Consider the following 276,906-nt stretch of genomic DNA (forward strand, 5'->3'; position numbering starts at 1 on the left):
GGGGCTTAAAGAACTGGGCATGTTTAGTCTACAGAGGAGAAGACTGAGAGCAGACATGACAGACATGTATAAATTTGTGAGGGGAAGGCATGGGAAGGAGGGGGCATGCTTGTTTTCTGCTGCCCTGGAGACTAGGATGAGGAACAATGGCTTCAAACCACAGGAAGGGAGATTCCACCTGAACATTAGGAAGAAATTCCTCACTGTGAGGGCTGTTCAGCAGTGGAACTCTCTGCCTCAGAGTGTGGTGTAGGCTCCTTCTTTGGAGGCTTTTAAGCAGAGGCTGGATGGCCATCTGTCAGGGGTGCTTTGAATGCAACTTTCCTGCTTCTTGGCAGGGGGTTGGACTGGATGGCTCATGAGGTCTCTTCCAACTCCATGATTCTATGATTCTATGGCTGAACTGAGGATGCTGAATCTGTGTATATGGAGGCCAACCATATTAAGTAAACACAAAGGAAATTCTGTTGGAGCCTTACATTTTCACAAGTGGACTTGAGACTGTGGGAATTAGAATTGGACAGTTGCATAATATTCATATCCAGTAGAGGGCTGCTGTTATCTTACTACATAGCAGAGCCGGCAAAATGACAGGTGCCCAATACACATTGCATCAGACACTGTTGTCGATATCACGTTATACATCTGCTGCACCATTTTTTTTTTTCGTGTCAGGAGCAACCGGAGTTGCTTCTGGAGTGAGAGAATTGGCCGTCTGCAAGGACGTTGCCCAGGGGACGCCCGGATGTTTTGATGTTTTTACCATCCTTGTGGGAGGCTTCTCTCATGTCCCCGCATGGAGCTGGAGCTGATAGAGGGAGCTCATCCACACTCTCCCCAGGTGGGATTCGAACCTGGCAGCTTTCAGGTCAGCAACCCAACCTTCAAGTCAGTCCACTACGCCATCTGAGGGCTCCTTGCTGCACCATGATGCTGCGGTTTGATTCTTTGCTTTGCCATGAAAACCCATTGGGTGATCCTGGGGGTGGCACACACTTTAAGCCCCAGAAAAAAAGCATGATGGTCACCTTAGAGTCCCCATAAGTCACAAACAACTTGAACATACACAATAACAAGACAAGATTTATCCACAACTGAAGGCTTCATAACTCAGCATCAATTGAAAGTGCATATTGATGTCACAAGCAATTATCTTCAAGGGGCCAAAGCACAATAGGTCCTTCTCTCTCCCCTAAATATCTTTTTTGTGTAGCGAAGTTAAGTGGTAGCAATCTAGCTCAGGGCAGGCCCTGTGTCACCTAATCCACAATATCTGCATTGAACTAGGTTATCTGAGTCCACACTGCCATATAATCCAGTTCAATATGGATTTTATACAGCTGTGCGGAAGGGGCCCTAGAGATCTGTCTCTAGAACTTACCCCTTACTTATCTACCTGATGTCTGATCACTGCACAGCTGAAGAACTGCTCCTCTGTCAGCCAGCATCCGCCATAGGAAGAGGCTATGTATACAGATACTCAATGCCTACCAAGGAGGCACAGGGTGGATTGCTGTCTTTCTTCCTCCTTGCCTGGGGCAGAAGGTTTTTCCCACTGAGTCTAGATGTGATGTGCTGGAAGACCATGGGTAGATGAGACAGCCTGCTCACACAACTGGCCTAGCAAATAAGAAAGCAGAGCATCAGACCATGGGAATGGAGACAACAGTAGAGCTGGCTAATGGGAGACCTAGAAGAAAAGCCAGGGGCTCTTCCCCAACATCTACTAAATGGGATGGCCACTTCATACACCCTAATAGTGGGTTCATACCCAACAAATCATAATACTGGATGAAGATGTATTGAGATCTTAATCTATGCCAAAGCCCCGTAGCATTGCCTGTAATACTTGAATATTGGTGAATATTTGTTTGTTTACAGACTATTGTTTTTAAAAAATGTACTATAATCCTCCAAATTCTGCAACAACATGCCTTGGCTGATGAATTCTAGGAGATATAGGCTAAAATGTAACTATTCCAATACACAATGCACTGTCTATGTATGGTAGTTGCATGAATTTCCTAGGATTTTCTTAGGAATTGAATACTCAGAGGAAGCTTTGCTAGCTTCTTCCTCTGAAACATTCCTTTCCTGGTATTCCTTGGCATTCTCTCATCCAAGTAGTACCCAGGACTGACCTGCTTATTTTTCAAGATCACATGGGATCTGGTGCCGTTAGGTTATGTATGCCTCTTGAATGTAAATCTATCACTGAGTCCTTCTTTCTCACTTGTAGACTTTGTGTGGATCTATTCTCACAGCTCTCACAACAGGAGTCAGCTATGACTTTCAGTTAAGCTATGCTGAATTTTGGAGCCCCTGGTGGTGCATTGGGTTAAACTGCTGAGCTGCTGAACTTGCTGACCGAAAGGTTGGCAGTTCGAATCTGGAGAGCTTGGTGAGCTCCTGCTGTTAGCCCCAGCATCTGCCAACCTAGCAGTTCAAAAACATGTAAATGTGAGTAGATCAAAAGGTACCACTTCGGTGGGAAGGTAACGGCACTCCATGTAGTCATGCTGGCCACATGACCTTGGAGGTGTCTACGGACAATGCCAGCTCTTCAGCTTAGAAATGGAGATGAGCACCAACACCCAGAGTTGGACACAACTAAACTTAATGTCAGCGGAAAACCTTTACCTTATCTATGCTGAGTTTTAGTTGTGTCACTGCAGTGATGGTATATGTGTTCTCAATTTATTTTGTATAAAGAGACTTGGTATAAGAGTATTACTCCTTTAAAAATTGTTTGGGGGTGGGAGTAAGTACAAAACCAAAAGTTGTTTACTGAATGAAATGGTTATAAACTGTAACCACCAGTTTAATGTATCTCAACCATCAAAATAACATATTAATAATACAGTAGAGTCTCACTTATCCAACATAAACGGGCCGGCAGAATGTTGGATAAGCGAATATGTTGGATAATAAGGAGGCATTAAGGAAAAGCCTATTAAACATCAAATTAGGTTATGATTTTACAAATTAAGCACCAAAACATCATGTTATACAACAAATTTGACAGAAAAAGTAGTTCAATACGCAGTAATGCTATGTAGTAATTACTGTATTTACAAATTTAGCACCAAAATATCACGATGTATTGACAACATTGACTACAAAAATGCGTTGGATAATATAGAATGTTGGATAAGTGAGACTCTACTGTATATAGTAATTAACAAAGTAAAGGCCGAGTGTGTACACTTGTGAATTCTCCCTCCCATGGGAGGATTCTAGTTCAGGCAAAACTATGCCATTTTCTTCTCGGTTGTAACGAGTTCAAAAAGTCAATATTTACTTGAAAGATACTTGTAATGCTCTTGAAGATGCCAAAAATAAACAATGTATTTGAAGATACAAAAAGTAGACAACAAGGGTCCCCTGGTTGTTGTAACCTCGTTTTGGGAAGCTTTCCCTTTGTCAGGTTTTTTGTATCAATTCCTAAGTAGATGTTAACAAAACAACATAATAGATATGCTAGAAAAGCACCCAATTGCAGTCAATAATAATGATAGTAGTTTACAATAAACAGTTTACAAGAAACAAGGTTGCATGCACAATGTTATTTATCTGTTGTGTGGATTTGGCTCTACAGTCAGGCTTTTAGATTGGATTTGGTCCTTTTTTTGCCCCAGAAACCACTTTGGGCCCATCTATACTGTCTATAAAACACACATTATCTGCTTTGAACTGGACTATATGAGTACACTGCTATATAATCCAGTTTGAAGCAGATAATCTGGAATTTATATGGTGGTGTTGAAGGAGCCATAGCTGATAGCAACTGGGTTCTCTTGTGCATGCTATGGTTCCCATAGGCTTTATGACTTCAATTATTTTTTTCTCACCTGGGTTCAGGATGAGGGTGGGGGATGCCTGTGACACAGGAAAAACAGATGGACACTGTTAGAGGTAAGTGGTAGGATAGTTTTTCTCCCTTCCAACACAAAACCTTTGCGAGGTTAAAAAAAAAGCGGTTCCCACCTTTGGCTTTATTCATAAGGATGGGGACATATCAACAACCAAGACAGCTGCTCCTGTCAGGCTCACAATTCAAGAAATATGTTGACAAGCTGGAACGTATTCACTGAAGAGCAACCAAAATGGTAAAAGGTCTGGAAGCACAGCCCTATGAGGAGTGGCTTAGGGAACTGACAAAAGAAGGCTGATAGGGGATATCATAGCTATATTTAAATATTTGAAAGGATATACTAAAGAGAGAGGAAGCTTGTTTTTTGGTGCTCTGGAGACCAAGGACCTTATCCCCCTCCTTTTAAAACAGTTCTAAGCCATTGAGGCAATGAAAAGTGACGGAGCACATCTCACGATACAGGGGGCTTCCTGTCTGCACCCGTCATGATTCGGTAGTCAAATATCATAAACAGTCCAAAAAAAGGGGGGGGGGGGCGGGGGAGATGGTTTGAGATCAGCTTTTGGACTCAGGAACCAGGCTATTCCATTTCAAAAGTACAAAAAATCAGGGTAAGAAGTGTCAGAATTGTCCACATGGAATCAAATCTATGATGTGAGCAAATGGACTGTCCTGTGGGTGGTCTCCGAACTAGCAGTGAGTCCACAGTACTCCGCCATAATGCGGCCACTTGATCCTTTTCGGTATTTTTCTTTTACATTCAAAGCTAAGAAATATCGCTATTTATGAGATCGCTATTTTTCTTCACCTTTAATAATGCAAATCTCAATCCAGTAAAAGTTAGAACTTTTGCGATGTTGAAGTAAAACCCAATTTCTTTAAAGGGGAGAGGGCAAGCAATCCACTCGCTTTTGGGATAAGGATTAGGCTTGAGCGATCCATGAAAAAATTGATTCTAAACTCGTTTCAAAAGCAGGGGGCGCCAGCGTTTCGTTTCTGATGTCATTTCCGAATTTTGCCCCCCAAAAAATTCGAAATTAACGAAAATTCGTTATTTTCTAAATTAATTCGTTAATGGCGGACGCACATGCGCAATTCCCAAAAACAGCACAGAGGGAGAGGACTTTACAGGACTCTCCCACCCTCATTTTTTGAGTGATCTTCTTCAAACTTGGTACAGTGGTAGAACACATTTAACACTGATAGCTCACCAAAATTTGGAACGTTTCCCTTATCCTCTGATTTTTGGCGAATTTTCATAGCTTTTATAATAAACCATTTTTTAATAATTGCAGAAATCTGTTCCTGGTTTGAAAGTCTTATTTCCTGTTAAATTGGGTTGTCTTTACTGTGAAAGTCATTGTTCTACTTCAGAAACTTTGTTTTTGTGGCTGAAACTTTGTTAAATTGGTGTGTGTGATATATACTGTGTGTATATATATATATATAGTCCCTGCATATGTGTGTGTGTGTATAGGTAAAGGTAAAGGTATCCCTTGACGTTAAGTTCAGTCATGTCTGACTCTGGGGGTTGGTGCTCATCTCCATTTCTAAGCCCAAGAGCCAGTGTTGTCCATAGACACCTCCAAGGTCATGGGGCCGGCATGACTACATGGAGTGCCATTACCTTCCCGCCAGAGCGGTACCTATTGATCTACTCACATTGGCATGTTTTCAAGCTGCTAGGTTGGCAGAAGCTGGAGCTAACAGCGGGCACTCACTCTGCTCCCGGGATTTGAACCTGGGACCTTTCGGTCTGCAAGTTCAGCAGCTCAGTGCTTTAACACACTTCGCCATCGGGGCTCATGTATATATAATATACATACACATACACACAATGTGGAGAATATGTGGAAAGGTAGATAGATAAGTTGGGAGCCACAGCGAAGGCACCTTCCTCGGAGCAAGGTCTAATAATAATAATAATAATAATAATAATAATAATAATAATAATAATAATAATAAATCCCTTACAATATCCAAGATGGCTCACTGCTACAGAATCTTGGGAGGTTTAGTTTGATATGGTACCATTATTGGCAGAGAAAGCTAAGCTGTAGGAGTTGAAATCCAATCATTTATCCGCCCTATAGAATCAATTTTATATGCATTTTTAGCTACAGAAAAGCTAAAATCAGGACAGTAAAAGAACAACACCCAGAAAATGGGAATTCCAGACAGGAAACAATCAGGGCCAGCTAATACCTCCCAACAAAGGATTCCCCCAGGTAGGAAGCAGCCAGGCTTTGAAGCTGCAAGGCTATTCAATGCTAATCAAGGTGACCAATTGCAACATTCACACTTGCCTCCCACAGACAAGAGTTCTTTCTCCCACCCTGGACCTTCCACAGATATATAAACCCCACTTGCCTAGCTTCGCACAGACGTCAAAACCTCTGAGTATCAGGCCTGAGTTGAGGCGAGGCGGCGGCGGCCATTTTCCCCCTCCGTCTTCCTCCTCCTCCTCGGCCTCCTTCCCCCTCGCCCCCTCCCATTGGCTGAGCCCGTGACGCCCCTTTTGCTGAGGGGCAAAAGGAAAGGGCCTGAATGGTGGGAGTTTGGGTGATTTGCAAAAGCTTTTTTTTCCTAATGAAAAAAACGACGACATAACGAAAAACGGCCTCTCGCGATTCGAAACCGCGATATCCAGACGTGTGGACAATCAAGGCCGTATATTGCTTCAAAACAAACGAAAGTAACGAATTAATAACGGGTAACGGGGAAATCGAATTATTTGAGCAAGCCTAATAAGGATGAAAATTGTTAATAACGAAGAAACCAGCGAATTCAGACAACATGCGATAAATAATAACGGAATATTTTGATTTGCAACGCTACAGGACTAAACACCACGATAACATGATGCTCGCCCCCCCCCCCATGGGATAAGGTTCCAAGACACAGATTAAAATTAAAGCAAAAGAGATTCTATTTAAATATTAGGAATGCAACTGTTAGACAAAGGAATATGATGCCTTGGAGTGTAGTGAAGTCGCCTTCTCTGGAGGTTTTTAAGCAGAAGCTGAATGGCTGTCTGTTGGGAGTGCTTTGATTGTGTATTCCTGCATGGCAAAATGAGATTTGACTGGTGGTCCTTGGGATCTGTTTCAACTCTATGATGCAATGAACTATCACCATGGATTGGCAGCAACCAAGCCTTCTGAAACCAACTTGACATGGCATAGGCATCTATAGACATCCGATTGGCCAGCCCCTTCACCATCACTTTCCCTCAGGTTTATTTATTTATTTTATTTCCATAATTTCTACCCCGCCCTTCTCACCCGAGGGGACTCTGGGCGGCTTACAAACTGGTAATTAATGCCGATACATCATTATTCAATAAAATAAAACATTCAAACAATTAAAACAGTTATAATATACAATATACAAAGTTTAAAACAGTGCAAAGTGCTTATGCCATTTGTCCACCAGACCTTGTACAAAGCCTTATTCCAGACTAAGTCGAAGGCTCTGTTATATGGTAGGTAAACTCTCTCCTCTCTCTCCTTTACTTGCCTGCTTTAGGATCTATTGAGAAATGCGCCTGGTTTTCTCCCTTCTCACAGATCCAAACAGGATGTGTATCTGTGTGCCCATATACACATACGCATGTATATGCAGCATAAATATTTAAAAGTTCTGGCTTTTTCTCCTCATTTGCTCCTTCTCAATTTTCTTCCTGAGTCCATTTATGGCTTCTATTTTTATGTGCAGTAATTCAACAGATGTAAAACTGTCAATTCCATTTAGGTGTCTTGAGATGAGAAAAACGGCACACTCCATATTTAACTAGGCAAATAGTTGCTTCCTTCTGGAATGAGGTGTGGCCCCTTTTGGCGGGTTGTTTTTTTTTTTTTAATTGTGACCCATTTAAAAGACATTGTCCCACGTGACAAAACAATATAATAAAACTATCATTGGCTGCAGTGAGTCTGAGAGATTATAAATACATGAAGATAGACAGTCAGGATTACACCTGTCTTTGCCTCTCCTCATTTTCTTACAGCCAGTAACATATCAGAAACAAACATTTTAGAAAATGCAAAACAGGATATGAAGAAGCAGCAATATGTACATTTGTGGTTTGATTCTGAATGGCGGTAGTCATGAAAGGCGGAAATGAGTTCAGCTCCCACTGAAAGGCATCTTAAGGTATCTTTGTTATATAAGGGCCCTTCCACACAGCCATATAACCCAGAATATCAAGGCAGATAAACCACAATATCTGCTTGCACTCTGTTCATCACAACCACTGACATTTTGTTTATAACTGAATCATAGAATTGGAAGAGCCTACAAGAGCCATCTAATCCAACCCACTGCCATGCGGGAAAAGCACAACCAAAGCACTCCCAACAGAGAGCCATCTCGCTTCCAAAATGCCTCCAAAGCCGGAGCCTCCACCACACTCCGAGGTAGAGAGTTTCGCTGTTGAACAGCTCTTATGGCCAAGAAATTCTTTCTAATGTTCAGGTGGAAGCTCTTTTCCTGTAATTTGAACCCACTGCTCCGAGTCCTGAATAAATGTGCAGTTTTGTTGCTTAGCTGCGATGGCAGATTATCAAACACATATCATATCAGGCACTGATTGTTGCATCTTCTTGGGCATCACCAAAGAAAGCAGTAAGACCTTGACCCTGAGCACTTCCACACAGTGATATATCCCAGAATATCAAGACAGAAAATCTCACAATATCTGGGTTATCTAAGTCCACACTGCCATATATTCCAGTTCAAAGCAGATAATGTGGGATTTTCTGCCTTGATATTCTGGGATATAGGGCTGTGAGGAAGGGCCCCCTATCTACACTGTCAAACAATGCAGTTTAAAACTGCATTATATAGCCAGTGTATACTGATCTGGAACACAACACACCAGACATCACAGTTGTGGAAAGGAAAAAGGTTTGGATCATTGATGCTGCCATCCCAGGTGACCGTCGCATTGATGAAAAACAACAGGAAAAACTCAGCCGCTATCAGGACCTCAAGATTGAACTTCAAAGACTCTGGCAGAAACCAGTGCAGGTGGTCCCAGTGGTGATGGGCACACTGGGTGCCGTGCCAAAAGATCTCAGCCGGCATTTGGAAACAATAGACATTGACAAAATTACAATCTGCCAACTGCAAAAGGCCACCCTGCTGGGATCTGCGCGCATCATCCGAAAATACATCACACAGTCCTAGACACTTGGGAAGTGTTCGACTTGTGATTTTGTGATATGAAATCCAGCATATCTATCTTGTTTGCTGTGTCATAATAATAATAATAATAATAATAATAATAATAATAATAATAATAATAAACAACTTTATTTTTATACTCTACCTCCATCTCCCTGAAGGTACTTGGGGCAGCTAACATGGGGCCAAGCCCAGGTAATCACAATAAAACAAAATAAAATACATACATAACACATATCATTGACAAGTAAAAATTAAAACAGAATAAAACTCATTTATAGACAATGACATAATAAAAATAGTAAAATAGTAAAAGATGGCATAGGAAGACATAATTTTAAAAACAGAATAAGGGTTAAAAACAAGAGCGAACTGGGCCAAAGTGCAAGGAGTACATATTGTAAACCTAATAGGTGAGGTAGGTGGATAAAGTGTCGTTTCAAACTGTATTATGTGGCAGTTAGATGGGGCTGGAGAATCTCTAGGCCCTTCAGTGCAACCTTGTGCTTGGTTTTACTGGAAGCTGATCACGGAGGCCTCTTCCACACAGCTGTATAAAATCCCACATTATCTGATTTGAACTGGGTTATATGGCAGTGTGGACTCAGATAACTCAGTTCAAAGCAGATATTGTGGATTATCTGCCTTGATATTCTGGGTTATAAGTCTGTGTTGAAGGGCCCAACATCCCACTGGAGGAACTAGAGATTCCCAGAAAGGTGCTGTCTCAGGGGGAAAATGGGTTTTTTTTAAAAAAACTTAACGGCTTTCTACTTTCACAGGAGTTCCACTCTCCTAATCTCAGCAAATGTGGAGAGCTAACTGTACATAAAGGAACAGATTCACATAATATTGCCTTTGTTGGACTGCTTCATATATCTATATATATAAAAGAGTGATGGCATCACGGCAGCGGACAAAACAACAAAAGTAAACACCCCACAACCTCAAAATTGACAACACAACCCCTCATCCATGCCTCTAGGTTGATACAACAAAAAGAAAAGAAAAATAAAGTCCTAATTAGAGGGAGAGGAATAATTGTTTTTATCCAATTGCTGCCAGTTAGAAGACTAAGCTCCGCTCACTTGGTCTCCTAGCAACCCACTCACCCCAGGGGACCCTTTACCTTAACTACCACCAATTCCTCAATACTTTATTTCCAATACCACCATACTTCGCCACAGCAACGCGTGGCTGGGCACAGCTAGTAGTCTCAAAAAAGAGATCACGTCAGTTTTCACTATGGGAGTATGTAGTTGTATGCTGGGATATTCTGAAGTGCATGACAGTCCTTTTAGCCATGTCCCCAAGGAAAATCCAAAACTACAGGCAGCCTTATTAATCCATTTCAACAAACTACCAAATTCCGTATTTCTCAATGGTATGAAATAACAGGAATGGCAACATTGAGTAATCTAGTATTCCCCCCTTCCCACCCTGCCACCCCAAGTCTGCAGTAATCTTTTGGGTGATTAGAATAATGAGTAACATAAGTATTTCCTTTTAAAAAGTAATACTCAAATTCTGGAAACAGAGAAGTGAATGCAAGCTGAGAAATTGCACTTGAGAGTGCCTCTCACCTCATCTTGCCAAATCTTCTTGAGTCTGACATTTGAGAGTCTCTCATCTAAAAGGTGACAAATTCAAAAAGCACTCCAAGACTGATATACTAAAAATGAAAGTTTCATTCAATCATATGTTACCGGGAAAGATACATTTCAAGCCTATATGAAAAGAGGGAATGCTAGCATATGTTTCCTACAGAAAAAAGATAAGAACTCCACAGAACAGGAAAAATGTGATTAAATCAATATGCAGTTTATCCTTCCTTGGATTTTTATTGTAAATGCGACATGCCAAGTATGATTTGAACAATCTAAGGTCAGCTAAAGCACAGTTTACATTCCCATGTGTCAAAAGGTATAAGGAGTGGGCGATCAGGTCACCAGAAGTTAATATATAGATTAAAACACGCACACATTGTAATTTTATTCCAGTGATCAAAGGTTCATAGAACAGTTCTTGCGTTACTTTGAAGGACATCAGTTGTGAATTTCAACATTTAATTTCAATTTAGGGTACACTCAAATGGTAGAACTGACACGGTTTGATATCACTTTAACTGCCATGGTTCAGTACTGTGGAAACCTGGCATTTGTAATTTTAGTATGATTACTATATGTTTATTTTTGATAATATATATACTTAGTGTCAGGAATGACAGGCATGAGTACAACTATATTTAAAGACTATGGACTTTTTTTTCCATGTCAGGAGCGAATTGAAAAACTGCAAGTTGCTTCTGGTGTGAGAGAATTGGCTGTCTGCAAGGAAGTTGCCCAGGGGACGCCCGGATGTTTTTGATGTTTTTACCATCCTTGTGGAAGGCTTGTCTCATGTCCCCGCATGGGGAACTGTAGCTGATAGAGGGAGATCATCCACGCTCTCTCCGGGTTGGATTCGAACTGGCAACCTTCAGGTCAGCAACCTAACCTCCAAGTCATCAGTCCTCTCAGCACAAGGGTTTAACCCACTGCGCCACTGGAGGCTCTGTTAACTATAATATTATTGTTTTAAAGGTCTTTATTCTCTGCCAAAGGTTTATTATACCTTACTAAACTACAAATAACAAACCCTAGGATTCCATTGCATTGGGCCATAGTAATCAAAGTAACATCTAACTATATTAATTCTACAGTGTAGATGCACTCTAATAGGATATTTGAATATTGCAGAATTATAGCAGTTTAATACTTTAAACTGCATTAAATGGTCAATGTAGATGTGCCTATGAAACTTTTATTCCTAAACCAGGCAAATGCCACTCTAGGTATGTGATTTATCTGTAGTATGTATGAAGTAATAGGCTTTGAAACATGAGAACACCATTTATTCACCCATATGTGGTTAGCTTTCTTTGTTATAGATAGGGAGTTGATCATTTAGGGTTAATTACAAATCTGATTACTTTATATACTAAAAAAAACTATGATGACAATGCAATTTAGTCAAATGTGTTTTATAATAATAATAATAATAATAATAATAATAATAATAATAATAATAAGATGATGATGATGATGATGATGATACACTTTATATTCTGCCCTTCTCTCCAAAGGGACTCAGAGCGGATTACAGTATATAAAGCAGACATAGGCAAACATTCAATACTTCGTTACAATCACATAGAATGAGACACACAACACAAGGCAAAGGCTTCTTCTTTCATTTCCGGCTTCGGGAGGCAATGCCCATCTCTGGCTCTGGAGGGAGGTGCTCTTCTCCCTTTCCAAGCCTACATTGTCACCTCCTTTTCATGTGGCTGGCATGATTGCTTGGAGTGCCTTTTTTTTTACTCTTACCGCCAAAGTGGTACTTATTTATCTATTTGTATGTTTTCGAACTTCTAGCTTGGCAGGAGCTAGGGCTGACAGCGGGAGCTCATTCCATCCCATGGATTCGAACTGCCAACCTTCAGGTCAGCAGTTCAGCAGCACAAGGGTTTACAAGGAATGTCTTAAAAGGAATTTGGTTTCCTGTTGGAATTTTCGAATGGATTCAGATTTTTATCTTTTTCCTAGATTGAAAATGATCACAAATAAGATACTTTCCGACTTTCCAAACTGGGTACACAAGAGGGCTGCCCTTTCTCATCTGCAATATTTTATCTTTGTTTGGAACCTGCAACAAAGAAGACACAATTAGCAACATCTAGATTTATATATGGAAAAGTCATTTTTTATAAGCTAATGATATTTTGTTGTTTATTTCCTCACCACAATATTCTTTGTGTGAGTTGATAAAATTAATTACTGGCTCCAGGGCCTCTTTTTATTTTGCTATTAATTAGTTTCAGTCTTCGTTTTAATGCTGTTGAGGCTAATAATTCATTTGGACTATTTGGTATCTGACAATTTTACTGATGTCCAGAAGTGATTAGATTGTAGGCATATTGATTTCTCAGGAAATTACACAAATGATTAATCTGGATTTGTCTGCACTGCTTCTTGAAATGGCTTTTGATATGGACAGACTGCTATCATTCAAACTAATCATTTAGGGATGGAGTTAATAACACACTTAATATGAATGTCTTGTTCTTACAATAGATATTTTGAATTCTTTGGAACATCTTGCTTTATATCTCACCAGGGTCCTCACCACATTATTTTTTACTTGAAGTGCTATAATCATAATTTTCTGATGATGTATTTCATTCTTCAGACCTGAGTCTGTATCATAAAGGCCTACTTGCCTTTGTGAGTAGACTGCCATGGTTTCTCTCCATTTAAAGAAGAAAGAGATGGTGGCTCTCTGCAATTTCTGCTGCCAAGGCAGGCCTGTTGTATTTGTCATCAAGTGCCATTTGATTCATATCTTATATCCCTGTAAGTTGCAATTTTAATCGAAGGACAATGCAGTTGGATCCTACATGCTTTTACTGTCACTTGAAGACTCATACTCCAAAGCTAGAACATGTTCATTTTGTAATCAATTTCCCTTTCTTTCCTCCCATTTACTGGTCTTTTCTCTATTTCTCTGTCCATGCAGAAGTATTTTTTTAAAAAAATTTAGGTTCAGGAAACACTCTTCCATTCAATGTATTGTCGAAGGCTTTCATGGTTGGAATCACTGGGTTGCTGTGAGAATCTTTCGGGCTGTATGGCCATGTTCCAGGAGCTTTCTCTCCTGACATTTCGCCCACATCTGTGGCAGGCATCCTCAGAGGTGTGACTCTTCCATTCACTTAGAAGTGATAACTGTGCAGCTTTCCAGATGTTGAACTGCAAGCCCCATCCATCTGCTATAATCATGGGAACCACAGTCCAACTGCATTTGGAGGCCCACAGAACCCCCGCCAATGGGTTTGGGTGGATCTACATGACAGAATTAATGCATTTTGACACAACATTCACTGCTATGGCTCAATACTATGGAATCATGAGAGATGGGGTTTTACAGTGTCTTTAGCCTTCTCTGACAAATAATAATAATAATAATAATAATAATAATAATAATAATATATAACCCTCGCAGTGATGTTGACCGGCTGTATCTGCCTAGAAGATCAGGGGGCAGAGGACTCTTACAAGTCAAAAAGCAGTCAAAGAAGAAGAACATGCCCTGGCAGAATATGTCAAGCAAAGTGAAGAACCTGCTTTGATTGAAGTCAAAAATCAGAAACTCCTCAAAACACAGCAGACAAAAAACCAGTACAAGAAAACCGCACTACAAACTAGAGCTGACAGCTGGCACAACAAAACATTGCATGGAAAGTTCCTTGACAAAATTGAAGGAAAAGCTGACAAGGAGAAGACCTGGCTGTGGCTCACAAATGGGACCCTGAAGAAGGAGACAGAAGGCCTGATCCTTGCAGCCCTGGAGCAAGACATCAGGACAAATGCAATTAAGGCCAAGATAGAAAAATCAGCTGTTGACCCAAAATGCAGACTGTGCAAGGAAACCGACAAAACCATTGATCATATCCTCAGCTGCTGTAAGAAAATTGCACAGACAGACTACAAACAGAGGCACAACTATGTGGCCCAAATGATTCATTGGAACTTATGCCTCAAGTACCACCTCCCTACAGTAAAGAACTGGTGGGATCACAAACCTTCAAAAGTATTGGAAAATGAGCACGCAAAAATACTATGGGACTTCCGAATCCAGACTGACAAAGTTCTGGAACACAACACACCAGACATCACAGTTGTGGAAAAGAAAAAGGTTTGGATCATTGATGTCGCCATCCCAGGTGACAGTCGCATTGATGAAAAACAAACTCAGCCGCTATCAGGACCTCAAGATTGAACTTCAAAGACTCTGGCAGAAACCAGTACAGGTGGTCCCGGTGGTGATGGGCACATTGGGTGCCATGCCAAAAGATCTCAGCCGGCATTTGGAAACAATAGACATTGACAAAATTACGATCTGCCAACTGCAAAAGGCCACCCTGCTGGGATCTGCGCGCATCATCCGAAAATACATCACACAGTCCTAGACACTTGGGAAGTGTTCGACTTGTGATTTTGTGATATGAAATCCAGCATATCTATCTTGTTTGCTGTGTCATAATAAAATAATAATAATAATTATAATAATAATTAATAATAATAATTAATAATAATAATAATTATTATTACAAGTAAAACAAGCAGTCAAAGAAGAAGAACATGCCCTGGCAGAATATGTAAAGCAAAGTGAAGAACCTGCTTTGATTGAAGTCAAAAATCAGAAACTCCTCAAAACACAACAGACAAAAAACCAGTACAAGAAAACCGCACTACAAACTAGAGCTGACAGCTGGCACAACAAAACACTGCATGGAAAGTTCCTTGACAAAATTGAAGGAAAAGCTGACAAGGAGAAGACCTGGCTCTGGCTCACGAATGGGACCCTGAAGGAGGAGACAGAAGGCCTGATCCTTGCAGCCCAGGAGCAAGCCATCAGAACAAATGCAATCAAGGCCAAGATCAAAAAATCAGCTGATGACCCAAAATGCAGACTGTGCAAGGAAACCGATGAAACGATTGATCATATCCTCAGCTGCTGTAAGAAAATTGCACAGACAGACTACAAACAGAGGCACAACTATGTGGCCCAAATGATTCATTGGAACTTATGCCTCAAGTACCACCTCCCTACAGTAAAGAACTGGTGGGATCACAAACCTGCAAAGGTTGTGGAAAATGAACACGTAAAGATACTGTGGGACTTCCGAATCCAGACTGACAAAGTTCTGGAACACAACACACCAGACATCACAGTTGTGGAAAAGAACAAGGTTTGGATCATTGATGTTGCCATCCCAGGTGACAGTCGCATTGATGAAAAACAACAGGAAAAAATCAGCCGCTATCAGGACCTCAAGATTGAACTTCAAAGTCTCTGGCAGAAACCAGTGCAGGTGGTCCCGGTGGTGATGGGCACACTGGGTGCCGTGCCAAAAGATCTCAGCCGGCATTTGGAAACAACAGACATTGATAAAATTACGATCTGCCAACTGCAAAAGGCCACCTTACTGGGATCTGCACGCATCATCCGAAAATACATCACACAGTCCTAGACACTTGGGAAGTGTTCGACTTGTGATTTTGTGAAACGAAATCCAGCATACCTATCTTGTTTGCTGTGTCATACAACGTCGTTGTGTCAATAATAATAATAATAATAATAATAATAATAATAATAATACTTTTACCCTGCAGCCATCTCCCAAAAGGGCCGGGCTGTGGCACAGGCTGGTTAGTAGCCAGCTGCAATAAATCACTATGACCAAGAGGTCATGAGTTCAAGGCCAGCCCATGTCGGAGTGAGCACTCAATCATTAAAATAAAAAATAGCTTTGCTCGTTGTTGATCTAAGCAACCCGAAAGATAGGTGCATCTATCAAGTAGGAAATTTAGGTACCACTATGTGGGGAGGCTAATTTAACTAATTTACGACACCATAAAAATAATCCAGCAGCATTTGGAATGAGGAAGTTGGCATCACAGTGGATGGTGAAGCAGCTGCTCCCCCTGTGGCCAGAATCGAGCATACCCTCAGGAAGCTGAAGAAGGTTAAATTGCCTCTGTGTCTCTGTCTCTATGTTCATATGGCATTGAATGTTTGCCATGAATGTGTACATTGTGATTCACCCTGAGTCCCCTTTGAGGTGAGAAGGGTGGAATATAAATACTGCAAATAAAAAAATAAATGGGAGTACAGCCACATCACCAAACTGCAAATCCCAGGATTCCAAAACATTAATCAAGGAACTTAAAGTGATGTCAAGCTGCAATTATTCTACAGTGCAGATGCATCTTTAGTCTCCTCCTCCTTTTTTGAATGATGTCCTCCTGTTTGTCTTTATTTTATAACAAATTGCCAGTGGGCTGTTACTGTTACAACGACTCCTTCTACTACTACTTTTGTTACATTATTATTTCTTGTGAGCCCCTTAGAGTGCATGACATACATATAGAAAACCAGGGTACAAATTTAAAGGGGAAAATCCCAACCTTTAAGAGAAAATATTATCACACTTATCCAAGGCTAAGACCGTGTCAAACTACATCTACCATGTTTGCATAGCATTGAGTGATGGCAGTTAAACTGCGTTAATTCTACTGTGTAGATGCACCAAACTTCTCTAAGGATTTTTGATGGCAGGGCTTTGAAGAAGAAAGATTGTAGATTTACTGGGCACTAAGAAGATCTTGTGATGGAAAAATGGTGTCCTCTTTTGTCAAAGAAAGTATGGTCAGTTTTCTGTATCCACAGATTCTGCATCCACGGATTCAGTTCTCCACAGCTTGAAAATATTTTTATTTTTTATTTTTATTTTTAAAAAGAGGGCAACTTGTGAAGTTGCCTTTTTCTGTAAAGGACATCATTTTTGGCCTATATGATGGGAATTCGGATATGAAGAATCCAAGAGATTTTCAATGTGTGGTTGAAGGCTTTCATGGCCAGAATCATTGGGTTGCTATGAGTTTTCTGGGCTGTATGGCATGTTCAAGAAGCATTCTCTCCTGACGTTTTGCCCACTTCTATGGCAGGCATTCTTAGAGGTTGTGAGTTCTGTTGGAAACTAGGCAAGTGGGATTTATATATCTGTGGAATAATGACCAGGATGGGAGAAAGAACTGTTGTCTGTCTGAGACAAATGTGAATAATGCAAATTGGCCATATTGATTAGCATTGAAAGGTCTTGCAGCTTCAAAGCCTGGCTGCTTCCTGCCTGGGGAACCTATGTTGGGAGATTAGCTGATCCCGATTGTTTCCTGCCTGGAATTCCCCTGTTTTTGAGCATTGTTGTTTATTTACTGTCCTGATTTTAGAGGTTTTTAAAATAGTGGTAGCCAGATTTCATTCATTTTCATGGTTTCCTCCTTCCTGTTCTAATTGTTCACAAGCTTGTGAATTTCAATGGATTATCTGTGTAGTCTGATATGGTGGTTGTTAGACTGGTCCAGCATTTCCGTGTTCTCAAATAATGTGCTGTGCCCAGGTTGGTTCCTCAAGTGCTCTGCTATGGCTGACTTCTCTTGGTTGAGTTAGTCTGCAGTGCCTTTCCTGTTCCTTGATTTGTGTTTGGGAAAGGCTGCGTTTGGTGGTCCTATGTAGACTTGTCCACAGCTGCATGGTATACAGTGGACTCCTGCAGACGTGAGAGGATCCCTCTTATCCTTTGCTGAACATAGCATTTGTTGGATTTTCTTAGTGGGTGTGTAGATAGTTTGGGTGTTGTGTTCCTTCATCAGCTTCCATCTTAGTGGGTCTGTAGACAGTTTGTAGGTTGTGTTCCTTCCTCAGCTTCCATTGTAATGGGTATGTATATAATTTGTATGTTGTGTTCCTTCATCAGCTTCCATCTTAGTGGGTCAGTAAATAGTTTGGATGTTGTTTTCCTTCATCAGCAAAGGACAAGAGGCCATTCAATGCTAATTTCCAATGCCTAGTTTCCAACAGACCTCTGAGAATGCCTGCCATAGATGTGGGCGAAACGTCAGGAGAGAATGCTTCTGGAAACATGGCCATACAGCCTGGAAAACTCACAGCAACCCAATCCAAGGGATTGTCTTGTAAAGCCAGGGGAGCAAGCCTAGCCCACCGCCTCCAAGAGGATGTGTGTATGCATCTACACCAGGCATGGGCAACACCTGGAGGGCCGACGTTTGCCCACGCCTGAGCTACACCATAGAATAAATGCAGCTTGATACCACTTGAACTCCCATAGACCAATGCTATGAAATTCTGGGACTGGTAGTTTGGTGAGACAACAGCATCTTTGGGCAGCAAAGGCGAAAGATGTTTGTAGTCAAACTACTACAACTGGGAGGATTGCGTAGCATTGAGCCATGGGAGTTAAGAACGGTTTGCAAACACCTTTATTCTCCAGTGGAGAGAAAGGGAGGGGGCGCGTCGGGGGCGTGTCCGCCCGGCTCTGACGTCACGGCCACCCCGCGCGCTGGCTTTGGCTTGACTGAAGAGGACCCGGCGTCGCGTGGCGCGGGGGCGAGCGCGCGGCAATGGCTGCAACTCCGGCCCGGCGGAAGCAAGGCGGAGAAGGGAAAGGAGGCAGCCTCTCCGCGGCCAAGGTGAGCCCCCTTCCCTCCCTGGCCAAGGCAGCCCCAGGGCGGGCGTGGGAGGCGGACGGGGACACAGAGAAGGGGGATTGGGAGAAACGTGAGGCGGGAAGGCCGCCGTCCAATGGGAGAGGGGGACCCGAAGGGGCGGGGCCTCTGAAGGCCCCCCAGCCTGGGTCAAGAGGAGCAAAGGCACCTGCGGGGAGGGCCTTGCTTGGTCTCTCTCTTGCCGCCTCCAAAGCCAGCCCTTTGGGAGCCGGGCCCAGGCCCTGAAGAAGAAGGTAGGTCTGGGGAACCCGGGGGCATCTGGGGCCCCTTCCACACAGCTGAATAACATCCCACATTATCTGCTTTGAACTGGGATATATGGTAGTGTAGACTGTGGGATTTTCTGCCTCGATATTCTGGGTTATATGGCTGTGTGGAAGGGCCCAAAGGCAATTGGAAGGAGGAAGAATCATAGAATCTTAGAGTTAGAAGAGATCCCAAGGGACACATCATCAAAGCACTCCAAACAGATGGCCGTCTTTAAATATCTGAAGACCCGGAGAGCTATCCAGTCCAGCTCCTGACAGGCCTCTACTTAGGTCCCTTTCCACACAGCTGAATAAAATCCCACACTATCTGCTTTGAACTGCAATATATAAACTGTTAGACAGAGGAATATTGATGCCTTGGAGTGTAGTGGAGGTTTTTAAGCAGGAGCTGAATGGTTGTCTGTTGGTTGTCCACTTTTACTGTCAAGAAGTTCTTCCTCATGTTTAGGTGAAATCTCTTTTCCCTCTGTTTCAATCCATTGCTCCAGAGCAGCAGAGAACAGGCTCCCCAGTGTGGCATCTCTTCAAATATTTCAACATGGCTCTCTTGTCCCCTGTCAGCTTTCTTTTCTCCATGCTAAACATCCCCAGATCCCTAAGAGGGAGATCTACTAGCCCTGGGCTTCTCAGGATGCATCTATAGTAGGCATGGACAAATTCTGGGCCTCCAGTTGTTTTGGACTTCAGTTCCCAGAATTCCTAACAGCCTCAGGCCCTTTCCTTTTACCCTTTAAGTGGCGGAGGGGGAAAAGGAAGGGGCCTGAGGCTGTTAGGAATTCTGGGAGTTTAAGTCTAAAACACCCGGAGGCCCAGAGTTTGTCCATGCCCCATCTATAGAGGCATAGTAGTTTAATTCCACTTGAATTGTTCAATGCTCTAGAATCCTGGGAGTTGTAGCTTTACAGCTTGACCCTAATGTCCCATCATGATATTGAATAAGATTTGCTTAGAGGAGGTCTGCCCTTGCTTTTCTCTGAGGCTGAGAGAGTGTGACTTGCTCATGGCCACTAAGGCTTCCATGGCAGAGTGAGATTCTAAACCTGGGGTGCATCTACCAGGGGTCCCCAAACTAAGGTTTGCAGGCCAAATGCGATTCTCCAAGGTTATTTACCTGCCTTAAACTTTAGATTTAGGGTCGCCCTAAGTCTGAAATGACTTGAAGGCACACATCAATGGTCCAAATTAACTTAACTATCTTACCAGCCAAAAGCAGGTCTACATTTCCCATTGAAATACTGGTGAGTTTATGTTGGTTAAAATTGTTCTTCATTTTGTATTATTCCTACAAATAAGATATGTGCAGTGAGTAGGAATTCATTCATGTTTTTTTCAAACCATAGTCCGGTTTGAAAAACAGTCCCCAATAGTCTGAGGGATCATGACCTGGCCCTCTGTTTAAAAAGTTTGAGGACCCCTTATCTACACTGTAGAAATAAGGCTGTTTGATATTGAGCCATGACAGTTAAAGTAGAGTCAAACTGCATTCACTCTACAGTGCAGATACACCCCAAGTCTCCAGAGTAGTATTCCAGTGCTCAATCACTACATTGTTTCCTAAATCCTGGCTGAAGTTATATTTGTAAGAAAGACAACACAAGGAATGAGCCACAGGTGACCAAAATAGATCCCAGCTAAATGGGTCACTGCAATGCTGGGTTTATATCCTCTCCAGTCTGCATTATTTAATTGGGTTACGAAGCTGTCCCATCTCCAAGGTTCAGGATGGATGGTGTGGTTCATAATCTACCCGTAAAGCTAAGCTACATTCATATTCCAGCTATGTGTAGGAGTAAAAGGCCTCATTCTTCTCCTGACCTTAGAAGGACACTTGGAAAAATGTTCTAAGGCTGTGTTTTTAGGAAACTGAATGTTGAGAGTGGGTAGATGTCTGTCACAGAAACTAATAAAAGTATCGCTGGGATTCAAGGGAGGCTTGAATCTCTGGAGGAGATTTGTCAAAGCTGTTTTGCAGCCTTCAGATTGAGAATCTCGAGGGTTTTCTAGTTCCTCAGGCAAGGTAGGAATTTTGTAGTGGTGGAATAACAGGTATTGGAGGATTCTGGGAATTCACAGGCTTTATTCAGAAACTGCCTGAGGTCATCCAAAAGTAATTTAAACTAACAACAAACACTGGTTTTCTTTGCTTCCTGAGAGTTGAAAGTAGGTTCAGAAAGTGTCGCTATTTGTGGCATGCATCCTGTTACCATGTCTGACAAACAGATTTCTTCTTGTTGCAGAAATGGTATGATCAGAGGCAATAGTGTAGGAAAGGAAGAGTGTTTATGTGTCTTTACCTTATTTGTTTGTTGCGTATTTAAGCTACACATTACTTGAAGTTCTCTGGTTGGCCAAGCTAAGGGAGCACAGCAGAAATGAGAAGCAGAACAAGTCCTATGTGCTGTCGAAGGCTTTCATGACTGGAATTGCTGGGTTGCTGTGAATTTTCCAGGCTATATAGCCATGTTCCAGAAACAAATATGGCCATACAACCCAGAAAACTCACAGCAACCCAGGCAAGTCCTTCTTACTCATCCACATTTCCTTCCATTTCCTTCCTTTTTAGATTGTAAGGGTGTGAGAAATAATTATCTTGTTTTCAGCTGATTGTAAATAAAAATAATTATTTTGGCTCAGGAAATGTGCTTTTTAAATGTTTTCAATACATAAAAATACTGAATAAAACTTTCTCACACCTTCAGTTCAGCAGACGTTCTCTTTATGTAAGTCTAGACAGGGAACTGTGTGTTACAACTGCAACTGGATAGGGAGAAGAAATGCTTGGGAGGATTCAGGGTGCATCTACACCAGGGGTCCTCAAAGTTTTAAAGCAGAGGGCCGGTCCACAATCCTTCAGACTGTTGAGGGGCCGAATGATCATTTGAAGAAAAATAAAATAAACAAATTCCTATGCACACTGCATATGTCTTACTTGTAGTGCAAAAACAACAACAACAATGAAAGAAAAATACAATATTTATATCTATATACAATAGATATAATAGAACAATATTAGCATTATATATTACTATATTGAATTATACCACTATATTGTAATATTATTAGTAATATTACATGTAATATATAAAATATAATTAATATTATTATATATTAGTAGTATTACATTGTATTACATTATCATATTTCTATAAATATTATATGTATATACAATATTATATTATTAAAACTGATATAAAAATATTATATTATAAAACTGAGGGCAGGGGCCAGGTAAATGACCTTGGAGGGCCGCATCCGGCCCCCGGGCCTTAGTTTGGGGACCCCTGATCTACACAGTAGAATGAATGCAGTTTGACACCACTTTTACTGCCATGGCTCAATGCTTTGGAATCATGGGAGTTGTAGCTTTACAGATTTTTAGCTCTCTGCCAAAGAGTTTAGTGCCTCACCAAACTACAGCTTTAAAGATTTCATAGCATTGAGTCATGATAGTTACAGTGATGTCAAACTGCATTCATTCTTTAGTTTAGATGCAGCCTCAGTGGTCATGAGCAGAAGGGGGAACATCTGAGGAAGAAAGCTGGACTTTTGGGAAGTTGTTAGAACTGGGCAGTCAAGGGAAAGCAGTAAATAGTTTTAGAGCATGGGAGGGGAAAAAGATCTTGGATAATTAGGGTAGGGATTGGATGTGGCTACTAAGTGGGAATGATCCAAAACTTCATGATACACATTTTTTTTTCATTTAAAAGTAAATTTAGTCACACAAAGTCCTCCATTTGCAAACACCCTAGTTTGCCCATTAGTTTATTTTAGTAAATAATGAATAAAATCAGGTCATTTATGACTTAAGGCAAGGGTCCACAAACTAAGGCCCATAGGCCAGATGTGGTCCTCAAAGGTAATTTACCCATCCCCCAGCCGAAATTTTAGATTTGTGGTACCCCTAAGTATGAAACGACTTGAAGGTACACAGCAATCCTAATTAACTCGCTATCTCATAAGCCAAAAGCAGGCTTACACTTCCCATTGAAATACTGATAAGTTTATGCTGGTTAAAAATGTTCATCATTTTAAATATTGTATTTTTCTTTCATTTTTTTGCACTACAAATAAGATATGTGCAGTATGCATAGGAATTTGTTCATTTTTTTTCAAACTATAGCCTGCCCCCCCCCCCCCCCCAAACAGTGTGAGGAACTGTGAACCGGCCTTCTGCTTTAAAAGTTTGAAGACTCCTTATTTAAGGGTTTGAATAACATTCTGAAATAAGGATTTTCCAGAATGTTCATGAAAAGCATTGCCAATCTTGAGCCTTTTATCTCTGAGCTTCTGTCCACTGTTTATGGTACTGAAACTGCATGGCAAAGAAGCAATGAAAGGAAACAAAGTGTTTGAGTTTAACAGAACTTTTTTACTTCTTCTGATCACTTCGGTAGTCACAAACAAGGATATGTACGGTACTTATCAGATATATTTCTAGGATTGGCTCAAGGTTATGATTACTTGTACTGGCTTAATGATTGCCTAGAAATTTATTCACAGGCTCTAGTTTTTTTGTTCAGCCCAGGAAATAGCTGCATCAGACAGGGTTCTTTTTTCCATGCTCCCGGGTGATCCCAGGCTTTGGGCTCAGAGCCAGTTTTGGGGTTTGTTCATTCAGCCAAATCCTCAGGGCATGTTATGTTTGGTATGCATAAAGTAATAGTTTGCCTATCTTGTCTTTTTTTCTAATCCACTGTGATGGAATAGTGTTTTGATATATGAATGTTAGTGCTTTTTCTCCGTCAGGTCTCATAAACTTGCTTTCCTTTTAAGTGTTTTCCAGTTTTAGGAGGATCTTGCATTTTAGGGGAATGAGCCACCTTCCTTCTCTGAAAATGGAGGAGGAAGCACCACAAATACTTATTTTAAAGTTTGAGACTAAAACACAGAATAGATTCACAGCTCCATTGACTGAAAGCTATTAGCCACCACTGGCTAGAGGCATAATTCAGTTAAATTTTGTCCTTGAATTGTGTCACCAGCCATATTTCACAGCTACATTTATGTTGCTTGTTTTAGCAGGTCAGAATGCTGTGAAAAGTGTTATCTGCTACTTACTACTTTGCTGAAACAAAATAGGCACAAGTATCTATACATAGGAGTGCTGTGTGTGTGTATGTTGTATTTATTCATTTCATTTGAATGCTACCTTTCAGCGTTGGTCTCAAAGCTGGCTCCTAAAAACAGCATTTACACTTAAAATGTAGCTATAGTTTTGTATGTTGAAGGTCCTTAAACTCAGATGTCATCTTGATAATTATCTACATCACTCCTTTAACTGTTATTCTAAATTAACTAGGAAATTAGAGTACACTGGGCACAACACAACATGTTTATACACCAACATATGTAGAGTCTGGTTCTGAAACCTCCTCAGCTAGAGGTGGACACAGTGCAACCTTGGGACCACATACAGCTCCTAGAGATGTTTTTGGGGCCCTCAATACCTCTAGAACCCAAGATCAAGCTTCTTTTTCTAGGCAAAAAATTATAACTGACTCTGGAAGCTTTCAGCTTCAACAATTTGTCTTTTAAATAAGTTGGAAGATTCTCTGCACTATTTATCATTTAAAAATATCAATTTTTCATCACCAGCAGTGATTTTCTAGCCACTTTGGGTTTTGTTTTGTTTTTTGATTGTACATGCAGCTTCCAGAGCAGTAGTTCTCAACCTGTGGGTCCCAAGGTGTTTTGACCTACAATTTCCAGAAATCCCATCCAGTTTACTAGCTGTTAGGATTTCTCGGAGTTGAAGGCCAAAAAATCTGGGGACCCACAGGTTGAGAACCACTATTCTAGAGGGTCTACATGAAAAGTAACAATTGGACTTGCCAGAGTCACAGCTTTGACTCAACTAAATCTACTGAATGTAATTGGAAGCTCTGCCAAGGATGGGGGAGAAAGATGTAGACCAGGGCAATACTTTCAGGAGGTGCTGATAGGCACTTGTATCAAAGTGATTTTAGCATTTGCCATCTGACATCAGGGCCTCAGAGGAAACTGGGAAAAAACTGAACCAACTGAGAAATCACTACAATTTCAGCTACACAAAGAGTTTTTTTCAATGGCTCCATTATAGCAGCACTTCAGTAAAGCTTTCAGCAGCAGCATGACACAGTTGTTAGCACATACTAAAACAGCAGCCGAGTTAATAGCACAATAGCTGTAGAGGTAACAGCTAATGTAGGATATCTACAGGCATTTCTCTGCCACCAAGTCACAATATTGCTTGTTGACTATGCTCTACTGATGCTTGTAGAACGCCTTCGTTAACATACAGTAATGGCTGAATGATCACTTGACGCCACTTGATACAGCATTTGCAGAAACATTAGCTATAATATACATCAAGGAACACAGAAATATTCCATTTATATGAATTAGCATAATGGTCAGAATGGAGCCCAGCATGTAGAACCTGTGGAATAATGTTGATTTCTGTATCTGTGCCCACAACATTTTTATATTGCTACCTCTTTGAATTATTTCTGCCTGTTGTGCAATCCATAAAAATGGTTTAAAAGTCATTACATGTGTGTGTGCTAGTGCTTCATTTCTAAAGTGTTTCTAAAGCATACTTGTAGAAGAATTTGTTACTATAGCGAGAGTAACGAAATTTCATTACTATTTCGTTACAGTAATTGTACATTCGCATAATTACAGTAATTGGGGAAACTTCAGGGCTCCTATCTCCCTCATTTTTAAAGCGATTGTGGTGAAACTTGCTACAATGGTAGAACACGTTGACCACTGTTAGCCCACGAAATTTCAGAATATTTTACTTATCCATAGATTTCTGGTGAATTTTCAAAGTTTTTATAAATAACATTTTTTAATAATAAAAAAATCTGTTCCTAGTTTCAAAGTGTTATTTCCTGTTTAATTGTGTAGTCCTTAATTTGAAAGTAATTGTTCTAATTCAGATATTTTGCTTTTATGTCAGAGACTTTGCTAAATTTTAGAATATTAACAAATGTATTGGAACTCTGGCCGGGAGTGACTACAGATTGATCTCCTCCTCCTTGGTGCTTTCTGATGCTAATGCATAGTGGGAAATGTAGTTTAGGGCAGAGACTTTTGAATTCTTTGGCATAGACTCCTCCTCTTCCCAAAATGCACTGTTCCCTCTTTTCAGGGATCCTAATGCATAATTGCAGGCAGAGGTCAGAAGGGCAAAGCAGGATGGCAAGCAACCTTTTTGGCTTAATGGCTTTGCTTTCTTGAACTGAATATGAAACTGACTTTGGGAGCCTTCTGAGATTTACAAAACTAAAATGAAAAAATATGGGGTAAATTTTGATTCTTAAATATTTGGTTTGGGCCACGGAAGCGCTTCGGATATGGCTTCCGACTTACAAAACTTCCAATTTTTTTATGATTTCCGACTTCTAATTTTTTTGCACTTGACTGAGTGATGTAAAAGTGGCTTCCCACAAGCAATGCCCACCCTGGTTAAAGCCCCGATTGGAACAAGTATTTATTGTAGAAAATGGTAAGTTGGTCCTAATATTCTCATTCTGCAAGCAACACTGGCAGTTAGCTGTATCTTGCCTGGATAGTGATTTAAACTGTTGAGTAAAGTTTCTGCTTCACCTGAATGTAGAGGTATCTGGACAGCAGGCCACATGCTGCCTCTGTCTAATCAGTCCTGCCCAGGCCAGAGACAGTGAACTAAAAGATAGAGGCATGCTGAGATGGGCCATTTCCCCCCACATCTCTTAAGATCATCATATGAGGCCTATTATCCAATGGTCTCTCTAGTTGAGGTGTCATCTCTGCTGTATCATGAGATACTCCCCTCAGACTAATTCACCCCACATGTATTTTGATGTCTTTTTTGTACCAGAGAAAAAAAATTCCACCCCTAACCCCAGGACATAAACATTAACTATCAATCCGCATATTTATCTCAAAATTATTTTATTTTTCATTCATGTGTTTTAGTTGACACACACACACACACACACACACACACAGTTTTGATAATCTAATTTTCAAGCCACCCTGAGAACTCTGTTCAAGCATACTTGAAAGTGGGATAGTTAGAGTTGCAGTACCCTGCACAAATGGTGACACTGTAGATTTAAAAAATACATTTTTAAAATCCCAAATAATGTCTCTAGGAATCTTTAGGTCCTCCAGAGGAACTCTCAGGTCAATGTTTTAATTTGTTTTAATTTGATTTGGATACCGGCCTTTAATTGTGTTTTATGTTTGGTTTTACTACACGTTGTATGTGGCATTTAATTCTGCCATTGTGTAAGACTGCTCTGGGTCCCCCTGGGGGAGAAGAGCGGTATATAAATTAATTATATAAATAAACGTCTTCTGGAAGCTGGCCATTTAATTGTGCTGAGTGACCTACAAATACCTAGAGAAGTATTCTCTCTAGGAAACTCTAGGTCCTCCAGATCAAGTCTATGGTCAAATATCTAGTAGTACAGTAGAATCTCACTTATCCAAGCCTCACTTATCCAAGCTTCTGGATAATCCAAGCCATTTTTGTAGTCAATGTTTTCAAATATATCGTGATATTTTGGTGCTAAATTCGTAAATACAGTCATTACAACCTAACATTACTGCGTATTGAACTACTTTTTCTGTCAAATTTGTTGTATAACATGATGTTTTGGTACTTAATTTGTAAAATCATAACGTAATTTGATGTTTCATAGGCTTTTCCTTAATCCCTCCTTATTATCCAAGATATTCGCTTATCCAAGCTTCTGCCGGCCCATTTATGTTGGATAAGTGAGACTTTACTGTAGTTGCCCATAGAGTTGTGCTGGAGAACCTAGAGATTCTTAGAGAAAATATATTAATCAAATCAGGGAATTATCACACATGTAGAAGTGAAACCCGCCAATGTGGAGGCCTAACCATAGTTAAATAAGAAAGACCAAAGAGAAACCTATGATGGCAGATTCATAGACTCCTGGGAGTCCAGTCTAAGTGTCAGTCCCTGCAGAATCTAGCCAGCAACAAAGACCACTCACAAAAGTTCTTTTGGATTTGTCTTTAATTGCTCAGATCTCTACAGCTGAAGAAAGTTGCTGATGGGAATTTTGCCCAAGAACTCTTAGTTTTCTACTGGTCTCCCTGCTCTGCCTTGGTATCCCGTTCACAATTTTCTCAAGGGAAAGAGTCCATCCATATGTTCTGAAGTCTCTTCCTCGATGCCTACTGCCGGCCTGAAGATGTCACAGAGAAGATTTATAATGTCCTTGGGAACAGTGGAAATCAGCTCCTGACACTAAGGCATAATCCATATTTTCATCTTTCCTTCTCTAAGGGATTGCAGGTATATAGCAGACCCTTGAAGGGAACCAGTGTTCCACTCCCTCCCATGCCTTTGATATCACCTTAATGACTGGCAGTGAAGGACTGCCAGTTTTCTTCTCTACCTCACCTGCTCTGCAGCTTCAAGGTGAAAAGATTATTCTTAACAGTTATTTTCTCTGCTGGGGAAACTGCAAGTTTCTCAGTACACTTGAGGAAGAAGGTTTTCTTTCAAAGAGCTGTCTCTTTGTGCATGCTCTCTCTTGTTCTCTGTCTCTGTCTTATTGCCAAGTGGCAATTTCCAAGATTCTTTTGAGGAAGTCAGGCTCTAAAATGATATAACTCCTACATAAATGTGCAGTTATAACATCTCTATCTAGAATGGCCAAATGCAGAAGATGGCTACTCTCTTGCATTGCATAGAAAAGGGAATTTTAGCAAGTGCGGCTTGTCACTTGCTGAATTCCCATCTTTTGCATAGCTATTGAAGATGCAGTTGTCTTGTCTTCCTTTGCATCTGGCTACTCTGCCTCCAATTCAAGACATTTTTTTTGGCTGTGGGGCAGCTATGCCTTTGTAATCATCAGGATTTTGGCACATATAACTGTCATCAAAGTTGCAATCTTTTTATCAGTTGTGTTTTTACCATTTCATGGAGTTCTCTGGACTTGAGTTAATTGCTTTGCTTGACTTAAAAGTTCTATTCATGGCTTTGCAGCCAGACTACTGGCCAAGGGCAATTTGGTCAGAGAATTTCTGCTCATGTCCTTTGCGTCCTATCATTCCTCCTTTTGGGTTTAGTTAATCATTCCCAAATTACAAAAAAAAAAAAGAAATAAAGAAATAGAAAGGCAAATAAATCCACAGTCTTGTTTACATTATACAGTGCTTCGCTATTTTGAAACCTCTTTTTACAGCACTTTGTTTTAAGACACCACTTTTTGTTAGTTTAGGGCTATCTTTGGAGAACCTGATTCCTATGCTTTTAACAACACATGACAAGCATCAATTTAACAAGTGAACCTTAAAAAAAAATAAAGCAAGAAGCCTGAGTGATAAGAAAAAAACATTATCTGTCTATTTTCTGCTTGTCTGAGTATTGTGAAAAGAGTTGGATCAGGAAAAAAAAGATGGCAAACCCATTTTGAAAAGTCACTCTTCAGCATATACACGCTTGCATGCAAACACACACATACACCTTGGTGTTTGCTATTAACAGACACCTTACAAGCAGGTGTTTTTGACAATTTCCGCTGGATGTTCAACAATAATATCATCTGCATTTTTAAGCATTCAGAAATTTACCTGCATTTTCAAGTGAACTGATTTGAATAAATGATAGATTATAATGTATTTTTCTTTTCATTTTCATAGTTCTTTGAAATTTTGTGATAATTCCTTTGGCTTTAAAAAATACCAAAGTATGTGTTTTATGCTAATCTGTGTAAAATGCACTGGGATGTTCATATAAACCTGAAATAACATTACAGAATTGAGTTGTGAATGAATGCATGTGAAACTGACATGGACCAAAAATAGACTGGTCCACCAACCCTGGTCACACATTTCTCATGGACATCCCAGATATTTTTGGCAAGCTTTCTTCACATGAAGGAAAAACATCAGAACTCCATCTGTAGGAGATGAAAGCGCAAAATTGATTCTGCACATGTAAGCAGTCACTGGGACACAGAGGGAGCTCTGTCTGCAAAGAGAAAACTGTGAAATGTCTTTTAGAACAGGAGATGTGCATTGTAAAAATATGAATAGGATGCTTATACTTTGGGAAATTAACATGAAGTTTGCTCTGTTCCTTCCTCTTTCTGGATATCAGTCTGTTCTCAAGTGTCAGCTTGAGTTTTCATGGGACAGACTCTAATTTCCAAAGGAGATAGTGATTGCAGATATGATGTTGACACAGTGGGCCCATGTGCTATACTTCATTCCTCCTTAAAAGACTATCAGCAGTATTTTTCCAAGGGTGTGGTTTTCTTTTCTAATCAGGGGCTTTTTCTCCCAGACTGCAAGTAATGCATTCTTCTTGTATAAACACCTCCAAATTATCCCCTCTTACTCACATAGTAGTGCAGTGGGTTAAACCGCTGAGCTGCAGAACTTGCTGACCGAAAGCTCGCAGTTCAAAAACATGCAAATGTGAATAGATCAATAGGTACCGATCTGGCAGGAAGGTAACGGCGTTCCATGCATTGGTGGTTGTTTGATATTATTACTATTGATATTATTACTGTTGTTTAAATCTTTGTTTTAACTTGTTTTATCATCTTCTTGTGTTTTAAACTGTGTGTATTGTTAATGTATTTGTGATGTTACTTTTGTAACATTGTGAGCCGCCCCGAGTCCCCACGGGGAGATGGTGGCGGGGTATAAATAAAGTTTTATTATTATTATTATTATTATGCAGTCATGCCGGCCACATGACATTGGAGGTGTCTATGGACAATGCCGGCTCTTCGGCTTAGAAATGGAGATGAGCACCAACCCCCAGAATTGGACATGACTAGACTTAATGTCAGGGGAAAGCCCTTACCTTTACCTTACTCACATGGAAGCCATATGATTTGTTGATTTTGCTGTGTGCCTTCAAGTTATTTCTGACAAAGTTGACCCTATCACAGGGTTGTGTTTTTTTGTATGTCCAAAATTTGTAGAGAGGAGGTTTGTGCTTTCTTTCCTCTGAAAGTGTATAACATGTCCGAGGTCATCCATTGGGTTCAAATGTTTTCCCCCTTGTTATAATCCAATATTCAAGCAACGTACACAACACTGGCACCAGACTATGCATATAGAAGTAGAAGCGTCTAAATCAGGAATTGCAACTTTTGATACAACACAAACATACCTGAGGCTTCCAGATCACTCTGTCTCCTGCAGGTTAGTTGTGGGTAAGTGTATGGGAAAGGGAAGAATGCTTTTCTACCAGTATGGATAGAACCGTGGGTTTCCCTCAGCACAATAGTCTCCTTCCCAGTTGGAAGTGAGAGAGATGCATGGTTGCTGCCCTCAGCAGGCAATTAGGACTCAGCTCATGCTTGCAAGCCTAAGAGCTTCTCCCTTTTCCTAGCCCTTCCTATCGTTGGCCTGGAGCAAAGCTGTGGAACTGATTATATCTGCTTCTGTTGTCATCTGGTCTGGAAAGGCTGTGGAGAGAGAGACAGGCATTCGTGATCTCACCATTATTCTGAATGGCTTCCAATCATTTTAATGGCCTTCCTCTTGTCCTTTTAGCATTGTGATTGTTTCCTGACATATACAATTATCTGATTAGGTTTTTTTCACACATACCTGATGATCCCCCCCTTTTTTTTGCAATATAGCGTTAGATTACAACTGTGTTTATAACTGTTTGTTAGTTTACACAGTACAGAAACATATTGAATTCTAAACTAGGAGGTGAGATGAACATTTTGAACAAATTACATATCAGATTCTGAACATTAGAAGCCTTTCTTTCCACAGACAATAAATTACCTCTGGTGTGATTTTTTCAGTGAACTCATTCAAATTGCATTTTTGCAAGCCAAATCTGGATCAGTCCCACAATTAAGAGCATTAATGACATGTATTTGATTTTGTAGGTTTTATTTTTCATATAATGGCAAGCCTCCATAGCTTTTCCAAATAGCTTTGGGTACATTCATGTTTATAGTTACTAACAACATTCCTGGTTTAAATGACAAAGACCATTGTCAATTCACAATGTCCTTTATGTCACAAATATCTGCTTGTAACTTGCATTACACACATGCATTGCTATTTGACCGTGCATTTATTTCTTTTCATGTCCCATCTACACTGCCATATAAAGAAGTTCGAACTGCATTATAATGCTCAGTGTTGACTTGTTTAATGCAGATTAAACTGGATTATATGAGTCTCCATTGTCATAATCCAGTTCACTGTAGTTAATCAGCATTCTGAAACTGTATTATATGACAGTGTAGAAGGAGCCTCAGTCTGTCTTCCCAACTCTTCACTTTTTTTCTGCAAATGGAACAAGTTGGGAGATTACAATGAATGCACTGAATACCTATTGTTTCTTCCTCCACTGCCCCTTAAAACGAATGGGAGAAACTTGTTATCTTTTGCACTTTATATCTGTTTGACATTCCAGGAACAGCAGATAACTGGCATGTGTTGTTTAAAGGCACAATTCACCTGAAATGCAAGCCTTATTGATATGAAAAGGGGAGGGATGTCCTTATGCAACTTCCTTTCATTCCAGAGAAGCTTTCAGAGAACAACCCTGCTATAAATTTTAGCAGTGGTGGCTAGTAGCTTTCATGTCACTGGGTAGTGAATCTGCTGTGAGTTTTCATCAGAAATTTAAAGGAGTTGCTCAGGTGTGCTGAGACCTGTCTCCAAAATAAATTCAGCACCTGAGAGAGCTCCCTTTGAATTATGTACAGACTAAAATCCAGAGCAGATTCATGTGACATATCACTGAACTGTAACCTGTTAGATTGTTTGCAAGCATTGGGTATTTGGTTGACTACAGTATTTGCTGCTAATTTAGCGTAAGAGCTGCTACGGAGGTGAGCATCTGTATTAAATTGATTAGATACAATAACTAAGCTGAAAAGGGAATTTTAACTGATGTTGTTTGCATGGTAAAATTATCTAATCAATACGACTATTATGGGTAAAAGAGTTCTTTTTTTGACATATGTCCTACACAATCAGTTGTTCTAGAGCAGGCATGGGCAAACTTCGGCCCTCCCGGTGATTTGGACTTCAACTCCCACAATTCCTAACAGCCAATGAAGTCCAAAAACACCTGGAGGGTGGAAGTTTTCCCATGCCTGTTCTAGAATATGCATGACTCCCTAAGTGTGATCCTCCAACAGCTAGAAATTATTTGGCCTACTAGTTGCATACCTACCAGTGGTTTCAAACATGCTAGCAAAAGCCATAATGTGTGTTTCTGTGAAAAAACATAATTACACCTATGCTCTCAGATAGCAAATTTAGGGCTCACTTTTGCTGTAATTATCTATTCAAGAAGCACAAAACAATAATAAAATGATAACGTGATCTGTTAATTTGAAAGTCTATACACCAAGACTGATGTTCTACACATCATGCCCTTTAAGTATAAAATATCCACGCTTCATGAAATAGACATTTGTACATAAGGGGAAAGAAGGGCAATGGTGCAAATAAAGGGTTCTACTATCGGTATGAGAAGTGGTAGTTAATTTTTAAGAAGAGAGATGCTGAGTATCGATTATGGTGGGAAATCATGTCATCCAGTTTGGATTCATGTCTTCTGGACATTGATTTTTTGGGGCTTGAATTTTTTTGCCCTCCAAGCATGATTCATTTTTCTTGTTCAGATAAGATAAATAGAAATTCACCGCTATTGCATTTTTTTTTCATTATTATCCTGGACATTTAATTAGTGCATTTTTAGTACTGGTCTAAATATGAGCCAGATTATTAAAGAAGCCAATTTTTGATTCCAGGTTTGATTCCAGCCCTATACAAATGTGTAATAATAGTCTGGTTGTAAAGTTGAATATAGATTTCATTTGTCCTGTAATGAAAAACTTGCACATCTATTTGTGCCCCAAGCATAGTTCGTCATTTGATCTTTAGAAAACATCTTTTTCTGGATAAGCTCACTATTTTATTCATTCCAGACAATCATAAATAAACAAATATTTATTTATTTATTTATACACCGCCCTTTCCCCTCAAGGGACTCAGTGCGGTTTCCAGCATAGCAAGGAAACTATGCAACAACTTAAAACCATACAAAAACAAAACATAATACAATAATGAGCGTGTTCCAGAGCGCGTTTAAATGAACAGGCCCAATAGAGCTGTTATTAGAATACTTCTTTCTGTTTTAAAAGCATATGGCACTTTATCACTGCTACTTATTTCCATGATACAGCACTTTATGAAACCTGTTCCCACTGGGTTGCTTTTAATTACTCCAATTCTATCTGCTTGGATTTTAATGTATCTGTCCATTATTTTATTTTGTATATTGTTGGAATGTTTTAAGTTTATGTTAAATATGTTGTTGTTGTTTGGGCTTGTCCCTGTTGTGAGCCGCCCCGAGTCCCTTCGGGGAGATGGGGCGGGTTATAAAAATAAAGATTATTATTATTATTATTAGCACAAGTACACTAAACATACAAATCAATCAATTACCACAGGCTTAAGTATTAATAACAAAATACTCCATCAACAAGTGGCAATCCCTGCGAATCTACCAAATCCTTCATGGATTGTCATGCATGACTGGTAGTGTGAGCGCTACAAGATGAATCACATATCATCTAAGTTGTCAACCAGTGTGTTACAATCTTTCACGTTTTCTAGGGTTAGGGGTGCAGGACCCCTATGAGAATGAAAAAAAATAATCAAATTTTAAACACCTCTCTAAGATTCTCTAGATCCTCCAGCATCATTCTGTGGTCAACTTCGTTGGAAGTTGATCATTGAGTTGCACTAGAGGACCTAGGAATTCTTAGAGAGACCATATTAATCAAATCTGTGAATAATCAAATCAATAAAAGCTAAAACAGCAGAAATGGGGAGGGGCAATTGTATAACTTAACACATCTATAAATGCTGGGATAATGATGTCATATGACTAGGAAGACTTATCACATGTTTAAATCCTAACTCATTAAAAAGTAAAGGGCAACCATACTAATAACACTGATTTTAAAATAATGTTCCTAGCGTACAATAATTGTCTGTGAATACAACAGTAGCATTGTAGGAACTGTCTTGTGAAGTACAGAAAGGAAAGTCCAGTGTAATAATGGAAACGAGTGCCATCCAGTGCAGTATTAAAATGCAATCTATATATATAAAAGGGTAAGGAAATTTCGGCCTAGGACAAAACAAAACTACACATCCCAGAAACACTAAACGTGGCAGCACAACCCGTCATCCATGCCTCTACATTCATACAACAAAAAGAAAAGAAAAATAAAGTCCTAATTAGAGGGAGAGGAAGAATTGTTTTTATCCAATTGCTGCCAGTTAGAAGGCTAAGCTCCGCCCACTTGGTCTCCTAGCAACCTACTCACCCAGGGGACAGGCAGAGTTAGGCCTCACTTAGGGCTCTTCCACACTGCCTATAAAATACAGATTATCTGATTTGAACTGGTTTATATGGCAGTGGAGACTCAAGGCCCTTCCACACAGCTATATAACCCATTTATAATGGACTTAATGTAAGGTAAAACCTTTACCCTTTACCTTAACTACCACCAATTCCTCAATACTTTATTTCCCATACCACCATACTTCACCACAGCAACGCGTGGCCGGGCACAGCTAGTAAAATATAAAAGCAAAGCAATCTGGCATGGGTGTACATTGTTCCATCCATGCTGCCATAATCTTTGTATAGTTAAATAAATATATTTATTCAATATAGGTATTATAAATTGGCATATTTTAATGTTAGGGTGTGGGGTGTAGTATTTATTCAGCCATGCAATTGACTGAAGGGCCCTACACACTACACAGTTATAGTGCTGTGATTCCACTTCAACTGCCATGGTTCATCCTGTTGAATACTGGGACTTGAGTAAAAGCTGCATTTTAGATCTTCAGCCCCAGAACTCAATTACTGTTCTGAACTCTAGACTTCAAGAAAGCTGACTTCAATAAACTTAGGGTCAGGGATATGAAAAGAGAAGGGGTTGGATAGCATAACCCCTTATCATTCTGTATATATGAAAGTCTCTGTAGGAGCATTGCGGTTGAAAATTAAGATAAGAATGCTCTAGACCACTGTTTCTCAAACTCTGCTCCTTCAGATGTTTTGGACTGGTAAAAAAAGGTAAAGGTTTTCCCCTGACATTAAGTCTAGTCATATCCGACTCTTGGCGTTGGTGCTCATCTCCATTTCGAAGCTGAATAGCCGGCATTGTCTGTAGACACCTCCAAGGTCATGTAGCCGGCATGACTACATGGAGTGCTGTTACCTTCCCACCAGAGCGGTACCTATTGATCTACTCACATTTGCATGTTTTCAAATTGCTAGGTTGGCCGAAGCTGGGGCTAACAGTGGGAGCTCGCCTTGCTCCCTGGATTCGCACTGCCGACCTTTCAGTCAGCAAGTTCAGCAGCTCAATGGTTTAATCCGTTTTGCCACTGAGGGCTCAGATGGACTGGTAAGGCATTAGGAATTGTGGGAGCTGGAGGTACAAAACATCTGAAGGAGCAGAGTTTGAGAAACACTGCTCTAAACAGAGATGTCTATCATACCACTTCTAGCCATGAAAGAAAATTACCTGTCTCCAGCAGAAGCAAGTTTATTTATTTATTTCTAAAATATTTATATCCTATCCTGTATAACAAGATCCCAAGGGCAGTGTGCCGATGAAATCAATTTAAAATGATTTAGAACAATTTTAAATTTTAAAACAGGTGCACTTTTGCTGTGTTGTCTGGGCTGTTATTAATCAGAATAGATATGTGGATGGGGCTGGGGGACCTGCTCTGTGAAAGGTGGAAGGTCAACATGGAAGTGAAAAGAGAATCAATAATATTCGTAATAAATTATGACATACAAACCCTAACAGTCAGTGCAACTGTGAAGAGAAATCCAGTCGTATGAAGAACGTGACACTTTTGAGCCAAAGTTAATCTTTAGTAGTGAAATTAACTGCATAATTACCATAAGTGGACGTTTCACAAGTTCTTGCAGTAATTCAGCTACATTACAGCTGCATTAAGGAAGTTAAACAAACAAGTGGAAAGTGCAAAGTCTTGTCAGGGATTATAAGGTCTTTCTAATTATCAGCAGCAGCGGGAAGTGCAGTGGCTTCTCTCTGCAACTTAAAGCAGTCGAAGTGTCATACCTGGCCAGGGAGCCTGGCTAATGGCACAGAAGATATGGACACCCGGCCTGTGACATTTACCTAATGAACTTCAGCAAAGACAAGCAGATGTGAGAGTGGGAAGCATGATGGAAGATGCAAAGCAATGTAGGTGCAATACACCTCTGGTACTATAGAAATGCTGGTGGCAGTTGGGGTCAAATATGCAATCTTTGTTCCTCTTTGGGGCTGTGTAGACAGAAAGCACTATCAGTAAGAAAACGTGAGCTGCGCGCCCTCATTTTTCCTTTACCATAGCAATGAGTGTTGAATGTAGCCATCCCTCTTGTTTTGTATCCTGAAACTTGCTTACCATCCTCTGTTGTGCTCTTAACACAAAATGAAGTTTGGAGCACCTGCACAATATTGAGAGAAGTGTGAAAATCCTAAGATTCTTCTTGGGGAGATGTGGGATGCAAAGGAGGACAACTGCTGTCTATTTATTTAGTGAAAAGCAAATCTTTGATACCCAATAACACAGAACATTTCATTAATTTTTTTCTTGAGTCTTGGAGTTTGTGTAGCATTGTTTTCCCATGAAGACTGAGAGATTATCTGGAAAATGGACAAATGTTGCCATGTTAGCCTTTAATATGTGCATGGGATCATGTAACATCATATGATCTCATCACAACGCTGGACATAAGGGACAGCAAGGTGAATCTGTTGCCCCATGCATTGCTCCCTTGCAGCAGTGCTTTTCACATCACACATGGGATAGGCTCCTGTGTTGTGGGGGAAGCGTCCAAGGATGCTTCCACCCTGGTTGCAGGCGAGGCCCCTACCAGAAGTCACATAACGTTGTATGATGGCTAGTATGGGGCTTTGTCCCTAAGACAGGGTGGAAGCATCCTAGGACGCTAAAATTATTCCATTTGATGAGGCACTTGGAGTCAACATCGCACTACTGTATACTTTAAAGAGTAGGTTTAGAGTGTGCAACCACCTTTAAATCCTGTGGCTGCCTCTTGCAGAATTCTGGAGTTTGTACTTTAGGGAGGCCCAGGACCCCTCTGGCTGAGAATTTTCAAGACCTCTCCCTAAGCTGCAAACTCCAGAATTCTGCAAGAGGCAGCCACAGAATTTAAACTGGGATGCACACTCCATACCTACTTTTTAATGTGTAGTGTACCTACATTTTTGTAGACTGAGGCAATGACTACACTTACTGGGTTAACACAGGTTAAAGTGCTCCATAGGTACTCTGATGAAGCTCAGGAGTGTCCATGGAGCCCAATGACTGTTCAGATTGCTGGCTAAGGTGAGGATGTTTTGTGGTCAATGCCACCAGTAAGTAGCTCCCTGACAAAGGCTTGCTGGTGATATCACAGTTCTGGTCACATAGCTGGATGGCCTGATGCAACATCATCAGAAATGCAACACCACCAGCAAGCCTTTGCCAGAGATCGCTTGCAGTGGTGGGTCTGTTGGAGTGTGGACAGTGGCTCATTCTGGATCCAGCATCCACATCTCTGAAACTCTGGGATTACCTTTGAAGCGATGTGCTCCCTTGACCAGTATTAACATCTGGTGCAGTGCTTCTGATGTTCTCGGCATGTGATCAGGAATATACTTCAATAAGTTCCTCCTTCTCTTTCTGTGCAAACATGACTATTTGTCATTTGACTTTTTATGAAAGACGCTTTTCCTGGGATCTCCAATTGTTCTCTTATTCAAAGCATGAAATAAATTTGTGTTGGGTGATTATCTGACTGAATGCTCTGTGTCGTGTGTGAATTGTCATTTTTCAGTAGTATTTTGGTGGCTCTCCTTTTATTGAGGCTGAGGGATGCTTGCTTTTGGGGGTGTTCTGTTATGGATAGTTCTTGTGTTACATTCATATTCCAATGGCTGCCTTGAGGAGTGTGAAGGTGGCTTAGCAGAGTCCCCAGGGTCCCACTAAGAAAATATATGTGTGAAAAACTCCAGTTTGGGTTGCTCAACCATCATGTTTGAAACATTAAGAATAGATAAATTGACAGGTTGGCAGAAGTAACAGAAGACACATTATTTACCGAGTTTTACTCCCTGCCAGATGTACAGTTGGTGGCTGGCTCTACACTGTAGAATTAATGCAGTTCTGAGACCACTTTTACTGTCATGTCTTAATGCTATGGAACCCTAGGATTTCTAGTTTGATGAGACCTGAGTACCCTTTGGTAGAGAAAGCTAAAGACCTTATGGCATTATGTCATGCCAATTAAAGTGGTATCAAACTGCATTGATTCTACAGTATAGATGCTATCAATATCTTGTTTTCAAATTCATGTAAAGCTGATGTTCATCCATCACAGATTGGAAATATTATTGCTTTGGACAATAATTTCCAGATTTCTTCAGTCAGCATGGCCCAGTGGATTCTGGGTGTCACCCCCCCCCCCCCCAATAAACTCTTTGATTGGGGAATGACAGATGTGCCCTAACCTCCTGATCAGGAATGTAGCGGAGGGGGGGGGGGGCTTGAGGGGCTTCAGTCCCCCCCCCCCCAAATTCTCAGGGTGGTCCACGAGAAGGCCTTACATTTATTATTTAAACTGTTATGTTTATTCATATCATGATCTGATCACCATGCTCAATATATCCCATGTGCATGGGGGTACTGGGATAACAATACAAAAGGTTTGCTAGGGTAGATCCTCTCTCACTCAGACTCAGCCCCCCCCCCCCCCCCCCCGAATCAAAATCCTGGCTACGGGCCTGCTCCTGATAGAGGGAAGATTTGGCCCTTCAGAGCATGGCATCCTAATTTTAAACAAATGTAAGAGAACAGCTGTAACTTTTAAGGAGATACCTTGCCGTCACACATCAGTAAAACAGAACTTAAATGTTCCATTGACATAACCCTGTAAACAGAACTGGAGGAATGCCTTTATAAGATATTCTTTGGTCCCTCGCCAGTAGATAAAGGGCTCCCGACCTCTCCTTCTAGGCTTCTGGTCTGGTGGCTCAGATAAAGGGTTGGGAGGTGATTGTGTGTATACATACATACACACACACTGGTGCAGAGAGAGCATCTGTATACACCACACATTTCAAGTGTCAGAGAATTTCTTGAGAAGAACAAGCTAAGGGAAAAATTATTTTTAAAAACTTAATGGTGTCTTGAAGTTATATGTTATTATCTGAAAGCCCATCCTCTTCATCCTAGATAAGTGTAGGCAAGGTTGCCTGGTCCTGCGGAGAGAATGTCTCTGTGTGCGCCAATTCTGTTTTCTTCATGGTGATGGCCTCTTTTTTCTGATCTGTGTTCCTGCGGGTAAGTCCACTATTTTGCTTTTGGGGAAGAACTTCTTAAAATATTGGTTAGGGTAATTTTATGGCTTCGCCTTTCTTCAACTTTCATCCTCCTACCTTCTATCTCCGGAAGTCATCATCTCTGAGCTGTATGTGTGTGGAGAGTGGGGGAAGTGGACATTTCTTGAGCACCAGGTTGCAGTTTAGAGGAAAGGTGGGTAATAAAAAATAAGTAATTTCATGCCCTGAAAACAGTGATTATTTGCAAATATTTTTATTGTGCATTTTACAAGCAACCTGTATATTTTTTGTTACATAAAAAGAACTCATATTCTTTTCTCAATTTAATAAAATCACATCACGATAATCATCACCTAGAATAATGTGAAGGGAAAACTAACCAAAGCAATACTAATAAAGAAGAAGGAAAAAAAAAGAAGTGAAGAAAAGGAGGAGAAATAAAAAAGAGGTAAAAAGAAGGAAGATTTATAATTCAACAGTTGCTATATTTTCCCTATAACATCCAGAGCTCTGATTATTGATGAGAGGATAGACTTATAAATATTTCTCTATTTTGATCTTTGACTTGTTGCCGATGGAGGGGGGAAAAGAGGTATGCATTTGTTTCTCATGTATGTCGGAAGTGTTCGGATATCTTTCAAACATGTTAAATCCCAAATTGTTAGTCACAATTCAAAAAACCTGCACTACACAGAATTTTGTGGGTCACATCACTCATATTTTCTTTCAAATAAAATATAGATCAAACTGTTCATGTTATCACCACTTGTAAAAGGTGTCACATGTATTTAATGCATCACATACATTTGATTCATCATGTGGGTCAGGAGCTGCTATGTACTTGCAGCAAAATGAGCACTTGCATCAGCCAATGATAGCGAAGACTAAGAGAAGAAAAGGAAATGATATATGAAATGATCTAGAGACTCAGAGTACATCAGGATATACAGGAACGTGAATGTCCTAGTGAATATTTGTCAGTGATGTGTCTACTAGGACAATTAATTTTCCACAAGCATCTTTCTTTTTCCATTTCTGTACCTGGTCCATGTTGTTTTTGAATAATGTTGAGTGATTTTGTTTTCAGAATGTCCTTTCATTTGAGGTAGAATATTTTCTGAATTGTATGTTGTTTTTTAATGAGTAGCCATCTACTTGTTAACTGAAGTGTGTTTGCACACAGTTTTGAAATGTTTTTACAATATGCAGGCTTTGATTGGCAATGTTTTTTTGTTTAACGTCTGAAATGTGAAGCTTTCCAAATGCAAAATGTGTTTGGTCTGCCATTTCAGAGCAAAGCAGTGCAGAAATCAAACACACACACATACTCAAACAAGAAACATATTCCTCAGACATTCTTGATACCACTGCATTTTTATTATAATCCATTTGTGGAACTGACGTAGATTTCCGCACCAGAGCTTTGGCCCTTGCAACATCTTTTTCCTTCCTCTTGGGAGGGAGGAGATATAAATGCAGAGAGGTTCTATGGGTGTTCCCTGCTAGACTTGACAGCTAGCCCAGGTCAGTCGTGGTCCAGGGCAAGTGTTTGCTTCCTCTTGCATTGCCTCTTTGGCTGGAAAAGCTTTTTCTCTTGAGAAGCCTGTCTGCTTTCTAGATCCTGTCTGAGAGTGAACTGTGGGGAACCGAGCTGATCCTGAAAGACATGGGTAGGTCGTCAATATATTTCTACCCCTCCTCTTCCTCTGAGTAGTTCCTAGAGCCTCACTACAGAGACATAGTAGAGAATTTTGGAATTAAATAAGCAAAAGAGAAACCAGATGTTGAGGAGAAAAATGGACCAGGGATTGCTATAGAATGGGTCAGATAAATGTAGTTAAAATGGGGTATAGGCACCTGTTCTTTGCTGATAAAAAGCCAGAGCAGGTCCAAAGTTTTATAATGTTCTAGTCAATAAACTAGTCAATAAAGTAATCACGTTTCCATGATTTTTAGATTCTGACTGATAAAATAGAGGTACAACTACCAGTGTCCCTTGCTATTATTAGCTGTCCAACAACACCTGGAGGATCATGGGATTCAACCTGTGGATAGAGAAATGTGGAGAGTCAAATAAAGAGAGGGAACACTTTTCATTTGAAATGGGTGGAGTAGATATGGGAAAGATTATATTTATTAGTTTCCTTCTACTTGACTCACTTTACATTTCCATTAGAAGACTGAATTTTATATAGTTTGTATAATTTCTTTCTGATTTCATTAAAACTATGGTTTACTTTACAAAAGGCGATGTGGTTCTGATCCACTTCCCAAACACCATCCAGGTTGCTTCCAATGTTTGTAGCAGATGATGTTATGTTTGAACTTCCTACTTGCATCACTCCACATTTCCAGTAGAAGATTGAATTTTTATCTAGCTTGGACAGTTTCTCCCTCATTTCAGAAAATCTATAGTTCAGTTCCCAAAAGGTGATGTGGTCTGATCCCTCACATCCACAAGCCCACTCAGCATGGTCCCATTCTTTGTAGCATATAACAATCTTGGATTGTGTTTGAGCTGAGAGAGTGTGAGAAACCAAGAGCTTGTGAAGCTGGTCCCCAGTTCCCATCTAAGTGATTGACAGCTGACAATGTTTGTTTACCAGCTGTTGAGGCTGGGCTTGGGATAGTTAATACAAATGGAACATGTTGGAAGGGCTGTGTATTGAACGGGTCCCAGAAATGCAGAACATTATTTTTAACATTTACCACCACCCACAGCTGAGAGGGAACAGGCTTTTATTAAAAGAATGTGTGATTAATGATTCACAGACAAAGCTGTAGCTAGGAAGGTTATACAATCCAACATACCCCTCTACAAACACACACACACATATAACATACACAGAGAGACCCCTGACTATCTATCCATCTACGACCCACCACAATAACTAAAGACAAAACCTCACTCTCTGCATATTCTACCATGCTGGAGAAATACCATGGTGACAAGCTTGCCAGCGAAAGATAGGATGATGGTGGAAGCATAGATACTTAGTGAGGGGGTAAATGGTGGCACAGGCACATGTCAAGCAGGAGGATAGGTGATTGACAGAAAGTTGGGTATCTTAAGCTGAGCAGATGGTGGGATGTGAATCTGTGAACGTTGGAGGGAGTTTGAGAGGGCGCATTCCTGTTTAGCAGCCATCATTTGTGTAATGAATTATCACGTGTATCTACACGGGCTATATTCATGGCTTCTTGCCCTTGCTACATTCTTTTCTCTTTCCATTATATATCTTCCCTATTCATTATAAATTCCTCAGGGTGGAGGGTCTATTTTCTTCAGCATGGGCTTACTTGGTAAACGAGCAGACACATTGCAGCTGTAATTGGAGCTGTTACTATACTATTCTCTTTTCTAGTTTGAAATATATAAAATTCAAAAAAACTACCCAAGCTCTGTTTGATGCCTTCAAACAAAGGAGTCTAGTTGTGTCGTTGCCTGATGATCTAATCATTTTCCCATACAAAGCACTTCTGCAGAACAGGAATAAAAGCATGAAGCCAGCACCTGTATTTTATTGTGAGTGGCGACTGCAAGGTTGCATATCTCACTATGATGATGATAATTACGGTATATTGATTTATATCTTTTCCTTTTCTCAGAATTGGGACCCAAAATCGCTCAACAGAAAAAGCAATAGAATTAAAACATACAAAAAGTAAATACTGTAGAGTCTCACTTATCCAAGCCTCGTTTATCCAAGTTTTCTGGATGATCCAAGCCATTTTTGTAGTCAATGTTTTCAATATATCATGATATTTTGGTGCTAAATTCATAAATACAGTAATTACAACATAACATTACTGCATATTGAACTGCTTTTTCTGTCAAATTTGTTGTATAACATGATGTTTTGGTGCTTAATTTGTAAAATCATAACCTAATTTGATGTTTAATAGGCTTCTCCTTCATTCCTCCTTTTTAGCCAAGATATTTGCTGATCCAAGCTTCTGCCGGCCTGTTTAGCTTGGATAAGTGAGATTCTACTGTATTAAAATAGAATTTATCTAATACAATTATTAAAACAGTTCAGTTAAAATGCAATGGAAAAAAAATATATACATACCTACTGTTAAAATAGTTCCACTTAAAACAATGTAGTATCTCCCCCAGGCCGTCCTTTTAAAACTGTAATTTCAAAGCCTGTCTCTGTAAAACTCTGTAATTTCAAAGTCAAAAAGATAGTAACCTGCAGCCAGAAGAACAATAGGGGCAGGTTGTTCTGTACTCTATGGGAAGCGTGTTCCAGATCCTATGGCCAACCATTTAGAGGGTCCTTTTTTGTACCCCTTCAGCTGTACTTTTGACAGTGGTGAAATGGATAAAAGGACCTCTCTTGATTATTCAGAACATGGGCTGGCTTTAACAAGGAGATACTGTCTCCCAAGCAGTCTAGACCGGAGCCATACAGGGGCTTTATAGGGCTTTATAGGTCATAACCAGCACTTTGAATTGTGCCCGAAAACAGACCGGCAGCCAGTGAAGCTGTTGCAACAAGGGAATTGTGTGATTCCTGTAGTCAACACTAATCAACAATCTGGCTAAAGCTGTATGGACCAAAGAAAGCTTCAGGGGCAGCCCCAAGTAGAGCATGTTAGAGTAATCCAAACAGGATGTAACTAAGGCATGTACCACCATGGTCAGATCTGCCATATCAAAGAACAAAGTTCCTCAATCTGGTAGGGAAAACCACCAATCTACCAATGAGCAGTATGTCATGTGTAGGAACCCTCTAATAAAGGCATTGCCTTAAGAGGGCTTTTTTGCTGTGCCGTTGTATATGATCTGGTAGCCCAAGTGTTTAGTCTGGCTATGGCCCCCATCCCTGTCTCCCTGCCTTGAATGTTACCAGATGGCCTTGGACAAATAAATATCTCTCATATCGATTTATTTATTTATTTACATCACTTTTACCCTGCCTTTCTCTCCGAGGAGACTCAAAGCGGCTTACAGTAAATAGGCAAAAATTCAATGCCTAAAAACAATGGAAAAACAACAATTCATATAAAACAATCTACAAAACAACAGTTCATATAAAACAGATACCATTACAAAATAAAATCACATTATATAAAATTTTAAGAATGTCCAAAATTAAAATCCATTCATCCAGAATCCAGATTTATATCACTGCAGGATTAAAGAGGACCAAATACAATAAGGATAGCTCTTGGGATTGAATCAGTGTAGTGTGGTGGTTTGAGTATTGTGCTAGGAATCCGGTAAACCAGAATCCGGTAAATCCTCATTCAGCCATGGAAATCTACTTGGTTTCTGTGTGTGGCCTTCAAGAAAGGCAATGGCAAACTTCTTTTGAATAGATTTACAAAGGACAAAAATATACAAGGGGCTTGGAATAATATCACCTCATGGTTGCCGTAAATTGATATAAAGGTATGAAACAACGATTATGATTTATCTTTACTTCTTCTATGGTTAGAAATAAAGAAATTACAGGCAGTCTCCAAGATAGGTTCTGTAGGTTTGTTGAAGATAGGTTCTGTAGGTTTGTTCCTAAGTTAAATTTGGTACATTTTAAATTAAATACACACACACACATATACATATACATACACATACTGATTTTGAAAAATTTGGCTTGTTGTCAAAACAAGGATTGGTGATAAAACTTCAGTTGAGACACTTTTCAGGAGTAAATTTCTCTTCCTTGGGGTAGATTTCTCTCACTTCCTGTTCTCTCACCCCCATTCTTAACTATGCGTCATTTGTAAGTCAGATGTTTGTAACTCGGGGACTGCCTGAACCTGCACACACAAAATCTTATATAGTGCTCTAAAGCAGAAATGACAAGGTATGCCCTCATACCAGGAAAGGTTATGCTTTTGGACGATAACTTCCAGAATTACTCAACCAACATGGGAACCTGAACTCCAAAAATAGCATTTCTAAGCTTTGCTGTGGTCCTCAGCCTAATTCTAAAAATCTTCTAGAAGCAATCACTTCAGACCTCTGGCAAGAGTGGTCTACCTGTTTTTCCTAACTTGCTGGATGAAGACTTAGGCCCCTTCCACACAGCTGTATAAAATCCCACATTATCTGTTTTGAACTGGGTTATTTGGCAGTGTGGACTCAGATAACCCAGTTCAAAACAGATATTGTGGATTATCTGCCTTGATATTCTGGGTTATATGGCTGTGTGGAAGGGCCCTACATTTTTCGTCTGAGATATTGTGGAGCTGAGTTTCTTAAGTTGTCTAGGGGAGTCTAGCAAGGTTCCCCCCTCTTCTTCCCTCAATATGCCAAGGACTGGCACCATGTAAGTGTCCACTGACTACATCCATTTCCTTTTTTCTTAGGGCCCTTCCACATAGCCCTATATTTCAGAATATCAAGGCAGAAAATCCCACAACATCTGCTTTGAACTGGAATATCTGAGTCCATACTGCCATATATTCCATTTCAAAACAGAAAATCTGGGATTTTATTCAGCTGAGTGGAAGCGACCTTAGAATTTTTCTGTTGACTGGTAGCTTGTGGATAGGCACTGGTGCATGAACTACCATTGTAATGCTATGGTTCTAAGTGAAAATTCTGCAGATAAGGCAGACCTTGAAAGCATTAATCTTTTGGACTTTGGTTTCCAGAATACCACTGGACTTGCTGGCTGCAGGGGATTCTGATACTCATCCTTGAAAAAGCAAAAAAAAAGCAAAGGGAGCGCTATCAAATACAATCAGTCCTGGTTTCTCAGTGCCCCAGATGTTTCCAAAACAGAGGCTAGTGTGTGCCATTGCCATGCTTGAAAGAAATCTCCTCTGTTTAAAATGATCATCATGTTCCACTCAGAATTACTGGTATAAGGGTTGTTAAATGTGGAAAGCTGTGCTGAGGTTTCCAAGATAACATGCAGCTTTGTTGATTGTGCATTTTCTCCCTTATGACTGCAGATTCCGAAAACAAATTGCCTCAGGATCAGGAGGGAAGTGCCCTAGATGCCATGGAGCACCAGGGTTCAGGAATGGCCAAACGCCTGGCCACATTTATCTCAGGTCTGGTGGAATGCATGTGCTTTGCAGGAGTCATCTTTGGATGGGCATCGTTGGTCTTTGTCCTCAAGGACTTGCACTACTTTGAGGATATGTGTATGTCTGCTGCTAATCAAACAACCAATCAAACAGGTATGATCAGTGGGGAATAATGGAGAGAGAGGGTTTAGTTGGGGTAGAAATACACCTTGGATTTCATGCCAATATTCATGTAGCAGGACTGCAGGATTAGTAATCTCCCTCAGCCAAATACTATCCCTCAAACATGCATAGCTTCTTGCCAAATTTGTCATAATGTTTTATTTGTGGCATTCCAAGGTAGGTGAAAGAACTCAGTGAGCTTTAAGGAGCCAAGTGGACCACTATTTATGGTTGGTGGGATACATTTAGCTTATCTGTTATCATATTGTGATAGGCCTGCCTTAGGGGGCTACATGGGGAGAAGGGTTGATGTACAGATAGAACAGGCTCAAGGGTATACATGAACTATTGGGTGCAAAAAGCTGTCAGCTGGTTCAGTGTTATCAAAGGAGTCTCTGCACAGCTGTTTGTCACAGGATATTTTCTAGGAACAGCTGATGTAAGCCATTCTTTATCCTGGGTGACATCTGTGGTTAGGCTTCACTGTGGAGGTTTGTCACTCCAGTGTGAGCACATAATTAGAGAAGTACTAACTTCCCCATGTGGCTTGAACTGGTGGGGCGTGGATCATCTTCTAACAGTGGCTCTGCTTGAAGAAAAAAAAGACCAAAATATTGAATGGTAGACTGAAGCCTCTTTTTACCCAGCTGGTGTACTCCCCCGGAAGCACTCCTGCATATGTCTTTGTCATTTGTGTGCAAATACTTTGTCTGCATGTAGAAGAACTGTAGACATTCAAAGACTGGTGTAGCAATGTTCTGAGACTTAAAGAGAAAGTTAGCTCCCTGCTTTTTCCAGGATAGAAGATTAACAAGTTTTTCAGTTTTGCCACCCCCACAGGTATAATAGGCTATCAATGCTAGACTCAGCCATAGAACACCTAGGTGACAGTTCTTCTGAGCGTAAGCAGAATGCACTTTCATTACTGTTAAATAATTCACTCCATCCTCAGTACTGGTGACATGAAAGTTATAAGACTTTCAGGCGGGAAATTGAGAAATTCCCAAGATGGTTTGAGCCAGCACAAGAATTAACGTAATTACTATATGTTAATATGGTACTTCAGTATATATGTGTATGAGTATGCATGCATACCTAATGAGGGTGTTACAAAGTTACATTTCAAAAGTAATAGAATGATAGGAAACACAGGTAAAGTTCTTAATGTGGTAGATAATACTACAATAGAGTCTCACGTATCCAACATAAACGGGCCAGCAGAACTTTGGATAATAACTAATGATAATTAGTTGCTTGTGTGCATTGTATGCTTGTTGTAAGCCGCCTCGGGTCCTTGTTGTAAGCCACCTCGAGTCCCCATGGGGAGATGGTGGCGGGGTATAAATAAAGTTATTATTATTATTATTATTATTATTATTATTATTATTATTATTATTATTATTAGGAGGCATTAAGGAAAAGCCTATTAAACATCAAATTTAATTATGTTATGATTTTACAAATTAAGCACCAAAAACATCATGTGTTATAACAAATCAACAGAAAAAGCAGTCCAAAACACGTTAACGTTATGTAATAATTACTGTATTTATGAATTTAGCACCAAAACATCGCAATATATTGAAAACATTGACTACAAAAACATTGGCTACTAACAAATTAACTACAAATAAAGATAGAATTGCATAAAATAAACTTACAGTAGCAACATTGTCGGAAATTAAATCCATAAAAAATTTAATCCTTGCTGCCTAGAGAAACAGCAGTGGAGGCAAACTGTGTTGGATAATTCAGAACGTTGGATAAGTGAATGTTGGATAAGTGAGATTCTAGTTATTTTTAAGTTACTTTCAAAGGATATTTTTAAATGGTGTTTCGGATAGCATTTTTCAAGTTTTATGTCATTGTCACATGAATTCTAAGGGCTCTTTTTAAATTAATGGAAAATGCAATGAACATGTAATATATCACAACTCTGTCTGTAATGGAAAGTATGATTAGTGGGAGTGGGGGCTTTTTGTAATGCATTATGTAACCAATTACATTATGTAGAAGGACTTTCCCAAGCTCTGTTGAAAATAAAGTGTCAGATATTGAGAACTGGGGATCTCTGCCCAGCAGGCATTAGGGACTGTGTTTAAAAACCTTCTTCCTTTGCAGACTGCAGTGCCCAGGATGAACAGCTTTCCCTCATCTTCACCATTGGCTCCTTCATGAACAATTTTATGACCTTCCCCACAGGCTACATCTTTGATCGCTTTGGCACCACCGTAGCTCGCTTGCTTGCCATGTAAGTTCTGGATACACAATGCCTTCCCTGTTTTCTTTTTTTGGAGCTCTCTGTTCATGTAGAACAAAAATAGGGCTGCCACAAATTGGGTTTTTAATTGTTGCATCACTGGAAGAAATTTGGCAGTGCAGATTTTTTCCATTGCTGCAGCACTGGGGAAGAGGAATTTGGATCTGTTTAAATTTAATCCTTCTGTACAGTGGTTGATCAGTTGAAGAAGTGGGCAGCATCCTCCAGATGTTGCCTAATTATAACTCAGCATTGCTTATAGTTTGATATCTTGGCTAAGGCTGCTGGGAGTTACAGCCCAATGACTTCTGGAAAGGAGTTACAGTCCAAGTCCAACCCTGCTCTAGATCAATGGTTCCTAAAGTGTCGGATATTGCCTCTTGATGGGTAATGGCATGATCCAGAGGGGTGGTAGCAGCCTAGGGTTCAACTGAAGGGGAGATGGGGTATTGAATAAAATAAGGAAGCAGAGGAAACATAAAGAAAGGAGAGAAGACCATTTTGAGGCATTGTTCTGACATGTTTAATCTGTTGTGTAATATAGATTATAAGTCATAGTGATTACTTTATTTTCCAAATAACTACACAAAATGCAAGCTATACCCGATCAATGGTCAAGTGCATCAACAGATCTTAACAAAACGTTGGCAGGTGAGCATGTCACGAAGTCCAGCATCCATTGACAGAAATATGTGTGTGTAAGGATATGTTTACAATGCGATACTATAAATAGGCGACGTGTGAAATCTAATTTAGATTGCTTCTGAATTGTGCGACAGGCAACTAATAATATTGCTAGTTCAATAAGTATTTATAATTTTTAATTCATGCTACTGACAATAATAGAGCTCAACATTAATAAATTGTTAAATAAAGGGTGTAGGTAGAAATGTAAATACATAAAAGAATGCAAATTTGTCACTGCATCTGTTTGCTTAAAGAAGGTAGATTTCAGGAGGGGCTGAGGTTTTTTTTCTGAAAAGGCCAAATAAGTTTGGGAACTGCCACTGGAAGCTGATACAGGATCTGAAGGGAGAGGCAAGGCTTTGGTGAAAAGTACCTGTAGAGGGGGGCACTGGTGGTGGCGCAGTGTGTTAAAGCGCTGAGCTGCTGAACTTGCAGACCGAAAGGTCCCAGGTTCAAATCCCGGGAGCAGAATGAGCGCCCGCTGTTAGTCCCAGCTCCTGCCAACCTAGCAGTTCGAAAACATGCAAATGTGAGTAGATCAATAGGTACCGCTCCAGCGGGAAGGTAACGGCCGTCCATGCAGTCATGCCGGCCACATGACCTTGGAGGTGTCTGCGGACAACGGCGGCTCTTTGGCTTGGAAATGGAGATGAGCACCAACCCCCAGTCGGTCACGACTGGACTTAACGTCAGGGGAAAACCTTTACCTTAACCTTACCTGTAGAAGGTATTCTCTCTGAGTAATCTTGTGCCGGGTCTGCAAGTAGTGGAATAGAATGCAGCCCTTTAGATTGCAAACAGGGCACACCACATTTCACTATTTTCCCATAAAAAACAATCAGCCAGCAGAAAAATAGCACATCGTAGAGAAGGTTTCTAGCAGATCTTCCCCATGCAGTGCTAGTTTTCAGGAGACACTTCCCAAAGTATGATTACCTTCCTGCAGTACAAAGTGGTCCAGTTAATACTTGCATGTGTGCACCAGACCTCACTTATTTTTTATGCATGGAAAGGATATGCAAAGTCCTCAGGAAGGAAACTATAATGAACAGAAATCTTCCTCTGCATTCTTCCCCATTCCTCTTTCTGTCTCGCTTTTCTCTCCTCCCTGTCTATCAGGGTTGCCAGACTTTTGGGATGATAAAAGCCTGTTATCTCTGACAATGCAGACTGTCTCCATATGGCCCAGAGTGCTGGGAAGTTCCTCTTGACTTAATACCATTCTTCATATTCCCCTCACATGCAGCTTGCCACCACTGTCAGCTCTAGCTGCACCCAAAGGAGGTAGCAATTGCTGCCAATTTCTCACGAGGCCTTCCCACAGTGCTGTTTATAAACCATGAGATCTCTCTTTAGAGCCCTTGAATTGAAGAGGCATACTTGTATATCTTTGCTTTTATTAGTATGTCCAGCAAATTGAAAACAGTAAAATATTAGGGGTAGCAAAAGGAACTGACAGGTCAGGAGAGTATGATGACAGGGGCCTAAAGCAGACATCAATTGGGTTTTATTGGAGTGTAACGGCAATGTGAATTTGTCTCAAGCTCTGAGAGAACTATTCACATGAGCTTTTCAGGCTACACCACTTGTGGACATTTCATTGGGTGACTTCTGTCTTTGGACTTAAGTATTTGCCTGCAACTTCCAGTGATAAGTGGAAGCATGGACGGACTTTTGGAACTAAACCAGAATTGTTGCTTACATTGAATTTAGATGTTGTGTGGGTGAAGGGGGAAGCATTACCTTTTAAATTTTAACCTGGCTGCACTTGGCAAACTCTGTCAATGTGCCCCATTGCTCGGTCCTGCAAAACTGCACTTATTTCCGCAATTATTTATTCATTGTTCAGCCTGAATGTGTGACTAGTGAAAACATAATATCTTCAGTCTGAAATAAAATCTATAATGCCAATTATGTCCTGAGCTTGGAAACTGACATGTTCTTTTAAATTGTTAGGAACTCTCTGTCAACAATGAGGGACAAGGTACATAAGAGAACACTTCCATTTGGACTTGGTGGTAGCAGATAAAAGTTTCAAAGATCATACTTCCCCTTGCACTGAGCTTTAAAAAATAATTGATTTCAGAAATTCTTAGTGTGCTCCAAAGAATAAATATTAACATTGTTAATGGAAATCATTAGTTTGATATATTAATAATTACATTTTGTATGTGTGTGTGTGTGCAGCATCAAATCTCCACTTGACTTAACGGTGACTCCGCCAATTTCATAGAGTTTTCTTAGGTGAGGCATTCTCAGAGGTCATCTTGTCCATTCCTTCCTCTGTGAGAGTGTATCTAGTAGCCATTGCCATTGCTGTTTTTCCATCTTAGTATGAACCTGGTCTGGCCCTCCTTTGGTTCTAAGATCAGACAGGAATGGGTGCCTTTAGTGTATTTAGATAAATAATTACATTGTTATTTTAAAAGAAAACATTGGTAGTCAAAACTTCAGTGCTTCTGTACAATGCAGAAATTTATAGTTCTGAAAACTAGAGCTCATTCATTGCACAATCTTCCCTGGCTTTTTATGTTTGATCCTAAATTGCTGATAGGTGATAGAGGCAGAACAATAATGAAACATGCCAAAATTTACTATTCATTATACAAAAAGCTAAAGCAAAAGAGGAAATTTGTTTTCTATCATTGACTCTCTCTTCCCCACATCCAATTCCAAATGATGATGATGATGATGATGATGATGATGATAATAATAATAATAATAATAAGGCTGTGGCATAAACCAGTACAGGTGGTCCCAGTGGTAATTGGCACACTGAGTGCCGTGCCAAAAGATCTCAGCTGGCATTTGGAAACAATAAACATTGACAAAATTATGATCTGTCAACTGCAAAAGGCCACCTTACTGGGATCTGCACGCATCATCTGAAAATACATCACACAGTCCTAAACACTAGGGAAGTGTTCGACTTGTGATTTTGTGATACGAAATCCAGCATATATATCTCGTTTGCTGTGTCATTCTATGTCTTTGTGTCAATAATATAATAATAATAATAATAATAATAATAATAATAATAATAATAATAATAAACAACTTTATTTTTAACCTGCCCTCTCTCCCTGAAAGGACTCAGGGTGGTTTTGAAAAATAAGAAAAATGACAACCATTCAACGCCCAACAAATAATAACAATTATGGCAAAACAAAAAATAAAATAAGCACAATATAACTTATAAACAACCAAATGAAATGATGTAAAATAAACTTTGTCCTTCTACAAATCTGTGGTGTGGATAAACGAAGAATGATATTGAGTTGAAGATGTTTCATATCTAAAACAGAAGAGGAGAAGTTGCAGAAAGAAGCAATACAAAAGGCCAAGAGAATGAACCATGAGGATGAATTATGAAAGGGGTGACCAAAGTGCATTGTTTGGGATTTCCTTTTCTTTTTTAATTTTAAGCGGAAAAGCATAAGAGAGGCATATTTAGAGGATTAAAAAGTCTGTATGGTGTGAACAAACCAGGCAGAGAGAAGCACTGTCCCTGTGCCCCACCACGTAACACCCAGTTCTAGAGCCCGAGAATCACCAAGGAAAATGATTGGCAATCATTCCAGAACAGACAAACTTGTGCAATAATTGAGGCTAAAATTATCTGCCAAAAGCTATGATCACGCATCGTGCCTCTGTGTGAAGAATGCATTTTTGAAGCCAGCTTTCCTTAGTAATTACGAATTAAACACATTGCTCTGATTGTATCCTGGAAGAAAAGGAGGTCACTGAATCCCAGTTATTCTAGTGTCTCTTTAAGTAACTGTGAATCTGGTCCATTTTGTCCATTATGAGGTTTTTAATTACGATCCACCAGGAATAAGGAGCAGAGAATGACTGGGATTTATGTTTGCAGAATGGGCCCAAGGCCTTTAGTCAAACAAACTGATTTGTACCAGAAAGGGGTCTGGCCACCATTTTATGAAAGAAGCCTGCCATCAATGCCATCGTAGCTCCAAGGGTTCCTGTTATTGCAGTACAGGAAGCTGATAGTTGCTGTGACTGCATATTTGAGTTCCTTAGTTGACCCAGTGTATTAATGTGGTGGGCAAAGTCATGCAACTCATGTGAGTAGTGGACTGATTAACCATGTGCAGGAGGGCACATGCTGAGGAGGCTGGTTGGGGTTCTCTCCTCCCACCCCTTGTATCAGGCACATAACAAACTCCCATGACTTGTGCAAACGTTTCCCTCCCGGAATTGCCCACCTCAGCATTCACACAGTAGGGTCATACTATATCAAGGAAAATCTGACTGGATCAGCTTTTCAGCAGTCACTAGAGCCATAACCAAACATATTTCTGCCCAGTGGAGGGGCACATACCAAAGAAGGCAGGGTTGAAACATTTTAGCAAATCATGAAGAATAGTTCCATAACGCAAAATAATTTAAAAATCAGACTCCATCAATAAGCCTCAGTGTACACTCAAGACAGATAAACCTCAGTGGATACTCATGGGGATTTGGTTAATCATTTAAAATTCATGAGCAAACCAGGTATTTTTAAAAACCTGAAAAATTTCGGGGTGGGGGGGAAATTGAACCCCTAACTCCCCCCTTGGCTACAACCCTGTAATAACACTGCGCCTTGAAAGTATGATTGCTATGTTGCGCAGCAATAATATAGTTAACTTTCCAAAATGTAACTTTAAACATATCATATAATAACCAAATACCAAATAAAAATAATTTCCTAAAAGGTTGTACACAGCTGATTTTAAAACAAATGTAATAAGCATTTTTGTCTGGAATGGCTGTGATGGAATGACACCCCAGGAAACACTCTGAACTAGATGGTAATAACAGTGTGATTGAAATATTTAATTAAAGACCTTTTTGCTCACATACAGTTTTTGATCTAGAACGTTTCTGGTCTAGGAAGTACAAAATGTTTCCAGGAAACATAGGTTTTGTGATCTGTAAATAACAGTGGTAGGGAAACCACTGGAGGGAAACATGTGTGTACCAGCCAGAGGACTATTTAGACATGACTGAAGAGGTGTTGCAACAGAGAGAGCAAAATTAGGGCATTGCTCCTCCAGATAAGAATTATGCCTCCTTCCTCAGGGACATTTCCCTTCAGTCACCAAATTCCTAGCATTTGCTAAGAGTGAGATACTGGAAAGGCGCAATTCTTATTTAGGGCAGTGTTCTTGTTTTGTCTCCCCAGAGGCTATACACTTACTTGAGTGGAGGGAGAGAGGAGTCAGAGCTCCACCAAACTGATCCAAGTTAATGGGCATAGCCATTGGCCCTAGATACTTCATCCTAGCTCCTTGAGCAGTGGAGAAGGTGTATCATCACTGTATTTGCATAGTCGAAAAACACATGAAATATATGACAAGCATGACAAAGTTGTGTTGATAATTAAATTTCTATATAGTTTCCAACAGCTGAAGGGCTGAGTCATCATAGGCTTTTAGTGAGTGACCCAAACCTTTCTAATCTTTGAAAAGATTTCTAACCGAATTAATTATACATTGTGTTGCACAAATACACTTTTTCCTCCCAGGTGATTCAAATTACTGCAAATTAATCACAAATTTAGTGATATAAAGGGGCCGCAAAAGTCTCCCAGTTCCCACATACTAGGTAGCAGCCACTGTGATTGATGTGGGTCTGTTCCTCTGGGAAGCAGCTGGCCAACAGTCTCAATCTCCATTGTGCAGAAGGGAAATTGTGACAGGGGGCCTGTTTCTGCCTGTTGCAGTGTAGATTGGGAATGTCAGCTGCTTCCTGATCAACCAGGGAATAGACCACCATCAATATGAGTGGGTGTTATTTAGTAAGTGAACACTGGGGAGATCAGGTTGGGAGTCACTGTGTAGCACTATAGCTGTGATAATAATGTATTTGTGACTCAACAGAATTCCAGTCAATGTTTTCAGAGACCAGTGCTAACCAAAATGCCTTATAGAGTGAGCAATTTTTTAAGAAATGAAATGAAATTAAAACCAGAAGTTAGCATCGCCTTTGGAATAATTGTAATCACATTTTGTTTTTGTGCATACACCCATAAACTTCAGCAAAAGTCCCTTGATTCTTACAGGAGGGTCAAGCATTTGCAGCTGCACAGCCTCTCATTCAAGTGTGGTGCTTAAAAGTGTTTTCTTTTAGCTGGATCACATCCATTGCACTGAAGATTTTTATTATTAAATTATAAACAAAAGGTCAGAGTTGGGTGGGAAAGGAGACAGGTTAGAAAATGCAGGGATAAAATTCCCTTGTTTTCCCAGGAGCTCTGCCAACATTCAAAAGGAGGAAAAGAAGAGTGATGAAGCAAATGAGTCGCCTGGCAATGAAAGAGGTTATCTTAGCTCCCCTTCATTTTGTAGCCAACCAGCACAAGGCAGAGTGAACCTGGAAGCAGACAAGTGTGTGAAGCCAGTTTGCTCAATTTCCAGCAAATGCCAAGTGAGGAGTATGGTGTGGAAATGTGCCAATATCCAGCTAGCCAAATCAAGCCAGGAAGGTTTTCCTTCTAGCTGAGATTAGATGCTGAAGCCAAGCAAATAACTGCAGGTGAAACTTTCCATCGATGCTGCCTGTGCATTTTTTGTCCAACTTCAACCCATTAGATTGATTAGTAGCTGCTTTGCTCCCAGTCACATTGCCAAATTATTCTCCTGCTCCAATCTACTGTTATGCCTACAGGGGACCAAGCACTTAGCAGTGCTTACTGGTTGCTTTCCTGGGGAATTGACAGAAACTTCCCCATTTATCCTGAAAACCTTCTGCCATCCTTCTCTTGGTGCCTCATCTTTCCCCTGTGTTGCTCAGTTGATTTCCTGCTACTTAGCTAAACACCTGATAGAGAAAGGGAGAAATAATACTCAGTGGAGTAGCTGGAAAACAACAGAGGGGCCCTTCTACATTGCCATATAATCCAGAATATCAAGGCAGATAATAATCCACATTATTTGCTTTGAACTGAGTTATCTGAGTCCACACTGCCAGATAATCCAGTTCAAAGGAAATAATATGGATTTTATACAGCTGTGTAGAAGGGGCCTGAGAAGAAGAGACTTTCAATGACTCATGGTGCCCTTGAGCTGTTTTTCAGTGATAAGCTGAGAAGTGGGACTGAAAAGAAAGGGAGCTCTAAATCTCACCTGTCCCATTGTGAGCTTAGTGGGATGTGTATTGTTCCTTGCATTATAAAACTGAGCTAGAAACCATAGTTTGCTATTCTGTGTTATACTAACCAGAGATGTTTCATTATGATAGAATACCAAAGATCTGTGTCTTCATTAATTTTGTCAAATGCAATGTGTATGTGTGTTCTTTTGGCATTTTCTGCTCCACCTGACTGCTTTTCCCCAAGAAATGTGGTAGGATGATGATGGTCAAGCATTCCAGTTTTGCTTTGTAATATATTCATGTTTCTGGATGACAATTTTGTGACAGCTAAATTATGCTGTGGCCTGGATAGAAGAAGCTTAGGGCAGTTTCAGACAGGGAAGAATTCCACACCAACCCAGGTTTTAAAAACTCAGGCCAGGGTAGCCTTCTGTCCCCACACTGGCCCAAAAGCCCGCACTTTTGGTGCTGGTTGTCTAGATTTACTCCCAGAACCTTCTGGGAGAACACCCAGACACCCTAACCCCCTCCACAAACCCCCTTAAAAACTCCTGTAAAAAAAGAAAATAACTTATGGGGCTGGCATTTCCTTGCTGCTGGCTCTCTCCTGGTGTTTAGGAATGACATGCCAGGAAAGGGGGGCAGGAGCCATTTTCCTCCTCCTCCTCCTTTCTCCTGGTGCATCATTCCTAAGTGCCAGGAGAGGGCTGGCAGCAAGGAAATGCCGCTCTGTAGGTTATTTTCTCTTTTTTACAGGGGTTTTAAGGAGCTTTGGGGAGGGGATTGGTGTCCTCACTGTTTTCTGGACTGATTAAGACCAGAAAAAATGAGACTGCTGTCTGGACTGCTCCCTCAAAAGTCCAGAACTTCTGAGGGAGCAGTCCAGACAGCGGAAATAGTGGGTTCGACCCATACCTTCCAGAAAGACATGCATCAAACATACTATCAAATTATTTTGCCACAAAGCAAGGATTTCCTGCTTTGTGGCAAATGTAATTGCATTTCTCTGGGATGTCATCTGGACACCCGCCTTTAACATGCGGGAACTCCCGCTTTTAAAGGGCTGTCTGTATGTGTTCCTAGTGCTCCAAAGCTTGGTAAAGTTCCTTTTTGGACTGCAGGGCCTAGAATCCCTTAGTTAGCAAATCTTGGAAGGATTGAGGAAAACGCCATCTATTTCAGTTGCATGCTTTTAGTTGCAGAAGGGTGTAGTTTTCTTAGGATAACGCTAAAAGCTTTATGGAAAAAGTGGACATGTATATATTGATGTTCTAATTGCAGTTCTTTGTTGGCAAAATAGCCAACCAACAAATAGAAATTAGCCCAAACTGTTACTGCTCCTTCCATTGTGATAGTCAACTAAGAATAACTGAGAGTTGAAATTCATTCTGTTGTCTTCCAGAGCCAATTTCTGCAGGATACTGGCATTATTAAGTGCAAATACCATATTTCAAAATATAACTTTATCCAAGTAATACAATGGAAATTATATTATCTTTCTCAGAAGGTTTGCAACTGACCTATATAAAGTGTAGCCAATTTTCTTTGGGAGATTTATCAAATGACCCTTTGAAATAAGGGCTAAAGTAGAGATGAACTTAGATGCAACTTTAATTTTCACAAAAAACAAATAGTGTCAGGTGTGAGAGAGGACTGTTCATTGAGATCACAGCAGCCTTTTTTTTGGGGAGGATGAGTTTAATCTTTCTCCCCCAGAATATTCTTCCTCTTCTGAAGCTTTTTATTGGGAAGAAATTTCTCAGTGGTTTTAAAGAGGCTTTAATCTCCCAGTTCAAATAGAAGCCTCAGAACATAGAGATATTTTTCTCGATTACAGCAGGGGAGCAAAAGTATTAAATCCACACGAAGTATGTTGTGATTCACAAATTAATTGGCCTCTCCAACAGATGTTATTTTCGTTTGCATCTGCAGATATTCTCTCTTACATGTAGTTTAATATGGAATGAGATCTGAGGCTTTAAATAAATATATTAATAAGCCTAACAGGATCTGAGCCCATTTTCATAAGACAGTTTTCTTTCCTCTGCTCTGTTTGATTGTTTTCTCTGCCCCTCTAATTTTATCCTTCCCCTCCTCTTCCTTCAGCGCTGTTCTCTTTTTTCTTTATCCCCAGTTTCCCCCCATCTCTTCCTTGAGTTCCAGATTTGCTCATATTGATGCCTGTCTTCTGCTCTATTGCCCAAAGTTTCCACATCTGCCTATCCATTTGCTCAAAAAAATGTATAGGAAAGTGCTGAGTGTGTTTGATGGGAACTGAAAAGAGAAATTAATTCATCTACATAGTTATGTGCCACAACCTATTGCCTATTTGATAACTCAGCTGAAGGGATCACTTTGTCTTCCAGATCTGCCTACACCTCTGGCACCCTTCTTGTTGCATTTTCTACAGCCGGTGAGTGCTCTGACATAAAAATCCAGGCTTCATACCTTGAATTATGTGGGAACGATAATACGTTTTCAGCAAAATAGCAATAGGAGTACAAAGGACAGGGAGGGAGCACCTGTTATCACTAGTCTTCAGTGGTTTAAGTTAGGATAGCATGTTAGCTCTATGAGACAGTCCAATCTTTTATCTGTAGTCTGAAGTATATTGTTGGTCCCAATTAGAGTAGAATATATTGAATCAGTGGGAATTACCTATAGGTTGGAGCCCCCGGTGGCGCAATGGGTTAAATTCTTGTGCCGGCAAGACTGCTGACCAAAAGGTTCCAATCCAATCCAATCCAATCCAGCTCCCCATGCAGGGACATGAGAGAATCCTCCCACAGGATGGTAAAATATGAAACATCTGGGCATCCTCTGGGCAGCGTCCTTGCAGACGGCCAATTCTCTCACACCAGAAATGACTTGCAGTTTCTCAAGTCGCTTCTGACTCTACTTGGGATTAACCAATAGGATGTCTCCAACATGATTTATGTCAATCTGTATGTAGATGGGTTAAAACAGAGCAGCTGCTTAAAATCTATAAGAAAAAATGGGTTCCCAAGGACTTGAACTAACAAGTGTCCACTAAATGGAATATTAACAATGTATTAAATATCATTAAACATTGTATTATACACAATAAATGAATATACATTTCAGATAAATGGTTACAAAAGCCAATCAAACTGTTGCATTCATCACAGTATGATGAATGGTATTTACATTCACAATGTAATCAACTTTCTTGGTTATTTTCTTGTTTCTTCATCAAAGAAGAGTAGACCCCGGATCCACAACCTGTTTCGACTACTTATAGTCTTTGTCTGGTGGTAGGGTCTGCAAGTATTTGGTAACATTAATACAATTGTACAAAGTGTTTTCTGGCTTAGTAAAATTAACAACTATTATTACATACAACTTACTTTTGTTATTTAGTTCAAACAATTCAAGCATGTACTCAATAAGCCGTACACTCTTTCATAGATACCGTGAAACCTATTGGGAACAGACAGTGGGTTACAGGTTGTTCTCTTGATACATTAAACACAGAATGGATAAAAATAAAATAATGAAAAGATATTGTCTATACTTACAAAGCGTTCTGTTTCAAATCAAAGATACTCTGCATTCAGGTTTTATTCTACTGCGAATATGAGCCTAAATGGCTCAACCTGTTGTTTAAATAGCAAAGAATCTCACACAGGTATTCTACAAAGCAGTGTGTAACATTGAACTCGTGAGTCGCTTTTAAAGAAATACAACAGATTTATAAAAAACAGTCATAAGAGTTGGTATCACTCAAACCTTTAGGGAATTCTGTCTGGAGATTGAAAAGCTAAAATGATTCACATTGTAATAATTTGGTCTGGAAATCAATACCTTTAGAAGGAGTAACAACTTCTAGAATCTGGACCCGAAGTGACTCAGACCCGAAACAACATTCCATAAAATCCAATCTGGTGGGTAACTTTGCATGTCAACACTGCTCCATATGCCCACAATTTGTACAGGCCAAGTTCTTCAAGAAACATAACACCAATTTTGAATATAAAATACCTCATTTTGCTACCTGTACCACTAAAGGGGTTATTTGTGCTATCACTTGTTCATGTCCGCTAATGTATATCGGTCAGACAGGCAGGGAAATCAAACTTTGAATTACAGAACATAAAAGTAAGATCAGAAATCATTCAATTGATTCTATTTTTTACAAGCATTTTGAAGATTTGAACCATAGCCCTGAGCAATAGAATAAAACCTGAATGCAGAGTATCTTTGATTTGAAACAGAACGCTTTGTAAGTATAGACATAATATCTTTTCATTATTTTATTTTTATCCATTCTGTGTTTAATGTATCAAGAGAACAACTTGTAAGCCACTGTCTGTTCCCAATAGGTTTCACGGTATCTATGTAAGACTGTACGGATTATTGAGTACATGCTTGAATTGTTTGAACTAAATAACAAAAATAAGTGGCGTGTATTAATAGTTGTTAATTTTACTAAGCCAGAAAACACTTTGTACAATTGTATTAATGTTACCCAATACTTGCAGACCCTACCACCAGACAAAGACTATAAGTAGTCGAAACCGATTGTGGATCAGGGGTCTACACCTCTTTGATGAAGAAACAAGAAAATAACCAAGAAAGTTGATTACATTGTAAATGTAACTACCATTCATCATATTGTGAATGCAACAGTTTGATTGGCTTTTGTAACCATTTGTCTGAAATTTATATTTGTTTATTGTGTATAATACAATGTTTAATGATATTTAATACATTATTATTATTCCATTTAGTGGACACTTGTTAGTTCAAGCTGCTTAAAATCTACCATATTTCATGCCTTCTTTATAAAGATAATATAATCTAGAAATAAAGTCAGCAGGTATCGTTCAACATTGTTTTTTGAGATTTACTTTTTTCCACTTGCATCCTGTGCAAAGTTCAGAATATTGGCTGCAAGTCAGGGCAGGGGTCTTGTATATTTAATAATTGTAAGGCAAACAAATGTTGACAGGCATCATATAAAAGTCAAGGACCGAATATTCTCTTATATTCGGTTATCAAAAGGGTAAGACCCCAACCTTCTTTGTTGCTATCTGCTTCGTTTTACTTCCGGGAAGATGACTCTTTGGACCTCCAGATGTTTTGCTTGGGACACCCAGAGTTTCTCATCATTGGCCATGTTGGCTGGGATTTTCTGGGTGTTGAAGTCAGAAACATTTGAAGGGATAAATAAGAGTTAGCTAGACTTTCAAAACAAATGTACCAGTTAGATATGATGTTTTCTTGGTGGGAGCAGTTGAGCTGGCTTTTGCCAGACTGAGTGGCCAAACCATCCACTGTCTTTCAGATCATTCCAATATGAACAGAGAGCTTTGTCTGAATGGCTTATTGTGTCTGTGCATGTGTAAAACATTATCACATGTATAAATGAATTTCATATAAATTTAAGAAATAGAGCATGTATATTTTTATGTAAGGAAGCCAGTGTGCCATAGTTTGTTGAACTGAAACTCTGTGATATGTGTGTGATATGCCTCTCAGTGGCAAGCAGGAAGTTTTCTTTCTATCCTCCTTATTCCCTTTTGGGAGACTGTTAGTTACTTCCTGTGTGCTGTTGGATCTCTTAGAAAGGTCTTCCTCAATTTACTTACTTCCAGATGTATTGGACTTCAGTTCTTATCAATCTCAGTTCATGCTTCAAGAATTTTGGGAATTACTACAGAGCAGTTGGAGGATGTCAAGTTGAGGAAAGCTATGTTAGCCCCATTCCCCCAATGACTTGTGTATCCATTGGGATAAAAAAGGAACAACACATCTCTGGCTGGCATCCTGGGCTAATCCCTAGAAAGCTTCAAAAATGAATGAATGATTCCCCCCCCCCCCCCCCCCGTTATATGGGAAATGTGATCTCAGACTTTATGCTTGGATGGCATATGAGATTCTTTGTATCAGTGTGATGATTGGAGAATTGTAAGCCAGAATATTTCTATGAAGATGAACAACGCAAGTGGCTCAGTTTTCGGTACTGGGCTTTTCAATATGTATCACATATACAAGGCACAGGAAGTTTATTAGGTTGGGTTGATGCCTATCTGTGTCTGTATTATGTGAGCATGGTGGGCCTGTGGCTTTGGCAGGCCTTCCACTGATTTTTTTTCTCTCCCCTTGCAGCCACTGCAGTGATACTATTTCCAGCACTATCCTTACTGTCTGTGGGTGGTATCCTGCTTATCCTCACCAATATGCAGGTTATATGCTCTTCTCTTTCTTGTCTTGTTTGGAGGGGCGTGGGGAAGGTGGAATCGGGGAACTGGGAAAGGAGAAAAACCTTAATGGCTTCAGGGTAGGGATGGGACTGGTCTGCTTATTGAAAAATGTTTTGTTTGTGTAGCAATAGATTCATACCAGATACCATGTTATTGCTTCTAGACAACCACTCTGTGAAATGTGGATATCTGTTTCTGGACTTACAATTAAAATGCGAAATTCTCTCTGTTTAAATTTTTTTTTCCAGGTTGGGAACCTATTTGGAAAGCATCGTTCTACTGTCATTACCCTCTACAATGGAGCTTTTGACTCTTCATCTGCTGTATTTCTCGTCATTAAGGTTGGTGTCTGTTTTCTAAAGAGCATTAAGGAAGGATACTTGCTACCATTCTTTTAAAAAACAAACAAGCAAAACAGCCCCCTCCCAGTCAACAAGCTTTTTCTTTTGTTCTTCTTGTGGAATTTCCTGGCTAGCGTTTTGGATTACAACACTCAGAATCCTCCAGTCAGCATGGTCACTATCAAATGGTGGGTGCTTGGATAGTGTTGCTGTCTCTCACATGCTCTAAGTCAGCACCCTGACCACAGGCCCATAGAATCATAGAATTGTAGAGTTGGAAGAGACCTCACGGGCCATCCAGTCCAACCCCCTGCAAGAAGCAGGAAAATCTCATTCAAAACCCATCAAAACTTCCATTATCTTTGGCATGGGAAGGAGTGTGGTGGGCTGCACATCCAAGACATCACTTCCCTTTCAGCCTACCTAATTTATCATCACAGTTATTTTTAAGGACTGAACTAGCAGCTATTTTTGACAGAGAGGAAAAACAACCTGGTCTACAAATATCTCCTTCCAAGTTAAATGTACTATTAGATACCCTCTATCTATTTTTATGGCCAGATGAAGGGCAAGTAGCAGTCTTAAAGGAGCAAAAAAAAAAAAAGAGGATGGAGCCTGGAGAAATAGTCCTTAAGACCATAGACAATCCTGGTTCTCCCCTCTGTTATGTTCTCTGATGCAAAAGGTTTGAAGCCAATTGTTGAGTCAGCCAGAACCTGGAAGAAAGCTTCCTCTAGGAATTGGCCGAGTCCATTTACCTGCAGCTCTCCATCCTCATTAGGGCGGCATGCAGCAGAGAAACCTGGCAAACCAGTGCCTGGATTAACTGCACCTCTGAGGATTCTGAGAGTCATGGTCCAAGAAAGGAAATGCTTCCAAACTCATGATGCATATCACATCTCCTCTGATCCAGTGACTTTAGTTATCCATTTCTATTAACTGCTCTTAGCAAGGCCTCCTAGGATTCTGTCTCTGGTCAGGGGCCCAACAAGGAGCCTTTGCTTTTAATTTACTAGGTGACTTTGTTTCCCATTCTAATGAAGCTGATAGACCCAAGAACCTCCTGAATGGATTATTGGAGATATTCCTAGTACCATTCTTCACCAGGGCTACAGTACACAGCAGAAGTCTGTGCCTTGTTTATGATTGCAGCCTTCTGTCATGCAACGAATCTTGGAGGCATTGTTGTTGATACTGTCAATTTATGCACTGAGCCAAAAGACTGCAGTGATTTGGTGAGAGAACTCATGTGGACTATGAAGAAGTAAATAGAATCTTGGGATGATGAAAGCTGGGGGAGAATTAACCATAGTTGCATAACTTCACATAGAAAGTTGTGGTTAAAAAGTGGAAGATTTGTTGTCAACCCACAAGGTTTCTCTTCCAGCTTGACTCAGCCCTGCATATATGTGATATAGTGTCTCTTCCCCAATTCATGACTCACTTTCCTCAAGTTATATTATAGTTAATTTTTCTGCATAGTCGGGAAAACAAGGTGTCATTTGCTGACACAGCATGTGTTTGGTTTTATGGTTCCTCTCGAGAATGAATAATGGAGACGTCCCTTCTGCCAAAGGCCTTTTTGGTGAAAGATGTAGGAAAATGCCTTCTTGAGGAGTGAACAGAAGGAAAGGCAGCATGGAGGGAGTTTCAACTGGGATGGTGACAGTAAAGGCAGGCAACCAAGATGTTGCTGCTAGCACCTCTGATTCTTTGGTGGCCAAATTGGATTCAACATTTAAAAAGAATAAAGAAATTCTGATGGCAGTTTCTAGAAGAAGCTGAAATTCTGGGCACTGATAAAAACTGTAGTAGGTGGGGAGTGAACTTTAGCAGTGGGAATTGAATCTTTATTACTTTGTTGAGGTCCTGAAGCAAGCCAGTGATAATTGCAAACTGACCAGAGAGTAAAAGGTAGCAAGGATGCCTCAAGTGTCTGGTGTTTGCCCACAGTTGCTGTACGAGCAGGGTCTCGCACTGAGAACCATGTTCCTCTTCATGTCAGCCTGCAGTGCCTGGCACTTGGTTCGCACATTCTTCCTGATGCCCCGTCACCATATTCCATACCCACTGCCACCAGGATATACATATGGGTAAGCAGCACTTCTCCATAACCTTGTCAGATATGTAGCTGAACTCCTTTCTGTTCCCTATCTTTAAAAACACAAGTCTAACTCCTTCTTTGTCTTTCTGTATGTCTGTTGGCTATAGTTAGTTTTGTTCGCATTCCGCTTGTAGCTTGCCTCTAAGTCCCACTATGTTTTGTGAAATCTGCCTCACAAGGAAGTATGTAAAAGAAGTACATCCTGTGAGTAATCCATTTCACCATTTCCAGATTTATCTATGTGTACAATCAAAACATTTAAGGAAGGAAAAGGAATAAGTGTCAATTCAAATGTAACCTGAGTCTTACTTCTAGTGAAGAGAGACAGCCACGTTGGAGGTTTCGCTTTCTTGTGACTCCTTTTTTGTAAATTTGATTTTCCTTTTTAATTAGTTTTAATTTGATTATAGGTTGCACTAAATTAAATAAACATAACACACACAATAGAAAATTCATAAAAACACAACACCTACAAGCAACATTAAATATAACTTCCAACTTTTTTCACCAGCTATAAGCTGAATTCAACCTGTTTCTTTGTGTTTCTACGTCTTAGACTTCCCTGAAATTCAAATTTTACAAATTGTCAAAGCCAAATATCATCCACTCATTCTCTTTTTATGCAAAATAGTCCATAAAAGGTTTCCAATCCTTTAAAATATTCGTAATTAATGTGTTTTGGGGAAAGTTTTGGAAACTTTATTGATTTGGCTTTGTGATTTTCCTGATATGGGACATCATCTGAAATAATGGATATAATCTATCTTGTACTCAGATATCATTCTCTGCTCATCTGTAGCACCCTGTAGCTTTAGCTCTTTGTATTGCAAATAGGGGTCAAGTGCAAGTTATATTTCCTGTGTCTCAGGATGAGCTGTCGGAGGAGATCTCAATCATATCGTACCTATGAGGAAAAACGTCGCCCCAGTAGCCTGGATGAGGGTCAGGACTCAGGGAATTTGCATCCTGACTCAGCACTCAGTGAAGAAAATGCCACTACAAAAGGTAGATACTGAGACTGGTCTGCAGCATATTTAGTTGGAGATTATAACTAGTGTATCTTTATTATAGTCAAGACCGCCATGTGGGATAATACCTTAGTCTTTCTAGATCAGTGCTTTAAGCTAAATAATGGGGAAGACCATCAATTTCCCACCCAATTTGCTTAGGACTGCTTTTTGTACAATTGCTTTTTTTCCTGAAAACTATCTGGAGATTGGTGGATGACAGCTTATAGACTGGCACCATTCCATGGGCCACCACTGTGCGTGGCACTGTTTTAGATAACTTGCTAAGACCTGCTGCACAGGAACTTTTCATGCAGGTTTACTAAACTAACATATCTTGAAGAGGGATATGGATTCTTCCCCTAAGTTAGGACCTGTCTAGGCAGCTGCAGCTGGTTCCTGCGTGGAACTGGATGTAGCTATTTAACAACTATCCCACGCTCTCTGGGCTTAAGTGCCCTGGGGATGCAGGATGGCTGTCCTTTTCTTCCCCTTCCTCCCAAGTAGCTGCTGACTATAGCAGCAAGGTAGCTATCTACCTTACCTACTTTATCCTTCTTTCTACTAGGTTGTGTGACCCACAAAGGAGGCTGGGAGGAGGGAAAGGGGGCAATTGGGCTCTTGTGCAGTGGCACTGAACTAGATTCAGCCCAACTAAGGACAAATATATGTGAGGACAAATATGTGAGGGGAAGTCATAGGGAGGAGGGAGCAAGCTTGTTTTCTGCTGCCCTGGAGACTAGGATGCGGAACAATGGCTTCAAACTACAGGAAAGGAGATTCCACCTGAACATCAGGAAGAACTTCCTCACTGTGAGGGCTGTTCGGCAGTGGAACTCTCTCCCCCGGACTGTGGTGGAGGCTCCTTCTTTGGAGGCTTTTAAGCAGAGGCTGGATGGCCATCTGTCGGGGGTGCTTTGAATACGATTTCCTGCTTCTTGGCAGAGGGTTGGACTGGGTGGCCCATGAGGTCTCTTCCAACTCTACTATTCTATGATTCTATGGTTGGGAGCCACTGCTGCTGCTGTCATTATTTATTTATTTATTTATTTATTTATTTATTTGTTTACAGCATTTATATTCCGCCCTTCTCACCCCGAAGGGGACTCAGGGCAGATCACATTGCACACATAAAGGCAAACATTCAATGCCTTGACATAGAACAGAAACAGAGACAAGACGCAGGCACCGGGCTGGCCTCGAACTCATGACCTCTTGGTCAGAGTGATTTGTTGATTTGTTGCAGCTGGCTTGCTTTCCAGCCTGCGCCACAGCCTGGGCCTGTCATGGCTCCAGGATTCTCTTTTAGCCTATCAAGTAGTAGCCAGGCTGTGGCGCAGGCTGTTGAGCAGCTGCAATAAATCACTCTGACCATGAGGTCATGAGTTCGAGGCCAGCCCGTGGCGGGGTGAGCACCCGTCAATTAAAAATAAAAAATAGCCCCTGCTCAGTTGCTGACCTAGCAACCCGAAAGACAGTTGCATCTATCAAGTAGGAAATAAGGTACCACTTATAAAAGTGGGGAGGCAAGTTTAACTAATTTACGACCTGGAATGAGGAAGTGCCGTCAGAGTGGATGATGAAGCAGCTGCTCCCCCTTGTGGCCAGAATCGAAGAGTTGGAAGAGACCTCGCGGGCTATCCAGTCCAACCCCCTGCAAGAAGCAGGAAAATATGGCACTTTGCGGGGGGGGGGGGGGGTCTGGGTGAACCTGCTTTAAGGACCATGTAGAAAGACTTCTTCTGATTTCTTAAATGCAATCTCCACGTTAAATAACGATTGAGCCATTTTCATGTTATGCAAATAGGCTGTGGTAATTATTTTTGATTCTTCATATTCAACCGTAAACCTGTTTTTGCATTTTCTGGAACAGTGGCAAAATATAATTGTGGTGGGTGTGTCTTTGTATCTGTAATAGTAATACAAATGCACCATCCTATTTGTATCTTTCTTTTTAGGTCATACTGAAACAACATTGAACCTCAAGGAGCCAGCTGTTGTTTCCTTCTGGAGCTGTGTCTTCTCCCAATTGTTTTTCTGGCATCTGATGTGGCTGTCAGTGATGCAGTTGCGCCACTATCTCTTCATTGGAACCCTCAACCCTATGCTGATACAGCTATCTGATAAAGATGCATCTCTTGGTAGGGGAAAACCCAGAGAATCTGGGGCAGGGGAGAAGAGTCAAGTGGGAACTTCTTTGAAGGAATAGAATAGAATCCACAAGCAAAAATAGACATGGAGGAAGGTGGCAATGAATTTAGCAGAGAATGGAACCCATGAGCAAATTTAGACATAGAAGGCAATAATGGATTTAGATTATGAGAGAAGAATAAAGAATGACTGGGATGAATGGATTTTGGACAGCAGACCAGAAGAGTGCAGAGAGAGAGAGAGAAAATAGTTAGGGGAGATGTTTCCTAACTCAATAAGTCAGATTCTTAGGCCTTTGAGAAAGGACTCTATTGGAAGAATATGGTGTGTTCAGTTATTTAGTTCTCTTGTCTTTTTGTGATTATAGATGTAGAACTAAGTACAGGCAGTCTCCACGTTATAAACATCCAACTTACAAGTGACTCATAGTTAAGAATGGGGATGAGATAACAAGAAGTGAGAGAAATCTATCCCTAGGAAGGGAAATTCACTCCTGGATGAGTTATCATGGGGAAAGGGGGTCTCCATTGAAGCTTTCTTACCATTTCCTGTCTCCACAACAAGCCACATTTTTCAAAATGCAATTATCACAGGGACAGAAAGTGAGGCGAAATCTTCTGAACAGGAGCACAGACAGCAAAACAAACAGCACAGGAGTGTTAACCCTTTCCTATGCTGTCCAAAGTTTGTGTGTGTGTGTGTGTCTAGTGTTACACTTAAAAATGTACCTGTTCTGATTTACATACAAATTCAACTTAAGAACAAACCTAGAGAGCCTACTTTCTTCTTAACTCGGAGCTGTCTATAGTTGAATACACCATGCTCCCCACTAGAAACCTTTCTCAGGAGTATAAGGATCTTTCACATACAGAAAGAGGGCTGGGATCCTATAGGTGACATGCTAGCCTAATGTTGGCATTTGTCATTGTGAATGGAGGAATTTGATACCTCTTTTGGGCAGCAACTTCCGTCTCCCTCAAAACTCTTGTGAGAGCTTCCAAAGCAGCTATATATTAGCCAGCAGAAGAGCATCTGTCTGTGTTCCTATAGCCAGGCACACCTCAGTCAAGAGAAGTAAAGCAGTGGTTCTCAACCTGGGGTCCCCAGATGTTTTTGGCCTACATCTCCCAGAAATCCCAGCCAGTTTACTGGGGACACCAGGCTGAGAACCACTGAAGTAAACACTGTCTTAGTCTGGAGAACCACTGCAGAACTAAGGAGTCTAGACTTTAATGTTCTTTCTAGCCTCAGACTGATATCTTGCATGGGTTATATATATGAAAATTCCGGTATGATGGAGAAAGACTCAATGCAGGGATTTTGATCTTGTTTTTGATTCCTTTTTTCTATCAACAGTGAGCCACTACACCAATGCTTTTGCCTTCACTCAATTATGTGGAGTCCTCTGTGCCCCCTGGAATGGGCTTATTCTTGATCGTCACAAACGTGGACAGAAAAAGCAGGGAATTTCCCAAGGTATGCGAGCCTGACAACTTTGTTTCCTTTGTAAAATGTTATCTCTCTTGTAAAACTGCTCTCTGGTGCTTTGCCGGGGGGGGGGGGGGGGGTTGTCCCTTGATCTCACTCTGAATTCTCTTTAGCTGGATTCTCTGTCTGTCTTTCAGGTGTGCCGGATTCACTTGCGGACTTGCGTTCCTGTGTGCTGTCGTTGCTCATCACAGTGTTGCAGTGCATTGCATTCTCAATCTGTGCCTCCATTCCAGTGCTGCCCGTACAATATGCCACCTTCATCCTGCAGGTTCTGAGCCGCTCCTTCCTCTATGGAGGCAATGCTGCCTTCTTGGCTATTGCGTAAGTCTGTCGGCAAAAAGGGGGAAAGAGAAAGAAAAAGAGAAGGTTGAAAAGAGTGTTGTTTGGTATCTAGTCTGGAATCCTGTAGGTGGCATATTTTGGCATCACTGAAGTTTCTCCAGGGATCTTGCAGGAGAGGTATTTAGATTCCTTGTACATCAACATCAACAGCTTCTTTCTGCTTCAGGGGTGTTTAAAGATTCCTTCTTTCAAACTGAGAGGCATCTTCCAGAGTTTGTAGCACAACTGCTGTTTTTTCTGAATATTTTTTGAGTCTGGTCTTTGTCAAACGCAGAAGATGGAGTTAGTTTTTTAATGGTTCTGATTAGCAGTGTAAAATGCATATAAAAACTATTTTGGGAATGCAGGATATTGTAGGTTTGCAGACCTGCTGTGAGTGGTGGTGGGTTTTCTGTGTGTTTTTTTCTTTTTTTGAGAGGGGGTGTGCTGCTGATTAAAGGTGCATTCCTGGTTAAATTACTTTAGGTGCCGTCCTTTCTGTATACAAAACCCATGAATTAAATCTATTGAATGCCACATTTGCCACTGTCATGGGTCATGAAATATGCATGCAGGTGCAACAAACAAGCAGTCTATACTGCTCTCTAACCTTATAAGGGATGCAGCATCTTTAGAAAGGCATCTCTTTCTTTTAAAAATAAGAGGTGGAGAAGAAGCAGAGAAGTGGCAGTTTATTGTGAAGACAAGGAAAAAGAAAGGTCAGTTCATAAGGCTTTTTGCATGGACTTCTCTTTTTCCATAAATATTTATTTTCTCTCTGTGTCTTTGCAGCTTTCCTCTGGAACACTTCGGGAAGCTATATGGTATTATAATGGGACTCTCGGCTGTGGTTTCTCTCCTACAGTATCCCTTTTTCTCACTCATCAAGGGCCCACTCAAAGAGGATCCCTTTTATGTGAGTGTTTTTTTTAACCCAGTGGGTCTCTTTCACTGTACAGCATCACTATCTCAGTTGGGGATCTGCTAGCTGAGATCCTACATTGAACAGGTGGAGGGTAATGCTCCCCCCATCTGAGCAGCTGTCAAGCCCTGGGAGGGGGCAGTGAGACTGCTGCTTATTGGTAAGGATGGGATGGAGGCAGGAGGCAATTCAGATGAAGAACTAGCAGTTATTTTCAGCTTGGTGGAGGAAAGACACAAAAAGATGCACTCACAAGTGGAAGTGCAACTTCCTTTTCCTTCTCCTGGGAGCTGGGAGCAGCAGTGTCTTCATTATCTGAATTGTCTCCCCTTGTCTTCTATAAAGACAACAGGGCTGATCAGTTCTGGGCCCTTTTGTCCTATCCAAAAGGAGACTGGCACGTATATGTTACTAAAAGGATCCTGCTCATTATGTTGAAATGAGATTTGGCAATACTGCATAGGACAGGAGTGAGGAATCCCAGACCCTGGGTCGAAATCTTCAATTTTTTGGAATTCCCAGATAGGCACATCCCTTTCTCCATGACACCATCATTTGGCAGTGTCCTAGCTTTTGTATGGAACTTTCCCACAATTATAAAATTTTGCAAGATCTCTCCTGTGCTTCTGTTAGTGGCAGTAAACACTTTAAGTTTATGTATGCTGACATTTTTGCTTTTGTTAACCTCTGGAATGAAGCCTCTGACAATGTCTTTGAAATTGAATGTGGTCCTTGGGCTGAAAGAGGATGCCCATCATAGGCAAAAACATAGTGAAGTTCAAATTATTTTGTCCCTGTGGAGTCATTAACATTAATGTGTGCCCAATAAGGATGATAAGGTGTAGAGGGATATGGCTCACCTGCCTTTTAGTAGATGTTTTTATGAGGGCAGTTTGGTAGCAAGAGGCTGTCTTACCTCTTTTCTGTGAACTTCATTGTCAAAAATACCCCTTCTGCCCAAATGTTTGTAAAGATTCACAGGAGGTTGAAACAGAACTTGTATCTTCTAGAAAGACGATTGGGACACTAAGATTTCATTTCAATACACTTCTTTTCATTTACAGACTCTTCTGTATCTAAGTCCCAAACAAATTATATATAATAAAAACTTAAATAACCTCAGCCTTAGCCATTCTCAGAACCAGACTAGACCTGTGTGTGGCCTTGATCTGCATTGGGAAGTCTTTGAAGTCAAGGATGTGACACCAATGGTAGCCTGATATTCAGCAAGATAGAAGGTTCTGCTTTGTTGACCAGTCAAAACCAAAGGGTTGTGATTGTAGCATTGCTATTTATATCAGGTGGTACAATGGGTTAAACCCTTGTACTGGCAGGACTGCTGACTGAAAGGTTGGCGGTTCAAATCCGGGGAGTGGGGTGAGTTCCCATGTGTCTACTCCAGCTTCCCGTGCAGGAACATGAAAGAACCCCCCCCCCCCCCCCCAGGATGGTAAAACATTTGTCCTTGCAGATGGCTAATTCTCTCACACCAGAAGCAATTTGCAGTTTCTCAAGTCACTCTTGACACAAAAAAATGTCAGATTTAGCAATCTAGTGGCTTATGTTTTCTGCCAATTGCAGATTACTCGGTGCAGTTGGCAGGAACATAGGCTTTCCATTCGCTTCCATGGGCTCTTACATGCCTTCTCAACCTCTGGTTTAGAAATATCTCAGGAGACTGGGTGAGAAATTTACACTCACATAAGTACCATTGCTCAAGGAGTACCATCATAGAGAGCCTCAGAAACAGAGGTGGTCCACCGGCGAGGCCATTTAGGCGGTTGCCTGTGGCGCAATCATTCCGGGGGCGCAGTTGAGGCCCCCGGGAGGATGGCGCCACCCCCCCTCCCCGCCTCCTCCTTCGGGCCTTGCGGGCCTTCTTCAGGCCTTGCGGGCCTTCTTTGGGCCTTCTTCCGGCTGCCCGGCCCACCGGATGGCCCGACGCGGGCTCCGGAAGGCCCAGCGCAGGCTCCGGAAGCCCGCGTCGGGCCTTCCGGTGGGCCGGGCAGGCCTTCCAGTAGGCCAGGCGGGCCTTCCGGAGCCTGCGCTGGGCCTTCCGGAGCCCGCGTCGGGTACTTTGGCGCCCCCTGCCCTCTGTTGGAAGCAAGGCAAGTGGTGTTCGTCTGTGGAATAATGTCCAGGGTGGGAGAAAGAGCTCTTGTCTGTTGGGAGGCAGGTGTGGATGTTGTAATTAATCACCTTGATTAGCATTTAATGTCCCTGTGGCTTCAGGCCTGGCTTCCTCTTGCCTGGGAAAATCTTTTTTGGGGAGGTGTTAGCTGTCCCTGATTGCTTCCTGTCTGGATTTCCCCTGTTTTTGGAGTGTTGTTTTTTATTTAGGCTTTTCCTTAATCCCTCCTTATTATCCAACATTTTCACTTATCCAACACTTTTATTTTTCAGTGATTGGTTTTTGGGGGCCGCCAAAATTTCTGTTTGCCTATACTTGAAAATTACCTTGGACCTGCTCTGCTCAGAAATGTCACCTGACTAGACCTGGACTCTCCCCTTTCAACCCAAATTCTGAAACATCTGTGAGCAACCTTGTAACAGAAAGTTCTTAGGTTGCAGAACTGCCTGAAATCTGTTAGACTACTGTATATACTCCAGTATAAGCCTAGTTTTTCAGCCCTTTTTTTAAGACTGAACCCCCCCCCCCTCAGCTTATACTCGGGTGAGGGTTCTGGTTGGCTTATATTTGGGTTAGTTTATACTTGAGAATATATGGTACATTTATTATTTTTCTCTATTATCATTGGTATTATTACATTTATTATTTTTCTCTATTATTGTTGCTACTATTACATTTATTTTACTCTATTTTTATTATTATTATTAATACATTTATTATTTCAGTCTGATATTATTATTATTATTGCATTTTTTTACTCTATTATTCCTTGTATTATTTTCCTGTATTTATTATTATTATTATTACATGTATTATTTTACTCTATTGTTATTAAAAGGATACATAAGCACATTTACATTGAAGAAGATGAGAATAATTATTTGATCAGAGTTGGACAGTCTTATCTTAAATTTGAGCTTTCAAAAACATTTAACCTACTGATGCCTCAATTAATGTAATTTTATTGTTATCTATTTTTATTTCTGAAATTTACCACTCTCGGCTTATACTGGAGTCAATGTTTTCCCAGTTTTTTGTAGTAAAATTAGGTGCCTCGGATTATATTCGGGTCGGCTTATACTCGAGTATATACGGTAACTCCTTTTAAGTACTGCTTCCCAAGCTATGCAACAGCTGCTAGAAGGCAACCAGGTGGGCTTCATGTCTGACCAGAGCCGACCCTAGGTATTTTTCAACTGTAGGTGAATATAATTTTGGCGTCCTCCTCCCCCCCCCCCCCCCAAAAAAAAATCACTGAAAAATAAAAGTGTTGGGTAAGCGAAAATGTTTGATAATAAGGAAACACCTATTAAACATCAGATTACATTAAGATTTTACAAATTAAGCACTAAAACATCATGTTTTACAACAAATCAACAGAAAAAGCAGTTCAATACCTTGCGGAGGCAGGCCGCAGGAGACAGGAGTTGCCTCGATGGCGCCCCTAACAAGATGGCGCCACAGGCAAATGTCTAGTTGGCCTGGTGGTTGAACCGCCTCTGTGTCTGATTCAACTGGCCACGGATTGACTGGGAAGTGGATTAAGAGGGCTTCCTTGTGCTATTGCCCATCTGGACGGCAGTCACCCAGCCAGACCTCCTCTTCTGTGTGCTTGTGGAAATGTGTATGTTTTACCAGGGTCAGGTATTATCTTTTTTATACTCTTTCCTTTTCTTTCTTTTCAGGTGAATATTGGCCTCATAATCTTAATGCTATTGGCTTTGGTTAACCCTTTCATGGTGTGGCGGGAGTGCAGGCGGCGACAGAAGGAACAGGATGCAACACATAGCTCGACTATCCCTGTCTTGACTGCAGAGAAATCTGGTCTTGAGTCTTCCATTTGAGCCTTTCACTTCCCTTTATCGACTTTGGAAACCTCTAAAACTTAACAAAAAGGGAACTTTAAGAAGAAAACGCAGACCTGTAAAGGGAATCAAAGAGCATACTGTGAGGATAAGCCTTGTCTCCTTATGAGCCCTTCTCCCAGAAAAATGTGTCATAACCCAACGCTATCAGCCACACTTAAGCGCCTTGAAACAAATGGCTAAAACGTATAACTTCGGGTTGGATTTTCACATCTGGGTTTCAAAAGCCAGATTGTTCATAGCTCTTTCTTTATATGGCATTATTTTTCTAGGTATTAAATTTACATTTTATGTTCCTAAAATGGGAGGATTAAGATGTATTTTAGTTATTTTTATTTTGATATTTTATAGAGCTATATTTTTGTGGGTGATGTACAAATGCCAGTACTATAGTTAGTTTAACATTTTCCAATTAGAATGTTTAACATGTCTGAAAAATATTATTTTTAAGAAGTGGAGTTCTTCCCCATTTTTTCCCATCATGGTCTGGAAGTAATTTAAAAACCATATACTCTCGTGGTTTTGGATTTTTAAAGATTTTTTAAAGGAACCAAGGTGCATACTTAGTCCCAAAACAGGGAAAAAAACATTTAAACTATTTAAAAAATTAATAAAAAATTGTTTTTATTATAAGCAAAACAAGGGTGGAAGCAAATTCCAGTCTACACATGGCAAGAAGAAGGCCCCAGGAAGTACTGTTAAGGAACTGGTAGTGGGGACTCACAGAGGCTCAATGCTGAATTAAAAGTATCATAAAGGACCTAAATGTATGAAAACACATAGTTTCAGAGTTCCCTTTCCGTTGTTAGTTGTTCATCAGTCTTGGGACCATAACTATCAGCTTCCTTTCTTTGTCAAAAAGCTAGAGATCTAGTTATTTAAGAAGGAATCTTTCAGTTTGAACATCACTAGAGAAACAAACGCCACCTTTTTATTCTTTACAAGTGTTGTCAGATCTCAGGGCTGGATCTGGGTCAGTTTCATTGGTCATCCTCAGATAAGCTGCAAATTTACTGGGTTTTGGGACTTAACTCCAAGTCAAGAGGAAAGTGCTGGGTGCAAATATCTAGCTTAGCTATCAAAACAGCCTGCTACAAGCAGATATTAGTTGGTGGTCTCTCATCCAAGTACTGGAGCCCCTGATGGCACAGTGGGTTAAACCCTTGTGCCGGCAGGACTGCTGACCTGAAGGTTGCCAGTTCGAATCCAACCCAGGGAGATTGCGGATGAGCTCCCTCTATCAGCTCCATGCAGGGACATGAGAAAAACCTCCCACAAGGACAGTAAAAGCATCAAAACATATGGGCATCCCTTGAGCAATGTCCTTGCAGACGTCCGATTCTCTCACACCAGAAGCAACTTGCAGTTTCTCAAGTCACTCCTGACACACAAAAAATCCAAGTACTAATCAGGGCTGACCCTGCTTAGATCAGCCTCGATTAACTGTTCCTTAACCCATCTCCCTAAACAAGTGAGAAGGAGTAATCCCCATGTTTTCCCTGATATTGAGACAGCACTTTTAACTGAATGTTCTTTCTTAATTTCCCAAGGGCATATATGTACTCTCTCTCTCTTTTTCTGTCTTTGATTCGTTTGTCCTTTCTTTTTTTCTCTCTGTTCCCTCTCTCTTCTCTTTCTCTCTTTGTTTGACGGACAAGCCTTGTGAAACTGTGGTAATGCTTAATGACCTCATGAACTGTCCCTACATCTCAAGTTTGGCTGGAAAACCTGAACCACCAACCTTAATAGAAAGTGACAGAGTCCCACATTTTAGAAGCAGGCTGTTGAATATCCTTCCAGCAAGTTGACAACAGGAATGCTTCTATAATTGTTGGTGACTACTGGGCCAAAAAAGAGGGAAAATGTAAGGCTGGAGGGGAAATAAGATGTCTCTCTCTTATTTTTCAAATTATATGAAATACAGGTTCTTACAAATGCACATCGGTTCAAAGAAGTAATATATCTAACGTGTCAGAATGCTCTTGATGCACTTCACAGCACCCACACTATTTTCAGAGATGCAAAGCAAACAAAAATAGCTTGAATCCTTGTAAGTGACATGCATGCAGAAAACCATCTTTATATGACTTGTTTATAGTGTGCAAGGAGCTATTTTGTAGTCCTTTGAGCAGTATTCAAAACTACCATCCCTCTGCGGTTGTCAGTCCTGGGGGGAACCAATGCTGCTGCTCACTGCTGAGAAGGGAAAAGAAGAGAGCAGAGATGCAATTCAACCAAGGTAGTCCTCATAGGAAAGAATAGGAGGGTGCACTCTCATTGGCTTTCTATCTCAGATAAGTTGAACCAGTTCTTCATTATCTGACTTGTCCTACAGCGCCTCCTTTTTTACATTGGTAAGTTGTTGTTGTTGTTCGATAAAATACTGAAAAGCAGAGACATCACACTGGCAACGAAGGTCCGCATAGTCAAAGCCATGGTATTCCCCATAGTAACCTATGGATGCAAGAGCTGGACCATAAGGAAGGCTGAGCGAAGGAAGATAGACGCTTTTGAACTCTGGTGCTGGAGGAAAATCCTGAGAGTGCCTTGGACCGCAAGAAGATCCAAACAGTCCATCCTCCAGGAAATAATGCCCGGCTGCTCACTGGAGGGAAGGATATTAGAGGCAAAGATGAAGTACTTTGGCCACATCATGAGAAGATAGGAAAGCTTGGAGAAGAGATTGATGCTGGGGAAAATGGAAGGAAAAAGGAAGAGGGGCCGACCAAGGGCGAGATGGATGGACGGTATCCTTGAAGTGACTGGCTCGACCTTGAAGGAACTGGGGACGGTGACGGCCAACAGGGAGCTCTGGCGTGGACTGGTCCATGAGGTCACGAAGAGTCGAACACGACTGAACAAGTGAGACGACGACGACGAAGCTATTGCTGCTGTCTTTACCTCATAAGGACTTGAAAAGTGTGTGTGTGTGTGTGTGTGGATGGAGGGGAGAGAGAAAGAGAGAAAGAGACTTTGGGTGGGGAACAAAGGAAATTTTCACACATGGCTCTGGTCCTCAGTTATGTGGTTCATCAAGTCTCTTGCCAGTTTCCCAAAGTCTCCCAAAAACATCATTTAAATACATACATACATACATACATACATACATGTAGGTGTGAATTTTATGCAGTTTTTGCCCCCAAAGGTCCCCCAACCCCCCAAACAAAAAACAAACAAACCCTGAGATGAATGAAAACATGCATAAATACACCACCCCAATGTACAATCAGTATAAAGTACCAGTGATGGCCAGGAGCTCACTCACATGGAGTTCTGTAGCCATCTCCCCTTTCCCTGTGCTGATGAGTGTAGTGGAAAAGAGATGGCAGCAGTGGCTTAAGTACATAGCAAACTGCTCCAAATAAGACCCACTCCTGCTTTCTACACTACATTGAAGTTTCAGAGTGCTTAGAAGTTAGGAAACATCAGAACATCTCTCAACCTTTCTTAATGTGGGGATGAATCGGGTTGATACTCTACATTACCCATCAGACCACAAGAAGACCATTACTCTTGCACTGCAAGAAGATTAAACCTGTCCATCCTCCAGGAAATAAATCCCGACTGCTCACTGGATGGAAGGCTATTAGAGGAAAAGATAAAGTACTTTGGTCACATCATGAGAAGACAGGAAAGCTTGGAGAAGAGAGTGATGCTGGGGGAAAAGGAAGGAAAAAGGAAGAGGGGCCGACCAAGGGCAAGGTGGATGGATGGTATCCTTGAAGTGACTGGCTTGACCTTGAAGGAGCTGGGGGTGGCCATGGCAGACAGAGAGCTCTGGTGTGGGCTTGTCCATGAGGTCATGAAGAGTTGGAAGCAACTGAACGAATAAACACACCCCCATCAGGAATTCAGAAATGTTGTACGGATTGCCAGGACACAATGTTGGGTGATTACAGGTTATAACATCCATGTAGACAAGTATTTTTTTTGGGTCAGGAGCAACCTGAGTTGCTTCTGGAGTGAGAGAATTGGCTGTCTGCAAGGACATTGCCCAGGGGACGCCCGGATGTTTTGATGTTTTACCATCCTTGTGGGAGGCTTCTCTCATGTCCCCGCATGGAGCTGGAGCTGATAGAGGGAGCTCATCCGCGCTCTCCTCGGATGGGATTCGAACCTGACAGCCTTCAGGTCAGCAACCCAACCTTCAAGTCACAAGGCTTTTATCCCCTAGGCCATCGAGGGCTCCATGTAGACAAGTCCTTAGCGAGGAAAACTAATGTTATGTTAGAAGTTGTTACAGACATTCTTAAGATTCTGTGAGACACTTTTATAAAAATAATGCAAACAAAATTCATTCATAAGCCTCTATCTGCCTGGGATGTATCCATGGTGCATTCCAGACAGATAATTTTTGGGAAGAGAGTAAAGGGGTAGGGAAGTAAAATGAAGAGGAGTGGAATTTCAGGATGATGGATCTCCCTTCATTTCTTTTTTTGTTTTGTTTTTGTAGTTCTGTTAAAAAGGTATCTTCCCATGGCATAAGGTGCATCTACACTGGAGAATTCATGTGATTTGATGCCACTTTAATTGCCAAAGACTGACTACTATGGAATTGTGGGAGCTGTAGTTTTACAAGGTCTTTAGCTTTCTCTGCCAAATAATGCTGGTGCCTCACTAAACTATAAACCCCAGGCTTCTGTAGCATTCAGATGTGGCAGTTAAAGTGCTGTCAAACTGTATTACTTCTACAGGATGGCTTTAGACAACCATCAAACCATAAGTTCGACAGCATAGGTTTTTAGTTAAACTTATTAGGAAAACATATAGAATAGTGATGGTTTCTATCAAGTTCTCAGCACTTGTGTTTACAAACTGCAGATTACATCAGGTCATCACACTATTCCTCTCTGAAGATAAATTGTGCCAACTATTCTAGCTAAAGATAGCATCTTATGCAGTAGTTTTCAAAGGAGACAAGTTTGGCCCCTTCTACACTGCCCTATATCCCAGGATCTGATCCTGGATTATATGATTCTCCACTGCCAGATAATCTGGGATAAGAAGATAATCTGGGGGGAAAATGAGGCAACCTCGAGACTATTTTTATTTCACTGAATGATTCCATGGATATAAACTTTTTTCTTCAAATGCAGCACAGAGAAATATTCAAACCTCAGGTTATATAGCGTATGTATACAGTTGTGGGAATGCGATAGAATATAATAGGATCCAGAAAGATGCAACTCAGGCCCCTAGCCCTAAATTTTCAAAGGGCTGGATGAGAGTGAACAGTCTTTCAGATTTTTACAGTAATCAGTGTTGATGTGTGAAAGAACATCTATTTACCAAAAGTCGGTTTCCTTGCATTCAAAACTATCCCATTTCTTCAACTGTATAAATATGCTTTAGACTTCAGGCTTTAATGTCATTATGTGTTGCATCTGAAGATGTGCATTTTATATCTACAAAGGCTCATTCTAAAATAAGGTATTGCCACATTCCATTTTTTCCTTCCCCTCCCTTTTTATGTCCTATGCAGAAGTGGTGAAACGGCTGCTTGAGAAATGAGGGCATTTCCTCAAAAGCATTAAAGGTAGAAGTTGTTATGGACATAATAGGACTCTGGGGAAAAGATGCCTTTTGCTCTCAGCCTTTAACTCTGGCCTGTGTTCCAGCATTGAGAGACATCACTACAAGATATAGTTATAACACTCTCCCATCCAACCCACCTTTACTCAGTTTCAGACCCTCAAATCCATCCATTTCCTGACAAATGTCCAGCTATTAATTTCTAGCCAGATGCGCAGCAACATGCATCCTCTGCTGTTGAATGCTACAGTTAATTGAATGTAAGGAGCCTCTGGTGGCCTAGGGGATAAAAGCCTTGTGACTTGAAGGTTGGGTTGCTGACCTGAAGGCTGCCAGGTTCGAATCCCACCCGGGCACGGATGAGCTCCCTCTATCAGCTCCAGCTCCATGCGGGGACATGAGAGAAGCCTCCCACAAGGATGGTACAAACATCAAAAACATTCGGGCGTCCCCTGGGCAACGTCCTTGCAGACGGCCAATTCTCTCACTCCAGAAGCAACTCCGGTTGCTCCTGACACGAAAAAAAAAAATTGAATGTAGCAATTCAATGCTGGCAACCTTTAGCTAGAGGAAAATAACTGGATGTCTCATTGCTTCTTCCCCCATTCTCCACTGGCCAGAAAATGGTCAGGTTTGTGGGTGATGGATTGCAGCTGAGAAAAGGTGGGTTGTGATTTTGGTTTGTGTGCACCTTGTAATGAACTCTACCTTCCATAATGACCAAAATAGTGAGATGATGTAAATCTGATTTATGCCATCTCAGTTCACCCACAGGATTCCATGGTTTTAATTTAAAGACAGTTTGGTTGACATGCTAGCTATGTATGTTTGTGACTCAAAAGCATGCAAAGCAAGCAAGGGTATATTTATGGCCCTTGTTCTCAGTTCTACTGTCATTTCCTACAAGCACACTTAGGCAGTTTTACGATGTAATCTGAAAGCTGACTCATATACTCTAAATTAAGCTTCTGGCAGCAGCATGGGGGAAAAAACATTCAATCTCTTTTCCTTCATAATACCAGCCCATGAGCAAAGGCAGCCAACATTTCTTCTGTGGTATCCAAACTCTCTCTCTGTATGCAGGCCTGTCATAGGGCCCTTCAATACTGTCATATAATCCAGACTATCAAGCAGACTATCAAGAACTGGATTATCTGAGTCTACACTGTGAAATAATTCAGTTCAAAGCAGATAATGTAGATTTTATACAGCGGCTTAGAAGGAGCAATAAAGAGGGGATCTTATGGACATGCCTCAGACTCCAGAAGGCAAGAGAATAATAATAATAATAATAATAATAATAATAATAATAATAATAATAATAATACTTTATTTTTATACCCCCTCCTCCATCTCCCCGAAGGGACTTGGGGTGGCCTACATGGGGCCAAGCCCAGGTAGTTACAGACAATGTAAAAGACACTAAGCCAATAGCACTCGCCCTTCTAAAATAGGTGACTCCATGACATGATCAAAGACAACAACACAGACCATTTTCTTCGCTTCTTGGATAATTCCCCATCTAGAATGAAACTGCACACATTGCCATGCTTGTGATTGCCAATATAGAAATTAAATGCTGGTAGCTTGTACACATGCCAGTTTCCAATAACACATATACTATTATTATAATTACTGTTATCTTTATTTATATCCTGCTTTTCTCCCCATGGGGACTCAACACGATTAACATCTATCCACACTAAACAGTTTAAAATGAGCAATACAAAAGTTAAAAACAAATAATAACAGTGTGGTAAAGACAGAATTAAAATAGAGCAAATACATTAAAATGGCCTTTAAAACTCATATATCCCCCAATCCCACCCACCCGCCCCAGAGCCTCCTCTATCCCTTCCCTAATAGCCTGTTAGCAGAGGAAAGCTTTGACCTGTTTGCAGAAGGCTAGCAGGGATGGGGCCATTCTGGTTTCTCTTAGGAGGGAGTTCCACATGCTGGGAGCAGCCACCGAAAAGGCCCCCTCCTGTGTTCCCTCTAAGAGTGCTTTAATGTGTGGTGGCACTGAGTAGATCGTAGATGTCGCCCAGGTTTGTAGAAGGAAATGCGGTCCTTCAGATAACCTAGACCGGAGTCATATAGCTTTGTAAGTCAACCCCCCCCCCCAAAAAAAACCCCTTAAAAATAAAAAAAATTACCGGGCACCTCTTTTCAGGCCTGATGGAACATATTAATTATTTATTTATTTACAGCATTTATGTTCTGCCCTTCTCACCCCGAAGGGGACTCAGGGCGGATCACATTACACATATAGGCAAACATTCAATGCCTTGACATAGAACAAAGACAAGACAAATGCAGGCTCCGAGCTGGCCTCGAACTCATGACCTCTTGATCAGAGTGATTGGTCTCAGCTGGCTGCTCACCAGCTTGCGCCACAGCCCGGGCCGTTTATGCATGAGGAAATAAAGAAAGGTAGGAGCAATTTGGGTCTCCCCCACCCGCATCTCCTCGCATGTCCATCAGGCCTGAAAAGAGGTTTAATGGCCTCTGGTAAGGTTTTCTTTCTTTTTTCAAAGGCTTTTGGGTTGTTGTTTTTTTAATGGCCAGATTCCAAATTTTTGGAATGGCATGTGGACAGCCAACAGGCCAAGTCCATTTTTCCCTAGCTGTGTGGACCTAAACCCCCTTTGGAGTGGGTTTCTTAGGCAGTGGCTTTTCCAGGTACCAGATTGAGATTTGCTGTTGCTTATCCCAAGGAGAAAGTGAACAAGAGGCGATGAGATACAGGTTGTGACTAGAAAAGCCATTTTCCTGGGCATCAGATGAGGCCTGAGCTCATTTTTATTCCTCTGGAAATTTCCCTGATTCTGAGAAAACATGGAACTTGGGAAGTTGATGCAGTCAGATTTCTGGGGAGTTCTCCATTCTGATGTGCTCCAAGCCAGCTTTGCTATTGGGAATGGGGAGAGAGAGTGAAGTTGACTGAGCTGCAGGCATGATGTTTTAACTCATTTGCTTGCTCACCTGCTCTCCTTTTTGAGCAGGACAGGGCTTTGAGGATGGCCTCCCTATAGCCTTCATGGAAGAGAAGAACTGTCCTGGCAGGCCATATTATTGTCCCACATAATTAGCAGCTCTCTTTCTTGAGTACAGACAATATTGGGCAAGTTGAATCTATGATCTGATTCGGTAGAAGGCAGAGTCCTGAGTTATTTAGGGTAACTTGAAGCAGTCATGCTTCCTGTTGCAAAGTCTGCTTTCCTTTAATAGGCCTGCTTGTAATTTGGTAAATTAAACAGACATTTTAAAAGTCCCCCACTGCTTTCTCCTTCAGGGGACATGCCTTCATAGCTCATAGCTCTTGGACATGAGAATTTCAAACAACATTTTAAAAAAAGAAGACAAATTCTTGGAAGTTCACAATACTTTCTCATCTAAAAAATTATGCATGCCTTTTGTTTATTTATTTTTATTTCAGAATTATTCAACACTTTGCCTAAGGCCTGCCAGTCATTTTTACTTTACTCAATATGACAGTGGGAAAACTGGGGATGGCTCCTTCACTCAGCTAAAGGGATAGTTGCCACGAGTGCAGTGCCTATAGCACCATATCCTAACAGTTGACAGGAACTATTTAGGCAACGTGGACATATGTTTTTAGTTTCAGATACATTACTTACAAGCTATTTTTTCTTCAGTTTCATTGACCATCTCTTGGAGCTCTTTTTTTTGGGTAATATTTCTTAATTCTGATATTATAAACATATTAATAGCTCACTGGTGAAGCACGATAGATCTCCTTTTTGTTAGGTTATAATACTTCAGTTGTAGCAAATTTCTGGGGGGGAAATGAGAAGGAAGGGGCTTTGGCCTAGAGAAAACCTGACACCGTGTTGTCGAAGGCTTTCATGGCCGGGATCACAGGGTTGTTGTATGTCTTTCGGGCTGTGTGGCCATGTTCCAGAGGTATTCTCTCCTGACGTTTTGCCCACATCTATGGCAGGCATCCTCAGAGGTTGTGAGGTATGGATAAAATAAGTAAGGAAAGGAAAAAATATATATCTGTGTAGAGTCCAGGATGTGGCAAGAGTCCTTTGTCACTGGGAAGCCAGCATTAATGTTTCAGTTAATCACCCTAATTAGATCTGGCTACCCTTATTAAAAAACTCTAAAATCAAAACAGTAGGTGGGAACCAACACTCTGAGGGGAGAGGACAGCTAATGACTGAACAAAGGATGCCCCCAGGCAAGAGACAAAAACCTTTCCAATGCTAATTAGGGTGATTAACTGAAACATTAATGCTGAAGCTGAAGTTTTGAGTTTCTGTAAGGTTAGAAAATTGAAAAGTGAAATAACAATTGCATTCTTATTTGAAGAGTAATGCCATCATTTTTTTATCCTCTCCCACCAGCAGCTACACCCCAGGTTCTGACTGAAGGGCTATTGTGCAAAGTGGTACCATGATAATGAAGAGTGAAATAGATAAATTATACAGTTCCATTTCCTGGTTCCTATGCATCAGAGCCCAAGTGAGAAAGCTCCAGAATCTGTTGAATGCTTTTCCTCATAAGGGCCCTCCAACATCTGGTTACTCTGATAAACAGGATTGGTGGCAGTATCTGATTGCAACACTTTCTCTGATACCTGGTTAGGAAGGAGGTGCAAGGACAGAAAGAGGAACAGAAAGACCAATTAGCAACTTAATGACATGGATGAATTCTTGCTTCTTACAAAGTGTTTTGCATAGAACCTGAGAGTTTACTTGGGACAAAATTTGGACTGGAGATGGGACGGAGGTGAAACAAAGCTTGTGGGGTGCACAAAGCATATACGCCCAGCTGTGGTTTGATTATCATGCTAGGAATTTTAAGACCTTTTTAATAATAATAATAATAATAATAATAATAATAATAATAATAATAATAATAAATCGAACTTCAAAGACTGGCAGAAACCAGTACAGGTGGTCCCGGTGGTAATCGGGACATTGGACGCCGTGCCAAAAGATCTCAGCCAGCATTTGGAAACAATAGACATTGACAAAATTACGATCTGCCAACTGCAAAAGGCAAAACTGGGATCTGCACGCATCATCCGAAAATACATCACAGTCCTAAACGCTTGGGAAGTGTTCGACTTCCCAATGATTCTGTGATATGAAATCCAGCATATCTATCTTGTTTGTTGTGTTAGACTATGTTGTTGTGTCAATAATAATAATAACAACTTTATTTTTATATCCCGCTCCCATCTCCCCAAGGCGACTCGGGGCGGCTCACGTGGGGACAAGCCCAGCATCATCATACATTAAAATGTAGTCATAATTTATAATTTAAAACAATAAAAACAACACAACACAGCATAAAACAGCATAAACATATCTGGTCCTCCAAACCTAGAGCACTGTACAAATTTGTAAGGGTGAGTTTGTGCAGACTCTACGTGAGACTCAAGGATAATAATATAGGGTGATCAGGGAAGATTACAAGATTAAAATCAACAAGAGTAAGGGACATCGATAAAGTGCAATAATTGTGACAAGTTAATATCTAATTGGAACTATTCATTTGAAGGTGCATTGATACAGCCATGTTTTAAGATCCTTATGAAAGGTGGATAGGGAAGGTGCCAGTCTGATCTCCCTGGGGAGGGAGTTCCAGAGCCGAGGAGCCACCACCGAGAAGGCCCTCTCCCTCGTCCACACCAACCGCACCTGAGACGGAGGCGGAAATGAGAGAAGGGCCTCCCTGGAGGGTCTCAAGAATCTCTAGATTCTTACACAGCCATGAAACGGATTGAATTAATTTGGACCGGTCAGATCTGATTCCAACAATATCAGACCATAGAGAAATGAGAAACAGAGGAGAAGCAGTTGGATGAAATTAGGAAAAATTCAAGATAGCTAGGAAGGCTTAAGGGGAAATATTAATGGTCAGCAAAAAAGGCACTCTGACTGTCATAGGGGAAGTCACAGAAACTTGGGGAATGAGAAAGAGAAGAGTAGATAGTCTTTCCACAATAAGCACAGACTACATTTTAGTATTCTGTTGTGAACCAGGATCCACTACTTGATTTCAGTCTGTCTCTCATGTGAGTGAGGTTTATACAGCAACATTTTAAAGAAATGTAATCCGACCTCTCCCAAGAATGTAGGTTTGTACAAAAGATGTGCCTGGCTCCTGAAAAGGATGAAAACTACCAGAACATATCATGTCACACATGTACTTCCTTCTGTGAAACTTCATCAACTCACCTCTTCAAACTTCTTTGCCTTATATTGATCTGCTCCCTTCAAGAAGTTGAGGAGAATGATGTCACAGAGAACTGTCCCCTACAGGCAAAAAAACAAGCCCACAAACAAAAAAAAACAGGTGAGATGCTCTTTGGAGAAAACAACAGGAAGAATGATTGAGATGAAAGAGCAAAGCTGATGGTATACAAGTCAATATTTTTGGAGTAAACAAAAAAGTTTCCTGTCCAAACCGAGACCTTTATCCTTCATTTGATGGAGCTGTCCAAAATCAAGCATCTCGTTTCACAAAGCTCTGCTTTCCAATAGATATATTTTAGGGTAGAGTGGACAACTGCAATGCAAGTGGTCTTCTGCCCTTGGGACCAGCCAGAGTTTTCATTAACTGTCAAAGATGCATCAAAACCCTAAACACCCTACTTCCAGAAATGACTAAAATAGTTTTTATATCAAATAGCACAAGGCATGCTACAATATATTTAAAATGTAAACTATAATTCTTAGAGGAATAGAAAATGCAATTCACTCGTGATGTAGGGACAGAAAAAGGTAGTCCAGGACTTTTGAGGGGATTGAAGGCTGCCAAAAGAGCCTTGGGGACCATCATTTGCCTACCCCTGTTCTAAGAAGTTCTTGTTCCGATGGGTTGTGCCATAGGGGATCTACTTACACATTGCAGAAAAAGAAAAAGAAATGATGCATTCTGTAAAGAAAAGGAGGAGGAGGAGCAGGGTGCTGTTGGTATTGGTGTTGATGATGATACTCCTACAGAGAGGATAAAGTGCTCAGTGTTCATGGACAATGTCAAGGTCCTGCCGTGCTCTTCCTTCATACAGTTCTTTATTTTTCAACTGCACTCTTTTCATAATTAATTAACTCAGTCATTAATTATCCTGCTTTTCTTCCAAGGTGACTCTTTTGATAAAGGAGTTTGATTCTGGTCATCCCAATATGAGACTGCGGGAAGAAATATGGCCCAATGGTCATGTGTAGTCTCGCAAGCCCTTTTAAAGGGATTTTTTTTAATGAAAGTTCCTCCCTGCTACACAAAGATGGCACTTGTTTGGAATGAACAGTACAAGGAGGAGAGGTGACAAAACATTCAGGGGAACCAAGTGACTTACCACCCCAACAGATGTGAAGGCTGCCACAGTATTGATGAGTGTCGGGATGATGTTGAACTTCCCAGCCTGAGAGAATACAAGGCAGAGTTAGCCTATTTAAATAGAGGGTGGTCCTCCAAATAATCATAGTCTGTCCTAGATATGAGAGGAAAAGCAACAATGGCAACAAAGGGGTTCTCTGTCTTCCTGTTGTAAAATGGGCCAAGCTAGGAACAGCTGGGCTACAACTCCCAACATTCAGATGGCCATCTTTCACAGACTCTGGAAATGAAACTTGTTCTCTAGTATCTTACAGCTTCTCATGAATGGCTGCAATTACCAATGGCACAATTACAGGGAAATCTCACATTTTTACTCTAAGCAGTGTCTATTTAATTGTCAGAATCCATTATTCCTCAGAAGAATAACATTGTGGTTCTACATCCCCATTCCCCATGCCCTAGATGAGGGAGTAGAAGCCCTTACATCTTCTCTTAGATCAGTGGTTCCCAACCTTTGGGCCTCCAGTTATTTTGGACTTCAGCTCCCAGAAGTCCCAACCTTCTTACCAGCTGTTGGGAATTGTGGGAGTTGAAGTCCAAAACACCTGGAGAACCAAAGGTTGGGAACCACTGTCTTAGATGGACTAATTCAGGGGTTATCCAAATTGTAATGCTTGCCCTAGGAGAGAATAGAAGCTATGTGGCAATTGGGAATCCACCAAATTTACACCCTTAAATGGATCACGGAATAACTGACATATTGTAATGTTTGTTTTTGCTATTATCACCAGCCAAAAACAGTTATTTTTTATTTTTATCCTGTATTATTTAGAGGCACCTCAGTATAGAAAAATTATACCTTTTCCAAACATACCCAGCAGTGTAATTCTGTGATTCCTCCAAAGTAGTATTTTCTAAGGTCTGTCCAAGGACTTCATCCCATGCAATAAAATCAGTATTTCTACACATTTAAGAAATGGTGGTGCCTTTCAGATGATGCAAGCTTCAACCGTGGGGTTGCCATTTATAAAGTGATGGTTTCCCAAAAGATTTCTAAGGTGTTAGCAATCAACTTGTTTTTAAATTTCCCGTGTAGAGACAGGCAGAATGGTCAATTTCCACATGTGATGTTAATCCCTGTTGCCTGTTTGTAAATAAAACTATGACTCCATGTGTGGGAGGAGCCGAAATGCCAATTTCCCCCGTTTTAAACCATTCCTACAATTGCCAATGCAGAGGCTTGAGGAAAGATCAGTGTTAATGTAAAACCATGTCCTACAGTCTGGGGTGATGGTTTTTTTGTTGTTGTTGTTGAAAAAACAAATAATCAAAATCCTGGAGGGACAATGGGGGGATGACAAATCTCTACCATGTGATGGCAACTCAAATGGGTATTCCTAAAGAAATCGGAGAAAAGGAGAAGGTGCAATGGGGATAGGAAAACCAACTATTCCAAACGCTATACTTATCCCATGGGATGAAGTCCCAAATGTCTTACATGAAATAAAAATTCTCAGCAATATAAACTGAACAGAAGGATTCTGAGACAAAGTATCCATGACAATACGTGCATATTTTTAAAAGTATATTTAACCTGACCATTTTTTTTTTAATTTGGGAAAAAGAAGCTACAGTTCCTGACACAGTGTATAGCCTGGATTTCGACCTAGGACTTGTGCTGTCTTTCTGCAAAAAATATACAGTATGCAGAAACACCATCAGGGCTAGCTAGAAACACACACACACACGCGCGTGCGTGTGCATTAATTAGTTGGTTTAAAAGGTTACTGTAGCTTCTTCTCATTGAAAATTAATTCAAACAGCCCCAGCTGTAACAGAAATAGTAAAATTGACACAGCAGAGAATGAACTGATCCATCGTTGCGTTACATTTGTAATATAACGAAGGTGCTGCAAAGTAAAAAGTAACTCCCCCCGTCCCCCGAAAATAGTATTTATGGCAAATGATGCCTTTGGAAGCAAACAATGGCTGTGCAGGGATGAGTTCCAACAGGAATGTGGGGCCCCAGTCTAGACTGAGGGCATGTTGCAAATCAGACTCCTGTGGCTTATTTGTCAACATTGGAGCACTTTCTGCTCTGTCTGAAAACCTTCCATCAAAAAGAGAAGCTCCCATCTTTTCTGAAGTCACAGGAATGGGAGGGCAACCTTTCTTGTAATACAAGCATGTGGTTCTGGGGGGAGGAGGTGGAATACACATATTTACCATTGAAATCAGTCAAGCTGGAAGCCTGATACACATGTCCTGATGATCTGAGTAGGATCCAGTGTAAAGTGCCTTAATCTGGGTCAAGCCCATAATCTTTTGTTTACATCACAACACTGAAAGTCCTCTGTAGAAATTCTGCTTCTCCCTAGGCCCTCCCCAAAGGATTTAAAGTGCAAAGATTCACAGTGGAGATGCCTGTTAGGCATATGTACACTGCTCCCAATGCAATTCTGATCTATTAATTAATTGGTTAATTAATTAATATTCCATCTTACTCACAAGATGGAGCCCTCGGTGGCTCAGCGGATTAAACTGCTTAGCTGCTGAACTTGCTGACCAAAAGGTCGGAAGTTCGAATCTGGGGATCAGGGTGAGCTCCCGCTGTTAGCCCCAGCTTCTGCCAAACTAGCAGTTCGAAAACATGTAAATGTGAGTAGATTAATGGGTACCACTCCGGCGAGAAGGTAATGGCATTCCATGCGGTCATGCTGACCACATGACCTTGGACAACACCAGCTCTTCGGCTTAGCCAATGAGGGCATATGAAAATGGGCAAAACCACCAAAGGGCTTCCTACTCTTCCCTCACAAATCTCTGTTCACTTGAGGTTTGGTGACCCTACATAGGGTTTGCAAAATCCATTGCCTTTTTGTAACCAGATCCAACCAAGAGTTTTATATCAGCAATAGGCAACCATGGTCATCCAGATTTTCACACACTTTGTACCTTCCTAGATCGTCACAATTGGCTATGCTGGCTTGGATTAATGGGAGCTATAATATCTCAAAGGCTACTGCTGCCCTAGTCCTGTTTAAGATTAGCCCTGGGAGCATGGCTTCTCTCAACAGCCCTCTCTCCACACATTGATTTGGATTTGTACAGGTTCACTCACATTGCCATAGACCAGAACATCAAAGCGAATGCCATATGCCTTCATCAGTGTGCGGAACTCTGTGCCATTCTCTCGCTTGTAGTACTTGGCATACCTGTGAGTAAGAGAAAAGTGTACATGATTCACAAATGTACATGATCTGTTTATTCCAGCACCATGTCTGGACACATTCCTCATGTAACGGAAAGGCAATGACGAGGCTTTACAGCAGCATATGCTTTGGGAAGTCAAGCAATCCCAAAGTGATACAAAAGGAGACGCAACTGGTTCTGTGGCTGTAACAAAGTGAGTGTCTCCTGACTTTTCAGCTGGAAGCCTGGCCACAGAAGGACCATCTGAGTACCTGAAGTGATATAAATTGTGCAGTGAATATAATTAATCTCCAAAAACATGGATTGCAACTCTCAGCATTCCTCACAAGAGAATATGATGACTAGAGTTGATAGCAGCTTTGGTCTAAAAACATCTGGAAGGTTGTATGAAATAGCATATAGTGAAGAAGCTGCTGGTATGCTATGAAAAATGAGTAAAGTAAAGGATCCAAAAATACATTCAAATCAGTCAGATTACTTGTCTGTCAGGCCCGGTATAGTCTGCTCTGCATGGCAGATACTATGAAGTTTCAAGCCAAAGAGTATTTCCTGTTATATAAGGAGGGTGGATCAAGCTTGTTTCCTGCTGCCCTGGAGACTAGCATTTGGAGCAATGGGTTCAAATTACAGGAAAGGAGATTCTACTTGAACATTTGGAAGAACTTACTGGACTGGATGTAAGAGCTGTTCAACAGTGGAACTCTCTGCCTCGGAGTGTGGTGGAAGCTCCTACCTTGGTGAATTTTAAACAGAGGCTGGATGGTTATCTGTTAGCGGTACTTTGTGCTTTTCCTGCATGGCAGGGGGTTGGACTAGATGGCCCATGCGGTCTCTTTCAATTCTACTATTCTATGATTCTATGAAGTAGGGACTTTCTGCATGTAAAGCATGTATTAATTTAGCATCAAATCATCCCCTATCTCTAACTAGATGGAAGTATGAACACACATTAATTTGAATACTTTTAGATCCCTCTTAAGGATGAATCTAAGTATTTGCTTATTTTATTTGTCATTTCTACATTCAAAAACTTTTCAAAGTATTTTTTCTACTTGATGAAATGTCTTGTATTTTTGCAGATCTTCTAATAATTGTTTTTGTGCAGAACATGTTTTGCGCACTCAGAACTATCTCTCTGTGTATGCAAACAACTTTTTGCTATGCATGAAAACACCTGCTAATCTTTTCACTCCTGCAGAGGGGTGAACAATATTTTCACAAAAATGTTGACAGGATGAAGAAATCTACCAATATTCTTTGCATCTGTAGACTTGTGTGTGTAACTTCTGTAAAATAAACTCTGCGTCTCAGGAATCCAGATGAAAGACATGTGGGTGGGCAGGTGAGGACAAGGGACAGAATGCCTGCAAGTCAGAGTGAAGCTGGGAGTCTGTAGGGAGGAATCTTAGTTCATAAAAGATTGCAGTGGAAGGAGGCATTTCTGGGGTTGCTTTGATTCAGGACTGCAGCTTTCAACTTGCCTGAAATTGTATCCTCTAGACACTTTGCTCTTTTCAGAGACACTGTCAAGTCGATTAAAGGAATAGCGGGGGATGCAGTGCTCCTCAGAATGGTCCAGGTCACAAACCCATCCAATCTTGATCCCAATTATTCCACCCTGGGCAGAAAAGACAAGACTTTAGGAGAAAAATATTCATACAGATCTGGAATTGCCCAGCAAAGGCAGGGAAGACAATGTCAATTCTAAAGACACAGATTTATATCTAACATGGACCAATTTTCCAGTGAACACTCCTGTATTCTTCTGAAGTCTGGAACACTAAAAAGCAATAGAGAGGTAGACTCTTCCCATTGCTATTTTTCTAATTCACATTTACATTTGGAGTGGGGATCCCTACACAAGGTCATGGTTTCCTGCAACTGAGTAGTAATTAATCTGCAGCAAAGTGTGGATTGCAGCTCCCATCAGCATATCCATTGGTAAAGAACTGTAAAATTTGCTATTCAACAGCTTCTGGAACAAAGATGAGAAAACTGTGGACTCTGGGAATCCTAGGTCCCAAGGACCCCCCCCCTCCAAAAGCCCCCAAAGTCTCACATTTTAAAAATTAAGTTGCTTGGGCAACTTTTTTCCAATGGCATCCATTACAACGTCACATCTTGGCAGCACATATTCTCACCGTCATAGCCAATGATGAAAAATTTTGGTCCGCAAATTTCACGATGTCCCCAAGGCGCAAGATTGGGCAGAATGGCTGCTTTTCTGGGTGAAAACGGCATTTCTGGATGTCTTCAGTTGTGAGGTTAGGAAGGAGATTTCCTCTGGCAAGGAGAGGAAAAAGTCGTATAAAATGAAAACTGCTGGTCAGCAAAGGAGAGCGGGGAAGGCAGAAGTGAAACAATCCTAAACTGGGCACAATGAGGCTCAGAATCAGATTTCCAACCTGTTCCTTAATCTAGAACCAACCAGAGATGGCATCAAAATCATAGCTATCATAACATGGTGAAGTCTGGCCTAAGGAGTTTTGAGGCAATTGCTAAGTGGCAGGGCAAGCTTACTGGGTAAAGGTAAAGGTAAAGGTTTCCCCTGACGTTAAGTCCAGTCATATCTGACTTTGGGGGTTGGTGCTCATCTCCATTTCTAGGCCGAAGAGCCGGCGTTGTCCGTAGACACCTCCAAGGTCATGTGGCTGGCATGACTGCATGGAGCGCCGTTACCTTCCCGCTGGAGCGGTACCTATTGATCTACTCACATTGGCATGTTTTCAAACTGCTAGGTTGGCAGAAGCTGGAGCAACAGCGGGCGCTCACTCCACTCCCAGGATTTGAACCTGGGACCTTTCGGTCTGCAAGTTCAGCAGCTCAGTGCTTTAACACACTTTGCCACTGGGGCTCCTGCTTACTGGGATAGACTACTAATATGAACTATCTTTACATAAATGTTTGCTGGGCATTTGAGTACAAAAAGCTGAATCCAAGCTCTTGATCTGCTCTTGAGTTGGAGTGAGGTTTTTCACATACTAAGCAGGCATTCACAACTAAGTCAACCATATATCCTTCTATGAGGTATACTGGTTTTATAACTTAGGACTATGGCAGTACTGACTCTGTGCCGGTGCTTTCATGTGACCTCCTGCTATTCAAAGGAAAAAGCTAGAAGGTAAACTCCAACCCAACTCCACCTGATATTTATTTTGGGCATGGGCAAACTTTTTTGCATTGGAGCCACATTGTGGACCTGACCAGGAGGGAGGGGGCCAGGCACACACTGGGTGGGAGAGGATAGGGCCAGGAGGGGTAGGACAGGGCCTCGGTCATCCTCAGGTTGTCCTCCTAGCATAAGGACGGGGCTGCTCACCCCATCCTTATGTTGGGAGGAAGGTGGGACATACGGCGACTGCACCAATCCTCCTCTCCCAATCCTCGGGCTGACCTCTTGGTATTATGCTGGGAGGAGGGAAAGACAGGTGGTTGCTGAGAGTGCTCCAGAGGGCTCTCAGCTGCTACGTGCCTTCTTCCCTGATCTTTTTGCCATAAAACATGGTGGGCCACTGTGTCCTTCTGCCAAGAGGACAGGGAAAATGAGGAGGGCCTGAGGTAAGCACCCAGGGGGCCGCATCTGCCCCCCAGGCCTTAGTTTGCCCATGTCTGATTTATTGGGAATCAAAACTCTGGTTGAAAGTTTGGAGTTCAGGTTTATGAGATGAAGCCTCTTTACTCACTTTTCAAAGTTGAACAGTGGAAAGCGTATGCTATTCTTAATAAAGAGGGTGAAGTTTTCTGCCTCTAGCATGACTGGCCTGTAAAAAGAAACATGAGTAAAGTCAACCTTATGGAACAGAAGGGAATGCAAACAACAGGAGAGAGGGAAAGACAAGGAGGAAGGTAAAGATTCTTCCAAAGAACTGTTCTCTATCTGTCTTGAGGAAATACAGTAGAGTCTCACTTATCCCAACATAAATGGGCCAGCAGGACGTTGGATAAGCGAATATGTTGGATAGTAAGGAGAGATTAAGAAAAAGCCTATTAAACATCAAATTAGGTTATGATTTTACAAATTAAGCACCAAAACATCATGTTTAACAACAAATTTGACAGAAAAAGTAGTTCAATACGCAGTAATGCTATGTTGTAATTACTGTATTTACGAATTTAGCCCCAAAACATCACAATGTATTGAAAACATTACTACAAAAATGCGTTGGATAATCCAGAACGTTGCATAAGCGAGTGTTGGATAAGTGAGACTCTACTGTATATTTTAGTTTGAGTTGCATCTGCACAATGCTGTTATATCAGTTTGATCCCACTTGAATTGTGACAACTCAGTCCCAAAGAACTATGGAATTTGTTTACTTCTGTAATGTAAACGTATCATGTAAAATACACGATGTCCTTTCTGGTCGAAGGCACTTGAAATTGAAACTGTGAAGTACAGTTTAAAAAAGAAAATGCTAAAAACAGAATGCTTTGGGGTGTCAATGTTTGAAATAGCCATAGTTTTCTGTAGAAAAATGGAAAACGAGTAACACACAAATATTATGACTGAATCAAGCATGTGTGTTCACGACAGACACAAATAAATGACAAGTGGCTTAATGTGAATTTGAACCCTGGACAAAGGGAACATAAAAGTAAACTCTAAACCATGGGGGAGCCTGCACCTTTTGGGGTGGGGGGCTGTCCCCATATGTTTCTTCTCATCCTCACTGCAGCACATTGAAGTAGGTTACATTCACTGAAATGCTTTCAGGCTAAATTGTGCTCCCAAATGGGCCATGCTGGCAAGAGTTTTCCAGAACTCGTGGTTCAAAATAGGAACTTTGCAAAGCTCTAATTTTGATTCCTTCAAGATTTAACTTCGTCAGGATGCTATGTCCTAATTCTTCCATACCAAGATAATAGCATAATAAATTAAATAAGTAAAATGAAATAAATCTAAAACATGTAAGCTGTTAAAATACACATCTATGAACCCTTTTTTTACTCCAACACAGGACTTTTTTAACCCCCTGTTTAAATATGGCTGTCACAGGGAAGACAGACTTCTATGGTTTTGTCCTAAGTAGAGTAGACCCACTGAATCCATTGGCGAGTAATGAGACAATCATGGGCTATTCTAGATAACCACTTACACAGCAACATTGTCCACCTCTGCTGGGCACCAGCCCTGGATTTCACAGGTCCGGAAAGTGGCATTGAAATTAACACATCGACCTGTCAGGATCCCTGCAGATGGAAAGGGTAACAGCATGGCTTAAACATCCTTGATAGTCCCAACTAGAATAGACCTGATAAATCGTGACTTGCTAAGTCAATCTTTATATAAGTTTCATTGATTCAATGGCTCCACTCTAGTTGGCAGTAATATCAGCATTCGGCTCTAAAAGTCAAAATACAACATAAAGTCACCTCTTCTATCAAAACCTACTGAGGAATGCATCTTAAACAGCAAAATCAGCTGCATCTCATTTTGTAGCTCATTAAGTGATCTCTAGAGATCTTCCTTGCAAATATTTTCCCATCTTACATTTAGACCAAGACATAGGAGCTCATTGTCAAGTTTGTGATGAAGAACATCTTGTTTTGGGTTAGCTCTGTTTGAATGTGTATATCCAAAAAAGTTCACTATTGAAACTGTTAATGTATAGTGACCTTATAATGTAGGGAGTACTTCAAAATCTTGATGGGCTTTCTTTCTCAGAAGAATCCCATGAGAACAGTTGAGATTTTCCTGATTTTATAGATGATGTACTGAAGCTGAAAGTTAAACATCTTATAGAAAGCTAGGCAAAATGTATAGGTAAAGTTGGAGACGTAAAACTTTTAAATTAATCACATACACACACTTAGGTAGGTAAAGGTAAAGGTTTTCTCCTGATATGAAGTCTAGTTGCGTCTGACTCTGGGGGTGGGTGCTCGTCTCCATTTCTAAGCTGAAGAGCCGGCGTTGTCCATAGATACCTCCAAAGTCATGTGGCCGGCATGACTTCATGGAGTGCCGTTACCTTCCCGCTGGAGTGGTACCTATTGATCTACTCATGTTTATATGTTTTCAAACTGCTAGGTTGGCAGAAGCTGGGACTGAGCTCCCATTGTTAGCCCCAATTTCTGACAATCTAGCAGTTTGAAAACATGCAAATGTGAATAGATCAATAGGTACTGCTCTGGCAGGAAGGTAACGGTGCTCCATGCAGTCATGCCGGCCACATGACCTTGGAGGTTTCTAAGGACAACGCTGGCTCTTCGGCCTAGAAATGTAGATGAGCACCAACCCCAGAGTTTGACACGACTAGGCTTAATGTCAGGAGAAAACCTTTACCTTTACCTACAGCGATGTATTTTCAAAACAAAGCAGAGTCCTTGGAATTGTTTCAAGGTGAGCTGTGCTTCCCAAAACACCATCTAGCTTTAAAAACTAGGGGCATCCCATACATCTAGTTTAAGGAAAACCATTCCTTTTTAAAATGCTACTTCAGCATTTTAACTAGTACTTCACTTCTTTTTCTCAGGTATCATAATGGGCTTACCTCCTCCTGTGGTGGGGACAGGCCTCTTGCAATCGTTGTTCGATTTACATTTGTATTGGGATTGATTCTGAAATACAAAGAGCAGAGGTGTGCCGAGACTATAAACCTCTGGTATTCATATTTTTGTTTCCATTCATCGTGTTCTCTTGCTGCTCTTTTGAGATGCTTGGATTCCAGAAAGCCCACCGTAGTGTCTCATTTGCAATGAATCCAACACATTAGATGGCAAAGGATGGAAATCCATTAATGAAATCCACAAATGGAACCTCCTTATCTTCTATTAGGGTTTTCTCCACCCCCTTCCTCCTGTCCTGGAATTAAATGGCCTAAAAGTGGAGAATTTGCACCTTGTCTTCTGCCTGGAGATGACTCACAAAAACCCGAGGGCTTAGGGCCAGGCCCTGTGATTTGCCAACCCTACCTCCCACCAATAATTTCACTGAAGAGGTGGTAGAGGCTTCTTCTTTGGAGGCTTTTAAACAGAGGCTGGATGACCATCTGTCGGGGGTGCTTTGAATTCAATTTTCTTGCTTCTTGGCAGGGGATTGGACTGGAGGTCTCTTCCAACTCTATGATTCTATGAAGCTCAGTGACAGACAACATGCTTTGTATGCAAAAGGCTTCAGGTTCAGTTTCAGCCATTCCAGGTAAGGGCCAGGAAGAACCCTAGGTTAAGACCCTGGAGAGCTGCTGTATTTTCTTACAGCACAAGCCAGATGGGACAATCATCTGATTCATTATACAGCAGCTTTCTAAACTCACAGCCTGGGAAGCTTAGGGTATTTTGGACAGTTCCCAGAATATTCCAGGTGGCAGGGCTATGATGGCTAGGGAATTCAGAGAGTAGTAGTTAAAAATGGAATTTTACCAGGTTCTGATTCCAATCTTATCCAAATACTTCCTTTATAACCTTATAAAAAATAACTAGGATGTGTTCCTCTCCCATGCTGCATGCTGCTTTCAGTGCGAAAAGCAACTCAGCCGTGAGAATCTGGATGAGCCAGGAGAAAACACATCTGCCGTTCAGCTCCCTTGCCTCCTCCTTGCTTCCCTTACTCACCTCTGGGCAGAAGCCTTGTACCTGGTTTTCTGTCACAATGAGTTTGGTGATGATAACAAAGACTGATGTTCCCTAAAGAGAAGAGTGAAAGATTGGGGGCGGGGTGTGGAATGATGGAGAAGGAAAAGAGATGTCATGTTGTTGAATTCAAGGGCACAGGGACAAAGAAATCCACAAAATTAATGACAGAGTGAGGCGTTCAAAGTACTGTTGCAGGTGAGGAAGGTGCAACTCACATTGGAGATACCTGTGCATGCATGAGTAGGCAGTTAAACTCCATGGTTGCTCCACTGGCTTTTCACATCCTTATCTTCTTTCTAACTAAGGGTGCATCTATGCTGTAGAATTAATTCAGCTTGACACTACTATAACTGCCATGGCTCAATGCAATAGGACTGTGGGAATTTCATGTCTTTAGTCTTTGGTGCCAAAAATTGCTGGTACCTCACCAATCTACAACTTCTAGGATTCCATAGCATTGAGTCCCACTGTTAAACTGCATTAACTTTACAGTGCAGATGCACCCCTTAGATTGCTGATGTCATCGTTTCATGCGCCTCTAAGAAGATATCTTGCCTTTGTTCCAAAATCAGAGGAGACAGACATGACAGACAAAGTAACCTAACCAGTTACTTTGAGCTAGACCTAACTTACCTCTTACTGTCTCCGTGCATTTTTCTTAATAAGGAGTAACAAATGAACTGATTCAGTGGTTGCATGGAAAGAGGCAAACTTTGTTATGTGCCTGCCAGTAATTTCAGACTTAAGATGGGGTTTTCATAGTACCATGGACAATCTAAATTAGCTGCTTTGTCTGTGATAATTGTAGATATTTCTGCTCTGATGAATTTGGTCAGTGATATTCAGACAGTCATATTCTTCCAACTTCATATATCCCATAGGTTTGTCATTGGGAAAATATAATGAAGAAGTGAAAAACAAGCATCTATCCTATGCTGAACTGCTTATAGGAAGGGTGGATAAAAACAAAGCAAAGTATGACAACATGGGATATACTCCTGGACCTTTTGTGGAAATGCAAAAGTGTGGATAATAGTGAACTCTATTGGAAATGACCCCTCCAGGGGAAAGTTCCCATAGAAATGCACTGGAGGACCTAGAAAATGCCCAGAGAGAATACATCTCTAACCGATTTTAGGTATGCCAGCAGTACTCTATGGTCAGTCTCTGGCAGAAGCATACTATAGAATTGTGCTGGAAGACCTAAACAAGTCTAGAGATAACTTTTTGGGGTCTTGATAAGTGAAACTGGGGCTATTGCTCCTAAAGATTTTGGGGTCATGATGTATATAATTTCTTTTAAAGGCTGCTAGAATAAGGAGCAACTTTGTAATAAGCCCAGATCTTATGTTTAGAAATTAAAAATCTGGAAAGATGGACAAGCTTACACAATATTCTCTACATGTTCATATTCCCAGCATGTAACTCAAGGCTGGGAAAAAACAAAATTGAAATAAAAACTGATTTCTGTTTTCGGTTTGGAAATACTTTGACTCTTCCCCCATTCCTGGATGTGTTGCTTCACCACCTGTTCCTTCTTTGTACATTGAAGAAAGTTACTCATAACTTCCAAGACTATTATGTATCATACTGTCACTTTTGTAGGAGTTTGTTTCCTAACGTTTAAAAAGACAAGACTGTAACTCAGTGTTGCAGCATGGAGGGCTACTGTTCAGAATATAGTTGGCCTTCCATATTTGTGAGTTAAACTTTTGTGGATCTGATTGTTCAGATTGGGTTTTTTTTGTTTTTTTGTTTTGTGGGGTTCTTCTTCGCTTCAAAGATACTTTCCTCCCTAAAATGTTTTGCATAGTTCTGAAGAACCTTGTGTTTATCAAACCTGCTGTTTCCCCTCTCTTGTGTATTTGCTGGTGCCATTTTGGTTTGGCACCATGAACATAACATGAACTAGGGATAATGATAAAATGCCTTTATCAAGAGAGTGGCATGCAGAAATAAGGCCGAGATAATGCTTATGTCCATAATGGGAATAGGCTTGCTTTCTGATTTCTGTTGACTGAGTTGTTAAAAGCACAGGAACCAACTATGCTGCTTTCTTTCTGTTGATTTCATAAATCCAGCCTACATACACTGTATTCGTGTTCTCTCATTTCCAAATACCAGCTCCTTAATGTCAACCAGATTGCTTGTACAGTATCATTTCCAGAGACGGGGAAATTAATAGATAGGAATTACTGCATTTACTTAATTGTTGGTAAGCTACCAAATCTCATTCCATTGCATTCACATTAGAATGGCAAACAACTAAAGTATTTCGTTTATATTAAACTGGCATTTACATTTAAATTAAATGCCTGCAGTAAATGCCTTATTAAGGCAGGAGTGAAGGGGTAGGAGGAAATGGCCATATAAGGAGGTACGAGCAGGCCAGGTACACAGCCAATGGGTTATCACATGATTTCCCCGAAATCATGTGTTTTGAGAGAAACGAAAGTAATAATGAAATGTAATACTGCACCACAAATATGCACCAATGGTTTGATATGTGGGCGGTCGTAAACCGAATCCATTGAATTGTATAAATAGACACTTGACCCTGTCGGCGGGGTTCTCCCTTTTCAGCACCTAGTTGTGCGTGGGATGAACCTCTGCAGCTGCATGAATTTTAGTAAACTGCTTTCTTTGGAAAAAACTCCAGTTGTCTGTCTCCTACTTCCACTGCGTCCGCACAGACACACGAGAAGCCGAGAAGAGGGGAAGTCTGGCTTCCGCTACATTTTTGGTGACCCCGACGTGATTCCACAATAAGACGGGCCAGGAGGTCGGAGATGGATCCCGTTGGCGGGACGGTCCCAACTCGGCGGTGGGGGCCGGAGGCAACTACCGTGAGACGAGAAGGGGCCCCTGAATATTGCAAGACCGGCTGCGGTACTTGCCTCTGATGCCAACGCCGGCCGACGGTGGGAGCTGCAACACCAGCGAGGTTCCATAGAAACCAGCCAGGAGGAAAAGGATCCAGGGAAAAGTCCAGGGGCGAAGGTTGGTCCGACGTCTACAGAAATCTGGCAAGTATAGTGGTCAAGTAAGACACTAGGGAACACATACACCGGCGCCGGGAGGGACACACAAAGGTTCCCAGGGAGGTATAAAGGGGTTCTGTCTTGTGATTCCTGACGCATACCGTTGAGTGTCCGGGTGCCCAGGCCAAGGCAGTCCCCTCTATTAGGCAGGATGGGAGGCAGTGGGTTCAAATCCACCACCCCATTACAGTGTATGTTAGACAATTTCGGCTCAGTTGCAAGTAGAGCCGTAGAAGGAATTCCCCAGAGAACAAGACTTGTGAGGGTGCCCCAGACCAAGTCGTGCAGGACTCATGAGGATGCAAATCCATCCAAGACTGAGTCGCAACTCCCAGGGAAAGGAAGAAAAAAAAATGAAAAGAGGGAAGGTGGCATACCCTTTTGAAAAAAAAAACTGTTTGATTTCTTTGTCATGTGTGGGGAATAATGAGTTTCAAGTTCTGCATGTTTCGTGGTAATATTGAAGTGAAAATGAAAAAATGAGTCTATAGATTTATACAAAAAATGTTGAGCACAAATATCTAGAAATGTTTTATTACGGTTGAAAAAATCTGATTCGAAGAGGGTCTGTCTGTGTTGTTAGTTTACTTTTGCTGACAAGCTGCAGAGAGGCCAGAAAAAGGGAGGGAGGCTGTTAAAATTGTGTTGAGGTTCAGAGACCGTCTTACAAAAGAGAGCCTTTGATGAGGACTTTGTGTGTGCAAGAAAACTGGAATTATTTTGAGTTACTTGGCATAAATGGAAACTAAGCATATAATTTCTATGAGAAATGTTTAAAAGGTTAAATTGTGTTTCAAAAGAGTTTTCCTTGTTATTTCTGAGAAACAAAGGCTGTTTTCTTAAAAAGTTTTCTTTGCACCTGGGCCTCATGCCAAAAAAGATAGTGGGAAAATCTTGGCAGACAGTCCAAGGTAAAAACGATAAGTTATGAACTTGTTAACTGTGTCTTAAAAAAAAAAAACTGATCCAAGTTTGTTAGAATGTTTCTTCCCTGTCATTCTTGTTAAACTCAGACGAAATGCCCAGAGAAAGATAATGGAATTCCAGTGGACAGCCAAGGTCAACGAAAGCCGCTGTGAACTAGTGGAGTTTTAAAAATGTAATGTGAATTTAATATGAGGGGAAAAAAAAGAAAAGAAAGAAAAATGATGATAAATGAGTGATGATGTAAATGTATATATATATATATTGGGGTTCTGTCTTTCACCTGGATCTTAAATCCTTGCTTTGGACTTGTTTTGGGACAACTGGGTGAGAATGTTTCATGAGCTGAGAGAGAGTGTGTGACTTTATCTAAACAACTAACCACTAATCAAAATTCCTGTTGACCTTGTGTGAATGAGATGTATGTGTTGAATTCAAAATGCATAAAGAGTTATAAACAATGTTAGTAGATTTTAAAATGTATGTTGGACATGTGAATTTAATGAAAAAAGATGACAATTGAGTGATGTGATTCTAAATAAGAGATGTAGAGTGATTTTGGTTAAATCATTCTGTGTGTAAATATCTGCTATTTCCTGAAATGAGAAAAAATCCTGGTTTCTGTGTGCTGTGCTGTGACTTCTGACCTGGGAAAATGTCTTGAGAAAAAGCCAACATGCTTGTTCAGAAGCAATTCGGAAGCTGTAGATATCTTTTTTTTTTTTTTGAAAAAAAAATGGTCTTAGGCTTGAAAAAAAAATTCCTTGCTTTGAAAGAACAATGCTTCAGTGTTTTTGGAGAACATGGTGATACAACAGATAAGAGCTGGACATTTGCCCAGAAATTGAATCTCAAGAAGAAAAAAAATGAGCCTGAACAAGTGTACTTTTGAAAACTCAAGCCTCTGTGGGCTACTTCCCCCTTTTTCTGTTGGACAGACTGTTTAAACCCCTTACAGGTTATAGGGAAATGTTAAAAGTTCTTTTTTGCAGCACTTTGGAATACAAGTAATCTTGGTAAGTCAAGAAGGAGAAAGAATGTGAATGAATGTTTTGGAGAGGAGATGGATACTGAAAAGAGAGGACAAGGAGAGGAGTTATTAGTTGTGGAGACTTTGTATGGAAAACTGTCACAAGTTGGCAGTGCAAAAAATATATATTTATTTTTGAAAAAAAAATTGATCCCATATTCCTGACACAGAAGAATTAAGAACTGACATTGATTTCTAAATTTTTGATTGACATTTTATTCAAAAAGGGAGCTAGTGCCCAAGTGATAAAAAGTTATCCTTTTGAGAACCAAAGGCATGATATAATTGGCTACATCTCATGTTGCTTCATAATAATTTTGTGAGATTTGGATTCTGGACTTTGTGATTTTGGCCCAGCTCTTTCTAAAGGTTACGGAAAGGGAGGACTAGGACTTTTGTAAACGGGACATTAGATCATGCAAATAGGGGCATTTTTTCCATCGCCCCCAGCCTGGATTTTGCCAGATTTGAGAAGCGGCAGGAGGCTTTTCAACCTGTGTTACTAACAAATTTTGATTTCTTAAAGCTGAAGAATAAGAATGTAGCAACGAGTCGGTGTAAAAGGGGAGTTGAGTAAGTTTAACACTGCAGCAGGAGTGGAGTGGAAGATTGCATTGCAGCAAGTGGATAGACGATTGTTAAATCGTTTGCGGAAAAGAAAAGAAAAATATGCGGAGAAGAAAGATTTTGTTGGATTTCAAGACAGATGAGTGTGTTGTCGAAGGCACAACCTCTGAGGAGGCCTGCCGTGGATGTGAGCGAAACGACTAGAGAGAGTGCTTCAAGAGCCATACAGCCTGGAAGGATGAGTATTTCCCTCCCCTTCTTTTCCCTCTCATTGTTTTTTGCTAGTCTCTTACAGGTCCTGAACTCCTGTATGGGATAAAACCAGAAGTCTATGAGACATGTTTATTGAGAGGCCTGGGAGGGCCTATAGGTGTTGCTGAGTGCTAAGGCTGTGATGGAGTGTGGCATCAGGCTGGAGGCTGTAAGGGCTGACCAACTCAACAACATACAATTTTCTATTTTGACCCAACTCTCCTGGTTAGGACCTTTTGTAACGGGACATTGCAAATAATTTGGATTTGAGAGACAATGAGGGACTTTTTCATATGCCATCTAACAACCTTGCTTTTTAAGCCAAAAGGAGGATATAGCATGGAGACAATGTGACAAAGAATAAAATAAGTTAACCATTGCAGCTGGACCAGAGTAAAAAGGATTGCTGCAGATCGCGAAAGAAGGCCCATGGAGGAATCGTTTCTCAAGAGGCCATGGAGGAATCGTTTCTCAAGAGGCCATGGAGGGGTCGTTTGGGAGCTGAATAGTGGCCTACCTGCCCCACCCGTGGAGAGACAAGGGATTTCAACAAGATTGGCTGAGACAAAAGTGATGTTGAACAGGATGATCGACAGATGGGTAATCCGTTCCCCCCCTTCTCTCTCACTATCTTCCTGCTTTCTTTTTCAGCTTTTTGGACTCCTGTTCCTAAATTGGAGATCCATAAGGCATTGTTACTGAGAGGCCTGTTTTCCTAAATTGGAGATCCATAAGGCATTGTTACTGAGAGGCCTGTTTTCCAAAATGGAGATCCATAAGGGATTATTACTGGAAGGCCTGTTTTGGAATCCAAAACCCGCAGGGGTTGAGTCTACCCCACACCACACGCTGGGTATACTGGGTATGAGAGCTAAAGCCCTGTGAGAGATGGAGATTTTCTTTACAGACTTTTCTTTACACAGAGACAATTCTTAGAGACTAGAGACTTGATTGGACGAAAAGAGACTTTATTCAAATTAACTGAACATTATTCCTTTGATCAAGGAAGAGGAAACACACCCCCAGTTTGACTTTATGCCAAAGACTGAAAAGACCTGAAAGTTGGACATGTATGTGAATGGCCACCTCTGGCCATAGCAACAAATCCATCATCGGAAGAAGCCAAATGACTGGGCTAGATCAGAATTCTACTGTGGACTATATCCTTTCTAAAACCTGATTAATATTTTTAATCCTCATGTGTTGTTTACCTCTGGTGATGAAACTATGTACAAATGCTATTCTGCGCTCATTTTCCACTGAAAAGATAGCCCGGCTGCAAGCTAGAAGGGATTGGAGGGACCCATAAGTCTGCTCATTTGGTTTGCTTCAGCTTTTGTATACACGCTTCGCAAAAAAAAAAAGGGGGGGAATAAGGCAGGAATGAAGGGGTAGGAGGAAATGGCCATATAAGGAGGTACGAGCAGGCCAGGTACACAGCCAATGGGTTATCACATGATTTCCCCGAAATCATGTGTTTTGAGAGAAACGAAAGTAATGATGAAATGTAATACTGCACCACAAATATGCACCAATGGTTTGATATGTGGGCGGTCGTAAACCGAATCCATTGAATTGTATAAATAGACACTTGACCCTGTCGGCGGGGTTCTCCCTTTTCAGCACCTAGTTGTGCGTGGGATGAACCTCTGCAGCTGCATGAATTTTAGTAAACTGCTTTCTTTGGAAAAAACTCCAGTTGTCTGTCTCCTACTTCCACTGCGTCCGCACAGACACACGAGAAGCCGAGAAGAGGGGAAGTCTGGCTTCCGCTACATTATGACTATGAAACTATCATTTTACCCCTGCCCAACCATCTTCAGCTTGTCCCTGTTTTGAACCGGGGAGGGAGGAAAAAGCTGCATGGATTTTTGAAAACCTATTTTCAAGCCATTTCATGAAATCCCTATCTTTTGCATTCCCTTCCTCTCTCTCAACTCCTTTCACCAGTATTTTCTTTAGCTTATTTATTCCCACATGGAATTTTTAAAAAGGCAAAGAGTCCTAGGACAGAGGGAGGGTCTCTACAGAGCAATGGTTCTCAACCTGTGGGTCCCCAGATGTTTTGGCCCTCAACTTCCAGAAATCCTAACAGCTGGTAAACTGGCTGGGATTTCTGGGAGTTGTAGGCCAAAACACCTGAGGACCCACAAGTTGAGAATCACTGTTATAGAGCTTATCACACAACACTGTTATTCTGTGATTGCACTGCATTTGTCCTATAGCTCATCACACTGCCATCACTCTCATGGGATTCTACCACTGTTGTTTGGAAAATAATTCTGTTCCTGTTGCAAGCAATCTATTAATGACCTTCTATCCTGCAATGGATTAGTAACCACTTTGGTGTGGTTTTTCATTCTACTTTTCTGGGATATTGGGAGCATTGTGGGCCCTGCACATCTCTTGGGATTTCCCAGGGATCCCAAGCAGATAAATGTAGACTACACTGGGCCCTCAGTATCCATTGGAGTTTGGTTCCAGGATCCCCGTGGATTCCAAAATCCATTGATACTACAAACCTGTTAGAAATATATGATCTGCTGGGGAGAGCGTTCTCTCTATCCCACCACCCACTCAAGGGTGCTTGGTGGGAACACTGGAGAGGGCCTTTTCGGTGGCTGCTCCAAGATGATGGAACTCTTTCCCAAGAGAGACCAGGAAGTTCCTATCCCTGCTGGCCTTGCAAAAGCTGCTAAAGACCTCCTTCTGCCAGCAGGAAGGAAAAAGGGAAGGGTGCTGGGGACGTGTGGGTGGGTTTTGGGGGGTCGGGGCTGAGAGTTTTAAAGGCTATTTTAAGTGCATTTATTATATTTTCACCTGTTTTATATCATAAAACCAAAAGGTCCCAGGTTCAAACCCTGGGAGCGGCATGAGTGGCCGCTGTCAGCTCCAGCTCCTGCCAACCTAGTAGTTTGAAAACATGCAAATGTGAGTAGATCAATAGGTACCGCTCTGGCGGGAAGGTAACGGCACTCCATGCAGTCATGCCGGCCACATGACCTTGGAGGTATCTACAGACAATGCCGGCTCTTCGACTTAGAAATGGAGATGAGCACCAACCCCCAGAGTCAGACATGACTGGACTTAACGTCAGGGGAAAACCTTACCTTTACATATCATAATCCACATTATCCACATTATCCACATTTTATTTGTTTTTTTAATTTTTGTATTGCACTTTTTAACTATGACTAAAGTGTAGGATTTTTAGCCACCTTGAGTCCCCATGGGGAGAAAGGCGGGGTATAAATAAAGTTAACAATAATAATTAATCATAATATGTCCCATTATATACAATATTTAAAATGATGAACAACTTAAAAAAAATCCCAGAGAGAGCTTGAGGATCTGTGAAATAGTAGGAGGCCACAGCGGGATGCGCACACACATCAGCATAGTGCTTGAGTTGGCACATGGCAAAATCAAAGTTCACTTTTTTGGATTTTTGAGAAAATATTTTTGCGCTGTAGTTAGTTGATCCTATAGATCGATAGAAAACAGTAGATAAGGAGGATTCACTCCATAAGCTGGGAGTATAGCAAAATTCCTAAGAGACAGACTGTATATTCATTCTCTGTTCACCAGCATGTCTTTTAAAACATTTTTAAAATGTTTTTTAAATAATAAGAGGAGTTATGTAATAGCATAATTCTGTGTAACACTATTAAGGATTAATATCCAAAGAAACCATGGAGCTCAGTAAAAGTTCAAATAGTAAATAAAGAGAATTGAGCAACATGAAAATGCATAGGAAAAAAAAAGATGGAAGTGCCGTGATGTATGTTCATCATTCAAGCTGCCCTTACTTCTTCTTCTGTAAAATCCATTAACTTTGGAATTAATTACATGATCCAACTCTAATCGTGAACTAAAATAAGGGCAGCTGAAAGAGCAACTTAATAAGAGCAAAATAATTAGCTTGGATCTTGCGACTTAAACACTATAATCTTCCAGTCTTGAGGGACAAACTAAGAGTAAAAAAAAAACTTTTCGAAAATTTAAATGCCAGATGGAAAATGGAAAATATAACACTGTTTCTTGATGAATTAATGAACTAATAAGAGCTGAAACTCCATTTCCATTAGAAAATTTCCAACTCAGTTGATAATTCAATGAATTGGTTCCTATCTCTGATTTTCCTATTGGTAGAAGTGCAAGATGGCATGCTTGTGTGAGTATGGGTGTAATTTCTTTCTTGATGGTGTTGTCCCAGCGTTGGCAGTAGCAAACACACTGCTCTCGTTGGCAAAGATGAGCTGCAGATGGCATCTGCCATTTAAATCTCCTTGCAGTAGAGATGATGTAGCATCTCTCTGAAGAAATATTAAGCTAGGACCCCGAGGCGTTGGGAGGGTATTTAAACGTGGGCTGCAGCTGTTTGCACCCCAACATTGGGCAAAGGAAAAAACAGGATCTGCCTGGCAGCAAAAAGAGAACAGGGATTACACTATGGACCTTTAAGAAGCTGCCTAGTGATGCCAAGCCTTGACACTGGATCTACCTGGAGGTATCTTCCTTCAGATTCTGGTTTAAAAATACATTAGCTTTGAAGGAAGCCAAACTGACCAAACTATATGTGAAAGTGTACTCTTTATAGCACATGTATCAAAGAAAGAAAGAATGAAAGAGGTAAGATCTATCTATATGTAAAAACATACCGGTAGATACTTTTCATTTCTCTGAGGAGCAAGATGTTCCAGAACTGTGCTACAAATTACAGTAGAGTCTCACTTATCCAAGCTAAACGGGCTGGCAGAAGCTTGTATAAGCGAATATCTTGGATAATAAGGAGAGATTAAGAAAAAGCCTATTAAACATCAATTAGGTTATGATTTTACAAATTAAGCACCAAAACTTCATGTTATACAACAAATTTGACAGAAAAAGCAGTTCAATACGCAGTAATGCTACGTAGTAATTACTGTATTTACGAATTTAGCACCAAAATATCACGATATATTGAAAACATTGACTACAAAAATGGCTTGGATTATCCAGAGGCTTGGATAAGCGAGGCTTGGATAAGTGAGACTCTACTGTACTTCCAGCTAAAAGAGAAACTAAAGGTGATGGTGCCTTTGCAGTATTAGTTTTATTCACAAATACTCTGTACACATACCCTGTTTCCCCTAAAATAAGACATCCCCAGAAAATAAGACCTACTAGAGGTTTTGCTGAATTGCTAAATATAAGGCCTCCCCTGAAAGTAAGACCTAGCAAAGTTTTTGTTTGGAAGCATGCCCGTCGAACACAACACCAGAGCATGCAGGATCGGTAAATGTACATACCATAGATTGTTGTACATGGAAATAATGGTAGTAACAAGAAATTCTTGCTAGGATTCACAGTTTGTCTGGTTATGCTGGTTTGTGATGACAACTACTTACAGAATATATTATATGTTCATTTTTTTGTTCAACAATAAATGTGAATTTTTCTTCATGGGAAAATAAGATATCCCCTGAAAATAAGACCTAGAGCATCTTTGGGGGCAAAAATTAATATAAGACACTGTCTTATTTTCGGGGAAACACGGTAGAACAAGGATGTCAGACTCATTTTCACTGAGAGCCACATCAGCCTTATGGTTGCTTTCACGGGGCCGTTTGTAATTGTAAGATTGTATAAATATAACTTCGTTGCTCTGGCATTGAAAGCCTCACAGGTCACATAAAATGATACGTGTGTGTGTGTGGGAGGGGCTTGGCCTGCAGGTCTTGCATTTGACACCTGTGACATAAGAGATAAACAGAGACAATCGTGAAAAGCAGCAGATTTTCCCCATTAATTTTATTACAGTAATGATTTTTAATAACCCCCAATGGCACTTTGGGTTAACCACTGAGCTGTTGAACTTGCTGACAGAAAGGTTGGCAGTTCAAACCCAGGGAGTGGGCTGAGCTCCCGCTGTTAGCTCTAGCTTCTGCCAACCTAGCAGTTTGAAAACATGCAAATGTGAGTAGATCAATAGGTACTGCTCTGGTGGGAAGGTAACGGCACTCCATGCAGTCATGCCAGCCACATGATCTAGGAGGAGTCTACGGACAATGCCACCTTTTTGGCTTAGAAATGTGCATCAGTTTATGAAACCTATCCCCGCTGGTTTGCTTTTAATTACTCTGATTTTATCTGCTTGGATTTTAATGTATTGCCCATTATTTTATTTTGTGTATCATTGAAATGTTTTAAGTTTTGTCAAATATGTTGTGTCGTTGTTTCGGGCTTGTCCCTGTTGTGAGTCACCCCAAGTCCCTTCGGAGAGATGGGGCGGGATATAAAAATAAAGTTGTTGTTGTTGTTGTTGTTGTTGTTATTATTTATTATGACACAGCAAACAAGACAGATATGCTGGATTTTGTATCACAAAATCACAAGTCAAACACTTCCCAAGTGTCTAGGACTGTGTGATGTATTTTCGGATGATGCATGCGGATCCCAGCAGGGTGGCCTTTTGCAGTTGGCAGATCGTAATTTTGTCAATGTCTATTGTTTCCAAATGCCGGCTGAGATCTTTTGGCACAGCACCCAATGTGCCCATCACCACCGGAACCATTATTTTATTGTTGTTGTTGTTATTGTTGTTGTTGTTGTTGTTATTAGTTGTCGGAGATGAGCACCAACCCCCAGACTCAGACATGAGTAGACTTAAAGTCAGGGGAAAACTTTACCTTTACCTAATGATTTTTACAATTATTTTCATACTAATCTATGGTGTGATTTGTTTTTTTTAATTGTGTTAAGAAGCAAGTCACTTTTGGTGTAAGAGAATTGGCAGTCTACTGAGACATTGCCCAAGGGACACCCAGATGTGTTAGCCGGGAGGCTTCTCTCATGTCCCTGCACGCTAGAGCTGTCAGACAGGAGCTCAGCCCATATCGTGGATTCAAAACAACAACCTTGAGGTCAGCAACCCAACCCCCAGGTCAGTAGTTCAGCAGGCACAAGGGTTTAACTCATTGTGCTACCGTGGCTCTTGTGTGATTTGCTGTTATGATATCACCTCATTATTTACTACGGTGTTCTCTAGATCGTTGCTATTCAAAAGTGGTGTTCTATGGAGTAATGCTGGTAGATGATCCACCAGCTGTGGCAAGTATCCAGGAAAGAAACAGGTGTAGCCAATGAGCACAAATATGATATTGGTCCATCATACACTGAGTAATAATATTACCAGTCCCACACATTCGATATCCTAAGGTGCCTTTGCTACGTCTTGTAACCTTTGTGAATTACATTTTTGTCCTGTTTACACTTATCTGATGATTTTTTTGCTGTATTTATTTCATAAAATAAATACAAATATTCAAAGTAATGACAAGACAGGTCTAGCTAGCTTATAGAAAGCAGCAACTCTCTCTTTCAAGTTTTTCTCCCCCTTCTTTCTCTTTCTCGCATTGCTCTTTCTGATACACATGGGCATATTCCGATAGATAGAAAAGTACCCCAGTTCTACTTTATCACAGATCGAAAAACAACAGCCTCAAGTTACTTCTACCTTGAGCATGAATTTGGGGCAATTATTCCAAATCCTCTTGAAACCAACCCCATTTAATTACTGCAGCACTTTATTATTTTTTTGAAATATTTTTATTGAAAATGTTGTGTTTGAGGTTAGAAAAGAAATATGAATTAGCAAGTAATAAAATTTTCACATCGAAAGTGTGAGAACACTGATTGTTTATAGGAAAGTAAGAAATGAGATATGAAAAAAGAAGAAGGAAAAAGAAAAAAAGGAAAAAGAGAGAAAAAATATGAAAAATATATAGTAAAAAGACAGAAAAAATAGAAATAATAATAATAGTAAAATGGAAAAAATAAACAAAAGTTGACTTCCATCTAACTTTAACTGGTTCGTCATAGATTTATATATATATATATATATATATATATATATATATATATATATATATATAAAAAATTAAATGTTCGTAAAAATTGGTAAACCACCACATCCCCTTCGTCCTCATCAGTCTCTAAGATTGTATCTGATTCAGCAGATAGGGTCAAATTTCATTTGTTTTAAATAGTCCTTTACCAGGTCCCAGTTGGTTTCTTTCTTTGGTAAACCTTGGCTTGGAGATAACCAATATGTAAGTTTATCCATGTTCATCACCTGCATGACTTTATTTAACCATTCCTCCTTATTTGGAATCTCCTTTCATCTCCAAAGCCTGGCATATGTTATTCTCGCGGCGGTGACCAAATAGTTGAACAGGATCTCTTTAATTTTATCATGATCAATGTCTAACATTCCAAGTAAAAAATACTCAGGTTCTCTTTTAATTTTTATCTTTAACATTGTTTGTATGGCTTCGTTTATGTCTTTCCAATAAAGTTGAGCTTTTGGACATGTCCACCATAAGTGAAAAAAAGTGCCCATCTGTTGCTCGCACTTCCAGCATTTGTCAGATGTATTCTTATAACATTTAGAAATTTTGTAAGGGATAATATACCACCAGTATTGCATTTTTAGCCAGTTCTCTCACATGTCATATGCATATATCTAAGGCCCTGGTTCCAAACCTTCTTCCAACTTTTTAATTGGATCTGGTGTCCCACATTCTGGGCCCATTTCACCATACACTCCTTTATCTGCAGCACTTTATTATCTACCTCATCAGGTTTGTAATTACAATTATACACTCCTCACATGTTTGCCCATTTCTCTTATTATTTTAATTGCTGTTTTGCTTCATATGGTGGTTTTTATTTAATCACTACATTATTGTTTATAAATGGTTTTATTCTGTTTAAATTTCTTGTTGATGATGCATGTTTATGTATGTATTTTATCCTGTTTTATTGTGATTATTTGGGCTTGGCCCCATGTTAGCCGCCCCGAGTCCCTGCGGGAAGATAGAGGCGGGGTATAAAAATAAAGGAGCCCCGGTGGCAAAGTGTGTTAAAGCACTGAGCTGGAGACTGAAAGGTCCCAGGTTCAATCCCCGGGAGCGGCGTGAGCGGCCAATGTTAGCTCCAGCTCCTGCCAACCTAGCAGTTCGAAAACATGCCAATGTGAGTAGATCAATAGGTACCGCTCCGGTGGGAAGGTAATGGCGCTCCATGCAGTCATGCCGGCCACATGACCTTGGAGGTGTCTACGGACAATGCCGGCTCTTCGGCTTAGAAATGGAGATGAGCACCAACCCCCACAGTCAGACAAGACTGGACTTAACGTCAGGGGAAAACCTTTACCTTTACTATAAAAATAAAGTTATTATTATTATTATTATCATTAACCCCATTAACTGACCTGGAAAAAATCAGTAGTTGGCTATTTGCATTAAGGAGAACATTTCTAAACATCATGGAAGCTGCATATATCCAAACAGGAGCAAGTGTGAAGACCTTTAACAAAGTAGTAAATTGAAACTTGGTGACCAGTCCTGTATGCAAATGGACTGAAACGTAGAAGTCAGAGCAGAGGAATGTCAGATCATCTCTTGGTAGATGCCATTGAGCAGGAACATGCCCCTGAGGAGGTTCAGCCAGCAATTTCTTAAAACTGGCAGATAGCTTTGGAACCCATCGTTTTGACCAAGGCCCCATTCACACTGAACATGTGATGCAGTTTTAAACTGCATTATATGACCTGTGAGATTCTAGCTTTATGTTCTGAGCCCATCGCTAGAGCTCGAACTATTTTTCTAGCAATTATTTGCACACTTCTGAGACAGGAGATGGGTTTAGTGCAGCTGTTTCTATCACTTTTGATGGAAACACCAGCTTTTACCTACAGTATATTTAAAATCCATTTAAACTTCTCACTCCGTATGCTTTGGATTCCTAATGGGCCTGAGCTTGTTTGGGGAATATCCTGCTCAGCTAGGGAATGAAAAAAAAAAACCCAAAACAATTCTGTTGTGATTGCAGCAGAGGTTGGGGGGGGCATAGAGAAAGAGGGTCATTTACGGTCCTGTGAAGTACAGTATATATTTAGAACAGAAAATTGATTGTGCTCACTGACCTGTCCCAAATGTGATGCTGAAGGTACAACAAAACCAGAACGTAAATCCACAGAATATTCTGACTCAAAGCTCTGATAACTTTTATATACAGTTCTGCTGATGCCAGCTGCCTCACATCTTCCAGAAAGACTCTTCTTACCTGAATAGATGTACTTTTGTCCCTAATCATCTGACTTCATTGTATTGCATAAAAGAAGCACATATAAACTTTAAAATCAGTCAGGCACTACTTATCTGAACAGATTTCCAGAGCCCCTGCTTTGAACAAAATTCTGTACTCAGGTAATATTAGCACAGAACATTTCAGCTGCGCGTACATGTATTTAAAGCCATTTGTCGCAAGTTACACGTATGATGCAACCATCAGGTTCAAACTCAGTTGTTTATGTACAGAGAGATTGTGGTTTCGGGTTATTCTAGTCTATTTAACAAGCCAAATCGCTGAGCTATCTCCAGCCTCATAAGATGTCCAATCTTATGCCCTTCTCATAGATCTTTGTCAGGACTTACCTGCGGGGGTGTAACATAATCTGCTGTGTCCATCACACGGTTGCTGTACTTGCCGAAGCCCTTCACCTTTGTCACTACAGAGGACTCAATGGAGGTGTCCCTTATCTGATAGGCCTTCTCATGCAGGAACACCCATCTGTGGAAAAGAAAGCTATTAGCATCTCCGCTGGGACAACTAGGTATGAGAAACTGCCATATACAAAATGGAAAGGTATATTCACTGACATGAGCAAAAGCACATTCTTCATGTGGAGACTGATGGCCTTTTTCAATCTGATGGAGCTTACTCATGGGTAAGCTCTCAAGGGATTCATTTTGGGCTAGAGACCAAAGTAGGAGGTTCACCCCCTTTCTCTGTTGGCCTCTTTTGCCTTTCCCCTCTCCCTTCCCACCCAGCAGGCAGGAAGGAAGGAAAGAAAGAAGGAAGGAAGGAAAATAATGAAATAGGATGGTTGCGTCACTCTTCCATCCTATTTCATGGTGGGGGCAGCTCTGCTTGTCCCCCTTGTACTTTTTAACAATTTATCTTATTTATTTTTATTTATTTATTTACATCATTTTTACCCCGCCCTTCTCACCCAGAGGGACTCAGGGCGGCTTACAACAGTCAGCAAATTACATTGCCCAAAATACATTCAATAAAACAACGACGTATCAATAAACAATGAAACAGTACCACATCAATTAAAACTCTAATTAGACTCTATTGAACCATGAATTATAAAATGTATTATTGTCCTGGTTTATTTATTCACAGATGACATTACATGTATTGGGTTGCTGTGAGCTTTCTGGGCTATATGGCCATGTTCCAGAAGCATTCTGTCCTGACATGTCACGCTCATGTGTCACAGGCATCCTCAGAGGTTGCGAAGCCTGTTGGAAACTAGACAAAGGAAGTTTATATATCTGTGGAAGGTCCAGGCTGGGAGAAAGAATAATTGTCTGTTGGAATTCTTTCTCCCACCCTAGACCCTCCACAGATATATAAACCTCCCTTGTCCTAATTTCCAATATACAGTAGAGTCTCACTTATCCAACATTCGCTTATCCAATGTTCTGGATTATCCAATGCATTTTTGTAGTCAATGTTTTCAATACATCGTGATATTTTGGTGCTAAATTTGTAAATACAGTCATTACTACATAGCATTACTGCATATTGAACTACTTTTTCTGTCAAATTTGTTGTATAACATGATGTTTTGGTGCTTAATTTGTAAAATCATAACCTAATTTGGTGTTTAACAGGCTTCTTCTTAATCTCTCATTATCCAACATATTCGCTTATCCAACGTTCTGCCAGCCCGTTTATGTTGGATAAGTGAGACTCTACTGTACCTTACAACCTCTGAGGATGCCTGCCATAGATGTGGGCAAAATGTCAGGAGAGAATGCTTCTGGAACATGGCCATAAAGCCCGAAAAACTCACAGCAACCCAGTGATTCTGGCCATTAAAGCCTTTGACAAAACATTAATTATATTTCTGGATGACTTGAAGAAACATACTTTATTTATGGAGGAAGTATAAAACAAGACAATTATACTGAAGAATGCGGTTCCAGCTGGTGTCACTTTTTGGAGCCAACCCAGGATTTTATCAGTATATTTATTGTGTGTGACCTCATTTGTTTTATGATTTATTGTTGATTGACTTGTTTTATTGCTATGTTTTTATATTGTCTGATGTCTGGGCTTGGCCCCATGTAAGCCGCCCCAAGTCCCTTCGGGAAGATGGAGCGGGGTATAAAATAAAATTATTATTATTATTATTATTATTATTATTATTATTATTATTATTATTATTGATGCAGAGGTGACAGAAAACTGAAGGCTCAGAAAGGTTCTGTTGCTAATCGTTAAAATGCTACACAACTTGAAGCCTGGACATATAAAATGGCATTTTTCTGCCTGTAATTCCCACAACACTTTCCTCTTTGCCATAATGGCTTGAGCTTTTTGAAGTCCAAAACATGTGCAACACTGAAAGCTGCTCATGCCTGGTTTAAGATGAGTTAATATCTGAAGTGAAGCATAAAAATAAAAATAAAATAAAGTTACAAGCTGAGTTCAAAGCACAACAGTGATTTGCCCTCAACTATTTGGGGGGAAAGATATTTGCCCTTCCCAGTTTACTCAGGCAAAAGCAAACTGCTGCAGCATCTCCTGACTTGTGTATTCTTTTTCATTAATAACATCTGCCATCCTGACCACTGATGCTGCTTGGCCAACATATTCTGGCTTTCATCTGTGAAATGTTGGCGGGTATGTTCTTCTCAGAAGCAACTTCTGGCAATTTCGGTTTCCTTCCTCACTTCTTGTTAGGTGCTGCTCTCTAGTGTTCAGACATGATCTTGATTTACTGCAGCAATGGATTAGACTCTGTCAGGTAGATGGTGACATTAACTTCAAGGGCAGTCAGATGATCAGCGTATGTCAAATCTAACACTGTCACCTAAGCCCATTTACTTGGAAATTAAGTCTCATTGGTTTCAATTATGTTTGTTCCCAAATAAGAGCCTGCAGTTAAGAATATAATTTACAAAGCAATTTATCTAGACTGTAAAGGTCTCTTCCTATCATTAGTCCGATTTCTCGCATACAGCAGGGTACGTCTGTCATCTCCTCTGGAATATCTGTACCTTTTGTGAAGTATACAAATCCAGTTCTGATTCAACCACACAGTTTGTCATATGGCTTAAATTGCCAATTACCTTTCCTGTGAAATATTTGCACTGAAAATTCCAGTCTGAGGACGTCACTCTCACGGCTGGATCTTGTTCTGTCTGACTAGATTACAAAAAACCCTCTACAATGAGACATCACTTCTGTGTTCGGGTACATGCTCAAGAAAACTGTGTGAGTGAGCCTAGTTGCAGCTGTCTGGGCTGTAAAGGAAGAAGCCTTTGTTATCACAAAACCCTTGCTAAGTATCAGATACCAATACAATCAAGGCTGGAAGCCACTAATGGATCAAATTAAATTATTCTCCCCACCTCTCAACCTTAAAACTGGGTAAAATGCTAATATGGTAACATTAAGCACAGTCATTTTGAAATTAAAAAATGGTTTCAGCTGAAGATGAAACACAATTCTTGGCTTACTGGGCAGCTGTGGTTACATGACAGAGCAGGAGCTCAGTATGATGGATGCCTTCAAAGCGCTGAGCAGCTGCCTCCTTCCTAGAGCCAACTGGGCTTGGCGGGATTGACTAGTTTTTTGTGTGTATGTGTGTGTGTGTGTGTGTCAGGAGTGACTTGAGAAACTGCAAGTCGCTTCTGGTGTGAGAGAATTGGCTGTCTGCAAGGACGTTGCCCAGGGGACGCCTGGATGTTGGATGTTTTTATCATCCTTGTGGGAGGCTTCTCTCATGTCCCCGCATGGAGCTGGAGCTGATAGAGGGAGCTCATCTGCGCTCTCCCCAGGTGGGATTCGAACCTGGCAGCTTTCAGATCAGCAACCCAACCTTCAAGTCACAAGGCTTTAATCCACTGTGCCATCGGGGCAGTTTGAATTCATGGCTGGCTAGTTTTGCCCACCCAAACAAATTGCCAGGCTCCCAGCTCAGAGTTTTGTATCACGTCCTGCACCTATATTTGTGTTATAAATAAGTTAATCTACTTGTCACCACTTTATGGAGGTAGTTGGCATGGGTCATGGATCCAGTATTGGGTAACCAATGTCTCATAGACATTGCCATAGGATGGGGTCTCTTGCCCTGGGGACTCTGGGGTGATACTGATGGTGTTTAGTGGCTTCATCCAGTTGAGAGGGGATGTATCACTTCTCCAGATGGCTGCAAGACCACACTGGGCATCTGCACAATTGGATTCTCGCACATCATTCCAAAGAGTCCAGGATCAGAACAAAGCTTCCAGCTCATTGATCAACATCAGGTTGGTTGATGGTTGGATCTAGACCAGGCATGGGTAAACTTCGGCCCTCCAGGTGTTTTGGACTTCAACTCCCAGAAATCCCAGTCAGCTTACCGGCTGTTAGGAATTGTTGGAGTTGAAGTCCAAAACATTTAGGGGTGCAGTAGTGCAGTGGGTTAAACTCCTAGCTGCAGGAAATCTGCTGACCGGAGGGTTGGCAGTTCGAAGTCGTGAGTTGGGATGAGCTCCTGACAGTTAGCCCTAGATTCTGCCAACCTAGCAGTTCGAAAACATGCAATGTGAGAAGATCAATAGGTACTGCCTTGGCGGGAAGGTAAAAGGGTGTCCTATGCAGACATGCCAACAAAACAAAATCAGAGGTGTCTACAGACAATAGGCTCCTTGGCATGGAAAAATGGAACAAGAGCATCTCTACATGGCTGGAGTTGACCATCACCTCCAGATGCTGAAGATGAAAGGAGAAGGTCTTTACCTTTGTCTGTGTACATATATTGGATGTTGTTGTTGTGTAAAAAGCATTGAATGTTTACCTTATATGTGTACTGTAATCTGCTCTGAGTCCCTCCAGGGAGACAAAGCAGAATATAAATAAAGTGCATTTTATTATTATTATTATTATTATTATTATTATTATTATTATTATTATTACCTGCAGGGCTGAAGTTTGCCCATGCCTGATCTAGATCCATGTGTGCACTGAACCTGTCTACACTGTAACCAAATAAAGTTGTGGTCTGTTTCTACCCAGAAAAATCCCTCTCTTATCTGATTTGTGTAGTGGACCTGGAACCCGACTAAAAGTTTCTTTTGTAGACTGTATTTTTCAGAATTCCTCAGACAGAAATCTCTCAGATTCTGAAAGGTGAAGTCCAAAAAAGGAACATTTTCAGTCTTTGTAAGTGGTTCATCTATTTCCTAATATTTGTTCAACAAACAGGGCACTGTGTTTTAGCCCCTGTTGCCAAGTTATGGTGATGATTGCCTTGGTTTTATTGTGCAAACCTGAGATGCGTAAATATATAGATTATCTCCCTCCCCTTACATGGGACCCTGAATTCTCTCTGCAACAAAGAGTATTTCTGTTGCATTTTCATGCCATTTGGACAGCTCCTCTTTTGTCATAGGGGACGAGTGGCTCTCAACTAAATTACCTAGTCTGTTGCTAGTGAAGTACTGCAAATATAGTAGATATTACATAAGATATGGCTAGCCCTTAGCCTGAAATATACAGAAGTCTTCAAGCAAAGTTATGCACCTGACAGAGTGGATAGATTATGCAATAAATATAGGCAAACCTCTATGAAGAAAGGCCCTGACAATGAAGCTTTCTAAAAAAAAAAACAACAAAGTCTTTCTATACCCCCTCAGCAGCCCATTTCTTCCTTGACTTCCATCTAGCTGGCCCATTTTAAGTAGCCTTAGGATGGTGGTAAAGGAGAGCTGGAGAAACACAGACTTTTGAGTTGGCCAGCTGCCTCTAGAATTTCTGCCTGAGCATGTGTGAACAGCAAAACTGAGAGAAAAGGACAGAGCAAGTAAGCCTCCTTCATCATTACCTCCTCCCGCAGAGCATGCTTTAAGAAACATAGAAATACTGTAATAGGAAGGTGATGAAGCAAGATTTCATTTCTAGATGCATTATAGAAAAAGCCATTGAATGGTCTCTTGTGTTGAATTTTTTTTCTTATGTATGTAAGTTTTACTGGAACTGGTTATTTCATTCTACATGTACACATGACTAATTATGAATAAAAACATATTGAATTGCTCTTCTTTTTGAGGGTAGGAACTTCGCTTTTGTTCTTTACATATTGCTTCTGCTGTTCTTGCCAAACTTTGTTAAAAAGGAATCATGTCCAGGAACACTTTTTATTCATTAACAGAGGTATACCTATATATCCTTTCTTGTGCTGTACAACTACAGTCTATGTCATCTGTATTCCCCTTAACTACTTATATACTCAAAGATAAAGTCTAGAAATTTTAGTCAAAATTGACCCCAAGATTCTAAATTGACTTATCCATGGGTCAATGTAAGTCCTGTACTCATCAAAACAGGAACCATCCCCTTCTCAGAGTTGCAAAAGGCAAGAGCATAGTCCCTTCCAGGAGAACCTAAAAGAAGCACCAAGCCCCTCTTCCCGCTGCCATAGTGCCCTTCTGGCCTTTTTTGAAAAATGGCAGTGATGGCTCTTTGACATTTCCCTCAAAGGACCACAAAGGAAGTAGAGATGGTTGGTGCTCCTTTTAGGTTCTCCTGGGATGAAGTAAATTCTTGCTTTTCACAACTTTACATAGAAAAGGGGATTTTAAAAATAAGATTTAATATCAAATCTTAACTTTTATCAAAAGCAAGGAATCATCCCCTTCTCTGAGTAGAGTGGTGGAAGGTCGATTTGAATGTCTGCACAGAAGAAACGGTGGCAGTAGCAACCAAAGTTGGCTAGTCTCTTGAAACAGCACTGTTACTTTCCTGTCTATGTGGAAAGACCCTCAATGTATCCACAAGTCATATTAAAAAAATCTATAATATCAGTCCTAAAACTTGCCCTCAACTTATGCATGAGGTCAACTTATGTATGTGTGTGTGTGTGTGTGTGTGTGTGTGTGGGTGTATATATATATCATTGGCTAAGTGAACAAACCCAGAGTGTTCACCAATGCTTCCTCTTCATCCTGGAAAGAAGTGACAAGTGGAGTGCCATAAGCAGGGTTCCGTCCTGGGCCTGGTTCTGTTCAACATCTTTATTAATAACTTAGATGAAGGAATAGAAAGCATGATCATCAAGTTTGCAAATAACTTAGATGAAGGAATAGAAGGCATGATCATCAAGTTTGGATAGCTAATACTCCAGAAGACAGGAGCAGAATTCAAAACGATCTTAACAGATTAGAGAGATGGGCCAAAACTAACAAAATGAAGTCCAACAGGGACAAATGCAAGATACTCCACTTAGGTAGAACAAAATGAAATGCAAAGATACAGAATGGGAGACGTCTGGGTCAACAGCAGTACGTGTGAAAAAGATCTTGGAGTCCTCGTGGACAAGTTAAACATGAACCAATGATGTGATGCGGCAGGAAAAAAAGCCAATGGAATTTTGGCCTGTATAAATAGGAGTCTAGTGTTTAGATCCAGGGAAGTCATTCTACCACTCTATTCTGCCTTGGTCAGACCTCACCTGGAATACTGTGTCCAATTCTGGGCACCGCAATTGAAGGGAGATGTTGACAAGCTGGAAAGTGTTCAGAGAAGGGCGACTAAAATGATCAAAGGTTTGGAGTGGTTGAAAGAACGGGGCATGTTTAGCCTGCAGAAGAGAAAGCTGAGAGGAGACAAAATAGCCATGTATAAATATGTGAGGGGAAGTCACAGAGAGAAAGGAGCAAGCTTGTTTTCTGCTGCCCTGGAGACTAGGAGGTGGAACAATTGCACGTGAATATTAGGAAGAACTTCCTAAGTGAGAGCTGTTTGGCAGTGGAACTCTCTAGCTTTCATGGGCTTATTACTATATCTCCAGCAGATGCAGACACATACCACACATATAGCCTCTTTTATTATTATTGAAGAATGAAGAGAAATGTAATGGAATTCTGCAGTGATACTAAATCAGTTAATTACCAACTGCACTTTACTCTCTGGTGGTACATTAATCAGCTGATGCATTTCTCTTCCAGTAAAAGAGGATCGCTCTTGACTTTTCCGGCTCAGGAAAGCAGATAAGTGAATACTAACATGACAAGCAAAGAAAAGCTAAAGGTGCTGTGAGATGTCCCAAAGGATGGTGTGGAGAACTAGGTCAGCCAAACTTCAATGTCAAAATAAAACACAAAGCAAGGAGCACAATACAAGTTCCTCCCAAACCCACTTCCAAGTTGTGAAAGCAGAATGTGTGTAGTGTCACAGCAGACAGCAGCCCATTTTCGAAGTGCCTTTTGTCAGATCTTGGAAAACTTACTGTTTAGATCAGGGGTCCTCAAACTTTTTAAGTGGAGGGCCGGTTCATGGTCCCTCAGACTGTTGAGGGGCCGAATTATCACTTGAAAAAAACGCACAAATTCCTATGCACACTACACATGACTTATTTGTAGTGCAAAAAAACCCCAAAAACAATTATTTATTTGTTTGTTTGTTTACTACATTTATACCCCACCCATTCTCATCCCGAAGGGGGCTCAGAGCAGTTTACAAGTTGTATGTACATACAATATATTATATTATTAGCATAGCACAATATTAGCATTATATATTACTATACTGTACTATACCACTATACTGTAATATTAATAATATTACATTTAATATATAATTAATATTATTATATTGTATTATTATTAGTATTATATTGTATTACATTATAATATTATTATCAATATTATATGTATATAGGTACACATAGGTACACAATATTATATGTATATAGGTACACATTATTACATAGCACAATATTAGTAAATGAAAAAACAATACAATATTTAAAAATAAAAACAATTTTAACCTACACAATCCTACCAGGATTTCAGTGGGAAGTGTGGGCCTGCTTCTGGCCAATGAGATAGTCAAGTTAATTAGGATTGTTGTTGTTGTGTGCCTTCAAGTCATTTCTGACTTTGGGCGAGCCTAAGTCTAAAACTGAGGGCGGGGGCCAGGTAAATGACCTTGGAGGGCCGCATCTGGCCCCTGGGCCTGAGTTTGGGGACCCCTGGTTTAGATGATAATGTCCAGAATTCGCTAGGCAGCTAGCCAATGCTAGTGGGGGATCCCACTAGGAATTGTAGTACAACCCTCATACCCAAGGGCAAGTACTCTACCTGCAATTTCACCTCCCCATATCAAATAAGGTATGTCCTCTATAGCAGTGGTTCTCAACCTGTGGATCCCCAGGTGTTTTGGCCTAAAACTCCCAGAAATCCCAGCCAGCTATTAGGATTGCTGGGAGTTGAAGACTAAAACATCTGGGGACCCACAAGTTGAGAACCACTGCGCTATAGGAATTTTCCAGGTCCTCTAAGGCATCCTATGGCATGCTTCCATCAGAAGTTAGCACAGAGATGCAGGGCTGTAAGCCACCCTGAGTCCCCTTATTGGGTGAGAAGGGCAGGGTAGAAATACTGTAATAAATAAATACATACATACATACATATGGGGGGTAAGGGTTCTGCCTCCCCCCCAAAAAAAAATTTCAGGTTAAAAAAAACCTGGTTTACTCATGAATTTTAACTGATTAACCAAATCCTCATGAGTGTCCACTAAAGTTTATCAATGGAGCCTGATTTCTAAATTATTTTGCATAATGGAACTAATCTTCATGATTTGCTAAAAATAGTTTAACCTCCCCCCCCCCCCCGAATTTTTTTTCTGGGGAATGTTTTGTCAAAGGCTTTCATAGCTAGGATCACAGGGTTGTTGTGTGTTTTCCGGGCTGTAGGGCCATGTTCCAGAAGTATTTTCTCCTGACGTTTCACCCACATCTATGGCAGGCATCCTCAGAGGTTGTGAGGTATGGAGAAACTAAGGAAGGAAGGTTTATATATCTGTGGAAAGTTCAGGGTGAGAGAAGAACTCTTGTCAGTTGGAGGCCAGTGTGAATGCTGTAATTAATCACCTAATTAGCATTGAATAGCTTCATTTCTTATCTTCTTCCTGCCTGGGGGAATCCTTTGTGCAGAGTCATTAGCTGCCCCTGATTGATTCATGTCTGGAACTCCTCTGTTTTCAGAGTGTTGCTTCTTATTTACTGTTCAGATTTTTGAGTTTTTTTTAATACTGGTAGCCAGATTTTCTTCATTTTCATGGTTTGAAATTGTCCACATGCTTGTGGATTTCAACGGCTTCTCTGTGTAGTCTGACATGATACTTGTCAGAGTGGTCCAGCATTTCTGTGTTCTCGGATAAAATACTGTGTCCAGGTTGGTTCATTAAGTGCTCTGCTATGGCTGATTTCTCTGGTTGAGTTAGTCTGCAGTGCCTTTCATGTTCTTTGACTTGTGTTTGTCCAATGCTGCGTTTTGTTGTCCCTATGTAGACTTGTCCACAGCTGCATGGTATACGGTAGACTCCTGTAGAGGTGAGAGGATCCCTCTTGTCCTTTGCTGAACGTAGCATTTTTTTTCTGGCTATGGCCCTGCAGAAATGTGCAGGAAGACCTAGCAAATCCCTAGAGATCATACCTCTTTAGGAGTTTTCTAGGTCCTCCAATGACACTCTATGGTAACTTCCAGCACAAACATTGACTTCAGTAGAGTTTGCTTCCACAGTAAGTTCAGAATCATCTTCTGCACAGTGCATTCTCAAGTTCTGTCTCCAATGTTCTGGTGATGCTACCTCATCTCCCCTGGCCCAACCCAAGTTGCATACTGAGTGCCCAAAGCTTTAAAAAAAATCACAAAGGTACTTATAAGAAGCAAGACCTGAAAGCAATTTGCATGTAGTCCTCTTGCATGTGTATAGACTAATGCTGATTTAAGACCTTTTTTCTATTACTCTAATTATGCTATATAGGGCCTTCTTCTTTGACCTTGAATTTAGCCCTAGTTACACCACTGACACCACATTTTACAAATGACAGCATTTCTGGGTTTTTTTATTAGCTGAAAATGTATTTTGAGTTTCCAGGCAAATACTGTGCTCTTGATCTAGACACAATTGGTTGTGATAAAACCATTCCGTTCTATGCTTTCTCCACTTCAAATGGAGTTGCTCCCAGGTATCTGAACATAGCTGAAAATGGTTGAAGTCAAAGGAAGAAAGAAATTGTGACTACTTGAATTCCCTTCACTTTCTGTGAATTCTATAGAGAAATCTTGTGCATATTTACTCAGAAGAAAGCCTCAAGGCATTTAATGTGTATTTACATCTGGGAAGTGTATTTAGAATTGCAACTTTAGCCACAAATAACTGTGGCTGGATTGTGGCCAGTGCATTTCTTGTACTGTTGGGCAATTGTCCTGAGCAGAACAAAATGTTCATTAAGCCCATTAGACCCCCTGGGAGTGAAGTGGGAGGAAGACAGGCTCATTCTCCCTGGCAATCTGAGAAGAAATGGTTCCTCTCCCCAGAGGCCGAGGAGAGAGTGCCTGGCAAAGCCAAGACGGCTAGTGCTACTCCTCCTAATGGACCTCTGGTTAACAACAACAAGGGGGAGAGAGAACTCAGTTTGAGCACTCAAGCATTGCTGCGAGGAGGGCCACGGTGGCCTTGCCAGGGCCTCCACCACTTACTGCCATCAGATCTCTATCTATCCATGGTGCCCAGGAAACAAAACTCTTCCAAAGCTGGCAATGAGGCCTTCACACTTCTGAACTGTGTTGCAGCAGCTCCCACATGCTATCACTCCACATCTAATACCAACCAACCAAACACTTCTTCTATAGCAGAGTCATGTGTTATAGAAGGTCCAGTCCAAGTCATTCGGCTAGTTGCATTGGGACAATGACAGATACCCCCTTCTAGGTCAATGTGCATAAAATCCAGCCCAGCCAAGTTATTTGGAACATAAATAGAAGACAGCACAAAGACCTCTGGGCATTGGTTCCAGCAAACAACATAGACAGCTAAAAAATTCTTGCCCTTTCATGACACCACAAATCTGTTGCCTAAGAAAACTGTTTGCCTACTTGATCAAAACAGCTTGCTGCTGGTGGTTATTGCAGCCTCAATTCCCTCTCCTAGCAATTTCCTGGCTTTCACAATTTCCTTTACCACTGATTTCTACACTTGCCATTGTCTCAAAGCTATTATCGCTCTGTGTATGACTTCCCTCTCCTTAGACCTTCGCTAGCAGAACTAGCTTAAAGCTACTCAAACTGCTCCCAGTCCACTAATGTGTCTTTTCACGGAGTTGCTCTCTCAAACAGTAATCCTCCGTGATTTTCTTCTCCTCACACATAATCTCCAAATAGCATTTCCCCTTCTATGCTACAATCCTGAAGCCATTTTATTCAAAGCAATCCCCCAGTCATTGACGGATTACTTCAGGTTTAGTGGACTGAGAAAAAGATAACACTTTCCGCTTCAAACCAGCTGTCATTTACTTCCTTTCCACATAATCCCAGTTGTTCCATGAAAGACCGAGAATAGCCTTATACTATATCAAACCATTATTCCGTCTTGCTCAATACCAGGCTCTCCTGAGCTTTCCAGGATTTCAAATGTGACTCTTTCACACCACCTATTGCTTGATTCTCTCAAATGACTGATGATTTCAGAGATCTGAATTCAGGATTTTCTGTGTACAAAGCATTAATGACCTGTCATTGAGCTATAGGCAGCCACTCCCATTCCTGTCTCAAATAGAGATCGTAAATTTTCTAGGAATCGTACATAATTACCAATTTCCTCACCTCCACATGCAGTTTTCTTCCCCCATAACCAGATTTCACAAAACACCATCCCATAAAGTCGCATCATGCATGGTGGTCCTACATTACTACCTGGAGCATATGGTCACACTATGAAGCTAATCTAACACAGTTCTACAAATAGGAGTAAGGGAAGTGTGTTAAAAGTTTGTTTCACTTAGTAAATGAATGCTACACATTTTCAGATCTCCATGTGGCTACTCCTCTACTGTGGTAGTCTGTTTATAAATGAACCCATCCAAATCTACATCTTCATTTGCAAAAAGAAATCATTAAATATGTGAATAATCTTCCTTGCATAATCATAGAGACAAAGTCTCCTTTGGGACCTTGTGCACTCAGCTACCTAAAGTTCCGCTCAGACAAATAAGGCACAACAGTGAAACAACTAAGTCCCTGCACAGAGAATACTCCCTGGCCAATTCATGTGATATTCTTTGGGCTTTGCGTTGCATTTGGTTACCGCCAGTAGATGAGCAAACAGGATCTTACTGAGAAAAACTTGGATGTGACCCTCAACCCAATTTTCTTCAAAGAGCTTTCCAGCTCCAGCATGCCTGACTTATGAAAGAAAGCAGATGTTTTTTATCTATCTGTTTCCTAAAGCCCAGCAGCAGGAAGAGAGATTGCCTGGAGTCACTTCAGACACCGGGGCTCCTTCTGTCTGATGTAGCGCAGGTTCCTTTTCCCAATACAAGCTGGCAACCAAAGATATCGTAATTTCTATAGTTTCCCCCCAAACTTGAAGAATGCTCCAAATGCAAATTTCTCTTTGTTTCAAGACTGCTGTGAAGAAACAGTTGCACTTCTGACCTAAGGTGTTTGCTTAAAAACCCTCTGCTGACTTTGGTATTGTTTTTCAGTAACAACACAGATTTAAAAAGATCGCCAGGATCTACACTGTAGAATTGATGCAGTTTGACAACACTTCAAACTGCTATGGAATAATGAATGTTGTAGTTATAATGGGTCTTTAGCCTTCTCTCTCAATGATATCTGTCTTTCAAAACTGCAAATCCAGGATTCCATAGCCTTGAGACGTGGCAGTTAAAGTAATGCCAAACTACATTAATTCTACAATGTAGATTCACCCTTGGTCATTCCCCCTTGGTCATTTCCCCACCACCACACCACTGTTTTTGTTCCTAGCCCACCTAGCAACATTTACCGGTAAAATGTCATCAGTGTTCAAATTAAAAATCTTTCCAGAGATTATTTAAGGAGATTAAGCCCCTTCCTGCTCATCTCCCTTCCACCACAAACCACCCCACTCCCAAATTGGGATAGATTTTCCCCATTCACTTGCCTTCCCTCACCCAATGAAGTAGGAAATGATGAGCAACTGGACAGCCCGGTTGATCACGCCGATGGTCCAGCTCTTCACCACTACAGATTTAGTGGTTTCATAGGTGAAGAAGTCTGCCACACAAGACATGCCGGAGGAAAACATGAGCAATGAGGTTTAAATCCAGGACAATCTTTAAATCAAATGAGAATGTCAAAGAGTTGTGATACGTCTAAGACACAAGGGTGAAAGTTCCACTGAAAGGGATGGCTTTTAAAGACCTCAAATTGACTCTCTCCTGGCTCTTCTCTGCTATAGTTCTGGACAAGCTTGAACTGCAGGGACCCCTTTAATAAGATCTCTCCCCCACCCCCACTCAACACTGCAGTGGTGCTGCCGGAGAAAGGTGGGGCTTTCTAGCTCATCAATTACAAATTGGATTATAGTGAGTACGTAAATGGAAGCTATCTTAGTGTTAAATAATGAATCTGCAATTGCTGCATTTTCTCTGAGTGGTGTTCCGGTCCTACAGATGCTGCTTCTGTGCCGTTAGGCCTTTGCAACCTCAGAATGTGGGTCGGGATCAGAAAGGAAAGAAGAAGCTTGAAGAGTTTTTTTTCCTGCTTAATTGCTTCAAATCAAGGATGGCACGAACAATAGCAAAAGTAAGCTGTCAGGTATCATTTTGGAATTGGTTTGTATGCCAGGACAAGATGGAATTTGGTGGCATTCTGGTTTATAGGGAACAAACTGTTGGAACTCAATCACATGCTGCACAAGCTTATAGTCCTCAGCAAGGAAACAGACAGGCAGATTGGTTAGTTGGTGTTATTGAACATGACCACCCCCACCCCTAATAAAAAGGGAGACATAGATCTACTTCCCAAGGAAGACATAGTTCTCCAAGGACAGAGAGCCAAATGAACTACAGTGGTCCCATCCCTCCAGCCTCCATCTAACCTCCCTCCAGCCTCCCGGGACCAGCAGTACCCCCGACTCCATAGCCCTGGCTCAGCTGTTCAGTCTGAACCGGTCTGCATCAGTGAACCTCCAGAGATCTGCTGGAGATCACCGCACGGTCCCACTCTCTCCCAACTAAGTTGCCACCCAGACTGATACAATGTATCCATTTCCCCATTTCCATACTCTCCATGATACAAGGTATCTTTCTATATTTCTTTCTTTTTTTCTTTATGTGAATGTGTATATGGGTGCAGAAGAATGAATTAAAATAAATAAAGCAAATCACCTTTCATGCCCTGCATGCAGCCACAGTGAGGCCCCTCTCTCTTCACCCCCTTTTCCACCTAGAAACCTATATTGAAACACCACATGGATTCTTTTATATCTATTTATTATTATTATTATTATTATTATTATTATTATTATTATTATTATTATTATTATTATTATTGATAACTGGAAATAGAGGGAGAAAACATGGAGGCAGTGACAGACTTTATATTTCTAGGTGTGAAGATTACTGCAGATGCAGACTGCAGCCAGGAAATCAGAAGACGTTTACTTCTTGGGACGAGAACAATGTCCAACCTCGATGAAATAGTGAAGAGCAGAGGCATCACACTGGCAACAAAGGTCCGAATAGTTAAAGCAATGGTATACCCTGTAGTAACCTATGGATGCGAGAGCTGGACCATAAGAAAGGCTGAGCAAAGGAAGATAGAGGCCTTTGAACTGTGGTGTTGGAGGAAAATCCTGAGACTGCCTTGGACCACAAGAAGATCCAACCAGTCCATACTCCAGGAAATAATGCCTGGCTGCTCACTGGAAGGAACGATATTATAGGCAAAGATGAAGTACTTTGGCCACATAATGAGAAGACAGGAAAGCTTGGAAAATATCATGATACCGGGGAAAATGGAAGGAAAAAGGAAAAGGGGCAGACCAAGGGCAAGATGGATGGATGATATCCTTGAAGTGACTAGCTTGACCTTGAAGGAACTGGGGATGGCGAAGGCCGACAGGAAGCTCTGGCGTGGGCTGGTCCATGAAGTCACAAAGAGTCGGAAGCGACTGAACGAATAAACATCATCATCATCATCATCATCATCATGCTTCACTAAACTATATGAAACAGAAGGCAAAGCCTACATGAACCTGTGAACTCTAATAACATCCTGAGCAATCTCAATCACCCTTTCAACACCCTGTGTTGGAACCTGGGACAAGACATAATCTGTTGGACAAAGAATCCTCCTGCCTGCCAGCGAGAGGCCACCTGCCTGCCACCCATAACTTTCCCTTTGGGGATCTTGGCTAGCCGCTGGATAAAGGTTTGGGAAGAAACTTTGATTGCACTCCCATTGCCAATGGACATTTCTGGGACCTTCTCTTTGTCTTTCCAGCGTGGGAAGATTTCTGAGGATCCAGCTCTCATTGTCTCCACAGTATCTGCATAATCCTATCATTCATATTTTTGGACTCTCATTGTTTTCAGCATTCCATTGCTACACACCCAGGGTGGTCACAACCCCCTGGAGACCTCTCTACCCCAGAGACCACCTCCTTTGGCTCTTTGGAAGCCCTGGGGCTTTCCTGCCCGGCTGGGTGGGGGATCCCAGGTGCATCATCGCCTCCACAGCCAATCGGAGAGTGATCCGGCAAGGCTGCACCTCCTCACCAATCAGAGAACCAGAAAATGCCGGCCAGCTTTTCCACCATGGATAAATCAGGCTGGGAGGGAGTTTCAAATGGGTAGCAATGTTAATGCATGGAATTGTTTATGTATAAAAATGCTTGCCTTTTCCATATTCGGTATTTTGAGCACTAGCTGCTATGTTAACGTCCCTTCTGCAGATTGGATAGAAATGCCTGTCATTTGCCTTCATGGTGAGATTTCTCATCTCAGAACATTCATGGTTAGCAGAACTTGCCAGGCTTTCCCTCAGTATCTATGGGTTCGCAAAACTTCAATTTTTCAACTTCACAGGTAGGGAAAGTCCTTCCCCAATTGCCCTTTGTGTCTGCCTTCATATATATACTCTCCCGCAATTTCTATGTGATGTTAGACTGAAATTTCTCAGGGACACATGCCTTCAAGTTTCCTGGCCTTCTGGTCAGCCTCTGAGTCTTCCCTTTTGTTCTTTCCTCTTGAGCATGAAGAAAGACAAGATGTCCTTGAAAGATACATATAGTTAGACCTAACTTTCCTATATAGAAATTTCATTCTTTCAATAAAGTATTTTGTAATTTTTAAAGCTTAACTCTGTTCTGTTTTGATTGCTGAAACTAATTTGCTATCCTGCAAGCTTGGCTCCTGCTTTATGGGAGAAACTGCTGTTTTGTTCCTATTTTGTTTTTAAAACGCTTTTTTAAATTCCTCAACACAAGCCAGTTAAGCCAGCTCCTGCTTTCTAGGCAACTCCTGCTTGAAGGAGGAACAATTAAATAAACCACAGAACTTATGATGCCCAAGTACAGCAGTCAGTGCTCTGAACTGTTTTTCTCTCAGCAAGCCAGAGAACAAATCTGATTTAAAGTTGCTTGTGAAGGAGTAGTTTTAAAGTTGGTTGCTTGTTTAGCTATCAAGACAAAGAAAGAAACCTTAAATCAGAAGGCATAGTTTATTTATTTGCATCCGAACTTGCTACATCGTTAATCAGAAAGTGAAAACCAGCACACTGCCTCATCAATGCTAAGTTAGAATTATTGCAGGGGCCCAGCTTAGTGAAATACCTGGATGCAATCACCTCTAGGGAATCTAATTCATGTTCTCCCATGAAACCTTATTCAATTCTCAAAATATATTATTGGTATCTTTCCCAAAGTAACAACATGATAGAGGGTACCACACCTATCACTTGGGGTTTTTTTAGAGCAAGCTTTAAAATAGTGCCAGGACTGGTCAATGAGCTATTAGCTGCCAGAAAATAATCCATTATAGCCAAGGCCCACAAATATGTATTAGTCCCTGGTAGTAAAGGTAAAGGTTTCCCCTTGACATTAAGTCTAGTCAAGTCTGACTTTGAGGGTTGGTGCTCATCTCCATTTCTAAGCCGAAGAACGGCGTTGCCCATAGATGCCTCCTAGGTCATGTGGCTGACATAACTGCATGTAGTCCCATTACCTTCCCACTGAAGCATGCCTATTGATCTACTCACATTAGCATGCTTTTGAACTGCTAGGTTGGAAGACGCTGGGCTAACAATGGGAGCTCACCTGTCCCGTGGATTCAGATCGCTGACCTTCCAGTCAGAAAGTTCTGCAGCTTAGTGGTTTAATCAGCTGCGCTATCGTGGCTCCTTACTTGTCCCTGGTACAAAGAAAAAATAAAATGTTGGTTCCCCACATCAGATGGCTTAGGAAGTGTTAGATTTCATCCCACTAAACAGGCCAGGTGTTTGGGAGAGTGGTTTATCATTCATTTTAGGCATACTCCATTTTGAAATTAAATGGATGATTTCCTTACCTTCATCACATACTTTTCAATCTATCTGTTTTACTCATGAGTCCTCCATTGATTCGCCATCACACAGTTGAGATTTGTCCCCACCCCGTTTTTGTTCCTACCCCGTTTTCTTTGTGGGAAAAAAATCTGAAGAAAATTGCTGACAGTAAAAGATGGCTGCTATTATGGAAAGTTGTGTACCATTACATATGTTTAAAATCCATCAGTCCATACTATTGATCCATAGCAGTAGAAGTGGTGTCATTCTATAGAACTGCTGTAATTCGAAAGTGTAGATGCACTCATATACTTACCTGCCCTGGTTCCCCAAACTAAATTAATAGACAAGAGCTACCGTATGCCTAGCAGCAGAAATCGGTTGTACTAGTGATCCTGTTTGCTAAATAATCATTTGTATGTTATAACTGCCCGTGCATGTGGGTAGTTGTAAAAGAGGTATTCTATCTGGGTTATTTCAGCTAGACTAATGGCATTGCACTCCACAACTTCTAAAACCCTTAGGAGGTGGCCTTTATGTGCTGCGGGTGAGAGGAGGCCCTGGGGCTTAGGATAGTTAGTGATCACCAACTTGTTTGGCACCAGTATCATCTCCCAATCCCCCACATCTGGAACATCAAAGTTCTTTACCCATTTCTTTTCATTGTTGTCCTTGTTTTCCTTTCTTTTAGCAAAGACGGTTTCCCAGGGATCCTGTATGACTTGTGGGTCTGATAGTATTGCTGGGTCACACAGGAGGGGTGTCGCTTGATTGACTTCCAGGACATCAAGAACTGTTCTTGGCTTGATCTGATTTATTGATGACTCATTTTTGGATTCCGGTTTATGATTTATTTTGTCTTTCTTATCTTTAGGGGGCTTCGCAGTAGTACCTTGATCTTTCTTCTTATCTGCTTGTTTATACTTGAATCAAAATTCAACACAGCTGGAGTGTGCCATGTCGATGAAGGCTGATATCATAGAGTTGGAAAGGGACCACATGGGCCATCCAGTCCACCCTTTGCTATGCAGGATGAGCATCTTGTAGAGCATGCATGGACAAACTTCGGCTCTCCCTCCAGATGTTTTTTACTTCAACTCCCACCATTCCTAACAGCTTCAGGCCCCTTCCTTTTCCCCCTCAGCCACTTAAATTCGTGTCCCTTACTCATGACCTATCAGCAGGTGGCTACATATATAAGGAGGACAAAAGAATCCATCTTCCTCTCTCTTGTGTGACTTAGTCCGAGTATCTGCCTGCATTGTAGAATCCATTTTCCTCTCTCCTGTGTGACTCGGTCCGAGTATCTGCCTGCATTGTAGAATCCATCTTCCTCTCTCCTGTGTGACTCAGTGTATCTCCCTGCATTGTAGAATAATAATAATAATAATTATTATTATTATTATTATTATTATTATTTTATTCTTGTACCCCACCTCTATCTCCCCGCAGGGACTCAGGGTGGCTTACAAATGCAAAAGAATATACATACAAAAACATCAAATACTGAAAACGCACAAACGAAAAATTAAAACATACGATTAAAATCAAACCATTAATAAGACAAAGTTAAAACACATCAATAAAAACATAAGGATGGGCTGATCAAAGTGCACTAAGTGAGACTTGTAAACATAGAGGAAGTAATCATTTGTAAGAAACGACTAGAACCAGTATGAACCTATATGAACCTGTATGAATGAGAGCCAGAATCACCAGCAGAACAGATCTTTCGCCGAGTGCAGCTCCTGGCAGTTAAAGTGGATGTGAAGAAGAAAGAAACTGGCCTAAAGCTTTTAAACATTTTCGAGAATTTAATTAAAGTTCAGTGTACTCCCCAGAGTGCCCTTCTTGGGAAAGAGGGGTTTGCCTAGGAAAGGAACCTGCTCCCACCCCCACCTCCCAATCACTTCCAGTCTAGTGGAAACTGTTGCAGGGAACTCTGTCCTCACTCTCTCTTTCCTTCCCTCTTTAGACCTACGTTGGCTCCATCCCTGTTCTGAATTCAGCTCCCAAAGCTCCTTTCAAACCTCAGCTCTTTCTCTATATAGCAACCAAAGCTCACAGATGCAACACAATGACAATGAAGTGAAGCAGTATGTATATTTCTAAAAGAAAGCCCAAGAGAATTCCTGGGATGGCACTGTTGTAGTATTCAGCCAGGTAGAAGGGTGTGAGAAGGGATAGATGGATGAAAGAAGGGATGGAGGAGGGAAAGAAGGGGTAGAAGGAAGAAGGGAAGGTATCGAAGACAGAAGGGAGGGAAGGGGAAAAGGCTGGACTGTGGAGGTGGCTCAGGATAGCCTTGTGTGGCTTCAATGCGGCTTGGAACTGACTTTTTAGTGTCAGTTCTCAAACTGCATTACATGCCTGTGTGGAAGGGCCCTTGGATAGAAAATAATGGATCAGCTCCTCATTACTTGCCATTGTCTTAGTTGGAGGACATATCATAAACAGGAAGGAAAGGTAGTAATCCTTCTGTTACACCTCTGGGATGTCCACATGCCTGCATGAACTCCCAAAGCCCTCAGTTCAATAACAACAACAACAACAATTTTATTCTTATATCCCGCCACCATCTCCCCAAAGGGACTTGGGGTGACTCACATAGGGACGAGCCCAACAATAACAAAGGCTAAAACACAATCCATGAATTAAAACAATATAGACAATCTATATATATAAAAGAGTAATGGTGTCCATTCCTCGCGCTAATCGACAAAAGTACAAGCCCCAGAACCTAGAAATTTGACAGCACAATCCACCATCCTTGCCCTAGGTTCCGAAAAATAAAGTCCTAATTAGAGGGAGAGGAATAATTGTTTTTATCCAATTGCTGCCAGTTAAAAGGCTAAGCTCCGCCCACTTGGTTTCCTAGCAACCCACTCAGCCCAGGGGACAGGCAGAGTTAGGCCTCACTTAGGCCTCTTCCACAGATTATCTAATTTGCACTGCATTATATGGCAGTGTACATTCCAAGGCCCTTCCACACAGCTATATAATCCATTTATAATTTTATATTATCTGCTTTGAACTGCATTATCTTGACTCCACACTGCCATATAATCCACTTTAGTATGCATTTTATACAGCTGTGTAGAAGGAGCCTCATATAATCCAGTTCTAAGCATATAAGATTATCAATATACAGGAGAGTCTCACTTATCCAACATAAACAGGCCGGCAGAACGTTGGATAAGTGAATATGTTGGATAATAAGAAGGGATTCCGGAAAAACCGATTAAACATCAAATTAGGTAATCATTATACAAATTAAGCACCGAAACATCATATTAGACAACAAATTTGACAGAAAAAGTAGTTCAATACGCAGTAAAGCTATGTAGTAATTACTGTATTTACAAATTTAGCACCAAAACATCACAATGAATTTAAAACACTGACTAAAAAAATATTGACTACTAAAAGGCAGACTGCATTGGATAATCCAGAACACTGGATAAGCGAATGTTGGATAAGTGAGATTCTACTGTAATATGAAATAATTACTGTGATAGAATAATACAGAACAATATAATCTCTAAAACCAGGATAGTAAATAAAGACCAACACTCTGAAAGCAGGGAAATTGGGAATTCCAGAAAGGAAACAATCAGGGCCAGCTAACACCTCCCAAGAAAGGATTCTTCCAGAAAGGAAACTGAGAAGGGAGTGAAGCAGTGTGTATTACCAAAGTCATTATTATTATTATCATTACTATTATTATTATTATTATTGTGTTGCTATGAACCGTGAAAATGAATACAATCTGGCTCCAAGTATTCAAAAAATAAAATAAAATCAGAATATACAAAAATTACTGTGGTATAATAAAACAGAACAATGCAATCTCTAAAATCAGAACACTAAATAAAGACTCTGAAAACAGAGGAATTCCAGACAGGACACGATCAGGGCCAGCTAACACCTCCCAACAAAGTATTCCCATCACCAAAGTCTGGCAAATCCTCTGTTTTCTCAGGACCACAGACTTTTTTTGGGGGGGGGGGGACTGTGTGCGCTCAAGCACTGCATATCAGTACTTCTTCATCTACATAGACAGTAGAAGCAAATAAAATATCGCAAAGAACACCACTTTGAAAACAAGGGAATTCCAGACAGGAAATAATCAGGGCCAGCTAACACCTCCCAACAAAAAATTCCCTCAAGGAGGAATCAGCCAGGCTTTAAAGCTGCAAGGCCATTACATGCTAATCATTTCGCCTAATTGCAGCATTCATACTTGCCTCCAACAGACAAAAAAAAAAGAACAATCAGAAATATTGTATATTCACAAGCTTTAGCAAATAATATCCCCTGATGGCGCAGTGTGTTAAAGCATTGACCTGCTGAACTTCTGGACCGAAAGGTCGCAGGTTTGAACTAGGGGAGTGGAGAGAGAGCCTCCACTGTTAGCCCCAGCTTCTGTCAACCCTGAAGCTCGAAAACATACAAATGTGAGTATATCAACAGGTACTGCTCTAGCGGGAATGTAACGGCATTCCATGCAGTCATGCCACATGACCTTGGAGGAATCTATGGACAACGCCAGCTCTTCGGCTTAGAAATGGAGATGAGCACCAACCCTCAGAGTCGGTCACGACTGGACTTAATGTCAGGGGAAACCTTTACCTTTACCTAATAACTAGGCAGAGAGGGAACAGTCTGTGGCTAGTTCCAGTTCGAGCGTGTCCTAACAGCACCAAGTACAAGCAGTTGCTGAGTTACAAACATCTGACTTACAAATAATTCATAGTTAAGAAAGAATGGGGGCAAGACAACAGGATATGAGAGGAATCTACCTCTTGGGAAGGAAATTCAGTCCTGAAAGAGTTATCATGGCTTTATCACCCATCTTTGTTTCAACAACAAGCCAAATTTTTCAAAATCCAATTATCATGGAAACAGAAAGTGAGATGAAAGCTTCTGAACAGTGGCATAGACTGCAAAACAAACACCACGTGGGTGTTAATCCCTCCCTATGCTATCCAAAAGCAATATTTGGCTGGAGTTACACATTTAAAATGTACCTGTTCTGACTTACATAGACATTCAACTTAAGAACAAACCTACAGAATCTGTCTTGTTCATAACTTGAATTTGAAACACACAATTCTTTTACAAACTCCATTTGTTAAAATCAATCTAGTTGTGATGATGAAGTGCTGATATTCCAGTGAAATTTTAGTACTTTTGAACTGATTTTTGTGGGTTGCGGTGAGTTTTCCAGGCTGTATGCCCATGTTACAGAATTCTTTCCAGACGTTTTGCTCACATCTATGACAGGCATCCTCAGAGGTTGTGAGGTCAGTTGGAAACTAGACAAGTGGGGCTTATGTATCCGTGGAATGTTCAGGGTGGGAGAAAGAACTCTTGTCTGCCTGAGGCAAATGTGAATGTTGCGAATTGGTCACCTTGATCAGCATTGAAAAGCCTTGCAGCTTCAAAGCCTGGCTGATTCCTGCCTGGGGATCCTATGTTGGGAGGTGTTAGCTGGCCCTAATTGTTTCTTGTCTGGAATTCCCATTTTTTAGCATTGTTCTTTATTTGATTTTAGAGGTTTTTTTTAATAGTGGTAGCCAGATTTTATTCATTTTCATTGTTTCCTCCTTTCTGCTGAAATTGTCCACATGCTTGTGGATTTCAATGGTTTCTCTCTGTAGTCTGACACGGTGGTTGTTAGAGTGGTCCAGCACTGAATATTTCTATTAATCACCATGATTAGCATTGAATAGCCTTTTAGCTTCAAGGTGACAGACTCAGAAGTGAAGTTAGCAGATCAAAAGACAACCTGGCAAAGTGGCACTACCTAAAAGAATCCTCCACCTTGTGCGACTGTAGAGCAGGCGCAGACAACTCTGCATCTGTATGCTTGTCCTCAGTCTCCTCCCTCATGTAGAGGAAGAATTGTTTGAGGCTATAGACAATGTGATTGATGTTGCCCGTTTTTGGTCAAAAGATAGCCACTTGTGCTATTCTTTAAAATCAATTTTATACTAATTTGTGCAATGCTTTTGATATAAAATAAGTAAAGCTTCAAGGTCTGGCTGATTCCTGCCTGGGGGAATCCTTTCTTGGGAGGTGTTAGCTGGCCCTGATTGTTTCCTGTCTGCAATTTCCCTGTTTTTAGAGTGTTGTTCTTTATTTATTGCCCTGATTTTAATGTTTGTTTTAAAATACTGGTAGCCAGATTTTGTTCATTTTCATGATTTCCTTATTTCTGTTGAAATTGTTCACATACTTGTGGATTTCAATGGCTTCTCTGTGTAGTCTGACATGGTGGGAGTCAGAGTGGTCCAGCATTTCTGTGTTCTCAAATAATGCGCTGTGTCTAGTTTGGATCATCAAGTGCTCTGCTATGGCTGACTTCTCATAAAAGAGAAAGATCCCAAAGATGTGGGCGAAACGTCAGGAGAGAATGCTTCTGGAGCACGGCCATACAGCCCGGAAAACTCACAGAAGCCCAGTGGTTCCGGCCATGAAAGCCTTCGACAACAAACCAGGGTACGTTTTGGGAAGAGGCCTTTATGGGCCTCTCTTTTGTAGCCCGTCCTGGCCTCCACACAGCTTCGCAGTTTAGTGGCGCCTGTCGAATGTTCACCGGAAGCTTAGACGTACAGAAGGAAGCGAGGCAGTCGAACTCTATATCCTTTACGCGCCAAGGCTGGCCTCACGTCACTCCGAAAGGCGGAAGTGAGGTTTGGCTTCCGGAGTGTATGGGAAGGGGGGGGGCATGACTCGTGTTGCGCAGGCGGGAAAGTGTCTGTGGTGAAGACGGACTTGGTAATAAGATGGGGTTTCTTGTTTGTGGGGAAAAGGGGAAGAGGTGTGCTCAGGAAATTAAACTGACGAGCCAAGGGTTCTCTGTCTATCTGTCTCCCTTCCTTAGAAGGCAAGCTTAGCTTCATCCTTACCTGGGGATGGGTCCTTTTGCACTCAGTGGGGTATATTTTCTCACTGGGCCAAAATATAATGGAGGTAAGCAATTCCAATATTTTACAGAATGTTGCAATTGCTTTCTTCTGACTAAAACAAGCTTTCGGCGTTCGTGTGTGCGTGACAGAATGAGGTGGGAGTGAACAGATGTGTGCTTTGTGTTGTCGAAAGCTTTCATGGCAGGAATCATTGGGTTGCTGTGAATTTTCCGGGCTGTAGGGACATTTCAGGAGCATTTTATCCTGAATACATTTCGCCCGCATCTATGGTAGGCATCCTCAGAGGTTGTGAGCTGTGTTGGAAACTAGGCCAGTGAGGTTTATATATTCGTGGAATGTCCAGGGTAGGAGGAAGAACTCTTGTCTGCTTGAGGCATGCGTGAGTGTTGCAATTGGCCACCTTGATTAGCTCAAACACGAATCAAGGAACATAAAAGGCACTGCAGACTGTGTTGTCGAAGGCTTTCATGGCTGAGATCACAGGGTTGTTGTATGTGTTGTATGGCCATGTTTTAGAAGTATTCTCTCCTGACGTTTCGCCCACATCGAAACGTCAGGAGAGAATACTTCTAAAACATGGCCATACAGCCCGGAAAACATACAACATCCCTGCACTGCAGACTAATTCAGCCTGAGAAGGCAGTCATGTGATGAACCAACCTGAACACAGTGTATTATTTGAGAACAGAGAAATGCTGGACCACTCGAACAACCACCATGTCACACTACACAGAGAAGTCACTGAAACCCACAATTTCAACAAAAAGGAGGAAACCATGAAAATGAACAAAATCTAGCCACCAGTATTTTAAAAACTCTAAAATCAGGACAGTAAATAAAGAACAACACTCTGAAAATGGGAATTCCAGACAAGAAACAATCAGGGCCAGGTAACACCGCTCAACAAAGGATCGCCCAAGACAGCAACCAGCCAGACTTTGAAGTTGCAATGCCATTCAATGCTAATCAAGGCGGCCAGTTGCAACATTCACACATGTCTCAAGCAAACAAGAGTTCTTTCTCCCACCCTGGGTATTCCACTAGGCAAGCCCACTTGCCTAGTTTCCAACAGCTCACAACCTCTGCCATAGATGTGGGCAAAGCGTCAGGAGAGAATGCTCTGGAACATGGCCATACAGCCCTAAAAACTCACAGCAACCCAGTGACTCTGGCCATGAAAACCTTTGACAACACATATTTGCATCCTGCTTTTTTCCCTCTCAAAGGAGACTGAAAGCAGCTGACACTAATAAAATGTATAAATTGAAATCTAAAGCATACACACATTAAAATAGAATTAAATATAGGACTTTTTAAAAATACGTAGTTGAAACCATTAAAACCTGTTAAACTATGTTAAACACAGCACCCCTGACTCACTGTAAAATTTTTCTTCTTTCTTTTCTGTTTCTCTCTATGGGATGGGGGGAGGGGAGGGGAATAACCACATACAAAACACATAACTTGGTAGGTGGGTGGCTGTGAAGTTTGTGAGATCTCTTCAATGACGTCACACTTGGAGTGTAGATACATTAATGTGTGGTTTGACACCACTTTAACTTTTATGGCTCAATGTTATAGGATCTTGGGCGTTGTAGTTTGGTGAGGCACCAGCACACTCTTTGCCAGAAGAGTCAAGGCCTTGTAAAACTCCAGCTCCCATTATTTCATAGCATTGAGCTGTATCTATTAAAGTGTTGTCAAACCGCATTAATTAAACAGATGCCCCCTGGAAGACAAACCCTGGAGCCAATTTGGTTGGAGAAGGTTCTCTTTATATTTCTAGGTTGGGGTGGGTTCCTTTTTGTGGTTCTTGTTTTGGGGTTTGTTGATTTGGGCAATTGTTCTGTTTCTTTCTCAGGTCTGTAGATATTGGGATTGCTGACGACTTGTGTTAACACTGAATATGTCGAATTCAAGAAAGGATTAATACATCTTGCCCGATTCTCTCCAGAAAGCTTTCCTTCCAGAAATATACATCTTGGGTGTGACTCTGAACCCATTTGTAGTGGGGGCGGAGTAGGGAGAGAACGGCCATCATGGCAGATACATTGGAATTCAATGAAATATACCAGGAGGTGAAGGGATCTATGGTGAGTGTTATGGGTTTAATATTTAAAATGATGAAACACAGGGTTTGTTTGAAGAATATGTTACATGTTTAAAAGGAAGCTAGTCCCAATGCTTTGCTGCAAAATCCTTGTATGTGTTTATTTCAGTGCTCCATCTGTTGTAAGAAGAAAAAATGTTGCCAGGCACCTTATTGATTTATTAAATAATACTTGGATTAGAAGGAACTTTCTCATGATAGCTATAGAAACTGAAGTTATGAAAGGTGTTTAGTGGGAGAGGGTAAAAGTTGATTGAAGAGTAGCAGAGAAGAGAAAGAGACAGAAGACAGAATAGCAGTCATTTGAGATGATAGTATGGAAGCGTTTTGGCAAGCGTTGGTTCAGAGGCACTTGGAGGAATGAAGCTTCCATTCTAGGAGAAGGAATTCCTACAGTGATTGAGGGTACTTTTTTTGTGTGTGGTTGCTGTCCAAATGGTTCTGAACAGTGCTTTAAAGATGGTATTTGTAGGTGTATTAGAACTTTGCATAGCATTTCAAAGCATTTTTTTAAAGCTAAGTGACATTCTTTGCCCAGCTGCTGTGACCACTATTTCTATGTCTCTAGCATTCTCTGTCTCTTCTGTGTTAGAATGATGGTCGTCTACGGCTAAATCGCCAAGGTGTGATTTTTAAGAACAGCAAAACTGGAAAAGTTGACAACATCCAGGCTTCAGAATTGGCAGAGGGCATCTGGCGCAGAGTGGCACTGGGCCATGGTCTCAAACTACTTACGAAGGGTGGCCATGTCTACAAGTATGATGGATTCAGGGAGACGGTAAGCTTCCTTTTGATATAAGTTTATTTCTAATTATTGCACAGTAGAGACTTCTACAGGTTTCCAGGACTTGATGGGATGGGTAGTTTCCAGTATTAAGGACAAGGCAGGTTGAATTTGCACCTGTGTAGTTGTGGAGAGCATTTTACTTTGTATATGTGATCTGTGATGTTGTCTAGCATATTAAGTATAAAAATTTAGTTATTTCTTTGTTAATATAATCTGTTATGATATATTTCTCAAAGAGTATTGTAGCATGGGTAGAAATAAAGAGTGGTAACAGTTACTTGCTGGATTAGTTTTGATCCTGAAAGATTAGAAAGGTAACCAAAAGACTCATGTTGATCAAATGACACATTGGTAACCCTGACCATATATTTTTTTTTGCCCTTCATTACAATGAAATCTACTTACTACAATATTAACTGGATGCTTCCTAATTAAGCAGTTTCCTCCCTTTTAGGAATTTGATAAACTTGCAGACTTTTTCAAGACCCACTTTCATTTGGAGCTTGCTGAAAAAGATTTGTGTGTGAAGGGATGGAATTGGGGCACAGTGAAATTTGGAGGTGAGTTTTGGTGAGGCTGATGCTATCCCATAGGAAACAACACATAGAAAAGAAGTCTAGAAGTTACAGCTTTTAAGAAGGAATGAGAGTTCTACAGCAGTGAGCTGTAAGTACCTAGTTTACCTTGAAAAATACTCTTTTTTGCAGGGCAACTCCTCTCTTTTGATATTGGAGAGCAGCCCGTTTTTGAGCTCCCACTCAGTAATGTGTCCCAATGCACAACTGGTAAGAATGAGGTGACACTGGAGTTCCATCAAAATGATGATGCTGAGGTGTCACTCATGGAAGTGCGTTTCTACGTACCCCCTACTCAAGAGGATGGTGTGGACCCCGTGGAGGTGAGTGCATCCTATGTAGATCTGATGGAAGTGGGGGGGGGACAAACATCTACAAAACCGACTCATTCCATCTTTTCTTGTAGGCATTTGCACAAAATGTGCTCTCCAAGGCAGATGTCATCCAGGCTACAGGCGATGCCATCTGCATTTTCCGAGAACTGCAGTGCTTGACGCCTCGTGGTCGCTATGATATTCGCATATACCCCACCTTCCTGCATCTCCACGGCAAGACATTTGACTACAAGATCCCCTATACTACTGTTCTCAGGCTTTTCTTGCTGCCCCATAAAGACCAACGCCAGATGTTTTTTGTGGTGAGGAGGAACAGACTTAGGAGAACTGGTTTCCTGTTGGGAGTATTAATTTTGGTTGCCTCTTGGAATATACTTCATTTGTGGGCAGTTTTGTCTTCTGGTCCTTTTTGAGAAACCACAGTTGCTTTAATTGTATTTTTATATTTCCTATTCTAGAAATAAAGTAAACTATCCCTGTTGCATTGACTGCTTGGTTGTTGTGAGATGAGCAGCAGGCAAAATCTTTACTCCATTCTGCTAGTGTTTGGAATTGGTAATTCATCCAGATAATATCTCAGGGGAGCTCTGAAATCTGGCCACTTTTATTCTTCTGTGTTTGCATTGTTGGTATTGGTGTTGCAAGGGAAGCTAAACTGTGTCACGATAGCAAACTTTGTGGCTCGCCATAACTTCTGTGTAGTGGTGGAGAAAGATGCAAGTTCCCTTTCTCAATCAGGCTGAGAGAAAATGCAGCCAAAGTAGTTTTCTGTATATATGGATAACTATGGAGAAAGATAATGTAAATAAAAGTAGCATGTATTTGTGTGGTAAAGTTGGACTTTAGGGAACTGGCTTTTCTGGGGCACTTCATGGCAAAAATAATTTTTTGTTTGTTATGCTTTTTCAGATCAGCTTAGATCCCCCTATAAAGCAAGGCCAAACTCGCTACCATTTTCTTATCCTACTCTTCTCCAAGGATGAGGACATCTCCTTGACTCTCAACATGAATGAGTGAGGCTATTTCCCTTGTTCCTTTATGATGCATCTACCTATAAATCTCAGACAACTTCCAATCACTATTACTTTGATTATAGAATAATAGAATTGGAAGAGACAACAAGGGCCATCAAGTCAAACTCCATTTCTGAACTGCAGGAACACACAATTAAAGCACCCCTGGCAAATGGCCGTTCAACCTCTGCTTTAACACCTCCACCACATTGAGACAGCATATTCCACTGCCAAACAGCTCTTACCATCAGGAAATTCTTCCTAATGTTTAGGTGGAATCTTTTTCAAATGTTTCATTTTGTATGTTTTATTTGAAGTTCTAATAATTATTGTCTCACACTTTTTATGTTAAACTTGCTCAGAGTTTTGTGAGCAAGAGAGAAAAAAAAGAAAAACGCATGTACAAGGATGACTGATGGATGCAAAGTGATGTTTTCTGGATCCAAGCACAGGATTTGCACCATTAACTGTTCTGACATTCTTTGAATTTCCTTAGTAGCCTGTTGCTCTTCTCCTTTCTCTCATGCTGTCTCATATTCCTTTCAGTAACAGCTCCCTGAGCCTGACTCTGATTTGAAGTTGATTTTTTTTTTTAGGGATGAGGTAGAGAAGCGCTTTGAGGGAAGACTTACCAAGAATATGTCTGGGTCCCTATATGAGATGGTCAGTCGTGTCATGAAAGCCCTTGTTAACCGCAAGATCACTGTGCCTGGCAACTTCCAAGGGTAAGGAATGATACAATATAAGGCTAGAGGAATCACAAATCATTAGCTTTTAACATGAAGTATTTTTATCCTTTGAAATACACTGCAATTTGCATGGTATCAGAAGTCACTCAATGATTTTTTTAAATTTTATGTAGATTGAAAGATAAATTAAAAAACAAAATGACAGGATAAATACACAAAGCATTAAATGCTGCTTTAAATTTCATCATTAATTTCAAAGTAACACAGGAATAAAAGTTGCTGCTTAACAATTTTCTAGTATTCAGTGCAAGACATCCAAGGCTCTTTAAACTGGAGTTCTTTGTCCACTATTTCTCAAGCTAAGTTTCTCAATAATTGTGCTATTTGCCAAACTTTAAAGAATGAGTCTCAATTTTTTCCATTTCCTTATAAGAATAATATTTGTTGCGGTTAATAAATGGGATATCATTTATTTGTGTATTTTGGGGAGCTGTGATTGAAAGAGTTTTAGTAAAATTGTTCTTGGACTGAAGGAGAAATTGTACCCTATCTTCAAAGGATTCTGAATGTCTTCATTTGTTAATTATATGTGTCAACTGATTACATTTTGCTTTTCTAATAAACATGGTTGTCCCTTCTGTAATCAGCTTAACTTTGTTCTTTTAAATTTATGCAGTTGGTATTGGCCAGCCCTCTTTTAAAAACTACTTTCCATTTTTCATTAATTCCTAAAGCTGTAATTGCCTCCCAGTGGATTTTTAAAATCTCCTTTATTTAAATCTTGCATTAATAATAATAATTCAATAATGCTTTAATACCCTTTTCCAATTCTCAAATTTTGACAACTGTGTTTAAAAGTGCACATTCTAAGTAGACCTTCAAATGTAATTCCTAGTTTTCAGAATTGAAACTGATAAGGCCGATTTGATCCCATTTCTAAAAATTTAACTGAGCCCAGTACTGTTTTAACCTGCCCCATAATGTTGTAGCACTATATTTTACTGAAAGCAGATCTTTGACAATGATAGATAAGTTAATTTGGTTTACTCGACTAGTTCAAATTTATATATTCCATTGAGTTATTGGAATAAGCATTGATTTACCAAGTTCCCATCTGCTAACAAGTAAATTTAAGTTTTGGCTTTTGTTTGTGAGAGGTGTGACTAACAATGGGGTGGAATTAAAATTGTTCTTGGATATATGATTGAAAATGGTGGCAGAGCATAGCCAATTACTGTTGGCACAGATAGAAATGGAGAATGCAACCTTTTAGATGTTGAACTCAGCAGCTGTAGCTGGCATTGCCAATAACATCAGGAAGACTATGATTCTCACCCTGTGCTCTAAAATAATAAATACACTTAGTTTATCTGCAGAAGGCAGCTTTTCATTTCAGTTACTAAGAGCTGGAGTTAGTTGTGTTAATGTAAAAGTGTCAATCTTTGTCATATGATGGCATGTTTGTGGCTGAACTAGATGTGTGTTAACACCCTGCCTCTTTTCTTGTTGCAGGCATTCTGGGGCACAGTGTATCACTTGTTCCTATAAGGCCAGTTCAGGGCTGCTATACCCCTTGGAACGTGGTTTTATCTATGTGCACAAGCCGCCAGTTCACATTCGCTTTGATGAGATTGCGTTTGTCAACTTTGCTCGTGGGACCACAACCACACGTTCCTTTGACTTCGAGATAGAAACTAAACAAGGAACACAGTACACTTTCAGCAGCATAGAGAGGTGAGATTATAACTGAATATGAACATATGAATCTCTCCACATGTGCCGTTCATCTATCTAAACCACCATTTTGCTGTGTTTCAAAATGATGGACCCAGTTTCGAAGCAGAATATTTTAAAATGGCAACATGTTACAATTGCACACAAAAAAAATCACAAACGAGTTATCAAGTTATCAAATTTTATTAAACATTTTGAGCCAGAAACCAGTCTTAAAAAATAACTCTGCAAATGGAGAATATTATGTGTGTTTATTATATCATTAAGCTTTATGCTGTGAGGTGGCCATCTTGTGAATGTCTGGGGCTAGGGGCTGTTTGTGCATTGGGAAAGGCATCAAACTATGTTCCATCCTTTCAAATGGCAAGAATTTCATTCAAGATCAGTTTGTGATAGCAATTTCAAATAAAGTCTTATCGTTTTGAAACACCTTGTATAATGTCTTTGATGGTGGATGAAAAGAGCTGATGTGCAAGCACTCTTGAACCCCTTTCATTCCAAATGACAACTCTGTTTGCTGCTCATGGACCATACTTTCTAGATGCCTTCCCATTAAGTGTCTCCATTTTGCCCTGATCTTGTTCAGAGGTCACAACACTCTCACTCCCTTTCCTCTTTGATGCCTTTGCCACTACAGCTGAGTGGAGTAGAGTCCTTACTCTCATGTCCAGTTCAGCAGCCGAATAAATACTGAAGCTGTCCTAAATTGTTCCTTCTATGGTTTATTTTCCTTACAGAGAAGAATATGGAAAGCTCTTTGACTTTGTGAATGCCAAGAAGCTGAACATCAAGAACCGAGGACTGAAGGAGGTATCTGCCACAGGCGGGTGGGCGAGCAAGAGTACAGGGAAAGACCGCTGCTGTCTGGTCCTGCTCCTGATCTGCTTGGGGTGGGATGGGGTTTCTCTCTCTCTCCAGAGCTTTCTCCCTTCTCAATTTCTGTTCTCTCCTTGTAGAAGAAAAAGGTCTGTGCGATTGTCCCCTCCTCTTCCTCCTCTTGGGTCAGGTCTCCTCTGCATGGCTGTGGTGAACATTTCTACTCACCATAGTATAACCGTGCATGAACCACAGGGAAGGGGCAGCAGCCCGCGTTGCTCCAGGAGTGGCTTCTTCCTAATCCACTGTAAAGTCACTGGCATGGCTCCTTCCTTCCCCTGGGGAGGGAAGGTGTGTTGCAGCAGACTTGGGAGGCTGCATGTTCTCAGCCGAGGAATCTGCTGGGGGAGCCAACATGTGTGTGTAAGAAACCTCTCCTCCGCAGTATGTGTGCCTAAGAGCATGGTGGGAGTTGTAGCGTTAGATCCTCGCATGCTTTGGCTGTGGGAAGTCTTGACAGATTTTGTTTGCTCTGGGAATGGAATGGGAAACTTGGCATTAGTTCCCATGGGGTCTTTTGTATGTGTTTCCAGGGCATGAAGAATATGCCCTATGATGAATACGCCGGTTCGGATGAAGACACACACGATGCCTACTTGGAGCGTATGAAGGAGGAAGGCAAGATTCGTGAGGAACATGCAAATGACAGTAGTGAGGACTCTGGAGAAGAGACAGGTGAGCTATTTCTTCAGCCTGGAGATGAAGACGGGTCTCTTTCCCTTAAGACAGGAGAGCTGCTCTCAATAGCAGCCATAGGCATTCTTTCTTTCCTCTTCTCACTTATGTTTTTTCGGATTAGAAATGAATATATTTTTAATTTTTTAGATGAATCATTCAATCCTGTAGAGGAAGAAGAGGATGTGGCAGAAGAGTAAGTAAAATGTTGCCAGAGAAATGTGCTGTTAAAATAAAATGCCACTGTCCCACATTCAGGTCATAATATCTTAGTGATAGTACGGCTGTTTTGTAGAGGGGCAGGGATTCAGAAAACACAACAGCTAGTTTCTGCCTTTTTTTAATAAATGTTTTTTTATTGTAGATTTTCCAGGAAATTAACAGTGCAGAGGGTGGGGGAATTGGGGAGAGGGAAGAGGAGCTTAAGAGAAGAAAAAAAAGATAAATAAATAAAAAAAGAAGGAAAAAAAGTGTTACGGTGGACTTCCGGTCCAGTCCACCGGTTTCTGCCTTGATCATTTCAAAATACTTGATGTCTAGTGCTTTGCACATTTTTTCCGAAATGTTGTCCCACTCCTCTATAGTATGTGGAAGAAATGCTTAGCAGTAGTGATAGGACTTCTGTTGCTTGTAATTTTATATAACCTGATCTTTTCGAGCCTGGTTGTATACAATGCTTTGTTGGCTTTAAAAATGTAATGGTATAATGCTCAGACTTGGAATGTGTAGGAAATCTGTTACAGTAAAGTTGATGTAGCGGAGGCATAAGGCTATGAACCTGCCCTCTCCTGAAAGTCTTTTCTTTGAGACAGGTTTGATAGCAATGCCTCAGCCAGCTCATCTAGCAATGAGGGAGACAGTGATGAGAAGAAGAAACCTGCCAAAAAAGCCAAAATTGTCAAAGAACGCAAGCCCCGAAAGAGGCAATCTGAGGTGAGAGCAACCAAGATATGGATATTTTTTAATCCATAGCCACTGTTGAGCTTCCTTGTTAGGTTATGAGAGTGTTTGAAGCAAAGCAAACAAACTGTTAAACAGGTGCTCACATTGTCCTCAGTTCACAGGTTAATCTCTATGCCACCCAGGATTCTGAGCCTTATTCTTTAAGCATTTATAGAAGTATCTTTCTGTGTGTGTTTAGATAAACTGTATCAAAACCTGGAGTAGACATAGAGATAGCATCCAAAAGAGTGCAAAGAGCTGATGCAGGAAGAGAGCATTCACTGTTTGTGAAAACTCTGGAATATGGCTAAATGTGCACTTTAGATCTGTTAGCCACAGGTATTTTTTTTTACATTGAAAGACTCTATTTTGTGCACACATTCAAATATATCTTCTCAAATCCTGTTTTCCCTTCCCTGAATCAACAGCAGTGATAATAAGCATAGACCTGTGCCTTTTGGCAATTGCTGTATTTTGAACTGAGTCAGAAGTGGCACCATCATTGTGCAAACTCTATATTCGTACAAACTTAGCAGAGTTTGCAGAACTATTGGATTCATTTACAGGGAAAACTATTAAGAGTCTGTGTTGTTCATACAGTGATGATGGGAAAAATGTAAGATTCTTACCTCTGAATCAGTTCACATACCATAGGAGGAGCTGCTAGAGGTGAGCTTTGTGATTATGGAATACACTTGAAGCCTATCAGGTTCACTTTTGTGGTGTGTTGTAAATCTACAGCGAAAACTAGCAGAACCTGCAGTAGAGCCATTTTCTTGCTGCAGTTTGAAGTAAATTGGAATCAAAAATATTGGGGGATCTACTTCAGATAATTTATAGATACCCCAGATTGATTCCAGTTTACCTTCTGATCTGAGTTTTAACTTAGTGCCTTTACAGCATGAGAAAAAATAGTATCATGTACTTAGAAGAGTGGTAGATTGCCAGAAATGTTGTCATTCCTGGCTGTAGCACAAAATCAAATTGGACAACATTAAGAAGGATAAGAGGACTAATTTTCTGAAAAGTCTGAAGGATGTGCCATCCAAGGAATTTGTTTTCTGCGGGTTGATTGTTGCGTTTTGTCCTCCTCCCACCTCCACAGGGTAAGAAAGGGAAAGACCCCAATGCCCCCAAGAGACCATTATCGGCCTACATGCTCTGGCTCAATGCTAATCGTGACAAGATCAGGTCAGAGAGTCCTGGAATGAGTGTTACTGATGTGTCCAAGAAGGCTGGAGAACTCTGGAAAGCAATGTCAAAAGAAAAGAAGGAGGTGGGTGAAGATGCAACTATGATTGTGCTCTTATTTTACAAAGATGGGAGTGAATGTTGTGGTTTTTTTCTCCCTGGGAAATGCTTTAATCTGAGCCTACGGAGCTCATATTGTTAATTCAGATTTTGTAGCACTTAAATTTAAATGATTTGCAGTCTGTGTGATACATTGTTTGTGACATTTGAGGTGACATATGATTTAGGGAGGGAAGCGTTCAAGGAAGGCTGTTTGTTTACAGTAAAAAAATTATTAATCATATTTTACATCAGTGCAAGTTGCCATATGTCAAACAGTGTGGAGACTTCTTGCCTTTTTGTGCTGTTTATGGCTGTCTTAGAAAACTTTGGGAACAGTCCATAGTAAAGCAAATAGATTATATCCCAAGATCCCCAACATCTCAAGGTTTACTTTCTGGCTTTTCCTAGAGAAGCTGGGTATATTTAATCTGGAGGAAAAAAGCCTTATAGATGCTGTAATAGCCATTTTTAAAGATTTGAAAAGAGGTAGGAACAAGCTTGTTTTCTGCTGCTTCAAAAACTAGAATAGGAATCAATGGATTCAAATTACAAGAAATTAAATTCCACCTAAGTATTAGGAAGAACTTTTGACTGTAGGAACCATTTGACAGGAATGCACTGCCTTGGAGGGTGGTGAACTCTTCGCGGTTTTAAAACAAAATTGGATGGGCATTTTTCAGTTTAATGGTTCTTCCGAACTCTTGAGATTCCGTGGTTTTAGGAATCAGTGATTACAGGTAAGCCTGAGATAGGTCTCCATAAAATCCTGAAAAGTTGTTTCTGCTTAATGTAAACAAAATTGAGATAGGTGCATCAATAGCTACATTTGGTACTAGACAGCTTCCTATGTTTCTTTCTCACAAATCACTGTGGAACTAGGTTTCTCGGCCAGATGTCCCATGGTTTAATCGAGTGCTTAATCTAACTCTTAAGCTCTGATTAAAGAGCAACGGCTCTCAAGTCTCACTAATATCATACTTCCTATTATGCTTTTCGATAGCAACAGAAAATCCATCTAAATGGCAAGCTGTTTCAAAACCTTGATACAGGACCATAAGAAAGAAAATAATGTGTGTATTTTTTTTTAAATCACCAGAATCCCAGGACGTTCTGTATCCAGATTTCAGTTCCTCTGACCTTTGTACTTTACAGGACATATTAAGGCTTGAGTTTTTCTGTTAGTTGCATGTGTTTACCTCTTTTTGAGTTAGGCAGCTTATTTAAGGGCCTGTGTGATGTTGTGATTTCAGTGCTGACCTAGGACCAGGGTCTGAATCCTTGCTTGGGCATAGAAACCCACTTGGGTAAGCCATATTCTCTTAGCTGCAGAAAAAGGCAGTAGCAAATTCCTTCTGAACAAATCTTGCCAAGAAAGCCCCATGAATTGCCTTACAGTTGCGAATAATCAGAAGTGACTTCATGCCATGCAACAAAAAAGTGTATCTGAATGGCAAATGCAACCCGTCTATCTTTGTCTATAGGAATGGGATCGTAAAGCTGAAGATGCCAAGAGGGACTATGAGAAAGCCATGAAGGAGTACAATGAAGGAGGAAAGTCCGACAGCTCCAAGAAGTAAGTAATAGTATTCCCCTCAAGTGATACATTCTTCTCTCCTCATCTTTGTCATAGAGTCTTTACTACCCCAGAGCATTTTTGTCACTGAATGGTCTTGCTCTCTTTCCAATTTGTACAGGGAGAAGCCCAAGAAGAAAAAGAAGCCAGAGAAGCCTGTAAAAGGCAAGCCAGAGAAGAAGGCTGCTGTGTCTTCAAAATCAGTTCCCAGTAAGAGCCCTTCTAAGCAGCTAGGCGAGAGCTTCAAGAGCAAGGAGTTTGTGTCCAGTGATGAAAGTTCCTCAGGCGATGACAAGAAGGAGGTGGGTGATCTATGCTGGTGGTAAAATTAGGAGAAGATGAAGAAAAGTGAATTTGAATTTAATGGTCAGGAAGATACGTTGCAGGGATTGTAGCATTATAGGACATTGCGAGTGGGAAATACATCAGGGCAGAACTTGGAGTAGGGAATGTAGACTGTGAGCCATGGGGAGGAACACTATTTTCTGAGTCATCTAGCCATCTTGTCTCTGAAAACTGTAAATGCCTTCTTAAAGTTCCCTGGTGCCCATGCATTTGCCTTGCGGGTAGTCAGGCATTTTAAAAATGGAAATCAAATCTTACATTGTCAGTGTGCGCACACAAGTTGTAGGATCATATCACACTACTGATTCTTTCATTCCCTTTCGTTTTTAATATCCCATAGCTGTTCTTCACTTTCTTGCTGAACCTATGCACAGTATTATTTCAGTACTAAAACAATGGAGTTGCCCAAGCACTATGCAGTCTTCTCTATGTCTCTGCTTCTTCATGCAACTTTAACATCCAGTGTGCTTCTTTTCCTTGTAGCCATCTGCTGGACTAAGGCCTAACTGATCTAGTCCCAGTGATGGTCAGCCTCCCTTTCTGGAATATATGCTGTTAGCATAGGATCTATAACACCTGCAGTTAACCCTTGAATATTTCCTCTTTCTTGACCACCTCCATTTTATTTTCTAGGATTCAGATGAAGAGGAAATTGCCAGCACTCCACCAAGCTCAGCAGAGTCTGCTTCTGGCTCAGATTAGCAAGATACACTTTCAAAGTCACGTGGTTTCCCTATCCTTCTTATAGGGGGTGTGCTTGTTATATTGCTGAGGTGAGACCAACTAGATGCTGTTCACCCAGACAAATAGGCTGGAAAGCTGCTGCCATTCAGCGTACCTGGCATTTTCCCTGTCCTAGTACTGCAGATTGCAGTCAGGGCCAGTTGTTACATCCGGAGGGAGAGGAAGCTACTGAAGGAGAAAGCCAATCACCCTTTCTTTCTGCCTCTATGTTGTTGTAGATGCCCTGTGTCCTATTAGATGGCAGTCTGGGTGGCGCATGGCACACAGCTGGAAGCTAGGACACTGTGCCGCTTCCCCAGTCAGATTCAGATGGTGTTTCTTCCGTTTTTCTTTTCTTTTATTAATTCTCTTTGTATTTCTGATTTATTGTGGCTAACTGATTTAATAAAAATCAAGTGAATTTGAGTGGGGTTTGTTTTTGTATAGTCTAGAGCAAAGGCTAGACAAATGATCAAGTATCTTTTAAGTGCTGGGCATATGAAGTAGAAAAAGCAAGCAAGGCTAGTGCAATAACAGGAGAAGACCCATCATGCAGTACTGCGCCCCTATTCCCTCAAGCTGAACCAATATTTTTTCATTTGAACTTTGGGTGCCGGCTGTCTCTTCTTGTGCTTTGGGCCAAGGGGTTTAGCTGTATTACCTTCCATTAGCAGCTGAACTAATTGGGTTTGAAGGACCACTGTGTGCTGCTGGGACTTGGCTAATGCAGGCAAGTGGTCGATAGTGATGAGGTCTGGTGGGGCAGAAGACTCCAGCAGCAATAACTCTGGCTTTGAACATCGCCACCAGTAACACTCAGGAGTGTGTGTGATTTTTGAGCTTGCTTGTATCTGTTCCTGGCATCTTAAAAGTGTGGACACCTCTTTTAGTATATCTCAAGTACAGGGCAATGGTCCTTAAGGAGAAAGGATGCTTGCAAATGGTTCCTTTTCACCAGAGGTCTTCAAATGTTTTAAGCCAAGGACTGGCTCATGGTCTCTCAAACTGTTGGGGGCAGACTATAGTTTGAAAAAAAACCCCACAAATGAACAATTTTAACCAATATAAACTTACCAGTATTTCAATGGGAAGTGTGGGCCTGCTTTTGGCTGATGAGATAGTTAAATTAATTAGAATGGTTGTGTGCCTTCAAATCATTTCAGACTTAGGGTGACTAAGTCTAAAGTTTAGGGCGGGGGGGGGGGGGGGTAAATTGCCTTGGAGGGTTGCATCCAGCCCACAGGCCTTAGTTTGGGGACCCCTACTTTGCACCCTTCCAAAATGATGCCCCTGTGTGTTAGACACCATACAAGCATGTAACCTTGTAGATGTGTGCCTGCAGGGGGAAAAATAGTGGACAGAGTGGATAAGTGCTTATGGCTTTCACTGAACAGTAGATGTCAGGGAATTTATGAGTATTTCTAAAGTGGGTTGGATAAGAATTGAGCTGGGCCTCATGGCTGAGCCTGTGGGATTTGCCATCCTTTCCATTAAGGATGTGGTTGGCACAACGGCCTAACAGGAAAGACTACTTCCTCAGTGCTCTTTCCCCTGAGATTCTGAAAAGCTGTTGGGGAAATGCAGAAGCGAAGTGGCAATGAAATCTATCACATTCATTGCTTGTGTTGTCATTCGTCATGGAAGTTAATAACTTTACTTAGCTCTTGTGTTTCTTTTTTCTTCTTGGCCATCACAATACCTCTGACAGTGGGTTCCCAGTGCTAAATCTGCATATATTAATTTTTTTTATTTGTCATAAATCTAGCTAAACTTCCCAGTGGAGGAGGATGAGGTTGTGTATTTTTGTGGTGGACAGCTTTCTAAATCACTTTCTCTTACTACAAACTCTGAAGCAATATTGCCCCATTTTGGCTTGATGCCTCAATTTTCCCCACCCCTCTACTCCAAATTCCACAAGTGATTCAGTTTTTTTCTTAAGATGATAATAAAAATCCTTGAATATTTTATTCCTACTTTTCCCCCCCTTTTTACAGCCTTCCTATGTTTTGTGAGATAGTAGGCAAATCTGGGCACAGGTACTGAATGTATGCAATCCAAAATTGCTTGGGATGATTTTGGCTTTTGAAAGGGAACTTTCCCTTTCCCATCCTTAACTCCCCAACCCTCCTGAGTAGAATCAAAAGTGGTAAAAAAATAAATGTTGCAGCATTTTGTAACAAAGGTATTTGTGCATTCTGAAAAAATGTTTCCATTCCTAGTGCTTGAACTACTGTGCATTATTTTTATCAGTAATTCTTTGAAAAATATTTCCAAATGAAATATTTAATTTTTAATATTTCTCTGTCTAGAGGTAATAGTCATGATTTCAAGGTATGCAAACACAATTTCAAATAAATGAAAAACTTAAGTCTACAGTACTATAAGGATATCTTCTGCATCACTGAATAGGACAGAAGTCTGCCCTGTAAGAGAAATCTCCCTGCAAACATTTTTATGAGTTTGAAGCTGCATGGAAATTTGTAGTTTGTGCTACTTCATTGTCAGGAAACAAGTAAAAGTATGCCTTTTTGAACTGGTTTAGTTAATTTTCTACCCAATCTGGGAGCAATGACAGAGTGGGAAAGAAATGCATTAAAAGCAAAGAGGAGAGGAATCCAAAACTTTCAGCAGAAAAAGATACTTTACCCCTCCTTCCATATTGATATGTTAAACTATGCATAGGAATTATATGTGAATCCAGTTGTTAATCGGCTACTCGGAGAAACCATTTTGCAAAATGTCCCTGCACTTGTTTGCAATAAAACAAGCATGTGGAAGCAGGGTTGCTTACATGATGTGTGTGCCACAAACTTCATGGTACCTAAAAGGTAAAGGTTTCCCCTGACGTAAAGTCCAGTCATGACCAACTCTGGGGGTTGGTGCTCATCTCCATTTCTAAGCCGAAGAGCTGGTGTTGTCCGTAGACACCTCCAAGGTCATGTGGCCGGCATGACTGCATGGAGCGCCGTTACCTTCCCGCCGGAGCGATACCTATTGATCTACTCACATTGGCATGTTTTCAAACTGCTAGGTTGGCAGGAGCTGGAGCTAACAGCGGCTGCTCACGCCGCTCCCGGGGTTTGAACCTGGGACCTTTCGGTCTCCAGCTGAGAGCTTTAACGCACTTCACCACCGGGGCTCCTTACATGGTACCTACCTGTTAAAAGATACCTGAAAATGATTAACATTTCAATTTGTTCAGAAGTTCTGTCTCTTACTATACATTTCCCATAACCTGGATTATAATCCTATTTACAGACTTGCTTTAGAAGTAAAGATAAAACTAAGTCCTTCTGAAGTGCTGGAATATCATAACAATCTTGTGAATGAGATTTAGATATTTGTGGATTAAATATCCAAATATCTGTTCAATGTGTTCAGGTAAAGGTTTTTCCTGACATTAAGTCCAGTCGTATCCGACTCTGGAACTTGGTGCTCATCTCCATTTCTAAGCCGAAGAGCCGGCGTTGCCTGCAGAGAACCTCCTAGCTCATGTGGCCAGCATGACTGCATGGAGCGCCGTTACCTTCCCCTAGAAGCGGTGCCTATTGATCTACTCACAATTGCATGTTTTCAAACTGCTAGGTTGTCAGAAGCTGGGGCTAACAGTGGGAGTTCACTCCACTCCCCTGATTCAAACCATCAACCTTTCGGTCAGCAAGTTCAGCAGCTCAGTGGTTTAACCCATTGTGCCACCGGAGGTTCAAGTACTTCTGTATAAAAGTATATCTTAGGACAGGACCACACAAAATGCAAATAAGGTGAGCCAGTTTCCATCATAGGGCATTGCTTGGATATTGTAATTGGTATGCACAGGTGTTGAAACAAAACATTGGCATGCTTCCAATTATCTGGTGGCTGAGCTGAGAATTGAATCAGGGCTTTGTAACGTGTATTTCTAACCTCTACAGCACAGGTGGATAAAATGCAAACCTGGAGTGGGATCTGGTTCCAGACTTCTGGTTCTTCATCCATTCATATTCTCCAGACCACCTTTTTCCTGTCCCCAAAGCAGTAAATTCTCTGTCCTGGAAACATCCAAGAGAAGTTCAGCCTTTAAATAGGGTGTTGGCCTCATCCCACGAATTCCCCCTTTTAAAAAAAAGAAAGTGTTTCCATTTTGTTGGGGGGTGGGTGGGAGCAGGTAGTTTGAATAGTCCCTGGAGGGTCCCAGGGATACCAAATCAGCACCTGGGTTCACTGCTGCTGCCTGTCACTTTCCTGGATAAAATATATTGCAGTCTTGAAAACCCTTTCCTAAATAAAACCTGTAAATCTTTAAGACATGCTTTTGATACACTGAGTCTCACTTTGTATTCTCTTATCCAATCTCACAGTATTGAAGATCATCCTAGAGATTTTCCCAGTCTATCCTAGATTTTGCTATCATCAATATTTGAATTAATGCCTTTTAATGTGTGTTGCACTGTATCTTCAAAAAAGACGCGTAGTCTCATTTTGAAGGGCTGCAAGTGATGGATGATCTGCGTCTCTCTCTTGGTAGCCTATTGAAATGATTGATCATTCTTGGTTGCTGTTTTCCTCCCTGACAGTAACCTTCAGCGGTTGTCTTTCCCTTATATTTCTTGCAGGGTTTAAGAACCTGCTCTTTATATTCTCCTTGGGCAGACACTTTATCCCATGTACAGCAGTTGAATCCATATTAGCTTTTTTAACAGTACCATTTTGAGGTCCTAATGACCTTACTGATTCTATTACTATTTATGAGAGCACTACTCAGGGAGCCATAAGAAATGTCCCCTTCCACCCAGCTAGAAAGGAATTTGAACCATTAACTGCTGTTACTCAAACCAGAATAGAGCCTTAAAATTGAGGATTCAAAATACGGCTTAAAAGCATTTTGATACATGTGCTTCCCACTGCCCCCAGCTTTAGAGCTGTTCTCCAGTGGCTACAAAAGCCTTAGGTTAGAAAGCTGTTGCTTTAAGGCATAAAGGAAAATGCAGGCTTTGAAGAGGTCAGCAATCATGGGCTTCTGTCAGTTTTCTCCCTTCTTCCTTATGCATCTAAATTGGGGCTTCTTAAACTTTTCCACTTCCATTCACTTCATCCTGAGACATTTTTATACGACCCTGGATACACAGACATATAAAATAGATATAAAAATCAAATGAAAATTACTTAAAATAGATATAAACTCAAACATTTATTAATAACAAATCAGCATTTGCAATGCTTGCTAAACAGTCTGATGTTCCTTTTCATAAAGTGGAAGAATCTTCTTCAGAGCCCACTGTAAACACTGCATCTTGTTGTTAATAGATTTGTGTAAATGGGTGGTATTTACAAATCTTTTATTGTTGCCATTATTTTCAGAAGCCCAACATTGAGCTAAGGGGACCCCATTTGGAGTCAGGACCCACAGTTTAAGAAGTAGTGTTCTAAATCCTAATTCAGGGGTGGGAATTTTGTGGATTGCCAGATGTTGAACTGCAAATCCTAGCAGCCTCGCTGGAATAAGCTAAGGGCGAAGAAGCCTTGGAGATGGGTTCTTTACCCGTAGTTTATTCCATCTGGATGGTCCATCCTTGCTCTGTTTGTGGCAATATGAAAGTGTCTTTGATTCTCTGATTCCAAATTCAGCCTAAGCATAGTTGCTCAGAAGTGCTTCCCATATAGGTAGCATGCAATTTGTACGGCAGCAAGATGCCTGGCATGATAGCTCTGCAACCTCCCACTACTCTAAGGCAGGTGGCTGCTCCAAACAAGTGGCTTTGGAATTGAGCAAGAAAATAAGTGTTCTTTTTGTGTACATTTCAGTCTTTTTTTAAAAGGATAGCTTTCAATTAGATTGGGCTATTAAATTAGTTCTTATAGGGCAGTCAGTTTACTTAAGCAGAGAATTCCCAGTGATGTGCAAAGGGAGGCAGGACTGTAGGTGTAAGGGATTTTGCAGAGCAGAAATGACCTGGAATGTACAGAACCTTCCTGAAAGTTACTTCTTCTGGGACACCTGAGTGTTGCAGCCCATCTGTTACACTGGAAGTGTCTTTTTGCTGGGCAAAAACCATGGACTGCAGGGAATTAAAATAACATGCGCTGCAGTCCATTAAAAGAAGTAAAGGTTGAGGTATATCCTATGGAGTCCGCAGCACTAGAACACCAAGACAGATCTTGATATGCTGAAAAGATGGTCTACTAGGAGAAAGGCAGGTGTGTTTTGCTTATGTATGCTCTCCAGATCTTTTCTCTAGAGCTACTTAGAATTGAATTTTGGACACTTCTCAATCAAGAACTCCTAAATCATTTACTGGGCAAATGAAAACCAGCAAATGCTTTAAGAGCTTCTAGTTCAAAAATGTCCAGAGTTTGATTCTAAGTCAACTGCTGAACAGGATCTTGAGAACATACATGAAACAGAAATTTTGAGCATCTTGAGACATGACCTGTTTCTCTTGCAGGCTATTAAATCAGTGAAGGGGAATGGAGTTGGTTGCCCCCACAAACATCATACACACATGCTACTATTAATTCACTAACTGCTGGTGTTGCACTGTTTTCATCACTCAGAAGTTAGGCATTGAAGAAGAGCTGAGACAGCAAAGATGTTTGTTAGAAAGTGCATCTACACTGTAGAAATAATGCATTTTGACACCACCTTAACTTCAAAGGCTTAATTCTATGGAATCCTGGGAGATGTAGTTTGGTGAGGCACCAGCACCTTTTGGCAGAGAAGGTGAAAGACCTCATAAAACTACAACTCACATGATTCCATAGTATTGAGCCATGGCAGTTGGGGTGGTCTCAAGCTGCATTCATTCTACAGTGTAGATGCACTCTCACTTTATCCTAATTGTATAGAATAGTTCTTGGTCCTTCCTTGCACAAGATTTTAGTTTCCCCTTCCCAATCGCTATCTTTGTCTTTATCAGCCCATCACTTTTTTTCTAGATTTAACTGTCGGGTGGCAGTTGGGTTGAAGGTAGGCTTTCTTTGTACCTTCACTACTGTTAAAGCAGCTTGAAGCTTTTCCCTGCCAGGACAGCTAATTTGAGCTAGGGGATTCAGCCATGATCCAATTAGTACAGATTACTGCTCCTTTCCCATCCATTAAAATGGCTGTGGGGAATCTTTGGAGACTTGCCTTCCAATCACCTGTGAGTCAGACAGCATTTTCGGCTTTAAGATAATTTAATAAGCACTGAATTTGTTTTGCTGAGGCCTAGCAGGGAAAAGTCCATTTCCTTCTATGGGGCTTGATAAAGTAAGGAATAGAGTGCTCCAGAGAGGACTTGAAGGAGTTTGCAACTGAAGGCTGCAGCAAATTCCACATTGCATCTCTGGGAGACATACACAATGTAAAATTCTCAAGGCTCTTGCATTTTCTTCAACTAAGCTTACACAAGCCACTTACTGGAAAAGTACATAGCATTTGCCAAGAATCAAGGGTGTGTGCTTCATCCACCTGTATGGCAGTTTACGAGCATCTTAATCCATGCTGCTGTTTTGACTAAACAACCAAGGTTGGCAAGGGAGAAAATGTTTATTCTTTATTATTCTTTTTATTCTTTAACTGTGGTAGCCATTTCACATTTTTTTCCCTATGTTTTGATGGACAGCAGCCTTACTCCAGGAAGGTAGTCAGTGTAACTTGTATTTAGGAGGTGAATTTAACGCAATTGAAGGTGTAATGACTAGGGACCTTTTCACACTCTATAGTTATAGTGCTATGATTCTCTTTTCATTGCCATGACTTTATTCTGTGAAAGCCTTTTTTTTTTTTAGTTTGGCTAGAGGTGCTAGAGGATTTCTCTGGCTGAGAATTGAAATACCTCTCCCCCAACTGCAGACTGCAGTATCTGGTAGGATGTAGTCATAGCAGTTAAAGTACAGTGTTCCCTTACTTATCACGAGGGTTACGTTCCAGGACCACCCACAATAAGTGAAAATTCGTGAAGTAGGGATACTATATTTATTTTAATATTTATATATCATTTTAGTAGTTATACACTATTTTAAGTCTTTATCAACCAATTGTGTGTTGATAAATCGCCTCCTTCTCCTCCTGTTGCCACGTGGGCTCCTTTTCTCTCCCTTCGGCTTCTCCTTCCTCCCTTCCTTAGGCTGTAAATTGTAATTTTTTATGATTTATAATATTGAAAAACCACAAAACAGCGAATTTGTGAAAAGTGAACCATGAAGTAGTGAGGGAACACTGTATAACCTAGTGTTATAATTGTGCAATCTGAAAGGCTAATAATGTGACAAAGAACATGGCATCTGTATCTTTAATACTTGCTGGATGGCCAACAGTTAATGCTTGGGGAGAGATGGCATTTATAGGGATTGTGTTGTTTGTTAGTTATGTGATATATTTTAAAGTAAAGGCACTCATCTTGACAGTCCCCCTAGTCATGATCTCAAAACTATAAATAGCTGTGTTTATAGGTATTAAATCAATTGTACCTGTTTTCCGCCACCATGAGCAGGTATTTTATAATTCAGAAAGGTTTCCCATTAGATATACAGCATTGTAGTTAAGCTTAGAGAGAACAGAGAAGCCTACTTATTGGAATGAAATTTGTTGTTGAAGAGGTTTAAACTGGTTATTTTCTGTTTTTTAAAAGGAATTAGTCATATTGGTAGCAAAAGCCTCTCATTTACTCCCATGAGAAATTGTTAAGATTTATTCATATGAAATGTGCAGTCTGAGGGGAAACAGGAGGGTCAAAGTGACAATTTTGCATATATTGGTATCTACTAAAAATCAACAGAGTATCTATTTTAGCCAAGCCGGAACAATATGCAGGGTCATTTCTAGAACCTTGCATGGATTGGTTAACCTCATTCTGAAATCAGATAAGTTGAATGATGGTTGTCTAAAGCAGTGGTTCCCAAACTGTGTTCCACAGAACTCTAGGGTTCCACAAAAGCATCATGACGGGTTACATGAAAGATCTTAAAAATCGAACTGAAAACGGATTTTAATAGATATTTTGCACTAGAACAATTGCTAGAAGGTATGTTGTTACTGGCTTTATGTTTCAACATTTTATTGGTGATCTGAACAAGAGTGATTCATATATACAGTAATCAATTTTTCAAGTTGATTCCACATTTTTTTTTAAAAAAATTCTTTCTTGAACAGTTTTCACAATGAAAGCCATTGGGGATATTGGGATATTATTCAAAAATACAAAGAGTAAAATTTATTCAAAAACTAGATGTTCTATAGGAAATTGGGAAATTTATTTGAATTAATGTAAAAGGATCCAGAATATACATTTTGATTAAGCAAATCAGGGATAGAGTCGGGGTTCCACGGAGGGTTCCTTGGCCAAAAATGTTTGGGGACTGTTGCTATATAGAGGATTTTGAAAATGGTGTGCATATCTCCGCTGACCTAGGTTAGTAGAATATAAAGCGGTGGCCCATGAACTGTTGGCAGTCCATAAACTATTGGCTGCTAATCTGCATGAGCTTCCTGGAAAGAAAGAAACAACTGTAGTTTATGGACACAAATATTGTAGCAGTCCCTGGAACACTGGAGGCAAAAAACTAAATTGATTATTTAGAAAGCACTAACTTATATGGCTGAAGATTCTCAGCTACTTATTTCTTTTTTCACACTGTATTGTATGCAGTGGCCTAAACTCTTGGCATAACTTATGGCTCCAAAGAAGTTCTTCTATTCATAAACATGTTGTGCAGGTGCTATATCTCTGTCTGTTTATCTGTCTGTTGTGGGGTGAATAATGGGGAAAAGAATAATGGGGGTTCTTGAATATTATAACAGATAAGCATACTTATTATCTGTGTTTAAGTCCCCATCTAGTGGCTATAATGAAGCTTTAAAACATGTGCATTAAAATGACCTGCTATGGAGCCCGGAATATATGTTTCTGATACAGTATAATGTGGGGGCGAGATATGATTTGACACTCATTTCCCTGTACTATTTTCAAGCTAATTTACAGCCCCTTGTGAGTCAATGCTTTGCATAAAATAATCAACACCCCCCCCCACCATTAGCATTATAATCCTGCCTATACATAGGATCCTGAAAGTTGCTACTGTATTGAACGGATAGTAATATCAGTGTTCCTCATATACTTGGAAGAACTTTTCCAATAGTGTGTTTTGATTGGTGTTTTATTACAATTGCCTAACAGTCTTGCCCCAGTATGATCTAGAGCAGGAGTCTGCAAACTAAGGGCTCTAAGTTGAATGCAGCCCGCCAAGGTCATTTATTTGGCCCCCATCCTAAATTTTAGACTTAGGATTGCCCTAAGTCTGAAACAACTCGAAGGCACATAACAACAACAACAACAATCCTAATTAATTTGAATATGTCATCATCCAAAAGCAAGCCCACACTTCTTATTGAAATATTGGCAAGTTTATGTTGGTTACAATTGTTTTTCCTTTTAAACATTGTATTGTTCTCTTTTTTTGTACTACAAATATGTGCAATGTGCATAGGAATTCATTCCTTTTTTTTCACAGTATAGCCTGGCCCCCCAACAGTCTGAGGGACCATGAATTGGTCCTTTGCTTAAAAAGTGTGAGGACCCCTGAACCTAGAGCATTCACTAGAAGACCATTCATACTGCTCATGACTATCCAGAAAAGACAGTAAACTTCACAGCCACTTTCAACCTTTACCAAATCAGGTTCCCGATTTCCTCAGCCAATTGGCTCATGTAACCCATTTCTACAAATAACAAGTCTGGACGGGAATGTTGTATAGGATTAAGGAAGGAGCAGCCTTACTGAGAAAAAAAAGTTATAAAATGGCAAAAGGAAAAAAAATAAATATCACAGCTTGCACCAGGGTTTCTTCTTCTTGAGCCAGGACAAAACTCTGCTCTACAGACAGTAACAATGAAGAAAATGCTTCTGTGCATATACATAACACCAAAGAAGATCATTGCTGATCCAGATCAAGGATCCATCTGGAACAGGGCAGAGGAATGCATGGCTCTTTAGATGTTACTGAATGTACATTGGGAATGTAGTTCATGTACATTAGGGAATTTTTGGGCCTTTAGTCCAACAAGTAATTTTTGCAAACTCTAGTTAAGAAGTGTTCAACATCTGAACACCCATACATTCCCCATAATATTATACCGTAATATTTATATGAAAAAGAAACCATTCACATCTCTGAGTAGAGTGGCAAAAGGCCCTTTTGAATGAAGGTACCTGACAACTTAGGAACTGAAAACAGGCTACTGTGCAGCCAGAAAGTTTAAAATGCTGGTTGGGTTGGGGGGAATGGCTAGGCTGGTATAAGTTGAGCATCCCTTGTGTAGTATTCTGAAATTCAACACTCCAAAATCCAAAAGTGGCCATATGGATAGATGAAATAATGCATCTTTGCTTTCTGATGTTTCAATGAACATGAACTTTGTCTCATTCATAAAATTAAAATATTGTATAAAATTACCTTCAGGCTATATGTAAAGGGTATATAATGAAGTATAAGTGGATTTCATGTTTAGACTTGAGTCCCATCTCCAAGACATCCCATTAGGCACATATATGCTGGTATTCTAAAATCTGGAAGAAGAACAAGTTGCTTACATGTAACTGTGTTTCTTTGAGTGGTGATCTACCTCTGGTTCCAAGGGAAATTAAACATGGACTGCAGATCTGGAAAGATAAAGGAACGGGGAGACTAAGCCATGATGGAAGTGGACTGATTTAAAGTTTCGATCATTTAAAGTTACATCAAAACCGAGCCGTGAGAGCAAGAACCAAGTACAATAGACTCTCAGTTAACTTGAACTCAACTGGAACTCTCAAGCAACCAAGAAAATTTTTAAACTAACATTGCATACTGCATACACAAAGATGTTTTTTATAATACTGTGTTACATTCAGTTTGCCTTTATTTTCTTAATTTGCTTTTAATTCCTTCATTTTAATATTAATATGTTAATACACAGTTTGATAATATGGGGTATAGCATTAGTTAGGCCTGATTTTAATAGTAACTCAAGAAACCAGAAACTAAATTTATCCAGCATCTACAAATCCCATGGGTGCTGGTTAACTGAGAGTCTACTATATGTGTGTGTGTGTGTATAAATATTTTACCAATAGGAAAAGAGGAAGACAGCATTACAGTTTAATGCTTTCAATCAGGAAGAAAGCCATAGTCCTGAGTCTGCAAGTCCTGAGCAGGGCAGTTGAAGATGGAGTGAATTGGGGTGCATCTATACTGTAGAATAATGCACTTTGACTTTTGTACAGTAGTACTTATTTCATATGCCAGTAAGGTAATGCTCAAGATCCTGCAAGGTAGACTCCAGCAATACATGGAGCGAGAGTTGCCAGATGTCCAAGCTGGGTTTCGAAAAGGTAGAGGAACGAGAGACCAAATTCCCAATATCCGCTGGATAATGCAGGAAGGTAGGGAGTTACAGAAAAAACATCTATTTCTATTTTATTGACTATCCTAAAGCCTTTGACGGTGTGGATCATAATAAATTGTGGCAAATTCTTGGTGGTGTAGGGATACCAAGTCACCTTGTCTGTTTCCTGAGGAATCTGTATAACGGCCAAGTAGCAACAGGACAAACAGACCACGGAACTACAGATTGGGTCACGATTGGGAAAGGAGTACGGCAGGGCTGTATATTCTCACCCTATGTATTCAACTTGTATGCAGAACACATCATGCAATGTGTGGAGCTTGATGAATCCATGCTGGAGTTAAAATTGCTGGAAGAAACCTTAACGACCTTAGATATGCAAATGATACCACTTTGATGGCTGAAAGTGAGGAGGAGCTGAGAAGACTTATAACCAAGGTGAAAGAAAAAATTGCAAAAGCTAGGTTGCAGTTAAACATAAAAAACCCAAGATTATGGCAACCAGACTGATTGATAACTGGTAAATAGAGGGAGAAGAAGTGGAGACAGTGACAGATTTTGTATTTCTAGGCGTGAAGATTACTGCAGACACAGACTGCAGCCAGGAAATCAGAAGTCATTTACTTCTTGGGAGCAGAGCAATGATCAATCTTGATAAAATAGTGAAGAATAGAGACTAGTCTTGGGCCCAAATTCTGTTTCATCTGCTTCTTTCGTGGTTTTGTACCATTTCGTGCATTTGGATTGCACGGAATGGTACAACCCCATGGGAACAAAAGAAACAGTGAAACAAAAGGCAGAGGGGAATGGTAGCTGTTTGGTCAGCTGATTTTTGTCGCTTGGCTATAGGCCCTGCCTTGCAGGGCCTACAGCCAAGCACCTAGCACTCGATGCTCGTAGTTCCTGCCTGCTGGGCCTATGAGCATCGAGCGCTCAATGTCTCATAGGCCCGGTTCACAGGGCCTACAGTTGAGTGCCAAATGCTCGATTGCAGTCCCTGCAAACCAGGCCTATGAACCACTGAGCTCTCGATGGCTTGAGGGCCTACAGTCGAGCATTGAACTCTTGATGCTAATAGATCTGGCTTGCAGGGCCTACGAGCATTGAGCGCTCGGCGCTCACCTGTAGGCCCTGCAACTGGGACTACCATTGAACACTCAGTGCTTTGTAGGCCCGACTCACAGGGCTTGGCACTTTGCCACCCAAGGCCTGAAAGTTTTTTTTCAGACCTTCAACGGAAAAGTCCATTTGTATAGGTGCCCATCCAGCAGATGGAAATGGAAATGGGACCATACGAATGGAACAGAAACGGAACAGAAACAGAAACGGTGAGTAATTCCACACAAATCCACAACCCTAATAGAGACATCACACTGACAACAAAGGTCCGCATAGTTAAAGCAATGGTATGGCCCGGAGTAACCTATGGATGCGAGAGCTGGACCACGAGGAAGGCTGAGCGAAGGAAGATATACGCTTTTGAACTGTGGTGTTGGAGGAAAATCCTGAGAGTGCCGTGGACCACAAGAAGATCCAACCAGTCCATCCTCCAGGAAATAAAGCCTGACTGCTCACTGGAGGGAAGGATATTACCTCCTGAACACCAGGAAGAACTTTCTCACTGTGAGGGCTGTTCGGCAGTGGAACTCTCTCCCCCGGGCTGTGGTGGAGGCTCCTTCTTTGGAGGCTTTTAAACAGAGGCTGGATGGCCATCTGTCGGGGGTGCTTTGAATGTGATTTCCTGCTTCTTGGCAGGGGGTTGGACTGGATGGCCCATGAGGTCTCTTCCAACTCTACTATTCTATTATTCTATGATTCTATTAGAGGCAAAGATGAAGTACTTTGGCCACATAATGAGAAGACAGGAAAGCTTGGAGAAGAGAATGATGCTGGGGAAAATTGTACAAAAAAGAAGAGGGTCTGACCAAGGGCAAGATGGATGGATAGTATCCTTGAAGTGACTGGCTTGACCTTGAAGGAGCTGGGGATGGCCACGGCCGACAGAGAGCTCTGGCATGGGCTGGTCCATGAGGTCACGAAGAGTACAAAGCGACTAAACAACAAAGACACCACTTTAACGGTCATGGCACAAAGCTATGGAATCTTTGGAGCTGTAGTTTGCTGAGGCACCAACACTCTGGCAGAGAAATCTAAAAATCTTGTAAAACTACACCTCTCAGGATTCCACAGCATTGAGCCACAACAGTTAAAATGGTTTCAAACCTTAATAATTCTACAGTATACTAAAGTATAGATCAGACATGGGCAAACTTCGACTCTCCAGGTGTTTGAAGAGGCACGAATGGAGGGCGAAAGGGAGAAACGTGCCAAGAGGAAGGCGCATCAAGCCAACCCTAACTGGGACCGCCTTCCATCTGGAAACTGATGTCTTCACGGAGGAAGAACATGTAGGTCAAGAATAGGGCTCCCAGTCACGTATGTACCCACCACCAGAATACCTGGAAAACAATCATCCTCCGACAACGAGAGATCGCCTAATAAAGATCAGGCATGGTAAAACTTGGGCCCTCCAGGTGTTTTGGACTTCAACTCCCACTATTCCTAACAGCCAGTAGGAATTATGAGAGTTGAAGTCTAAAACACCTGAAGGGCCCAGGTTTGCTCATGCCTGGTTTAGATGCACCCTTGGCAGTCTCGAAGTTGACTTGAAGGTACAGTAGAGTCTCACTTATCCAACCTTCACTTATCCAACATTCTGTATTATCCAACACAATCTGCCTTTTAGTAGTCAATGCTTTTGTAGTAAATGTTGCAATGTTTTGGTGCTAAATTCGTAAATACATTAATTAAAACACAACATTACTGTGTATTGAACTGTTTTTTCTGTCAATTTGTTGTAAAACATGATGTTTTGGTGCTTAATTTGTAAATTCATAATGTAATTTTATGTTTAATAGGCTTTTCCTTAATCCCTCCTTATTATCCAACATTCTGCCTGCCCGTTTATGTTGGATAAGTGAGACTCTACTGTAGTTAACAAGAACAAAACATTTTAAAAAAATAGACACAGACAATAAACAAAACAGAAAGAGGGGAGCTCTTATGAATATACAGTAGAGTCTCACTTATCCAACATAAACGGGCCGGCAGAACGTTGGATAAGCAAATATGTTGAATAATAAGGAGGGATTAAGGAAAAGCCTATTAAACATCAAATTACATTATGATTTTACAAATTAAGCACCAAAACATCATGTTTTTCAACAAATTTGACAGAGAAAGCAGTTCAATACACATCAATGTTATGTAGTAATTACTGTACAGTAGAGTCTCACTTATCCAACACTCGCTTATCCAACATTCTGGAATATCCAACGCATTTTTGTAGTCAATGTTTTCAATACATTGTGATATTTTGGTGCTAAATTTGTAAATGCAGTAATTACTACACAGCATTATTGCATATTGAACTACTTTTTCTGTCAAATGTGTTGTATAACATGATGTTTTGGTGCTTAATTTGTAAAATCATAATCTAATTTGATTTTTAATAGGCTTTTCCTTAATCCCTCCTTATTATCCAACTTATTCGCTTATCCAACGTTCTGCCGGCCCGTTTATGTTGGATAAGTGAGACTCTACTGTATTTACGAATTTAGCACGAAAACATCACAATGTACTGAAAAGATTAACTACAAAAACATTGACTACTAAAAGGTAGACTGCGTTGGATAATCCAGAACGTTGGAAAAGCGAATGTTGGATAAGTGAGACTCTACTGCAGAAACAAGAAACTCCTTGAGGACTTCAATAGGTCAGCCAGGCTCTTTTTCCAAGAGGGCGGCGATAGGAAAAAGGAGGGGGGAGGGTTTTGTAGGCGCGCCATGAATATGCAAAATAGTGGGCGTGGCGAGCCGAGGGGCCTCGAGTCGGACGTCATGAATATGCATACGATCCCGGGCTCGGCCTCGTCTCCCTCGGGCCCGACGTCGCCGCCGCCGCGCTTTGGTCGCCCCTTCTCCGGAGTCCCCGCGCGTGGAGCTGCGGCCCTTTTCCCCCCGAGCGGTGGAGCCACGGTGAGAGGAGGGGGAAGGGCTCGCTGAAGAAGGAGGAGGAGGGGGAAGGGACCCCGAGGGGAGGGGGTAGGCGAGGGGAGGGGCTGCAACCCTTCCTTGATCTCTTTAAAGCAGTGCTTTGCAATGGGGGGAGTTAATCTTGGGCCGATCATCGCCTTGAGTTGAAGGAGGAGGGGGAGTTGTGGACTTGGTAGCGCCCCCTCTGGTTGCCTCCAGGATTGCAATGGGCCTGGGCTACAGGGAGCGGGGGGGGGGGCGGCGTCGGCGTCGGCGTGGCTCTAGCTGGAAGGCCAATGAGTACCATATGGTTGGTTGCTAGATTGGTAACTCGGCTCCCCTTGGGTTTCCCCCTGCTCTGATCCCCCTACTTCCCTCCGTCCCCTCCTTTGTAGCCTCCCCCCTTGCTCCTGCGTGATGGACCCGCTCCCCTCCCCTCCTCCTGGCTGGACTTCTCCTCCACAGCATTGCCTTTCCCCCTTTCTTTCGGGATTGTGAGCTCGTCCACACCCCGATTAGCAGGAGTTGCCGCCCTGACTCAATCCCAGTTACTCTGGAGGCGGGCTGTGTGGCCACAAAATGCCCTCCCTGACCTAGGCTTGAGTCCACCCTCTTCCATGATGGCCACCGCCTCCTTTCACTAAATAGGCCCGATCCATTGACCAGGATGACCAGGGGTGCACCTACACTGTAGGATTAATGCGGTTTGACACCACTTTAACTGCCTTGGCTCAATGCTGGGAGTTGTAGTTTGGCGAGACGCCATCCCTCTTTGGCAGAGAAGGCTAAACAGCTTGAGAAACTATCCTTCCCAGGATTTATTTGTTTACTGTTCAGTAGAGTCTCAGTTATCCAACATAAACGGGCCAGCAGAACGTTGGATAAGTGAATATGTTGGATAATAAGGAGGGATTAAGGAAAAGCCTATGAAATGTCAAATTACTTTATGATTTTACAAATTAAGCACCAGAACATTACACAGCAATGTTATGTAGTACAGTAGAGTCTCACTTATCCAACATTCGCTTATCCAACATACTGGATTATCCAACGCATTTTTGTAGTCAATGTTTTTGTAGTTAATCTTTTCAGTACATTGTGATGTTTTCGTGCTAAATTCGTAAATATAGTAATTACTACATAACATTGCTGTGTATTGAACTGCTTTTTCTGTCAAATTTGTTGTAAAACATGATGTTTTAGTGCATAATTGGTAAAATCATAATGTAATTTGATGTTTAATAGGGTTTTCCTGAATCCCTCCTTATTATTCAACATATTCGCTTATCCAACGTTCTGCCGGCCTGTTTATGTTGGATAAGTGAGACTCTACTGTAATTATTGTATTTACGAATTTAGCACCAAAACATCGCAATGTATTGAAAAGATTGACTACAAAAACATTGACTACTAAAAGGCAGACTGCATTGGATAATCCAAAATGTTGTATAAGTGAATGTTGGATAAGTGAGACTCTACTGTATTTATATACTGCTTTAAGGAAGGCTGAGCGAAGGAAGAGAGACGCTTGTGAACTGTAGTGTTGGAGGAAAATCCTGAGAGTGCCTTGGACCACAAGAAGATCCAACTCCATACTCCAGGAAATAATGCTCACTGGAGGGAATCATAGAATCCTAGAGCTGGAAGAGACCTCACGGGTCATCCAGTCCAACCCCCTGCCAAGAAGCAGGAAAATGACATTCAAAGCACCCCAAAAGATGGCCATCCAGGCTCTGCTTAAAAGCCTCCAAAGAAGGAGCCTCCACCTTCTAGAGCAGGGGTCCCCAAACTTTTTAAACAGGGGGCCAGTTCACGGTCCCTCAGACCGTTGGAGGGCTGGACTATAGTTTAAAAAAAAAACAAAAAACTATCAACAAATTCCTATTCAGTGCACACTGCACATATCTTATTTTGAAGTTTAAAAAAATCAGGAAAAATACAGCCTCAATGTTAATCATAATCATAATAAAAATAATAAAGAGGGTTGGAAGAGATGCCTTGGGCCATTTAGTCTAACCTCCTTCTGCCTTTGTGCACCAAAAGCACTAGCAAAGCACCCCTTAATAATTAATAATTAATTAAATAATAATTAAAATACCATTATAAACAAGGAAAGCTTTGGAAGGCATGCACCAGGCGAGAGAGGAGACGGGAAAGGTGCGCGCCTTTCTCTCTTACCCTGCACCACACTCACCTTCTTCTGCAGAGGAGGAGGGAGCTTCAGCCACAGGGGCCAGATAAATGGCTTTGATGGGCCACATGTGGCCCCCGGGCCTTAGTTTGGGGACCCCTGTTCTAGAGGCAAAGATAAAGTACTTTGGCCACGTAATGAGAAGACAGGAAGGCTTAGAGAAGAGAATGATGCTGGGGAAAATGGAAGGAAAAAGGAAAAGGGGTCGACCAAGGACAAGATGGATGGTATCCTTGAAGTTACTGGCTTGACCTTGAAGGAGCTGGGGGTAGTGACTGCCGACAGGGAGCTCTGGCGTGGACTGGTCCATGAGGTCGTGAAGAGTCAGAAATGAGTGAACGAATAAACAACACCAAAAATACCACTTTTCTCACCCCAGGGGACACACAAAGCGGTTTACAACACAATCATGGCAAAATTAAATGCCCAACACACATATAAAACCAAAACATAAAATCTAAACAAAAATCATACAACCATGCATCAAAATCTACAAGACAATTAAACACAAGATATAAACAACATTTAGATATGAAGACATAGAATTAAAAACACCTAATATAAACATTAAAATCACATTATATACTATAATAATATTATATATTGTATATACATATAATGATAATATGTAATACAATGTAATAATAATACACTATTATAATTGTATATTTATATCACATGTAATATTGCTAATATTGCAATATAGTTGTATAGTACAATCTAATATTATATAATGCTTATATAGTGCTTATATTGTGCTATACTAATAATATAATTTATTGTATGTATATATAACTTGTAAGCTGCCCTAATTCCCCTTCAGGGTGAGAAGGGCGGGATATAAATGTCACTAATAAATAAATAAATAATCTATACTTGTAGACCTGGGGCATTCCAGTTGTCAATTGCACATATTCCATCTTTATTTCTGGCACTGCATTTTTTTACTGGCCAAAAGCTTGGTCCCACAACCATGTCTTTGTTTTCTTTCTGAAGGCCAGGAGGGAGGGCACTGATCTAGTCTCACTAGGGAGAGAATTCCAGAGCTGCGGAGCCACCACTGAGAAGGCCCTCTCTCTCGTCCCCACCAACCACACTTGCGAAGCTGGTGGGACCAAGAGCAGGGCCTCCCCAGAAGATCTTAACCTCCATGATTCTATAGCATTGAGCCATGGCAATTAAAGGGGCCAGATTGCATTCATTCTATAGCAGTGGTTCTCAACCTGGGGCCCCAGATGTTTTGACCTTCAACTCCCAGAAATCCCAACAGCCAGTAAACTGGCTGGAATTTCTGGGAGTTGTAGGCCAAAAACATCTAGGGACCCACAGGTTGAGAACCACTGTTCTATAGTATATGAACCTTTGGTGGTTTCCTCATTAGTCTGCTTTTTGTAAAGGGGTACTGATTGGTCTTTTGCTTATGACTGCCCTCTGAAATTAAAAAAGGGATCTCTTTCTGCATTCATGTGCCAGCATTTCTTACATGTCTTTCATATCTTGTGTTTGCCCCCATCCCCATATCCCCCTACTTTGAAATCTGTTTGAACTAGAAGCAAAGGGTGGGGGAAGCAATTTATCTATAGGACTTCGGGGTTTGCATCAACCTGTGTCTGCTGTAAACTTTTCTGTGTACATCTGTCCATACTGCTGTTCTTTTCTACTCCTAAGGAGACCGTTCCACCCAACAATGTTTCTTATAGACTCTACCTTCCTGTGTCAGAGTGCTTGAACTCTTTGAGGGAGAAATATTATCTAAACCCCACTGTCTTCTCAAGCATGTATTAGCAAGAGCGGGGCTTCACGTAAATTTTGAATCTGCCTTTCTTGATAGATGTTTGAGTTATGTTTTGTAAGGTTTTAATTCTATAGAAAGTTTGATACTATTTTAATCTTAACTTTTTGTATGTCTCTAACTTTATGTGTATTTCCTTTTACTCTGCAATCCACTTAGAGTGCCAGACTTGGGAAAAAGATGGGACACACACACATTCACATGCTGTCAAGTGATAGATCGCTTATGCTGCAATTAAAGTCCTTTTTATACCTGGTATTTATTAGCAGTGGATAACTTTGGAAAGCCCAGGGGGCAGTTGTCTCTCCATGGGAGCCCTCTGGGGGTTTCATAGATTGCCGTCAATGTAGTAACAAAAGTGGCAATAGCCCAAATTCCATTTATGGTTTTGAAGAAAGAGGTTTTCTTTTCTTTCTTTTTTTTAAAGTTGGCCCAAGGGGTGGTTGCAGCCTTTTAAAATCAGGATTTGAAACCAAAATTGCCACTTCTCAAGGCTTAGGAGTGGCATTTTGACCACCCACTCCCTTTTTCGCAGGGGGTGGGTGGTCTGAGGGAGTTAGGGAGTGAGGTTCCACTGCAAAAACAGCCTTGGAGCCTGGATGCGACTCCATATCCATAATTTGCCCATCCCAGGTCCTTAAGAGATATATAGGAAGAGAGGATGATCGCTGCATGTACTTCATTGACAAAGTAGGCAGCATGGAAAGTGGGAAACAACAGTCCAAAGATAGCAAGGTGTCTGCCTCGATTTATGTAAACCTCCTTGTTGCATGTTTCTGCTATCTTTCTACATTCCTTGTTCTATAGCTCACTCCTTCCCATGTCAACTGTGGACTTGGTGACACGTCCCTTTAGTTTTAGATGGTGAGAGGCCACGGAGACCAATTCAGCACTGGTTGAACAAAATGCAGTCCCCACACATTGGAACAGCTTCTCAGGAAAAGATACTATGCTTCAGAAATCGTCACCCACCCCTCCCCTCTTGACTAGCATGCCAGCCCCTGTGGCTCAGGGAATTCTGACTCTAGTAGCCCTTTCCCCATTAGATCCTTATGCTGGAATTGTTGCAGATGTTCACTGGGTGGAGACATAAGATTCACTTAACTTGTTTAAGGGATTTCCAAGTTTTACCTTATTTTTGCCTTTAAAGGCTTGTATGTGCAGAAGTAGAAGATGGGCCTTGTCAATTTACTCTTTTCTTGCAGATGCTCTGTTTCTGCATACTTTGGGGCATGCATAATACATTTTTGGGGAAATTTGGAAACTTTGGCCCCATCAAGTCTGCAAGTCCTGCTACAGTTGCAGGGCAAAATGTCAACTGATATGATGTTGGTTCATTTCACCTGCCCCCACCCCAACTATTGTCCCTGCTACTATTTCAAATGCAGGAACAGCACCACATAGGAACTGTATTGTGAACAAATACTAGTGAAGTGGGGCTTTCAGTAGAAAAAGGAAGGTATGTACTTTACAGTACAATGCCAATATCTGCTGGGAATATATTCCCGGAGTTTGCGTGGATATGTGAAACCACAGATAACAACAAACTCCATTACTGTTAATGGGACTAAAGATGAAGCTACCAAGAAAAGGGTGTAGCCTGTATAGGAATATGTGTAACCATGGATAAATGAAATACATATATCCTTTCCACAGATATACGGGTCATTGCTACAGTTACTGTCTGGATTGGGCTGTAGTGTTACTTTGGCCCAAACCTGAGAAGATTGTGCCAAAACTGCCACAGATTCAGAATCATTTCAAACCCAAATATTTTGCAAAAACCAAACCAACACACACCGTGGTAGGACTCCAGATGGTGGTAATGGTGAAGAGACTAGGACTGTAACAATTTGGGAAAAGTCTTGTCTTGATTCTTGGGGATCAGGAATAAACAGTTTGGAAAGAGAGTTGTGTGAAAGCATCTTGCTTTATTGTGTTATGTGCACTGGAGAGGCTAAAAGCATAACACAATAAAGTAAGATGCTTTCACACAACTCTCTTTCCAAGCTGTTTATTCCTGATCCCCAAGAATCAAGACAAGACTACTCCCAAATTGTTACAGTCCTAGCCTCAAGAATAAGGGAATGTTACCTATCCATATGATGGTGGATTCCTGTCATCCCTGTCCATCCAAAACATCTGGAGGCCAGAATTCTTTGCCACTGCTGTAGAAGGAAGAGTAGTAGAAGTTATATCCTAATTAGTTTTAAATTTTTAGATAGCACAATGAATACATGTTTGAAGAGTGCAAGTTTTCCAATGAAAAAACTGAGAATCACCTCACTTGAAATATTCTGCTGTTTTTGCAAATACCATGAACCACCACAAAGAGAAGTAAATGGGTTCCAGAGAAAATTAAGCCTGAACTATCCCTGGAAACGTTGATGATTGAACCAAATCTGTTGAACTGTGGACATACATGAGAAGACATGACTCTGTAGAAAAGACAATAACATTTGGCAAAGTAGGTAGAAGGAAATAGAAAGGCTGCATTACAGGTGGATGGACTCGGTCAAGGAAGCCACAGCCTTGAGTTTACAAGATTTGAGCAGTGCTGTTGAGAACAGGGTGACTTGAAAGTCTCTCATTCATAGGGTTGCCATAAATTGAAGTCAACTTGGCTCCAGTTAGCTTCAACAACAATAATATGCACAGCCACAGGGTAGACGTGTTTTATGTGATCTGCAGCATTGTTTTCTAAAATTCTTTTCTGCATGAAATACTGCTGAATGTCTTGGAGATACAAACTCATCATAGGAGAAGCCTCTGTTAGATAGTCAGTAATGTCTTCGAAGCATTCCCAGCTCTAATGTTTTTGTATTTGCTGCCTTCTCCATGCACTTTGTAGCATTTTTTAAGTCTGATATTTCATGCTCATTCTCTGATTTATACAATCAGATCTCTATTACAGTTTTGAACTGCTTGCTTCTTCTAACTTTCTAAGGTGTAGCTCTCTGTATTCCATCATACTTGAATTCATCATCCTGGCTCCCAAAAGCAGGACTCAAGGAGGCTTACAAAAACCCAAAGAGATTTGTGATACAGATTTTAAAAAATGTATGTAGTGTAAACATACAACATTTAATTGTTAATAGTGTGCAGGAACTGTAGAACTAAAATGATTCAGTTAAGTAAAAAAAAACTGTTAAAATTCTTTCATTGTGTAGAGTTAAGCTATTGGAATTTTTTTTAAAAAGTCTTCATTGGTGATAGAAGGTGGCTAAGGGGAAACAATCTAGCCAAATTGGAAGGATAATCTGGGGTCTGGGACCAGCCTCTTACAAGCCCCCCATGTATTACTACCTGATGTTCTTGTAAGGATGAAGATACTGATGAAAGAGCCTCCCATGAAGATCTCAATGCCTGGGGTAGATGATTTATGAATGATGTTGCATGCATGACAAAGTTATACGCTGCAACCAACTGGGAAAAAGATTTATATCAGTGCACCTTTTGTTTCTTCAAATTTATTCTGACTTAGAATGCCTTGTTCTAGGGTTTTGTTGGGAAGATTTGTCCAGAGGAGGCTTGTGATTACCTTCCTCTATGGCTGAGAGAGTCTGACTTGCCCATGCTCATAGAGTGGGTTTCCATGCTAGAGTGAGGATTCAAACAGTGCTACTTGAATACTCAAATCACTGCACCATGCTGGCTCCCTTTGCAGAATCCTTTCTTGGTCCAGACATCTCGGTCATCAACTCACTTGCTGGCCATTGTTAAGCTGCTCTTTCTATGTTCAAAATGAGAATCTCCTATTTTACCAGGTTGTGGGAGAGAATGATGAATACTTCTATAGAATGCTTAAGATGATGGTCTGTTTTGATGCTCCTTTCTGTCCATCATGGTTTGAACCTGCCTGTTCTCTGTTGGTTCCATTGCTTCATTCTGAATATTTCAGAAGCACTTTTCTGTATACCCATTTCATCTCTATAGCCCATGGCCCACATGGGGAAAATATTAAGCACTTCCCTGCTTCCTAACTTTTACTAATTATGTTCATAGTTTGCTTTTTCCCATGCAACAATAATAGATCTTCAGCACATAATTGTTCAACTTTATATAGGGTACATGCCATTTTCTGTTGGGACAACAAAGCTTTATAGAAAATACCGATAACATTTAGCAGGAGTGTAGCTTGAGTGTAGAATACAATCATAAAGGAAATGCAAATTCACTGTATAAGCCTTACAAATTAAAATTTTGATCAAGTGTGAAAGAATGTTCCCTTCAGGGATCTTTCACAAGGTGAGAGCAAACTTACCATGATTGAAGCTCTGTTGTAATACAGAGTTTCTTTTCAATTTAAGATAATTTCTAGCTGTGAGACAGTTTTTATCATCATATGATCTAATGTTTGTTTCTCATGTTTTACAGAAATGAAGTATAGTGTGTGTATTGTTCCTTCCCCATTCTTCGTTCTTTGATTGCCCATATGTGTTTCCCTAGGCGTGTCCTTCGTGGAAGCAATATATTTCATAATTGACCATTGTTTTGCATAGATATTACTTTTTGTAAGTGCAGGAAAAAGAATGTAGCATCCAGTTTAATGAATTCATTTACAGGAGTGCCATAAGTCAAAGTCAACATGAAGGCAGTTGACAACAACAACATGGAAATACTTGTATTTTCTCCAACAGAAGTAAAATTTATGTAGGGTGTCAAATGTGTGCAGCAGTCCTAACCGCTGCATGAAGCAGAGTTTGATATACTTCCTTACCTTTCCATTGGAGTGGAAAGGGTAAATTTGTCCTTGAGTGCTGCTATTATTATTATTATTGTTATTGTTATTGCTATTAAAACCCTACTTTTTCTCTCGACAAAAGAGACACAAAGTGGCTTATAGTAAAATCAATGTAATACAATTTAAAACCTAAAAAATACAAACATTAAAATAGAATTAAATATTAACAGTATTAAAAAATAAACAGTTAAAACCCTTAGAACCGATTAAAAATATATTAATAGCTAAAACCACAGCATACCCTGACGGGTCCTTAAAAACCTCCTTCTTGAAAAGCCTGTCTGAATAAAAGGGTTTTAGCCTGCTGCAGGAAAGATAGCAGGGAGCTCCAGAGTTGAGCTACGGTCTCCAACCTGGTGCTTTCCAACTATTTTGAAAAAGAAGCCCCATCATCCCTGGCTGTTGGCCCTTCTGATGGGCTTGACAGGAGAAATATGCCAATATGACTTGGTGGTATATCTTTTGTTTCTCAAATTCAGCCTTTCACATTTTGCTTCAGTTTCCTAATGTGGAGGGCATTTCCTATGGTTTTTCAATAGTTTCAGTATTTGCTGGTTTAATGAAACTGAACTGTGTACTTTATTCCTTCTCAAGTGGTTCTCAAGCAATCTGATACTGTGAACTGGCACTCCCTCCCCCCAATGTTCCAGGGCCAATGCCATGGTTGTGCCATATTATTATTATTGTTGGATTCACATGGTTTCCTTTGAACTGGCTGTGGATCAGCAGCCGATGTCTCATAAACTGGCACAGATCTGCAGACCTACCTCATTGAGAATCACTATTCTAGTGTAAACGTAACGAGAAACTTCTGAGTCTATGTGAAATAAACAATAAATCATATATTTTAAAAAATATAAATGAAAATTTTTCATTAAATATGTTGTGTCACCATACATTTTGTTATTACAATTTATTTATGTGTCTGTATCTCTTTATAAAGGGTTGATTTTGCTAGTAAAACTGAATTATCGTGTCACAAAATGATACATATCTAAACGTGTGACAACAACATGAAATGCTTTGAAAGCTCTGCCCTAGAGGCAGGTTTTTGGTGTCCTTGTCTATCATTCCTGCCACATTGCCTTTCTTCCTGCCTTCTTCTTCTCCCTACTAAGTAAAATGTCTTTCTTGTTACTATAATTGGGCCTCGAAGTTTTTTTATCATGTCAGAAGTGATTTGAGAACACACTGCAAGTTGCGTCTGGTGTGAGAGAATTGGCCGTCTACAGAGACATTGCCCAGAGGATGCCCGGATGTGTTACCATCTGCTGGGAGGCTCCTCTCATGTCCCTGCAAGTTAGAGCTGACAGACAGGAACTCACCCTGTCTTGCGGATTTGAACTGGCAATCTTCAGATCAGCAACCCAACCTTCAGGTCAGCAGTTCAGCCGGCACAAGGGTTTAACCCATTGTGCCACCTCGGTTTTGGGCCTTCAAGTGTTGTGTAGCCACTTTGTGTTTTGATCCAGAGAGAAAAGGGAGATAGTAGTGGTTGTGATGATGATGATGATGATGATGATGATGATATTTATTTATCGTGTCAGAAGCAAACCGAGGGTACAAGTGGTAATGTATTTGAAAACACAAACAAAATTTTAAAAAAGAAAAGAATTTTTTTTTAAAAAAGAAAACAACAACAACTTGGCATGATACTAAATGTCCTTTGACCAGTAGCCAGCCACTTGGAGTGCCTCTGGTGTTGCTGTAAGAAGGTCCTCCATAATGCATGTGGCAGGGCTCAGACTGCATTGTAATAGGTGGTCTGTGGTTTGCTTTTCTCCACACACGTATGTTGTGGACTCCACTTTGTGGCCCCATTTCTTAAGGTTGGCTTTGCATCTCATGGTGCCAGAGTACAGTCTGTTCAGCGCCTTCCAAGTCACCCTGTCTTCTGTGTGCCCAGGAGGGAGTCTCTCATCCGGCGTCAGCCACTGATTGAGGTTCCGGTTTTAGCCTGCCACTTTTGGATTCTTGCTTGCTGAGGTGTTCCTGCGTGTATCTCTGTAGATCTTAGAAAACTATTTCTTGATTTAAGGTGTTGGCGTGCTGGCAGATACCCGAATAGGGGATGGGCCGGATATGTCAATGCTATGGTCTTTTCATCCACTGCTACTTCCCGGTGGATGTCAGGTGGTGTAATGCCGGCTAAATAGTATAATTTCTCCAGTTGTGTGGGGCATAGACATCCTATGATGATGCGGAATGAGAAGCCTCCCCACAGGATCGTGACACATCCAGGTGTCCCCTGGGCAACATCTTTGTAGATAGCTGATTCTCTCACAACCAGAAGCGACTTGCAATAATAATACTGTAATAATAATAATAATAATAATAATAATAATAATAATAATAATTTGTGAAGGTTTATCTGGATAATTTACTGTGTCTTTGCCTATGAAACCCTTAGTATTTTGATATGTATCAGGTTAGGCAATCCCTCGTAGTTTGAGGACGATTGTCTTCCATCTCTGTTGTCTTGGGGGTGTGTCCAAAGGTGGCTGAAGAGACCTATTCTTGATCTGCATGTTCTACCACAGTGAGGACATTGGTTTCCAGGTGGAAGGCGGTTCCGGTCAGGGTTGGCTTGACGGGCCTTCCTCTTGGCACATTTCTCCCTTAAGCCCTCCATTCGTGCCTCTTCGAACTCCGCAGCACTGCTGGTCACAGCTGACCTCCAATTAGAGCACTCAAGAGCCAGGGCTTCCCAGTTCTCAGTGTCTATGCCACAGTTTTTAAGGTTGGTTTTAAGCCCATCTTTAAATCTCTTTTGATATGAGATTTTGATATGTATAGACTAGTATAAATAGAAGGGTACCTCAAGAGACATACGGATGTGAAAAGATAGTCTAAGGACAAGACAAGAGCCTGGTAGAGGCTTGGCAAACAGCTCTGGAGGAGTACCAAAAATAATTAGGATCCAGTGTGGCTTGTAGAAATAAAAAGGAAAAATGAAGGATCTGAGCAGCAGTATCTGCCTTTTTTTCTCCTGTCTGCTTTCAAATTTCCCTTAAAAGGGAGAGATTGCCTGGTTCCGCCTCCTTCATCCTGGTGTTCAGATGCAAGCTGCGGAGCAGGGCTGTTTACACTCTTTGGGCCATGTTTTAATCTTAAGCCTTTTTTTTGTCACACTGCAGGAGAGCTTTCCTTTTTATCCTAGGGTTCAGTTCTGTTCTTGAGCACTGTACTAGCAGAGCCATAGCCAGTTGGAAGGGCTCCTGGAACGCACACTCCCATAACCCTGTTCCTCCTCCTGGCCAGGGTTTGGCCCTCCCTAGAAATCTAGTGGGAGGCTGTTGCCGTAGCGACGGGAGCAGGCCCCAGCTTTACCTCACTGAATTCCAGGGCCGGTGCCAAGCAATTGAGAAATCGGGAGGAGGGGGAAGTACTCCAGATGTTTACTCGCTGCTCTGCATATCCGGGTTGGGAGCAGACACAGCTGAGACTGGGGACCGAGCAGCAACGCTTCCTGTTGCTTGAAGGGGTGGGGAAGCAAGGGCTTGGAAAGAGAAGGGAGATTCTGGCTTGAAAGGCAGCCAGAGAGGAGTGTTGTGACAAAGTGACAAAGGGGGGGGGGGGGGAGGAAGGAGGCTGGCTGCACAAGAGTTCAAGGCACAGATTTGGCATGAGAAGGAGCAGCCTCTTTGGCAGGGTGTGACAGAGGTGGAGCAGGGGCAGTGCTGCGTGGAGCCGAGCAAGAAAAAGCTAACAGCTTTACGAGTGTCACATTCCCATCCTTCAACATGAGTCACGGCCTGGGTGCTTGCAAGAGACTCGCTCCCTTCATCCTTGTTCCAGCCTGCCCTGGGAGCGGCCTGCCATGAAACCGACTCTGCGTATGTGTAAAAGAGAGCCCATGGATGGATCTCTATGGTTAAGTTAGTAAGGACTTTCTTTTAACCTACCGATATGTCGCCTTTCTCTCCAAACTGGGACTGAATGGGTGGAGATTAGAAAGGAAGGAACAAAAAAAGAAGGGAGGCTTATACTGGAAAAGGAGCCAAGTGGAAATGTTATAACAAAGTGGCCAGAAAACTTGAGTTTTTATGTGGGGGGGCATTGGTGTCCTAAGCGATGGTAAACCTTGCTTATCTGTTTACAGATTTTTTATATATATATATATATATATATATATATATATATATATATATATATATGCAGATTGTGTAAACTCGTATTTTTCTGCTTTAGGGACTGACATTTATGTGGAGCTCTGAGTCCCAGCTTGGTGATGTGATGGATCCTAAGTCCCAGTCGTTGTCCTCTCTGCTTTCCTGTACTGCTGCCAATGGACGTGAGGGGCCCAAGCAACCATCAGGCAACCCTGAAACAGGTATGTCCTGCGATACTAGCCTTTAGCTTGAGGAAGAGTATCATCTACACTGTAGAATGAATGCAGTTGGACACCATTTGAGCTGCCAAAGCTCTATGCTATGGGATTATGGGCGTTTTAGTCATACCTAAAATTAGCAGTGTACGTGCTGGTAACCTCAAGCTTGGACTTCTGCAATGCGTTTTACATTGGGCTATCTCTGTATCAAGTTCAGAAACTTGTTCAAAACACAGCAGCCAGACTAGCTACAGGAACACCCAGGACTGAACATATTACATCTATACTATAGTCACTCTTCTGGTCCCCCAGGCAAAATACAAACTGTTGGTTTTGAACTTTAAAGTCCTACATGCCCCAGAACTCTAAAATGACTTGTGAGAAGAGATCCAAACAACTAAATCAGACCCATCTCTTCTGACTGCCATGAATTTTAAACTCATATCTTGTGTTTGCTGTATTTTAATCTTTGTTTTGGGTATATTAATATATGTATTTCATAGAAATACATAATATGTATTTTACATAATGTTTTATAATTATGTGTTGTAACTGTGTTGTGCCCCACCTCAAGTCTCAAGAAATTATTATTATTATTATTATTATTATTATTATTATTACCATAATTATCATTATTTTTATATCTGTACCCTTTTTTTGCCCAAAAGGGCTCGTGCCTCACCTGACTATAAATCTTAAGATTCCATAGCATTGATCTATGGCAATTTAAAGTGATGTCTAGCTGCTTTAATTTGACAGTGTAGATGCATCCATTGTCATTAAATCATGGATTGTTTTATCAAGTTGATAGAGGTTCTGGATTTTCCTGTTAAGGGGTGATGGGTCATCTGAGAGTCGAGAACCAGTTGTTTTTGTTTTGTTTTCAGAAAGGATTGCATGGTGTAACTCATGCTTAATTGGACTGCTGTAGGCTTTTACTTTTATATGCGTGTGGAGGATTTTTTTCTTTTCTTGTCTTCTTTTTTTAACATGGTTCAAACATATATTCATCAACTGCTGTTTAAAGTGGAGCTGCCCTCACAAGAGCTGTGTCATGTGATTCTTCTTACCTTAAAGATATTACAATTTATATGCAGTCCCGAGGGACTTCATAGGCTGTATTAGTAGTAATTTAGAGGCTCATCCAGTCTAGCTTGTGTCCAACATTGCATATCATCTTTAATTTCTTTTTGTGCTGATAGCATTATGAGATTATAGATTTACATAGGAGCAGTGCTACACTAAATGTATCTGAGGTCTAATTGTTTTTTACTTACAAATGAACTATTGAAGAGTGCTCTTAGTTTCACTGCCCACCAGTCCACCTGTGTGCAACGTTTTATTTAGTCTTGCTCCAGTTATACACATGTAGATGTGTATCTGAATTTTGATGAATTGGGAAAGTGTTCATTACCTTATCTTAGTGATGAACATCCCCATAGCTGTACCTTTCCCTGAATTTACAGGTGTGTAGACTTTCACAGTGGATTTATGAGAAAATATAATAGAAATGAGGTTTTAGATTGTGCTGGAATAGGGATGATAGCAAAATATGCCCAGCTCTAATCAGCTTCTATCCCATTTCTGTTTAATACTGGTTGTAATCATCTAATGGAGAGAAACAATTGATGTTTTTATACTTAGTGGTGCTTAACACAAGGTGGTCTAACTTGAGAAGAAACCACAGCTGTAAAAAATGGGAGTGAAGGACTTGGAAAGAAAATGCAGGGCTTTGTCATTTTCTTTGTCTAGCAAAGGACATTTGTTACAATCTGTCCCTTGAAATGTTGTTTGGAAATTCAGAGCATAGAGTATCACTGAAACAAAAATGATTTCAGGTGTTTTATGTATGTATGTGTGTATACAAGGCAGTGATTTCCCATCTTCTATTTTAGTTACTGTGTGTGGTGATTTAACTGATTTAACTCATTTAACCCCTCCACTCCCCCTTTCTCCAGCCTTAGGGGATGTCCGGCCAAAGCCACCTGTGAAACCCAAACCTTGTGTGCTGCCAAAGCCAGCCATGCCAACAAAACCTTCCCCTGGACTGCGGCAGTCTCTTCCTGAAGTGCCCTCAGCAGAAAAGATAAATTTTCTGGCTGGGCCAAAGCCATACAGCAGTGGTGCTGGCAATGCTGTTAAACGCCTTTCTTTTAGTCTTAACAAGTGCCCTCCCAAAGAAGCCACCAATGGGAAAGAGGCCCAACATCTATTTCCTACTCCAGTCAAGCCATCTGGAGAAGAAGAAGCTGGGACTGCAAAGAAATCCAGTGCAGCAGATGGAACTTCCGGTGAAGAATGTGACGAATCCTCTAGCATACGCAAGGGTGCTGTTCCCTTCAAAGTGAAGCCAGTGGCACTAGTGGCCAAGCCAGAGCGTTTTCCTGGGACCACAGTAGAAGAGATCTTAGCCAAGATAGATAAACCCATCAAAGTGGAGCCAAACAACCCCGACAAGCCTAGGCTTGTGCGTTCATTTTTCAGCCAGGATGGTAGCACAGCTGTTCAATTGGGGCCTAAAGGTTATGCTGCATTCAGGAGATATTCCAGCGGAGGAGAAGGAGCAGGAACTGAACCAGAGGATCCTACCTGTAGAGTCTCTGATGAAGTTGAGGAAAGCTGTTTGTCAAGGAACAAGGAAGAAACTGCAAGCTCAAATGGCCAGCATGTGCCTGAATCTGAGCAACCAGCAAGAGCAGTAGAGAGAAACACAGATTTCTTCTCTAGAGACAGGTGTGATAATTGTTTTGAATAATCAGATATTTTGAGGAGAAATTCTGGATTATTATGGCTTGTTGGCTTTGCACAGCAAAAGGACTGAGATGGGTCTGGCTCAGTAGCCCCTTGACTGATAGGAAAAGTTAAAATGTGCCAAATGTATTTTCAGAGTGAAATATTGGAATGATTTCAGTGTTCTTTCATACTTGGCTCTAGGAGTTATTTATGTGAGGTGAGAATGAGGTTATCAGAGTTTAAGGGTGCAATTCTGGGCATGCATACATGGGTATAAATCTCATCCAAATAATTGTGAATTTTCTCAATGTAGGAAGAATTAAGTTTATTTCCTACAATAATTGTCTTTGCAGAAGCCAAATTACATTCCATCCTAAAATGGAATTAAGATTTTTTAATATATATTTGCCCTTGAGCATTTGACCAGGTAGGGATTAAAAACAATTCTGTATATGAAGTGATGCTGTTTGAGCTTTCAATTAGCACATTTTGCATATTTAAGAGGAAAAAAATCATATTGATTAATTATGTCTGGGGATCAACCTTTCCCTCTATTTTGTAGATATACATATGCCAGGTAGAAAGCTTTTCTGAGAAAGAAGGAATAAACAGTTCCTGTTTCCTGATAGTAATGTTTTTTTTTTCTCACAGCAGCTCCAGTCGACCTAGCATAAGCTGCGATGGAGGCCGAGCTGGACATAGCAGCCCACTATCTCCTCCTGGTGTGAGTTATCTGCAGCACGGCAATTCCTCCGCTGGGCTCTCTCCTTCCTGGCTCTCCTCTGTCTCAGGGGTATCTGCCACCTCTCTCCTTCTGGGCTCCCTCTCTGTAGGGTGCGTGTCTCCTTTCTCTACTAATGCTTCTCTTCAGGAAGAGATTGATAACCCAGGCAAAACACTGCACCTGCATGCACCACTTCTAGATTTCTCAGTCCAAATCTCTGTCCTCTTTCCAGCCACAGGATATGTCAGCAACATGTCATGTGCACTGCTTTACTCTCATTGAGATTTAAAATATTCAGCCATATTCTTATGTTAGTTAGCACTTGACATGAATTCTTAGGAAAGTTAGGCCAGTTTGTATGGCATATAGATTTCCATCACATTACGTCTTTCCTTTCTCCCCTATCCCCACCACAGCAAGAAAGTGAGAGAAATTGGTCCCTTGTCTCTTCAGGCTTTTAAAGAACAAAAGTGGGCCTAGGCTAACTAACTTGTGTAAACTGGGTTTGACTATACTTGAAAGATTAATGCAGAGTCTTGGGACCTTAGCTGAAGGGAATGGAGCAGCCATGACTCAGTGCATACAGTTCAGTGACCTGTCAGGTATGTATGAAGTAGTTCCCAATGCTTGGCTTGTGTCCAAATCTACCAGCATGAAAGGCATAGCTTCCGCTTGTTGCTTGTTTGGGGTGGGTAATGATTAATTCCCTTTGCCTCTCCCAGAGAAGGAGGGGTGAAAAAAGCTTGCAGCTCATGGGGTGTGATCTGTCTACCTTGGTTCTTTCTCTTTTTTTATAGGTCTAGGTGGAGAGGAGGCAAGACCTGGGGTGGGGCACACAACATTGGTATTACTGCAGCATTGGTTTCTTCAGCTTCTCTTTTTTCCTTTCCTCCTCCACTCTTTGCATTTCATTTCCTTCTGGCTTTAATGATTATGGGTTTGGGGGGGGTTTTACAGGATGAAGTCAAGGAATTTTTAATGGAAGCAGAGCTTCCAGCTTGTGTGGGGTGGGGGCAGGCTCTGCAGTACAGAAATACGTACATTTTCTCCTCAGGCTCATTCATGGGGAAGGAGCCAGAATGAATATGAGGTCCTTTTATGTTAAATAATAGTTTTGAAATGAGAGTGAAAGTTAAGGATTTAATTGGGATGCTTCAGATAGTTTTAAAGACTAAGAAGTTATTTGTTTTCTAACCTGCCCTTCCCTTCTTTCTCTTCACCAGACCTATCAACCCCCTGCTGCACTTTCTGCTGGAATCACACCTGGGTCCCCTGATGCCCCTCCTGAACCTGCCCCAGGTGCCCCATACTTGCCACCAGATCTTCCCAGCACTCGAACTCAGCTTCCACCAGGTTCTCCTGATGCAGCTGAACCCCTCAGATCTCCTGTTCAAGTCTCCCTTGGTCCTGCTCAGATTCCAGGTTCCCCCGTAACTCTTCCAAATCTTTGGTCCCCAGGATCCCCCAGTCTTATAATTAAAACTTCTCCAGGAAGCTCCCCATCACTGGAATTCCCAGATATCTTTCCAAGACCCTCAAAGGTGTCTCCTTTTCCTGGGCAATCTGCCAGCTTTGTCTGTGTTCCTGTGGATCACAGTCTGGAAACTTCTCGTCTCTTGGGAGTCTCTGAGTCTCCTGGTTCCCCCAGCACTCCTCAGTATCACATTGGCTCTGACCAGCCTCCTGGTTCTCCCTCTCGCATGCAGGACTCTTGCTTACTCTCTCAGGACCAGGATTTCCTTAAGAATAAAGAACAGAGAGCGACCCTTGAAGACGAGAACCCACAGATTTCTCAGTTGGGCCTACGCCGTGCCTCAGAGGGAGTGGTACATCCACGGGGTAAAAAGCTGGTCAGGGAGGAGCTAGGAGGGTCCTTATCTGTCCTGCCAAGTAAAGGGGGACCCCTTATAGAGCAGACTGCAGCTGGAGAGTCCAATTGGAGCCTGTCTCAGTCCTTTGAATGGTCATTTCCTAGTCGGCCTCCAGAGTTGGGTGGGAGGAGACTGGGGTCCCCTCCCCAGTCTCCTATTCAGGAGGCTGATGACACTGGTCTTTTGGAGACAGAACTGGGAAGAAAGAGCCCTAGGCTGGAAAGGATGCATGATGAACCAGGTTTAGAAGGCCAGGGCAGGAGTGGGAAGGAGGCTGAGGCTTATAGAACATCTTCCTGCCCCAGTGTGCCCAAGGATTCCCTGGAGTTCCCTTCAGTCCTTGGGGTGTCAGCACCTGGAGGCCCTTCTGTGCAGGAAGAACATAGTAGCCATAAACTGATTAGCCCTATACTAGCAGAAGAGATTGATTTTGAAGAAAAGCGTGAGGACTTCCTGCCTCTTGCCCCTACCCATGGGGAAGGGGCTTTACGGGTAATGGAGTCATTGCCAAGTGTTGAGCAAGCTGCTCTATCAGCAGAGCCTTGCATCTTTTTCTCAGAAGATACCCAGGTGCAAATGGCTGCTTCCTGCCAGGAGGACAATAGTGTTCTGACACGAGCACAAGAAGGCAAGGCGGAGAATGTTGACCTACTGAGGGCGGCTGATCCTGAACCTGGATCTCATTGGCTGGATGAACTTTTGGCATCTCCTCCACCCAGTGCTGATGACACAAAGAGGAGAGGCAAATCCAAGCCGGAAGAGCCCACAGGACCAGAGGTAAAGGGGCTTAGCTTTGTGTGAGTGTGGAAGTTGACAGAGACTAAGGAATTGAGACCATGGGTGAAAAGTCTTGTTGGTGTTCTGTTTATAGTGCCTTAGAATCTGGCATTGAACTGTCTACAGGCCTTCAAGTTGCCATCAACCTAATGACAAGCGCATGAATTTCATGGGGTTTTCTTAGGCAATAATTTCTCAAGAGGTGGTTTGTCATTGCCTTCCTCTGAAATATAGCCTGCAACACCTGATACATCCTCAGGGCTAACTTGGCTTCAGTCTGGTTAGCTTCCAAGATTAGACAGAACCTGGTGCCTTTAGGGAATTTTGGCCCTCCTAGAATCTGGCATGCAGGGTATTAAATGGGACCAGGCTTGGTGGCTTGGTGGATGCACATTCCTTCCTGCCCAGTAGGATAACAGAAAGTCTTGTCTTTGTGAAAGGCAGGACTTGGTTTTTGAGTAATCTGCAAAGTGGTTAAACAGGTTAGGTGGCTGCAGACCATGCAGGAACAGAATGTGAGCCAAAAAGTGCTACCAAATGGGATAATCCTCCAGTCATTCTGGGAGGAGTAGCTCCTCCTCTTTCTCCAAATTCCACCTTCTTTATTTGTCAAAGCTGTTGTTGACTCCTCACTAGCAAGAAGTTATGGCTTGAGCACCATTACATTTTATTAAAGAATGTCAGTTAATTCTACCACCTTGTATACAGTAATGGGATGTGTATTTAGGAAGGCATGGTTGCTGTAGAGTCCACGAATTAACCAATACTGAGCATGGTTGTAGTAGGCAGTATTTCTGAAAGCTCAGAAAACCAGATGGACCAATTAGAGTTCCAGTAGCTTGGTTTTGGGGTTCCTGTGCAATTTGCAACTAGCTCCCATTTTCAGTCCTATTTCCTTTCTTTGTTGGATTGCACAAACGTTTTACAACTTTTTCATCTTCCTTACTAAAATTCATTTTCCAGAATTTCTGTATAGTTCCTCAAAGTTGGCAGTTCTGCAGATAGTCTCATACAATCATCATCTTAAGCATTTGTTTAGGAAAAAATGAACAAAATCTCTATATGGAAATTTAAGTGCACACAGTCCCCCCTGGGGGAGAAGAGCGGTATATAAATAAAATAAAATAAATAAATAAATAAATAATTCGTAAGATAATTTGTAATTTAAGTACAGATTAACAGGATAATCATGGTAGTCTGCAAGTGAGTCTGACACCCAATTTTTTATATCTGGAATGCTCTCCATATAGGAAAATAGCAATTTTACTTTAAAAAGTAGTAATGCTACTTTAAGAAGTAGCATTTTGGTTGGGAACACAGGAAGCTACATTACCCTGGTTCATTGAGTTCAATACTGTTTACATAAGTTGTGCTCAGTTTTTCTAGACCTGTGTTACACTTTTAGTTTAAATATGTATTAGGAGCAGCTTCCTTGAGAGAGAGAAAGCAGACTACACATTTATTTTATTTACTTTTTTAATATTCTGCCCTTTCCCTCTCGTAGACGGACTCATACAAATACTATAATCAATCAGTCAATGCTATTGATTCACTGAATGTGCTCTAATTGTCCATACCAGTTGGATTTAGGCTGACATTGTTTGCATGCAAAACAACTAGCAACACCAAAATTAAAAACTAAGTGAATACATGTTAACTAATGTGAAGACCCTGGTAAATCTCCATTTTCAATTTTTGGTGTTTTTTCATATTGCATATTGCTAGAAGAAGCATCTTGACTAAATCCAATTCCTTCTAAATTAATGTCCCCTTCCTACTTGTTTTTCTTTATCAGGATCTCCTTGGATGGTCACGGAAGGACCTTTGCAGTGAGTTTGGCATTGTGGGAACAAATCGGCCTGCCACCTATGGCATGGGATGGGCTGCTGATGTCAGCAAGGTGGATTGGCCTAGTGAGACAGAACAGGATAGAGAGTTTGGCACTGGTGTACAGGACTGGCCAAATTCATATAGCATTGGCGATCCCAAAAGGCAGGATATGGAATTTGGTGCCATGCAGCAAGACTGGACCACTGGGACACCTTTACTGGTTAGTTCCAATCCAAGGCAAGAAGACTGGCTTAATACTTATAGCAGCAGTCACACCGAAGAGCAGATTAAGGAATCCGATTGGAGTAGCTCATATAGCATTAGCAGTGAAGAGTGTCAGGACAGAGAGCCTTATGTGAGGAAGCCCGGTTGGCCCAAACTCTGCAGTGCTGAGGATGATCAGAGCAACAGTGAGTTTGCAACTGAGAAGACCAGCTGGAGCAGAGAGTATGGTTCTGGTGGATCAGAAGAAACAGCCTGGCCAAAGAAATGCGGTATAGAAGCTACCAGCTATCCAGAACTGGAGATGAACAATAAATCACCTGCTGATAGCCATCAGGATACTGAACTGAGGACTGATGATCACAGAGCTAGCTCTCACAGGGCTACATTCAGTGCCAGTGAATCAGTCTGGCTTAGTGAATCCACTGATGGTAGTGCTGACCAAATGCAAAGAGAGTTTGGTACCCACCAATTAGACCAACCTAGTGAGCAACCGGATTCTCAGGTTAGGACCCACCAGCACACATGGCCCAGTACATACAGTTTTGATGGTAGGGGTAGTCAAGACTCTGAACTGAATGCAAAGGTATCTGACTGGCCTAACCGATATGATAAAGGGGTTTCCCAAGGCCACACTGGTGACTTAAATGCTGAAAAACCAGATGGAGCTAGTGAATATGATGATTTGCGAGCAGGTTGGGAAAGAGAAGTAGATAATGGAAATAGAAGCAATACCACAAAATCTGAGACTGACAACCAGGAATTCTGTGTGCAGAACTCAGTCTGGGCTGATGATTACAAGTTGAAAGAAACTGATGCACAAGATAGTGATTTTTCTGCAAACACAATTATTGTGGACAAAGATACTGACCTTTCAAGAACTGAACAGAAAAAAGAGTTTGGTGCCATAGAGAAGGCCCAGCCTTGCAGCTTTGGACAATTGGATCTACCAGGTGAAAGGGTGATGATGGATGTGGAGGAGATGGGGGATAGTGTGATAGATTTGGGTGAAAATCTGAGAACTGTGGCCAGAGCTGAATTCAGAGGAATTGGAGAGGGGCAATCTAAGTGGGCTCAAGATCTTGGCCTCACATATATGGATCTATCCAGTGACTTGAAAATTCAAAAGCCAGATGTCTCTGAAAAAAGCACAGAGAAGGAGTTGCATTGGTTTCCATCCCTGGGCTTGGAAACCTTGACTGTCTCATCAGAGGCAATGGATACCAGAGAGCCAGGTGTGGGACAAGCAGATATTCCCTACAGATCTAGTGCTGAAAATATGGACGTATCTGATTTGAGGCCCAACACTTTGGATGGGGCCGAGAAAGTGGGGCCAGATCAGATGGATTGGACAGGTGCAGTTGAACAGAAGCATAAAGACACCAGTTACCACTATGGAGCTATTGATTTAGAGTGTGATACAACGCAATGTCAAGGAGAAACTGAGGACTCTGCGATGAGGTAAAGGATTCTATATGACCTCTATTAAAGGTGGGGGGGGGGGGAAGAGAAGAGTGGGATTGAATATGTGTAAATGGATAAAAGAAATGAAATAATTATTACTTTTCACACATGCTTGCTCCGAAATCTGCTTGCTATCCTCCCTTTCATTTTTGCTAGTTACCTGTTGTTGCTATAGAAAGCATTGCATGGTACTTTTTCTGTTGAGCAGAGCTGATGAATTCTTGCTACTTTCTCCTATGGTCAGAAAGCATTGATGGGGCATAAGCAAGAAGCAGTTGCAGTGTTTCACAGTAAAAGTACAACCCAGAATTGAAGTAGTACTTTTTCTTTCTTCTTGCTTTTAAAGCATAAAAGTAAAGGAGGGTTTTTTTTTTTGCCCGGGGTGGTGGGGGTGGTGTTTTTGTTAGGCACAGAAACAAGTCATACATGTAGCAATCCTAGCAATCCATTGATTTCCCCTAGTGGAGACTTCCAGTGGTATTCCGTGGCTGCCTTCATTTAATCAGAAGAAAGTGTACAGACTCAGTAACTGCTTTGTGCGCTACTGATTTTTTACTGGCTGTGTAAAGGCAGAAGACTACTAAGCTGCTCTAGAATAAACTTTCATGCTGTTGTAGTCACCCAGAAGCATATTTTGGTTCACCCAAGGTGAACTTGGAAGGCCCCAATGACAGAGCTATTCTTTGTTCTGCCAGAGTTACCCATTTTGTTCTTGTGTGGTCAGTTACCCATCTATTCCAGTGTTTTGTCTTGGATATCTGCCAAGTTCAGTTGGATGGAAGACAAGGAGACTGATTCTTTCTGAATTGCATTTAGTGTTGGGCTTTCAATTAGCTGTCTTGGTTTGCAACATCCTGTACCAGCAGACCCCATGTTCTTTATATATATCATCAGCAATCTTATTCAGTATGCTTTGAAGCTGCTGCCTCCTGTCATGCTCTTGTCCCTTTTTTGTGATGAATGCAGGATGAATGGTACTATCTCTCATTTCTTTATTATGTTATGTAGGGTTTTCTTCATCAATTCTATTTCCCAAACACTTTATTCTATTGAATTTATTTTGGTGCTCATGTTTTAATCTTTGTTTTGCTGGCTGACATTGCTTTTTAGCCTGTTTGGTTCTTTACATTTGAGATTCAAAATTCAAGATCTGGGGAAACTGAAAAGAGGCCAGCAAATGACTGTTATTGATTTATTTCCCATTTCCCTCTTTATTTTGCCAGCAATTATCTAAAGCCTTCCCCAGCATTTATGATGGCAATTGGAATAAATTGGTAGCCAATTAAGCTTTATGTTAGGGATGGAAAATGACTAAGGACTGTATGACTTCCATGATTTCACTGCCCCAGTTGTTTTCACCTTGACTCCACCTAACTTCTCATGGGGACATTTACATCTAATCACTTCCCCCAACACACATACTCTTGAGCCACATTTTCAGACATTTGTGGCTTCCCTTGCATTTTTTAGGGCTATAGTATGGTCAAACCAGGAAATGATCAGATTACTTGTTTTGAAGAAAGGCCTGTACAAACAGAAGGAAAACCTCTACAAGGTTAAAAAAGATGTGTATATGGAGTGAATGGAGGAATGCCACCAAACAATAAAATGGCTAGAAGTGCTTGGAGAATGCTAACTAGCCAATTTCAGTATAGGATGCCAATACCAGCTTTGTTTCACTCATACATTTATTGACTTCTCCCCACCTCTCCTCCAGTAGCTTGAACCTCTCCCCTCATTCTGCTTTTAGCGAGGAACATAAAGTAGCCCGCACAAAGTAAGGCAGGACATTTGTTGGGACATGACTAATGCAATTTAACATTATCTTTAATCTACTTTCTCTGTGGATCTCCTGAACATTGTGGCTTATGCATGGACATACTTGGGACTCTGTGGTTGGAGAATGGATCCTTTGCCATAATGTTTTGCAGCAGGCTCCTCTGAGAGTGTTCTTCATCTCTTTAGGGCAGTGGTTTGCAGCCTTTAGTCATCTAGATGATTTGGACTTCAACTCCCAGAAATCCCAGCCATTTTACTAGCTGTTAGGAATTGTGGGAGCTGAAGTCCAAAACACTTGTAGGACCAAAGGTTGGGAACTGCTTTAGTGGCATTGCATTATCCAAATTCCCACCTTCTATTTAAGTGCTTGTAAGATGAGCAAGGCAGGTGGGCTAAAAGCTGTGCTGATGTGGAAGAAGCACTGTCTTACAGAGAGGTGGGACATGAAGAATTTGATAGGCCCTGCTGGCTTTTTGTCTCACGCAGAAGCTCTAGGACCCATAACAAGAGCGCACTGATATCTAGAAGTGTTGCCATTATAGAGTGGAGAGCATGGTGGAATGTGGGATGTAATTTAGATATATTGCGGCTTAGCACAATTATACGTTATGGACATGCGGTCGTTGCTGCCCCCCAAATACCAGTATGTATAACCACAGAAATTGGTTTTGCTGCTCTGGAAGGAAGGCAAGGTAGGCAGTAGATATGATCTATCTGAGGCTCAAGCTTTCTCTATGCACTGGGCACTGAGTCGATGAGGTGTCTCTGGAAAGCTTTGAGGGCAAAAAAGGCAGCTCTTCTTCGGAACTCTACCATTATAGCAAGTAATAGGATGCACACTGCAGTGCATACTTTGGTGTCATTCTGTGTTATGCTTGGAACAGCCTTGCAAGGTTGTGTAGGTAAAAAAATATGCCATCTAGTACAGGATCATCTAATGAGAACAATACTTTGAATACTTTGAACATTTAGAATATTCTGGGAATATAGAGTTTCTGTTCCACTGGTCTCACTGTTGATATATCAAGTGCCTATGAACCTGTCTAACCATCTTGAGGTCTAACTACATGCTATAGACCCCACAGACCATAATCTCAAAAAGCAACCTTAGGGAGGATAACAAGGAGAAGAGAGGCAATTGACTTTTTCAGCCAGTGTACCTAAAACATTTTTCTCCAGCATACAAATGATATCATTGCCATTGAAGATGGGAATCTGCATTTTTGTTGGCAATAGTACCCCCCTCCAGTGATAGTTGAGATCTTTTTGTTTAAAGGTATTTTATTCCACTTGGCATGCAGATACATGCTAATCTAGGTCAATGGTTCTCAAACAAATGACCAAAACACTGGTAGTCTTAGTGGGATGTAAGTGCATTACTCATAGCAATAAAAATATTCTCATAAATACTACTGCAATTTGTATTATTTGTATTTTACAGCTATCATAATACTAAATATTAACATACTAAATATCTGCAGTATAATTTAAATCATAAATTGCATTAAAGCTTTCTACAACTAATGAAATTGCAGTGTTTACTTGTGTTTTCTTCCAAAATACTATTGTAATTGCCTTTAAATTTTACTTTAATTGATAAATATAATGGCAGAATATTTATGAACCTATATATTTCCCTTTACAAAAGTGAGGCTTTCTCCCCTATCATTCAGGTTCTTTGACAGGGAGAAGATATAAAAGGCAAAGAATCACTGCATTAGGGTTCTTAAGTTCTTTGTATAAGGAGGAAAGTTGACATTTGTTTATAGATCTCTGAGTTACCTCAGGGCTACATCAAATACTATACAAAAGAAAGGCTGGGTGTGTTCAGTTGTTGTACAGATATATACATATACATGTGTGTGTGTGTGTGTGTGTGTGTGTGTGTATTCCTTCTGTATATTAGAGTTGAAGCAACATATGGATGAAAAATGGAAACTTGTGTATAAAGTATGGAGTACCCTTGATTTCTTTGGATTTAAAGCAATCCATCAGACCTACAATCAGAAATATCAATTTATTTACTGTGTCTTATCCACACTGCAAGAACTCTCTAATTATTCAGTTTGCCTTACTGCCATGTAAATAATGTCTCAGTTTGCATAATTGCCAATAGAAAGTAATAGGATGGTGTCATTCTGTGTTATGCTCGTAACCGCCTTGCGAGGTTGTGTAGGTAAAAATATGCCATCTGGTACAGGATCATCTAGTTAGCTGTAGCTAAGTAAGAGTTTGAAGCGGTAATTTCCCAGGTTCTATTGTGGAATTCTGACCATTTGGTTGTCATTGACGTCATGTTTGAGATCTTGTCTACATTTCTTGGTTCTGTGTAACAGGCTACTTCTGAGCAAGAAATGGCTTACATAAGAATAATACTGAACAAATGTACCTTATTAGACAAATGATACGGTTCATCTCTACTGATCCCTGGGTATCCAAATGAGAAACTGGGAACTATTGAAAGCAGCACAACTGACACAGTCACAAAGATTGTCCATTGCCTGAAATTCCCATACTCAATTGATGTCTCTTTCCTCTGGTAGTTTTATTTTGGATAATAATAATAACAACAACAACAACAACAACAACTTTATTCTTATATCCCGCCCCATCTCCCCAAAGGGACTTGGGGCAGCTCATATGGGGACCAAGACCATCAATACACAGTAAAATACAATAACATAAATACATTTAAAACATATAACATAAAATCATAAAACATATAATACATTAAAACATACTCATTAAAACATATTTAAGACTTTTCTGTCATAGGGGAGACTTTGGAGCATGTAGAAATATGACAGAGCTTTCCAGTAGATGAGCAAAGTACATCATTCAGCATAGATCCTTTCCTATCCTCCCAGTCCTTGCCTTTTTACCACACCTTTTTTAACCCTCAGTATTTGTGCCCCCTTACCCTTGGTTGTTCCATCTGTTATACAAGAACATAAACATAAAAACAAAAAGTTACTGTTCCATTATCCAGGCAGACTCCAAAAGGGGACCTAGACAGAGAAGGATACTCTATTTTATGGGGGCGGGGGCATTGAAGGAAGGAAACGATTTTCGCTGGTTACTCCCCCCCTTCTCATATCATAAACGAGGGTTGTTTCGATGATGGCTGCATGGGTGGGGGAAAATACAGTAGATTCTCACTTATCCAAGCTAAACGGGCTGGCAGAACCTTGGATAAGCGAATATCTTGGATAATAAGGAGGGATTAAGGAAAAGTCTATTACACATCAAATTAGGTTAGGATTTTACAAATTAAGCACCAAAACATCATGTTATACAACAAATTTGACAGAAAAAGAAGTTCAATATGCAGTAATGTTATGTTGTAATTACTATATTTACGTATTTAGCACCAAAATATCATGATATATTGAAAACATTGACTACAAAAGTGCCTTGGATAATCCAGAACCTTGGATAAGCAAGTCTTGGATAAGTGAGACTCTACTGTAGCAGGAAAACAGGGAGATGGTTTAACTCCTTCAACCCCCTTCCCCCCTGCAAAATTGACTATCCTTCTGTGTTTAGCAGTGCCTTGTGGTCTCCACCCAGATAATGGAACAGTATCAACAAAAACTTGGCAATGACATATTCAGTCAAAATTAAGTGAGGGGTAAATCTCAAGTACAGACTTCATTCCCATTACAGAATCAAGATTTACTAATGTCTGCCCTTGGTTCAATGCACCATTCTAGAATCTCTGACCATTGTTCCCATCCTTTTGTCTTCTCTCCATCAAGAATGTGTCTGAGCTTAGCTTCATAATCACGATCTAGGCTGGGTCTGTGTATCTTGTAAACCACAGAAATGGATACAGTGGTTTTGCAGCCCAATCCTTAAGGTTATGCAAGGTTGTTTAAGGCGATGAATTGTTAAAAGGAGGAGTCACATTGAGCAGAGTGGGGATTTCCTTCTCAGTAAACACGCCTAGGATCATACTCCTCGTTTTGTGCACTACTGGGAGTAAAAAAAAAAAAAAAAAAAAAAAAGGGGGGGGGGGAGGTTGTCAAGCCATTGCCTTGCAGGCTGGTGAGTCACAAGATGTACAAACCTTCCATAGAGGCAGTTATAACAATTACAGCTGCATACAACATTGTTCAGTATCATCTTCCAGCTCTTTGAGAACATCATATAGCTTTACTCATATTTCTCTTGCTGCTGAGAATATTTCTTCCTTTTTTCTGTTCTGATGCAATTAGTTGCTGTAGCTGTTAATAATCTTTTGTATCTTAACACTCATCAGTTACTCTACAAAAGAACAGAAACCTTTTTTTCTAAACAGAAATATAATCATATATAGTCATTCTGTTACTGTACTTATCAATTACAGTAGTATTTAAAGATATAAAATTGCATTATTATTTTATAAGCAAATGCAAGCAAACATCATAATGCTGCACTGTATCCTATGTTAGTCCAGTGCTACTGAATGCTATACCATGTGATTCTTACATCTCATGGCTTGTATGATGAGTCCAGCTGGAAGGCATTTTTCCTGCTTGCATAATAATATAAGGTTGCATCCTGATATCTAGCGTTGTGGATTTCCTATTTGCTTTTCATTGTGTTTAGAAGGCATTACTTTTCCCTCTGATAGCTCACTTGATTTCACACTCTTTCATTATTCTTAGCAACTGAGAAAAATGTTTTGGAAGAAGAATCGCTGATGTGGGAAAACACTGATAAAAAGAATTGTTAAATAAGATGCTAGATATATCTGGGGAGGAAATGAATAGATATGGGGGAATCATGCAGGGAAAGGAATTGTAGCAAGATGGTGAGAACCCCTTTGAGGAGAAAGGGTTTCAGGAAGCAGTCACATTAATATTCTTTATCTCAAATTTGAGCAGAAGATGTCATACTCAACGACTGTCCAGTCCTAGCTGCCTGCTGGAAGAGATGATTTCCAACAAAGAGGTAGCTCAGCAGAAGAGACCCATATCTTTCCCTAGCTGCCATTCAGAAGAAGGAATGAAACTGAGCAATTTGCCTGATGAAAAGGTGCCTGTAACTGAAGAAATCAGGTTGAAAGTACCTCCTCTTCCAGCAGTGGATGATGAAAACATTTTATCCATCGTGGATGGTGGGGACAGCAAATTTCAGAGTGGGGATGAGAATCTTCCACATCTGGAATCAAAGTCACAAAGTCACTCAGAGCAAAATGAAAGCCAGGCAGTGGAACCTGTGTCCCGGGAAGATCAGGCTATAGCAGTGGCGAGAGAAGACTTCATCTTCTTGGAGGTAAATACTATGCTGGATATTTCTCTTGACTCTTGTGGTACTTCTGCTTCTTTCTCCCAGGCATGGTCACAGAACTTGAAAAAGTTTGTACTCCAACTCTGAGACCCTTACAACCAGCTTGGCCTCTGACTAAGCTCTGGCTGTGCCCTAACCCCTGTACAGCCAAGTTGAAATTGGAAAGATTTCTGCTACAGTAGAGTCTCACTTATCCAACACTCGCTTATCCAACGTTCTGGATTATCCAACGCATTTTTGTAGTCAATGTTTTCAATACATCGTGATATTTTGGTGCTAAATTCGTAAATACGGTAATTACTACAGAGCATTACTGCGTATTGAACTACTTTTTCTGTCAAATTTGTTGTATAACATGATGTTTTGATGCTTAATTTGTAAAATCATAACCTAATTTGATGTTTAATAGACTTTTCCTTAATCTCTCCTTGTTATCCAACATATTTGCTTATCCAACGTTTATGTTGGATAAGTGAGACTCTACTGTACTTTTAAACCTTTTTCTGTCTCTTTTGAGATAAAGAGTTGTAATGCAGATTTGTTCGACATCCCTTTTCCATGTACAGAGATGCCTTTGCCTTGCTTATTTGTCCTGGAGTGCTAGGTTTTGGCCACTGATTGCAGGAGGACCACTAGGGGCATTAGAGGTGTTGGAGGTGTGTGGCATTGCTCATCCCTGACAGGGAAAATATATCGCTCTGATTTCTTCCTTCCCCTCTTCAGGATACAGAGGTTCTTGACAGCACTGCCTACCGTGACCGTGCTAATTTGGGCCGTAAGAGGGGTCATCGGGCACCGGCCACCCGATCTGGCAGTGCTCTTTCAGAGAGTGACAGAAACAGCTGGATGTTCAAAGATTCCACAGGTATGATGGACTGTTGAAAGCTAGGCCTGGCCATAATTTGCATGTGAACTTTTTGGTATATTACTGACATCTCTTGTATTGTGTGGAGTTGTTTTTTTTTCTATATGTGCTACTAGGTTATATCTGTTGTATGTGGCATGTTCCTGTGAACCTTATGAGTTAAGCTTATTAGTTATTCTCAGCCAGCCAGCTCGAGTAATATGTACTTTAATGATGTAGTATTTTTATTTCTGCTGTGCTACCTATGTGTATTGTGTTTTACAGAGTAAAACAAAACAGATCCCTGTCCGAACAAGCTTATAGTTTGAAACTGGATTGTGAGTGAAAACAGAGGAAGGGGATAGGAAACGGTGTCTGGAGTAAAAGAGAGATGCAGTTTATTTCAGTTCATGTGTTTAGGCTTAGCTCCAAGCTTCAGCAGATGGGCCAGATACATAGTCTGTGGCAGACTATGATGAAGATAGCTGGCAGGATTTTCCCAAGTTTGTCTTTACTGTGTTCTAGGCATTATGCTTTAGACTGTGGTTTTGTTTTTGTCTCTCAAATGTAGCATGGACTGGAATTAGTCACATAGTGTTGGCATATCTTCTCTTGAGTTGTTGACACCATCACCCTCTCCTTTTAGAGCCTCAAACAGCTTCTGCAGCTTCAGATGAAGAAGTCCATGAGGAGCCAAGGATCAGGAAGTCACGTAATTCCCCATTGACCAAGGGGGTAAAAGTGCCCCTCTTCCCAGGCCTCAGCCCTTCAGCATTGAAGGTAGAATCTTGTATGGGATGTAAAGAAATATTGTGTGGGATGAGAAGCAATATTAGAGTGGGTGTCAAGACTAGCTATTGGAAAGAGAATATTCAAGGTGATACTTCCAGGCTGAAATCATAGTAGTGATTGGGGAAAGGACAGTTTTGGAAGGGTGAGGATTAGGGTCTTATTCTTTTGAAGTCAAAAAAATCAAATCACGTTTTATTGATTAGCCCATCGGCCGTATTGAAGTATTTTGCTAGGAGACTGCTTCAGATAATGTCATGTTTGACCCTAGGCCAAGTTGCGGGGGCGAAATCGATCTGCGGAGGAAGTTGATCCGCAAATTGAGTCCAAGGAGGCCCCTGTGCAGCGCTCTAAATCATGCAAGATTGCCAATGTCAGTGGGAAGCCTCTGGTGTTGCCACCCAAGCCAGAGAAATCCTCAGGGTAGGTGTGTGGTGATAGTGATGGAGAGGAGATTGTAAAACTATTTGTGGTGTTACATTTGTATTTGCCAGAATTGATACAGAAAAGGAGTGTGATGTAGCAACTGTAGCAAGAAAAAGAGATGATCCAACACTAATAGATAAATGAGATAAAAATCATTTATACTTATAGTGATCGCTATTCTCTTGGTGTCATTGCTACTGTAATAGCCAGTATAGATCACCTATTTACAAGAGAAAATTATTATATTTCTGAGGAACACACACACACACAAGGTTATGGTAGAAACCTTCAGGTGGATATCTCTCAGAAAGCCTGAGGGTCAACAGACCATTAAAAAAAGAGACCCCCCCAATTTCTTGCATTAAAAGATCAAATGGTTTTCACTAGTGTTAGTAATGAACCAACCAGCTGCTCTGTTGTGGTGCCCAGATTATGGGAGAGCCAGCCTGGGGAATGGGGGTGCCCTCGGCTTCCTCACCTGGCTGTTTTTGGTGTATGATGAAGACTGCTTTTAATCTGGAAAGCATTCACTTAAACCAGCCTTTCACAATATTTTTTGGTTTCACCTGTTATATTACTGGGATTATATTTGTGACTTGTAGTTTATAACTGTAGCTGTGGTTTTGCTGAGAACCATCTTAATATGTTTAGGTGAGCAAAGGAGGGGTAGTATTAACTGAAACAAATAAAATAATAGTAACAAATACAGTGTTTGCTACTCATGCGTGATGACCTGTAGGTTACCCACAGGCTACTGAACTGGGTTGTTTCCCAGCCTGCCATCTAGGAGAACCACCAGACTTAGAAAGTGGTGTTAGCAATATGGCACTCTAAGATCTTGTTTCTTGTGCATTGTCTTTTTGCCTCTCTGGCAAAAAATGGAAGAAGAGGTTGGAAGAGGGTGTGATACGTAAATATGATTAGCATATAAACTATTTCTGTTAGAATCACTTCTTGTCCGCCTGGGTCAATATTTGAAAAAGCCCTTCTTTCTGAAGGAAATTCAAAGCTTATGGCCACGCGTACATGTGCACATACACATTCACATGCATGTATATTGGACAAGGGATATTACTATAATCACGTACTTGGTTCTGGATTCATATTGGCCCGTGGAAAATGGGTGATTCTCTTTTCTTACTACTTTTTAACCATTTCCTGACTCCTTAGGTCAGAAACATCCTCACCCAATTGGCTGCAAGTCCTGAAGCTGAAAAAGAAGAAATAATAAATACAAACATTCAGGCAAGTGACTCCTCTGTGAGGCTTGAGGCTAGCTTTCCCAACAGGTCTCTGGTTACGATAGTTACAAATTTGAAATCACTATTATTTGCTAAGTACACACTGCATACAGTAAACATGGCCTTTGATTCTTCGAGTACAGCAAACTGTGACCAGTATTCCTACAAGAAAAAAGCTTTCCTGTTAGGCAATAAGGCCTTTGTACAGTTGTGGAATCTATCCCCTCTGACCATTTGTCAATACTAATTGAAATGTGTACAGGGTTAGTTCCTGTGCTGTCACCGGTTCATCTGAGCTCTGTATGCAAAAAAGTGTGCTTCTAGTCCAACAGCTCAGTCACATCTTGTTAAATCTAGGCACTGGCTAAAATACAGCAGCTGGATGTAGGTTTGTGGAATCAACCTTTCCACCACCATCTCCAAGTAAGGATGCAGGTTTCTCAGTATCAACCTAGTTTAGCACAGGAGGATCTGATATCGTTTGAAGAATAGAATTGAGGCCTTGTGGCTCCCACTTTGCTGTTGGGCTTCAACTCCTATAACCCCTCATTAGAGACTTTAGGGAGATGCTTGGAGTCCCAACATTATGAGGGCTACAGGTTGCACCCCTGCTGTGGAAGGACGAACAGTGTACAGAGGTTACACTGGTAAATTCTTTTATATTCACATTGCAAAATCATGCACAAGTTGCGTGTCCTACCAAAGTGAAGTATCCTTCAGTTTCATGAGGAATGCTGTTGTCTGACAATTTTTAAATCTCCATAATAACACAATAAATGGGTTCTATGGCTTTTGCCAACAGCCAGAGGATAATTCAAATGACATATGATTACAGACACAAGGCCAAAAGGCAATTCCTGTATCTGGATTCTTTTGTGAATAGTTAGGCCAGGGAACTGTAATCTTATATGTGATATACAAGGCCAGAGAAGAATGCCCATTACAAAAAGCAGGAAGCAATTCACTTGTGGACTGGAAAAAACATGTGGAATGAAATGACCCCTCAGTCTCCTGTTGTTTGGTCTTTGCATTGTTTGCAATTTCTTTGAAAGAAGTGAATACATTTGGTTCACAGGTAGCTTCAATTTGATGCTAGTTTTGTAAAACATATAATTAAACTGTGAAGTAGGAGAAGGAGAGAGAGATTTTCTCTTTGGGCATCCTAATTAAAATGAAAATGGTGGCGGGGAGTTGTCATGATGCCCAGTTTTGCAGTTGAAAGAGTTACATCCATTTCATGCTTCTCCTTAAGGTATGCAGGTGGAATGAAATCCTAAAAGGTATGTGTGTGGAACTACATCCTTAAAATGTTGTGCCAAAATTGGACTATAATCCTCAAGTGTATAGGTAGAACTCCTGCCCCCTCCTTGACACTACAAAAAACAAACAAACAAAAACAAACAACCCTGCTGACCTTTGTAATTCCTGTCATATTCTTTTTGTTTCAGATATTGCTCTCCTGCTCCTGGGGCCTTGACAGCAGATGTTCCAGTGAGCTGTTCATGGGTGGGAGGCACCGTGGTGGGTTTGGAACCAGAATCCTCATCCAGCAACTTTGAGTGATGGTGCGGGGAGGGATTGGGAGGGGAGAGGGAGAATGAGGCACATTTATGCACTTTGTATCACATTCACTCACTCATGCATATGGCGGTCAGATTCTTTCTGCTGCTATCTTGGCTGTTTCCTTCTCCTTTGTTTTTCCTTCTTATACCACATACAATTTTATAAAGTCTCTATTTTTTGTAATCAGTCAAGGAGCTTTATGCTGGCCCTTTTTCTTTCACCCCAAGGTAGGGAGGGAAGACAAAGAGGTGAGGCTTCTGCTTCTCTCTGCTGCCATATAATGCATTTCAGACAAAAGAGGAGTGGATTTTCCCCCCTCAGTCACTTGAAACAAATAAAGGTTTTATGGTTATGGAAGCACTGTGGTTGTAGCATCCTTGTGTGTGATACTCTGATCTATATCCAGAGCCAGGCCTTGTTACTTGGCAACAGACTCCTGAGATGGGCAGACGGCAGTAGAGGTTATAATGAAATGCTGGTGAAAGAAGATCATGTTTTGCTTTTAAGTGGAAAAAGCAGCATTGTCTTTCATACAGATTTTCTGTTCTTTCCACTTTCTGGTTTTAGAATGAATGCAACTATTGGAATATTAGCTGCTCTCAAGAGTCAAGAGAGAAAATTTTGGGAGTGGGAAAACTATGCCCCTTGGTAAATATGTTAAAGTGGATGTGTAGCTGTTGTGCTGTGCACATTATCATCATTATCATCATTTTCACTTGTACTAATCTCTTCCCACGACTTGAAGTGAGGGTCAACATAGTTAAAATATATAGATAAAGCAAAGGACAATGAAATACATATATCAAGAATGGAACAAACATTAAAGCACCAATACTAACAAAATGTAAATTTAAAACTCATTGTTTAAAGTTGACCGGGTAGACCTACCAGAAAAGATAGTTTTTAATTGTGTCTTAAATTTGACAGCTCATTTAGCTGTCAAATCTCTTCCAGCAGATCATTCCAGAGTCCTAGGGCAGCTGATGAGAAGATCCTCTGGGTGACAGTTGTCAGCTGGCTTCTGGCTGCTTGGGATAAGTGTCCCCAGAGGACTTAAGTGTCGGAGTAGATTGTACGGGAGAAGGCAAGCCTGTAGGTAAGCTGGACCCAAACTATGTAGGGCTCTAGAGTTCAAAACCAACACTCTGTACTTTGCCTAAAAACTGATTGGCAACCAGTGGAGTGACTTTAATATGGGTATAATTTGCTCACTCCTAGATGTTCCCATGACCAATCTGGCTGCCATGTTTTGAACTAATTGGAGTTTCCAAACTTGGTAAAAGGTAACTCAATGTACAGCACATTACAGAAATCCAACCTTTAAATTACCAGTGCATGTACCACCATCTTTAGGTCTTCTGATTCTAGGAAGGGGTGTATCTGGCATATCAGATAAGCTGGTAGTCACCAATCCTGATCATTGCATCTGCTTGGGCTAACTTTGGAAGAGATGGATCCAGGAGTACTCCCAAGCTGCAAACACAGTCTTTCAGGGGGAGTGTAACCTTATCCAGAATTGGTTGACACATCTCCACCCTCAGGTGGAGGACCCCAAATAGTAATCATTTCTGTCTTATCTGGATTCAGTTTCAATTGGTTTTTCTTCTCATCTATTCAATATCATGTTAACGAAGGCATTCTCGGGAAATGGGTCTTGATGCAGTCAAAACTGCATCCTGTACATGCAAAGCTGAGGTGCCAGTAGACTTTGGGGGAGGTTTGCAGAAGTTCAAAGATTTATCAAACAAAAATGGTTTAAAAAGGATAATGGAGGAATCTCAATGGGAGTTAATGATGGACTGCTGACTGAGTGTTCAGAACTGGAACAGAATTGACAGGGCACATGGCTGGCTGAAACCTTGAACTGAAAGACACAGCACTACAGCATTCTGGAGCACATCCTACCTGTACATATCTAATTCTCTCCAGGGCTGAAGGTGGAGAATATGGATTCTTAATTTGAAGCAGAAGCTGGCTGTACATGGTGTTGGCTAGTCCTAATTGCCTGCTACTTTATGGCACTCTATGGCCATAGGAATTCTGAAGGGTTTAAGGCAGAGATGGGCAATTCTTCCTGGCCCCAGGGCTATGTGCAATGCCAGGTGGGAGATCAGGGCTGCACATATGTGTGTACACCCCACCCCCATCTCCACTCCAGTATTCCACTCCATTTAAATAGGCCCTGTCTATTCAGATTAGTAAATTGAATTCCTAAGATGATGGCAAATTTGAAATTTCCCCCCAGGTAATCCACATCCAGACAGCTGTTTTTCCACTCCTGTTAGCCAGTGAGAAAGACTAATCATGGTTGAAGAGATTTCTAGGATGGCAGTGAGGTTAACTCCCTACTCCGATCCCAATTATGATCACTGACCTGTAGTATTTTCCCAACCCCACTGCTTGCTTATTGTACAGCTGGACGGTTAGGGAAAGTGAATGAAGTACACCAGGAAGCTGCAGGTTGGGTGACTGAGGGTTGACTCACTTTTTCTTTCAAAATGTATCTTTGCATAATCCTTCCTCCCCTATTTAACTAGCTTTCTCAAGCACCTTCTGAATCTGTATATTGCAAGTACAAGTCATCCCACAGTTGAAGATTTAATGCACCATAAGGAAATACATCCCTAGGGTGGAAATGCAGAGCAACTGACCTTCAAATGTAACTGCATGTCTCCAAACTCCTCCTATTCCCATATTACTGCCATGGCTGCATATAACTATGCTTGAGCTCTATATCAGCATTTCCTTCTCAAAGTTCCTGTGCTTCATGATGCCTTGGTTGGTTCTGGAAGGACTGAGATGAGAAGGATAGAACATTGTAGATGCAAGCAGTTTTCTGTGGCCACAAAGTCACTAGCTAGCACAGTGGTTCTCGACCTGTGGGTCCTCAGGTGTTTTGGCTGGCCTCTAACTCCCAGAAATCCGGCTTACCAGCTATTAGGATTTCTGGGAGTTGAAGGTCAAAACATCTGGGGACCCACAGGTTAAAAACCACTGGGCTAGCACCTTACATGAGTACTACTAGGCATAGGTAAAGGTTTTCCCCTGACGTTAAGTCCAGTCGTAACCGACTGGGGGTGGGTGCTCATCTCCATTTCTAAGCTGAAGAGCCAGCGTTGTCCATAGACACCTCCAAGGTCATGTGGCCGACATGACTGCATGGAGCGCCGTTACCTTCCCACCTATTGATCTACTCACATTTGCATGTTTTCGAACTACTAGTTTGGCAGGAGCTGGGGCTAACAGCGGGCGCTCATTCCGCTCCCGGGATTTGAACCTGGCACCTTTTGGTCCGCAAGTTCAGCAGCTCAGCGCTTTAACGCACTGTGCCATCAGGGGCCCCTACTACTAGGCATAGGATTTAGTCATTCCCCAATGCTGGGATGCAGAATTTTTTATGTATTCTTTCATTTAACGTGAATGTTCCTCACTTGATACTGTTTTCAAAGGCTGCCATTTGATTGAGGGCTTGCCCGAAGCATTGCCTTGCAGCCACCAGAGGCCACTGTGGCACTTGCTAAACAGCATCCCATAAATCTTGTTCTGCTGCATTTAGACTCTACAAAAAACAGGAAAAGCAAAATTAGCAGCAAGTGGAGAGAATAAAACATATGTACCATAGAAGGAGATGAAGAAGTACAAAGAAGAAGTACAAAGAAAGACTAATTCCATCACCCCAAGATTCTGGTCTTAAAATAAATTTTCACCAACCATGCTTTTTCTGGACATAAAGTTTAATGATCCTGTCATAGGATCCATAGACATTGCCTCATCCTAACTCTGCTTACTTATCCATCTAACCTAGTGTCATTGACAAGGACTGGCAGTGACTCTTCAGAAAGGAGTTTTTTCAGATAAGATCTTCTGCAGGCAAAGCAGGTGTTCTGCCATTGAGCAACTGTGTATCCATCTTCACAACTTCATGATGAAAAACAATTATTTCTAGTCCGAATTGTGGCAAGGACTTACCATGTAATGGTTGGGAAACTCGTAACCCTCCAGAGATTGATCGTCAACCTCAGCCAGCATGTCTACTGAGAATGACAGGAGTTATTATCCAGCCTGCAGAATAATACATTCCACACTGTGCTTTACCAAACGAGAGAGCTGGAGCAAATATAAGTAATTTCAGAATCAATATTTTAAATGGTTCAAAAAATATTTTGGAGAACACTTCAAATAGCTCTTTAATTTAAATTTAGCAAATGAAAGCATTAGTACTTTGGTTCGTCTGAAATCATTATAAATAAAATATTAGGAAAGAGCCCTCCTGTCCCCCTTTTACACACACACACACACACACACACACACACACACATGCGTGCACACACGCACACACATACTACTGCACACCAATTTAAATTAGGCACAGCTGTTTGAAATGTTCTCAAAATAATGTTTGGATCAGTCTAAAAGTGAAAACATTGGTTTTCAAAATCACCATGTACTGGGCTTTTACCCGTTATCTTTTCAACAAATAGGGAGTAAACCAAATAGAGCTGGCTTTTGCACATCACTTAAAAATCCAATTATAATTTTAGATCTGTTACAGGCAGATGTGTTTCTTGATATTTATAGCAGAATGTGATAGTTCATTTACTGAAATATTTGCATGATGCCACAAAAGAGTAGGGCTTTAAAAAGTTGGCTAAACATTTATGGAAAGATGTCTTTAACATATAGACTGTCATGTTCAGAGGAACTGTTGTGAGATGTATATAATTATATACAACACCAAGTCCTACCCTCTACTGTCAAGTGTGGCCGGTAAACTGGTAATTAGGTAAGATCCTTTTCTTATCTGATGCACCTCAATCATGTTGGCTTCCAGTCTTGTGCAGCTTAGTCATCATGTCAAATCATTTATGGTGGGAGTTGAGGTGTAACAGATTTGGAGGGGACCAGACTGGGGAAGGATTATCACAGTAGGAGTAAGCACGGCTGGTCTTATAACACCTTAAGTAATGTTTAACCTTTTGTATCTTGTAATTAAAATATGGGTTCTCACCTTTCAATAATAATAATAATAATAATAATAATAATAATAATAATAATAATAATAATAATAATAATAATAATAATAAATTTATTTATAGACCTCCCTATCTCCCTGAAGGGACTCAGGGCAGTTTCCAACATATATGGCAAACATTCAATGCAAAAACGCAGAAACATATAAACAAATTACATCATAGAATCAGAGTTGAAGAGACGTCATGGGCCATCCAGTCCAACCTCCTGCAGGAAGCAGGAAATCGCATTCAAAGCACCCCCGACAGATGGCCATCCAGCCTCTGCTTAAAAGGCTTCAGAGAAGACGCCTCCATCACATTCCATGGCAGAGAGTTCCACTTACTAAACTGGGCATGCTCATCTTAGTGCAGTGGTTCTCAACCTGGAGTTCCCAGGTGTTTTGGCCTACAACTCCCAGAAAACCCAGCCAGTTTACCAGCTGTTAGGATTTCTGGGAGTTGAAGGCCAAAAACATCTGGGGACCCCAGGTTGAGAACCACTGTCTTAGAGAGAAAACCTAGTGTTTAGGTGGAATTGTAATTTGAATCCATTGGTTTTTGTTCTAGTTTCTAGAACAAAAACCAATGGATTCAAATTACAATTCCACCTAAACACTGGGAAGATACTATACATGCTTTTCTACAGTGGAATAACTTGCCTCGGGGTTTTGGACTCCCCATCTTTGAAAGTCTTTAAACAGGTTGGATGACCATCTCTGGGAGTGCTTTAGTTGTTTAACCCTGGATGGCAGGAGGTTGGACTAGATGGCCCTTGCAGTACCCTCCAATCCTATGATTTTAAAACTTCCGCTGGACTATGCAGATCAATGGGATCAGGTAGATATGTCCAAAGTCAGGTCAGCAGCATGAAATAGGATGGCTCAAGTTAACTATGCTGTTAAGCAAGACAAAGCTGCATAGATCTGTAAAGGTAGAGAGAGCTGTGGGGACTACCTCTGCACCATAGTCAAACTTTTGAGACTTCCTATTGTTATTTGGGTTTGCTGTAAACTCACAATACTATAGATTGCACCAATCCTGTGAATGTGGCATACCTGAATGGATGCAAAAATCAACCTATCAAAGATGTGGAAGGAGGGAGAAGTATTTTTGAAGAGTTGCAGAAGCAATGGAGGTCCTGGTCTGTGGTTTAATTTCCAAGAGCTGATTAATTTTCTCTTGACTCCTAAAATAACACAAGGGATTCTGAGAAGCTCAAAGAAATGCACATATTATACGAGGGTTATCCAGAAAGTAGATTACGTTTTGGAATTAAAAATGAACAAAGTATAAGAGAAAACATTTACGATATGCAGTTGAAATCCACACCCAAATACCACTTCTCAACATAGTCGCCATTCAAATCTAGGCACTTATCATAGCGATGAATGAGCTTGGCAACTCCTTCCCCACAAAACTCTGCCGCTTGTGTCCTCAACCAGCTGGTCACCCCTTCCCACAGCTGTGCATCGTTGCCAAAATGCTGCGTTGAGGACGCAAGCGGCAGAATTTTGTGGGGAAGGAGTTGCCAAGCTCATTCATTGCTATGATAAGTGCCTAGATTTGAATGGCGACTATGTTGAGAAGTATTTGGGTGTGGCTTTCAACTGCATATGGTAAATGTTTTCTCCTATACTTTGTTCATTTTTAATTCCAAAATGTAATCTACTTTCTGGATAACCCTTGTATATGCTGGCAAAGGAATTTGACACTTCTACAAAGGATGTGGAATCATTTCAACTGAACCAAAGCCCTGTAGCTGCAAGCTCTCAAATCCATACAAGATTTTGCGCTGTACCAGTTTTTTTCCAGATGCCACCATCTGCTTTAAAAGATCTCCAGCTACTACTTCATACCCTCATGGGTTTAATATATGTATTCCATACTAAAGAATATACACCTATTTAAAGGTACCTTCTCTTTAATGGGCTGTCCAATTCCAATATGGCTTCCAGGTATAGAACTATTAGAAAGGAGAGCAGAGTTCTTGGAGTTACTCATAAGTAGTTAACACCTGAACAGCACAAAATTATCTGCTACTTGATGTGGTGGGACAGTGTGTCACAGTGTCACAGATTTATTTCACTCGGCTACATTTCACTCATGATTTCTGAGGGAGTACTGATTATATGCTGGGTTTTGGTAATCAAGACAACTTATGCCAAGGACATACATACTTGTTTGTATGAAACCATAATATACTATGGTCAGGGATGGGCAAAATATGCCACTAGAACAGTGGTTCTCAACCTGGGCCCCCCAGATGTTTTTGGCCTACAGCTCCCAGAAATCCCAGTCAGTTTACCAGGTGTTAGGATTTCTGGGAGTTGAAGGCCAAAAACATATGGGGACCCCAGGTTGAGAGCCACTGCACTAGAAGTTGGTGAACTACAACTCCCAGTTTTCTTCATCATTGGCAATAGCAGCTAGGGCTGATAGGAGTTGCAGTTGATCAACATCTGGAGAACTACTAGGCTTTGGTGTTATTTGCAATGCAAGTCTTATCACTGGAAAATATATATGAACTGTCAATTTTACTACAAAGATGGCCATAAATTCATTTTATATTTATATCCCATTCTTCTGCTCCCCATAGGACATGTATAGTTCCTTCAGAGCATAAGAAATACACATACACATATTTTACTTTTAAAATGTTACTGGGAATGAACTTAAAGCTACAGAAATTATATAACCATGGTTTGTCCCTGAACTTGCTGAACTTGCTGATCAAAAGATTGGAAGTTTGAATCCGGGGAGCGGAGTGAGCTCCCACCGTTAGCCCCAGCTTCTGCCAACCTAGCAGTTCGAAAACATGCAAATGTGAGTAAATCAAGAAATACCACTCTGGCGGGAGGTAACGGCACTCCATTTATTCATGCCGGCCACATGACCTTGGCTTAGAAATGGAGATGAGCACCAACTCTCAGAGTCAAACACAACTAGACTTAATGTCAAGGGAAAACCTTTACCTTTTTGTGAATGGCCAGCTATATTTTGTTTAAAGAAGCCATGCATTTCATCATATTGGCACTATGTATCAAAGAGCTAGTGTTATTTAGTGATCTGAGTATTAAACTAACATTCCAGGAGAACTGGGGATAAATCCATGCTGTGCCATGGGATCCCCTGGCTGATCTTGGACAAGCTTCATTTTCTCAGTCTCGAAGGAAGGCAATGATAAATCCTCTCTGAACAAATCTCGTAATAGGGTTGCTTTACAGTTGCCTTAAGTTGGAGATGACTTGAAGGCGTACAAAAATACATTTTCATTGCTAAACAGGACTGGGCCTGGGTAGTACTTGGATGGGAAACCACCAGAGACTAATAGGGATCTCCAGGTAAGGCAGGAAAAAGGGATTCATGACTGCCAGTCAGAGTTGATAAAACTGACTAAATGGACAGTGGTTTGGCTCTATATAAAGAGTCAACGTTCTTAACCCATATATTTTTTTAAATCAGCTGGCTGCTATAGAAGGCAACTAGTTATTTTTAGATCTGGTCAGTTCAAATGAAATTTAGCAGTGAGCTTTCCCTTCAACTTGTACTTCAGCTGCAGGCATGTAATACTTTTTCTATTTTATGTAAGTCCTATAAAAATGCAGTGACTCCAGCGAGCACACTCATTTCTACTACAATTGTTATGTAGAATGATGCCGCTTTGGTGACATGTCACAAAGCATTAATGGTTATGTGCGCCAGATAGTGCTGACAGCCAGCGGATATTTGTCTGCCCATGCCCTATGTCAAGTTGTGCCCTTTTTCTTTTAGCCTTTAATATGATTTAGAGGCTGTGTGGTAGGAAGCTGAGGAGGGGTAAAGTAGGAAACAGTATTTTTAAAAGATCCAGTTGTCTTTCCTTTCCTGTTGGCTTAAGACAGACACCCTCACCTATGCTGAGGTGGGCAGTGTGTCCTGTGTGCTGTCTCCTTCACAATACAAAGATTAAGGGTTTCACTTCTCTTCAGTCCATTAGACAATCTGGTGCTGCAGTAACCAGTGGGGAATATCTCAAAGAATAAAATGGGCAGGATCTACTCGCTTGCATTGAAGTGCTTTTGTGTACTATCCTTGACCTCTGGTGGAAGGAGATACAAGCTCCCTTCTATTAAAGAGTTGTCTTACATCCAAGCAGGGATTCTCTGCTATTCACATCCCTTCATTGTTACAGGGAGACAGGCTATAAATATTTTTTTACTGTGTGCTGGATACCAATTCCTTCTTTTCCTGCCTTCCCTTCCTGTCTCCATTCCTTTTCCTCTCCCTCAACCTCAGTCTCTGTGAAGCATTTCCCTCGCCCCGCAAGTAACATTTGTAGTACTGACTTAAAAATGACAGAAATCAGAAATGGAGAAGTAACTAATCAGTTACAGTTATAGTTCTTAAGTCTTCAGTTAGTTATCACTACACTTTTAATTTCTAGTAACTTTTCTTCTCTGTTTCAATTATTATCGCAATCAACTATTTTACAGCTACCCTGTTTCCCCGAAAATAAGACATCTCCTGAAAACAAGACCTAGGAGAGGTTTTGCTGAATTGCTAAATATATGGCCTCCCCCAAAAGTAAGACCTAGCAAAGTTTTTGTTTGGAAGCATGCCTGCCAAACAGAACACCAGAGCATGCAGGACTGGTAAATGTACATACCATAGATTGTTGTACATTGAAATAATGGTAGTAACAAGAAAACCTTGATAGGATTAATAGTTTATCTGGTTATGCTAGTTTATGATGACAACTACTGTACAGTATATAATAAATGTTCATTTTTTTGTTCAACAATAAACGTGAATTCTTCTTCATGGAAAAATAAGGCATCCCCTGAAAATAAGACCTAGCACATCTTTGGGAGCAAAAATTAATATGACATTGTCTTATTTTCAGGGAAACACGGTAGCTTTTTATTGTGTATTTTTAAGCTGCTTCCAACTTCTCTGTTTCTAACAGTAGGAGCCCCCGGTGGCGCAGTGGATTAAACCGCTGAGCTGCTGAACTTGCTGACTGAAAAGTTGGTGGTTCAAATCCAAGGAGCGGCTTGAGCTCCCACTGTTAGCCCCAGCTTCTGCCAACCTAGCAGTTTGAAAACATTGGAATGTAAGTAAATCATTAGGTACCGCTCCGGTGGGAAGGTAATGGCGCTCCATGCAGCCATGCCAGCCACATGACTTTGGAGGTGTCTACGGACAATGCCGACTCTTCGGCTTAGAAATTGAGATGAGCACCAACTCCCAGAGTCGGACATGACTAAACTTAATGTCAGGGGAAAGCTTTTACGTTTTATTTCCAACAGTAATTACAATAGTTACTTTTACTTATTTATAAAAACCCTGATTGCCACAAATTACTGAACTGTAGTACAAAACTCAGTTTTTCTGTCATCAAAACAGTAAAGCACAAAGCAGCATCAGGAGCCAGCACTTGAACCATATGATTTACCTCCAGTGGATGTGATCACAGTCTTGTGAGTCTAAAGTAACTTTGTCATTGTGGATACTCCAGAAAAGGAATAATTTTGTTATGTCTTAGATACTGGGAAGGAAACAAATTCTGTGTAACTCATGCCACAGTACATTACAACACCTGTATTCACAGGAGATACATTCCTGGACTTTGTGTGAGTATGCAAACCCATGGATAATAGCGACTCTCTATTGAAATGAAGGCTCAAGAATACTAGAGTTGTGCTGGAGGACGAAGAAAGTGCCTAGAGAGGACACATTTTGTCAGAAGTGGAGAAATAAAGCCATGGATACCAGTACCATGGATAGTGGGGTTGCACCGTAGTTGCTTCCTGTGACAGAAATATAGAAGTGATTGTCATAGCTCTGCAGTAAGAACACTACAGCTTTTCTATGCATACCTCAGTGGGAAGGATCCTAACACACTTCAAAGTGAACAGCAGGCCTGTCATATCAGGTTCCTCCACTTTGCCTTTTCCCATGTGTTTGGTGGCCATAAAATCACCTTGCTTCTCCTTCCTTGGTGGCCCATTCTCCAGCTGTCACCGTTTCCTTAACAGGAAACCAGGGGCCTCATCTCCTCATTCATCTTGAATTGTGACTAATACTCTGTTCCAATGGGATTTCATGCCCAATAACAGAATAGTTCTCTCCAATTCTGTTGGGAAGGAGAGCTTATTGTTACTTTCCTGGTTAATAAGGCAAAATACCTTACTTACTTAGGCAAGGCCTCGTTGTCCGAGTACGATGGCCTTCCAAGTGTAGTGTCTTGGCAGTGGGTACATAGATGACTGTAGAGCCCTATTCTGGACTCGCATATTTTTCCCTGGCGAAGACATCAGTTTTCAGGTGGAAGACAGTCCTGATCAGGGTTGGCTTGATGCACTTTCCTCTTAGCACATTTCTCCCTTTCACCCTCCATTCTTGCATCTTCAAATTCAACAGCACTGCTGGTCACAGCTGACCTCCAGCTAGAGCGCTCGAGGGCCAGGGCTACCTAGCTCTCAGTGTCTATGCCACAGTTTTTAAGGTTGGCTTTAAGCCCATCTTTAAATCTCTTTTCCTGCCCACCAACATTACTGTAGAGACCTTATGTGGCAGAGAATGGAATCCCCTTTGAATCCCACCACTGCCACCAATTAATGTAAGGAGCTGAGGTGGCAGACAGGAATGTGTGTCAGAGATGGAACCCTTTTTAATCTCACACACACACACACAGATACCACCACTTAATAAAGATGTTTTGTGAGAGATGATGTTAATTAATGATTTGTGGGATTATCTTCTTCGCTGCCACCAATGGAGACGTCAGGCAGATGGTACTGGTTCTTATAAGCTTTCTCTATTTGTTCCACTTCAGGTGTTGATGTTACTTAATTTAATATGAGAGTATGACAGAGGCTTGATTAGAATAAAATCAAAACAAGTTTATTGCAGGTACAGAGCTTGATGGTTTCAGATAACTTGGTAAAGGCACTTCGCTTAATGGTTACAAACGGTTATAAGGTGGTTAAACTTTCAAAACACTTCTTTCTCTGGATTACACTAAACCCTGATCCTACTGGATCCCCTGGGATTAATGTTCTCTAATCCACAGACTCTACAACTGACCCTAGACAAATCACCTAACTTGCCTAGTCTGGTCTATCCTAAATCTGACTCAAATCTCTCTATTTAAGCCAGCCTGATTCTCCACACAAGAATCAGATCCTTCCCTGTGACTAGACAATCACCAACTGTTGGGTTTTAAAATATTCCCCCTTTTCCTTTCCAGGCGGCGGTTGGCTCCGCCCCTGTTGCCATGGTAACCTGCTCTAGCATTCTAAGATGGCTACCTTCCCCCATACATATTGTCAACTTAAATACTCACCATTTTAAACATAGCCAAACCTGACTGTTTAAACAAAATCAAATACACATATCATCTATAAACAAAATATAATTATACACTTCTTCACAATTACGTTTCCTGTTCTTGAGTTGGGAGTAGAGTAACTACTTTGGGAGACTGTGATTGGGCATTCGGACAATGTGCCCAGCCCAGCAGAGTTGATGGCATAGGAGCAGTGCTTCAATGCGAGTGGTCTTTGCTTATTCCCTTGAAGTCTTTATCTTGCCTAATCTTAGATGATAAGCAGGGCCAGGCCTGGTTAATATTTTGAAAAGAGACTGTCAGGGAAAACCAGGTAGTTGGCTGTATCCAGAGGAAAGCAACACTTTTGAATAAATTTTGCTCAAAAACCCTAGGTCATCCCTAGGTCATCATAAACTGCAGTTGACTTGAAGGTGCTTAGCAAAGTCTGTCTATACACTACTGTTCTTTCAAATTTGGGGCAGCTCTGAAGGAGCATGATCAGAGGGCACCCTGTCCCCCACAAAACATAAGCAGTCACACTCCAGTTCCACCCATGAAGTCTAGTCAAACGTCCTTACGACATGGTTATTTGGTATAGAGTAAGGCTCAACAGCATAGGGGCAATCCTAATATAATATCCTCATTTGAAACCATTCTTTTCATTGCTATTGCTATTCCCCAACCTATTGCTATTCCATGTGTTGTCGAAGGCTTTCATGGCCGGGATCACAGGGTTGTTGTATGTTTTCCGGGCTGTATGGCCATGTTCCAGAAGTATTCTCTTCTGAAGTTTCGCCCACATCTATGGCAGGCATCCTCAGAGGTTGTGAGGTATGGAGAAACCTCACAATTTCTGAGAATGCCTGCCATAGATGTGGGTGAAACGTCAGGAGAGAATACATCTGGAACATGGCCATACAGCCCGGAAAACATACAACAACCCTATTGCTATTCCATTTGCTTTTCCCCAACCCCAACGTTTACCTTGCCTGAACTGAATTCTGGCTTTAAAAAAAGAAAGGAGCGGAGAATGAGTCCTCTAACTCTCCCAATATTTCTGGTCATGTAAGTGTCATTTATTGTTTATAATTGTATTATTTTACTTTGTTTAATAATGTGTATTATGTTGTTATGTAATGTTTGTGTTGCTTTTATGACTGTAAACCGCCCTGAGTCCCATCCGGGAGATAGGGCGGTATATAAATAAATTATTATTATTATTATTATTATTATTATTATTATTATTATTATTATTATTATTACTCCCACCTCTTTTAAAGTCAGAATTCAGTAAAGGCAAGCTAGATATTGGAGTTAGAGAAGGGTAGATGAAGAAAAGCTATTAACTCCTTCCTTTCATGTCATTTTCCATAATGTCCTGCCTTTACTACTTTTTCATCTGTTGAGGTTTGGTGAAAGGGGAAGACATGAGACAATCTTGCGGGTTGGCCATAAAATAATTCAACTCGTGTATGGAAGCTGCTTTGAATACAGAAACCCTATATAAATCTTAAACATAATATTTTATTATTAACTAGAAGCTGGCATTTTGGAAGTTGAACTGAAAGATAAATGGCTGAGGAAAGGTCTATTGAAACATACATGGTTGTGAGTAATTGATTTTCTATAATTTTGTCACCTTTGCAAAAATGCTATTTGCTAATAAAACTACTGTTCTACCTGGTGGTGAGGGACTTGTCCATCAAAAGCTTCAATGAACAACCTAGAGGTGAAAGACACTCTGTGGGAATCTCATTAAAATAATTTGCTTCTGATGGAAAGATTGTAGTCAGGTTCCATCAGTAGCTCAAGTGTCAGACACATTCACTGACACATTTTAAAACTCTTTAAAAATAGGATAGGATTGTTAGCACTTGCTCAGCTTCCTTGTCAGCCTCTCTAATTCCCTAGACATGCCTAGACCTGCCTTTGGCTTTGCAGTTTGGAGGAGATGATGGCCTAGTGGACTGTATGAAGTTAACCTGAAAAAATGTTTCAAACAAGACGTCCTTCTGTGCTTCTTTTTAATGTTAACCTTCAAGACTGTGAGTGCCAGAACTTGAGAGAGAAGGTTACCTTTGTGTAGAGCTCTAGCCATGCAGGATTCTCAGGGTTAAAATGTCCACCTTGAATATTATTCGAAAAACATGATTTTTGGCATTCACAGCTGGGTCTAGTTCAGATGGCATAAAAAGGTAGAAGAGAGATAACAGAGGGTGACATGAAAATGTACTTACTGCCCTGATGTTCTATATGTAGCTTTTCAAGATGCAGCTTAGATAACCAATAAGGAAAAGAGGATGATGGACTAGATCAGTGGTTTTCAACCTGTGGGTCCTCAGATGTTTTGGCCTTCAACTCCCAAAAATCCTAACAACTGTTAAACTGGCTGGGATTTCTGGGTTGTAGGCCAAAAGACCTGGGGACTCATAGGTTGAGAACCAGTGGACTAGATGAAAGGCCAGGGGGATACTTTCAGACAAGTGGCCCAATTACTGTTTCCAGGTACCACTTTCAAATGTGGGCTAGGATGGTAAGGCCAAGGAGAAATGGGTCACCAAAATGGCAGTATATTTTCACTTAATTCCCCTACTGCCTGTAACTAACCTTTGATGAGCGGGGAAGGCATTCCAACCTTTTGAAATGCAGATCAGGAGGTGTAAACTGGGAAATCTACAACAGTTGATCCCCCGGAGGACCAGATTCTATCCCAGAACATAAACTACCTCACTTCTGCACTAGATGAGATATTGTCTTGATCCAGCATGGCTCAGTGCATGTTCTGATGCAACAGGGCTCAAGCATAGACCAGGGAATTGTGCTTGAATTAGATGTTTTATGAACAGCCTGTGAAGAAGTAACTTCCAAAGAGCTAAGCATCCTGATCTGGAGCAGAAGAACAACAGCAACAAAACAGCAGAGTTTTGTTAAAGATAGATAAACTTGTTATGACAGAAATCCACCTCATCATTTGATTAAGGCTGGAAACAGATTCAAGTAAGTACTCAATTTTTCAAAGATGGAATCAAGTCCTCCTCCCAACATCCCTACACATTCATTCAAGTCTGCATAGTATCAAGTCCATCTTATAATCATATAACCAATTTTAAGACTAGAAACAAGACAGACAATGGCTTTGCCATTAAGCTTGCATGTCCCCCTTACTTCCATTTCCTGATTCAATGAACATATAACTACATTAAGAGTTCTGGAGAACCTGAAAGCTTGCTCACTAACTTGTGATATTTTGATTGATTCTCATCTGAATATGGCTGTATCAATGTCCACTGAATTAGAGGTTTACTGTCCGTTCTCCTAAAGAGACACTGTAAAAAACAATTTGCTCTAATGGTTAGAGAACTTAGTCTGGGAACCACTATTCTACTCTTGCAGTGAATGTCTGCTAGGATACTCACTGCAGGCTTTGAGGCCAGCAATTGTTATGTTAACCAGTCTTACTGGGTCATTATAGGGCTAAATGGGGCCTGCATGTCCCTTCTGGAGGAAGGCATATCACATTCAAGACAATGAGGATGTTCTAAAAGGTAAAGCTTTCCCTGACGTTAAGTCCAGTTGTGTCCGACTATAGAGGTTGGTGTTCATCTCCATTTCTAAGCCGAAGAGCCGGCGTTGTCCGTAGACACCTCCAAGGTCATGTGGCCGGCATGACTGCATGGAACGCCATTACCTTCCTGCCGGAGCGGTACCTATTGATCTACTCACATTTGCATGTTTTCAAACTGCTAGGTTGGCAGAAGCTGGAGCTAACAGCGGGCGCTCACTCTGCTCTCAGGATTTGAACCTGGGACCTTTCAGTCTGCAAGTTCAGCAGCTCAGCGCTTTAACACACTGAGCCATCGGAGGCTCTGAGGATGTTCTAGGCATACCTTAATGGAGAAATTCACCAGAGTAAGCTGAAACTTGAATGGCTAGTGGCTGATCTATGATACTGATGGTATCATAGTACACAAGGCCCTGGATTAGAAACAAATCCAACACAGATGATGGCCAGAACAGCTATCAGTATTTATCGGATAGAAGAGCAAAGCACGAAGAAGAGATAACTAAAGAGTCAGATCAAACACCAAAGGTTTATGTAGCCAGCCAGCAGCAAAGAAGGTAATTTCTAGCCCAATATGCCAGATATTCCTGGGAAAGAAGATAACTGCTTCAACAGATAGGTGCCTAGCAGTGCTGATACTATATACTTCAAAGAAAACGTTCTGATAGCTATCAGAGTCTGGTCCTATCCAGTAAATGTAAGGATTTGTGAATAGCATTGCTTCTTTTAATATGAAGAAGTATATACTGAGTCATTATATATTTCTTCTTATTAAAATAAGCAATCCAAATAATGAATATTAATGTTTCGCGGCATTAAGAAATCTTTGTTTTCCTACAACTGAAGCACTTCTAGAATATATATACTATATCTGTATAAAACTCCTTCAAAGATTACCATTTAAAAATAAAGCTGCAGAACATTTTTTGACCTCTATAAAGATTCTGTAGTTCTTGGTGTGAACTGTAGCTCTAACTCTTGCCCTGAAACTATGAGTATGAACCAGAAAGGGAATTAAACTAGAGAGAGAAAGACATCATTTCTTGTCCTGGAAGCCTGACTCAATAGATGTTGGTTGACATTTTTTACATATGCACACTAAATTTTAGATTCCTTAACAAGATTTGACAGCACATAACCATTATATGTATGCTGTTATCAGTAGGAAACGTGCGTATGCAATGACATATTTGCTAGATAAAGCAACAAATTAATATTGGGGACCTTTAGATGGTAGAAAGGACTGGCAGAGTAGAACTATGTTTTGATGGATTGTGTATTCAAGCTATGATGCCAAAAGTGAAGAAATTATTTGTGTTACAGGATTCTAGGGGGGTAGCTATGGAAGGAGGTGGAATTAAGGCATTGTTCCCCAAAATAAGAATTCTGTCACACTCATGAAATTTTATTTCAGTCCCAAAAACTTTGCATTGCAGCAGTTTAAAATTCTGGTTGAGCATTTAAAGATACAGTTTAGGTGTCTAAAGAAAAGTGGCAGATAAAGATATGTAACAGATATAATAGTTCCAGGTATGAATTATTTTCAACATCATGTTAGATGTGTGGGGACTGAAGGAAGAATTCATTTTTATGAGAGGCCAAAGCCATCCCTCCATCCTCTGTAGCTATGCTCCAACAGGATTCTTTCTCACGGTTGCATCAATGCTTGTTTATTTCAAAGAGCAGTTTAGGTACGAGGATTGAATGAAAAGTAATGCCTCCACCTTCGCTATTTGGGTTTGGATGGGAATATTTTAATAAACCAAACTCAGAAATAATTCTTAGAATGTCCTCTTTAACTACCACTATTCACTTTTTCACATAATCACCAGCCAATTAGATACATTTCTGCCAACAATGAACAAGTTTTCTGAAGCCGTCACGGAAGAAGTCGACACTCTGTTTCCGCAACCAGCATCTCACAGTACCCATCATGCACAGATCTTCCGATAGCCAAGCAAAGCAATAATGTGACCCACCACATGTTCTTGTGAAATGGCGATTATGCTTGGAATTTCTCTCTTGGGTGATACGACGATCATCTTGAATCAATCTGTCAACCTTTTGCTTGTGAAACTCGGTGGTTGCTGTCACAGGACGTCCAACTCTTTGTTTGTCACGGAAGTCAGATGTTCCCACCTCAACATCTTTAAACTTACTCACCCAATGATGCACAGTACTCACATAAATGCAATCACCATAAACAGCTTGCATTCCCTGATGAATCTCCTTTGGGGTGACACCTTCTGCTGTCAAGAATTCAGTGACTGCACGTTGCTTAAGTCGCATTGACCGACAGTCTGCGCAGGGTTCCATACTTTGCACTTTAACAACACAACCGTTCAATGCTAAGGCTTCCACCAAATGGAACTGTAGAGGAGAGTCTACTGAACAAGCCAGTACCTGCCGCATACCAGTAGTGCCATCTGTTGAGGAGTTACGAAGGTGGAGGCATTATTTTTCATTCAACCCTTGTACATCAGCATAAGTGCCATTATTGATTTTAGAAGGACAAAAGAAGTAAATCAGTTTGGTCTAGTATGTAAGGGCTTCTATGCCCCTGATTCCCTTCACATGTTTGTGTCCTGCCTCCAAAAATCTCCCTTCTACTAGAGCTTTGAAACTGGTGATTCCTTAAAGTCTAATCATCAACCCAGAAATTACATAGGTTCCCTTTCTCCTGACTTTCTCTTTCCAGAAGAAAACCAAACAGCACGTGCAGTTCTGCTCAACATGCCCTTAGTCTTCTCCCCACCTTTGGGAACTCTGTCCCAAAAATCTGAGCAGAAGATATTGAAAATCCAGCTCAGCCTTGCATTAGCAACCGCTTGCCCTTAAGTGCACTTAAGTCATTATTGGCCCCCTCTGTTTGCATGAACAAATACTGCTAGGAATGAATACACTGTCTCAGCAGGACAGATTAAAGGCTGAAGCATTTATGCCTTGAGAAATCTTTTGCTCAGGTCACAGTGATCTTGTGAGGAAGTGGGGCTCATGGTGAATCTAGCAGACTAGCTAGATAAGACTGCTCAGGTTAGCAAGGCATCCAGCAACTGTGGCACTATGATTATCTCCCCGTCCCCATCACACATGACTGGTGGCTCTTAAGCAGCAGCATTCCTTTCCTGGCTCTGGGGGGCTTAGGGTGAGAGAGAGAGATATGTGGTGTGTTTGTAAGTGGGTGGATACCAATAACAGATGGAGCTGCCCAGCACTACAGGGGACAATTCATCCAATTCACATAAGGGTGTTGAGTGAAAGCAAGGGGAGGGATGGCAAAGGGGGCTGGGACATACACATTTGAAAGACAACTCAAAAGGAAGGAGCTGTTGCACCAGACTGTATGTGGGGCGTTGTGAATGAGAGACAGAGAGAGATGCCAGAGAAGGAAGAAGGCACTTCCCAGATCTGCCTAAAACTTTGAAGAAAGCACTATCAAGAGAGAGAGACAAATGAGCTAAGAGACTGGGAGAGTTTTCCTCCCTACAACAGGAAGGAACTTAAACAAGGTGGCTCCAGATCACTGAATGATTATACCAGATTGGAAGAGAATATCTTCGTATCCCAAATACTTCCCTTCCTTCTCCTTGAGCAGGCATGGAGTTCAGCAATGAAACCGACAACCTCTCAGTCACTGAGGAATGTGACTATGCCGAATGGAGTTCTTCAAAGATCCTGATTCCTTCCATCTACTTGCTTGTTTTCTTCCTAGGTACCACTGGCAATGGCCTGGTGCTATGGACCATTTTCTGGAGAAGCCAAGAGAAGCGGCGATCTGCAGATACATTCATTGCCAATTTGGCTGTGGCTGACCTGACTTTCGTGGTTACCTTGCCACTCTGGGCTACCTATGCCATCCTGGAATATCACTGGTCCTTTGGCTCTTTTGCCTGCAAACTCAGCAGCTACCTGGTCTTTGTCAACATGTATGCCAGTGTCTTCTGCCTCACGGGGCTTAGCTTTGACCGCTACTTGGCTATTGTTCGCCCCATTGCAAATGCCAAACTGAGGTCAAAGGTTAGTGGACTTTTAGTGACTATGATTCTCTGGGCCCTGGCAGCCCTTCTGGCTTTGCCAGCCATGATCTTCCGGAGTGTGGGAATGCTCAGTGGGGACCATGACAAAATGACCTGCTTCATGGATTTCTCCAGTGTGGCAACCAGTGAGACAGAGGCAGCCTGGGAAGCAGGACTTGGACTGTCCTCCACCCTCATGGGCTTTGTAGTTCCCTTTGCCATCATGCTAACCTGCTACTTCTTCATCGCCCGGACCATTGCCGGTCACTTCCGAAAGGAGCACAGCGAAGGGTTGAGGAAACGGAAGCGCTTGCTGACCATTATCATTGTCCTGGTGGCCACTTTTGCTTTATGTTGGCTGCCCTTCCATTTGGTGAAAACGATCTACATGCTGATGGACTGGGAGGTGATGCCTTTGTCTTGCGATGTCCATGCCTTTCTTAGCAACCTTCACCCATACTGCAGCTGTCTGGCTTATGTCAACAGCTGCCTCAACCCTTTCCTCTATGCCTTCTTTGATCCTCGCTTCCGACAGGCCTGTGCTGCTGTCCTCCGTTGCACCTCAGGGCACTTGGCAGGAACTGCGGGGGACAAGTCAGCCAGTTATTCCTCTGGGCATAGCCAGAACCACCCGGGGAAAGGACTGGAACCACAGCGGGAGAAATCGGGCCCCAAAACTCAGGAGACTTTGCTTCGTGGGTAAAAACCAAATAACATCAAGTACCAATCAAGGACTTTGGACATAATGAGAAATATGCCTGTTGCTTTAGTCTACCTTCCAACTCTATTATAGCATTTGTTTTCTAACACTATTTACTCCATTTTTTTTTTTAAAAAACACCCTACACTGTATTCTGCTTTCAGGGGTATCATTCTGCAGGGTGGGAATGAGAGCATTGTTTCCTCTAATGAGAATTCTGCCCCAGAAATGACATTTACCCCCAGTCTCCAGATTTCTAACATGGCAGAGAGTGAGACTTTGAAAACCATACACACCAAGAAATCCCAAATATCCTGTGTTTGCATTCCTTCGGTAACTCTGCCTTCCCTTTGGATGCCTAACCTTTTTTTCTAAATTCTTAATTGAAGTTTTGAGTTACTGCAATGCTAGAAAGATGAGTTTTGAAGGGAAAAGTCATGAGGTGGCAAAATTCATGTGTGTGGGTAAGGTCCTCATGTTGCCCTCACTGTAGCTGTACCTCATGCATATTCTGCTGAAATGTCTATTCTAATTTTGTTACTTGGCCTCTTTTAATAACAAATATCCTACTGTGATATAAAATAGGCTTCTTAAGACCAGTTAGAGTCATGCCTTTTGCTTTGTAGTGAAAAACTCAAGTGTGTTCTGTATCACAAAGTGTCTGTTGGGCTTACTGTCATTGTCTTATCAGTTTGCTTACCCAAGCTTAAGATTATAAGCCAAATCCTGAAATGTTTATTCAGACAGTGTGTACAGTATCACAGACTGCCAGACAGAACAGTGGTGTCAAACTTGTGGCCCTCCAGCTGTTTTGGACTTCAGCTCCCAGACTTCCTGGCTATTGGATGAGCTGACTAGGGCGTCTGGGAGTTGGAGGCCCAAGCATCTGGAGGGCTACACATTTGACAACTCTGAAATAGAAGATTGATAAGTCAGGATTGGGGAACCTGTAGTTGTAGAAATGTACAGGTCTTATCCATTTGACCAGAATGGCTAATGGCCATGGATTCTGGGAGGTGTAGTTGAACACCTAGAAAGTTACACATGCCCAACTTCTGCATCCGTATGGGCACAATCATTCATCTCCAACTATTTTGTACAGATGACTGGTGGTGTTTCAAGTCAGACCCAGTGAGACGTCAGTAGACGACATATAGCAACTAACACACTTGCCTTCATCTTGTGTTTATCTGGAGTCTCCAACAATTTTCCTGTCCTTTCTATGGGCAAAAATTATATCAAAGCTATAACAATATGTATTTTGACAGCCAACACCAAAACTGGTACCATGGACAGAAGACTAGTAGAAATTTGTTTCTCCGTGTAGATTAGATACTCTTCACTGAACACATTAGGAATCAGCGTAAAACTCCTGTCCCTTGGTTACTTTCCCCCCCACAGTTCATCTCAATTTCCTTTTATTAAATATCTTTCTATTTTTCTTTTATTGGGCAAAGTGCCATGAGAGCTTAACTGGAAGGTGCAGCAATGGTTTATTTTTATTTGTTCTTAGATGTGCTTTCCTTCTTATTTTTCTTTGCCCATAAATCACAGGGAGCTGGTTTCCCTCAGAATGTAATGGCATGTGTACAGCACCTCCTTTTTTGCAGGTATCAGAAAAAGAAGCAGAAATACAGTATCACATTTTAATTGGCCATAAGCATTTCCTCTTATGGGTTTGGAAGGGTCCAAATGGCTATTTGCCCATGTTTTATTGTTCTCTGTTTATTGATTTAAAGCATTAATCCAGATAGCTAATTACTTTAAGCTCTTCTGACAGTGATATTCTGGATTCTCTTTACTGGAATAAGAATTAAATATTCTTTGCATATTCTTTGTTCTTATTATAACATGCCTAGTACAATATTTGATAAAATGTATGAATTTCCTTTTTTATATTTTTATAGCCAAGTGATTTTCCAAAAAAAAAAAAAAACATTTTAAATGGAACTCTTGTAAATAAAACTATTGCTGGAATTTTAAGTGGTGCAAATGAGCAAATCGTTTTAACAATGAAATGTTTTGTATTTAATCAAAATAACAGACTGCAAAATGCCAATATTTTCTGGAATGAATATTTTGTCTCAAGTACTCAATTTTCCCCTTGGTCTAATCGAAATCTGTTTCCAATCCAGGGATCTCCTAGAGTGAGACCTAGACTTTGGCCTTTCAGGTTTGGGAACTTTAACTCCCAGAAGCTTCAGACAACTTGGCCAACTGCCTGGAATTCTGGGAGCTGAAGTCCAAAACACCTAGAGGACTAAAGGTTGGGATTCACTGACCTAGATCCTGGGATTCAGTTCAGTTCAGCAATTTATTACGGTCTATGACCAGAATATATAGAAATGGGCACAGGTGCCCGAAAAGGGGAATCGCAGTTCCCATAAAAGTCAGATAAAAGAACAAGTTAAAAACATGCTATAATAAAAACAAATTAAAAGCAGACTATTAGCAGGGTCAGCTAATAGTAAATATCGATCCTCTGGAGGGGGATAGAGGGAGCATTTGCAGATCCTGGGATTCATCATTTATCCTAATGTGCTACTGTAGCGCTATAGACTATTGTGAATTCTGTGTAACTGCTGCCTTTATTTTAATATATGTGCATGTCTGTCAGTCTCTTTCATGCAAATGGAAACCTGGGCCTCAGTTATACATTTCACATAATAAAGTGGCAAAGTTCTGTCTGCATATTAACTTTTTCTGGATCGGATAGGTAAGACATTTGATATTTTAACAATAATTCATCATGGGTAAAAACCCTCTCTGCACATAGTAAACTCTCCAAAAAGTAGAAGAGGCTGGAAAAAGTCAAATGTACTATACAGATTAGTTTAATACATGTAGCATATGCTTTCAAACGTGATTCAGGTATGAATAAGGAAATGCTTTTTCATCCGACTCTGCTGAATGTTTATAATGTTGCCGGGACTGCTCTTTCTACTAAAGAACAACACTCAGGACACCGTAGGGTAGTGGGGGAGAATTCAGGGCCAATTATTTTCTAACTGTTTAGTACTTCATTTATAGGACTCAGTATTGGGTGTGGTTTCAGCCTAGATAAACTAAGTGGGTGAAATAGAACAGTCCTGTAATCTAAGATAGAAAACACTGATCTCCAGTCAGACTAGTTCCAAGAACTGGGTGGAGAGGAAGAAGTTTAAAGAGATTTGCTCACACAGCAGAGCAGTGAGCCCCTCCCTTGTATTGTGTGACCCGCAGATCCAAATGTCCTTAACGTCAGTCAAAAAGTAGGAGAGGCACTGCTGGAAAAGTCAAATGTACTCTACAGATTTTACTGCTTACTTCTCCAATGCTCAGTTGCAGTGAGAGAAGAGCGGCTCTTTCCATTGTCCAGTAATTCAGTTTTTAAAAAGTGCAACTTAAGTATATTGTGTTTATAGTGGAACTATGGGGTAGATGTGTGGATGAGGCATTGCTCTTCCAATATGAATTTTGAGAACAAAGTAAAATGAAAATTTCCTTTCTCTCTAAACTAGCTTCCCGTAGAGCAAGTGGTTCTCAACCTGTGGGTCCCCAGGTGTTTTGGCCTACAACTCCCAGAAATCCCAGCCAGTTTACCAGCTGTTAGGATTTTTGGGAGTTGTAGGCCAAAAACATCTGGGGGGCCCAGAATGAGGACCACTGCCATAGAGGCAGGGGGTTGGACTAGATGGCCCATGTGGTCTCTTCCAACTCTATGATTCTATCCGGTGTTGAAATTCATTCACACTTAGAACTCATATTTGCTGTGTTGATATACCCTTGGTCACTTTACCACCCTCCATTTCTTTTGGATGTTTTAATTATATTTCTCAATTATGATTTTTTTCAACTTAACTACAGTGCTACAAGCTTGGAGGCTGATGGCAAATTTCATTGAGATGGCAGAAATATTTTGGTGCAGGGATAGAGACAATGACCTCACTTTGCCACCCTGATAGCATCAGCCCTGGTGTGACCTGAGAAAATGGCACTAATTGCTATGCAAATGTCTTACACCTTTGCTCCATCTAGCTTTGTAGTGTCAACATAGACTGGTAGTAACTCTCCCAGTTTTTGGGGTGGGGTTCTTTTCAAACTAAATGGAGTTGCCAGGAACTAAACCCACTTGAGACATCTTTCATACACGTGATTTGCCAAGTCAACATTTACTGAAGATGGAGAGATTAGAACTACCGTGTTTCCCTGAAAATAAGACAGTGTCTTATATTAATTTTTGCTCCCAAAGATGCGCTAGGTCTTATTTTCAGGGGATGTCTTATTTTTCCATGAAGAAGAATTCACATTTATGGTTGAACAAAAAAACGAACATTTATTATATACTGTACAGTAGTTGTCATCACAAACCAGCATAGCCAAACAAACTGTGAATCCTATCAAGAATTTCTTGTTACTACCATTATTTCCATGTACAACACTCTATGGTACGTACATTTACCGATCCTGCATGCTCTGGTGTTCTGTTTGGTGGGCATGCTTCCAAACAAAAAACATTGCTAGGTCTTACTTTTGAGGGAGGCCTTATATTTAGCAATTCAGCAAAACCTCTACTAGGTCTTATTTTCTGGGGATGTCTTATTTTCGGGGAAACAGGGTATCTGAAATGGTTAAGAGGGAGAACACATAACTTTTGCTTCAGATGGCTGTAGGTCCAAAAGTTTTCTGTGATTGGAAGCAGAAAAAAACCCCTTGTGTGCATGAAAGACACGAAGGAGCCTAACTGACATTGGCACATTGTCATTAACACAACATCTGAAAAAATCTCGGAAGTCTCAGCCTGTTAGTAGTGATCAGAACGTCAGGCTCACAATTCATCAGAATAGAACAGTGGATGCTGTGTTGCTGTGATGGATTGTTTTTGTACATAACAGATAATACATCATTAATCATGTTCTGTTAGATGATAAAGTGAGTTGTGGTTCACAAAGGCTTATGCCATTTTTTTTAGTGTTTCAGGTTCCAGGACCTTATGTTGTTGATACTGCTGCCATAACAGAATAAAAGAGTTGTTCACCACACTCCCAGCCATCCAGATTATTTTGAGGAAACTTTCAATAACTATCAAAGGAAAATGTTAATGTAGTACTGACAGCCCTTACATGCATATATGCATCTGAGCTGGAGCCAAAGCTAAAGGAGTTACATAAAAGATTGAAATCTCAGTTGAAGGGAGAAGCAAACTAGGAAGGAAAAATGGGCAAGGAGTGCAAAGCAATGCATATATAAACACCAGAAATAAATCTAAAGATATAGTTCATGCGAAGATGTTTGCTTCCCTTTTGGAAAATCCCAGGAGAATATGCAACCAAAGGAAGTTCTCTTTTTATAAGGCAATATTTGCAATAAGGATGTGCACTTTCATGTCTGCATCTAACTCCCTAGAAATTTCAGTTTGCAGTTGATTCTGAGGGTTCTCTCTTTCTGGAAAACAGCAAAGTTTCTGGGAAGAAGGAGAGCTTTCCCAATTTCTCAGATCTTTGCTAAAAGCACTGAATATTTTAACATATTTGAGGAGTGAGGGATGCGCTCATTAACGTAGTCATTTAAAATAGTATTTGTCACTTCAAAATATAAAAATGGCTTGTGCTCTCTGAATTGGAGGTAAATATATAAATTCACTGGAACTTCTCAACATTTCTTCAAAGGGGACCTGCCAGTAGATCCCGTGAAGTAGAATCCTCTTCATTTGACAAGCTCATTACTGCATTGAGGTGACTGGATGACTGACATAAGAAAACATCATGTACACTGAAATTCTCCCTTCTTTTGTGAAGCAGCTCTTCACAATCATATTTTGCACTCATGCAGGGAATATTATCCTGACATCCTCTGTAGCTTGCGGGTTTCAGCGTGGCAACATATCCCCTTCCTCCATAGTTGACAGAGAAAGTGTCAAAATCCACAGGGAATATACAAGTGCTATAGTCCATTTTGTATATTCAGCACATAGATCTACATGTGGAAAAGAGCCTAGTCTTTTCCATGGATGCTGCATATGCTGCTACCATGCAGTGACAAACATGGATCACGGCAGCCTCTACATGGACATTTAAGATGAGTGTAAGCATTGTCATGGTTTGCAAAAGCACTGTGCTGTGTGTGTTAACTGGAAAATAAAATGCATGAAGCCAATCGGCTGAGTCTACAAAGGCCTGGGAATTGATTTGATACCATTTCTGTTCTGCTGCTGCAGAACCAGTTTGGATAATTTTTTCAATGCTGACTGAGTCTGCTGAAAAAGGGAGCTGTTTACTCAGAGAGGCCTTGCTATTTTTGAGGCCTGTTTGCTGCTGAGAAAGGAGGGTGAAGAACCAGGACTGTGTTCTTCTCTGAAGCAGATTTGTGGGCTGAGAAAGGACTGTTTATGACTGTGGACTTCTGTAAGTGATCAAAGGGACCATTGTAAATACTACTGGTGGCGTAGTGGATTAAAGCCTCGTGACCTGAAGGTTGGGTTGCTGATCTGAAAGCTTCCAGGTTCGAATCCCACCCGGAGAGAGTGCGGATGAGCTCCCTCTATCAGCTCCAGCTCCATGTGGGGACATGAGAGAAGCCTCCCACAAGGATGTAAAAACATCAAAACATTTGGGCGTCCCCTGGGCTACGTCCTTGCAGACGGCCAATTCTCTCACACCAGAAGCGACTTGCAGTTTCCCAAGTCGTTCCTGACACAGAAAAATAAATACCACAGTTTTTCTTTTGATCTCTTGGAATCAGTAAAGTTCCTGTATTTTTGTTCTGCAACCCTGAGTGGCATGTTATTGTTCTGCGGGTAACTCTGGATTGCGGGCAGACGTAAGAGCTTCCATTTATCATCATCAATCCGTAATAAGTATCCCCTCCCTTGCTGTCTAGTACAGAAAGTATGCAGCGTTTCCATTTCCACCTAGCATGTATAAACTTAAGAATATTCCTGATGGAAACATCAAGTGTTGATGCTTGCATCCATGAAACAGCTATCTCATGGCCTCAGAATGTTTTGTCTCTTTATTTTTTTACATTTGCTGGTGTGACATTTTCCCTAACCAATCCATAATTGTGGAAAATCTCTAATTTCCTGGAGGTGGAACTGGTCAAAGAAAACCCAATTCTTCTCTGCCAGTTCATTGCATTCAAAGATGCCACTGAAAATATTTCTAATCTTCATTTTCTAACCCAACAGTCTCTCCTTCTGAGGTGTTTCTGTTTCTGCTTCTTCCTTCCAAAGTTCCCATGGGAACTCAAACACTTAACACAGAATGGGGAAGACCACCATTAGACCTTGTAAATGAGAATCAATAAGGCATTCAGGCAGAGGCCATTCATTTTGCACCTTTCACTGTTAGGTAATTCCTTGACTGCATTTAATTTTGATTACACTTAAGTGCAAATCACATTTATTTTCTTTCAAGTCAGAGGTGTGACACTGACAAGTTAAAGAGGAGGGAGTGAGCCAAGGAGCATCACATGCTCTCTTGGCAAGGCAAGGCAAAGCAAAGCAAAATGCAATACTTTGATACTACATTAAGAAAAATTAACTATATAATCAAACAAATCTGTCAAACTGACCAAGGTGGTCTACTACTGCTGGACTAAGATTGTTGCACCTCTGGGAATCATCCCTACAATGCTTTTAAAAGTGCCTTTTCCGATCCATGTTTTGGCTCTGCATACGCCAGTTCTAGCTTAGGTTTAGCTGAAGTGAAAGAGGATCCCAAATTAAAACATAGATAGCAAGTTGCATAAATAAAGAAATAAAGTACTCTCTCCCAATGGGGTGACATACATGATAAAAATATATAAACACAGAACATGAGCATGTTATAAAGTGCTGGTTTTAAAACGAGAGACTCTAGAAACAGAGTGAAAAGGCTAAAGAAAAGGAAACATTTCAGCAGGTACTGGTGCAAAGGTTATTGGTGACCTGTAGTCATCATTGCTATGGTGAAAAGGGAAGGTCAAACAAGGGTATCAACAGAAGACATATAGTAAAACCTGGAATGAATCATTACAATACTGAGTTCTTTTCAGCAAAAACAAAGGCATACATTATATCAGGGTAGAAAATAATTTAACTCATTTGTAGTGTAGTTAGTTATTTTAATTTACTTTAATAGTTGTAGAATGTATGTAAACTCACTGCTTAGTTGTGCTTTGTACCACTGATTACTATTCTAGCCAGAGGCTAGTAAACATGGCATTTTGTTGCTTTCTTCAAAACAGGAATGAAAAGTGACTCTTTGTGTTGTCTTTGAATGAGAAAGGAAAGAGCTACTTTTTAAAAGTTGTAACTCTAATACTACCCAGGGGATGGCTTTGGATCTGAAAAGGATGGATTTTTAGTTTGTAAGCCCTAGGAATAAATTGGTGGCACTGCTGTTGCCGTTTTAGTTCAGACAGGCTCTGTGAGATACTCTGTTCATTGTACAAGTTTCAACAAAGCATCTATTAAATAAGACCTGCTGACTCTCGCACTTTGATTAGTGGATTGGCAACTTTAGAAGATAATGGCTGACTTACCTCTCTGTTGTTCAGAAATCTCTGTTTGCTTATGCTCTGTTTTAGTTGTCACATCATGTGTTGCAAAATGTCAGTTTGTTCTTGGAGTTCTGTAAACAATAATGTTACTGGCAGTTAGAGTGAACCACAAGAGTATGTTGTGTAATAGTTTCTCCTTAACATGAAACAAATTTGGACTGCAAAATCAAGGCTAAGTTCTTTCCAAAGCATTTGCTTTCACACATGACAGAGAAAAAAAATGGCTAAACCTAAACTGACAGATACTGTATATACTCGAGTATAAGCCTAGTTTTTCAGTCCTTTTTTAAGACTGAAAAAACCCTCCTTGGCTTATACTCGGGTGAAGGTCCTGGTTGGCTTATATTTGGGTTAGCTTATACTCGAGAATATATGGTACATTTATTATTTTTCTCTATTATTATTGGTATTATTACATTTATTATTTTTCTCTATTATTGTTGCAACTATTACATTTATTATTATTATTATTATTACATTTATTATTTCACTCTGATATTATTATTATTGCATTTATTATTTTACTCTATTTATTATTACTTGTATTATTTTCCTGTATTTATTATTATTATTATTATTATTATTATTATTATTATTGACTTGATGGTTGGGTTGCTGACCTGAAGGCTGCCAGGTTCGAATCCCACCCGGGGAGAGCGCGGATGAGCTCCCTCTATCAGCTCCAGCTCCATGCGGGGACATGAGAGAAGCCTCCCACAAGGATGGTAAAAACATTAAAACATCCGGGCATCCCCTGGGCAACGTCCTTGCAGACGGCCAATTCTCTCACTCCAGAAGCAACTCAGGTTGCTCCTGACACGGAAAAAAAATTATTAAAAGGATATAGGCACATTTACATTGAAGAAGATGAGAATAATGATTTGATCAGAGTTGGACAGTCTTATCTTAAATTTGAGCTTTATGTAAATATTCAAAAACATTTAACCTATTGATGCCTCAATTAATGTAATTTTATTGGTATCTATTTTTATTTCTGAAATTTACCACCCTCGGCTTATACTGGAGTCAATGTTTTCCCAGGTTTTTTTTGTGGTAAAATCAGGTGCCTCGGCTTATATTCGGGTCGGCTTATACTCGAGTATATATGGTAGGTATGTAATGTACCAAGTGCATTACATTAATTAAGCACATAGCCTTCATAACATTAGCCAAGTAAGTAAGGTAATGAAGATTACTTGTAATTAAATCTTCTAATACACTCTTTCAGAATAAGGCTGGGGTGGTGAACTTTCAGTCCTCCAGGTGTTAATGAACACCTATCATCCTTTACAATTGTCCAATTGTATAGTTTAACTATGTCTGAAAGGTCATAGGTACCTCAGACCTGCTCAAAGAGTTTATCAGAAGATTTCATTAGAATACCTTAATTATCAGTTCTTTTTACTCACTGAATGAGATGCCATGATTAGTCTTTATGAGCAATTCTATTGTTAATTTCTGGTGGACATTGACCATATGGTTATGCTGGAGCACCTAGAGATTCTCTTGGGTAAAAGAAATGCATTTTTAATAAAAAAAATTGCCATTGTGGGTGAAATTTTTCATGTTCTGCCCCTAACCTCAGTGAATGTGGAGACCTGGAGAAGAGGGGCCAGATCATAAAACCTGGGAACCCAACCTGGTGGGGATGTCTAGGTAGATGCTCCCCATGCATTGGTGGTCTCTTCAAAGGAGGGCTAAGTTATACCATTCCCTTTATTCAGACTTACATTTGGCAACAGTTGGGTTGAAGGAGCTTTCAACTTCCTTTACTGATGCATTTTCATCTTCTTTATGTTTTCTTTGTGTTTGTTTTATCTGATAATCATACAGTTAGCCATTCTGAAAGAAAAGCAGGCTACAATCCAAGAATGAATCACTCAATGAATGAATGAATGAATGCTACTTTTCAGCTTTTTATTTCCATTGAAGTTTGAAAAGTGCTCAGCAAGTAAAATTAACAAGTGGAATTTATTCAACCCTCTTGGGCTATGATTTGAGGCATTCCAAAACTTGGCGTGGGGTTTACACTCTCAGCTCTTTATTCAATTATACACATTTTGGCTGTTATTGACACGTGGACAGCAAATGTGTCAAGAGGATGAGACTTTCAATAGTTACTAGACTAAGCAGAAGGCTATCTTAGGGTTCACAGAGGAAGCTTTATGACATGCACTTTTGTGCTTTATTTTGTTGAAACATCTATGTGCCCATCAACAACTACTACCAGAAGCAGCTGCCTCATTTTATCTAATACCCGCCCCATATCCTGACCCTACTCACATACCCTCCAATGTTTCATAGATGAAAACCTGAACAGTATTAGGCAAGCATCATCAGGGTGTGGCTAAAATGGCAAAGTTACTAATGAAGAAGAGCACACAAGTGAGGAAAAGGTATAATGCTTGCTTTTGCTGAATCTCTGTGTTAGAATAAGATTCCCCCCCCCCTCCTCCTGAGATAATGGAGTGTAAATTACTTTTGCAATTTGTATTAGTTTGCAACAATTGAGGAAAGCTGAGGGCAAAGGGAAAGTGGAGAGAAAAACTGGGGCATTTTAAAAGAAACTGAAAACAAAGAGCTTTGACCAAGTGATCTGTCAGAGGAGACTGGCTCTATGGCCTACTTGAAACTTGTAGAGAGTTGTCCCCTCCCCAAAACACGTACTTACATCTCTTTCCCTTTTGCCATGGAGCAGGAGTCTGAAAGATAACCCAGACTGAAGCAGTTTGATGTCACTTTAGCTGCCATGGCTCCATTCTGTGGAATCCTGTGGTTTGTAGCTTGTTGGGGTACTTGAGCTCTCTGACAAAGAAGGATAAACATCTTAGGCAAAGGTAAAAGTTTTTCCCTGACATTAAGTCCAGTTGTGTCCAACTCTGGGGGTTGGCTGCTCATCTCCATTTCTAAGCCGAAAGGCTGGCATTGTCCTTAGACACCTCCAAGGTCATGTGGCCAGCATGACTGCATGGAGCGCCCTTACCTTCCTGCTGGAGTGGTACCTATTGATCTACTCACATTTGCATTTTTTCTTACTGCTAGGTTGGCAGAAGTTGGGGCTAACAACAGGAGCTCACCTTACTCCCCGGATTCAAACCGCCAACTTTTTGGTCAGCAAGTTCAGCAGCTCAGCTTAACCCGCTGTGCCACCGAGGGCTCTGATAAATATCTTACAAAGCTAGAAATTCCAGATTTCCATAGCATTGAGCCATGGAAGTTAATGTGATATCAAGCTTCTCTAATTCTGCAGTGTTCATACAGCCTGGGACATTGCAGTGGCCAAGAAAAGATGCCAGCCAATAGGGGGTTTATACATAAGCTAAGTTAGTTTAGGACCCCAGAATGCAGAGGACTGAAAGGTTCCAGGTCCTGGACTCTCTTCTTCAGTCGCCATGATAAGAAATTACCAAATTCTGTGCATCCTAACATCACCTTTGTAACGTCACCTAGGTCTGCCTCCTATGACATCCCAAGGCACCATCTCTAAATCTTGAGGGCCCACAATAGTCCTGACCTGGCAAACCTAAAAGGAACCGCTATACGAAACAAAAGCAAAGTGCACGTAAATAAGACAAAATAAAATAAAAACACCAAATCCAGTTAGACTTGTATTCTTTGAGTGGTGGGGCTAATGTTACAGGGGTCTACAGTGTTGGAGCGCAGTGTGTCTTAATTTAGCCCAGCAGCTCATAAAATCTTGCTTTTAATTCATGTTGATATAAACACCTTCAACATGCCTCTGTGAGACCTAGTCATGCAATTACTGCCCACGCATATAAAAGCTGGGCTGGTAGGAGTGTTTGTGTGTTGTTTGCGACTTATCTTAAGAAACGTTTGAAGACTACAGCTGGGTTAATTAAACTGCTTCTTTTCGAGTGGAGGAGGGAAGGAACTAAGCAAAAGAGCAAACACAGGCAATTGCTTATGAAAACCGTACTAAAGATAGCATCTGGGAAAGAGCAGAAGCACATCCTCCTGCAGCCAAATAAGGCAAAAAGGCCTTGATTTCTCAGGCCAGGCTAATTGATCTAAATAGTCCAGCAGCATGGAGAGGAGGAAATAAAGACTGTTTTGAGGTGAAATATATTCAGGTGTTGGCAGACAATGCTCAGGGGGTCGAGAGTTTCTGCTGACAGAAATGAATAAGCCGATGCTATTAGAGAGCCACCCACTGACTCATTGCTATGCTCCTGTGTCAGTCAACCAGCACTCGTGGGAGGGACAGTATTGTTTCAGCAATGCAGCAGCTACAGGTTTGCTTCTCTTTGAGGGGTATCCCACGCCCCACAATTTCGAATAAGGGGAAATGTTGGAAACCACCACAAGTGTGTTGGGATAGTTATTTATGGTGGAGTATCGGCCATTAAGACTTATCCTTTCTTACAAAAATGGCAAGAGAGGTTATTGTGCCCGACAGCCACAGTGCTGCTGAGCTGACAGCTGTTGCACTTGAGAAACCTGTTTATTAATTCAGCTTGAAATGGCCAACAGCAACCCCCTGTTCAACTAAAGGCCTGTCTAGAATCTTGTCAAGACACATGAATAATAACATTATATATTTTAAAGGGAGAATGGAGCTGTATGTGCTGTACCTTTTTACAATATTACAGTGTAGACTGGTCAGTGCTTGATTATTCCTGGTCATCTGAAGGTGTCTCATGCAAGTTTGTTTTCTGCTGCTCAAGTCTATAACATGAGCCAATGGATCCAAATTGCAAGAAAAAAAGATTCCAGCTAAATATAATGAATAATTTCTTTACTCTAAGAATAGATTGTTTCAGAAGGCGGTGGATACACCTTCTATGGAGAACTTTAAACAGAAATTGGATCAGGAGTGATTTCATTGAGGATTCCTGCACAGCAGACTTGGAGTAGGTGGCCTTGTGGTTCTATGCCAGGGAAGGCCTGATTAGAGATGAACAGCTAAAGATGTCCTCTTCAGAAGTTCCTACTCAGAACTGGGCCCGGGCTGTGGCGCAGGCTGGTGAGCAGCCAGCTGCAACAAATCACTCTAAGAGGTCGTGAGTTCGAGGCCAGCTCGGAGCCTGCATTTGTCTCTGTCTTTGTTCTATGTTAAGGCATTGAATGTTTGCCTTATAATAATAATAATAATAATAAAACTTTATTTATAACCCGCCACCATCTCCCCGATGGGGACTCGGGGCGGCTTACATGGGGCCATGCCCAGACACCATACAATATAACAAAATAAAACAATATATCATAACACAATATAATAGTACAAAAATAATCATATACATTACAACACAAATCAGAGCAGACAGGGCGGGCCACATGAACATTTAATTAAAAACTCGGGAGAGAGAGGCATATAAATAAAGAGAACAGGGGTATAAGATGGAACAGTCCAAACAGTCCAAAGGATAAAATCCAAGGGGAGTAATCAAAAAGGTATATAACATTTACTCCCCGAAGGCACATCGAAAAAGCCATGTTTTTAGATCTTTCTTAAAAGCCAATAAGGTGGGGGCTTGCCTGATCTCAGAGGGCAATGAATTCCACAGTCGGGGGGGCACAGCAGAGAAGGCCCTCTCTCTCGTTCCCACTAGACGGGCCTGGGATAAAGGCAGTGGCGAAAGAAGGGCCTCCCCGGATGAGCGGAGGGATCGAACAGGTTTATAATAGGAGATACGGTCACGAAGGTAGGTGGGTCCCAAACCGTTTAGGGCCTTATAAATGATGGTATTCACCTTGAATTGGGACCGGAAGGTGAACGGCAGCCAGTGGAGCTCTTTGAACAGGGGAGTAGATCTCTCCCTGTAGCTCGCCCCTGTAATTAATCTGGCCGCCGAGCGCTGAACCAATTGTAGTTTCCGGGCCGTCTTCAAGGGAAGCCCCACGTAGAGCGCATTACAGTAGTCCAGTCTAGAGGTAACTAAGACATGCACCACCGTGGTCAAGTCAGACTTCACGAGGTATGGTCGCAGTTGGCGCACAAGTTTGAGTTGTGCGAAGGCCCTCCCGGCCACCGCCGACACCTGAGCCTCAAGCGTCAGCGCTGAGTCCAGGAGGACCCCCAAACTGCGGACCTGTGATTTCAGGGGGAGTGCAACCCCGTCCAGGACAGGTTGCCACCCAATACCCCGATCCGACGCGCGACTGACCAGGAGGGCCTCTGTCTTGTCAGGATTGATCCTCAGCTTGTTCCTCCTCATCCAGTCCGCCACAGCGGCCAGCAGCCACAGCATCCGAGGGGCTTCCTTGGATTCAGATGGAAAGGAGTAGTGGATTTGCGTGTCATCTGCGTAGAGATGGCAACGCCCTCCAAAACTGTGTTATATGTGTAATGTGATCCGCCCTGAGTCCCCTTCGGGGTGAGAAGGGCGGGATATAAATACTGTAAATAAATAAATAAATAAATAAATAAATAAAAGAGTAGATAGCATTTTTGGAGAAGTTGAAGGCGGTGGTCAGGGCATCTGGCCATCATCTCTCTATAGACTTTACCAGCCTCAACTAGCATAGCTAATGATGAAGGATGATAGAAGTCTAAATTCCAAGGACATACAACTGAAATGTAATAAAGAGGATAAGAAAGATCAAAACACCATCTTATTATAAGCTCTTTCCCCCCATATAAATCAGTTGTTCCCAACCTTTGGTTCTTCAGCTCTCAGAATTCCCAGGCAGCCTACCAGCTGTTGGGCACTGTGGGAGCTGAAATCCAAAACACCTGGAGGACCAAAGGTTGGGAGCCAGTGATATAAAGCTGAAGGTCTGCCTGAATGAGAAAGTCTTTACCTGACAACAAAAGGAAAGGAAAAAGGGGCCAACCAAACCTCCCATGGGAGGGAATCCCATAATCTAAGAACAGCCATTGGGATTCTCGCTCCTGTGTCCTCACCAAATATGCCTGTGATGGTCATGGGACCAAGAGAAAGTGTTCCTCAAAGAACTGAAGATCTGAGCAAGCCCATACAGGGAAATATGGTCTTTCAGGTAGCGTGGACCCAAACCATAATAATCAAGCCAAGAGTTGGGCTAAATGGAAAACAATACACCCTTGCCTTTAGAGTGTATTTGAACTGTGGCAAACCCCAGGTTTCTCAGAAATTCCAAGTTCTTTAGATGCTTATTCTGGCTTTTAAATATGGACTAGGTCAGGCCTGGGCAAATTAAGGCCCAGGGGCCGGATGCGCTCCTCGGGGGCTTTCCTCAGGCCCTCCTCATTTTCCCTGTTCTCTTGGCATAAGGACACAGTAGCCTGCCACATCCTTATGCCAACAAGTCCTCTGGAGCACTCTCAGTGAGCACTTGTCTCGCCCTCCTCCTGGCATAATGTCTAGAGGACAGCCCGAGAATCAGGGGAGGAGGATCGGGGCAGTCACTGAGTAGACCCCTCTTCATTCCGGGAGGACAACCTGTGGATAACCCGGGCACTACTCTGCCCCCTCCTTGCCCTGCCTTCTCTTGGGCCCACCCCATCCAGAGTGTGTCCAGCTATTCTCCCTCCTGGCCCAGCCCTTCCAGCCGGGCCTGCAATGTGGTCCCAAAGCAAAAATGTTTGCCCATGCCTGGACTAGATGTATAGTTCTCTCTCTTTTTGGAACTTCCAGACTATAACTGACTTCATTTTTCTTCTTCCTGAACAGCATGTATGTACGTATGTACGTGTATATATGTATATGTGTTTTTTATATATATATATACATACACATACAGTAGAACCCCAGTTAACCGAGCTCCAGTTAACTGAGCATCCATATCATCCGAGGCGCCTCCAGGGGCACCCCTCCCTCTCCCTCTCCTTCTCTCAAGAGAAGGGAGGAGAGGGAGAGGGAGGAGCAAGCACCCAGGAAGTGCTCCGCCTCTCCCTCTCCTTCTCTCAAGCAAAGGGAGCTCGAGAAAAGGAGAGGGAGAGGGAGGAGGAAGCATCCCGGAAGCGCCCTACAATCGCTGTTGCAGCAGTGCTCGTGGGCTGCTTCTCTGAGCTGAGCCCTCACCCCTTGGGAAGCATCCCATGAGCACTGCTAGGCAGTAGTGCTCGTGAGCTGCTTCCCAAGGGGTGAGCCCTCACCAAGGGATATCTCCCTGGATCTCTCTCGGCCAGGCCCATTCTGGAGGAAAAAGCTTCCTCCAGCAATGGCCTGGCCGAGGAAAACCCGCAACACGCTCCTCGTTTCTCGGAGAGACAGGAGCGTGTCGCTGGTTTTCCTCGGCCTGGTCATTGCTGGAGGAAACGCTTTCCTCCAGCAAGGGCCTGACTGAGGGAGATCCAGGGAGACGTCCCTCAGTGAGCCCTCGCCCTATCCAAGCCATTCAGTTATCCAAGATCGGGCCCGCCCGTTTATCTCAGAGACAGAGAAAGAGAGAGGGAGGGATGGATAGGGTGAGGGAGAGAGGGAGAAAGAGAGAGAGAGAGACTGCATTTTTGGTGTGAGTTGAAAGAAAGACATAATCCTAAGGAAGCAAAAACTAAGACAGGGATTTATGCTTTTTCATACATATGTCTTATTGTGTAAAAATATGATTGTGGGAAACACACAACTATATAAAAGGCTTGAATATCAAAACAGATCAGACAAAAAAAATTAACTTCCAGCAGGCTTCCATCAAATAGAGCTTCTATCTTTATTACAGGTTGTTTGAGCATCATACCATCTTAACACTATAAAGATGCTGACTAAAATGATTAAGGGTCTGGAGAACAAGCCCTATGAGGAGCGGCTTAAAGAGCTGGGCATGTTTAGCCTGCAGAAGAGAAGGCTGAGAGGAGACATGATAGCCATGTACAAATATGTGAGGGGAAGTCATAGGGAGGAGGGAGCAAGCTTGTTTTCTGCTGCCCTGCAGACTAGGACACGGAACAATGGCTTCAAACTACAGGAAAGGAGATTCCACCTGAACATCAGGAAGAACTTCCTCACTGTGAGAGCTGTTCGACAGTGGAACTCTCTCCCCCGGGCCGTGGTAGAGGCTCCTTCTTTGGAGGCTTTTAAACAGAGGCTGGATGGCCATCTGTCGGGGGTGCTTTGAATGCGATTTCCTGCTTCTTAGCAGGGGGTTGGACTGGATGGCCCATCAGGTCTCTTCCAACTCTACTATTCTATGATTCTATGAAAACCAAGATTTCAAGATCAAACCAGAAGCCAGGGAGTGCCTGTACGATTCTATCTTTTATCTCCGTGACTATTTGCTAATTATGTTGTTTGACTGCTTGTTCATATCTGGAAAGGATGCAGGTTGGTGAGCGCCTGTAAAACTTGCTTTTGTTCAGTCTTGTTTGTGTAACTTTTCTTATTATGGTGAGCTAATGATTTTTGCCATCCTTGCCAAATTCTTCATTCTACTGGGATTAATTTGAGTTATGATCTAACACATATTAAAATAAAATAAAAAGTTCAAGGAAGGACACAATAGGTTGCTTTATTTTAAGTTACTGTACTTGGACTTAGGCCAGGAGCAATCTGAGAACTGATTCACACTTTGTTCAGAAGCCACAGTTCCTGTATGCACGCACCCTTTTCTGTCCCAGTGAACCCAATTATATGCAAAAGAAAGATAAGCATACATATATAAATATACAAGGACCAGAAATTGGAAATATTATTTTTATTCTAGTTCTCATGATCTCCCATTGGCCATGCTACCTGTGTTTTATGGCAGTTGTAACACAAAAAGTAACTTTTCTGAACTTTAACACACATATATGTATCCAACAGATAGCATTTAGCTTCTACTGCTTTTCAATAAGGCTTTAATTGCACAATTAGCCACATCTGGGAAATTTGACTAAATTCTGTCTTTCTCTTGCAACTTTTCCATTTTTTTGTCTATTTCAGTGGTTTCCAAACTTATTTGGCTTACTGCCTCCTTTCCAGAAAAAATATTAGTGTCCTGGAAATTAATTTTTAAATTTTTTTAATAGCAATTAAACAGAAAGATATATGTACCTGTGGCCATCACCGCTGCAGCACCCACGAGGGGGCCGTAGCACCCACTTTGGGAATCACTGGTCTATTTTCTTCTCATCCCCCCCCCCCCCCCCAAAATAATTAAGGCCAAAAAAATGGGAATTCTTCTAGCACAAGCTCCTTGCACAATTTGTTTTGATTGATAATGCTAGAAGCCTTCCATTTTTCTCATTCAGGGCTCAGAGATGTTATCATTTAAGATGACATTTCCAATAGCTATGCCAATTTGGGGACTCTAGAGAGTGTTAATCCAAACAAACACACAATGTCTCCCGACTCTTTTGTTCAAACATGGTTGCGTACATATGGCAAATAAAACTGTCAAGTGCAAATTGATCCTGATGTCTGAAATTTTGAGTTTTTTTAAGTCCCGTGGATAGCCGAGGGATGCCTGGCAAGCTTCGCTAACTGCAGATGTCACGAATCAGGAATCAGGAACCAGGAATCTCACTAGGCTGAAGGGAAACAACAGACTTTATTCAATTTGCGCAAAAGGGACACTTATAAAGCACAGATGCTCGAAGGGTACAAATGTAAAAGCATAATCATAAGTTGACATTTTTATACACAAGAATTCTGGGTAGTGGCCTTAAACAATGAGATGGCCTTCCTTTACAATTTTTGAATGATCTAGGACCTAGGGCAAAACAAGTGCTCATGCAACGCACTCATGATATCTATGCTCAATTGGACCTAGCAAGTATAGGTAGGTCTTCTGCCACAAAGTTTTTAGCCTCCCACAAAATGAATATTCATTTAGAACATTATTTGACTATTCCAGTTCTGTTACCTTTAAGAAGAATATATACCAGGGCCAGGGTTGAACAACTTGGTATTATGATGCAAACTGGTCGCTACTGTAACATCCCAAGAAATGAGAGATTTTGTGTCTGGGGAGAACAAATAGTGGAAGATATCGAACATTTTTTGATTGACTGCCCAGCATATGCTGAACTTTGACACAGATATTTACATCCATTACTGTCTAATTTTAGGTCCCCAACAGAAATGATCTTCTGACAGTCCTCTTGCAAGGACAAGAAAGATCCACCATAATCAGAGTAAGCCTTTTTATCCTGAATGCTATCAAGAAAAGAGTACATTTCCTGAAAGAAGAATCAGGAAAATAAGATTTTGATGGCAAACAGAAGGTCACCTGCTGTCCTCCCATCCTTTTTGCCTTGTTTTTATTTATGTTGCACTTTGAAATGGTCATATGACTGGTCAAACAAATAAATTATAATTATAATTATAATTATAATTATTATTACACAAGAATTCTCATGTATTAACATTGCTGTGTTTTGAAAACTCCCTCCCTTTCCCTTGATTGGCCAGCACCGAGAAGCTGACTAATGTCCCGCAGACCTCTGATTGGTCAGGTGAAGTCTTAGTCAGTGCATGCCATGATTGGAGGAGGTGGCGATGAAGAAGCCGGAGATCTCCTCCCAGCTGAGTAGGAGGCCCCAGGGCTTCCAATGAGCTGATGGAGGAGGACTTTGGGGGCAGTGAGGTCTTTAGGGGTCAGATCAACCCCTAACTGTGTAGCAAGGGAATGCTGGAGACAAAGAAAAGTCCAAAAGATGATTTGACAGATACTGGACCCTGCCAGAGAAGGCAGTGAGGGCTGTTGTCCCAGACATCTTCCCATGCTGGGGAGACAGAGTCCCAAAGATGTATATTTGTTGATGGGATCGTAATCAAGTTTTCATCCTGGACCTTCATCCTGTGGATGACTGAGATCCCCAAAGGGGAACTGCTGGGCATTGGGTGGATGGGCTCCTGCTGAGATCCAAGAAGGTCCTTTGTTTCATAGGATATGTCCCATCTCTGGTTCTCACACAGATGTGGAATGGGTATCTTGAATTACCTATAAGAAGTTCTTGGAGTTCTAGGTTCAGGTACATTTGCCTTCCTTTTACAGAGAATAATAATAATAATAATAATAATAATAATAATAATAATAATAATAATAATCCCAGTACAGGTGGTTCCGGTGGTAATTGGCACACTGGGTGCCGTGCCAAAAGATCTCAGCTGGCATTTGGAAACAATAAACATTGACAAAATTACAATCTGTCAACTGCAAAAGGCCACCTTACTGGGCTCTGCACGCATCTTCTGAAAATACATCACACAATCCTAAACGCTTGGGAAGTGTTCAATTTGTGATTTTGTGATACGAAATCCAGCATATATATATATCTTGTTTGCTGTGTCATACTGTGTCTTTGCATCAATAATAATAATAATAATAGAAAAGAGAGTTCATGTGTTGTTTGGTGTAGGTTTATAGAAAGGGAAGAGGGGTTGAAGAGAGAGTGTCTCGCCATTGCTGAGCACAAGATGGAAAAGGTCATTTGCCTTAATTTTTTAAATCTCATCCCCTTCACACATTCGGATAAGAAAAAAGAATAAAAAATACAATAAATATAGAGAGATACATAGTAGCAGGGGTTTGGAAATGGATGTGCTTTGGATATATTTTAGCCGTTCTGCTTGTATCTTGGCTGAGAGAGGGGAGACGGTAAAATGAGTGATCTCCATAGAAGCCTTGAAGATTTGCTAGTGCGGACTAGCTCAGGACTGATGACTTGAAGGCTGGATTGCTGACCTGAAGGTTGCCGGTTTGAATCTAACCCGGGGAGAGCATGTATGAGCTCGCTCTGTCAGCGCCAGTTCCCCATGTGGGGACATGAGAGAGGCCTCCCACAAGGATGGTAAAAACATCAAAAACATCCGGGCGTCCCCTGGGCAACGTCCTTGCAGACGGCCAATTCTCTCACACCAGAAGCAACTGGCAGTTTCCCAAGTCACTCCTGACATGAAAAAACCTATGTAGATTACCTCTAGATATAGATACCTATTTTTTCAGTCACATTTCATAATACTTTGAATATATAGAGTTTTCTCTTTAGAGATTTCACAGTGTTTTCAGGGCATGAACTTTATTTTGTTTAGGCCAGTTAGCTGAAATGACTGTGTCATTTCACAGTGCAAGCTGGTTTGTACTAAGATGGAGCTACATAGTATGAAAAATAGCAGGGATGGTAGACACCACAAAAAGTCATGCTAAAACAGATACATTTGTTTTAAATGTAATGGTAGATTCTTCAATCTCATTTCCTTTTTATTTAGAAGCAGTGGACATGCAAGGATATCTTCTGAAGGGTTTCTAGCTGTTTTTGAATGTCTTTGGCTGTCTTTAAGGACATTGACCAGAGGATGCCCAGATGTTTTGATGTTTTACCATCCTCATGGGAGGCTTTTCTCATGTCCCCGCATGGAGCTGGAGCTGATAGAAGCAGATCATCCGCACTCTCCCTGGGTTGGATTCGAACCAGTAGCCTTCAGGTCAGCAATTCTGAATAATAAGCAAAATGTTTCATTGAAATATGAGAAGGCCCTGTGCAAAAGCCAGGCTTCCTGGCTCTTTCCCCCCCAGAAATGACAGGGAAGGAGACAGGAGTTCTTTTCAGTCTGTTCGATTTGTCATCCAGGCTCTTCATTTTTTATTTTTCCCCACAGAGGGAAATGGTTCGAACGGAGCCACAAGGAGAGGGAATTTAAGGAACATGACAGGAAAGAAAACAGAAGAACTTTAAATCTGTATACTGCCTCAAGAAAGAGAAGGGACAGAGGAAACGGCATGGAGCCAAATGTTAGAAGGAGATAAGAGAAATGTCAACATCCTTGTCATGGCAAGAAGAGAAAGAGAGAGAGAGTTGTAAATGCCTGTGAGATGTATAGGGAGAGACAGAAGCTCTTTTAACATTCATTTGGATCTGGACCTGTTCTTTTCTATGCCATGCAAGCCTATCTTGTATACAATGGTACCCATCATTAATTTTTTTTTCTATTACCAGAACTAGTCAGCAATTACAGTAGAGTCTCACTTATCCAACACTCGCTTATCCAATGTTCTGGATTATCCAATGCATTTTTGTAGTCAATATTTTCAATACATTGTGATATTTTGGTGCTAAATTTGTAAATACAGTAATTACTGCATAGCATTACTGCATATTGAACTACTTTTTCTGTCAAATTTGTTTTATAACATGACGTTTTGGTGTTTAATTTGTAAAATCATAACTTAATTTGATATTTAATAGGCTTTTCCTTAATCTCTCCTTATTATCCAACATATTCGCTTATCCAACATTCTGCCGGCCTGTTTATGTTGGATAAGTGAGACTCTACTGTACTTCCTTTAGTGAAAAATCTGGTAATGCTAAATTATTTTCTGGTTTGGAAAAATATATGCCACTTGGAGTGCCTCCGGTGTTGCTATAAGAAGACCCTCCATTGTACATGTGGCAGGGCCCAGACTGCATTGTAGTAGGTGGTCTGTGGTTTGCTCTTCTCGACACATGTATGTTGTGGACTCCACTTTGTGGCCCAATTTCTTAAGGTTGGCTCTGCATCTTGTGATGCCAGTGCACGGTCTGTTCAGTGCCTTCCAAGTCGCCCTGACTTCTATGTGCCCAGGAGGGAGTCCCTCATCTGGCCTCAGCCACTGATTGAGGTTCTGGGTTTTAGCCTGCCACTTTTGGACTCTCGCTTGCTGAGGTGTTCCTGCGAGTATGGGGGAAGAACTCAAGATGAGAATGAAATGAAACAAGATGAGAATGAAATGGGGAAACTGAAGGAGTAAAAAGAAACTGGGGCATTTTAAAACAGCTGAAAAAATCAGGACCACAGAGAATTAATTTGGACTGTCCCTGAGAAATTGGTACACTTGGAGGTTATGCAATTCAAGGGGAAAACCCTTCCCAGGTTTCCTAAATTGCACAGACTGGAACACATCATTGCACCAGTTAGACAGATTTTGCCTCCTTGCCCAATGAATTCTTTACCAAAATCTCTTTTGGGGGAAGAACTCACGCCTCCTCTAACAGTCATTTATGCCTCTGCCAGCTGACTTCCATTTTCACACATAGGTTGAGAGTTGTGGAAGCAACAAATGCAGATATATGTGGTGATAATTAGCTTTTGACACAGTTTTAATAGCCTGCTGTAATCTGGGAGGACTTAGATGTTTGAAGGTGTTGCTGTGCTTCGAAATGATCCAAGACAAGAGTGGAGGGAACAAGGGAAATGCAGGGACTATACAAACAAATATTCTGAATATATTACTAACAGCAGGAACAAGTACAAGACGCATCCAAACCACGTGAAGCCTAGTTATATATTCAAAGACAGAGTAATAAAGGAATACGTTTTTCCTTATTCAGATCTGTCGCCTGTGGATCCCGTAAGAATAAATGGGACGACAGCCTGGTAAGCTACATGTACTTCAGTTACACAAGAGCCATGGCTCAGAGAGACAGCCTGAGGCTGAAATGTCTTGCTGTTCATCATGAAATTACAAAAGACAACACAATCATGTTTGAATTAAACCCACCATCATATTCCAAAGGCTTGTTTATGTTCTGCAAAATGCTACAATCTAGAGAACACAGGAGCCAGACTATAGCTGGAAAGGAATGTCAAAATAAACTGGCAGTCAATTCACTCTCAGTTTAGTCAATCATGAAGGGATTCTCACACATGAAGTCTATATTTTTTATGAGCACAGATTACATTCCTTCATTTGCTTTTCCTGGGGAATTCCTTCCCTCCAGCGCAAGCCTGATTTAAGCAAGGGAAGAGGCAAAGGTATTCCCAATGAAGGCAGAGATTCTGCACCCCATTTGCATTGACTGTTTACATTGTGAAATGATAACCTCTGCTACAGCCTTCCCCAACATAGTGTCCTCCAAATGTGCAGACCATTACTCCTATCACACTGATGGTGGCCGATGAGAGTTATAGCCCAACACATCAAGAAGGTTACCAATTTGGCAAAGCGGTTCTGTTACAGGAATTAGAAGTCTCTAAAAAGATCTCTCCATTGCTGATAGAAATCAAATTTTAGCTTTTGTGGTTTTTCTGAAAATAACTTCGAGGTTAAAAATATCTTCCTCCATTTCTGTGAGACACTTACAACCTTTTCAGACTATTCTTGTAAACAGAATGTGCCATGGACAAAATTTCCGTTTTTAAGTAGACCAGTGTGGCTTCCTGCATTTTAAATATACAGGTTGAGTATGCCTTATTTGAAATGCTTAGGATTGTTTGGGATTTTTTCAGGTATTTTGGATTATATTTGTACATGTTGGGGAACCTGAGCTGTTAGGTTCAAAAATAATCCTCTGTTAGGGTAATTCCACCAAAATAGCCTTAAAAATAACCCTCAACTAGAATAATTCCAGGGGTTCTTGGTAGACACTGATTATCTAGATCCAATGCAGTCTGGTTTTAGGCTGGGATATGAAACTGAAACAGACTTGGTCACCTTAGTAGATGATCTACACCGAGAACGGGACAGGGGGAGTATGTCCCTGTTGGTTCTGCTGGGCTTCTCAGCGGCCTTTGATACCATTGACCACAGTATCATTCTGGGACACCTTGTGGGTATGGGACTCAGAGGTACTGTTTTGCAGTGGCTCCGGTCCTTCCTGGAGGGTCGCCCCCAGAAGGTGTTGTTGGGAGACATCTGCTAAGCCCCTCAGCCATTATCCTGTGGGGTCCCACAGGGCTCAGTACTGTCCTCCATATTGCTTATCATCTACATTAAGTCATTGGAAGAGATCATCCGGGCTTTCGAAGTGCGATGTCATCTATATGCAGATGATGTCTAACGCTATCACTCCTTTCCACCTGTTACTAAGGAGGCTGTTCAGGTCCTGAACTGGTGCTTGGCAGCTGTATCAGACTGGAAGAGGGCGAACAAATTTAAACTGAATCCAGACAAGACAGAAGTCCTCCTGGTCAGTCACAAGGCCGAATAGAGTATAGGGTTACAGCCAGTGCTGGATGGAGTTACACTCCCCTTGAAGGCACAGGTTCACAGTTTGGGAGTGATCCTAGATTCATCGATAAGCCTGGACCCTAGGTCTTGGCGGTGGCTAGGAGAGCTTTCACACAATTAACTTGTGTGCAGAGGCGGTCCACTGGTGAGGCCAATTAGGCGGTTGCCTGTGGTGCATTGTTCCCGGGGGCGCCATGAACGCGCCCCCGCGGCAGCAGCCCCCTGGAGAGTGCCACCCATCTGCACGGTTGATTGGAAGGCCTTTTCTGCTTTGCAGAGTGGGGATCGCCTTCCTGGCAAGAAGAGAGGCGATCCCCACTCTGCAAAGCAGACAAACACCGCTTCTCTGCTCTCCATAGCAGCAAACAGCTTCCTTCCCACCCCTTCCTCGAGGCCAGGTCTCCAGGCTGCCTGGCCATGTTCCAGAAGCATTCTCTCCTGACATTTCACCCACATTTATGGCAGGCATCCTCAGAGGTTATGAGGTCTGTTGGAAGCTTGGTAAGTGGGGTTTATATATCTGTGGAAAGTCCAGGGTGGGAGAAAGAGCTCTTGTCTGTTTGAGGTTAGTGTGAATGTTGCAATTAGCCACCTTGATTAGCATTTAATGGCCTTGTAGATTCAAAGCCTGGCTGCTTCCTCCCTGGGGGCATCCTTGGTTGGGAGGTGTTAGCTGGCCCTGATTGTTTCCTGTCTGGATTTCCCCTGTTTTCAGAGTGTTGTTCTTTATTTAGGCTTTTCGTTAATCCCTCCTTATTATCCAACATTTTTGCTTATCCAATGCGTTTATTTTTCAGTGATTGGTTTGGGGGGGGCACCAAAATTCTGTTTGAGTATACTTAAAAATTACCTTGGGCCTGCCCTGCTTGTGTGCCAGTTGTGCCCAAGCTTTGGGAAGTCTGACTTGGCCATGGTGGTCTACACTCTTGTTACATCCTGAATAGATTACTGCAACACGCTCTATTAGTCCAGTGATTCCCACAGTGGGGGCTATCGCCCCCCTGATGGGCGCTGCAGTGATCCAGGGGGGCGGTGATGGCCACAGGTTCATTTGCCATATGCATTAATACATATATCTTTCTGTTTAATTGCTATTAAAAAAATTAAAAATTAATTTCCAAGGGGCGCTGAGTAATATTTTTTCTGGAAAGGTAGGCCAAATAAGTTTGAAAACCACTGAATTAGTCCAAAGGGTGGCAGCCAGATTGCAGCCAGATTGCTCACCAGAATGGCGTACAGTGAGCATATCACCCCCCTGTTACGTCAGTTCCACTGGCTGCCAGTCTTGCTACCGGGCACAATTCAAAGTGCTGGCTTTAGCCTATAAAGCCCTAAAACAGTGGTTCTCAACCTGGGGTCCCCAGATGTTTTTGGCCAACAACTCCCAGAAATCCCAGCCAGTTTACCAGCTGTTAGGATTTCTGGGATTTGAAAGCCAAAAACATCTGGAGACCTCTGGTTGAGAACCACTGCCCTAAAGGTTTCCGGCCCAGCTTACTTGTCCGAACTTATCTCCCTCTATGATCCACCTCAGAGGTTAAGATTGTCAGGGGAGGCCCTGTTCTTGATCGCACCACCCTCACAGGTGCAATTGGTGGGGATGAGTGTCAGGGTCTTCTCAATGGTGGCCCCTCATATGTGGAACTCCCTGCCTAATGAAATCAGGTCAGTCCCCTCCTTCCTGTCCTTTAGGAAAAACCTCAAAACATGGTTGTGGGAGCAAGTATTTGAACAGTAGACACAGCGATAATACCGAGAATGATTTATATGATTGATAATGAACAGACCTGGATTATGACTTTGAACTTGTGCAATTTTAAATGGATGTCTCATACTTGATTTTTAAACTATTTGTTTTATCTGTAATTGTTGTTTTTAATTATATGTGTTGGCATCTAATGGTTGCCAGTTGTGAGACTGCCCTGAGTCCCTTCCTGAGGGTGAGAAAGACGGGATATAAACGTATAAAATGAATAAATAAACAAATAAATAAGAGCACCAGGAGTAAACTCCTTAACCAGCAGAAACCTATGTGTGGTGAGCAGGAATAGCCTTTAGGATGGCTGAGGATTGCAAAGTCAAACTTTAGGTTCAAGAGATTTATTAAAGTAAAAAGGAAATACATTCTTGATAGAAATGTCTTGGGGCTAACTATCTTGCTAAATCTCATCTTCTAAAGAAGGTAAAAGGTAAAAAAAAAAAAGTCAATGCAGCAACATCATGAAATATTCACCTCTGACTTTGAAGAGGTTCTCTGTGGGTTGGTGAACTTATTTTACCAGCAAAGTGCCATTGAACTGCTTCTCCTCTATAAGCAAAGGGAAATGCATCCTTTTTATTTTGTTTCTTCTTTTTGGGAGACAAGGTGAGGAATTTCAAACCTGCTTTCACACTGTTCTTACCAGATCAAAAGGCTCCACTAGCACTTGTGTTTGTAGATCAAGAGCTCCAGCTGTTAGGGATCAGTCTTCTCCAGGGAAAATGAAAGGGCTAATGGTAAACCAGGAAAGAAAGCTCAAGAAAACTAGCTTTTGGGCTTCTCACTTACACAAACAGGAAAGACAAATATTGCTCAGCATGACCAGTAACATGCAGCTGGCAAAAGAAGTAATCCCATGGGTTTAGCTGCTCAAGTTAGCAGTTATAAGTGACAGTCCCTGTTATATGGAGTGAAAATTAGAAGTAGGATATATAGTTGCCAGTTAAGGATTGTCTCTGTGCCAAAGACTGAAATGTAAGGACTAAATGAATAACTTTATTTCAGTCACAGAGCAGAAATACAAGACATAAACCATAAAATCAACACTCTCCATTTACAACACACTCGCAATTGCTCTAAAACATGCTAATAGAAATAAAACATAATTAAAATCAATTATCTAAGACATAGTATGTGGAGTACATACAATTGTAAAATTAAACTATATAACCCAAAACATTATTCACTAAGATCATTCACAACTTGTCTGTACCAAAAGCACAAAATGTAGTTGCTTTAAAACTGATTTGTGATTCTTGATCTTCTTTTAGATATTTTAAAATAGTAGTCATCACATCTGCTTGGAATTTGCTGCACAACAGGAGTAATAAGTATAGAACAAATGTTCCTGTAGAAATTGTAAAATACAGTAGAGTCTCACTTATCCAACATAAACAGGCCAGCAGAATGTTGGATAAGCGAAAATGTTGGATAATAAGGAGGATTAAGGAAAAGCCTATTAAACCTCAAATTAGATTATGATTTTACAAATTAAGAACCAAAACATCATGTTTTACAACAATACACAGTAACGTTATGTAGTAATTACTGTATTTACGACTTTAGCACTAAAACATTGTAATGTATTGAAAACACTGAAGACAAAAACATTGACTACTAAAAGGCAGACCGTGTTGGATAATACAGAACGTTGGATAAATGAAGGTTGGATAAGTGAGACTCTACTGTAATATGATTTGACTGATGGTTTCCATTTCATTCAGACTGTGTACACACTCTCAGGACTTCATCAAATGGAGTGAAGGGAAAGTGGGGGAAAGCAGAGGGGACTGTCTTAACCTGTTCCCTCCTGTCTTTCTCTGTCTTGAGAGATGGCCAGCCATCCCATCTTTCTCCTACCCAGCCTTCTCAAAACTCTTTGAACAAACTCCAAACAGCCTTGTTCTCTTTCCTTCTTTCCTTGAGGTTTCTCACCTTTCCTTGCTTGATTCCTCACTTTGTTCAATTGCACTGGAAGAACTATGTGTTGTGGGAACTATGTGTTCTGGGGAAATGTAAAATTGTAAATTTGATATAGGCTGAGAGAGACAGCTTTTATCCCAGAGCTGTGGCTATATTAAACTCTATGGTTTCACACTGATGTGGCATTAGGGGTTTACAACAGTGATTAGAATGTGGAAGGATAGGTGTTTTGATTTGTAATTCTACATATATAATGTGTACTTGGAATAGCATTTAATTTCATTGTGCAATGTACAATGTACAATGAAAATAATGTTATTCTATTCTGTTCTATTGTACTTTGGGGCAACAAAAATTATACTCTCCTGCATATCCAGGATCTTAGGATAAGATCAGTAAATGTATGGCCCTCTCGATCAGTGCTTCCCAAAGTGGGAGATGTTGCCTCCTGGAGACATTTGAATGATCCAGGTGGGCAGTAGTAGCCTGGGGTGCAATTGCAAAATGTTGGACAAAAATAATGGAGAGAAGAAAAATGTGTATATGTTTCATCTGTTGTGTAATATAGAGTTGTAATAATTATTTTCCCAATGAACATACAAAGTGCAATTTATAACCGATCAGGAGTCAAGTACGCCAACAAGCAAGTGTTGGCAAGACAACATGTCTTGCATTGTTGGGAAGTCCAGTATGAACTGGCAGGAATATATGTATGATTTGTTTACAATACAATACCATAAACTGGTGAAATGTTTGAAATCTAATTTAGTTTTTTTTTTCTGAATCATGTGACAAGCTGTTAACAACAGTGCAAGTGCAATAAGTATTTCAAAACTTGAATTCATACAGCTAAAAAAAATAGAAAAAACCAGGAGTATATTGACAGCAGTGCAACAGGTTCATCTTTCTTATTTAGGATTAATTTAATGGTATTTATAATTTTTATTTTAATAGTAAAAGGTAAAGGTTTCCCTTTACTCTGGGGGTTGGTGCTCATCTCCATTTCTAAGCTGAAGAGCCGGCGTTGTCCGTAGACACCTCCAAGGTCATGTGGTGGCATGACTGCATGGAGTGCCGTTACCTTCCTGCTGGAGCGGTACCTATTGATCTACTCACATTGGCATGTTTTCGAACTGCTAGGTTGGCAGAAGCTGGAGCAACAGCGGGCGCTCACTCCGCTCCCAGGATTTGAACCTGGGACCTTTCAGTCTGCAAGTTCAGCAGCTCAGTGCTTTAACACACTTTGCCACCGGGGCTCATTTCAATATTATCCTTGATTTTAATTTTCTGTATGTATTGTGGATGTTACTGATGTAATGTGAATGTATGGTTGATTTAATTTTTTAATATAATTTTAAGCTTCAAGGTGTCTTATTTACAACAACATTTTTCTCTACCATATTGTAGGATGTAGGTAAAAGTACAGATACATACAAGAATGCAAATTCTTCACTGCATCCCTCTGTTTCTTTGCTTAAAGAAGGTAGATTTCCAGGGGTCACTGAGTATTTTTTGTAAAGGAAGTGGTGGGCAAAGTAAATTTGAGAATCTGTTCTAGATTCTGTTGGACTTCACATCTCATAATTCCCCAGGCCTGCCTTAATGTTTACAATGAACCTTGCCTCCTCCACTGCAAAAAACCCCGTTCTCCCACCAGTTGCTGATGTATGAAATGGTACTCCTGTTGAGTGGCCGTTGAGACATTGCTGATCTCCTTTCAGAAATAACAGTAGCTGTGCGGTTGATTAGACTTTGCACACATTTGCAAAAGTAACCTCCTGCTACTGGTGCCTTCAGTTATGAATGCCTCCCTTGGGGGAAGACCTCTGTCTCATCCACCATCTGTGTGTCAGCACTACATCCCTGGCCTTTCACTGGGAACATTAAATCAGTCAGCTCTGTGACACAGACAAACAGGAAGAGCAAATGCCTCAAGGACTGTGAGCAGGATAAGGTGACAGTCAAGAGGATGCAACTGTATTTCTTAAGTTCCTATTTGAGATAGTTGGACAGAACTGTGTGTGAGAGAGGTCTGAGTCAAAACACCAAAAGCAAGACCAAAGAGGAAGAGGTTCAGACCTGGGGATGGGAAGAATGGATTCACTTTAATTCACCTCCTTACTAGATTCACGTAATTGGAAAACTTCTATTTTCTCATCATTGGATTGGACCAAAAGTTGCTACTGTACAGGCGATTCATATCTAGAGAGTAAATGTCTCACAGTGATGTAAACTATATTCTAGAGTACAGGCAGTCCCTTAGTTAGAAACATCTGACTTACAACTGATGCATAGTTAAGGACGGGGATGAGACAACAGGAAGTCAGAGAAATCTGCTCCTCAGAAGGGAAATTTGCTCCTGAAAGAGTTACCATGGTAAAAAGGTGTCTCCACTGAAGCTTTATCACCAATTCTTGTTTCCATCGCCAGCCAAAATGTTCAAAATCCAATTATCACAGGGTCAGAAAGTGAGGTGAAGTCTTCTGAACAGGGGCATAGACAGCACAACAAACGCCACATGGGTGTTTAATCCTTCTCTATACTATCCAAAGCTTATGAGTTACACTTTAAAATGTGTCTATTCTGAGTTACATACAAATTCAACTTAAGAACAAACCTACGGAACCTATCTTGATCATTATTTGGGGACTGCCTGTATTCCTTGCCAAATGAATATTCTGTTCTGGTGGGTGTGACTTTAGCTCCTGCTTGTCCAGTGTTGATGGATACTTTTCAGTTTGTGCAGCCTGAAGTTATGGATAGAATACTTGAAGAGGTGAAAATTGCCACATGTGCTCTCAAGCCTCACCCTTCCTGGCTGATCAAACAGGCCAGAGGGGGAGGGGCAGAGTGGGTGTAGGGTGTTGACAATCCCTCCTTGGAAGAAGGCAGGATCCCAACTTGCCTAAAGGAGGAAGTTGTGAGGCCAGTAGTAAGAAGGCCATCACTGAACCCCTATATAATGGGCAACTATTGACCAGTGTCCATTTCTGAATGAAATGGATTATCAAGATCCATTTCAATCTGGTTTCAGGCCTGGTTATGGGACAGAAACAGCTTTGGCCACCTTGGTGGATGACCTACACAGAGTACTGAACAGCGAGAGTGTGACACTGTTGGTTCTTCTGGTCCTCTCAGTGGCATTGCCATCAACCATGGTATCCTTCTAGCCCAGCTCACAGTGACTTCATTCCTTCCTGGAGGTGTAAACCCAGAAGGTTATGCTGCAGGATTCCTGTTTCAATTCCTGGCCATTGGCCTGAGGGTTCCTCAGGACTCTTTTGTTCCTCATTCTATTGACGCATAGATGAAAGCGCTGGTAGAAATCATCTGGAAATTTGGAGTGTGGTGCCATCTATATGCAGATGACACCCACCTCTATTATCCTTTCCACACCAAGCCAAGGAAGCAGTTTCTGTCATCAGTAATGGATTGGATTAGGGAAAACAAATTGAAACTCAATCCAGACAAGACAGATGTGCTCCTAGTCAGTCGGAAGGCAGGGAATGGGGATTCAGCCTGTACTAGATGGGGTTACATGCAGGAGCAGCCCTAGGTTTTTTCAGCATATAAGCAAACCTAGGGCCGCCCCCCCCCCCGAAATTACGCCCCCTCCCCCAACTTACTGGCGGTGGTGGCGACCATTGGGTCGCTCACCGCGGAACAAGGAAGTACTTAGTATTCTTGTGAGATTTTGCATGATTTCTGCGAGATCTCGCAAGATTTCGTGCGATCTTGCAGAAATCTCACGATATTTAGCGAGATCTCGCGAAATATCGTGAGAATACCAAGTACTTCCTTGTTTCATGGCGAGAGATCCAATGGTTGCCGCCGCCACCGCCCACCACTGCTGCCACCGCCGCTTTGAGTGCGCCCAGCAAGTGGCGGCTTCATGGGCCTCAATAAAGAACCGGGCCTGGTTACATGCTACCTGAAGACAAACTTTCACAGTTGGTTGTAGTCCTGCACCCAGTTTTGAACTTGGAGGCCTAGGTTTTTACAATGGCCAGAAGTGCCTTCACACAATTATAACTTATATGCCAACTATGCCTGTTCCTTGAAATGTCAGATGTGGTCGATTGGTATATCCAATTTGGTTTATTTATTTATTTATTTACATCACTTTTACCCCGCCCTTCTCACCCGTAGGGACTCAGGGCAGCTTACAACAGTCAGCAATTTACATTGCCCAAAACACATTCAATAAAATGGTAACATAGCATACTCTACTTGGGGCTGCCTTTTATTTATTTATTTATTTTTCAAACTTATATGCCGCCACTCCCCTAGGGCTCGGGGCGGCTTACAAGAACAGGCTAAAATCAACAATTTAAAAAACATCTTTAAGTACTTTGAAGAGTACTGGGAAACTTCAGCTGGTCCAAAGAACTGTGGCCAGATTATTAACTGGGGCTGGCTACTGGGAGCACATAGGTTCCCTGTTGCAAAAGCTCCATTGGCTACCAGTTTGTTTCTGGGCACAATTCAAAGTGCTAGTTATGACCTATACGTTCAGGCTATTTGGCAGATTATATCTCCTGGTATGAACCTGGCAGGTCTTGAGGTCCTCAGGAGATGCCCTTTGCTCAGTCCTGCCACCATCGCAGTTGGTGGTGATGTGAGGGAGGGCTTTCTCGGTGGCTGCTCCTTGATTCTGGAACTCTTTGCTAAAGATGCCAGAATGGCCTCCTCCCTGCTATCTTTCTCATAGTAGGCTAAAACATTTCTATTCAGGTAGGCTTTTAAGCAGTAAGTTTTAAGAATAAGCCAGGGAGTGCTGTATAGTGTTTTAATTATTTAGACAGTTATGGTTTTATGTGAAGGCATGCAGACATGCAAGCTGTCCTTTGCAAGAATCTTGTAAACATCATAAAAACAACATCATTCTTCACACTTCAAGGTAGTTTACACCAATTAAACATAGTTGAAAACTAGTAGATGGTAAATGATGAACAAGTTAAGTATAATATGCTAGATACAACTGTTGAGTTTGGATTATACCCGTGGCAATTCTAGGGGATAGCAGAATTGAAGACATGAAAATATTATTGAATATCAAGACATCCAAATAAGCATACAGCACCCTAGGCTCACAGACAAGAATTCACCTTTGGCCCAAAAAGTCTGATGTAGATGAATGAGCAGCAGAAATGTGAATGGGTTGGCTGACCACATCCAGCAACATCTGTGGATGATAACATGTATTGTTGCTCCCTAGGGAAGAAAGCAGGGCAAGGAGAGCATTAGTTAGCCAACTTCTGTCAGGACATGAATGCCAGCTGCTGCTTGACCTCCCAGACCTTTGGCATCGAAAGACACAATGTTTGCAATGACCTCTGACTTTTAGTAATGTTCAAATCCTGATTGCAGTTTACAGTTGAAGAAGGAAGTATTAAAATAGAAACCAGCCACTCTAGTCTCCACCCTCCTGGCTTCTTCTTCGTTTTCTAAAATCTGTATAACAATAATCAACCTTGTGGACATTCTAAGCTTTGTCAGTAAAAAGGAAAAAGCAGTTGACTCCCGATCTGGCTGACTCCTGTCTGTCTCTTCCACAAACATAGAGCCTTAATAATTCCTGATAAAGCAGATCTATTAAATCAATTCTTCAAAGATGACTCAACATCAACATCCAATTGATCCAATAGGTTTACTCTAGTTGAAACTACCAATAGGATTTAGATCAGAATGTATACTGTAGTATTCCTTGCCTAAGAAAATCCTTTAAATTCATGGGGTTGCCATAAGTTGGCAGGCAACTTGAAGACACACACAGTATATAATGTATCGGAATATTCACAAATAATACAAACAAAATCCAATGGTAAACACAACAATGGATGTTTGCCGTACATGTGTTCTGTGATCTGCTCTGAGTCCCCTTCGGGGTGAGAAGGGCAGAATATAAATACTATAAATATACATAAATAAACAAGAGTAGACTTATTAAATCAATGAGATCTAGATACGTGTTGACAACATAGCAATTGATTAATAGACATATTTAGTTGTAACTAGTACAATTAGTTCTCTGTATCCATGGATTCTGCATCCACAGATTCCAACATCCACAGCATGAAAAAAAACCCTCCCCCGAAATATAGCTTAAAAAAAGTCTTTATTTTTCCATGTTATATAAGGGACACTTTTTTTACTATGCCACTGTATATAATGGGACTTGGACATCCAAAGATTTTGGTATCCACAACAGGTCAAACAGATATTGGGGGTCCATTGTAATTGGATTTAAAATGATGTCTTTATTCAAAGCCCTTTGAAACAGAAAAAATCCAATAACTTTAATAAAAAATTCAAACTTTCCTTTTAATTTTACATTTAGACTTTGATATATATAAAAATTGAACCAGCTCATATAAAGGGATACAGATTTATCAGGAAATATGCTCACTTGAACTCTTAATGCACAGAGATTATTAGCATTAGACCTGCATCTTACCACCTACAGTTGCCATATACCGTGTTGGTTACTATATTTATTTACCACTATGTAAGGTCATTTCATGTGCTAGCTGAATACACATTTGCCTGGTGTATATCAAGGCAATAAAGCTATGCCCTTCAAATGTTAGACTTCAGAAATAGTCAAGAGTTTGGAGATCTTAAGTCCAAAATATTTGGAGGATGAAATTTTGAGAATGACCGGACTTTCATTGGCCCTTACTGAAATGACAAAAAACATGTGGAGGACACCACTTGGGTGAAGCTCTAAGAGACTGCTGGCAAAAATCTGTTTACTTATTCAGGCCGTTGGTGCTTAGATTATGTGGCAGAATGGTGTTTTGAATATAGTGTGCCATGCTTTCATCTTGTTAACAATTTTTATTTTTAAAGTTGCCATCCGTCAGTGCTTTGAATGTTGTATCGGTACTAGCCGATCATTGTAAGTTAGCGATGCAGAAAAAGCACGATCAAAGCACATCCGACAGATGGCTGTCCAGCCAAAGAAGGTGCTTCCATCCTCTGAGGCAGAGAGTTCCATCCTTGAACAGCTCTTAAGGTCAGGAATTTCTTCCTAATATTCAGGTAGAATCTCCTTTCTTGTAATTTTAACCCATTGTTCCGAGTCCTAGTTTCCAGGGCAACAGAACACAAGCCTGCTCCCTCTTCCTTATGACCCCCTTTCACATATTTATACAAGTCTGGAGTTTAAGGGTGGATTTACATTTTGGATTTACACAGTGGCACAGCGGGTTAAAATGCTGAGCTGCTGAACTTGCTGACCAAAAGGTAGGTTCAAATCCAGGGAGCAGGGGTGAGCTCCTGCTGTTAGCCCCAGCTTCTGCCAAGCTAGCAGTTCAAAAACATGCAAATGTGGGTAGATCAATAGGTACTACTCTGATGGAAAGGTAACAGCACTCCATACAGTCATGCTGGCTACATGACCTTGGAAGTGTCTATGGACAATGCCGGCTCTTCGGCTTAGAAATGGAGATGAGTACCAACCCCCAGAGTCGGACACGACTAGACAATGTCAGGGGAAAACCTTTACCTTTAACTTACACTGTAAAATTAATGTAGTTTAATACCACTTTAAACTCAATGCTATGGAGACCTGGGAGTTGTAGTTTTATTAGGCCTTTCACTTTCTCTGCCAAAGAGCACCAGTGCCTCAACATGCTACAACACCCATGATTCCATAACCTTGAGCCATGATAGTTAGTGATATCAAACTGCATTAATCCGACTGTACAGACACATTCTCTTTGAGATACAGTAGAACTATGTTGAATCAGAACATGTTGACCATCATTTAAATTGCAAGTCACAGCTATAATTGAAAAGTACATGAATACTGAAATATGTCTATTTTTCTTCTAATGCATTAGAACAACTCCAACTGAGATGAAATAATCATTGAATACTCCACACCATATGCTACTTTTAATTGAACAAGATAATGGCTTTCTAAAACATTGCAGCTGTGGCAAACTTACTTCAAACATCAATTTTTGGTGAACTAAATGTAGTTTTAATTTGAAAGAGATTTTAGATTTTGAAGCATGATTTGTGCAGAACAATCTACCTGCCTCTTTATTCCACTTAATTCAGATTTCGTTGACATTGAGTTTCATGCTTTCTAGAAAATATTTATAAACCATACCTACTGATTTCAGTTTTCTCTGAGGATATAATGAATGCTTCCAATCCAACGGAGGAATTCAGAGCTGAAAGGATATACAACAATTCTAAAAGGTTGGCAATTCAAAATATTTTCATAGTACACTCTAGTGTAACTGCTATGTTGACTGCAATTGACAAAATTAAAACTCACAGTTTATTTTTATGTCCTTAAAGGAAAATTTTGAAATTCATATGAATATGTAATTCATTCCAAGAACTGAGATACTGACTTCTCTACATTTAAAAGAGAGGGTGCACAATGGAGATAAAACCCTTGCCATAGGCAGTCTCTGGGTTTGTACATCTATATATATAAAAGGATAAAGTTGCGGGCGCAGTGACTATAACAACAAAACTAAACATCCCAGAAATACAAAACTTGGCAACACAATGCAAAAGCCTTGCCTCCAGGTTACAACAACACAACCACACCACAAAACCACAATCCAGACTCACAAAACTCACAACAACACATCATGCGATAACAACACAACTAAACGCCCCAGAAATACAAAACTTGGCAACACAATGCAAAAGCCTTGCCTACCAGTTGTAACAACACAACCACAGCACAAAACCACACAGGACCCACAAAACTCACAACAACGCATTGTGACTATAACAACACAACTAAACGCCCCAGAAATACGAAACGTGGCAACACAACGCAAAAGCCTTCCTTCCAGGTTGTAACAACACAACCACACCACAAAACTACAATCCGGACCCATAAAACTCACAACAACACATCGTGACTATAACAACACAACTAAACGCCCCAGAAATATAAAACTTAACAACACAACGCAAAAGCCTTGCCTCCCGGTTGTAACAACACAACCACACCACAAAATCACAATCCGGACCCACAAAACTCACAACAATGCATCGTGACTATAACAACACAACTAAACGTCCCAGAAATGTGAAACTTGGCACACAACTAAACGCCCCAGAAATATAAAACTTGACAACACAACGCAAAAACCTTGCCTCCCGGTTGTAACAACACAATCACACCACAAAACCACAATCTGGACCCACAAAACTCACAACAATGCATCGTGACTATAACAACACAACTAAATGCCCCAGAAATACGAAACTTGGCACACAACTAAACGCCCCAGAAATACAAAACTTGACAACACAACACAAAAGCCCTTTCTCCCGGTTGTAAGAACACAACCACAACACAAAACCACAATCCGGACCCACAAAACTTACAATAACGCATCATGACTATAACAACACAACTAAACGCTCCAGAAATACAAAACTTGGCAAAACAATGCAAAAGCCTTGCCTCCCGGTTGTTACAACACAACTACACCACAAAACCACACCGGACCCACAAAACTCACAACAATGCATCATGACTATAACAACACAACTAAACGCCCCAGAAATACGAAACTTGGCAACACAACACAAAAGCATTCCCTCCCGATTGTAACAACACAACCACACCACAAAACCACAATCTGGACCCACAAAACTCACAACAATGCATCGTGACTATAACAACACAACTAAACGCCCCAGAAATACAAAACTTGGCACACAACTAAACGCCCCAGACATACAAAACTTGGCAACACAACACAAAAACCTTGCCTCTCAGTTGTAACAACACAACCACACCACAAAACCACAATCCAGACCCACAAAACTCACAACAACGCATTGTGACTATAACAAATACAAAATTTGACAACACAACTCATCCACCTCCCCAATCCCTACATTCACACTTGGCCTCCAAAAAAACAATTACAATAATAACAATGACAACAACAACAACAATAAGAATCAACACCATCACAGGCAAGAAACAGCCAGGCACTGAGGCTGAGAGGCCAGTCAGTGCTACACTGGGCCTCCAAAAAACAATACAGAAGCATCTAACTTATCCAACCTTCATGACCACTACAACAACAATAATAATAAACACCTACACAGGCAAAAAAACAAAAAACTATTGTACCACAATAAAAATATAAACCGCACTCAGCAGAGTCAGACATTACAACTAACAACAAACCAAAGACAACAGGGATCTCAAGCAATTATCAATCAACACAAAAATTGAAGAAGGTAACAGACTTCAAATACTACTACTAATGTGAGTATAAAGAAGGGTGGAGGTCACAGCATAAATACAACCTAATGTAGACTGACCAACACCACCAGACTAAGCCACAGCAACGCGTGGCCGGGCACAGCTAGTAAAAATATAAATATGAAGCATTTTTTAAAATGCAGATGTTTGATTATTAATTTCTAGACCAGTGAGAGGTAATATAACAGGTTTTGGCCCTTTCAGTTATAAATCAGAAGCTCTAATAACACACTCATGATGTGTATCCCAACTGCTAATTTCACTGGTGGTCCAGAAAATATTGGATATTTAGAAGTATTGATTTCTCAGGATATAATTCAAATGATTAGGCCGAATTTGACTGTATAGCTTGCTGAAATAGCTCCTAATTTTGAAAGGTGAGTGCTCCTCAAGTTAACTATTTGAGGAAAGGTTGATGCACTTAAGGTGAATGCTTTGTTATGGATATTATGTGTTTTCCAAGGTAGGTCCATTTTTAGAAACAGTGGTTGAGTTCCCCCTGTTAGCCCCAGCTTCTGCCAACATAGCAGTTCAAAAACATGCAAATGTGAGTAGATCAATAGGCACTGCTCCGCCAGGAAGGGAATGGAGTTCCATGAAGTCATGCCAGTAGCAACATGACCTTTGAGGTGTCTACGGACAATTCTGGCTCTTCGGCTTAGAAATGGAGATGAGCACCAACCCCCAAAGTCGGACACGACTAGACTTAAACCTTTACCTTTACCTTTAGTTGTTATTGAGTGGCCTTCATTTCTGTTCATTTGTGGAAGACAAGAGTGTCTCCTGCAGTTATAGCTGCCTTCATAGCCTAGGGCTTTATGTCAATTACAATTTGATTTATGTGGCCAGGCAAAACACTATAGGATCCTAATATAAAGGTTATAAGATACTTTTCTTTATGAAAGGAGTGAGCCAATTGTGGTTTCATTCCACAACCAATGAATAAGTCAAGATCAGTTATTCTTTCAAATTTCAACATTGTAATCAAGTAGTTTTTTATATTACGATTAAAACATCTGTTTGGTGACATGCATTTGTCACAATATTGTATTTCCAAAATTAATTATATGCTGTCAGGTTTTTTAATTTTCTAAAAATCTCTTTGAAACAAGATTATAAAACTCTGGAAACAGTTAGAGAGAAAACTAAGTCTTATCAAAGAACAAGGAAAAGATGCTCTGAAGAAATGTTACGAAGAACCCCCTGCCCCATATGTATAAAATGAGGAAGTGTGATAATTTATACATCCCTTTCCTGGTTTCTTCCTATCTTCTATTGTGAAAGATGGGACAGGAGCCCAAAATTAAATCAATTTGGTTAAAGCTGATTAGATTTTTTTCAGACCACCTTCTGTGGACCTGAGGCTAAGGTTCTTTTCCATGGCAGTGCTATCTGCTTAAACCATCTAGTTCCTTTGAAGGATTGCTGTGATTGTGAGGCTTTACTGTAGAATAACAGGAAGCGTAGTTAGGAGAAAGGACCAGAGAAAACACTCCTAATTCCTTCTCCAGACTGCATATGGCTTTGTTTTTTCCCTCTTATAGTTACAGGAGGACTTTTCTTTCCGGTGAGCTGTTGAGACCCTGTGAGAGCAGGAAGGCACACATACAGTAAGGAAAAATCTGCCCGATCCCTAGAGGCATTGCTTCTCTGAACATCCTCTTGCTTTTGGAAGACACAAGGCTGTGTGCACGGATGGCTGTGAATGCACATGCAAGTGTTGTGGGCAAAATTATGGGTTTCCAGGCAATGACACAAAAACCCACTCTTTGTTGTTCATTGATATTTGTCATAAAGTTGACTCTGTCTTATGGCGACCCTATGAATGAGAGACTTCCAAGACCCCCAGTCATTGGCAGTTCAGTCTGTGGTTTCCTTGAGTTAATGAAAACACACATAATGTGGTCTCCCTTGTATCCTACTGCCTTCCACTTTACTCAGCATTATTGTCAAAAGTATGATAGCCTCGGATTAATCATCTTGGCTTCAGGGGAAGAGATCAAGCTTGATTTGCTAGACTATTTTGTTTGTCTTTTTTAGCAGTCATGGTATCCATAGAACTCTCCCCCAACTTCATATTTCAAACTGGTTCATTATATTGCTATCAGCATTTTTCATTGTCCAGCTTTCATAACCATATTCTGATCTGTCTATCTATCTATCTATCTATCTATCTATCTATCTATCTATCTATCTATCTATCATCTATCGCTCATGGCTGCCTTCCCAACTCTTAGGCTGCATTTACACTGTAGAACTAATGTGGTTTGACATCAACTTTAACTTCCATGGCTCAATGCTATTGAATTTTGCCATTTGTAGTTTTACAGTGTATTTAGCCTTCTCAGCCAAAGGGCGCTGGTGCCTCACCAAATTACAAAACCCAGGATTTCATAGCATTGATCCAGGGCAGTTGTGGTATCAGACAGCATTAATTCTATGGTATAGATGCAGCCCCAGTCGTCTTATTTTCCTGACTGCAGTTTCATTTTGATTAATGGTTGAGCAAAGGTATAGGAAATTTTTTTAACTACTTTAATATCTTTGTTATCCTCCTTAAAGTTATATAAATCATCTGTGGCCATTACTTTTGTCTTCTTAATATTCAGATGCAACCTAGCTTTTACACCTTCTTACTTTTATCAGCAGCCATTCCACATTTTTTGCAGTTTTCTGCTGGTTCAAAGGGACAAAGAGAGGAGCATTTGCCAGGCTCTGCTCTGGCACGTACCCAATGATCTTAACGCTAGGTCTCTTCATGCAAGTGATGACCATGGTGTTCTTGAATCATGTGTCAGTTCACTCATGCCTGTATATTGTGTGATTTCGCATCACTTAATGAGTCACTTAATGAAAATGTGAATGGACTCTTTTGAAAGGTGTCTGAGAAGAAGAAAAGCAAAGTATGCTTTCTATGTACCATGTTTAATCCATGAGGACTAATTCCTGCATGAAAACCATTGCTGTTCCAGTCAATTAAGAGGTATTGCTCTCTGGTCATTAACCTAAATGACTTGACAGAATACACAAAATGATTTATATAGGTAGGATAGACTGCCTCACACACGTGGCACCGATATTTTGCTGGTTTATTATACAAACAGAATTAGTGTGATGTGGCTTTAGATCAGGCGTCCCCAAACTAAGGCCCGGGGGCTGGATGCAGCCCATCGAAGCCATTTATCCAGCCCCCACGGCACAAGGGCAGAAGTGGGTTGGGCTAAATGACCCAAGGGGTCTCTTCTTCTCTTACAATTATTATTATTATTATTATTATTATTATTATTATTATTATTATTATTAACATTGATTCTGGGTGGCCATCTGTCAGGGATGCTTTGCTTGTTCTTTTGGTGCACATATGCAGAAGGGGGTTGGAATAAATGGCCCAAGGGGTCTCTTCCAAGCCTCTTTATTATTATTATTATTATTATTATTATTATTATTATTATTAACATTGATTCTGGGTGGCCATCTGTCAGGGGTGCTTTGCTTGTGCTTTCAGTGCACAAAGGCAGAGGGGGTTGGACTCAATGGCGCAAAGGGTCTCTTCCAACCCTCTTTTATTATTATTATTATTATTATTATTATTATTATTATTATTATTAATTATTGTTCGGTGGCCAACTATAGTCCGGCCCTCCAACGGATCGTGAACTGGCCCCCTGTTTGAAAAGTTTGGGGAACCCTGCTTTAGATTATGTGGATGGAGAACATCTAAGTCTCCAAAGAAGTACACTTCACTTGAACATCTCTGAAATGTGAATGAAGTTAGTTAGAACTGTAGGGTGGTAGTAACACTTCCACATTCATAAAACATGCTTTCTCACATTTTCTCACCCACTGTAGATATGGTCTAGCAGTCTTCTTTAGCAGCCTAGCAAAGTACTTGCTTCCCCCCCCCCCTTATCTATGCTTTGATCAATGATGAATTGGTGAAGTTGTCAAGTATCATCTGCTCTACTAAATTATTGACTGGTAGGCTGCATTTGACTTGGAATGGGTCACAGATTGTCGACTTTTGACTTCTAAAGGTGGAATCTTTGAGAAACTGTCCAATCTTTCCCGTCCCCCCCTTTTTTACTAATTTATCAACAAACACTTGTGCATTATTAGTCATTTTTATTGATTTTATACATGTATGAAAAAATCCTTATAGATAGAAAAGTATATGTTTATAAAATCTATATACAAAGGGACTTATATTCTGCCCTCAGCAATATTCATGTCACTCAAATCTACTTCACTGATGACGTCATCATACATGGCTTAAAATGGCAGCTTCCATCAAACAACATAGATGAACTTCCAGTGGGGTTCCATGGATGTTCAAGGGAGGAGCCGGCATATGCCGCCACTGCAGCAAAATGTGTGGCCATAGGAAGCAATGAGGGGAAGCTGCAGCTGACACTTCACCCCATGGGATCAGCTTCCTCAGGAGCCGGACGATGCAGGGCATTGGTTCCCACACCGTCCGACAAGGGTGGTCAGATTAGCCATGACACGTGGCGATTCCGGTGGCCACGTGACGAGGTCATCAGAGTGAAATAGAGAGAGATTCTTTCATCTCTCTGGTTAGAACAAAATAAACCTTTTTCTGATGTAATCTCCACTTGAGATTTTCTAGCAGAAATATTTACAGGGCAGGAGACCTGACCATCATCATGACAGGCAGTAACTGCTATCCCACACTGAAGGAACATCATGTGATAGTAGCAACTAGCAACGCATGTGGGTCAGTCCGAAGATAGCAGATCTATCTGTAGAGATGTAATGTAAGCTTCCAGATCCTGATAGAAAACAAGTCCCGGCATTCCACACTAGGCTTGGACCTTAATCAGTTTGAATGAAAATGATTTGCAGTTTTCAGTGGGCCATTTTATATAACCTCTGAAAACAGAACAGGGAGGAGGGAGATGAAAAGGCCGGGAAAACGGGTTAAGGGAGCCAGATTTTATCGGTTCTGGAGAGGAAGGAGTTAAGTCTGCAATATACCTGAATCAGGGATCTTTTCTTTTCCCCCCAGCAGAAGCAGCCTCCATCCATTTTTTTCTTGGAAAGGACCCTCCTCCTCCAGAGAGGGCCCTGGGAACCCGCTTTCCCAGCAGCACTTGCATAGGGTGGGCATTGAAAAGTTCCTCTCGGAGCATGATGGGAGTTGAAGTTTTTCTCTCTCTCTGTTTCTCAGCCAATAAAAAGCCCATGCTCTGATTGGCTGAGAATGGACACAACTGGCGACTATAATTTCCAGAATCCTCTCTTGCTGTTTGTCTTATTTAAAAAAATGTTATGCTTAAAACTTAAAATAATTCTAAAAAAAAATAGTAGATTTGTGAATTCTTTTGAAACTTGGCAGACCTGCAGTTGTAAATGGGTTCTAAAAGTGAGGTAGATTTCATGTGGATAGGCCTTAAAATGCCTGAGCATTGAGCCTTTAAAGTTTCCCGTTGTAGCCAATGGGCCAAATCCTTACAGAATGAAAATGACAAAACCTCTCCCCATTCGTGTAACTTCCTGGTAAACAGAATGAGGGGTCAGCCAACAATGGACCCCAAAACGGCATGCCTTTTGGCCAAATTACACACTTCTATTCCACACCATTACATGTCCTATCTAATGCTACCAGGAGTTTGATCATTCTAATGTAGATAATAAATCAAAATTCGTAAGCTATAAGGAGAGGCGGTATTAAAATAAATAAAATGTATAAATGTTTAAATTATTATTATTATTATTATTATTATTATTATTATTATTATTATTATTATTTGTCCAAATATCTGGAAGTTAAACATATGGCAAGTGTCACAGCCGTGAATGTCATCCAGACCTCCTGTTCCTCATCCATACATTCATGCAGAAGTCTACTTACGATCTCATCACATTTGAGTCTTTTCTGCACTTCTCTGTTTTCCAATTTTTCATAGCTTTTCATACCTTCCACTAAACCATGGAAACCAACTAGGTTCATTGCAGGGTCTCCATAAACTGAAAATGGCTTGAAGACACAAAACAACGATGGAAAACCTCTAGGCAAGCTTGGGCAAGTCAAACTCTCTCAACATTAGAGGAAGGCAAAGGCAAAACCCACTCTGAACAAATATTACTAAGAAAACCCTATAGTAGTTTCATCTTAGGGTTGCCATAGGTCAAAAACGACACAAACACAAAATGTGAAATTGCACTGCCTCAGTATCGGAGGGATGCACACAATTTCTGCCCATTTGCAGCCCTCCACAGCTGCTTATTGAGGGAAAAACAGAATAGGATACCCTACACAGTATCTTTTAACTTGCCCTCCATCTGGATGAACCTCAGATCTCCTCTACCCTTAAACCCATGGGTTTGTTGGGATTCTTTATCACATACCTCAATAACAGCAGTACTTCATGAAGCTTTAACAAAACAGATGAGAGCTTGTCAGAGGAGAGACTAGTGTTCTTATATACACTTTTGTCCATATTTTGATGACTTTCTCAACTTAAAATTGTCATGTGAATATCATTTTTAGGACAATATGTTGTCGAAGGCTTTCATGGCCGGGATCACAGGGTTGTTGTATGTTTTCCGGGCTGTATGGTCATGTTCCAGAAGTATTCTCTCCTGACGTTTCGCCCACATCTATAGCAGGCATCCACAGAGGTTGTGAGATATGGAGAAACTAAGCAAGGAAGGTTTATATATCTGTGGAAAGTCCAGGGTGAGAGAAGAATTCTTGGCAGTTGGAGACCAGTGTGAATGTTGTAGTTGATCACCTAAATTAGCATTGAATAGCTTCATTTCCTGGCTTCTTCCTGCCTGGGGGCATCGTTTGTTCAGAGTTGTTAGCTGCCCCTGAATTGATTCATGTCTGGAACTCCTCTGTTTTCAGAGTGTTGCTTCTTATTTACTGTTCTGATTTTTGAGTTTTTTAATACTGGTAGCCAGATTTTGTTCATTTTCATGGTTTCCTCCTTTCTGTTGAAGTTGTCCACATGCTTGTGGATTTCAATGGCTTCTCTGTGTAGTCTGACATGATAGTTGTTGGAGTGGTCGAGCATTTCTGTGTTCTCAAATAATATATTGTGTCCAGGTTGGTTCATCAGGTGCTGATTTCTCTGGTTGAGTGAGTCTGCAGTGCCTTTCATGTTCTTTGACTCGTGTTTGGGCAATGCTGCATTTGGTGGTCCCTATGTAGACTTGTCCACAGCTGCATGGTATACGGTAGACTCCAGCAGAGGTGAGAGGATCCCTCTTATCCTTCACAGACCGTAGCATTTGTTGGATTTTTTTTGTGGGTCTGTAGATAGTTTGTAGGTTGTGTTTCTTCATCAGTTTGCCTATGCGGTCTATTTGCCTATTTTTAGGACATACTGAATTTCACAGCATTCAGAATTGAGCAGTGATAGTTCTGATATCTTGTTTTGAGGACTGGACTAAATCCTCTACACTGAATGTTGTAGCAATTTGGCATATCAATAAAAATTAATTGAAATTGATTTTTAATTGTGATGTGCACATTGTAATTTAGTTTTACAAATTAAGCCAAGCTCTGTCAAATGCCCTGTGACTTCTACGTGCACCTCAATTGAACCTTCACTCCCTTATCTTCAGAAAACAGATGCTTTGGGATCATAAATCTCGGAAGATTTCAAAGTGCAATTGCTTATAGAATACATTATAAAGTTAGCTGGAGTCTGTCTTGGATTGTATTTCTTTGTTGAAATCCCACAGATTCACCATGTGGATTTGAATGTGGGCTTTTTGAGTGGGGATAACATTTGGAAATAGAAGGAGAATTGGTTTGGCAACATTATATCTTACAACAGTGTTATCACATGTCTTAGACCAGTGGTTCTTAACCTGTGGATTTTGGTTTTCATCTCCCAGAAATTTTAACAGCTGGTAAACTGGCTGGGATTTCTGGGGATTGTAAGTCAAAACACCTGGGGAATCACAGGTTGAGAACCACTGTCTTAGAAGGATAAAAAAGGGAGTCAAGGCTTCATGTGTGAATGAGCTGTGTGATATTAGTTTGATGGCATGGCATAGCATGTACTCCCTGCAATATGAGAGGATCAGTGGCACTTTCATGCACAGACAGTGGAGGATAGACTGTGGCACTGAATTAGCTTTATGTATTACATATGATTCATATTCAATGAACAATAACCATACTCATAACATTTGGAGGAGGAGATTTTTCACACCAAAAGAGACTTAACAAGTGCTGCGTTTACAAGATGAAAGTTTTATTTTTCTTTCAGCTAGGAGACCTAATGCTTAGTTGTTGCTTTTCACTGGATATTTTAAAGATAGAAATGGCCAGTGTTACTAATATAATTGTTATTTGCTTCATCCATTTTCAGTCTTGTCCCACGCCAACCATGTACACATAGCTGAACCACTAAAATTATACTTCATACAGGGCTTATTTTCTTTATGTTTTTTTGTACTGTTATTCCCCTTTCATTTTTCAGATTTGACATGTAAGAGGGCACTTACGCTTTTATTCAGAAACACCATATATACTAATGTATAAGTCAATCTCATGTATAAGTTGAGGACAGGTTTTGGTGCCAAAATTATGGATTTTGATCTGACCCATTGGATAAGTTGAGGGTCATTCTGTAGAGAGAGCAAAGTACCAGAGTCATCTGTGGGTCATCCACTATTGGCTGCCACTGCCATTTTCCCATATAGGAATCCAAAAAGACTAGAAGCAGCATCACAGCAGAAGGAGTAGAAGGGGTTCATGCTTTTTAAAAGGTTCTCCAGGATGGACTGAGCTCTCTCCTTTCACCACTCTGAGTAATCAGAGATAGTTTTTTTTTAAATAAGAAAATACAGTACTTACATTGAGCTATGGAAAAGCTGACTCAGGTTTTAAAGGTAATTTTGGCTAAAATTTCTAGACTTATACATGGGTATATATAGAAATGGATCCCAGAAGCATGGAGACCTTTCAGGTTCCTTTAAGCAAGTATCTCATCACAGCTATGACTTGATCAACAGAAAATTGAAGAGCAGGTGTACATTGGCTATACATGCTCCTAAAATGAGTTCAATGAAAAGGGGCTCTGAGACATTGACATTCCTCACTCTGTATGCTATTTACTTCACGCAGCTAGAGTCTGGCAGGATATATGCAGAGATTGTCACATGCAGAAATGGTTACATGCATCCTTCAAATCCTGCCTAGTGTATACCTCAATCCATATTTATTGTGTCATGCTCAACCCTTTTTAAACCAGCTTTATAAAGGAGCAGTACATGTGGGCTGAGTTATTAACTGGGCAAGTTATGAACAATCACATGGCTGTTTCACTGTCTGCAGAATGTGTGCTTGTGTTTTAAACATATACCCTTTCGACACTGCTATCCTACTCCCTGACATACAAACAGAGATCATTTTCGTTGGAGGTCAGATTTTCCCTTTGAAACAGGAATCAACAACATTGCTACAACCAATGATGAAAACCCCACCTGGAAATGCATATTAAAGCACTGGCATGTATAAACAATACCTCCAATTTGAATGACATTTGGATATGTTAGACAAATCAAGCAAGTCTTACCTAGGATTCTCCTTTTTAAGCCGTGACTGTATAAAACTACAAAAAACAGGAATTGACTCATTGTTGTTTAGCAGATGTTATTCTCAATAGGAATGGAGGGGAGTACTAAGTTTCATTTCTGTGTAGACATTTTCTAGAACAGATCTTAGTATTTTTTCTTCAAAGAAGTTTTTGAGTGGAGTAACATGAGCTGTGACTATGTATATTATACCTACAGTGACTGTGTCTATTATACCAACAGAGCAGACATGAGCAATTGTGACCCATCCAATATTGCTGACCTACAACTTCCATGTTTCCTTGCCATTGCATATACTTCCTTAGGTTGTTGGGTTGTACAATCCAGCCATACCTGGAGAGCCACGCTTGTCTATGCTTGCTGTAGGGGCAATGGCACAAAATAAGAACTCTTGGTCTGAAATTGAAAGCTGTCATGAGTTACTAGCATATCATTGTATCTTTCTTTGGCAATTAGAATGGCAATAATGTCAACTTAAAATCAGTAAAGAAGACTGCACCAGAACAGAGATTCTCAGGTGAAGCACCCCCTCTTCTGCAGTTCATGTTGGTAAAATACAGGTAAATCATGCAAGATATGGGAACAATAACATGATACAACTCTACCTAGCAATTGAAGGCTTATTTGATTTCAGCCCTATTATCAACTGGTTTCCAGGCCTTTCCTGGAAACTGCATAAGTCTTGCCTTCCCCTCTCCCCTTCCCCATCACAGTGTTATTTTTCCCCAAGTCACTGTGGTGAGATCAGTGTCAACATGAGATTTTGTGAATGGCAAAACATATCATTGGCCTGGATCATGTTAGGTAGTCATGAATCTATCATGCATATCTTACAGTTGCACACTCATTACTGTTTTGCATTATTATCTCCTAGTATAGGGGATATTTAGGGCTTGTGAAAGTACCTCAGTTTCCATTTACTGAACAGCAATCGCTGCAATTAATGGGGAGTCTGTTTCCCCTGTCAGTTGGGAAAAAGCTGGTCGATAGCCCCTTTCCTCCTTGTGAGCAATCTCTAGTGAGAGAAGAAATTATTACTATATTATTTTTGAATTAACATTCAATTTTTCTCCCAAGATGGGATTCAAGGCAGGAATAGAGCTTGCTCATGGGAGGATGTGTGAACATCAGTCACCTGCTTTCTGATCAACAGGGGAACAGACCAACATTGATCTTTGTACCTACTGCCCAGGATATGAAGATTGGGGAGAGTCACCATGAAGCACCGTAGTGATGGTGTTTACACATTCATAACTGCCTAACAGGATTTCTAACCTGAATGGTGTCAGAGGTGACCCGAGACATTTTGCTGTTTGACACTGAAATGTGAAATGGTTTTTCCATTGGTAAAGTAATAATAATAATATAGACAGTTTGCTACTCTAAGGGGATTCT

The 276,906-nt window shown here is 41.0% G+C and overlaps 5 protein-coding genes across 16 annotated transcripts; 4 read left to right on the plus strand and 1 right to left on the minus strand.

Annotated features, from left to right (window-relative positions):
* Positions 1-19,003: 19,003 nt before the first annotated feature.
* slc43a3 (solute carrier family 43 member 3) lies at positions 19,004-78,563 on the plus strand. Of its 7 annotated transcripts, none has more exons than XM_008111142.3 (14): positions 19,006-19,155; positions 40,761-40,868; positions 47,783-48,013; positions 50,144-50,273; positions 60,431-60,477; positions 64,197-64,273; positions 64,540-64,632; positions 66,586-66,725; positions 67,605-67,741; positions 69,702-69,884; positions 71,251-71,370; positions 71,520-71,706; positions 72,499-72,622; positions 76,445-78,563. In XM_008111142.3, exons 3-14 carry the CDS (start codon positions 47,833-47,835, stop codon positions 76,601-76,603), a joined length of 1,578 nt encoding a protein of 525 aa, XP_008109349.2. In that variant the 5' UTR covers positions 19,006-19,155; positions 40,761-40,868; positions 47,783-47,832; the 3' UTR covers positions 76,604-78,563. The 7 variants fall into 7 exon arrangements, with proteins under 7 accessions (XP_008109353.2, XP_008109349.2, XP_008109341.2 ...); XM_008111134.3 differs by lacking the exon at positions 19,006-19,155 and adding an exon at positions 19,280-19,424; XM_008111146.3 differs by lacking the exon at positions 40,761-40,868 and having other exon boundaries at positions 19,004-19,155.
* A 5,429-nt stretch (positions 78,564-83,992) lies between these two features.
* On the minus strand, positions 83,993-138,968 carry p2rx3 (purinergic receptor P2X 3). 2 transcript variants are annotated; one of them, XM_062967173.1, is made up of 12 exons: positions 134,276-138,968; positions 116,554-116,689; positions 100,238-100,309; positions 99,178-99,244; positions 97,783-97,876; positions 96,370-96,447; positions 94,828-94,969; positions 94,168-94,304; positions 92,595-92,688; positions 89,493-89,558; positions 88,372-88,449; positions 83,993-86,762 (listed from the first exon to the last, which is right to left on the minus strand). In XM_062967173.1, exons 2-12 carry the CDS (start codon positions 116,584-116,586, stop codon positions 86,637-86,639), a joined length of 987 nt encoding a protein of 328 aa, XP_062823243.1. In that variant the 5' UTR covers positions 116,587-116,689; positions 134,276-138,968; the 3' UTR covers positions 83,993-86,636. The 2 variants fall into 2 exon arrangements, with proteins under 2 accessions (XP_062823243.1, XP_003215064.2); XM_003215016.4 differs by lacking the exon at positions 134,276-138,968 and adding an exon at positions 130,128-131,408.
* A 2,196-nt stretch (positions 138,969-141,164) lies between these two features.
* ssrp1 (structure specific recognition protein 1) lies at positions 141,165-155,533 on the plus strand. Its single transcript, XM_003214967.3, has 17 exons — positions 141,165-141,285; positions 143,299-143,530; positions 144,140-144,325; positions 144,789-144,894; positions 145,042-145,232; positions 145,316-145,546; positions 146,154-146,257; positions 146,854-146,982; positions 148,459-148,680; positions 149,418-149,490; positions 150,090-150,231; positions 150,382-150,427; positions 151,044-151,164; positions 152,279-152,449; positions 153,948-154,039; positions 154,161-154,341; positions 155,018-155,533. Exons 2-17 carry the CDS (start codon positions 143,477-143,479, stop codon positions 155,084-155,086), a joined length of 2,118 nt encoding a protein of 705 aa, XP_003215015.1. The 5' UTR covers positions 141,165-141,285; positions 143,299-143,476; the 3' UTR covers positions 155,087-155,533.
* Positions 155,534-171,323: 15,790 nt separating this feature from the next.
* Positions 171,324-206,433, plus strand: tnks1bp1 (tankyrase 1 binding protein 1). Of its 5 annotated transcripts, none has more exons than XM_062967174.1 (12): positions 171,324-171,485; positions 184,401-184,542; positions 186,498-187,272; positions 187,924-187,996; positions 189,220-190,644; positions 192,440-194,157; positions 200,808-201,198; positions 201,937-202,078; positions 202,704-202,837; positions 203,118-203,269; positions 204,443-204,517; positions 205,962-206,433. In XM_062967174.1, exons 1-11 carry the CDS (start codon positions 171,348-171,350, stop codon positions 204,498-204,500), a joined length of 5,148 nt encoding a protein of 1,715 aa, XP_062823244.1. In that variant the 5' UTR covers positions 171,324-171,347; the 3' UTR covers positions 204,501-204,517; positions 205,962-206,433. The 5 variants fall into 5 exon arrangements, with proteins under 5 accessions (XP_062823244.1, XP_062823245.1, XP_008109384.2 ...); XM_062967175.1 differs by having other exon boundaries at positions 187,927-187,996; XM_008111177.3 differs by lacking the exon at positions 171,324-171,485 and adding an exon at positions 183,621-184,091.
* An 18,700-nt stretch (positions 206,434-225,133) lies between these two features.
* aplnr (apelin receptor) lies at positions 225,134-226,807 on the plus strand. The gene has a single exon (XM_003230540.4). It carries the CDS (start codon positions 225,560-225,562, stop codon positions 226,679-226,681), a length of 1,122 nt encoding a protein of 373 aa, XP_003230588.2. The 5' UTR covers positions 225,134-225,559; the 3' UTR covers positions 226,682-226,807.
* Positions 226,808-276,906: the final 50,099 nt, after the last annotated feature.

Source organism: Anolis carolinensis, chromosome 1 (assembly GCF_035594765.1).
Source record: "Anolis carolinensis isolate JA03-04 chromosome 1, rAnoCar3.1.pri, whole genome shotgun sequence".
NCBI lineage: Eukaryota > Metazoa > Chordata > Lepidosauria > Squamata > Dactyloidae > Anolis > Anolis carolinensis.

Excerpts from the sequence above, each read along its gene's own strand:
- p2rx3 (XM_003215016.4), bottom strand. The coding sequence starts at position 130,261 with ATGTTTTCCTCCGGCATGTCTTGTGTGGCAGACTTCTTCACCTATGAA. Across the intron at positions 99,245-100,237 it reads TACAAGGCTTCTGCCCAGAG|AATCAATCCCAATACAAATG; the intron begins GTGAGTAAGGGA and ends TTTGTATTTCAG. Across the intron at positions 97,877-99,177 it reads TGTCCCCACCACAGGAGGAG|GGATCCTGACAGGTCGATGT; the intron begins GTAAGCCCATTA and ends TTCCATCTGCAG.
- tnks1bp1 (XM_062967174.1), top strand. The coding sequence starts at position 171,348 with ATGAATATGCATACGATCCCGGGCTCGGCCTCGTCTCCCTCGGGCCCG. Across the intron at positions 171,486-184,400 it reads CCCCGAGCGGTGGAGCCACG|GGACTGACATTTATGTGGAG; the intron begins GTGAGAGGAGGG and ends TTTCTGCTTTAG. Across the intron at positions 190,645-192,439 it reads AAGAGCCCACAGGACCAGAG|GATCTCCTTGGATGGTCACG; the intron begins GTAAAGGGGCTT and ends TTTCTTTATCAG.
- aplnr (XM_003230540.4), top strand. The coding sequence starts at position 225,560 with ATGGAGTTCAGCAATGAAACCGACAACCTCTCAGTCACTGAGGAATGT.
- ssrp1 (XM_003214967.3), top strand. The coding sequence starts at position 143,477 with ATGGCAGATACATTGGAATTCAATGAAATATACCAGGAGGTGAAGGGA. Across the intron at positions 144,326-144,788 it reads ATGATGGATTCAGGGAGACG|GAATTTGATAAACTTGCAGA; the intron begins GTAAGCTTCCTT and ends CCTCCCTTTTAG. Across the intron at positions 150,428-151,043 it reads GAAGAGGATGTGGCAGAAGA|GTTTGATAGCAATGCCTCAG; the intron begins GTAAGTAAAATG and ends TCTTTGAGACAG.
- slc43a3 (XM_062967170.1), top strand. Across the intron at positions 50,274-60,430 it reads GTAGCTCGCTTGCTTGCCAT|ATCTGCCTACACCTCTGGCA; the intron begins GTAAGTTCTGGA and ends TTTGTCTTCCAG. Across the intron at positions 71,707-72,498 it reads GCTGCCTTCTTGGCTATTGC|CTTTCCTCTGGAACACTTCG; the intron begins GTAAGTCTGTCG and ends GTGTCTTTGCAG.